Here is a 275,239-nt window from a genome sequence, read left to right as displayed (position 1 = left end):
GAAAGTACCCAGAAGTGACCAGGAGACCAAGGGAGGACACACAGCACACAGGAGTGGTGACTTCAGTCACTGTCAGTGTGTCCAAGGGACTGAGACTGCTGTTTTGGTCCCCACTCATCAGTCCAACATGATGTTTTCTTTCCATGACTAAGATTTTTGCACATTTTCTTTTGAGGACCTTGTTCTCCTGTCACCTGCTTTGAAGGGGTGGGTTTTTTTTAATGCCAGCTAAATTTATTAATACTAATTTTTATTTGAAAGATAAGGAATCTGAGAGGTTGAGCAACAAGGAAAACAGGACTATTTTCTTTCTGACTCATGCCCTCCCTGCACGTTTCAGGGTCAAAGAGCCTTTGACATTGTTTAAATATTTCCTTGGATGGTGGTTCCTTCATGGAGAAAGAATTCAGAGACAGCACTTAGAGCAACACCACCTATGGAAACCTGTATAATTCATACAAGATTCAACCAGTCACTAAATTCCAGCAGATTCATCCAGCCCCTTGCTTTTCCACAGGGTGATTTTTAAGCACTCAGCACTGAGCCCACAGACCAGACTTGCTCCTTGGTTTGCCAGAAGATAGAGTTTTGTTCCACGTGACAATCCCCCTCCTTCTCTGCCAGTTCAGAGCATCTCCCAACTCGCTCAGCACAACATGCTGTAAATCCCCCAAACCCTCTTTGGCATCACTGAACCAGTGGCTGTGTCTGTGCCCCCAGGTTCTCCCAGGAGCTGAAGGGCTGAGCTGTGTCCTCAGCCTGCACGTTTTGGGCAGAAGGGAAAGGAAGGTCTGGCCAAAGCAGGAAAACAACAGAGCTACTCTCCTCTTGTGTTTATGGACACACAAAGGATTAGCAGCACAGCTCTAGGGAGTGATGCAAGAGACACCAGGTTTGTCCAAGCACTTGGCTCAGGGCAGCTCCTGGTGCCCTGCAGGGCCTGGCCTGCCCCAAATTTATCTATTTGCATTTAAGGCCTGACACCACAAATCAAACATCTCAGTGTTCTGACCCACCTGTCTCACCCCACTGAGCAGAACTTTTATCTGAAGTTCCCCACCCCTGGATCTGACTGCAGGAGCTGCCAGGCTGCAGCAGAGCACACAGCACCTGCACACCAGGAAAAGTTCCTCGGGGTCAAAGGCCAGATGTTCCCACCGTCCTTCCACCTGCCCCAGGTGGGGCACAGCCTCGTGGCAGGGCTTGGAGTCTCTGCTTCCACAATTAGCAGTTAAGAGAGGCTTAAAGTTACAAACACAGAGCTGCAGTGCTCCATTTGGAGAAGCATCCCCTGCTGCTGCTGTGTGAGGAACTGGATCAGGAGATGAAGGTTTGCCAAGAGCAGGGACAGGTTTGGCTCCCTGTTATCGTAACAAAAGAGCATTACACCCCTTATCTGTGGGGCAAGCTGGGAACACAGACCAGGAAACCACTCATCACTTCAGGCAGAGACAGGGAATTCTCATCCTTCCAGTCATTACACTCAGGAAATATTTGTTCTTGCCATTGGAAGGGAGCTACAAGCCAAGCCAAACCAAGCCAAAGCAAAGCAAACACCTTACCCACACCTAGGAAACACCTTCTGGGTGTTGACCTGACCTTCACCCTCTGGAAGAGCATCCTCCAGTCTTGAGGTTCTCCAACAACCGCCCACTCCAGGAGCTGGGGCCCTTCCCCGGCCTCTGTTCTGGTGGGCAGCTGAGCTGGAGACAATGTCATCAGCAAACAGAACCAGCTCCAGGTGGGAAACTCAAATATTTCTGCCAATTAGAGCAGCCCCTTGCTGTTATGTAAGGGGACAGGTCGAGGTGTTACCTTAAAACTCCTCCAAAGGAAAAACGCCTTCCGTGCTGACGCAGTTACAGCCAAAACCTCATTATATACAGATAAACACCCACTTTCTTGGCATCACCATGAAACCAGTCTTGCCCCCTGGATCCCAAGGACAGGGCCAGCCCTCTCAGGCTCCTGGCCAAGTCCACCTGCCCCTGTGAGTCAGTTCTAATTGCTCTGCAGGGTCACAGCAAGCCCTGACTGAGCAGAGATCTGCATTCCTGTCGTTGCTGTACAGAAGTTGGTTGATTTAATAAATCTCATTAGGCAGGCATTTGATAGCAGTGAAAGGCAGGGAGGGGAAGCCCTAAGCCAGCTCTCCTAGGAAAAGGGTTTGTGTGTGTTCCACCTCACGTGTGGCAGCCCCTGGGAGATCATGCCCAGCTCCAGCCCCAGCTCAGATACCACAACAGCCATCTCAAAACACATGGGGTTTTTTTTTCAGATATATTTGGGTGTTCACTCCTATTTGGGTTATTAACCCCGTGGTTTTGAGACATGTCACAGCAAATCTGTGGGTCCAGCTCTGCAGCAACAATTGACTGTGGCAACTGGCTTGGTGACCACAGCAAAAGCTGGGATGCCTGTGAGAGGCCGAGGCTGGAGAAGCCTTTGCTTTGGGAAAACACCTTTGTGTGTTTCTCCTGCCATCAGTGCTGCTCCTGACTCAGCAGAGACCAATCCTGCTAAGAGAGGGACGGGGAAAGATGTGAGGGAAGAAGGACTCTGGCACCAGCTCTGTGGGATCAGGGTCTGACCTGCAGCATGGGAAGGAGGAGGTCGAGGGCTGGGAGTGCAGCCAGGGAGTTGCCCACAGCAGCAGAAACCCAAGGCAAAAGCCAGGGCAGCTCCTTTGCCTCTGCCTGGCTCACCCCTTGTTTTTCCAAAAACACACAGGGTGAAAACAATAGTCTTTTAAAAAGCACTAACCTTCTGGTGCCAAGCTGGGGGAGCCTCCCACACGGTGCCCAGGCAAACAAAGCTGCTCTGTCCTCCCAGAGCCCTGGCATGGGCAGCCAGCCCTGGCCACTCCACCTGCTCCCACCCAGCATGTCCGTGGGTGCCCAGGGAGTTCTGTCTGTCCCAGCCCAGTCCTGGGCAATGAGCTGTGTCCTGGGAGCAAAACCTTCTCAGCCTGGGACATGGAAGGCTGGGCCTGAGCCAGGCTCTGTGGGAGCAGGTGTGTGAGTGTGTGTGGGTGTTTCTCCAGCTCAAACCCAGCACTGCTCAAACTGACAGCAGGGAAAACTCTCATTCTTGGTGTCTGTGCTGGGAAAGGCAGCTCCCTGTGCTTTCTGTCTTGTCAGGAGAGCTGGCTTGGGAAGGAACAGTTGCTGAGGATGGTTCACACACATCGTGTAAGCTGTGCTGACAACAGCTCCTGACAACTCCTACCATCAACTGCAAACCTCCCAGTGCTTCGTGTTTGCTTCAAGGCCCAGCTCCAGAACTCATTCAATCCATGAGAATCAGGAGAAAAGGAGGTGGAGGGGTGAGCAAAAGGGGGTTTCTTGCTGCTCTAGGGAAATGAGGCTCCAGCAGAATGCACTGAACAAAAATAATGGGAATTTTGAAAATAAAAAAAACAATCTCAGGAATTTTAAGCTGGTCTCATGAATTCAGAGGCCAACTCAGTATCAGAATTTTTGGACTTGGCAAAGTTGCAACAACCAGGGAGGGAAAAAATGATGCGTGACTCCAAGTGGGTGTTTTCAAACAGCAACTTGTTTGGGGAAAATAATCCCTCTTGGTCTGCTTTGTTTTCTCATGATGCTGGAAATAATTCTTCTCAGAGAAAAGAACTGGGGGTTTATTTTTCTGTTTAATCATGGGAACCACCTCAGCTCATGCCTGACCACGGCTGGTCCCTCCACCCCTGTGAGCACTGGGGGAGTCACCACCTCAAAGTGCTAAAGAAACACATGTGCAAGTCCAAACTCACACATTTCATTTATCACTGAAGGAATCAGGCATGAAGAGCCTTGGCTGGAGGTGTGTGCTTTTGGGGCTGAATCCAAGGGAAGGGATGGAGGCAGCAGGGATGGAGGCAGCAGGGATGGAGGCAGCAGGATGAAGGAGGCAGCAGGGATGAAGGAGGCAGCAGGATGAAGGAGGCAGCAGGGATGAAGGAGGCAGCAGGATGAAGGAGGCAGCAGGGATGAAGGAGGCAGCAGGGATGAAGGAGGCAGCAGGATGAAGGAGGCAGCAGGATGAAGGAGGCAGCAGGATGAAGGAGGCAGCAGGATGAAGGAGGCAGCAGGGATGGAGGCAACAGGATGAAGGAGGCAGCAGGGATGGAGGGAGCAGGGATGGAGGCAACAGGATGAAGGAGGCAGCAGGGATGGAGGCAGCAGGATGAAGGAGGCAGCAGGATGAAGGAGGCAGCAGGATGAAGGAGGCAGCAGGATGAAGGAGGCAGCAGGATGAAGGAGGCAGCAGGGATGGAGGGAGCAGGGATGGAGGGAGCAGGGATGGAGGGAGCAGGGATGGAGGAGGCAGCAGGATGAAGGAGGCAGCAGGGATGGAGGAGGAAACAGGGATGAAGGAGGCAACAGGGATGAAGGAGGCAACAGGGATGAAGGAGGCAACAGGGATGAAGGAGGCAACAGGGATGAAGGAGGCAACAGGGAGGCTCCAGAGCAGCAGCATCACTCCCAGGACCCTTCTCTCTGGGGAGCAGGAGTAGCAATAGCTGAGAGTGCTGCAATAGCTCCATAATGGCTTTATAACTGCTCCAGCCTCTCCACTGCTCCTCCTGACTCATACCGTTTTATTTCTGTCCTGTCCAGGGTGCTGTTTCAATGGGATCTGGGTAACCTGAGCCCACAGCACTGCTTTGTGCCAGCTCCTGCCATCAGCCACATGCACCAACCCCAGCAAGGACCTCTCCTGGTACCAGCAGGGGTGGCAAGGAGGAGGCATTTGGAGGGAAAAGGCATCAAACTTGTGCCAGCTGAAGTTCCCCCACTCTGGCAGAGGTCCCCAGCAACACCAGTGGCTTTGGTGGCAGGCATCAATCCAGAGTGAGAGGGGGCAGGTACAGTGACATTTCCCTGGGCTGTGGGTGCTCTGAAGAATTGCTCTTGCCCATCCAGCACTCCCCATATCTTGGTCACATCTTGGAGGTGTTTGCCCTATGGAGGGCTTCAGAAGGGGAAAACCTGGTGGAAATGAGTGAGCAGAGATTTGTTGTGACCACACAGTAAACATGGTGCTGCCAGATGTGCCCCCCCATGGGGCAGCCCTGTGGGGCAGAGTGTGGCATCAATTCTGTTCTAACACACCTCTGGCCCTGTTTTATTATTGTGCTGCTTTAACTTGCCAAGTGCAATGCACGTGGCCTGGGCTCCAGTTTAATTTTAATTCTCTTTTAATGTGTTTCATGAACACGAAGGGAATTGGAAATGTCAGGACAGCAGCAGGGCTGTATCAGGTGCAGGATCTGCCTCCCTGTTCCTAAGAGATAATTGAGGACCAATTCAAATGGGAGCTGCCTCACTGTGAGCTCTGGCTCCTCATAGTGCTGAGCCTGCCTTCATTCATTTTCTAGCTGTACAAAAGGCCAATAAAGCTTTAACTCACCTGCTTTTATAAACTTCATGTCTGAAGCATTCAGCTCTGCATGGCCAAGGTGGCAATAGAAGAGGTTGCCCTAAAATAGCACTCAGCATCCAGAATGGGCTGAAGGAGATAAATCCCAGAGCTGTGCTCAGATGGAAGGCGTGATATTCCTCTGTAACGCTGAGGTAACTGCATCAGCCAGCAACAACCACCAGGGACTTTGATCAGTGAGCACCAGGACCCTGGGGAGGGTCTTACTTTGTGGGACGGTGCCACACTTGGACCCCTTGGAAAGGAAATCTGTTGAGATTAACCCCCAGGCTCTGCTAATTCCTGCACAAACCAGGCAGGAACAGAAACAGCAATGGGAGCAGGGCTGGTTTCCCCACAGGCACTGAGTGTCTCCAGCCAGGTCTGGCAGAGTCCAGGACCAGGAGCACCCAGTTTACCTGAGGTTCATGATGCCAATGGCACTGGGGAGATGTCAGTGAAGGGAGCCTGCCAGTGAGGTGAACAAACAGGATTTAGGAAACCTGTGCTCCAGGCCCCTCCCCTTGAGCAGGTCTTGTCATAGAATCATAAAGGTTGGTAAAGACCTCTCAGATTGAGTCCAACCCTTAACCCAGCACTGTCATGTTCACCACTAAGCCTTGTCCCCAGGGGTCACTTCCACATGTTTCTGAACGTTCCCAGGGATGTCACTGCCATCTCATTAAGCTTCAGTTTCCCCCATGTGCATCAGAGTGGTGAAACCAACACCCTTAGAGCTCAAGGGACCCCTGGGCACCTCCTCCCTCCCCACAGAGTCCCTGAGCACAGACTCTGCTACATCCCACCAGTTCTGTCAGCACAAGCTCTCCTGTCCCCCAGAGAATGTTTTGCTCATGTCCTGCTCTTTGTAGCCCCAAGCATGGCCAGATGAACCACAGACCCACAAAACAGGAATTTTGAAAAGCCCAGGGCTGGGCCAGCCAACCTGAGCAATGGGCATGGGAAATTCCCCATGTTCTGGCAGTGGCATTGCCGGACAGCTTTTGTCCCAGCTGCCACCTGAGGTGCTCAGCTGGAGGGACTCTGCCAGCCTGTCCCGTCCCTCTGTGTGCACCCACCCAGCCTGGCGCTGGTGCGGGACGGGCTGGGACGGGGGTGCGGTGCGGGGACGTCCCACAGGGGGGAGCCTTGTCACCAGCCTGCGGGGACACTGCCCGGGCCACTTCCCGGGCATCCCCCCGGGCATCCTCCCCGCCCGCCCCGGCCGCTCCCCGCGCTCCGCCTCTGGGTTCGGCCCCGGCACTGCAGGTTCTGCTCCATTGCCACCCTCTCGGAATTAACGGGTGTGAAACCTCCTGTGTTCACCCTCGACAGGGCTGGGCAAAGCTCCCTCCTAAAGCCCCACAGCTCCAGCGTTCAGAGCTGATCCAGGATTTACCAAGGGAATATGAAAATTCACCCCGTGAAGGATCCTAACGGGGCTGGAGGACGGTGAGCCAGACCCCCGAGCCTGATCCCACCTTACACATTCCCACCGGGTCAACTTTACACGAACAGCAAAGGCTTGAAACTGGTTTAGTAAAGCCAGAGAGCTTGCCAAGAATTGCAACCTCACTCTGACCTCAGATAACACTGGAGATGTCCCCTCCCACCTGAAAGATGAATAAATACAAGGCAGTACCAGACTGATTGAATGATACATGAACATGGCATCGATGCCCAGCTGCATTGGGAAATGGAAATATGCAGCTCAGCCCCTGTGGAAAGACAGGCAAGGCAAGAGGAGCTTCCTCAGGGGAAGCAGAGCAAAGTGCTGGAGCCCCAGTGGGCACCGTGGTAGGGACAAGCCCCACAGCAGCACAGGCTCCCACTGCCTTGTGGGCAAAGCTGGTCCAGAAGCAAGTTTTGTCCTCACTTTGTCTCTCCCAGCATGACTTAAAGAACTTTTAAAGCTGCTCTCAGCCCAGATTCCTCCAGAGGAAGCCTCAGCTTTCTGCACTCAGAATCGTGTCTGCCCCAAGAAATAAAGATGAATTTTCAGAAAATATTCGTAGCTTGAATCACCATTTTCTTCTGTGAGTCTCAAAACCTCCCACACTCAGTGTGCCAGACACAGCCAGCAGCAACACACACATCATCCAGCTCAGAAATTAGGATCTTTGGGCTTGAGCTGCTCCCTGGGACATGAAATGGATGGGGACAGGAGGGGTGACAGAGCCACAGCCACAAAGGAACAGTGCAAGGACACATGCTGGGAAAGGACAGGGAGCACCACATGAGCCAGGCTGTAATCTGCTAATTTAACTTGAGTTTAGCAGGGAATAATTAAGAAGGAGGTGATAATTTTCCTCTGTATCAAGTGCCCAATCTCTTCCTGGACAGGCTTTTACCTGGGAGGTGACACATTGCCAGGACAGAGATCTGGTCCCTCCATGCAGAAGCCCAGGCAGTAACTTACCTGCTGCACTAACACCCTTTGCATGACACTTCCTTTAAAGGTGAGAAAAACAAAACACTTGTCCCTGCTTTATAATGGGACTGTGTAAACAGCCCTGTAGGTCTGGAGGGACACACCTAAAGGAGGCAGGTGAGGTGAGGCTGGTCAGGCCATGGAGCTGCTTCTCCAGTGCTGAGTGGGCACCCAAATTCTCTCAAGAGCTTTCCCAAGAGAGCTGGGCACAGGGTGAACATCCCCCCTGGAGCCCCTGCCCCCCAGTCAGTGGGGCTGGAGACACCCTGACCCACCTCCCAGACCGTCCTCCCCACCATGGCAGGGCTGAGCTCACCTGCTTCATTCCTGACATGCCAGGAGCCCACAGCAAGTTAAATCTACCCCTTGGACCACTTGTTCTGCCTCTTGGTGATGGAATAAAAGAGTTTGTTCCCCCCTTGTTTGCCCCATCTTCTTATTTCTAGCCTAAACACAACATCCTGTGCACACATAATGCTCCTGAGAGCTCCACAATGCTCCAGGGCTGTTTCTCCAATCCCCACTGGGACATTCCCAGCTCAGAAGCATCTCTATTCCCAGTCAGCTCATGGCTGGAAAGATCAGAATTTGGTTCCAGACCTTGATTTTTTTCCATCTTGAAACATAAGGATGTAAAGCCCAAACAGTGCAACTTAGAGCCTGCTGTGGTCCTGGTTTCTGGCATCCCAAGGTCCTGCATTCTGTTTTGGGATGTGTTTCCCTCAGCAGCAGAGTCTCTTACCTTGGCCTTACTCCCTTGTGTCCTCTGAGATGAGTTCACTGCTCAGCCCAACAACCTGCACATGAGGCTGTGCTGGGAGTCAGGATTAAAAGTGAGATGGAAAACCTGCCTGCACTGGCACAGCTGAGGGGCACAAAGTGCTGTGGGAGAGACAGGAACTCCATGGGATCATTTTGTCACTGGGAAAGCACACCCCAAGCTGGCTCTGTTGGGTTCTTTTCAGTGAACATCAGGCCACTTCTAACTGTGCCAAAACAGGCATGAAGAGGACCAAGCCCATGGGGAAGGTGTGGCACAACACCTGATTCCAGTTACACCTCCATCCCCAATTACCATTTGTTAATCAAAACATATTCCTTACACAGGCAGAACTCCCACCAGCACTGCCAGGTGCAGGGCTCAGTCCTGGCACTCTTTGCTCCCACTGGGAACTGCCACAGCCCACGAGGGACTGTGCAACAGGCAGATCAATGGGCACGTATTTTCCCTGGTTTGGGAAAATCGAGAAGACTCAAAATAAGAGTTGCTGGAAGAGCTGGGTGTGCAGGAGGGCTGCCCCACGGCTGCTGTGCTCCAGGATGGAATGTTGTGCAGCACAGGGACACACCTCTTGCTGTGCACAGACCACGGGGGCTCAGGGGCTTCCCAGGGTGGGAGAGCACCATAAAACAGCCTCCACCTCGCCAGCCAGGGGGTGGCTTTCTAATTACCCAGGTGGGTTTCTATTGTAAGGAGGGCAGCAATGCAGGATTTGACGCCAGGGCTCTGAATGTGTCACCTGCACAGGGCAATTTAGCAAGTGGCCTGTGCTTTATTCCCCTGGTGTCCACAGCCACTGGGCTTGCTGCCCTGACACCACCCCTGTGGGACCTGCTGCCCTGATAAACTGACTTATCTCATGTCTGCCCTCCCCCAGAACCCACACTGTGGTGTGAAGGGGGTTTTGTGGGTGTGGGGCTACATAGACTGTTGTTTCTTTACTCAGGGCAGATACCAAAATGCTTCAGGATTTTGATAATCCCATGAAAGGGACTGTTTGGTCACATAGCAAGAAAATGAGAAGCAAAGCATTAAGATTCTGTCAGTAAAGCCTAGAGGGTCCAGCTGACATTTGGGACACTGCTTTTCCAAGCAGCCTGTCCCTCAGCAGCACATGGAACCAACACAGGCTCTGGTGGTGCCCCCGTGCTGGGTGGCTGATGGGTCACTGTGAGGTCTGATGGGTCACTGTGATGTCCAGGCTGCCCAGAACAACTGACAGTGCATATTCTACACAGCCAGGTAAATTCAACAGAATATGCCTTTCAGGCTGGTTTTTTTCCCTATCCAAAACCAAACCCAAAGCCATTTTCTAGGCACCACAAAAACACCTCTCAGCAACAACACTCCCTTCAGGATCATTTCTCAGATGGGACCTGTGGCTCAGGAGACCCAGGGTGTGACCAGGGCACTGTTCCCACCGGCAATGGGGGAGCATCCAGCCCTGCACCCCCCAGAGCCTGGCTGGGCTTTGCCCACACTTACAGAGCAAAGCACCAGAACCAACTTCTGAACAACTCTGCCTCTGATTCACCCTGAGAGCAAAAGACCTGAATGGGAAGTTCTAGCCAGGTGGGGGTTGGTCTTTTCTCCCAGGCACTCAGCAATAGGACAAGGGGGCACGATGGGCTCAAGCTCTGCCAGGGGAAATTGAAGTTGGAGAGCAGAAAAAAATTCTTTGCAGAGAGAGTGCTCAGGGATTGGAATGGGCTGCCCAGAGAGGGGGAGGATTCCCCATCCCTGGAGATTTTGAAACTGAGCTTGGCCGTGGCACTGAGTGCCATGATCTGGTAAAGGGACTGGAGTTGGACCAGGGGTTGAACTTGATGATCTTGGAGGTCTTTTCCAACCCAATCCATTCTATGATTCTATGACCACCCATCCCTGTGCCTCAGTTTACCCAACTGCAAAGAGAGACCTGTATGTTTAATCTCTTTTACACACTGCACAGAGCACTCTGTAAGTGCAAAATTTATTAACACAGCAAGACCAAAGTCTGCTTTTGCCTGGAGGTGGGAAAGTCCAGCAATAACGCCTGGATTCCTGCAATCCTTGGATGAGCTGTACCAGTGCTGCCTCCTGCTCGCCCAGGGCAGAGCTGTTCACATGGAAAAGCCCTGCAGTGGCACAGGAAGGCTCGTCCCAGCACGCTGCTTTGTTTGCTGACAGTTAGTGCAAGTGACAACGTTATGGGTGACTTTTAAGATCCCTGTGACTTTAATTGGAAAGGACATTTTTAATGGCCCAAGAGCTGTGCGGTCCTGCCAGCGGCTGCTCACGCCCAGGGACGCTGTTGTTCTTCTGGCATGTGATAGGAATCTCATGTGTGACCTGACAGAGCAGACACACCAATGTTTTTTTAGCTGCACAAGCTCTCTCACACAAGAATAAAACCTCATCAATATGCCCTCAGGGAGAGCCAGGCACAAACCCCAAAATTACCTATGTGCATAAAGAAAATGCACAGAAGATTTCCAAGCTGTGTGCATGAGCTTCCCTGATACATGGGAAACACTTCATTCCCAGTAATTGTCCTTTGACAGCTCTAACAAGTTTGGGATGGTAATGATTAAAATGCTGACTCACAGAGGGTTTTCCACACTGGCTGGCAGGACTGCACCAGCTTTGTGCTCACTTGGAAGGTATTTTGCATCCCTGCCTTTCAACCAATCTGCAATTTTAATCCTCTGGTTGCTAAGGGGTTGTTTGTGGCTTTGCCCAGCAGACTCCAGGTTTCCCTTCTGCAGGGTCTGGAGGGAGAGGCCTCTGCCCTCACTCAAGGATGAGCAGCAGGACAGGGAGAGTCTCTGGAGCAGCGAGAAGCTTCTCTGCCTGCTCAGGGCAGGAGGCAAAGGAGTGACCTGAGCCCACAGATCTGCACTCAGACACCAGCACTGAGGGGTGGCAAAGCCCAGGGTGGGTTGCTGGCTCTGCAATGCTCTGGTGCATTTCATGGCAAGACAGCAAAGTACTTCACAGACATGTTTGAGGTGCAGCCTCTGCCTGGCCACAGAGCCCTCACCTGCCTGTGAGGGTGGGGTGTATCCCCGAGGGGCAGCCCCACAGGTGCCATGTGCAGCGCAGCCCTATTCCCTTGAACCCTCACTTTTGCAGCCCCTTCATCAGTCCCCCTGCAGCAGCAGCCATTGACATGGGCAGATGGGTGTACCCAGGGGGCTGAGAGGAGGAGGAGGAAGGAAGGAGCACCTCTGCCCTGCCACAGGACCATCACTGGGCAGAGGTTGTGCCCATGTGCCACGGGGCAGTGCCAGGGTGCTGTTGGCACTGCTGGCACAGCACTGCTTTGGGACCAAACACCCACACTGCCCCATGGAGCAGTCAGGATCCCTGCCCAGGGTGAGCCAGCCCCCGGTGGGATCATCCACCCACAGGGAAAACAGACCCAGAACTTTCCATGAACACCATCTCCCCATTCTGCAGCATCACAGCACCTCACAGCCCCTAATGACACTGGCCACAACTATTGGAAGGCTTTTTGGGGCTTCCTCTGTTAAGGATTTTCCCTTCTCAAGCACAGCTGATGGCTCAGCAGTGGCAGAGGCCCCTCACTCTGCTCAGGCTCTGGGCAGCTCCTGCCTGTGCAGCAGCTGCAGTGGCCGTGCCTTTGCTGCCACAGCTTTTACCGTAAGGAAATTGCCAACCCCAGAAAACTGTTCCCCTAATTACAGCGTTGGAGCATGGAGAAAACCACAAAAATGATTCACACAGCGTTCCCAAGCTGCAGCCGCGTCAATTAGAGAGATTTCCAAAGGCTCCCGAGCCGAGCTCGCTGTTATCAGGATGGAAATGCAGGAACTTTCATCATAGAGAGGCAAGAAGGGAGAAAAACCTGCCGTTAAACGCATCTCTGCAAGCCAAGGAGAGCTGGGAGGTCCATCCCTATAGATCTTTACAGAAGGGTTGTTAAAACTCCTCGGGAAGTTCCCATAGGAGGGAGCAGGGAGATAGCAGGGAAACTATAGAAATGCATCAGCTTGTTATTTCAGAGGGACGTGGGGATGGAGCCTCTGCTGGCACGCAGAGGATGAAAAGGGGATGGCAAGAGGTATTGGGGTGAGCAGAAAGGGATGGCTGGTGGCGGGGAAGAGAGTTAAAAGTATCCCATTGTTAGGGAAGTTTGCTCTCCCTCAGACCATCCCATTCCCAGGGACACTGCACCGCCTTTTGAAGTGCAACCTTAGGCGGTTCCTTGTCACCCATTGGAGAGGGAGCTTTTTTACCACATTAAGTCATTGGGTAGCAAATGAATGGGGGGTTTTGACTATTCACAACTTCACCTTATAAATATCAGTGTTGGAGGTTCCTGCAGCTTTCCTCCATCCCCATAGCTCACCTTGGGAAGGAGCAGAGGGAGGCGGCCCTGCTTGCCTGGAGACCTGTGGTGCAGAGAGCTACGGATCAGCCAAAGGGATCCAACCCTGCTCCTTGTGACAGCCATGAAGAGAAGCACCTTCCTCATCCTCTCCATCACAGGGGTCTACAGTGCCATCCTCCACACAGCAGCATGGTAGGGTCTAACTCAGTGGAAAGGGAATTTTTTAGGGATGCTCCTCAGCCTGTGGTAAGCTGCGCGATTCATTTTCTTTTCTTTGTTTCAGGTCTGTGAATAACTTCCTGATGACAGGACCCAAGGTAATTAACATATGGACCGTCAGAAATTGGAGTGATTTTTGTTTTGGTTTGGTTTGTTTTCCCAATGGGAAATAGTGCTTTTCCAAGGAACCAGGCTTCCCAGAGCACATCAGTTTCAAATCCTGACAAGCTTAGAGGGAAAGGACTCGCAGCCCATTTCTGTCTGTTTTCACTGATAAATGGTAAAGCAGGTTGGGTTTTCAGCCCGGTGTTTCCCATGCCAGGCTTACCTGACGTTCTCCAGCAGCGTGGCAGCCGGGGCACACAGCGGGATGGAGGAGTGCAAGTTCCAGTTCGGGTGGGAGCGCTGGAACTGCCCCGAGAGCGCCCTGCAGCTCTCCACACACAACCGGCTGCGCAGCGGTGAGTGCCCCTCCACCTGCCCCGGGCATCCCTGCCCTGCCCCGGGACGTGCCCTGCAGGAGCTGCTGCTGCTCCTTACATTGACTGATGGAGACGGGCTTTGCTGTCCCAAAAATAACAGTTGTTTTTTCTCTGTGTGTATTAATTGGTGTCGTAATTAGCACTAATATTGTCCCAGGGATCCCAGGCTCTCTCTGGATCCCTATCCATGCTCGGCTAGAGCTCAGTCCTTCCCGCAGTGCTGCTCCATGGGTTTGTTCTGCCAGTTTGTGTGCAGCATCCCGGGAAGTGCAGTGTTAGAGACACCAGAGCTTCCAATGGGAGAAGCACAGAAGAGACAAGGGCAGAAACCAGAGATGTGCTCTAAGAAACTGCCTTCATAAGAAAGTTGTGGATATATTTCAATATTATCTACTTCAACAGACAGAAATCTCCTCTTCCCTAGAGCTGCATCTGGTTTGGATGTGTTCAGAAAGCCAAAAAGAACCAAATCAGGAGGGTGGGTGCAGACAGCTGTTAGCTCAAGTTCCAAGGATCGATGATGGTTTTCCCCAGCGGGCAAGATCAAAGCACAACATCCCCCCGGACAAGGAAGGACAGAGATGAACCGAGTGCCAGCTGAAGGGAGCAATAACTCACCTTGGCCAGAACAGGACTGGGGCATTGCCTTATGATCCTACCCTTGCCAAGATGTTCCATCCCCTGCATAATATTCTGCCAAATTGCTGTAACCCGCTGTGCTGAAGCCTGGAAAGATCCAGTCCTGAGCATTTAATTTCTGCAGCACTTTACCTTTTGCACTAATTTGGGGAGTCGGGGCAGGGGGAGGGGGAGGATGTATTTTCTTCTTGCACCTTTGCAGCACAGGAAATGTTCATTCCTGATACTCCGGGGCTGATGTCTATGTCTGCCTGTGACAGCCTTTCCCCCCTCTCCCGCAGCCACCCGGGAAACATCCTTTGTCCACGCCATCAGCTCGGCTGGAGTCATGTACACCCTCACCAGGAACTGCAGCCTGGGCGACTTCGAGAGCTGCGGCTGTGACGACTCCAGGAACGGCCGTGCGGGTGAGATGCCACCCCGGGGGGGACCCACATCCTCCCTCCATTCCACGGATTTCAGCGCACGATTTGGCCCCACGGGGCAGTTCCGTGCTCAGCGTGTCTGTCTTGCAGGTGGCCGAGGTTGGGTGTGGGGAGGATGCAGCGACAACGTGGAGTTTGGAGAAAAGGTTTCCAAGCTCTTTGTGGATGCCTTGGAAACGGGACACGATACCCGAGCGCTGATTAACCTGCACAACAATGAAGTCGGGAGACTTGTAAGTCAGGCTCATAATAATACTACTAAATGATAATAATAAGGCCTATATTGAAAATAAAATCTGAGTGACTGGTGGGCTGCTCAGGCTCCTGTTTCCAGACTCCAGTGATGATCTGGGCTCTGTAGTGTTTGCATGAGGGGAAAGACACAGCCTGAATCTGGCCTTAAACTTGAACACAGGGAACCACAGTAAGGGTTGTTCCCAGTTCCAGCTCCTACAGCTGAGCACTGCAGTTAACTGCTGGCACACACCACTTATTCAGAAATGCATGGGGTTTGTACTCACCTGGGCTTGTCTGGTCTGTAAAACAAAAGCCAGAAACATCTTCCTTGCCTTCTTGCAATATGCATTTCCAAGCTCTTTGGCTGGGAAGGCAGGTGTGAGCTGGCCCTGCTCACCAGCCAGCCCTGCTCCCACCTGGGCTGTGGAGTCTCCCAGGGTCTTACCAAACCTTCTTGTCTGTAAAAACAAGGACTGCAACACTTAACATACCTATCTCATAGGGTGTGTCCAGGCTTAATCTCACATAGATACCAGTGATTGGGACCTTATAAATACCACAGGGAGATAGGCAGATAATATCTGTGAAGTGCTTGGCCTGGAGGAGATGCAGGGAGGTTGGGTATGGTTATTCCAAAGCAGTTTTCACACGTTTTGAATGAAACCTCTGAGAGGGTTGATGGGTTTATGCTGTGATGAGCCAGGTGAGTGGCGTGAGAAGGGCATGACCCCACAAAGGCACATTTTCCTGCCCTGGATTCTCCCATAAGGACTGTGGGCAATGGTTTGTGCCCACTTGTTACCTTTGCCACAGATATTTTTGAGGAACTGAAATAAGAGCCTCAGCTCGTGTCTTGGAAGGACATGAAGTCATGCCAAGCCTGAGCCACTTTTGACCTGTTGTCCCCAGATTATGAGCCTGATTTTGAGGTTTAAATGATGATGCTCTGCTGCTTCTAATTTCTCCCCCTCTCCAACCAAGGCTGTAAAAGACACTATGAAACGTGCCTGCAAGTGCCACGGGGTGTCGGGCAGCTGCAGCGTCCAGACCTGCTGGCTCCAGCTCTCCGAGTTCCGCGAGGTCGGCAACTACCTGAAGATAAAATACGACCAAGCCCACAAGCTGGAGATGGACAAGAGGCGGGTGAGGGCCGGCAACAGCGCCGACAGCCGCGGCGCCACGGCCCACACCTTCCACCACGTCCACGCCACGGAGCTCGTCTTCCTGGAGGACTCTCCCGACTACTGCACGAGGAACGCCAGCCTGGGCCACCACGGCACCGAGGGCCGCGAGTGCCTGCAGACCGGCAAGAACCTGTCCCAGTGGGAGAGGAGGAGCTGCCGGCGGCTCTGCACCGAGTGTGGGCTCCGTGTGGAGGAGCGCAGGACAGAGGTGGTGTCCAGCTGCAACTGCAAGTTCCACTGGTGCTGCACCGTGCGCTGCGAGCAGTGCCGGACACTGGTGGCCAAGCACTTCTGCACCCGCCGCGATGGCGCCGCTGCCCCCAACCACGTCAGGCAGAGAAACAGGAGCCACAGGAGATAGAGGGCGGCCACGGTGCCCCAGGGGGATGCTCTGGGGTGCTCACGCTGGGGAAGGAGCATCCTGGGGTCTGCAGGGTGATGGGGGCTCCTGTGGGTGGATGGGGTGAGACCAGGAAGCGCAAGGTGTGGGCGCTGATGGGCCACAGTCTTTCTTGCTTCCATGTTTTTTCCTCAGTATTCCCCAGTCCTTCCTTGTTGGGAGTCACTTCATCTGTGTATCAGACAGAGGGATGAATTTCACGTTTTAGGTGGGCTCAGCCCCTTGTGTCCCTGCCGCGGGTTCTGCCAATGCCAGCGATGGGGCTCCAGCCCCACAGCCAGAGAGCTGGGAACGGGTGCTGAGGCCAAACTTGTGTCCAGATGGGTGATCCCATCCTGGCAGCCTCAGGTCCCACAGCTGGGACAGCTCCAGGTCCCGGCTGTCCATGCACAGAGGCTGCTCAGCAGCATTTCCAGAGGAAAACTTATGCACTTTCTGACGTGAGAGGAGGTTTGGCAGTGTCGTGGTGTGTATTACCAAAACTGCAGCCTTTTGAGGGCTTGATAAGTTTACAGTCAGTGTTTACAGATTTCCCTCCCCCCCCTCTTGGTTTTTTTCCCTTTCCTTCTTTTTGAATTTTGTATTTTGGCACAAGAAGCCCTACCCTCAATAGACAATAGGAAGAAATGAAGCAGTTTACAGATCCTATACGTTTTTGGTTTTTTTTAAATTAGCAGATAAGAATTCAGAATTCTTTATGCCTAATGTTGTTTATTAATAAGTTGTATTATTGCTTAGCACATTCTGTTTTCACTGCATATTTTGAAGGTATCCCTTAAGAGTTAGATTTTGGACTGTATTTTGCAATAAACATCACAGTTAAAAGAATTGGTTTTTTCCTTTCTGGCTTCCTGGCAGTATGACTTTAGGTGCAAAATTGCCTGTTTCTGTGTAAAACCCAGCACTTCCATGAATTCCTCATCATTCAACCCAAAGTCGCCAAAGCCAGGGAGAAGGTTGTTTTCCTAGATCTGGTAAATCGGCTCCAGCCTCCAGTCCCTGGAGGGTTGGCTTTAGTAGCTATCACCACAATCTCACCCTTCCCAAGTGCTGAGTATGCAGGCACAGCCTGACTAAAGCTGATTTTGAAGCTCCCAAAGCCTCTTTAATTTGCCTCAACCCGACATCCCCCAGACAATGCGAGGCTGCCCCCGCTTTGATGTGGAAAGCACCGACATCGGCACTCACTGCAAATTTCTTGGAGGCACGAGAGGAACCCTTTGAACTGCGGCGGGAGAGAAAACTTGGGGACAGTTGTGAATGTGTCTGCTGGTTCCCTGCTGCTCCGGGTGCCAACAGCCCTGGGCAGGGCTGGCAGGGCGGGCAGGAGGGGACACACACTTGCTGCTGCTGTCCCAGGGCAGGTCCCGCTCCTCGGAGTCACCGCCCTGCTCGGGGGGAGCCAGAGCTGTGCCATCACCCACACCCAGCATGCAGGGCTGAGGATGCTCCACCAGGCTCGCTCTCCAGACAGGGGGAGGAGAAGGAGGAGAGACAAGTGAGAAAACCACCCAGCAGCTCTGCCAGCACATTGCTCTGCGCCCACACTGCAAATGCTTCCATGCTATTTTATCCAGGTCTCCGTGTGGCTCCTCATGCAAACACAGCCTGGACACACACGAGAGCCAAATCAGGGAGCTCAAGGTGTAAAACACACATTTGGGAAGCACAGCTGACTTTCATGCATTTATTTTATGCAAAGAGGGTCTTATTAAAGCTGGAAGGGTGATGTCATCAGTTAGGGGGGCTTTTTTGCTGCCTTCAGAGTAGCTGTTTCTAAAATTTCCATAACTGACAGGCCGCCTCACCAAAGCAAAAAAGTCCAAGATTTTTTCACAGTGTTGCCACCAGTTGCAACCCAAATCTTAGGCTGAACTGGAAATTATAAAGACAGACAAACAAACCCCCTTTCCTGCATCTTGAGCATTGGCTGACTTTGCACAAAAAACCCCTCAGACTCTCCTTTTGTAACACCTGTTGTATTTGCTTGGACTGTGCTCCACAGCCCCAGGAGCTGCTGGCACAGGATACCCCAAAATCCCACAAAATGAGGTTACACAGAGCACAGGACAGTCGCTGCTGATGTGCACTCAGATGAGGGAAACTGTTTCACCAGGATAACTCCCAAGCACACACAAAAACCTTCTAACTATGCCAACAGCTGGGTTACCAAACCACAGAGGTAAATCCCTGGAGATGAGGGCTCCCTGTGAGCAGGAATGGTCAGGACATGCTGTGTCATCTTAACAGGTTTTCAGATGCCCAAAGCACCAGACCAGATCTCTGTCCCACATGGGCTTCATCCCAGGGAAACAGGGCTGCAGGGAGGAATAGGGATACCCCTGCCAAGACCAATCCTTTCCCCAAGGAGCCCTCCCATTCCCACAGACCCACAGCCAGGGCCTTGTCAAGTCAGCATTCCTATCCACAGTGTTGCCTTTAAATGCTGGAGATGAACTGTTCTTCCTTGGATTTGTATAATTGCTTTTAAAAATCCATTTAAATTTCTGGCACCCAGGCTCTCCAAGGCAATGAGTGTATTGTACACAAAAGCCAGAGACCAAATGGAGATTGAAGCAAACTCAAGAGAAAGTTACATCCCATCCCATGACACAAATTTCCATTCTCTTTCTATACCTTGCAGAGGCAATACCGAGACTGAGCAAATACAAAAATCAACTCTGTGGTTTAGAGTGGCACTTTGCCAGAGATATTACAGTCTTGGAGAAGCTGAAGCTCCCTCATCCTCCCCCTTGTTGCTTGGATACCACAGTCATCAATTCTCACTACATTCAGTTCAAAACAATGGAAATTCAGGATAGTCTTAATCCATCACGGCACTGTCAGGGAACCCCGACACCCCTGCCCACTGCTGTGGTTTCTGTAATAACCACACCATGGGCACAGGGGGCACAGGGTAACCAGCCCCAAGGGTGCCACAGGACCCCATCCATCAGGCTGAGCTCGTCACTTCAGCTGTGATTTTACCTGGGCAGCAAAGTCCTGCAGAGCAGCTTTCAAAGCCAACAGGAGCACACACTGCAGAGCACAGTCCTGTCACTGCCTGCTTTGTAAAGGCTCATTCTCCAGCTGCAGCCAAAGAGCATTTGCAGGGACTGGTGATGTCTTCAAACCTGCAGGTGTTTGCTCCTGATCACCCAAACTCAACTCCAATATGGGATGCTGATCCCAACCACCCGTAACTCCCTGCACACCTGGAGGAAGGGACAGGCTGGATCTATGAAACCTTGAGGAAGAACCTGACAGCCATCCCACAGTAATATAATAATAATGTAACAATCCTAATTACAATGAAAAGGTGAAAATCTTAATCTGGGCCAGGTACTGTATGAACTCTACCCAAAATCCTGCTGCCCCATGGGCTGTCAGCACTGCTGCTCCCCTTTGAGGCCAGACCCCACACAGCACTGGGTGCTGGGCATGCCCTGGAGAAGGGACACCCAAAGGGGTATTTGGGCAGGGCTGTGGAGCTTCTCAGACAGTCCTGGAGCAGCACCTTCATGTCTGAACAGCCGCTGCCATGGACAGAAGTAGCCCCATGTAAGAAACCTGCAGCACATCAGTTCAACTGGCCCGAAATCAATTTGCCCTTGTGGAGGTTTAACACCAGTGTCCCAGCAGTGTTTGTGCCTTTATTGAGGGACAGGGCTGGTTTATGGACCATTCTTAATGAGAAAGGGAAACACATTCCAGATTATGAAATAATAGTCCAGCTATTGCTTTACCACAGAGCAGGGCAGGTTTATGTCAGAGGTGCCTGTTCAACTGGAGAGTGTCAGAAAATCATTGTTGGGGTGTTTGTACCATGAGGATAGCCCAGCTAAGCCCACAAGCTGTCCCAGTCCGTCCCATCTCACCCAGGGCCATCACTGTCACTGTTTCACCAGTTGCCTCCTGGCCATGCTGTGCTGCTGTCCAGGTGCCCATCCCAGCACCCTCATCAGGAACAGCACCACCAGTTTTCTTCCTGTTTCTCCTTCCCAGTGTGTGGAAATGCCCCCACAGCCTAATTCCCCTCCAGGCAGGAACATGGGCACGAGTCCACACATGGCCTTGGCTGGGTCACCTCCACCCCTGCGTGGAGGAAGGTGGAGTTCAGGTTGCAGAGCCTGCTGTTGACAGGGATGCAGGGCACATCCTTGGGGCAGCCCTGGCACATGAAGCAGGGCTGGCACATAGAGCAGGGTTGGCACGTGGAGCAGGGTTGGCACATGGAGCAGGGCTGGCACTCTGTTTGTGTGGGCAGACTCACCGTGCCACTGCCACAGGCTGAGGATGTCACCCAGCACACAGACTGGGTCTGTGCTCTTCCTTTTGCTCCCTCTCCCAGGAGAGAGTACAGGGATGGCTCTGACAGGGAATTCACACCATCATCACCACCGGGTGCCTCTGCAGCCTCAACCCACAGGCTGGCAGGGACACTCCAGTCCCCCTCCCCTCGACAGACAACAACAACCAGCAAACAGAGAATCAAATGTATTTAATTCACAAAGTGAAGGTTCAGCAGATGCTCTTTGCAAAGCAGTTTGGAGGTGGATGGATTTCAGCCCAGCGCAGCTCTCTCCTGCTCCACTCCCACCCCAGCTGGGGGCTGTTCCCTCCCTTGAAGCCCCACCACAGCCCCCACTGTATCCCACCAGCATCCCTCCTCTCCCCCAGCCTGCTTTCCTTCGGCTGTTAAACTCCTTCCCTGCTGGATTACCTTTAATTTATGCTGCCAGTGCCCTTTCATGGATTATAATTCTGTACGAGATGTTTGTGCTGTACCCTCCCCCCGTATTAAAGTGTCAGGGGAACATCCCCAGGCCATCCATCTTCAACACTTCCGCATGGGCTTGGCAATTCTCTGACATGAATATTATGGCTCTCCATGTAGAGCTTCCATCACTCAAGCTGACAAGTGTTAGAATCTCCTCTCTTGAACAGGGTAAGTGACCTTTTCATATGCAGCGCAGATTCCCGGTCACGCTGCATCTGGTGCAGTGAAACCAGCGAGTGCCAGCAATTCCCTGAAGTCTTAAAAAACAAGTCACAGGTCCTTTTCGACTTGCAAAACCAACCCTTAGCATGACAAAGTTAAAGGGCCTTAGCAGCCCCTGGTTAGCTGCTGCTGGTGCCAGTCCCAGGGAGGAGGATGAAAAAGCATCCATGCAATGCCTTCTGCAGGAGTTATTGACAGGGATTTTCAGGGAAAGATGGGGGGATTTGGGTGTCTGGCTTGCTGCAGTGTATAGGAAAGAACTTCATGACCAGTTAGTGACTTTAGTGACTTGGAATCCTCAACTCTAGTCATAAACAAGATATTTTTAAGTGAGGTGTTTAGAGTCCTAAACCCCACCAGCCTGATATTTTCAAAGCTGCCAAACACCTGGGCTACCCACAGTGAGGGCAGGAGCTTCCTTCTACCTGTGCCTTGAGAGAAACAGAGGGAGAAACAAACTTTAAAGCCCTTCCAGCTCAGACTTTCTGCAGCTGTGCTGCCGTGGGGACACTCCAGTCCACACTGTTCCACAGAAAGTGAATCCTCTGGAACCAACTGTGTGGGAATTCAAGTCAAATTCCTCCTACAAAATTCACGTGGTTACCCCAAGTCTTTGGTTAAAGTGGTGCCTATTTTCTTTTCTTTAGGGAGCAAAGAGACAGCAACTTTGCCACCTTCTCCCTACAGAACGACTGGTGGTGGCCCACTGCCAGCACAGAGCAACAGAAACTTGTTAACACCTTTTCGGCTCCATCTTAATAAAGTCAAGACAATTAACAGCTTCTCTATTTACAAAACAAATCCTCTTTGCAACACCTGAGAAAAAGAGTTGCAAGTGTTTCCCAAACATTTCTCAGTTGGGGAGAACACCTACAGTAACTGCTGGGATGTGTTGCATCTGCTGTCCCTGCTCTCCGTGGAATGCTGCACACACAGGAGGAACTCACACTGCACTTCCACCCAGGAGTTCTGATCAGCCAGCACAGGCCTACTGGGAAAGGTTTTTATCCAAGGGTTTGCACAGATCTACTGGGAAAGGTTTTTATCCAAGGGTTTCTCCAAGGAGAATGAGGTGTACAGAGAGCCAGGGTGTGAATTTATTGCCCACTTGTTGGTCCACACTTCTGGTGAGGCCATATGGGGTACAAGAGGTGGGGATAAGGTAGGTTGGTCCCCTCTGAAAATGCTGCCAGGGACAGCTGGGCAGGAGTGGGTAATGTACAACATATTTACACGTCTGCAGAGGGATTCACAAGCTCCCCCACCTCTTTTTCTGGTTCCCTGCTCTCTCCTAGGATACACTCCATGCCCCCTGCTTTGCAAATCACTGTCCTGCCTTACAGTGTAGTAAATTCCCCCTTTTCAAACAAGCCCCAAGGAGTTGAGCCATATAACAGATTGATGGATTAGACAAAATCAAATAAATGTAACTTGTAATGTACTTTCAAAATTAATTCCTTCCTCCTCCTTTCCTCTCCCAGCCTGCTCTCCCTTTTCCAAAAACACACAGTGAGCCATATTTTACAAACAAAAAAGATGAGGTGCTCCCAAATTAAACTCTTATTTAGGTGTAGAGGTGACTGCTGGGACAGTCTCACACAAGAGCTCTCTCAGTCAAAGGGATATTGGTCCAAATACTTCTGGAGATTATAAAAGACCCTGTTTAAAGCCTATATGAGGTCCTGGGCCCAGACTTATCCCTCCCAGAGGGTCCAAAATGCAGAGAGGAAAGGAGAGGGAGTTGGTGGTAACTCCAAGCACAGTAAGGAGCAGAGATGGATGGTCACAACTAAGAAATGTTCAACAAATGTATTTATGATGGGTCACAATCATGTGAGACAGAGTGAGGCACAGCCAGAGTGAGTCTAAATCTCTCACAGAAGGGGAGTGTGGAGGTTTAAAAGCAGGAGAACATGATGGGAAATACAGAGGGGGATCTCAAGTAGTATTTTAAATTTTTTTCCTTTCTCTATTTTTTCTTCACTATCCCCCACAACATTAACTGAAGTCCCTTGTGGGCACAGGCAGGAGAGAATAGCTCGTCAGGGGACATGGGAGCACAGAGCCTGGACAGTATAGGGCCCTTCATTTCCTCCTCTGATGCTTTCAACAGTGCATGGGATGCCATAAAAGATGATAATGATGAGGTCAGTGGAAAGACTGTAAAACAGTGGGGAGAGGCACAAGCATTACCCCCTCTTGGGCTCAAACTCGGGCCATGCATGGGCTGAGTTTGCTGGTTGTGAGCTCTTCTGCTTGGGACAGAGGCTGCTCTGTGTGTGTCCCACCACTGTCCTGGCTGCCACCACCCAGCCATGTTGTGGGGAGGAATGAGATCTGAAACGTTGGGTTGTGGTGTTGGTGGGACTCCTGTTACTTACATCAAGCTGGACACAACTGTACTCACACTTCTTCTCAATTCCAGACTTTTCTAACTCACAAAACTACGGCCTGACACTTCTAGGGGATCATTCATCAAGACTAGATCTGGCAGTTTTAAATGCAGTAATTTCCATTTCTCTCCCTGTTGCCCAGTGCCTTGAAGCTAAACCTGCTCTGACCCAGCTCTTCATTCCCACTCCTGGCAGGCAGAGACTTCTGCTGGCCCACTGCCACCAGCTGGGATAGGGACAAGGCACCTCCTCCCTATCACTAAGTGGATTTTGTAGGCAATGAGCAAGAGAATAATTAAATTAACTCGGTCCTGAATATCTCCCGAGGTGCCAAGCATTCCCAGCATTACAGCCACCCCACAGGTGTCTGGAGAGCAGGTAATTCCAGTCAGGGGCAGGCTGCAAACGTGGCTCCCAGGGACATCTCTGCTGGCACAGGAGCATGAGCAGCAGCCAGTCCTGACAGGAGTGCTGGGAGGAATTCTCAGGAAGGCTTTGCTCGAGCCAGCTTGGGCTCAGGAGTGAGGCAGCTACCTTTATGCTTTGATGTGCTTAAGTTAATAAGACTTATCCCAGGGCAAACACAGTTGTGCTTCCCAGCTTGGACTACTTTATTCCCCTGGTTCTTCCTTGTTTCATGGGCTTTCCCCTCAGGGTGCTGGTCTGTGATCTCAGGCAGCAGCCTCAGCCTCTGGTTGACCAAACAGCCTGCTATTTAAATTCCTGTATGATTTTGACTGCAGCACATTGGGGTTTTTTTCCCCTGATCTGCTACGGGCCATGAGATTGAATCTGGATTTAAGACAGCCCAAGTTTTGGGAGTGATCAGCTCGCAGTCCCCCCCAGCTCCAGCTCCAAGGTGTGCCCAGGGAGCCTGGCCCAGCTGGACAGGGGGGAGGCAGGGCAGAGGACATGCCCACTGCAGAGCTTTATCTCACCCATCGCCAGAGAGGTCACTAATCACTGCCCACTCCCTTTCAAGCAGTTGGGGAGCACTAAATTGTGCCTCTTGTATCCAGACACTGTCCAATCTCCCAGGGCCAGGCCAGGTATGTTGATAAGGAGATAGTGTAAATGGTCCAACAGGATGGAGCCAAAATTCACAATTTCCTGTGCTTTAACTTAGCAAGTGCCATATTGATGGGAGAGTCCTTTTTAGATTATCTCGCTTCCCAAAGGGGATTGGCCACTGTACTCCTTCAGTGAAGAGGATCTCAGGTTTCATGTGAAACCAAGTACAGGGTGCTCTGTACATTTTCAGCACAAATTTAATTACAACTAGGATCAAAATAAATATTTGGGAAGAACAACAAACAGTACTACAAAGAGAACAGCTCCTTCCAACTCCTCAGAGTTTTAAACCCTGGATGGTCTCAGGGGCGCTTCCAGTCTCTCTGTTCTGTGCAGAAGATGTAATTAATTTCCTCATCACCCTGATTAGTTCAGTGTCATATTAACTACCCTGCCTTGTAACCAAGCAAACCCCTTCAACTCATTCCACTGAAATTTGGCTGTAAGCAGACACTGACCTCACCCCAGGGAACTGTTTTCCTGGAGATGACTTTGGGCACTAAAAACACAGTTACATCTTGGTAGGCTATTAAATCCACATGTGAAAATAAACTCATCTATCATCTTGTGCATGTGGTTTAGCTTCCTTTTAAGAAGACAGAAATGTATTAGAGCATCCCGTTAAAGCAATTTACATGTCTTGCTTTATTTTCCCAGACAGGCCATTTCTTCCCTTGTGATTACTGGAATTTGGGAAAAGGTACCAATAAGGAATCATGGAATAACAGACTTGTCCTTCAAGTGCTACTCCCTGAACCAACACCACCCTGACCAGTGTTCTGAACAACTGGAGACTTTTCACACAGACCTCTCCAACCCCAAGACATTTTTTTCACAGCCACATGGTGACATTAAGGCCCAGAGGCTGGAAAATTGAAAGCAGAAAGCAGCAAAGCACTGCTGAGACCAGCAGAGCAGTGCCCACAGGGTGCAAGGAGACTTGCCAGAGACCTGTGCCCTGTGGCAGCACTGGTTTGTCCCCAGGGTCACCTGGTGGCAGATCCTCTCCCCAGGTTTAGCCTGGCCTTGTCCTCTGCTCTGTCAAGTGCAGGTCCCTCAGTCATGGTGTGGTGGCTCTCCAGGGATCCAGGGGCTTCCCACAAGCACTTGGCTGGCAGAGAGCAATGGGACATCACATCTCTTGCTCACCCATTGCACCAGTGCAGCTGTTTCTGTCATGGACCAAAGACAAAGCCTTATCTTGAGACACCAGGGAAGTCAAATGGTTCTCTGCTTGCTGAAAAACATGGACTCTTGAGACAGCTAAATAAATGAAACCAGAAAAGATCATCAGAGTAAAACCAACCAAAAATCCATAACAAAAACTTTGGATGTGCTAGTCATCCTTAATTCCAGCTGTGTCCCTACCACCATGGACACATTGGTTTTCACCCTATTCCTCAAAGGTTTGACTGCTTACCCACACACCAGTGCTCAAGTAAGAAACCCCCTGAATATCACCTGGGTTAGAACAGTCCTCACTTCTCAATCACAGCCCTTTCTGGCCCTCACTCACCCTGCTATGGCCTGCTTTCCTTTGCAAATCACACTGGGGCAAATTAAAAATTACTCAAAAACACTCCTTCCACATTAATCATGTAAGAGGAGCAAAATATTTCATGCCAACATTCTGACACTTGCTCCTTTTCTCCAAGAGTGGAGCACTCTGTGCCACAGAATTCCTGGCCCGAGCCCATTGGTGTCCCTGAGCCAGATAATCAGAGCCAGATCATCACAGCAGGCTTGGACATCTCAGGGGAGGATGTACAAGAGAAGGTTGTAACAAAAGGAACAGGTTTATGCTTCCTGAAGTGATGAAGACAGATGTATGAACTGGGCTCTAAAGGATGTAAGAAAAGATCATTTATTTTCTGTAGGACAAATCATTAGAACTAAGAGGCCTGAGCCAGCAGCAGACTGTACAGGTAAGTGATGGCTTAAGATAATTCATAAACCAACTTTAACCACTTAGCAGGAAAAAAAGTCCAAACCAAACCAACAACAAAAAAGACAAGCTGGGCTTGGGTTTGGTGTTTGAAGAATTTCAGCCAAGGAGCAATGCTCTACCCACTGCAGTGAGCAGGGAAGTGAACTCACAGTGTGGCTGGCGAGGCAGAGAGCTGGTACAGAAGTCAGAAGAGCCAAGCCTAGAAAAAATATCAGCTGTACACATGGGCAAAGCTCCTTTGTGTGGGGGCACCACACAGCCCCCAGGGTGAGGGTCTAGTGCCTTCTCAGGACACTGCCTCTGTTCCTTCAGTCATTCCACCAAACAACAGCTCTTTGAAACTACAATAATGCCAAAAAGTCTGGATTTCTGCAAAGGGAAGTCAGGTACAACTGCACTGAAGAGGACAGGACTGCCCAGTCAATTTGGAGAGTTAGACTAACCCAAGTAATTTCAAACACTCCTCTTCTGTCATCTTCCAGAGCTTTACTAACTTGGCTGAATGGGTTAATTGTGACTCATCTTATTATTTTTTCCAAAGAAAAGATCCAAAAAGTTACTGCATTGCCCTTAGATATCTCCACCACCTGCTGTGGTCTGAACTTAAGGCACCAGAGGAGCTGCAGTATTAGCTGCACTGGAATGTTTTGGTTTTCCCTGGCAAAACAGGCCCATCTCTCCAAGTGTGAATGTGCTTCAGTTACCTAAACATACTTGAGTGGGGGGGGGGGGGGAAAAAAGGAAATTTCCATTTTTTGTATTTAACTAAAGAATTCTCATTGTTGTTGAAAGCAAACAGAAAAGGACGTGCCCCAACATGTTCCTTAAAAAGAAACATTTTGCAGAGAGAAAGAGCAACTGGTAAAGATATATCATATCTGCTTTGAGCTGTGGTGACATCCTTTGCCACAGGTAATGATGAATTAATAGCAATTATAACACAAAGCCTGGAGAATGCCTCGGCACTGAGTCAGCACTCAGGTAAGGCAATGTTTTATGACAGCTTATTAAAGGCAAAAAAAAAGCAATAAAAGGCTTAAGAACCATGACAGATCCTGCCTACATGAAGTAATAAACAGTATGATACACTATCATTTACATGAATAGGGAAAGGAGTGGACATTTCATTTCCTACCCCTTTGTGGCTCCCATTCAGCTGCGCCGAGGGGGCTGTTTGGGGGAGCCCCGTGGTGCCTGTTTACAGGAGAACTTTGCAAAACAAAGACAGTCACGGTCAAAACTTTGCTGGCCAATTCAGTATATTTACATGGAAGAGCTCTGAGGAAAACAAGGATGCTGCAATAACCTCCTGGGATCGTTCAGCTCAAGGGGTAAGTAGCAGGGAATGGTCTCATGGCTACCTAGATGTGTGGTGGCCACAGAAAAAGCATCTGATTTTCATGGCCTTGATCAAACTTTCTTCATCCACACAAAAATACCATCACAGAACTCCCTGAGCAAAATGGAACATGCCAAAGTGTTGTGCATGCAGGGAACAGTATTGCCCAAGTCTGGCTCCTGAGAAACTGGGCACAAGCTCTTTGTTTGTAGGAGTGGAGAACGTGCCATGCCAACACCTGAGAGTACCTTCCACATGTACATCCACCACACCATCTGAGCAGCTCCCAGAAACGACCCGATTTTCCCTCTTCCTTTTAACTAACAGAATGGAATTGCTGTGGATTTACAACGCAGCAAACCGAAAGCACAGTTGGAGCCACTGTTTTTAAGCAGACCTTGCTATGCCATAACTGTTCATGGTTCAGCTGCTAAATTACACATTATAAAAATAAGTAAGTGCAATTGAGAGACTGTGTTAATCTCAGAAGTTTAAACATCTCTCTGTAATGGCTGCTTTATAGTGGCCCACAGTAAAGTGTTTTATGGGACATCCAGGAGGTTTGTCCGCACGTGTCCGTTAAACACTCCTGGGAAATTTCTCACATGGAGAGACGAGGCCTGACACAAATTGAATGGGTCCAAAACATTGCTGTCCTTGACACAGCAACAGGAATGCCACCCAGCAAGAAAACACTTTACAACACCTGAAGGAGATAAGAACCACTGGCCAGCAATGAGATGTTGCTTTTGGAAATGCAGAATTCCCTAACCTGACAATCAGTGCAGATTCTGGAAACATGACAAAAACATTACTGTCCCCCTGCAAGGAAATGAGAGCTTAAGCATTGATTATAAATAGATGATAAAGAAGCATGGCTGGTTTGCAGATTAGTTTACTAAAGACAAGAGGATGTGGAGCCAAATTAGGTTATTGCAAAAAACGGTTCCCTGGAATTTAGAGTGAATTCACTCATCATTCCTTGCTCAGGCAGTCTGTGCTCATGGACTGCACCCAACTGCCTTTTCTCTATAGCCAAACAGAAGATCCATCCAGGCTGACTCAGATCCCAGGTGAAAAGACTTTTCAATAAATTATGATGGTAATGAAATTGCAGGCATTGTACCAGTGTTGTGTTTTGGGTTTTTTTAAATTAATAATCGTGCTTCACAACAGCACCACAGCCAAGCAGGGGTGAGTCAGTCTGGGGCTCCTGGGGTACAAAGAGATGCTACACAAGACAAATATAATCACACCCAGGAAGGCACTACATGAAGATCTTTGTGCAAAACCATCACCTCCCTCAGCCCTAAACCACTCACAAGCAGTGAAGAGAATTCTTAATCCTTCAGTGTTACCATTATTAGAGTATCATTCACCCACTTGTCTGCAAGCTGCCTCCTTCTCCCACCAACTGCTTCGTCTCACAACAAAGCCTCACTGCCGGCTCAGAGGAGCAACAAAAAGCTCTCCCCTGAGCCATGGCAGTGTCCCCGTGATCGCCTGGCAGGAGGCAGCATGACAATGATTTGACAGGCACCCTCCCAAGGGGACTCCACACATCAGTCACGCTGCTGACACACTGCACACCCAGGGCAGCTCAGCCAGGCTCAGTCAGGCTGGGGAGGATTTCCAGGTACAGGCAGCTGCTCCTGACTGACCATCCCAAAGCAGGTTTTTCTGTTTCACTAAAGGCAGAACCAGAAAGTTCCTGTTTCCTGTGATGGCTCTGGTGACACTGCCACACTGGTTTGAGCCAAGTCTGCCACAGTAAAGCAAAGCAGCAGGTAAAGCCCAGAGGGGGCTGAAGTCCTTTGTCTGGTCCAAAACAAATCTACTGACTGGCATCTAAAAAGAAATAGTACTGCAAAAAAAATTGCAAGTTATCTTTTTATGATGATCTTTTTATGATGTTCTAAGAGCCTTTCCAACAAAATAAAAATAATTCCTCTTCAGAGTTTTTTAAAAATAAACTGAAGAACCACAGTATTTTCAGAGGATGTGCTGTTGTTGGGCAGCACCAAAAATTACCAGCATTTACTATGGAGAACAACACAAATTCCCTTAACCTGACTACAATTTAATGAATTAAAATTAATGATGAGCTTTGTGTCTTAAATTTGCTGAGTCAAAGTCCTAAGCTCTGACCAGTGACTCATTTCTGGAGCTCTGCACACTGGAATGCTCTGACATATGTAGGCAATGGGAAACTGGCTTTGACTGAGGCTTCTGCCATGTTTAAATTATGCACAAGGTTCCTGGCAGTTTAACTGTTCTTAAAGATAATCTTACAAGACAGGAAGGCTGAACACTCACACACCTCAAACCAGCCCAATCTGTGTGGTTCCAAGAACAACTTCCAGTGTAGGTGATAGCAAGGATATGATAAGCAAAGTTCCAAGAGAAAGTCAGTTGAAAAAACAGAATTATGGGGGAAAAGGCTGAACTGCTGGTTTTATGGACACAGCTCTATTCCAGCACTCAGGCAGTAAAACTGAAATGAACTCCCTCAAAGGTAAAAATGCCCAATAAAACTCAATAGGCAAGGTAATTATTTTGCTTTGACAGGTCACTTGTTCCCACAGAAAGCACCTCACCTTGCTGACATCAAATGGCAAGACATCTCTCACTTCAGCTGTTTTTTTCCCCAAGCTACATTTTCTGTGCTATGGATTTATAACACTGGCCAAGCCTGTGCCACTCTGGGCTAAAGAAGAACCTGAAAACCAAAAGAGAAGCAGCAGCACCAACAGCCTGTCCCGTGGTGTCACAGCTCCCCCACGGGACAGGGCTGGTGTCCACATTCCCAGGGCTGACCCTCTGCCCACATCCTGTATTAGTGCAGGTCCTCAGGATCTCAGCTGTGGGATTTGCTGGATTTGTACTGTGTGTATCCATGGAATGAAGGTAACTTCTCTCTTCTACCTGTTCCTTGGAAAATGGAAGTGAACAGCGAGTGTTAGCTCCAATATCAGAGAATAATTCCATTGAATGACTGAAAATTTGTATTACATGGTGATAAAAGTGATATTTGCAACATCAGCTGCCTTTGCCCTTTCTCCCACCCCCTCTCTGGAGTTACAATCCTCTGCAGGCACAACACAACACAGCTCTGGCACAAAAGCAGAACTGGAAACTCCTGCAGTAACATAAAGGAAATTATTTATTGTCAAGCAAACCAAAATAAGTGAGCAAATGTAACTAACAAAATACAGGTGAGTGCCTTATAAATTCACTGGATTTTAGTTTCTGGCATCTTCAAAAAAGGAGTATTTTTTATCAGGCTGACAGGAAACCACAAAGCACAACTATTAACTGGACACATATGAGGACAATAATTATAGGCAAAATAAATTGTTTGTAAGCAGGTCTGGCTGCTGTATTTCTATCCACCTCATTTTTTTTCTTCATTATTCAAGGGTTTGGGCTTTCTCTTTTTTTTTTTTCTTATCCTAGAAGTCCCAAGATTTTTAGGTCCAGCTACTATAAGGACCATTTTTCTAAATGTTTATTCTCTGGCTTGCAAGAGTGGGTCATTCCACTGAGGGGATAAACAATTCACTTAAACAAAGTTTGTTATAGACAAATGACTTATGTTTCTGGTAATTACTCAAATTAGAGAAGCAAGTTTTTTCATGAAACAAATGATGAAATTGCTTGTTTGTTTAGTATTAGTCAAGCACACTAATATTTCAGGGTTATGAAAATGACACTGTTTTCCCCATCCTAGCCAACCAAACTGTAAGATATAAAGTTTGAAGCAAATATCCCAAGTACAGGTCTTTGAAGAAAATTAAAAAGCCCCACATCTCAAAGAAATAGCTCATTTACTTCAGCAAAAGCAATAGTGTGGAATTAACCCACTGCCTATAGAAAAGCCTCTGTCCCATTCTCTTCAAATTCTCAAAGAGAACACATTAAAGTTCAAGAAAAACAACAGAAATCTGCATACCTTTATGAGCAGGGGAACACAGAGAACACCCTTAAGGTGAGCTGTCCCAATTAAGCACTTCTCTTGCAAACAAATATTGAAAGATAACCTTAGTCCTTGACTAAAATGCATCTTCTTGGGACTTTTAATGGAAATCAAAGACTGATTTATCATCACTGTGCCTGTTGCCACCAAGATGGGAAAGGAGCTTTCAATGTACCTTCAAGTAAGTCCTTCAAATTACATGCTGGCAAAATAAATCATCTTCAAGAGTAACCTTAGCTCAGTGATGCAACTAGCAATTAAAATTCTGAAGTTGCTAATATGCCCCTGGTAATTGTTTTCTATCCAAATACCTCCCTTTGCAACTGAATTCATGCCTGCTAAAAATGCTGAAACACAACTCTTGGTTTCACGAAGCACAGGCCAGGTGGGTGTCACAGAATCATGGAATGGATTGGGTTGGAAAAGACCTCTGAGATCATCAAGTCCAACCCTTGGTCCAACTCCAGTCCCTTTACCAGATCATGGCACTCAGTGCCACGATCAATCTCAGCTGAAAAACCTCCAGGGATGGGGAATCCACCACCCCTCTGGGCAGCCCATTCCAATGCCTGAGCACTCTCTCTGCAAAGAATTTTTTGTGATCTCCAAGTTAAATTTCCCCTGGCAGAGCCTGAGCCTGTGCCCCCTTGTCCTATTGCTGAGTGCCTGCCATGTGGGAATCCACACTGGTGTAAATGATTTTGTTCTCCCCACACCAAGAAAAATAGGGAAAATAGCAGCAAGCCACACCTGCTGAGAATGTTGCCTTTTCTAATCACCCAAAGCCATAAATTTATCATGTAATTGTACATTCACTCATCAACAGAGAAGCTACTGGAACTCCTACCTCTTGGTTAAGTGCAAGGTTATTGATGGCAAGAAGACACAGGTAGTTATGATAAATGCATTTATTTCAGATAATATTGGTTACATAGCCAAGGGACATGTTAAAAATTGTAATGTACATCTGTGACTTGGAATGTCTGAGGTGGTTTCCACCAAGCTCTGCCCCTCGATGCTCTTCCTCAGTGACAAAATTCCAGTTTAGGTTTATTGGGATTGTGTTGAATCAGCCAGTCAGCAAGCCAAAGCTGTGAACAAAACAGCAAATGTGATCAGATTTCTGTTGTTTTCTACTGAGTATTAAAAGCACTATTTGAACCCTCTGCTACAGACACTCTCCTTTTGTGCTGCAAAAATAAGACCTTTCAGAAAAAAAAAAGGACATACAGATAACCTGTTTTTTCAAAATGTTCTTTTAAATGTTCGTAGCTTATATTACTTTTGAACAATTCACACTGACCTTTAGAAGACAACTTTTCCTGGCAATGTTTATCCTTTTGTAATTATAACAACATTTGAGCCGTACTCAAATAATTGGGCCAGCCCTGTTTGGGAATGAGGCTGCAGAACCCACATCCAACTGCTTAATGAAATATTACTCCTGACAACACTTGCAGATACTTTACCCAGTAATCATTCATTCCAAGTGCCAGCCTTCTGCACTCAAAGCACTTTATAATACCTAAACTTAAAACCAAAATGTGGCTACTTTTTGAAATTCATCTTTTAGGTCGTCCAGCACGTTGTTCTTGCAGAAGAATGTGGGAGGCAGGAATGTCCCGACTCCATCGCCAGTCTGGGCCTGGCCTGAGGCAAATTAACCTTTTGCCTCGACTTCTCCACTTGTAAAGCAAAGTTTTTAACACATCCTTATTTACTTCACAAGGCTGTTGACGATTAGTTTCTGGAATGCCGAGTACAACAAACCTCATACCACGCTGTGAAGTGACAGAGCTGGTGGAATGGCAGAGCAGGAAGGTCAGCAACTCTCCCTTTATTACCACGTACAAAAAGGTTGGTTTGCAAAGGCAGAGCCGACAAGCAGAGCACCAGGACAGGTCAGTCACCAGCAGCAGAACAGCAAGAACCAAGATAGAAATGGAAAACAAACAAAATATCCCAAAACACAACAGCCCTTAGAAAAACGAATTGGGGAAAAAAAAAGAAATTTTAAAACAATTTGAACCCAATTAAATTATGTGTTACTTAAGGAATTGGCTGAGACAACCCCTGTGCTGCCAGCAAGAATTTCTGAATGCACAGACAGTTTCTGATGCCATCTTCAAAAAGAAAGGGAAGAGGAAAATAAGGAGGATACTGGAAAAAACCAAAATATTCCATCAACAAAACATTCTATTCCCTGTGAGACACCTACCAGATAACAAACTGAAAAGCAATAGGCAACATATATTTCTGAAGCAGTATCAAATCAACGTTATTTTCCTTCTGTTACAAGCTCACAGACATTGTGGACAGTGAAGAAGGTGCAAATATAATCACAGAATCACAGACTATTCTGAGTTAGAAGGACCCACAAGGACCATCGAGTCCAACTCTCAAGTCAGTGGCCCACACAGGGGATTTAACCCATGACCTTGGCATTATTACAGCCAAGTTTAACCAACTGAGCTCATCTCAGGGTCCTAATGTTTCTAGCAAAGCTATTGAAGCTGTAGCTTTCTTACACACAAGGAAGGAAAGCATTGCATAGATTAAGCTACTATCAGATACCTCATAACTGACTAGAAAATTGTGCTCAGAATGCAGATTAATTGGAAGCCAAAACAATGAGTTAAAATAATGGGACTTGTAACAAGAAAAAATCAGTTTTTAACACAGTGAAGAGATGACTGAAGGGAAAGAAGATGGTAATACTCTTCAAATACACGATAGGGAGCTGCAAAAAAGGAGATATTACATTGTCTCCATTGTCTTCTGGGGATAGTAAAAGGGAGAAAAAAAGTAATGGGCTTAAAATTGGAGCCCAGGAGATTTAGGCTATCTTTCAGTGAAAGCTTTTAACTAAGTATAATTAAGCACTGAAGCAGATTGCCCAGGGAGAATGTAGATTCTCCATCATTTGCAGTGCTAAAGAACAGGCCAGACACACATTTGTTAGAAACAGATACAGCTGGTCTGGCCTTTGGGTAAAGGGATGGACTTCATCTCTGCTTTCTAGATTTCTATTATACCAGACATACAAATAAAATAAACAGGTTATAAAGCTGGAACAATTCAAAGTACATTTAATTTGACCTCTTGTATATCACATGTTCATAGAAACACACCAAGTTATTTTTCAGCTTTTTTTTTCCTGAAATGTATCTTTTAGAAAAATGAAATGTTGATTATAAACCTGATAATGATGTGAAATCCACAACTGCCAGCAAGTTGTCACATGGATTAATTATCTCATGCTTGAAGAAGTACTGGTGTGAAATAGTACTAATGAACTTTATAAGGGGAAGGGAAGGGAAGTTCTGGCCAGGTGGGGGTTGGTCTCTTCTCCCAGGCACTCAGCAATAGGACAAGGGGGCACGATGGGCTCAAGCTCTGCCAGGGGAAATTGAAGTTGGAGATCAGAAGAAAATTCTTTGCAGAGAGAGTGCTCAGGCATTGGAATGGGCTGCCCAGAGAGGGGGTGGATTCTCCATCCCTGCAGGTTTTTAACCTGAGCTTGGCTGTGGCACTGAGTGCCATGATCTGGTAAAGGGACTGGAGCTGGACCAAGGGTTGGACTTGATGATCTCAGAGATCTTTTCCAACCCAATCCATTCTATGATTCTGTGAACTTTAAAAGCACAAAACCAAATTTTTCATATTTTTCCAGATGAAAGAAAGCTAATATTGTTTAGAGAGTAAAAACACACCCTTATTTCATCTCTGACAAACAAATCAGCTTCTTGAAAACAGAATTTATTTGATTAGCTTATTAGTTGGTAGCTAAAACAGCACAGCTCTTGAACAAGAGAGAGTTTCCCTGTGTACAGGGACTTTACTAACACAGAGTGAAGGCCCCCCGAGGCTCTGCACCTACCATGGGGTCTGCTGGCTTCTCCTTGCACAGGGCAGTGAGCCCAGCCAGCAGTGTGGGCTTCACATACAGGTTCAGGTAATCCCTTGCTCTCTGTCCAGTGGGAACTGGCTCCAGGATCGCTGGGAAGAGGAACCACAGGTGTCAAAAAGCAGCTTGTGGAGTGATTAAAACTGGCATTCTTTCAAAGGTTGTTTATGTGTGAGCTGCTCTTTTCCTTAGTAAGTTAATGATGCATCATGGGTTTAAAGCTTCTCCCACAACAAACTGCAAAGAAACTCCCTAAACCTCTTTACAATGTCCCTGAGGTAATCTTACTAATTATAGTCTGCTGTGAAAAAGGAGGAAATCGGATCATCCAGGGAAAACCTGTTTCCTGCGAGAAGCACTGGGGACAGAAGAGAAACAATCGATCCCATGTTTAGCACTTTCTTCTTGCCCTGTGAAACTGGTTCCTGAAGACCCCAAAAATGCCCCCCTTAGCCCTGCTTGGCTGTCAGGGTGAGGAGAAGAGACGGGGTTTGGGATGGGTGAGGTTTGCAGGGCAGTGTAATGTCCATTAAACTCACTGATACAGTTGACAAACACACACATGTTTTTCTAGCAGTTTCTGTCAGTTTCTGCCTGTTACAAACCAGAGATCCTCTCCCAGCCTTTCCAGGTTCTAAGGCCCATTTCTCTGGCACTTAACTCTGGAATTGCACTGCCATGTGAGCATCCAGCTGCTTTTGAACAGGAATTACTCAGCCTGAGCCCACGAAGAGTCAGCTGAGAATTCTCAAGTCAACAGGAGTCTCCAGGGCTGGCAGTGCAGGAACACTTACTGGAGTGTAATAGCTTCCCATTTCCTCTCATTTACCAGCTTTGTCTGCTCCAGTTCCCCTGCACAGAGTTTGAAAAGTGGAAGCAATCCCTGTAACTATATTGGTTCATCAGATAGATTGGGTAAGCCTTTTACAGCAGAAAATATCAGCTTATACATGAAGAGACCCACAATCTTATACAGCAAACAAACAACCTCTTCTAAATCAATTGTATCTGCAGATTCAAGTAATACCAGTGAAGGATATGTATCCTCCCAAGACTGGCAATGTATCAATTGTACAGCTTTACCTTCTGGAAACATGAATCGAATCTCTCTCTCTGCTGAGGAAGTGCTGAGGCTGCCATGGAGCCCATTCCTCAGCTCATCAGTCCCATAGCGGGCTCTTAAGCTAAAAAACAAGAGAAATAACTGCTTGGACCTTCCAGATCTCTGCAGTCTGAGCACACAGAAAAGCAATAAATATGGACTAATTAACAAGATAGGCTTGATTTTGTTTTAAACATAAGAAGTAGGTAAAACTTATGTTAGTGCACTCATCAATCCTCACAAAACAGGTGAACTCCACAGACTAAAACACAAAGGTGAAAAGCTGTTACACAAAGCTGAAGAGATAAGAGGCCACTCCAAGACCGTGTCTGTCCTACACAAACAAACAAACAAACAAACAGAGAGAGGGGAATTCTGGTCTCAAGTAAGGGAATGACAAAGTCCTGTCAGTGAGTTACCTGAGAGGGTGAGTTATCCTGGCCCTCCGGCTGTTGGATGGTCCAAGCAATTCCTTCCAGTATGAGATTGCACAATGTCTGGCAAGAACCAAAGCAACTAAAGGGCCAGAACTCATATAGGCTGTTAAATTAGGGAAAAACACTTTTCCAAATTGGTCTGCATAGAAGTTGCTACATTGCTCTGGGCTTAACTGGAGCCTTCGTTTCTATAAAGTGTAAAAGACAAAAGAGTTAAAAAATCTTGGTACATTCAAAGAGCTTAGAGCATTAAAAGACCTCAGACAGGACACAGTCCTCTGCTGCAGTCATATCTTCAAGAACAGAACACAGACCAACTTCCAAGCCTAATCTGATTCTCCCAGATGTGATCCTTTTTGAGATATGGACTAACAAAGAGCACGAGTTTTCCAACTTAATTAAGCAAACAGGTCATTTGAGCAAGATGTGATTTTAGCCCAAAGTACAGCATTTCTAACTGCTGGATGACAGTCAGGGCACGGTACAGGAAAAATGAAGGGCACTACAAGGGCAGGATTTTATTATTCAGCTGCTTGAGCATAATGTTCTACTTTTAAACAAGTTTCTCTCTGGGCCACACTGTTAATTGTGCAACTGTTCTGTGTTTCATTCAGTGTTGATGCTCTGTGACTCTCCCAATAGCTGCCTGGCCTGCAGGTGGTCAAGATCAGGACAGCTCTGGAGGTTTTCAGAAAGCACAAGGCAGTCAAGAAAAAAATTTTTAAGTGCATTCTTCAAACTTATACAACATAAGAGTACCATAAAATTCAGAGTCCTAATAATTTCGGTGTCAAAAGTCACTGGAGTGTCTTCTCCCTGGCACTCAGCAATAGGACAAGGGGGCACGATGGGCTCAAGCTCTGCCAGGGGAAATTGAAGTTGGAAAGCAGAAAAAAATTCTTTACAGAGAAGGTGCTCAGGCATTGGAATGGGCTGCCCAGAGAGGGGGTGGATTCCCCATCCCTGGAGGTTTTTAAACTGAGATTGACCGTGGCACTGAGTGCCATGATCTGGTAAAGGGACTGGAGTTGGACCAAGGCTTGGACTTGATGATCTCAGAGGGCTTTTCCAACCCAATCGATTCTGTGATTCTATGATTCCATATCAGAAGTCTCTATATTAACATATTAAATAAAGTAAACAGATCTAATTTGTCTTATCTTCTGATACATATTAAATAGAATCACAGAATGATTTGGGCTGGAAGGAGACTTAAAAATCATATTCTTCCAAACCCCCTGCCACAGGCAGGGACACCTCCCACTGTCCCAGGCTGCTCCAAACCCTGTCCAACCCGTCCTTGGACACTCCCAGGGATGGGGCAGCCACAGCTTCTTTGGGAAAACTCTGCCAAAGCCTGCCCATCCTCACAGGGAAGAATTTCCTCCCAATATCCCGTCTAACCCTCCCCTCTGGCAGTGGGAGGCCCTTCTCTCTTGTCCTGTGCCTCCATCCCATGTCCAAAGATCCTCTCCAGCTCTCTTGGAGCCCCTTTAGGCACTGGAAGGGGCTCTCAGGTCTCTCCAGGCAGAACCCCCCCAGCTCTCTCAGCCTGCCTGCAAAGCAGAGCTGCTCCAGCCCGCAGAGCATCTTCGTGACCATCTCTGGTGTATCTCCAGGAAGCTCATAAATAAATAAATGCACGTAACAAACACAAATAAAGAAAATAACCAGAAAGGCAAGAAAACAAAACCCAAACAAAGAAAGGGGGTTGGAGCCCCCGCCGGCTGCACACGCGAGGGCACAGCGGCCCCCAGCGGCCACCGGGCTGGTTAATTAAATATTTATAAAGCTCATTTAAATATTCAGAAATATATTTACTGTAGCAATCGCGGAAACAAAAAGTCAGACTGCGACTGCCCAGCTATGGAATTCAGTGAATTCTCTCCTGTTCTCCTGCATGCTGCTCAAACCCCGTGAGACCAGGACGATGTGCCCTCCAAAGAGTTACTCTGGAGAGCACACACATTGCTCCAAGAGTTTGCTAAATCTGTTATTAACAAAGTCTGTGTTTTTCTGTGCTCAGCAAAACGGGTGGTCTGCTCTGTTTCACCCCATGCACCCCCAAAAAAACCTCCTTACAGAATCTGGCAGCGATGCTTGATGACATATCAAAGGTATAAACTGACATATGACAGATATAAACTGACTTTCAGACAAAAAAGCTTTTCATTACTGCCTTGATTGCTGAAAGTTAAAACAAATACTGTCCTGATTTATAAACAGCATTTATTTTCTCTGGAGCACAGCCTGTTGTTACCTGAATGATGGTGAATCCTGACTGGAGAATGATATCCTCTATTTCTTCTTCTTTATCAATGACATCAGGTTTGATGAGAGCCAGAGTTTTCTCCACATAAATCTGAGGGTCAGGCATCAACATCTCCATCTCGGCTTCTGGATCAGAATTCAGGTGCCCCTTTTGTACTGCAATGACACCAGTGCATGACATCTGGAGTTTGTTCACTGCACAGTCACCCATGGTGACGTTCACCACATACCCCAGGGAGGGAGGGTCACCCCACCTCACAAAATCAGGTGAGATTTCTCTGGACTGGTCAGCCCTCTGCAGTTCACATGCCCATTTTCAGTGCAGCAGCATTTTGTGGAAAATAAGGAAAACATTCAGTGTTGTTATTCTGTAACTCAGACAGTGTGTAAGGAAAGGGAATTGTGTGAGGAGAGGCTGAGGGAGCTGGAGGTGTTTAGCCTGGAGGAGGCTCAGAGGTGACCTCAGCACTGCCTAAAACTGCCTGAAGGGATGTTGTAGCCAGGTGGGGTCTCTTCTCCCAGGCAACCAACAGTAGGACAAGAGGGGCTTAAGCTCTGCCAGGGTGGGGTTAGGTTGGGTATCAGGAAGAAATCTTTCCAGAGAGAGTGGTCAGGCATTGGAATGGGCTGCCCAGGCAGGGGGTGGATTCACCACCCCTGAAGGTGTTTAAGGTGAGACTGGACATGGCACTGAGTGCCATGATCTGGTGATCCCAGTGGGGTTGGATCAAGGGTTGGACTTGATGATCTCAGAGGTCTCTTCCAACCCAGCTGATTCTGTGATTCTAAGTGTTATCTCAGTGTGTGCAAGAGCAGGCAGGGGGGCTCACTGTGCCCCCACAACCCCACCCAAACCCCAAATCCGTATCCTCATGGATGATGACTGTGCAGCTGATCCACCTGTGAGCCTCAGGCTGTTTCTCAATTGTTATTTAGTTAAATTGTTATTTAACTGCTGTATTTATGGGCTCAAGACAAAGTGCCAGTTTTCTCCCTGAGCAGATCCATGGGCAACCTCAGAGCATAGAACTATGTTGGGAATGTGGGAACTATTGTGGGGGTTCCTACAGACCTGTGACCACTTCTGACCTTCTTCTCATCACAGAATCACTGAGTGGTTTGGTTTGGAAGGGCCATTAAATACTATCTCTTTCCAACCCTCCCTTCCACCAGCCCAGGTTGCTCTAAGCCCTGTCCAATCCAGCCCTGGACACTCACAGGGATGGGGCAGCCACAGTTTCTGTGGGCAACCTGTGCCAGGGCCTCCCCATCCTCACAGGAAGAATTCCTTCCCAGTAAACCATGTAACCCTGCCCTATGGCAGTGGGAAGCCATTCCCTGTGTCCTGTCTCTCCATCCCTTGTCCAAATCCCTCTCCAGCTCTTTTAGAGCCCCCTTTAGGCACTGGAAGGGGCTCTCAGGTCTCCCTAGCGCCATCTCTTCTCCAGGCAGCACATTCTCAGCTCCATGAGCCTTTTTGAGCGAATTTAAAGAGCAGGATGTTGTGTCGGATCGTGTCCAATCCTCACAGCACCACACACCGCCCTTACCCCCCTTGCCTCGCCCACTGACCGCTCCGCCCTGCAAGGCTGTCTGCCTGCTGCAAAACCCACACGCAGCGGCTCCGTTCCACCTGCCTGAGGGCCGGGATGGGCTTTCCCAGCCCGCTATTCCCGAGGGATCCCGGCGGGTCCCGCCCGCTCAGAGGCTGCTGGTCCTGCCGGGCAATGGCGGCGCCCGCCCCGCACACAAGATGGCGCCCGCGGCCGGGCAAGGCGGACCAAGATGGCGGCGGGAGGAAACGGCCCGCACGGACCGGGACAACAACTGGGGGCTCCGGATAACAATTGTGAGCTCCGGGACAACAACTTCGGGCTCCAGGACAACAATTGTGAGCTCCGGGACTGCAATTGAGTGTTGTGTTCCGTTCTGGACCCGTCAGTTCAGGAGAGATATTGAGGGGCTGGAGCGGGGCCAGAGAAGAGCAACGAGGCTGGAGAAGGGACTGGAGCACAAGTGCTGTGGGGAGAGGCTGAGGGAGCTGGGGGTGTTTAGCCTGGAGAAGAGGAGGCTCAGAGGTGACCTCAGCACTGTCTGGAACTGCCTGAAGGGAAGTTCTGGCCAGGTGGGGGTTGGTCTCTTCTCCCAGGCACTCAGCAATAGGACAAGGGGGCACGATGGGCTCAAGCTCTGCCAGGGGAAATTGAAGTTGGAGATCAGAAAAAAATTCTTTGCAGAGAGAGTGCTCAGGGATTGGAATGGGCTGCCCAGAGAGGGGGTGGATTCCCCATCCCTGGAGGTTTTTAAACTGAGATTGGACTTGCTGGGCACTCCGATGTCCCTCCATCCTGTGCCATGGCTGGGATGCCAAGGCGTTGGGTGCTCTGGTGTCCCTCCATGGCCATGGGATGCCGAGGCACTGGCGACTCAGGTGTCCCTCCATCCTGTGCCATAGCCATGGGATGCCGAGGTGCTGGGCACTCCATTGTCCCTCCATGGCTGGATGCCATGGTGTTAGTTGCTCCAATGTCCCTCTGTGGCTGGATGCCGAGGCGTTGGATGACCTGGTGTCCCTCCATGGCTGGATACTGACTTGTTGGATGCTCCAATGTCTCTCCATGGCCAGGATGCCGAGGCGTTGGATGACCTGGTGTCCCTCCATGGCTGGATACTGAGGTGTTGGGTGCTCCAATGTCTCTCCATGGCCAGGATGCCGAGGTGTTGGGCACTCTGGTGTCCCTCCATGGCCAGGATGCCGAGGCTTTGGTTGCTCCAAAGTCCCTCCATGGCTGGATGCCAAGGCACAGGTTGCTCCGGTGTCCCTCTGCCCCTGTTTACCACGCGCTCCGGCTGGAGCCCGGCCAGCTGGCCCCACACTATCGCTATCGGGGCGTGGGCCAGAGAGCAGCACCGATAACTCCTGAGCCGGCTCTGCCGCCCTGCCCTCGCCCTTGGCACCCTTTTCTCAAAACTTATGGGATCTGAGATGCTGTGGAGACCTTGGGGCCACTGGTGGGTTCGGTCAAAACCGCACTTGAACCCTTGGGGTGATGCTGATAAAGGGAGAGAGAGAAAACACAGGGATAGAAGTGTTAATTTTTAAATGAAATCACACTGAAAGGAGAAAAGACAAAAAAACCCCAATTTGGAGCCATGGATGCCAACACTCTGCACCCTGGTTAGCTAAGGAAATACCTATTTACTGCACAAGCTGGTTTTAGTGTAAGAAAAAGCCATTTTGCCTTAATCTTTCTCCTGAGTAATGTAAATAATGTAAAAATAGAAACAAGAAACAAAATGATGCAATTATTTCCTTTCAGCCAGTTTGAGATATGTTTAAAAACCAAAGGCCAGAGTTGTTATTCACATACCCTAAAAAATAAAGGTTCCAATGCACAAGTCTGAGTAATTCAGACACAGGCTTTCCTTCACCAACACAGGCACAAAGCATTTGTTTCTTTAACAGAAATGCCTTATGCAACATTTAATTGTAAATGAAATTTCAAATTTATTATTTGTATTACGGTGTTTACATTGTAAACACTGCAACTACACAGAGATAAGGGATAGACATGTTTTATTTTTTAAAAAATGCTGATGGAAAAAGTTCACTCATTTTTTGGTTTATTTCAGAGTTAATTCAGCAAGAGTCTTTTCTTTTCAATGAGCACAAGTCTGACAGCTCTAACTTAAATTTAGCAGCTCAAAGGCTTCCTCAGCCTGCATGAACACTTCAGAATTATTATTACATAAGACATGTTGGATTTAATATCGGTATAAAACAGTCAACATTAATCTCTTGCCGTTTCTTTATGGTGTGGATTTTTTTTTTTACGGTTAGCAAGTTAAAACCCCCCAGACATCTCCCTGTGCATCCCTGGAAGCTGCAGCTTGGCAGGAGCAGAGTCCTGTGCACCCCACTCCTCCCCAGGGCCCTGGGGCTGTGGCATTTCTCCTGCTCGCTGTTTCCAGAAGCATTTCTGGAGGGCGGGGATTGTCTAATTTTAGTGCTGGGAGGACGCTCCGCTCTCCAATGAGCGAGCGCTGCCTCTGGAGCCGCAGCCAATCAATCACCCCGGGCTTCCTCCTGCTGCACTGCCCACCACGGTTTAATAATACAGACACAAATTTAAAGAAAATAACATTATGTTCCCCAACAAAGATACACCAGCAGAATCTCAAAGGTTTCTTCTAAAGCCTTGGATGGCATAAACCTGACCTTAAAACTCTGTGTTAATAAATTGTGTTTCCTGTCTTTATAGTGCTTGAGAAAATATTTCTGATAACTAATAGGCTGGTCTGGAGCATCTTTCCTGACTTCTGGAGGCCAGGGATGTGGTTTTAAGAAAAGAAACCAAAAAAAGAGTGAAATTATAATTACAATGCAATGAAGCATTACAGTTCTGAATACTCTGGGCATGGCTTGGCTGCTGTATCTTATCTGTTAAGCAGTTTAACCAGCCTTAGTTGTGTCACTTATTTTTAGCTGGCATGGAATATAACACAGAAAGATTGTGGCTGCAGGTGCATTTAAATCCTAGCAACAATAGATATGTAACTTTTTGAGGAAAAATGTTATTTCAGAGCTTTGTACTGCAAGAAGATGCAGAAACTAATGCCTTGAAGGCTGTTAAGAAAAGAAAAGAAAGACATAATGATGAAAATAACAGAGTGAAGACAAGCTAAAGAAATAATACCAAGTAGCATTGATAAAAATGAAGCTTACACAACTTTTAGCTTTACTTTGATGTTAAGTACAGAAATGTGTTTGCTTCAGTAGCAGTGTCCTAACTATGTATTTACCACACACACAACTTTCATCCACCACTGACTGGTTTTTTTTATCTTTCCTTTCAGGGTGAACTGTCATACCAACCCACAGAACCAGCTTACCTTCCCCACTTGCTTCATCCATGCCTGCTCTTGCAGTGCAAAGTGTCTCTGACGGAAATCCTGTGACCAAGCCGACTTCCCCTCCTGCACGCTGCTCTCTCCTCCATCTCTGCCTTCTCACAACCAAACAATTCCCCTTCTGCAGCTCATCTGCACTCCTGTAATCCCAGGGAACTTTCCATTGCTACTGGTTAACTCTTGTTAGGCCTCCCTTTCTCTTGTCCTCTACTGTTTATCTCACCATTTTCTTTGAAGATAAAAGTAATAAAATATCATCTTTGTGCTTTCTCTGTCTACAAGTCTCTAAGTGGCAATAACCAAAGCTTGTCTACACAACTCCTATAACTCCATCACTTGCCCTGTTAACTTCACTCCATTTCCTGATCTTCCCAACACCCCCTCCTTCATTTGCTCACAGCTTGAGTCATCCTGACCTCCAGCACCCACACAGATGTGCTTGTCTCTTTACCTTAGGGGAAAAAAAGGGCCTTTGGTAGGAGTGCCTCTTGTCATCTCACTTTTACAGGTTTTCCAGCTGTGTCTCTTGTTTGGTTTACCCTAAGTTCCCTTCAAACTTGGTTTTGCTTCCTTTCATCATCTGAAACTTCTCAGTGCATCTTGAACCACTGTCTTGTTTGCCCTTAGTCACATTTAGTGTATCTAAATGTGTCCTAGCTCAGTTTTTGCAGTTATTCTCACTTATTCCTGTCTCACCTTGGCTTGTCAGTCCCTTCTCTTGAGTTTCTTTCCCTTTTTGCAGTGAGTCCTGTTCTTGACTCTCCTCCCTTCTCCCCAGGCTCACAGCTCAGTGTCCCAATGGGCAGGTGTGGGTGGGATTGCCTCTCCTCACTCTCTGCTTTCCAACTTCAGGTCTGGGTAGTGAGCACATGTTAGACAAACCATCTGCCTGAAGCCCAACCCCTGTTCACTGAGTGATTTTACAGCAACTGAGCAAAGGAGGGGGAACCTCACAGCCAGGAACAGGTGGTTGGGGCTGAGATTGGTCCCAAATGCTGGGGAAAAGTCAGCCAAGACATTGGCTTTGTTATTTACTGGCGTGGCTGGGAATCATGCTGAGGTCTCCTCATCCCAGTTATTGGTGACAACCTTTTCTCTGGCCTCAGCAAACAAAGCATTTGCTTCCATTCAGAAAGCTCTGCGAGGCCTTTTCCTTAGTTATTCAGTAACTTTGTCAGTTTTCCACCTTTCCAAAGACTGGCATCTGAACCACACACAAACCTGCTACTCTTCAATTCCAAACTCATTCACACACTGGTCAGGTTCGATGTACTTTTTGTTTCACTCTGCAAAGACACCTCCTGTTTCCTGCCAGCCCTACAACTGAGTTCCACTACAGCCCCTGCCAATAAACACCTTCCTGCTTTATGCCACATTGTTGCTCAGGATGAGCTCCTGTTGAACAAGTGTAGAGGTTCACTCTGACAACTTGCTTTCTGTAAAGCTCCTCCTCATCTGTACACAGACATTCTGGACAGATTCTGCATACAGATATTAGGCTTTTGCATAAACTTTTGGAGCAGAAACACTTGCAGGCGTTTGCTGCTTTATTGTTCTACATAATGTTTAACATAATACTGGCTTGGATTATCCCTGAGGCCACTGAGCTCAGGAATGAGTAGTCACTGTGATCCCATCCACAATGAAGAAATGAGTGGATGAATAAACCAATAAAGATATTTTATCTAACAAATTAAAAGAGGCAATCAGTTGAATGAGGCTTTTTAAAAGATATATCAGCAGTGCCTTCTCAAAGGCATCTTCTCTTCATCTTAATTCCATGTTGCATAAGGAATTCTTTTTGCTGTTCTTATTTTGAGCAGTTACCTTCAGCCCTACCACTGAAACTAATGGGGTTACTTGCATAGTTATTAATAAAATTTATTTATTTATGCTGTGCATAAAAGACTAACTCAGAAGCTTCCTATAGCATGGTGGTTGGTATAGAATAGGCAGCCCATGACCTGAGATGTTTACAATCAATTTAGACAAGACAGGAATAGGGTGTGGAAAAGGGATACATTACACCAAAATTCAAAGCAGCGAATTAAATATGTTTGTTCTCTCTCTCTTTTTTTTTTTTTAAGAAGAGGTGACCTAGAAAAATCAACACAATAGAAATAATAAGGAAATGGAGAGGATGGTCAAGAAAGGGAAGGAGGGAATGAAGACAGGTATGGCACAAAACGGGTATGAACAGTTTTCAAGGCAGGGCTTGGCATAAACTGTGAGAGTTTGATAGAACAGCAAAATTAGGCCCAAGATCAGAAAGTCTAAATGCAAGTAAAATTCAATTGAAATTCAGGGAACACCATGAATAATCATAGTAATTACAGGATTAAAAATGGCAAACAATGATAGTTTTTTTCTCAGTGGTAAATGTGTCATGTAAGTAGCATTACCACCCAAGAAGGTCTGTGTGTACTTCTCTTTGATTAACCACAGGCTTTGAGTGGGGAGTGAAATGCAAGACCCAAACCCAAGTCACAGCCCAGGGGAATTCTTTAAAATTACCTGTGGCATGATGGGACCTGGTGAGATAAATTAAAACCAAACCCCATATTCTCATTTCTCAGTCTTCCATGTGGAGATGTGTAAAGAATGACTTTGTTAGTTGGGCCAGTCACAGTTTTCAAACCAGGCTGCTCAGCCAGTCTCCAGGCAGATTGTTATCCTGCTGTTGGAGGTGGGACACAGAAGGCATCAAACACCCATGAAAATGGGGTGTCTGGGAATCACAGAGAGCCCTGGCAGTTGGGGCCTGCTGTTGGAATTGCCAGGATGAGAGATTCAGATGGGCCTGACCTGGAGAAATGGGCAGCTGGGAAAGAGCACAGCTTCAAACAACACCCTGGTAAGCAGCAACAGGACAAGGGGGCACGATGGGCTCAGGCTCTGCCAGGGGAAATTGAAGTTGGAAATCAGAAAAAAATTCTTTGCAGAGAGAGTGCTCAGGCATTGGAATGGGCTGCCCAGAGAGGGGTGGATTCCCCATCCCTGGAGGTTTTTCAGCTGAGCTTGGCTGTGGCACTGAGTGCCATGATCTGGTAAAGGGACTGGAGTTGGACCAAGGGTTGGACTTGATGATCTTGGAGGTCTTTTCCAACCCAATCCATTCTATGATTCTATTAACAGGAAAACACTTGCCAAAGTGCCAGTGGAAGGGAAAGATGAGACAGATTCAGCAAAGCAAGAAAGACTGGGAAAAAAAAAACAAGAAAAGAAAAGGTAAATGTATGGAAAAGTCCAAATGAGATGACAATCATTCCCATCCTTTGCAAGACTTGATAAAATACAAAGCAGATGTTATGGGCAGTGAATCTTCCAAGAAAATGAAGTCATAAATATATAATCAAAAACATTCACATTACATCCGTCAGCTGAGCCTAAACTTACTTGACAGGCCTGTGTAAACTGCTCCAAATTCCATTTACTCTCAGGTGCTGGTCTATAAACTTGTAACATCAGGGCAGGCATATTCCTGCAGTCTCCTGCCCCAGCTGCATCCACAAACACCTGCAGGAGGAAGGTGGGCAGAGCACAAGGGCTGAGCCATTCACCACTACAGCAGTGCCAGTTACAGCAATATCCGTGTGGCCTCAGCTCCCTGTAATGAGTTAAGCAAATGTGTGGTGTTTCCCAATTAAGCAGGTTATCAGCACTGTGTAAGTGAATGCAATCAGCTGACAACACAGTGGCTGAGTGGGTTTTAATCACAAACCACACCTTTTTGGTGTAAACCTGATGATTACAATCTAAGCCAAATCTGCCTGAGTGGGTCCAGAGAAGGGCAGCGAGGCTGGAGAAGGGACTGGAGCACAAGTGCTGTGGGGAGAGGCTGAGGGAGCTGGGGGTGTTCAGCCTGGAGAAGAGGAGGCTCAGAGGTGACCTCAGCACTGTCTACAACTCCCTGAAGGGAAGTTCTGGCCAGGTTGGGGTTGGTCTCTTCTCCCAGGCACTCAGCAATAGGACAAGGGGGCACGATGGGCTCAAGCTCTGCCAGGGGAAATTTAAGTGGGAGATCAGAAAAAAATTCTTTGCAGAGAGAGTGCTCAGGGATTGGAATGGGCTGCCCAGAGAGGGGGTGGATTCCCCATCCCTGCAGGTTTTTAACCTGAGCTTGCCCGTGGCACTGAGTGCCATGATCTGGTAAAGGGACTGGAGTTGGACCAAGGGTTGGACTTGATGATCTCGGAGGTCTTTTCCAACCCAATCCATTCTATGATTCTATGAAAAGATCACCAGAAGGCCTCTTGCTGGATGTGGGGTGAGCTCCTCTGAGATGGTATAAATTAGGATAAATATCTTACGAAAAAATTCTTTGCTTCTAACTTTAAATAAAGGTTCAATACAAGAAAACAATCTAAAATATATTCTCATAAAGACAAGTATCTTTGTGGCAACATCTTCAACCTGTCCATTACAATTTTCAGGTGTACTGCTTGGGTGCTCTTTGTACTCTCCTTACTGCCCTGACCTCACAGAACATTATTTTACAAAGCTCAGCCTAAAGACCTGGTTGTGGTTTGTCTGTAGGGTCCCCCACCCTGTCCCAGCCTGTGTTGAGACAGACATCTCGGAAGTTCTGACCTACTGTATTTAGAATAAAAAGTGCTCTAAAAGCACTGCAGGGCAGCCCAGGTCTCAGACCAGATTACTTAACAAAATTATCACCGTTTCTTTTTATTCACACGTAGCTCTGCGCACTCTGAGTTGTAAGAGCACATAAAGTAGGCAAGTTGAGCCACAAGAGATACCTGGGAGGGTGGAGCAACACCGCGTGCGCTCATTACTGCGGTAAATGAGGTAATAATTACTACTTTTTGCCCACAAGGGAAGTGCTTAACTTTTATTTTCTGTAAGGATGTGGCCTTAAGGTTTGGCTGCGTGTCCCGAAGCCAAACTCTGCCCCTTTGACAGGGACAAACGGAACTTTAGGAGCTCTTTACGGCCCAGGAATGTGAACTGTGATTGATTCCAAGTTGCCTTCTGCATTCCCAGCACGGCCCTGCCAGCCAGGCTGGCATATCCCTGGGTAAGGAATTACGGCCTGGGCGCTCCGGCTCCCGGGGTTATGTAACATCCGAACCTAAGTGTATGGAAAAAACCAACTCCGGCCTTTCTTGGGCTGCAAAACCAGCGGGGCTGGAAACGTGAAGCGCAACCTCTGGTGCTGGAGCAACAGCGGCCTCAGAGCTCAGCGCGGCGCGGGCCCCGCGCTGGGGGCGAGGGCAGCGCTGCCCGCACGGCCGGGGGTGCGCGGCGGGCCCGAGGGCCGCCCAAGGGCCCCGATCCCGGCCCTGGTCCTTGTCCTGATCCCGGCCCTGGTCCTTGTCCTGATCCCGGCCCTGGTCCCGATCCCTGTCCCGGCCCCGCCGGCAGCTCCGGCCCCGCCGCGCCCGCCCTGCCCGGCCCCGCCCCCCGTCGCGGCTCAGCCAACCGGGAGCTGCAAACCCCTTGAGTGACAGGCAGCGTTGGCCAACCCGAGCGCGCGTTGTTGCGGCGTAGCGGAGGCTCCGGCGCTATAAAGGCGGCCACGCGTCGCGGGCCCGGGCCCGAGTACGTGTCTGAGGGGGAGGCGGCGGTGGCGGCGCGGCCGGTGCGGGGCAGGGATCGGCTCCAGCGCCGAGGAGCTTTTAGTCGCACTCCGGACAGCCCGGGTTTTATCGGGAGCGGGTTTTAAAGTGAGTAACGAGCGGGATGGCGGCAAGGGGGAGGGGTGTGAGCGGACCGGATCAGACCGGCCCGGCCGGGGAGGAGGAGCCGCCGCGCTCAGCGCTCACCCGCGCTCGTCTCTCGCAGAAGCCTCTCGTCCCTCTCCCTCTGCGGACGGGGCACCATGTCCGAGGCGGAGCAGCAGCTGGCGGCCGGCGCCACCCAGAACGGGCACGAAGCGGCGGAGAGCGCCGGGGAGCAGCAGCAGCAGCAGCAGCAGGCCGAGAGCGGCGCGGCCCCGGCGGCGGCGGCGGCAGCGGCGGGAGCGGCAACAGCGGGAGCGGCCGGAGCAGCGGGATCGGGCCCGGCCGCGGGCACGGCCGCCAGCCAGAACGGGGCCGAGGGCGACCAGATCAACGCCAGCAAGAACGAGGAGGACGCGGGGTAAGCGCGGGCAGGGCAGGCCCCGGGGCAGGGCGGGCGGCGGGAGCGGCCCCGGCGGGCCCGGCCTGCAGCACCAGCGCTTCCTTTGTTCTGGCGCTGCCTTTTGTTGGCGCCATGTGGCGGCAGGGGGAGGGGCGCCGAGCGGGGCTGCTGCCTCGCACGCTGTAAAATGGAAGGGGATTTGCCTCTCCCGCGTTTTCCTCATCCTTTCCCTCTCCAGCGAAAGGGGCGGATGGAAGGAGTTGCTTTCTGCTGCGGGGGGGAAGGGCTGGTTGAAACTTTCTGGGGATCGCATGACCCATCGCCAGCGGCGTCGAGTGAATGCGAACGCGGTTTGTGTGAAGTCCATAAAAAATAATCCTGGCTTTGGAAGGCAGTCGGGGTAAGCTAAGTATTTCTTAAAGGACGTAAAGGGAAAATCGGGGCGATTGAGACGGTGCGCGGTGTGTTCAAAGCAGAAAGAGCGATTTTGGTGTGCTACTTTGCAGCATTGTCGGAGAACGGCTTGTCTTGGAAGGGGTTTCTGGAGGAGTCTGTGTAGTTTCGCTGTGTTTTGGAAGTGGCAAAACAGGAATTTGTTTATCATAGTTGGTCTGTTCAAAAATATACGTGAAATTGACTGGAAAATGACCTGCCTGTTTCTCAGGCGGGTCTTTGTTATTCAGGCTGCCCTACGTGTTTCATTGGGACTCCTTTGTTAGCCCTGAACCAGGGGGTCAGGTCCTTCGTATTAAACCGAGAGCTGAAGCCAGCGAAATAGTTTTTGGCCGTAAAGGAACGAATAAGACTTGCACAAGCCTCTGACAAGCTGGGGCCGGATGTACCTTTTGTAGACATTGGAAGAATTGAGAGTTAGGCCTTTCAGCTGTGTGCGAATTTTCCTTTTACTCTTTTTAGTATTTGGAGCTGAGAAGAGGGTGGTACTCTTCCTTTCATGCACAGGAGACAACTTTAAATGCCAAATCCGTATGAAATTAAACTTCTCAGAAAAGTAGTTATTTTAGAGGGATTTACCTATGTAGGAAATGCTGTGCTAAAAGAAGAGCTGTCCAAGCCCCAGATATTATTTTGTTAAGAGCTGAAACAACCTTTGATTTAGCTGCACTAATACACAGGAGGGAAAAAAGACTGGTAAGAGTGCAGTTGTCCAGTTTGTGGCCTCTGAAAGCAAAACCAATACCAAGATTTTAGTCATAGGTTCAAAGGCTCTGTATTGTGTTACTTTAATACATGCAGGTCGTTCCAGTTACAAAACAAAGCAAAGTGTAACGTGTGGTAGTGCATGTGGCAATGCCTGTGTGTGCCCCACAGCCCCAGCCCGATGGCATGAAGAGCTCAGGCTGCCTCCGGACAGATCCTGTCACCCCCAGCCATGAGTTTCTCCTGAGCTCGGTGTAGTCGGGGCGTGCTGGGAGAGCCGGTGTCAGCCCGGAGCGGTCACTGAGATGTTGGGATGGGGAGGAATCCACCGAGTGGATTCTTTAACCTGGTATTGAAAGGCTTAGGAAAGGCCCTGCTGGACCGGCTGTAGGACCCTGTGCATCCTCCTCATCAGCTGAGAGTGCACAGCACGTTCTTCTGGAAAACACAAGGGTTAACCTACAAAAACGTGTTCTCGTCCAGGTTATGACAAAACCTGTAACACTTTTTTTCTCGTGTTACCTTTTGTACATAAATGGATGCTCGTTCTAGCAAATCAAAGCTAAACACATAAACACCAAAACCCGGTTTTATTTAAGCACAGTCTAGTTTTTAAAGTGCTGCTTGCTCCTAATGCCAAATATAGGCTGCCTCCAAACAGAGTAATGACAACTTAAACTGCTTCAGTCTATAGTTAGCTAAAAAGGCTCAAATGCTTTTAAAAGCTTAGGTTGTTACCTTGGAAACTCTGAAAATAGCAAATACAGCCGTGTTATTAATGTTTTCATTTGAAGTGAAGCATTTGAAAAATGCCTTTTTGCCCGATACCACTGTTTTGTTTGTTTGCTTCACTTGTGTATTGTGCCTCACTCGAGTTAGTGCCTTGAGATACATCTCCTCCTTCAGAGGATATTTTGTGTGGGAAAGTGGGCAGGGAAGGAGTGTTTTGGCTTTTTTGGAAGTAAAGGCTTACAATGGAGAGACTCCTGTAGTACTGAGGAAGATAGAACTTGATTCAGTAACTAAGCAGGAAGAAGTGCACAACAGTAGTTAGGGCAGGTCCAAAGTCCCATCTTCTTTGTGACTGCTATTGGAGGTCATAGATATCTGGTTTAAATTCTGCAGATTGTTCTTAGGACTACTAAAATTTTTACAGACATTTGACCAAAATCTCAAAGAGCTCAAGTATTTTGCTTTTGATGCCTTATCCTTTGCTGAAGGCTTTCAGAGCAGTAGGAATGATCCCAGGTTCTTTACAAAAACTGAGCTGGCAGCAGCTGATAATCAATACTGCTTTGTTGTAAATAACAGAATACTGTGGAAAGAGCCTGAGTTACTGGTGAGCAATATTTCATGCAATTTATGCTGTTTTTATAGCCTGTGATCACCTTCAGGGTGCATTGTGACATTACCTCCTAAAGAGGGGGAGAACCCCCACCTTGTGCCCTCCTGTGGTGCCACCAGCCTTAGACAAGGTGCAGGTGTTTAACTTGGGACAGTTGGCCCTGTTCTGACAGGGCTGCTGAGCTTGTGCCACTGAGCATCTCACTGCACCTGCTTTTCTGGGGTCCTTCTCAATATCAACAGCTCTTCTCTCTCTGAAATTTCAGGAAGATGTTTGTTGGTGGCCTCAGCTGGGATACAAGCAAAAAAGACTTGAAAGATTATTTCACCAAATTTGGTGAGGTAACTGACTGCACGATAAAGATGGACCCAAACACAGGAAGATCCAGGGGCTTTGGATTTATTCTCTTCAAAGAACCTGGGAGTGTTGAAAAGGTGAGTTTGAGCTTCATGTTTTGGATCCTTAACTTGGAGGGGAAACTTTTCAGCTTGAGTTAACCACACCTCACTGTCTTCCAGGTTCTGGAACAGAAAGAACACAGACTAGATGGCCGACTAATTGATCCCAAGAAGGCCATGGCAATGAAAAAGGATCCAGTGAAGAAAATATTTGTTGGTGGACTAAACCCAGAAGCCACAGAAGAGAAAATCAGGGAATACTTTGGAGAGTTTGGAGAGGTGTGTAATGTCACCTTAGTAAACCCTGGAACAGTTGCTGTTTAGTTTACTAATAATTTGCAAGTTTTGAAGGAAATTAACTTCAGATATATCAAAGCTTCTGTAACTGACCCAGAGGTTTCCCACCCTGAGAGCAAAGGTGGCACAAACTGCACTAATGCTCCAGTGCTACTCAGATACCCTTGCCTTTAACTCAAAATATTTAGCTGTTAAAATTGAAGAGTTGTAAAATGGAAATCTCTAATGTGAAGTCCAGTGTTGGCATAGAAAGACTTTTGCAGCTTTGGTGTTGCATAACACGCATAGAAAGGAACCTTAAGAGTTCTGCTGTCCCAAATGCCTTGTACTTAACTGTTCTGCTAAAATACAAGTCTGAAAATAGTATGTTGTGTCTTCAGATTGAAGCAATTGAACTTCCAATGGATCCAAAGACCAACAAAAGGAGGGGCTTTGTGTTCATCACTTTCAAGGAAGAGGATCCAGTGAAGAAAGTTTTGGAGAAGAAATTCCACAACGTCAGTGGAAGCAAGGTAGGAGCTTTGACTGGTAACTTTTGTCCAATTTAATAAGCATAACACCCACTGCATTTATAACCTGGGAAGGTTTTTGTGCACTTCATGTGTCAAGGTACCAAATTTATAATTAAGAGTAGCTTGCAGTTACCCTGTTGGTGTTTCACCATAAGTTCAGTCACAGAGGCCACCAAGGTTCTTTGCCAGTACTTGTAGCTTTAATAATTGCTGTGTTGTAGGGCCTTTTGTATGTAAAGTACCTAAACTGCATTCATTACATGTGGAGAAACTGGCTTGTTTATGTATCACTGTGGCAGTACAGGCCATATCTGTTGCCATGGCTTATTTTCAGCATAGAGCCCTGGCATAAATGCAGGCCTTGCAGACACTGACTTTGTAAGCAGCTGGCTGGAATTGGCTCTGCATGGTAGGGGAAGCTTCTGGTTCCTTCTTGCAGCCCCCTTGCTCCCAAAACATTTTCACATCAACCCACTGCAGGGATCCAGAGAGCAAATGTAAACTCAGGGCAGCTTGTCCCTGGTTACCTGGTTGTGGGAACTGTTGTAAGAGTGGTGTGAGATGCTCTGAGCAGCAAATCTGAGGGAATGGAGAGAGGACTGGAGGCAAATGGTGTGTGCTGGCTGCAGGTGTCCCTCTTGCCCTGCTCTGGGGCCAGTGCTGACTGCACATGTAACTTCAGAGCCCTGTTGCATTGGGTCATACTGTCTGACACAGTGACTCAGATTGCACTGAGACTGGTTTTGACACGGCACAAAAATAAACGTTGCCAGGTGTAACACACTGATTCCTGGTTAGCAGTGAAGTCTGTTTTCAGGAGAGATGCCAGGGAAGCTGAGAAATTTCTGTATCTTCTAACTGTGGCTTGTTGGGTCATACTGATAATAAAAAGGTTACCTTAAAGATCCTGTGGTGAAGAACTCCAAGCTAGACCTGCTCAGGTGCTGGTGTTCCTTTTGCAGCAGCAGGAGCTTTCATCTTGGACTGTGCACAGTCAGGAACTGGGCAGCTGGCTGACAGCTTGACCTGCAGCCTGGGAACCTGTACTGGAAGTGTCAGTTCTGGCTGATTTTAGCTGTTGTGTTTGATAAATGATGATTTCAGGTGTTGGTGCACTGTGCAGTCCAACCACATGCACTGGTGAATGTGGTAGGCAAAGGCTGCCAGGAAGACTCGTGTCCCTGAGCCTTGTTCACTCAGTGCAGCTCAGGTGGGGCTGTCTGAGAGCCACAGCTGCCTTGTCTGGGCAGCTGTGCAGGTGAGGAGAGCACAGCCTTGTGGCTGTTGTAGGAGTGGTGGCATCAGTACCTCCTCATAAGGAAGCTGATGGTAGGAGATAGGCAGGATAAAGTGCCCTGAAGGGAGTGGCCTCTCTGAAGGGTGACAGTGACTTTACCTTTGGCACTTCTGTGTCGGTGCTGCCCACCTGGCAGAGCACAGCACATCCACCTCCTTTGCCTCCAGAGGAACCTCTCTCTGCATTTCCCAGGAGCTCAGGTCGGGTGCTGCTGCTCTCAGACAGTTGACATGCTCTTCCTTCTTCATTTGCAGTGTGAGATTAAGGTGGCACAGCCAAAAGAAGTGTACCAGCAGCAACAGTTCAGCAGTGGCGGAGGAAGAGGTAGCTATGGAGGAAGAGGCAGAGGTGGAAGAGGCGGCGGTAAGTGCCACACACACTACTTTAGTATGGACACATTCTAAATAAGCTGTGTGTACTAAAATGGGATTTTGTGGATGGTTTTCCCTTCTATAGCTCAAAGTCAAAATTGGAATCAAGGTTATGGCAGTTACTGGAACCAGGGTTATGGGAATCAAGGATACGGCTATCAGCAAGGTTATGGTGGCTATGGAGGCTATGATTATTCAGGATATGGGTATTATGGATATGGACCAGGCTATGATTACAGTAAGTAAAGAGAACTGTATTGGGTATAAGCAAGCATAACTAATTAGCAGTTTAATGCATTTGTTCTCTTGTTCATAGGTCAAGGCAGTGCAAATTATGGGAAGTCACCAAGACGTGGTGGTCATCAGAATAACTACAAGCCATATTGATCAAACTTATTCAGGTATGCAGTGGCATGGTCTCTTTTGGAAAATGACTGCATAGGTTTTGTATACAATGCTGTAGATGGATACTTCAGTTCTGTACCAAATTTAACTTTACAATAAATTTCTATGGCCTGTTAAATGTGCATCTTACTTGGAAGAGCTCCCTGGAAATGTTTTACATGTTTAATACTTACAGATAACTAGTTGTCTAGACAGTGTGGTGTGTAAATTTCAGCATTGCTGAAGATATTAATTAATGATTTTATTAATAGGTTAAACTGAAACTGATTTTGAGGGTCTGCTTAAAGCTGCAGCTCTGCATCTAGGGACTGCCTCTTGGAGTTAACTGTGGACTCTGCATTACTCCAGTTGTACAGAATGAGATGCATCTTAGGGAACCAGTGTCACTTTCCACCTTTTTATTTGTATTGTTTTTGTGTCATACATTTCCTGTAATGGAAGTGTTAATTTTACTGTACTTTTTGGTACCTTTTTGGAATCTAATGTATTGTAAGGTATTTTACATGTGTTCTGATTCACCATGACATGGATATGGAAGCTATCCTAGCTTTTGAAATAAAAAAGGCGTAATCTAGTGTCTTGTGCCATTCTTCAGCTTATGTGTTAGTAAAATGCCAGTATCCTGTTCCCAGAACTTGGCTCATGGCAGTACCTGGCTAGGTGAAGAGTTGTGTGTAAATGTCTTGAATGGTAAGACTAGAAGGCTCGTGTTGGTAGTTGTGCTCACTTGCAGTTAAGTGGCAGCCAAACCTGCAGTCACTTCTGCCTGGAGGTTGTGGAGTATCTCAGGTGAGCAGCCCCAGCTGTTGTGGAGGCTGAGCTGGTGGTTCATGCTCTGGGGGACAGTGTGACTGTGATGGTGTCTGTGTTGGCTCTGCCAGGAGAAGCCAGAGGTGTGTGGAGGTTTCAGGGAGGGCTTGAGAGTCTGGACAGCATTGCAGGAGGAAACAGAGAGGTGTGGAAGAAGCTGGGCAGCACTTCCTTCATGTTGCACTGTCTCGGGTCTGAGACTTGCCTACAAGTTGCTGAGAGTATTTACACCTGCCTTGAAAGGCAGGTTGGACAGACATTGAATTACCAATACAAAGTTGAATTTTTGCAGCTTTTTTGTATATCAAAAAAGGCTACAAGAACTTCCACTACAGTTGTGGATGGAAAGAACATCTCTCTACAGATGAGTGACCAGCTAGAAATACACTTGCCTTTTTTGACTAAGTATTCTAAGGCAATAACTGTCATGTGATTTGCCTGTGGTTGCAGAATAGTCCCAGCCTCAGATTTGTAAGTAGCAAGCTCTGCTGCACAAAGTAAACTTCCAGTCTTTGTTGCAGTGATCGATTGATTTTTGTTTTCCTTTTAAAGCTAAAACATGACACTTGTTTTCCTTGTAATAACTTCTCTTTGATGCCCAAAGTGGAATCTAACTAAGAAACAAACATGTTACTTAGTGACCTCTTCAGTTTGTTTTTTAGCAAGGGATGGAGCTGTATCTGCAGGGACTATAATGTGCTGCTCCCTGCTGGCTGTCCACGAGAAGAAAAACTTGTAAGATTCTAACAGGGTTAGGTGGAAATCTTGAGTATTAAAACGAATCAGATTTTAAATCTGATAATTGACAACTTTACAGCTGGACCATGTATATTCAAGCCCAATTTACTTGCAAAAAATACAAAAGTGCAGACCACTGAAACTACAGTATTTAAAAGTATTACTGTTTCAAGATTTTAAATGCTTTGTTGCACACTTTCACTGGTTTTCCTGTGAAATAAGGGGTAGCATAGTATTTTTCCAGCAAAACCCTGGCCCTCTAATGGGAAATTTGCCTGGTACCAGGACCATTCTGCTGCTGTCTTTTGTCTCCTGGCAAGAGTTTGTCAGCTGGCTGTTACTTTGATGGTTTTTGGAAGTAGGTCCTCAGGTAATGCTTCTTGACAGGTTGTGTGGCCTCAGGCAGAAACTGGGGGAGGATACTGGTACTTAAATGCAGAGCTGGCTTTTCCTTTTCTTCTTTATATGAAAAGTTTGATGCAGAGAACATGTACCTGCCTGGTGAAAGCCAAGGCGTGTACACAAGGTGGTTGTTTATGGCTGTGATCTAATCCTAATTTAATCTAATCCTGCTTGGGTATTTCTTGAGGACAGGCTGTTTGTAAGAACAGGTTTGGGAGCCATGGCCCTCAGCTGTCTGCTCCTCATACATCTGGTGTCAGGAATTTGGGACTGAAGTGTTTTACTTACTCTGGTTGGTGATTCTGTTTGTTGGGTTAGTGCTGTAGGGATCTTGTTATGACACTGGTGGCTGAAACTGGTCAGGGGAGCCTGGGCAGGACTGGGTGTACTGGCAGCCAGAATGGTGTTTGTATGGGCAGCTGGAGGTTTAAACAGTGTGAGACCCCTTTGGTTCATTTTAATTTGAAAAAGTCATAACCTTGAAAGAGCATGAATTTAGAAAATGTAGTTTGTAGTAGCCACTAAAAAGATACTCCTTTATAATCAGTTTTAGGTACAACTGCTTTAAATAAAAAGCAACTCCACACTGCCAGAGTTTAGACAAGCTCTTGTAAAATTTATTTCTCCTAAAGCTTTTACTAAAATCAAGATAACTGAAAATAACAAAATCAAAGGTGACTTATCTGGTCTAAGACATGCTAGGATGAAAATTAAATGTGCATTATTATAGTAGAATAATGTTTCTTAGTAGTAGATCTTGAACATTGTTTGAAACCTATGGAAAGAAAATAATGTTATGTTTTTTTGTAAAAGTATCATTAAAAGAAATTACTTCATTGCCTCATTTTCGCTTACATTATATGTAAGTGTCTTACAAGGACTGTACTTAGTAAGAGGCTTTTTGCATTCTTAGTTTCTTGTAGAGAATAAAAGCATTTTTCTTGCTCAGTTTAGATTACAGGCAAGCACATTAAGTCATTAGGCCTCTAAGTTACACTGGCACTGTTAAATAATCTTTTTGTTCCTCAAGAAATAGTAAAATCAGCTGTATGTCTTTCCATTAACTTGCTAAATAAAATATTAACACATTTTCTTGTGCCTGCTATACTAATATTACACTGAACTAAAAGCACATTCCTCCCTTGCTCAGGGCTGTAGCACATTGATCACATCAGGTACATTCCTGTCCTGCTGTCTGGAGTTTTACTAAACACGTGGTTGTCTTTAGTCAGAGTAGGTTGAACAAGTCCTGAGTGTCCCAAAGGGTGTGGTTATTGAGGTAGTAACTCTGTGTACACTGTGCTCATGAGTGTGGGGCAGAACTGAGGTGCAGACAGATGTTCCCTCAGCAACCTGTGGAGGGACCTCAACAGCTGAAGACTAAGGAGGCTTTAAGGACTTAACAGGACTCAGTCTTGCCCTGATGCCCACAAACTTCTGAGTGTAGGGGGAAATTGATGCTTAAGCATGAGATACCAGCCATGAACCTGAGATAATCCTACCAAGTAGTCAGAAAGGCTCTATAGAATAGAAGGCAATACTATTTCCAAATCAGATGTTAAATAAAACACAAACCCACTACTTACAGCTCTTCATAAAGCTGTTAGCATAGGTGGAGGATCCCAGATTGAGACCTGCTGAGATGTGGTTATGCAGCTGGACCAGTTTCTCTCTGGAGCCTCAGAGCACCAAGCACAAAAGCTGTGTTGGTGATGTGCATGTCACCTGCATGTCAGGAGTTAAACCCGGTCACTCCTGAGGCTGCTCTGCTGGTAGCCATGTCTGGGACTTGCTGGCCCTTGCTTACAAGCAAATGAGCACACAGAGTGTTGCTGGGAGGGTCAGACTGACAGAAAGGGGCTGTGAATGCCACATGTGCACAAGTCTGGGCCATGCCTTGAGATTGTCTGACATTCCTGCAAACTGACTGCAAGTAAGAGCATCTCTGAGGGGGCTTTACTCTGACAATGCTCATGAAATTAGGCTTGAAGGACCTTGGCTTTTAACTAGTATTGCATGACTGTAGATAAATACCTGTTCAGGCAGAACAAGTAGATGTTTTCTTTTGGTTCAGACGTTCTTTTTCCATATCTGGAGAGAAAAAACAACTTAGCAAAGTCATGACGTTGAGACAAGTTTTTTACACTAACTTTGTTATGCTAATTATGTAGAAGTTTTACAGAAAGCAAAGTGGCAAATGCACAGAGGTGGTTTTGGGGAGTATTGGTCAGCTTTTAGCAGTTGTTCAGATGGGTAAACATTAAACCTCAGCCAGAGCAAAGCTCTTTTAAAAGGCACATGCACCTGTGGAGGAAATAGTTCTGTTAGAAAACTTTAAAACAGGGGAATTTAAAAGGAAAGGCTGTGTGCTGAGCATCTGCCCTCTTGGCTCTATTTTAGCCCTGCTGAAGAGCAGGCTTAGTAGCTGTGCATTGCCTTGGAGGCAGCTGAGCAACCACCCTCTGCTTTTGAGGAGTTTGATCAGTTCTACCTGTCAGTATCTTGTCAATTGTGTCCACAACAAGTTTTGCATCCTCCGTACTGAAGCACATGGGGGGCTTGAATTTCAGCACATTTCTTCCTGGGCCATCTGTACTCAGTAGAATAAATTCTTCCTTGAGTCTGAAAAGAGAATAACAAAGAATCACATTTACCTTTGCATGTAGTTCAGAAGAATTTGCAAGCCCCAACATGAAGGCTGTTACACAGTGCCTTCCTACACAGACTTTTTTTTTTCTGTCCAAATGGCTGTATTTTAACAACTGCTGAGTGACAAGGGTAGTTTGTAGTTGTGTGTTTGCCTCCCACATTGAGGAACTCCATGGTTGTCCTGTATACCTTGTTATCAGACACTCTGCCTCTGCTGTGGCTGGGGTCCTCTCTGCTTGGTCTTTGATTAAGTCCACTCCAATGAATAAGCCACAACCCCTTTAAAAGAAATAAAAACAGTCACTCTGTGTCAGAAGGAACTCCAAGCAAACTAAAAACCAGGTTTTTGTAAGGCTGGACAGACCTTTACTGCATGAAAATCATCTGATGTTTGGCTACTGCTAGAAAAAGTTTTGCTGTTTTGAAGAAATGTTATATTACAGTACAAACTTCTGTCTGCTCAGAATGGCAGCACAGGGCAGGGTGTTAAGTGTTTTCCATCTAGCTCATCACTTCTGTACTTTGTGCATTTGATCACAGAATCACAGAATTGATTGGGTTGGAAAAGACCTCCGAGATCATCAATTCAACCCTTGATCCAACCCCACTGTGATCACCAGCCCAGGGCACAGAGTGCCCTGGGCTGGTGATCACAGTGGGGTTGGATCAAGACATGGTGGATTCTTACTCAGTGCCACATCCATAGAATCAAAGAATCACAGAATTGATTGGGTTGGAAAAGACCTCTAGGATCATCAAGTCCAACCCTTGGTCCAACTCCAGTCCCTTTACCAGATCATGGCACTCAGTGCCACGGCCAATCTCAGTTGAAAAACCTCCAGGGATGGGGAAGGCAGCCCATTCCAATGCCTGAGCACTCTCTCTGCAAAGAATTTTTTTCTGATGTAAGAGTTCAAACAGGAAAGTGAATTCCTTTAGCAGCTACTACATTTGCACTCCCAGAGTGGCAAAGTATAAGAGACTTCTGATAAGCTCAAGTTAATTTCAATCTAATATACAGCAGGCTGATTATTTTTGCTGAGAACACAAATTTAATTAATTTCTCAAAGCATCTGTTGGATTGAGTTGTTTGACTGAACCAAACAAAGCACCTAAAAATGTCAGTAAGACACAGATACCTGACATCACCAATGATGGGATGCTTCATTTGCTGCTCCTTGAGGAGCTTCATCAGGAAGTTGCCAACCTCTGAGGCACGAGCCTGAAGGTGTTCCTTCTCAATCACATCCAACACAGCTAATCCAATGGCACAGGAAACAGGATTTCCACCAAACTGAACTCAGGAAAGGCACACAGAGCCAGGGAAAGGAAAGAGAGATGTAATGGTGTCACTGAAAGTGCAGACTCAGTGATAAAATGAACATACTACCGCTTTTATCAGGTGGACCCACTAAATAAAGAGTCATAGACTAGAAAGATATAAATAGATACAAATAATACAGCAAGACAGTTAACTGTGTGGTAAATACTGATAAAAACACTGCATGATTATCTAATTTTAATAGAGAGTCCTGTACAGAAGCAGAGTTTAGACAACTGTTTACTTACTGTATTAAAATACTCTACACCCGTGGCTGCAAATGCCTCTGCAATTTCTCTTGTAGTTGCCACACAGGCAATGGGGTGCCCATTTCCTATTGGTTTCCCCATAGTGACAATGTCAGGTATAAAGTCTTCTCCCTGAAGCTGAAATGCCCAGAAGTGCTTGCCAACCCTGCCAAAGCCAACTTGAATTTCATCAGCAATAAACACACCTCCTGCACTGTGCACGTGCCTGCAACATAAGAGATTTTATTGTCTCTTAAGAGGAAATGGAATGTAATATTTACTGATTAAGAACAGGCAGAAGGCAGTTTGAAAACTGTCAGAAAACAAACTTGTACAGGCCAATATCGTGTGATTAAAAGCAGGGCTTTGCCATACAAAATTGACATTCTAACATGAAGGCTCAGGTAGTTTCCTGCCCATCAGGCTATTTATTTCAGCAGGCAGAGAAATTCTCTCATCTGTATTCAAGTATGCTAAGTTAAAAAAGTGTAGATAATGAACAACCACTTACTGTGCAACCTTTTGGAAATATCCTGCTGGTGGAATGATTTGCCCACCCACGCTTGGTAGAGATTCAACAAAAAATGCAGCAATCTGAAACACAGCATGGAATGTTTGAACTCACCAGGGAAAGTTGTGGTGCAAGCTCTTTGTCCTTAAGGTGACTTTTGCATTGTTGTGTCTTTTCTTTTTGACAAGCCCATCCCACTTAGCGCAGTAACCCTGAATGGCACTGAGTCAGGCATATTGATTATTAAGGCAAGACAAATGGTGAAGGAAATAACATTTTACCTTTCTGCCTCTCTTATGTGCATGGTCAATAATATTTTTCACTTCATCAGCATAGGCTGTTGCTGCATCTTCATGGTCTTCTCTGTAAAGTCCTCTGTATGTGTCTGGAACAGGAGCCTGTGCAAAGGAACAACACTCTGTATTCCACGTATCATAAACCCAACTTCATTAAATTGACAAGTAATTGATAAATTGATAGAGGCTGGAGTACATACCACATGGACCCATTCCTTTTGTCCTTCTAGATTTCTGAATTTATATGGGCTTATGTCAATCAAAGATGTCAGATGTCCATGGTAAGCACTTAAAAAACAATTGGCAGAACTAAACAGCAATTTCCTTAGTATCAAGAGTTCTCCATGATTAGCATTACAGATAGTAAAGAGAATCTGGTTTCTGTCACTGGGTAGGAAATACAGTCATTTAAGCTGAGAACAGCCCTGCAGTCTCTGTCAAGCTTTGTTTGGAGTTTTGTTGGTGAACCTGAATGTAAGGGATGCTGAGGGACAGGCCTGGTCACCATTTGCCTGCACTGGTGACTGAAATCACAGCAGGGTAACTCAGGAGCAGTTACTGCAAGATGCAGAACAGCTGGAAGGGCCCATTTCTGAATATCCCCCAGCGATGGAGCTGCCCTGTCTGTGGGCATCCTGTTCTAATATCTGACCACCTTCACAGTAAAACAGTTTTTTCCTGTCTCACCAAAATTCCTCAGGTTTCAACTTACATCTGATGTCTTTCCTGTCACCATTCATCTCCTGACCCCATCCTTTTGCTCCTTCTGTGAGACAGTTGTAGTTGCAGTAGGATCTCTTTGCCAGACAAATTCAGCGCCTCTCCCTCTGTTGGTCCCTGCCCACTGCTGGCCTCCTTCCAGCGTGTCAGCAGCTGTTGGACTGCAGAGCTCAGCCACAGCTCTCTGGGCTGGCTCACAAATACTGGACAGAGGGAAAAATTGCTGCCTAGCTCTGGTCTTGCTACTGCAACAGGATTTCAGAAGTGCTCTGACTGTGGGTCAGAACTGAGCCTTGTACCCCAGGTAGATAAAATTGCCCGTGTACTTACTGGTCTAACACGATGACATCCTCATGGTTTGTGAACTGTCGTGCCAACCTCAGGGCAAGGTCGTTGGCCTCAGATCTGCAAGGGAAAAATCCAGGAAATGTTTCATTGAGGATGTGTCCTGAGTTTGAAATCTAAACCTCCCTTGCAATGCTGTTTGTGTCTGCAAAAAAACAGGCAGAACTCAGTGCATGGTATGCACAGATCCCTCAGTAACTGACACTAATTAGGCAGGACTAATTCACCAGAACACAACCATCTGAAGAAGCTGAGTGCAGAAACTACTTTGGAAGCAGTTTGGGTTTTTCCTCCCAGCTGTACCTTGCTGGAGAATATCCCTCCTACCAGCAGAAACAATGCATTGGTACTTTTCTTTTTGGTTATAATTCCCAAATCAGACAACAAGTCAGACCAGAAACTAATACAGTCAATATTTACATTGCAGTTTTATAGTCCAAGGCCTTATAAATAAAGCCCTTAAGTAAATCACTAGTTTAGTTCCCAGATAGACAGCTTGCTGTGTGAACTTGAGAGTCACTGAACTTCTCAAAATGACCAGTTTCTCAAAAAACAAACCCCTAAACAACATTTTTGTCAGTATTGAGTCATCCACCAGACCTTGCAGTTGGCTGTTAATAAGCAAGTTTTGTACTTGTCTTTTCATACCTAGTGAAAACCCCATATCAGTTCTAAAGTACCCAACTTAACTTACCCAGAATTCAGGAAATAGAAGATGCATAATTTCTCAGGTAGCGTTTTTGAAAGTCTCTCTGCATAGTCAACCAAGTTGTCATGAAGGTAACGAGAATTGGTATTTAACAATTGATTCTGTTCATGGGCTGCTTTAACTACATCAGGGTGACAATGCCCAACTGCAAGAGAATGTGGAGAGTGGTTTGAGAGTTCTTCCATAGTGCTCATGCTGTTCATTCAATACCAACTCAATACCTCTGTGATTACTTTATTTCCTCAGTGATATTGTTAGAAAGAGACAGTGTTGCTACACCTTGTTAAAAACATATTTTTGCCCCTCAAGAGGTCTGAAGTTACGAGCTGTAACTTTAAGGTTCATAGTTAGTGCTGAAAACTGACATGTCAAAACAAATAGTCCCTGATTTAATACTTGGATTTAGACATTTCTGTAATTTAGGATTTTGGGAACATCCAGGTAAGCTTTACCATCCAGGAATTACTAGCCCTGGTAGGACTTAGGTTTGAGAGATTTCAAATACTGAAGAAAGGAGAAGTTACTCAGTAATACACGATAGAGGCATCCAGTGAACAGGGTGATTGTACACTTAGCAGTAACTTTTATAAACAGCAAAATTTTAGTTTTACAGGGAGGTGCTTTAGTTGAGCTTCCATGGAAAAAAGTGTATGTTCTGGATACATTTCTAGGGAGACAGAACAGGAAGCAAGTCTGGGAAGCACATTCACACACACACTTAAACAAACTGTAATTCCCCAAACTACAGGCTCAGGAAAGGTTCCTTCCACTTTTCCAGTAAAATCCCCCAGCACAAAGCAACAGTGGTAAAAGTACTGATTGTTCCTTGTTCTGCTTGGAAAAACAGCATCAAATAACATGACTTGAGCTCACCGTGAGCAACGTTGTTTATGCAGTCCAGGTATTGTTTCCCATTCTCATCATACATATATTGGCCTCTTGCCCTCACAATCTTCACTGGATCGTTAGAAAAAAACAGTTTGCAAGAAGAGCTGTAACAAGCATCAGAAAGCAAAAGAAATCTCACTGAGTTTAGTTTATCCTGCTGGTAATGTTTTCAGTCAGTTAGTGAAGAGAAAGACATTCCCCCTGATCTGGGCACATACTGTCATCCTGCTTCTGGTCTCTAAAACAAAGGCCTTTTGCTCTAAAAAAATTCAAATTTTGTTAGATTTACAAGGAGAAAACTCCAGAACTGAAAATTCTTCTCCATGAATCTATAACCACAATCTCTGTAGTTTCATCCCATCCTAACTGTGACTCCTTACCTTGATCTTTGCCTTTCATGTTCTGAAACCTTTCTTGGTGTCTCTTACCTTGTGATTGTTTTCATTACATTCTTGCTGTTCTTGCCAAAGTCCTGATTTTCCAGATGGTTTGGTGCATGTGATTGTTAGAACTGTATAAAGCTTCTTTTACCTTATCTAAAACACTCCTGAGTTTATAAAGCTGGGCCTACTTCAGTTCATTTGTTTTGTTTCACTTTTTAAAATCAATTACCAAACAAGTAAAATTGAAACACATCTGAGTAAGGACTGCAGAGATTTGACTGAAGGGCAATGCCAAACTTCCATCCTCATTTACTAAAAGATTGCTTATACAAAAATTATTTGACTACAATTACAAAGCTATGGACAAAAAAGGGCGATGATAAAGTGAGAAACCACTTCCCTCTCCCTCCGCTACAGGAATCCAAAATTCTCTGTGTGGAGCTGGCAGTAGAATGGCAAAACAGTCAGGGTTTTTTTATTACCCTGAGTGTTCAAAAGATGCACAGAAAGGGCTTGCAGAGTCTGGGTCTTTGCTGCCAGTGGCAGGGCAAAGCAGTTGGAAAAAGATTAAATACTTAAAAATATTTTCAGGTGTGTTTAAGTGGCACATTTCTAATTTCAGCATTTACTGCCAGCCCAACCTCTGGATTTATAAAACACACAAAAGTAGCCTTGTTTTTTTAGTATCTATGATACTACAGTTAAATATAAGCGTTCTGCTGCCATTCCTGGTGGTGGCCCACAGAACCCAGACTTTTCTTTTTAGGCAGGTTGAAACACCCCCAATAATAGGAAGTTTGGCACTGAGTCCTGTACTCCATTTTCTCAGAATGGGCAGAGATAGGTCGTTAATCCCATCACGGTGTTGGAGCGATACGTTCTCTGAAAGACGGCAGAGCCCGACCCGGCATGGCCCGGCAGGGAACGCTTCGTGAGCGGTTCAGAGCCTGAGCAGGCACGCTCGGGATCACACGGGCTTTACACTTCGTTTCGTAATCCCGTGCTGAAGGAGCGCTAATGACTGTTAATTACAGCCGTGCCGCGGCGCTGTGGCAGAGCCGTTCCAGCCCAGCCCGGCCCGGCCCGGCCCCGGCCCCGGTCAGCGGCCACGTCCGGCGGCACCGCCCGGCCCGGCCCGGCCGCAGCACTCACCCCACGAGCCGCCGGCGCAGCGCCAGGGTCTGATCCCGGGAGCGGGGCTGGGCCATGGCCGCGGGGCCGGGAGAGCGGCAGGGCGAGAGAACGGCAGGGCAGGAAGAACGACAGGGCAGGGCTGAGGAGGAGCGGCCGCCTCGGCGGGGCCGGGCCGAGCGGGAGGGCGGGACCGGCGGCAACGCAGGGGCAGGGGCAGGGGCAGTGCCCGCCCTTACCGCGGGGACAGCCTCGGGAGCTTCCAGGCACAGCCCGCCCTTACCGCGGGGACAGCCTCGGGGACAGCCTCGGGCACAGCCTGCCCGTTTACCGCGGGGACAACCCCGGGAACAGCCCGGGCACAGCCCCACCCTTATAGCGGGTACAGCCCCCGTAACACCCCAGGCACTGTCTGCCCTTACCGCAGGCACAGCCCCGTTAACACCTCAGGCACAGACTGCCCTTACGGCGGGTACAGCCCTGGTAACACCCTGGGTACAGCCCCAGTGACACCCCAGGCGCTGCCTGCCCTTACCATGGGTACAGCCCATTGACAGCCTGGGCACAGCCTGCCCTTACCATGAGTACAGCCCAGTAACAATCTGGGTACAGCCCCAGTGACACCCCGGGCACAGCCCCCCAGCCAAGGGCAGCAGGAGCAGGGCAGGAGCTCACCCAGAGCTCCTCCAGCCACACAGGCAGCACTTGGGGCTCGGTGCAAAGAGGGGTGACCCTGCTGGGGGTGCAGCCACCCCAGATCCCTCCAGTCACACCCCAGAGGGAGGAACAGGCTCTTCAGAACCATTGGTACAGCTGTAGAGCCCTTGTTTTGAAATACATACCAGGGAAGCATCGTTCAGAGCTGGGAATAATTGGAGGGTAGCCTGGGTGTTAGAACTGTCTCTGCTTAAGCAAAAGTAAAACCTACCATTTCTGTGCTGTCCTCCCGTGTTTGGTGGCTGGCAGATAAATGTAGAGCTGCCTGACTCTGTGAGAGCCAAGCCTGGGACAGGCAAGAGTTAGGATTTACAGAGGAAATGCTGCCATCAGATTACAGTGGTCATTCCTCTGTTCCCGTTTGACTGGACTCACCTAAAGAAGAATCAGGGAGGTGACCAGAAAGGGTGTTCTGGGATAGGTCGAGTTCTGCTGCTGTAGGTGCTCTATTCCATAACCAAATTCATCAAGTTAGCCACATTCTTTCTAAAAAATACTACAGTTTTTTCCTTCCAAGTGCAGATTCATTTTCTTTTGCTGACAACATCTGTTAAAGATGTTTTTCCAAACAGAGCAGACACTTTTAAAATTACACTTTGTATACTCTGCTGACCAGCTGTAGGCTCCAAAATTATCTCCAGTTGCAACTATTTGAAAAACACAGGAGCAATTTAAATGCAAACCCAAATTGCCATGCAGTTAAAGTGAGGTTGAACTTAAGAAGTCAAAGTCAGTTGTTTCATAAAAGTCAGGTTTTCTGTAACAAAAGACAGCGGAGAAAAAGTTAATAATGGCTGTTAATCTTTATTTGAACTCTTGTCTGGTTAAGATATTTACTGGCTATTTATAATAACAACCCGAACATTTACAATTTGGAAAGTTTACTCTTGGTTACAAATGCAGAGTTCATTATACATATTCACACAAATGTAAAAGTAATCTGTACAGAGAGACCATTTTTTAAAATCTAGTCTTTGCTTTTATTAAAACAAAGCCAAGAAAAATTACTTTTTGAGGTCTCAGGGTAAATTATTGCCCATTACACCTTTAAACTAGAAATACATAATGCAGTACTAATTAATACCATTTTAACATGTTAAAACAATGGATAAGAAATACTGTTATTAATGCCTTCATTTTTAAAGTAGTTGTTCCCCAAAGAAATGAGTAAATAAAATACTTTTCATGGCACATACATGATTAAAAAATCACCAAAAGTTTGTGAATAGAGATGTTAAATACATTTTCTGTATTTTTAATATCTATATATAGATTTAGTCGGCTTTGTATAGAATACCACGTAAATACATTCAAAACAAAACTAATTTTGGCAAGGTGTCCAAACTGCACACACACAAAAAGCCCTTTCTCCTCTGAACAGCCTCCCTGGAGTGATGCAACCACTCACATAAATAAGGGACACTTGCATAACCTGGCAGAGGATTAAGCTCTAATTTGTTTCAAAACAAATACGGACAGAAAAAGCACATATTGCTTGTGTTTTTTTCTAAACTGCATACAAATAAGTAAGATTTTCAGTCAGATTTTCAATACCAGCAGGTACCTGTTCTCAAATGCTGGTGTTCATGCCAGTTTTGTAATAGCTCTATGGCCAAAGTAGTGGACACAGAGCAGGTTTTGATTTTGGTATTTTATGCTGAACATTCTTCATACTAAATATTTTTGACTTCTAGGTTAGCAGATAGTAACATAAAAAGTAGCTGTTAGGAAATTGTCTGTAAAAGTGCACTCTGGGAAACAAACCAGGACTTCCAACACCCCTTCAACTAATGGCAGTTTACCTTTGATATGCACACCTCTAACACTTCATAAATCCGTGCAAAATGCACTTTTCAAATGCAGCAAGTGGTATTAGAGTGACTCACAGATACTTGGGCTATCTCCATTTTAAGTTTCTGCTCATTAATATCTACATTATATAAGAAACCACACAGTCACCACACAAGTGAGTGACTATTCCATGAAACTGTCACTGAGGCAACTTAACAAACAGGAATTAATTGTTGTTCTAAGACATAGGAAAGCCACAAATGTTACTAATGAATTTCTTATTCTGCTCTCTTGTCAATAATTCAACTTCAAACTCATGTTTCCCAGCTTTCCTCTGGTTTCCCCCGGGCTCTCTCCAGTAGTATACAATAATATAATCTATTAAGTCCTTCCTGCATTCATTTCTGCTGTCAGATTTTCAGCTCCAGGTCACACAACAGTCACACATCCCTTGTGTTGTGCCACCCAGTGGGACACAATCACACAGAAAAGCTCCATTAGATCACCTGGGGATGTGAAAGTACTGTAACTTTTAGCTTACAAATGATGGCCAGGGAAAATAAAATTTAGGAAATGGGTTTTTTACTCACTGGTTTGTTTCAGACTGCAATAGACTCCCCGAGGCAGAGCTGTGAAGTATTTCAGACAAATCCAAGCAGTTCAGGCAGATTCTGGTCAGGTTCAGTGCAGTGCCAGGGACACAATTAAAGGGCAGGTCATTCCAGTCAATGACACTGAGACTGGACTAACTAGAGAGACCAGATGTTTCCCTCTGCCCCCTCCTTTGTTAAAAAAACAATTAAACCCACTGTTACAAAAAAGTCCAGTATATATTCTTATATAAACACTGTCCTGTGAGGTTGCCAAGGTCAGTGTGTGCCACTGGTGAGCAGAAGTGTCTTAGGCCTCTTGAAATGATCCAGGTATTTCCTGTTTCATAATCAAAGATCTCCCTGGTTAAACACCTGGAAACACCTGTGCTGCTCAGCAGGGAAAGCTCATTAAACTGAGGTTCTGTCCCACCCTGGACACCTGCTGAGCACTCTGGAACCAGACTCCCTGAGCTGAGTTCAGCCACACACCTGCAGGATTTAATGTCCAGCATAACTGGCTTTCAATTTTTAGAATTTGTTATTACTATTTTTGCATATCTTAAATATAAATCTGTTTTCTGTAAAAATAAAAAAGAAAAGCTAAACAATTCAAAGCTTTCATGCCCAAAATATAAAAAAAGGAAACACGACCTGTAAGCTACTACAGAGAGATTTTATTTGTGTAATGCTTTGATAGTGGGACTGAAAAAACAAGTGAGAATATGGTGGTATTTCCCAAGAAAGAAATAGCAGGCTTGGAAAAAACAGTTGGAGTTTTTATCTATGCACTGCTGTTTCACTGACACCAATTCAAACCATAGAGTTGTGCAGAACTCATGCCCACCTCTGTAAGTGCTGCCAATTAAGGGACAGCATCACAGCCTAAAATTTGCATGGAATTTGTTTGTATTTAAAATATCTCCTCTAGAGGGCAACATTGACTCAGCGTTCACTGAGCAGGAAGTGTCAGACACACCTTTATAATACACATTATATTGACAGGGGGAGTTCTTCAGCATCATGATAAAGCTGGAAATTTCTGGCATCTTAAAATTTAAAAAAAAAAGTTTTACAAAATATATTATTTTAATGAATCGTGTATTACAACGGGTGAGTTCTTTATTCTTGCTGTATTTGGCTGACTGCAAAACCAAATTTTTAAAAATTTACCCTGGGTATTGGGCTACTGTAACAATCCTAAAACCACAGATCAACCTGTGTCATTCCCTGTGGATTGCTCTGTGTCACTGCATGGGATGCCTTGAGATGCTGAAACCCTCCCTTGTGTTTTGCTGCTTTGCTTAAGGATCTCAAGTGCTGAATTGATGAACTTACAGAAGACAAAAGCTTCTCTAAATACTTCACTATTGGTTTCCTAAAAAGAAAACACATCAGGAGGTCGCTTACCATTAGAAGAGACATCCTTATTTTTAAATACACAGAAGGAAAATCCATATGGAAATAAATTCATCACCGTTCTATATTCAGCAAGTGTCAGAAGCAGTGCATGCAGGACAGGCAATAAAATAAAGCATGTGGCAATATCTTGATGATTTTTTTTCATTTTTAAAATAAAATCTTGGTGTGTTGACACTTGGAAACAGTTTGACTTTGGAGTCAGATCAGGATTTCTCTGCCACCTGTTTCATAATCCAGAGAAATATTCCAGAACTCACTGGCCAAGCCACGATTCAGCTGCAAAACTCATAATTAATCTCACTTGTCCCCATCAGCACAGGCCAGACCATGGGTTCAGGCTCTGGTAGGGGAGCTGCCAGCACTCTCAGCACTGCTGGAGTTACATGTACAGGTTTGTTTGGCCACATTCCCTTCTCCCCCAAATCCAGTCCCTCCAGAGGCTTTAGGGAGTGCTCCCCACGCTTAGAGTTGGGTGCAGCATCACCACTCCTGGGGCACCAGGACTGACACAACCACCACAACCACATGAATGCATTTGTGCCCTGCCTGCAGAGCTTTGTGGCTGGAAAACCTTTCAGGCATTTCAAGTGAGTTCTTGTGCCCTTAGGGCTCAGTTTGGGAACGTTGCTTCCTACAGCATGTTGGAGAGAGGATGTTGGTAGCAACTGCAAAGATAATCATTAGCCACAATTTTAACTAGAACAAGCTTCAGAGAAAGCTGCCTGTACTTTTCTCCAGGCAGACCTGGTTAGCTTAACCTAATGGAAACCACCATGCTTTCACAAGCATTAAATTAAGCAAAGGAATTTTGGTTTGTAAACTGGAACACAAAAAGGAATTTGTCTGAGTTTCAGGTTCCCCCAAGATCAGTAACTTCAGTGTGTTACCAGAATGTCTGTTGATGACTCCATGAAGTGCACATACCAAATATTTCAGTGATCAAGAAAAACCAGTCCTTTAGTCTCAGACTGACCCACATTTCATAAGCATTAGCAGCCTCCCTGTCAATCATCTTTATTGCTACTGACATGTAGTGGTAACATTTAGCTGCATTTCAGAATTGCTGTAAAACAGTCTCACATTCTTTCAAACCAGAGAGGAAAACAAGAGAGCTTTCCTGGGGGCAGAAATGGCCTGTGCTTTGTGAGAGGCTGAGATCATGCCTGAGTTTGAGTGAAATGCCAGTACTACCTAAAAGTAGAATTTGTCTTCGTGAGCTATTTGCAAACTCAAAAGTCTTCAGAAAGACCCACATAAACATTTTCATATGGAAGGAGAAAATAATCAACTGATCTGGCATGAATTTGCTGAGCAAAGCACATCTTTTTTTAACTTGTTGCAATAAGATCATGACTGCTCCCTATTCAACAACCTACTCTCCTAAATATGTGTGTGTGGAAGGCACATGGAAATCTAAACACATCTCACTTTAGACTCTGTGCAATTGATCCAAAACCCAACAGTCCCTCTTAATACAGTCTGTTGATCTGAATAATATGATTGCTAATCACAGAGTGGTTTGGGTTTGAAGGAACTTTAAAGGTCATTGGTTCCAATCCCTGCTGTGGGCAGGGAACAGGCACACCCAGTTCACAGTGTAAAGGCCAAAGGTGTGATCCCAGCTGGGGAGCAGGAGGGACTTCAGATGATCACAGACTGTGCCCTGCCCAGGGATCCATTCCCTGCTCTGCTCCCAGGAGCTCTCTCTGCTCTCCACAGGTGTTGGAAGGGGTTGGTAGAGGAGATGTACCACCCACAGGCCTTGGAGACTGGTTAGTTCCTCATAGTGGGAATAGCAAGCAGGAGGATCCATCCCTGCCAGCATTCCTGCTGGGACTGGCAGTGGCAGGAGAGTCCAGAGAAGCGACTGCACACAGATGGCTGATCTGTACAGGGGCAGCAAGTCAGGTATCCTGAACATCCCTGACTGCTGCAGGTGCCAGGATGAACCAACCCAAGGGCATTTTCCTGGGAATTTCCAAAGGTGATCACAAAAAGGTGTGGCACTGGTGGGTGCTGCAGCCCTGGGCTAGGAAGATGATTCCAGCCTTCCTCGAGTGGCACGGGAATGCTGTGAGTGCTCAGGCTGTGCCTCAGGGAGAGGGAGAAACCACTCCAGTTATGAGGTTTAGGTGGTTCCAAACGAGCTCTTCCTCATTAACACCAAATGTGCTGGGAGGGGGATGGTGAGGAGCAATAGGTAAAGCACTACTCTGGTATTCTGTATCAATGTTTTGCAGGCCTGGCAGTGGTCACAGTTGATGCCTACAAGCACTGGATATTCCACAAGTTGAAGACGGAATACTGACTTGTTTACCTGAAGATAATAGGACTTCGGGGTATTTCCTCAGAGAAAATATAAATTTTAATATAATTTCATAAGCTTTGGAGGTTAGCTTGTCTTGTAGCTTCAGTGATATCAAACTTCTTCGAGTAGGAGCTAGATGAAAGCTGTTTAGTTTTTGCCAGCGTATGTAAAACAAGACTTTTCTATCTGCATTGTAGATTGTTTGTGGACACTTCCAGATTCTTGTGCTTTCTGCAGTCATTCTGGGGACTGAACTCTCATTGATACTGAAAGAGGTTCCGTGGTCAGGACACGTTGCAGGAATTTGAGCGTAGCAGCCCACCCTGTGGTTTGGAGTAGTGAATTGCTTTTAGTTTGGAGATGCCTGGGGCAGATGGGAAGAGCAATTGTACATTAAGGGAACAATTACACATCTTCCCGGTGACATCAATGAGAGATTTGCCTTCAACCTTCCACAGAAGATTTTTTTAGCTTTAATTTGGGACAAGAAAGGGGTTTTTGAAAAGCACTAAAAGCCAGTGGGAGCCTGTTAGCTGCTCCCTATGCCTTTAAAAACCCCTACACCAAAAGTGATAGCTGAGAACATGATATGGAAGTAAATAAAATGCATTTTCATTGCTGTTTTGAGTTACATAATTCTTGTTTCTTGATTTGTTAGTTGATATGAATTTACATGGATTTAATCTGTATGGTGACCAAGAAAATGGTGAGTAACTGGTGAAGATGCCAAGTAGAGCCACAAGTGATGTGTAGTTGTAGACTCTAAGCAGCCAACAATGACGGGTAACAAATTCACTGCCTACAGCCCTGTCTTCTGTGTCCACACCCACCAAGCCAGATGGCCATTCCAGCATTTTCCAGCACACAGGACATGCTCCCAGCTAAAGGGAGAAGCTCAAGGACCCCCAGCACCCATCATGGTTGAGAACCCACAGATACCACCCTACCTGCATGGAGCACAAAGCAAGAATTCCTGTGGCACCAGGGCAGGTTGCACCTGGATGCTCACACCCTCTCTCCAGCTTTCTCTGGCTGCACCTGCAGTAAAGAAAGAAACTAACAGGTTTTTTAATCTACTCAGTGCACAAAGAATGACTCCCTTCTGTATTCTCTAAGATCAAGGCCACAAAGAACCCTGATATCATGTCTGATATCGTGGTCAGGCTCTTCATTTCACCTGAGATGCCCACACAGAACTCAGCAACTTGTTTGAGGCTAAAGTGTTTCCTCCCAAATGATCTGTTAAATCAAAAAGGCATTAAGGGGATGGGGATTACATCACTGGCCTGGTTAGGATCAGCCAGTCTCACCAATAAAAATCCACAGCTTGCTGATTTGAGTTTGTGTAGCTTCAGCTTCTACCCATTGGATGGGTATTTGCACATCTTTCTCTGTTCAGTTTAAGAACTTGTTAATAGAAAGTATCTCCTCCCTGTGAAGGAATCTGGCTGCCTCTTGATCTTCATTGTAAGCTGAACAGTCTCTGATGTAAGCCATCCTTTTCCTCTTGGAAATCATTTTTTATGGCTCTCTACTGCACAATCTCTGTTTTTTTCAACATCTTAAAAATGTGAACTGTGGAATAGTTTGCAGTTTTTAATTCATCTTACAGTGGCATATGCAGATATCAAAATAATAATTCTTTTATTCATTGCCCTACTCTGCATGGGATGTGCCTGAGATAACTGAAAGAAAGATACTGAAAAGGGGAAGCAAATGAAGAAGACAAGGGGAGTGTGCAGAGTTAGAGTTTACAGTTAAAACCATGTAAACCAAGAAAAAATAAAAAGTAAATGAAACCCACAAACCAAGACAATTAAATACTCCAAACTCCCAAGTTCTAGGAACCCCAACAGCAAAATTATGTTCTCTGTTGTTTAAGAAGGGACTTCAGCAGATCCCTCCTGTCCTGCAACTGGAAGTATTGCCACGTTTTTGTGTTTCAAAATTCTCCAGTGGAGGCTGCCTGGGGAATTCGGGTTCCACAGTAACAAAGTGCTGGTACATCTTCAGGCACAGACCCCAGAACAGGACCCAGAGGTGCTTCCCCTTGAAGGAAAAAAGCTTCTCTTGGTTGCAGGAATAACCACAGGCAGTCAGGGTTGTTCTGTTCAGCCCCAGAGCTGCTGATTCCATCCCAGCAGCACCCACAAATGCAGCCTGGCTTTGTCTCCTCTGCAGGCTGCAAGTCCTTCTCCTGTCTGACCACACAGTCCACAGCAGCTTCTGTCCTCTTTAGGGCTGCATCCTTTTTTTCTTGGTTTTCAGCCTGGTTCTTTCACCCTTTCAATGTGCATGTGCAGAGCAGACACAGAGTTGAGGGGCAGATTAGGACAGGTTTGCCCTCCATGCAGTGAGGCACACGAGCAGCACGCTGGCTCAGTCCTGTTAGTCCACACAGCAGCACCAGCAGTGAGTACTGTCCATTCCCAGCCACTGTCAGCAGTGCCTTTGTCAATTCCTGTTGTTACCATGCAAATGTGATGGGTTTGGAGCTTTACAGTATTTTCCAAGTCCGTAAATGTCAGAATCCAGTATAAAAAAAGGTCAATATATTACTGTCAAAAGTTTTTTCTCCCTTTTTTTATACAAAATTTAAAAAGATCAAAATATATCACACTATTTACATGTTGTGCTTCATGCTTAGAGATCACTGAAAAAGAACACACAGACAAACAGTTTAATCAGAGAAATGCTCCATTCATTATACTTACTAACCTTACTGTTAGTACTATTATAAGGATTGGCATTCAGATTTCTTGTAATATTACCAGGACATCCAAATTACTTACACAGAATTAAAACTTTTGATATACTGAGGGTGTGCTCACATTCTAACTGAGGCTTTGCAACTGGTTAGTAACATGCTTGCTGTTAACTCCAACTGTGTCCACAAACAACATGTTTGCAGCTGGGTGAGTAATTCCACTGGGATTCAGTGTCATGCCCTGGTGAGAGGATGAGCATCCTCCTAAAGTCTGGATTAAATCCTTATTTTATGGAGGGAACATGTCATTCCTGGGAGAATGCCTTTCCTCATTCTCCCAGGCTGCCCTCAGCACTTACAGCCCCCCTGGCTGTTCTGGGTGCCTGAGATGGTGGGAATTACCTGCACCCAGGGGAGCACTGACACTGTAGTGGCTGTGGGTTATAATTACAGTGGTAGAAGAGTGTGTTTGGAAATAAGTGTTTGTAACTCTGCAACAAAGCAATAACCCACACAGGCACAGGAGCACGTGTTGCAGAGTGCAGCCTTTCCACGGGTGGTTCCTGAGCTGCCTGGGCCATAAGAAAAGCCTGAGCAAGCCTATAAAACGGCATTCTACTGACAGTATTAACAACAGTGATTTTTTTGTGCTTAGCAAGTTCTTGGTGTTCCCAGCACCAGCCTGGAGCTGTGGGGAACAAGCCATGAAGCTGCTGGATCCTGCTCTGCCAAGGCATGACATTGTGTGTGCCAGGCACATACCCAGTTGCTGGCAGGACATGCAGGAGCACAGACAGTCACCATGCAGCCAGCAAAATGACTCAGGGCCTGTGCAAGGGACATACAGGTGTTAATGTCACTGTACCTTATGCCAACATCCTGCTACTGGCAGTCCGTCTGGTCCCTGCAAAATGGAATTTACAGGTTCAGTTTTCCTGACAGTGGTTAAAGAGTCACACCCAAAAACCTGAAGCTCAGTCTGCTGAAAGGTTTCACAGCACTATTAATTACCATGCAAACCCCCTTTACTGTATATGCACAAAACCAAATATGCAGGCAGTGCAATCCATGTGTTACACAAACACAAAATTGAATATAACCCTGTGTAAAAAAAAAATCAGATATCTACACTTACATTTTTCCTTTAAAGAAAAAAGAAAATGTGAACAAGGATTTGAAACCTCAGTTCATTAACTTCATCCTCTGTTTTATAAGGCAGTGGTTTTTGCAATCAGACATATATGTGGAAAGCATGATGTGGAAATGTACTTTTTGTTAAAATGTGCTTTTTCAGTTCGGGGGAGGTGATGTAGGTATTTTTCCTGGCTGGTATCCTAATTGTGTTAACTTTGATCCTGCAGTACTTAGTTTCTTTAAGAAACTTTGAGTTGCTGAACTGATTGAGATAGGATGAGTTGTGGACTATGCAAAGGGAGTGAAAATACTTGTCTTGTTCCAATGGAGATTCAAGAAACATACAAAAATCAGAAAGCCAGAGAAGAGCTCACTGACCAGCAGGAGGACACTGAGAAGGAAGGAGCCCCTTAGAAGAGGAACAGCTTTGTATGACCAGCTCTTCCAAGCCACTTTAGAAGAACCAGCTGACTTTAGCTGCCTTTGCTGATGCTGGATTTTTTTTAAGGCTCTTGGATCTCGGATGACATGAATTTCTGCATGCAGAGCCACAGAGAGCACACATGCACTGACCCTTCCCTCAGAGCCACCTCAGATTCCCTGGGGGTGGGAAGCCACGAGGATGTGTGTGCAGCAGAGGGAACTGCCGGTGCAAACAGAGGTCAAAATGCAATTTTACATTTTTTACTGTAAATGTCAGTCATCACATTTTTTGTATTCTGTATTGATTTTATATGTAAAATAGCCTATGCCCAATAAAACAGATGCAGTGAAGTAAGGTTACCCTCTCCAGCTACTCGTAGTGTAAGAAGTCAAGTTATTTTCACACACTTTCCTGCAATGTTAGGCAGAAAACACATTTTTTTCTGCAGACATGGTCAATATTTTGGTTCATAACTGTTTGTAAGAAAAATGCAACTTGGAGATTTGCCAGAGTTGCCTGGGGGTGAAGGGGACAGGGGGCAGGGTGCAGAGCATTGTTTGACCAAGGCACACCCTGACACGGATGGTCATGGGGTTGATTTCTGCCCTGGGTTTTTCTCCTTCTGTGCACTCAGAACACTTACTTTGGCCATCATAAAACTCCACATCTTTCTACCACGTTTCACTCGAGTGATTCCAAAAGGACTTGTCAACTTCAAAAGAGCTTTGTGGCCTGTGTGTGAGGCTCTGCTGATGCTCCTGGACTAAAAGCCATCGCTGAGAGCCCAGAAAGCCTCCACCACATTGTGGGGAGGAGAACAAAGTCCATGTTCCACCCAACATGCAGCTGACCTTTGCATACACAAACAGGGGGATGTGCACGTGCTCTGCTCACTGGTCATGTTGTAGTTATGCTCTGGAGAAATCACCTACTGCAATGCCTTCAATACAGACAAGTCCTGCATATTAAAATGGGAGATGCTTGGTGGTAAATACAACATCTCTGGGGAGTAAATATGAAGGGTTGGAGCAGGCCTGCTGGTAGGAATTGGTTTCTTTGACACATCTGAAAGCAATTTAACTTTTTGGAAAGAGAAACAGCTTACTGCCCTTTTGTTTCTCTGAGGACAACTGCAAATCATCTGACATGCAGCATTTTCTATGGTTAAAAAAATGAAAATAAAACAATGACCTCTTTTAACTAGTCATGGAAAGCCCTTTCAGGGAGCAGAGCAGAAACCTTCCTGCATAACCACCACACCCAACCTGAGCTCCCTGGTGATTCTGCAAAACCCTTCTGGTGCCCAGAGTGCCCATTCCTTTGGGGAAAGCTTTTCAAATCCCAGCTGGGAATGGGGCTCACAAGGCTACCCCAGCACAAGAGGAACCAAACTGGGCCACAGGTGCTGAGAGAAACCATAACTAACCTGGAGCATCTGTTGCCATAAAGGGACAAGTATCCCCTGTGTGATCTCCCATGGTTTACACTCCTTATCTAAAGACAACTGGGAGGAAGTGGGCACAAGGCACTGGCATCCTTCCCTGAATGCCAAAGTGAAACATCTCATTCCACCCATGCTGTCCTTCCTCTCCCTGTAGGGATTTGCTCCTCGGGACAGGGCTTGGCCACAGCAGGAACACACAACAAACCATGCAAGGAAGAGCAGATACTGTACCAAAGGGCAGGGCACGCTCACCCCATGCAGGCCTGGCAAACCTGGCTCCCTTTGGCTGCCTGCAGTGCTAGGATCTCCCTGTTTGGAAAAACATCTGCTTGTTGAGAATGGTAAAGGACCAGAAGTTACACAGACAGGCACCCACGTTTCAGCAGAGGAAGAGAAGGAGGAGAAGGAGGAGGATGGGTCTAGAGCTTCCCAGCTCTGTTTCTGATGACACAGCAAGTCAGCAGAGAGGTTTTATGGTAGGGAATTCACAGACACACAGTCTGTCATCTGGGAAAGATCTTCAGTACACAAACCAGAGATGCACATTTGTAACTGTGCAGTGAAAGAGGTAAGGGGTGAATCACCCAATATCGTGAGGGAGGAAGGAATTAATTGTAGTTCACATTCAGAGTCCTGGCAAAATAAAGCATTTTGACTAAGAAGGGAGCTTTTTGCTGGTATAGTGGAGCCACACAACAACTGGCTGCCATAGCTGTGCTGTCAGGGTGGGGAAAAGTCACACATTTAGACAAAAAATGGGGTTTTGGGTCATGTTGGAGCAAGTACCTGGCATTATGAGGTGCCTCTGAACCAAGCTCTAAACACCTATATTTAAGTAGTTTCAGCTCAATATTTAAGACTTTTCATCTTACACCCTGAAAACATTTTAGGGAAATTCTTTCCAGAGAGAGTGCTCAGGCATTGGAATGGGCTGCCCAGAGAGGGAGTGGATTCCCCTTCCCTGGAGGTTTTTAAACTGAGCTTGGCCGTGGCACTGAGTGCCATGATCTGGTTAAGGGACTGGAGTTGGACCAAGGGTTGGACTTGATGTTCTCGGAGGTCTTTTCCTACCCAATCAATTCTATGATCTCTCTGATTTTAGTCATATATGAAAAATAGTAATGAAAAGCAGGTAAATTTTACCAGGTCAAATATCTTACAACCAGTTTAGATTTTTTTTTCTCTGGGCTCTATCAAGTGAGTGAGAGGTTCAGGAAGTGGGCTTGGGAGATCCAGGCTCCCCAGGCTCAAACACCCAGGAGGTTTCCTGGAAAATCTCTGTACACACTGCACAGTGGTGGCCCAGGATGTGTCTGACAAGGGACAGCTCTAAGCCACAGGCAGAGAAACCCAGGGAGGTCTCTGCTCCCAGGGCTCTCCTTGGCAGCCTGGACAGCTCCAGCTCATCCATCACTATCTTTGGCAGAACTGATGCCATCAGCTCCAACACACTTCCCCAGGCTCATCCCTCCCTTGGTTTGCTTGGATGAAGGGATAGAGCTGACCTTGTTTTCAGACCACCTCCCATCCATGCACCCAGTTACTCCCTGATTTCAAACACACTCAAAGCCAGGCCTGCAGCTTCACACTATCTCCTGAAGAGCTCGACTGAGGTCCATTGTTCCTGACTACAATAAGAAGGTCTTTACACAACGATCCTTTATTTTTACTGCTGTGGCTTGTTCCCATCTGGCCAGTGAGGAGCCCTTACAGCGAGCAGTGAACTTCCAGCAGTGCAGATAAACCAGTAAGAAAAGTGAGAAAACAAAAACCATCTGCTCTGATTTACTGCAAAATAGAGAACTCCCAAATCCTCCTCCCTCCTTTCCCTGGCTGCAAAGCTGTGGCTCCCTTTCAGCCCCAGCACTGCGTGTTTAGGATGAGTGAAATGAAGGACATACCACAGGACAAGGCTGATCCAGTCCAGGGGGACCTGGTTCCCCCTTCTGCCCTTTGGCTCCTTTTCTCCCTGGTATTCCTCGCTCGCCCTGTCAGCACAACAGGAAAATATCAGCAACAAGAAACACCTTTAAGTCTCACAGCACTTAGAGAGTCCCATTCCTCTCCCAGAGCAGGGGCATTTACACTAGTGTAGCCTCAGCTGAGTAATTCAATCACTTGGAAAATCTTCAGTTAAAGCTGGGTAGAGGTACTGTAATAAATAATTTTATAACAGATTGACTAAATGACCAGTTTCTGCTAAAATCCAGGTTGTTATCTGACAGCAAATGGGAGCAGCAGCTTCCAACCACTGCCCTGGGCTCAGCTGGGCATCCCTTTGTTTAAGGATCTCTGCAGCAAAACCTTTGACTTGGATCCATTTTTAAGGTCTATAAACCAAAATGTGCAGTTCTTTGCAGCCTGGAGCTGTCAAGGCTGCTCCACTTCCCCACAGTGGCTGTGCTGGGGGTGAGGGGCAGGCTTACAAAAAGCATTTACAAATTAATTCCAAGGAATTAAGTGCCTGTCCTGCCCTACACTGGGACTGGGCAGGTATTTGTGCTATGGAAAAGGCCTTTCAGCAGCGACTTGGGAGACAGTCTGGAGAGGGGACCAGCACCAGGGCAGGATTGGTCTCTTCTCTCAGGCAACCATCAGTAGGACAAGAGGGCAGGGGCTTATGCTCTGCCAGGGGAGGTTTAGGTTGGATATCAGGAAGAAGTTCTTTCCAGAGAGAGTGGTCAGGCATTGGAATGGGCTGCCCAGAGAGGGGGTGGATTCTCTGACCCTGAAGGTTTTTAAGGTGAGACTGGACATGGCACTGAGTGCCATGATCTGGTAATCAAAGTGGGGTTGGATTAAGGGCTGGACTTGATGATCTCGAAGGTCTCTTCCAACCCAACTGATTCTATGGTTCTATCAGCAGCCTGTCCTGCCCCATGAGCATCTCTACAGCCACAACCCACTCACCTTCTCCCCTCTTTCACTCCTCTCTCCCTTCTCTCCTCTGAGACCTGGGAAACCCTATCACAATAATTTTTAGGTGGGAGAAAAAGAGAGAGAGAAAAAAAAGATGGTTTTGTAAGTTTAGCGTGTGAACATCCCAACATCTCAGTTCAACATGAGCCACCTCCCACCCTCAGCCCATCCTGCCATGGGGAGGAATGTCCTATTCTTCCTGTTGACTTGGTATGTCAGCAATTTCTTGGGAAAGCTGGAGTGTTTCACCACACCCCAGTAACATTAGAGACAGTTTAATTTCACTGAATCCAATGCAAATATTCTCGATGGGAAAGGCAACTTCATCTGAGCAGTTCCACCCTGCAGTGCAAGTAGCCCAGCAACTGTCCTGAATTCAGCTCTTTCCTACAGACATCATTCCAAGGGCACTGTGTTGAAGGGAGAGTAGCCTAAACAGTGTTAGCTACATATTTTCCCAACAGTCTCAAGTTACATGCGTGTTATTTGTGTTTATACATGAATAATTAATGGTTTCCATACTCACATCCAATCCTGGCTCCCCAGGCCTTCCCTGCAGTTGTAAAAATAAAAATGAAGACATGCTGTATTGAGTTTGGTGCTGCAGACAAACTTATATCAAACTTATATCATGGGCAATGAGAGCACAAGGTCCCTCAGCATTCCCTGGGGCTGGGGCTGCTCCTTGTGATCCAGTAGGATGGCTGGACCCACCACAGCAGCATTTCACAGCCCCTGGTTAAGGATGCCACCCCAATGTCCCCACTGCTCTGCCACCCCTGTGATTACCTTCTCTCCTTTGGTGCCAGGCAAACCGATGAGCCCTGGAACCCCTGGGAGACCCTGAAGTTAGAAAGAAACAAGGATTGGGGTTGTTGCTGCAGGGCAGGTTCCTCCCAACAGCCAGAAAGGAGATTTGGGAAAACAACTCACAGCAGGTCCAGTGTCTCCGTGGTCCCCCTTCTCACCACTGTCACCTTTTTCTCCCTTTGCTCCGTCCAAGCCCTGCACAAAGGGAATGGCATCAGCCAAGCAGATGTGGCAGCTCTGCCCAGGGCAGCCACCCCTCCCCTGCCCCTTCTCTGGGTGCTTTCACCCACACTGCTGGGAGTGTTTGCCTCTTGACAATCACATAAGAAAATAGCTGAAAACACAGGTGGAAGCCTTTTGGTTTGGAAACCCTGACTCATACGTGTCACCAGCCCTCAGGACTCTGTGCTGGAGGAGGGTTTAGATCCTAAATGTGTTTGGAAGGACAAACTGCTTGTTTTCTGAAACACCAACTGTAACCAAGGGATGTGTTATGACAACAATGACAAAAAAAAAAAAGAAATCAGTCTCCAGAGCTGACAGGCCTTTGTGAGCCTGTAAATAATGCACTGGCAGCTGGGAAACTGGGTGACATTTCATTTATTGACTTACTTTAGGCCCCTGGATTCCTGGAGGACCCTGTGGGAAAGACAATGGTGCATTTGAAAAAAACAGAATTTATAAACACACCCTGAAGTTTCCTTCCCAAACCATTTCTTGCTCAAATTATGGTCTGACAATGGTGGGCCAAGTATTTCTTTTTGAGACAGGTGGCACTTTATTTGGTTCTCTGGTATCAAATCAGGGGGAGGGGGAGCTGAAAAGGACCACTTGGCATCAGATGGGTTAATAAAGCTCTGCAGCACGAGCTTTGGGGAGTGAGACCCTCCCAAATATTTTGCTGAAGCAAATGACAGCAAGCTCTGGGGGGTGGCACTGCCATCCTGACCTCCCATGCCAGGATACCTCCCACGTGTGAAGGCCACCTGGAAAGCCACCTGGTTTTGAATCATGGTCTCTCTCAAAGTGGACCTTGGACCCAGCAGTGGCATCCTGGCCTTCCCAATGCTCTGGACATTTCCTTTTGGAGCATTTTAGTCACCAAACCCCCCTCAGATACCTGAATCAAAAGTGCTTCCCATGTTCACCACACACATCCTCTCCCAGTGCAGCTGAGGGCACAAAACTTACTGCCATGGGCAAATTTAGGGAATACAGAAACCATCAGGGTGGGGAACATCTCCCCATCCCACAAGACTTTATCTTTTCTCCATCCCAAGGAACAACTTGGTTATGTGCCAAATAAGCCACAAATGTTGGTTCACTCTCCTAAATTCGGTGCTTTAATCTCTCTGAGGGCAGAGCACAACACTGTAACTCTGCCCTGAATTTTTTCCCTCAGATTCACAACAGCCCTTCATGATTAAACAAAGCAAATCACTCTTGTCCTTAACTAATTACATGAAGTAACAAATCTGCAGCAATCACTTTCTGGAGTCCTACCATAGGGCCAGGTAATCCAGGGGGTCCAGGCTCAGGTATGATCTGCAGAAGGGAATTAAGTGGCATGTTAACGAGGGTGGGCATAGAGACAAAGCAGTTCAGGAATGGAAACCTCACAAAGTCCAAAATGTTTTAATGCCCCCTGATTTAATGGGTTTTCATCTAAGTATCTGCTAATCAAAGTGTTGCTTGTAGTATTTATGAATAAATATGAGCACATGAATCAAAGTAGCCTCCAAAACAAGAGGGTTGACCAACAGCCCTCTGTGTATTTGCCAGTCATAAAAGGTATGTAGTGATGCCATTTTCTGCACAGACTGGAGAAAAACAGACTTATTAATTGAATAAACAAAAAAAAAGCCAACAAAACACCCCTCACCCCCCAAAAAAACCCAACAAAAAACTCCCCAAACCAACACCCTGAACAAAATAAGCATCTTCCTGTCATTAATAAAAACCTATCAAACCCCACCACTTCTTTTTTTATTAAGCAATAAGCATGAATAAGAAAAAAAGGATGCAGAAATCCTATACAACTGCAAGGAGCCCAAAATGTTTTGAGAACAAAACATAACAGCAACATCCAGTATCTCACCCACCAATGCAAAATCTAAAGTAACTTTGTAGTGCTGAGTGTGCAAAGTGCTCATCCTTAATGAACAAAACCCCAATCAGACACTTCTGAAAGTTCCTGTAGACAACAGCTGGGTTTTGCTGATGGATACAGGATGTGCATGGCCAGCCTGCAACCCCCAAAGTTGCCTGATCCCACATCATGGAAGAGCCTTTATGTTGCCAGGATCTTACGTGATTATTCTGCAGACATGGTGAGCCCATATCTCCTTTTTCTCCTCTGTCTCCTTTTGGCCCTTCTGCTCCCTAAAAGATAAAAATGTAACACTGATGTCCATCTTCCAGCAAAGCAAAAGCAAGACAGAAAAATACATTTTTCTCCCTCTAAACTCCAGCCTTGGCTCCAGCAAAGCTCATGTTCATCCCAAGGGGGCTTTGAAGAAAGACTTTTCTCCTCCTTGGTACCCTCTGGATAAATGTTTACCATCATCCTTAGAAATGGAAACTCAAAGCTCCACAGTGATGTGGTGTGGACAGGTCAGTGCTTCCATCTCCAGACTGGCCACATTCTGAGCACCTGCAGGACTCCCCTTAAAGAGCCAAGCAGCAGATGGGTGGGGACAGAGGGACGGACGTACCGGTGGACCTGCTGAGCCCATTTCTCCCGTCTCTCCTTTCTGCCCCACGATCCCTGCGCTGCCCTGGTCACCCTTTGCTCCTTTGGGACCCTGCAAGTTGACAGAACACAACATGCTTAGGAGAAAACTGTTAATAAAACCCCAACAGGCACTTCTGCCATTCCTCATTTCCCTCCCTGTCACAGTGCGAGCTCACGAGAACATGTTTTAACATTCAAACTCACACGTGCCAATATTGTGGGTGCAGCAGAATTTGGCTGGGCTGCAGCAGGGATTGCAGCCATTTAGGGTTGGGAAGGGTTAGGAAAAGAATTGGAGACAGCATCTGATGAAGCACTTGTAAAAGGAGCCCCTTTAGCTCTGCAGATGTGGCCAGGAGCAGCAGCAGCACACTCAGAGCAGAGCACGGGGCTGTGGGCAGGGCCAGCAGTCCAAGGAGACACAGTTGGCATTACAGGCTCCTGCCAGGCTGGCTTTGCTCTTCCCAGGAACACAGTATTGGTGTGTGGTTTTTATTTGGTTCCTGCAAGGTCTCCCTCAACCCAGCCCTGCCCTGCTCACCTTTTCACCATCCAGTCCAGGTGGGCCTGGCAAGCCCAGCTCTCCCTGTAGACACACAAAGAAAGGAGAGCCCAGGGTCAATTAAATCAGGAAATCATCTTGGGAAAGCATTTGGCAAGGAAATGAGATATTCCCACACAACTATTGTGTTATGGGTTTGCCACTGCCCCACTCAGGACCAAGGAAGTGTCAGGGATGCACCATCCAAATATGAGACCCACAGGCACTGAAATCCTGCCCCATCCCATTCTTCCAGGAGATGCTTTTCTGAAAATTACATTCCTCTTTTGAAGAAACTACAGAGTGCAGGTTACAGACTGCTGCTTGTGAAGCAGGAGGGCAGTGTGGCCCTGGGACAGGCTGGGATGGAGGGGTGCTCAGCACTGGGACTGCCAGCCCCTCACAGCTGCTCCTCCCAGTTACTTCTGCCTCCTGCCACAGGCAATGAGGTGCCGTCAGAGGGGCTGGGATTTCACCTCTCAGGTGTGAGACTGGGAGTGGATTAATTTCTGGGACAGCATCCTCTGGAAGGGGCTGGAGACCAGAGACAGGTCAACAAAACTTTGGCTTTAGTGTGAAAACCTTTTCAGCCAGAGCAAGGCCTAAATAGCATTTCCTTTACCACACACAGCTTCAAACTCCTCTGCAGGCAGCATCACCATGGGATACTCCACATGAATTTCTTGGGAACACTGTCTGCATGGCAGAGGTTGGGCTCACCTTGGGACCTGGAGTGCCTTGGGGGCCTGGTGGCCCTGGTGGTCCTGGTGGACCCTGAAACACAGCAAACAAAACAGGCTTGATCATGACTAACATGAACATGGCACACTGTGGGATGAACCAGGAGCAGGTCCCAGCCACCACCTGCAACAGGCACTCAGGGGAGTGGGGTTGGCCAAACACTGAGGTGACACAGAATGACCCAAGGGAGGCACAGGGCTGTTCATGCCAAAGGAAACACAGTGGGAGTGAGTTGGGTGTGCAGGTGCAGCAGCACATGGGTTAAGAGGCAAAATGCCTTTAAGCCAGGGGTGTAGCCCCAAATCTGGTGGTTTCTTTTTGCATTCTGCCTGCCCCTTCCAGCTGGCCTGGGAAGCAACATCCTGCTGGAAACAGGGACAGCCAGCCAGGGAGGTGCAATTAAAGAGGGAAAACTAGGGAGGTTGTGTGAGCACTAACAGCAGGAAAGCCTGGCACACTTAAAGGAGCTGTTTTGCCTGGGCGCTGCTGGGTGCAGAGACCACAAACCACCTGGAGATGAACAAATACTTTCCAGCTTGCAAATTATTTCGAACAGCAAAAGTTGTGGTCTTGCCTAGAAAACCAAACCAGTATCATGTCCTCAAGCACCTTTTTCCATGGCTGCACACTCAAAATGCTGTTACATTTAGTCATACTGGAATCCTTCCCACCCAAAGCCTTGCCCACGAGACAGGTCAGTGCCCAAACACTGCAAACAGCTAACAAGCAGGAAACCAGCAAAGTTAACGAGGTTCAGAGATGTGCCCCTCAGCATACTCTGCATGCAGAACATGGGAGAGGGTCTGGGCCCAGCAGATAAAGCCTCCAGACATATGATGGAACCTCTCCAACCACTGCACTCCACAAACTCCACTCCCCAAAGCTCCATGCCATGCAGACATCTGGCAAGCAGAAATTACCAGCACTTTGTGTATCCCTGCAGCCTGTTATAAAACAATTAGGGTGGTTCTCAAATATATGTCTGTAATTATTTATTCTATTCAGCTTATTTCATCCTAAAAAGATGTCACATGTCAGGGCTTGGGGGCTGTTCCCATTCCTCCTGCATCCCCATCCCTGCTTGCAGAAGGTGTGCAGTGACAACAGCAGCTCCACACCATGGGAATCACCTGCAGCTGGCAGTGTTTAGGGTGTAATGTGGCTGCTCACACTCCTTGCATCAGGTGTTTCTGTGGCTCTGTTGGGTTGCTTCTACCTGCAGAACGCGAACTCACAACCCACAGCTGGATCCCACAAGCCTGAACCCACATCCTGGGGTTCTGCCACCGTTTTTGGTGGTACCTCCTAAATACCCTCAGCCCCCAGGTGCAATAAGCTCGTCCCTCCCAGCCAGCTCTGTGCCAAGACAGAGACCCCCAGAAGAAGACATAAGACAGGATCTGGATGTCACAACATCAGCATGGCAGAGCTTGGCAGCCTTTGGGTGCTCCCCCATGAGCTGCAGGTGTGGCCTCGTGCAGGGCTTACCTTGAGTGCATCCAGGATCCGTCCGTCGTAGTCGATCACGACGGTGTCTCCCTGTTCCCCTTTCAGGCCAGGGGGACCCTGCAATCAGGGATGAATCCTATTCAGTGGCACAGCACTGGGAGGAGGGTGGGATGAAGCAAAGAGCTGACATGCAGCATTTGGGAGTTATCACCTCCCAAACCCCATGGATTTATCCACACCTTAGTCTGACAGCTGGGACTGTCATCCAACCAAACCTCACAAGGGCATCCATTTGTGTAATGGAGAAGTGCACAAAAGTCCTCACTTGACCACCCCTCGTGTTAAAAAAAAAAAGGGTCACAGGATGATCACATTGATAAGAAAATTAAACTTGACTGATTCCCCAGAACTATCTCCTGTAGCAGCTTTTGGTACCTGCATAATCATTTGTTTAAAAATGCACCATCTCTTATTTTCTCACACTGAACTGATCCTGAAGAGAGTCAACCACATGCTAAGCAGAAAGAGGTGGTGGGGAACAGCACAAGCTGAGGCAAATACACAACTCCAAACTGAAATCCTGAACATCCATACCCGGGGGCCGATGGAGCCGATTCCTCCCTTCTCACCAGGTTCACCCTGAAAATGAAAATCACATTTTTGGTTCAAAGAGACCAAGGGAAATATAGAATATTGATCTTGAAAATACCATACCCACCCATAAGGATATGCTTTAGATTAAGTCTGACACCAACAATGACTGCTGCTCCAAGCAAAAAGAAAAGAGATTTGACTTGAGAGCAAATTTATTTTGCCACATACAGCGTTGGTGTGGGCTGGCTGGCAGGGAGAGGTCTCTGCAGAGGAGCAGAGTGGTCCTCTCAGGGCTGAGCCCCTGGTATTGGGGATGTGTCACTCTCCAGCTCCTCTCCCTGCTCCAAGTGTGCCAAGCTTTGTGCTGGTTCCACATGGCTCTCTTTGCTTTAGGCTGAGTTTTGCATGTGGAAAGTTTCAGTCAAGATGTTTAAACCATTTTCAAGGGTGAGTTTAAGGAAAAGGGCTGTGCCAAATTGCTCCTTTTTCCCTCATTTTTTTTCCCCTTTCCCTCTTTTTTTTTTTTTCCTATTTTTTCTTCTTTTTAAACTGGGGAGTTTCAAAAATCCGCATTACTCTCACAGCAGTGACCTGAAATTCAGTTCAGGATTCAAAAAACATCCCATTTGCCACACTCATGCAAATCCCTTTGCTGACCAAATTAAAGCCCTCCAAAAAGTAAAAAGTGGCAAAAATGCATAGAAAAAAAGCTCTGAATCCAAGAGATATCAGGGAGAACAACTGTTACTGTGATACTAGAAAAATTCTAACAACTGTCACAATGAATGATTCTGGTGACCAAGAGTCACCAGAGCCCACTTTCCTCTCCACGTGCAGTTTCTTGCCCAAAAAAGAGCCACAACTCTTTGACATAGAGAATATTACTGGATCCAGATCCTACTAAATCCAAAGCAGGTGAGGGGCAAAGAACAATGCACAGGTGCTGTCTGGGTCTCCTCGACACCAAGTAACACACCCAGACTGTCTGACTGGATTTCTCAGCAGTTATGGAGGTCAGGACAGGACAGCTCATAAGTGCTTTGGGCTCTGAAGCAACACCACAGCCATGGATAAAATCAGATCAAAATGTGATCAGAATTGTCCCTCTCTTGAGGAAAAAGGCTATTCAATGGCAAACATGCCAGGAGATGATTTAAAAACTCTTGTACTGATCTCTGCTTGAGACCAGCTTGTAATCACCAGGAGAAGGTAAAATACTCGTAGCACCCCCTGTTTTGTATCAGTTTGGGCATTTTGTGAGCCTTTCAGAAGGCAAAGCCCAAACCACAGTGCTGTGCCCCTTGTTGCAGCTAAAGGGCTTTGGTTTACCTGGGGTCCTGGGGAGCCTTCTGTGCCGTTCTCTCCCTTGGGACCCACGCTGCCTTTTTCTCCCTGAAAACCAGACAATGTAGACAAATATTATACAGGGAGAATGGAGAGCAGATTTCTCCAGGTTACACTTCTCTTGCTTTATCTTCACTTTACATACACAGGTGAGCAAAGCTCTGCTTTTGGCTGTAAAGCACACAGTGTTCCCTGGGAGCAAATGGGCAGTTTTTGAGGTCGAAGTGAAGCTGAACAGCTCAGCTGCAGGGGGTGTGTTCAGCCCTAAAGCTGGTCTCAAAATGACAGCACAGACTCACACCATCAGAGAATGGGGAGTTGGAAGGGATCTTGAAGATCACCCAGTTCCAACCCCCCTGCCAAGGGCAGGGACACCTTCCTCTATCCCAGGTTGCTCCAATCCCTGTCCAGCGTGGCCTTGGACACTCCCAGGGATGGGGCAGCCACAGTTCTCTGCCCAATCTGTGCCAGGGCCTCCCACCCTCACATTTTCTTGATCTTTTTCCATGTCAGGGCAGAAATGTGCCTCACAACCTGCCCCAGCTGAGATATGGGGCCAAGAAACCAAATAGCAGAAGGTGCTGCCAAACACGTGCATTGGATGGACACAGAGCAGAACCCACCTTAGGGCCCACCAGTCCTGGTTCCCCAGGGATCCCATCGTCACCCTGGGGAGAGAAAATACAGAGAGTGAAACACACAGACCTTGGACACACTTATTGGGATCCAGCACATCATGGGACCCCACTGAGTGTTGCACAGCCTTGAAACCCAGTCAGGTTTGCAGGAGGCAGGGCAGAGGTACAGCAAAGAGCCCAGAAGGCTCCAGGGTGGTCTCCTGGTCTCACTCATAGAATCAGAATTGATTGAGTTGGAAAAGACCTCTGAGATCTTCAAGTCCAACCCTTGGTCCAACTTCATCTCTGTCTCCTCTGCTCCCAGAGAGGTGGATGGGCCTCTCCCAGAATTTATTTGCAGCAGCCCCTGGGAAAGGTGCTCTCCCACCTTCAAAAGAAACTAAATATTAAATCCCTTTAAGGTTTTTTGTATCCCAAGGACCTCCTGCAAGCTGACACCATCCTCCTGGACTTCATCACAAGTCACCAACCCCAGCTGCCAGGAGGGGGTTTTCTTGTTTTGCTTGTCATGCTTTATTGTTCTCCTGGAGTACAATCACTTCACAGGTGCTGAAGAGATCAGTTTTATTAAATTTAGAAAAATTTTAAGCCAAATTCTGGCCTGATAGACACCCATGGCTGTGTCTACTTTGGGTCAGAGCACTAAGAGGGAAGGGCTGGGCCCTGTCAGTGCTTTGGCTCCAATTAAAGGCAGTGATTTTTAACTATTCAATGGCACCACCAGAAGAAAACATGGAGAGCTTGGACATATGACTGACAATCTTCAGTGCAGCTTGTCCTTGGCATTGGGCATTTCCCACAGGACTGCAGTGAAGAGATGCCCATCCCAGGAGCTTCAGACCTCCAGAACATCCTCCAGGCACATCTCTGTTCAGCTTGGATCCTTGGAGCCAAAGGGCTCAAGGCTTTGCTTGGCATCTGCTGTTTTATTCTTTGTCTCTTGGGCAGATGTGATTGCAGCTTCTGGCTTGCTTGTGGTAATCAAAGCCAGGCTGCAGGAACAGCCATGCCTGAAATTTAGGATTGCATGGGGGAGAAGCCCTGGGGAACACAAGGAAAGGGTTGGTGTGGACATCCATGACCACAGCTTCTCCACTGGTCTTTGGAAATGCTTTCCCTAGTCAAGCAGAGAGGAAAGTAAAAAAAAATAGTAATAATAATAAAAAATAATTTCCCCATTTTACCTTTTTCCCTTGGATTCCAGGCTCACCCTTCAACAGAAGAGAAAGAAATTCAGGGACATAACAGAAAATAAGACCAATTGTACAGCTAGTCAAAATTAATTGTAAAATTGAAACACTTGGCTCGTGCTGACCATTTTCATTCCCCCCTAAAGCACATTCCCACAGCACAGCAGATTCCAGCCCCACTGTGGCTCCCTCCACCCCATTGCCAGGTTTGAACATGGGCAGTGGTTGTGATACTGAGGAAGTGACACATTCACACATTTGCCCCCCCAGTCAATGGCTAACACAGTATTTTATATCTGATATTTACAGATGAGTGCAAGTCCAGGGCAAACTGATTATTTTCATCTCCACCACTCTTCTGCAGCATAATTTCAAGAATTCATGTGTAAAATAAGAGAGATTTTTCCCCACCTTTGGTCCTGGAGGTCCTCTGGCACCCTGTTGAATACAGGATTAATTTACTTGTTTGACAACAGAGTATAACAGGGTAGAAACATTTCCAAGAGTATTTTAAGTCCATGAAAAACAAATTACACATGCCAGCTTCTCATCTTCCCTTACAAATTACTCTTAAGTTCTCTGTGCTTCCAGTAAACAATATTCTTTTGGGGCTCATATATTTTATGTATAATTAGCACCTTTTAATCCAACCTAGACCTTAGTGAACTGGAGTTACAGGTGGCTTCAGAGGGGCAGAAGTCAGGACACAGGAGCACCACATCCCTCCAGAAGTGCCAAGGGGATGAAACAACTGAACCCTTTTCTCCCCAGAGCACAGGTATCCATGGACAAACATCAGTTTTAGGGCTTTTATAATTTCACAAGGGGTTCTTTTGGCCTCCATAAGCAGTGACACAAACCCAGTGAGCTGAAGGGTGATGCAGAGCAAGGGGTGAAGGGCAAACACATAGACACAGGTGCTTCTGGGCAATACTGACCATGAGTCCTTCCTCTCCTGGCTCGCCTTTGAAACCCTGCAAAAGTAAGAACAGCAACATTGTAACTGTTACCTCTTATTTTCCAAAATACTCAGCAATAATTAAGAATGTTCCACTGCATTATCAATTCACCTATTTTTCTATTAAATAAAGTGCCAATGATCTGCAGACTTGCAACAGGTCATCAGAAGGGTATCCCAGAATCATGGAATGGATTGGGTTGGAAAAGACCTCGGAGATCATCAAGTCCAACCCTTGGTCCAACTCCAGTCCTTTACCAGATCATGGCACTCAGTGCCACGGCCAATCTCAGTTTCAAAACCTCCAGGGATGAGGAATCCACCCCCTCTCTGGGCAGCCCATTCCAATGCCTGAGCACTCTTTCTGGAAAGAAGATGGATTGGAGAAGAGAACTCCAGGGTCTCTAAGTTAAAACAGCACCTGCAAATACAGCCCCAGGTCCAGCTCTGCTCCAGAACTTAATGTGGAAAGATCCCTCCTGCTCCCTTGGCCCAAAGCTCTGCTCTGTGAGCAGCCAGTGGTGCCCAGCTGTGGCTCAGGCTGGGGACACATGTGGGGTGGCAGCACTGGGAGGGGAACACCCTTCACCCTCCTCTCCCTCAGGGGGGTGGGAACTGCATGGTGGGAGCTCATGCGCATCTCCCGTCCTTACAGGGGAGCCTGGAGGTCCTCTTGGGCCATCCTTTCCCGTGTCACCAGGAGGCCCCCGGGCACCTGGGGGTCCTGGCGGACCAGGGGGGCCCGTGGCTCCATCTCGGCCTTGGTCACCCTGGAAGAAGGTCACACAGACATGGTGAGAGGACACAGCACTGGCAGCGGTGGCTGCAGGGTGCCCACAGCACATGCACTGCACCCCTGGGCCACAGCACCCTGCTCTCTGCTGTCCCAGGGGAATTCACTTCCAGCTTCCAGCTGGGAAGGCTCAAAGTGAGCTCGTGGCCAATTCATGCCCTTTGGGTTCAATTCTTTAACCAGGATTGCACTCAGTGCCTTCCAACGAGGTTTTATCTCATTAAACCCTGCCCCAGTGACTCTGCATGGAAATTCCCAATTCAACAGCACCCAGAAATAACCCAGACCCACAACATGCTGGCATGGAGCATGCACACACTGCCAGGGCTTAGTGCACCACACCAGGCAAACCACACCAAAAAGCAGCAGGGCTTGGTCTTACCCTTCAAACACAGCCAAGGCCATACATTAACATTCAGAGTGGCTCACACCCTGCACTGCTGCAGAGGAAAAGCAGCAGCTGCATCTCTGTGTGACTGGGAAGGTCTGGTGGGAGCACCCAGTGGGGCTCTGAGCCCGGGTACCAGCTCCCAGCCCAGCCTCGGGGCTGTGCCCATCCCTGTGGCTGCACAATGGAAAGCCTCATGGAAAGGGAGTCTTGTAAACCTTTTAGCAACATCTGGGAGAGTCACCACCGAGGCAGTAACAAGGCTGTCTTTAATATGTGGTTCACCCTCAAATCAGGGACAAGTGTGGGATTTTTCAGAAGTCCTTAAGTGACTTAGCAGCACAAATCCCATGGCCTTTCAACAAGATCTGGGCTCCTAAATCACTTGCATAGTTTTTTTAAAAGCCCTATTGCAAATGTTGAACACTGCAACCAATTATGTCAAGTTAAGTCTCCCACTGAACTTTTCCTAATGAAAACGTCACATTTAGAGTTCAAGGATTTAGATTATTCTAGTTTTAATGGATTTTATAATACTAATACTGTTCATATCAACATTTATAGGGCTTTGCTTCTTGATTCCCAAATCTCTTAAAGAACCAAATGCTACATTAGTTTTATGTCTCTCTACTGTGACAAACTCCTGCCCTGAATTCCAATGGGGTTTCACTCAAACACACCCCCAAGGAGCATCTCTAAACACAGCCATGGTAGTGGCAATTTAAAATAGCAACAGTGCTCTCTCAGTCAGAGAGAGGGAACAGAAGCAGCTCCAAGAACCACAGCAAACCAGCAGAGTTGGTGTCTACCTTGAGCACTCGCCGAGTAAAGACAAGCTGATCATTAGCCAGGAATCCATGATTGAGGTGGGGAAAGACCATCTAGCCAGGGAAAGTGGGAGGCAGAAGGAGAAAAAGCAACAGTTTGAGATGAAAGCACAGCAGAAGAGTGAGTTTTAAAGGCTATAGCAATATAGAACCACTTTTAATTTGATAATTGATGCATGAGAAAGGAATAGTCGAGGTAGGCAGCAGTGTGGGCTTTAAGGTTCTGGATACACTGAAGCTTGGTAAGTAGGACACAGACTGGGGGAAACAAATATTTTTTCACTAGTTTACTGCACAATAGGACATTCAAAGCAGCTGGGACAAGGATTCCCCTACTGCAGAATAAAGAGCATTATTCCAGTAAACCCCACAGGGGATATATCTTAACATTTCCCTGAAACCAAATATTATAATATTTTTTCAGAGACTAAAATGAATACTGATGTATTCCCAGCCTGCAAATTGCAGATAAATCTCTCAGATTTATATGATGCACAAACAATGCATTTAGACCATGTCAGTAGTCATTGCTATTGTTTTTCAGCCTTTCCACTCATCTATCTGGGGAGAAGCAGGAAGGCATTTCCTGTTTCAGGACAAAACATGCACATCCCTTCCCTCCATCCACCCGTCCCTGCCCACATCCACAGGACAGTCCATGGGGTGGAGTGAAGTCACAAGAAGCCCTGTGGGAACACACAGCACATCCTCCATGAGGATTTTTGGAGGTTTTCTATGGAACAAACCTCTTTTCCAAATTGCCAAGGAGCTTTTAAACCTTGCACACCAATAACAGATAACCCCAGACCTCAGTTTTAGGGTAAATAGTGCACAGGGAAGGTCTCCTGCCCAGCCTCCCAGGACAGGATTAGCCACAGGTACATTGAGCAGAGATGTTTTCACATCATCTTCTCAAACAGAGAGGGGAAAGTAAAGTCAGACAGAAAAGACTGGTCAACTCTAAAAAATAAACCCCTCCTAAGGATTTTTTTCGAGCTGTAGAGAGAGCCTTTAGCTCAGCAGTCACTTAAATACAGCCATTTTGGGGAAGAACATCACTGAAATCCCGAGAAATTGAAATTAATGGGAACACAGAGCCCTTGCACTCAGCCAGACCCTCCAGATACTATAAAAACCACCAAGAAAACTCTACTGGGAGCAAAGGGGTTTGTGGTAGACACAAAGAACAGAGTTTTATAGCTCATACTGTTCATAAAGATACACAAGAGGAAAAACTGGGATTTTCATAAAAGCCCACAGAGCAAGACAGAAACTGAATTTTTTTCTTACCACTCAGACTGGTGAGCACCATCCAAGTGAACCCAATCCAAGCCCAGCCCCATCTGCTTTAGTGTGAAATACCAATTTCTGTTTGCCCCGAGCCCAAACACCCCATATCCCACCAAATCCAGCCAGTGAACCTTGAATTTTAAATTGCTCCTGTTACTGAGGAGCCAATGGAAGGTGAACAACTCTGAGAGACATTAAATACAGAGACACCATCCCTGGTTTAAGATATGCCTGGGCCAGAGATAAAGGGGCTCTAGGAGAGGAGTTAAGTGTGATGGAGTTACATGTTCCTGCTCCACCCTTCCCAAAGATTCCTGCAGCAAAGCATTGGGCTCACTGGCCATTGGGTCTGACCCTGTGTAGCAGTGGAATGTCAGAGCACAGAAACCTTGACCACTGCTCATTTCCAGCTTTACAGGACTCCATTTAACCATTTCAACATAATGTTCCAAAGTAAGCAAAACTCATAAAACAAAAGTAATCCAGAGGTGTCTGTTGACTGCCACAGTGAGCTCTGCAGGACACTTCCTATGCTGAGCTTTTATCTGCAATTTGAGCTTGGCAAGCCCTTACTTTGCAGAAAGTAAGAGAGAAAAAGCTCCTTTTGTACCTGGAGTGTGGCTGCAGAGCTGGCTCAGCCACCCCAGGGTTCAACCCCTCAGCAGCTCAGGGCACAGGTGGTGCTGGTGCCATCTCCATCAGCCCTGGCCATCAGGCAGGTGCCATGTGGGCCACTGCAGACAGAGCATTTCCCAGCAGCTGAAGCTCATTTTCTCCCTCTGCAGAGCAGTCCCTGAGCTGCTGTGCAGCCGCCAGCCCAGATGTGCAGGGATTCATCAACCCCAGCATTTGTCTGAACATCTGATCTGTCAGTAAGAACAAGATCACCCAGCTAAGTGCATAAATCCAGAGTGGTTGCCCCAATGGTGGCTCAGGGAGAGAGCCTGGCTTATAAAACTACTCCTTTTCAGAGGTGTAGCAAGAAGTACAGGCACAAATGTCAGGGCACAGCCTTGGTACCATCTTGCTTTGATTCCTTCTGTCCTCCCCAGAGCAAAGGGCATCTGTTATTGACTCCTCCTGTAAATACACCTCCCTGCATTCTGTCAGGATATTTGGGCACATTTATTCCCTGTCCTGACCAGGGGAGGCTGCACAGCATCTTCCCTCACACTGTCTACAAGAACAAGTGTTCAGGGGTTAAGACAACCCCATTTGATCTCCTTCCTCAGCTTTCCAAAATCACCCTCCAGCACCTGCCACCAGGCACACTCACATGTGTAATAATCTCTATTTCTGCCCTTGCTGGTGGCAGGTGTTTATGAGGCAGAGAAAGAAGCAGTGCAGAAGTGAACACATTCAGTAGCTAATCCCCAATTGCCATCACCTCCCTCCCACTGCAGACAGTCCCCCCAGAGCTGCCCCAAGCATTGTTCTCTTTTCATCTATCATTCCTAATGGTAGTATTTTAGTCTTCACTGACACACTCTATCCCCACTCCACCACTCATAGACATGAACATTTATGAGGGAGAGGGCACTGGACATAGTGCTGTAACTATAATTTATCCTCCCATTGAGGTGATGACTTGCAGTGGCACATCTTTCAAAATCAGCTAAACAGCCACCACTGAAGCTTGAGAAAGAAGATAGATTAAATTCAAAAATACAAAATAATCTGGGCCACATGGTAGGAAGAAGTTTCACATCCAATTCACATCCCCAAGTGTCTGAAGATGTAAAGGAAGCTGTTTTCAAAGCCAGGCACCTGTTTTTAGATCTCCCTGTGCATGGCTCTGCCAGGCTTGTTTCTCCCTCTTTCCTCCTGTTTCTGAGCCTTTTTCTTACTCTTGTGCAAAAAATCAGAAATAAATCTTCAACTGAAGCAAAATCTGGACAAACGCAGATCAAGACAAAAAAACCCTCACCCAAACACTTTTTTCTTGGTAGACTAAAAGGTAGGACAAGTGTTACCTTGGGAGTTGGCACCTGCCTCACAAGTCCAGATGGAGCATCTCCTACAGCAGCATCTCCTCCAGCATCGCTTGAGTCTCCAGCCCCAAAGTCATCCACAGCCCCAGCCAGGGACTGAAAACATCTTGTGCTGCTGAATCACCTCTTAAAGCCTTTTCTGAGGATGTGGGTGGGCCCTGAAACAAACTGGAGACCTTACACTGAGCCCCTCCTTAGCCACACAGGGCATAAATCTATCACAGAAATTTTAGGGGCTCTCTGACCCCAAGAGGGACATTTCCCAACAGACCCAATGCTGCTGGGAGCTGCTTCAGAAAATTATGCCAACTTCAGAAAGTGACTTTACAACTCTCAGGAGGAAAAAAGAAACATGCCTCTGAGGCATCTCTGCCTGACATTAACCACTGAGGTTCTGGCTGTGTTTCCAACATCTAACCCTACCTGGGCACTCTTGGGTGCCAGCTCTGCACCTGCACACCAGCACCCATGGCCAACCACAGCCCCCTTGCTGTGACAGAGACCCCTTGGAAATACCACACACCTCGAGGTGAAACCTCCCAGCCCAACGTGGGGGCCTTTGTGCTGCTGCTGCTGCCACCACCAGCACCACAGCAGGGCCTGCAGGATGGCCACGTCCCCTTCGTGTCCCGTGGGGACCTGTCCTGATGCACTGCAGAAATCTCAACTTCCTGCAGCTCCATGAGACCACTACATTAATTTCTATATTAAGCCAAAACATCTTTCCCTCATTATACAGTCACTTTAAACCCTTCATTTTCAAAGGCAGCCTGGATATCACCTGTGTGCCACCACAGTACCAGGTGGGTAGCTCAGCAAGAGAGGGGGAATGTCCCATCCTGCCCAACACGGTGCCTTAACTTCTCCCTGGAACACAAAGTCCTTCCACCATGTACTGGTGCTCTAATGGCAACAAATAAGGAGGACAAATTCAAAAGAAACATGGGGTCTGTCTCTGACACTGGAAGAGAAAGTTGGGGACGAGAAAGTTCAGCAGGAGTGAAATCCTTCATGAGGAACCCAAAGATCTTCAACTCTTTTTTCCTCAGAGCCAAAGTTAGGAAAACCACAATCACCACAAAAAGCTCCAAAGGCAAAATTAAACACTTCCAGAACTTTTACCCTACCTCAGTTTGCAGCAAAGCTGCACAAAGCCTTGTTTTGTGCAGTGACTCAACACAACCAGCTCTTGGAATAAATTAACGCGTCGTTTCACTACTCACCCTTGGGCCGACGTCCCCTGCTTCACCCTGTACATCAGGCAAAACAGCAAGGTCAGCTCTCAGAGTTCAGATGCCAACCCCCCAGGACAGAGCACAGGGTCAGCTGCACGTGGGGACAGCACACAAGGGACGTGGCAAGAGTCCTATTGCTTAATGTATTCAAAACCAGGGAGGAGAAGGGCTCGAGACAGCACAATAGGGAAGGAATCGGCCCTGGCAGGCGATGAAACAGATAATAAATCAGAAGAGCAGATTGTTCCCAACTCTAAGGCTCCCCTAGCAACTGCTTATGTCCTACACATGTGAGAATTAACTTCACTTTCAGTACAGCAATGGCCTTCTTTGGCTGCTCCCATTTCAGAGCAGGATGTCATGAGAACACAGAGTGATGGAGCCCAGAGCTCTTGGAGGAACAGAGTTTTATGCCACTCTCAAGGGCTCACCAGGAACCCCACAGCATGGCTGAGCTTTAACACCATGCTTATTCCTTCTTCTTTTTTTGCAAATTCTCCTTGCCCTCCCCCCTTCCTAAGGGTTTTCCAAGAGCAACCTGAGAACCCCCTGTCACAGCTCCACGTCCCAACAAAACTCAGTGTCATGCTGGGGTAACCTGAACTGAAAGAATGGCAGCAGCAGGAGGATATGCAGCAGCTTCCCCCAAAGCCATGTGTTAATGCAGCCTTTACCTTTTCCCCTTTTGGTCCTGGAGGTCCCTGGAAATACATAAGAAGGATCCAAGTTAAGGAACAGCAGAATCATCAGCACACACGACAGCAAACCCAGGGAGATTGCATTCACCAATTCAAAAATCTGAGCCACATCCTCTGTTATTTTAAGGCTACTATTTTAAGTTATGCACTGCTTGAGATGAGCAACAGGATACCTAAAAGCACCCATGAGGTGCTGCTCCCTCCTGCCAGGACAGAGGATGGAGAAGGACCAGGGCAGGGCAAACATGTGACTCCAAAGAGATGCAAAAGATATCCTGAGGTATTAAATCACTTCTAGAAAAAACACATGCTCGGCATATCATTACAACAATTATACATCTGTTTGGAATAAACAGGGAGGATGGGTTGCTTTCTTTGGCCTGTTTGCTGAAGGCATCATTCATCTTCCCTTGGAGCAGCTGTGTGAGACAGGCAGGCAGAGACACTCTGCAGCCCCAGTGAGACCCACAGAGCAACACTCTGATGTGTCTGCTCTGCATCCTCCTCCTTCCAGCACAGCCAAATACCCACTCTTGGGGTTCAGACCAGCTCAAGGTGTTTGCTGAAGCAGGACCCAGTGGGAGGCAGTGGGGGAAGGTCAGCAGAGAGGAGGCAGTGGCAGATCTGCACCCCTCCCACAGCATCCCCAGGCAAGGCTGCTGGCCCAGCACTGTGATGAACAGCTCATGAACAGTCTGCTTTCAGTCTGGCTGTTCTGGAAGTTTGTTTTTCCATTGGGATTTTCTCACTCCTGCCCTGTAGTGGCAGCCCAGGAGCAGGACTGTGCTGCTGAGATCTGACTTTGCTCCCATCATGGATCTACTAATTCAAAGCCAAGCCCTGAGCACCACAGTGTGAGCTGGCCTTCCTTTTTTCTTTTCTAATGCTTTATTTCCAGGTTTTATTTACATTTGTCATCTTCAGGAGCAGAATAAAAACCAACCACAGCAATGCACAGCTGTAACAATACACTCCCTACCTAGCTAGAAATAAGTGTCTGCAGTAACTTTTCAATTGCAAAGGCTGAGTGACTTCTGCCCACCTTGAAATCCTAGTTGGTTTAGGACCAGAACTTTAAATGATTTCAGATTGTTCCCTCTAGGAAAGGTGGTGTGAGAAAATGGGGTTTGGACACAAAATATGGAGCTGTGACCTCCTGTAGGAATCATCCAGAGGAAGGAATTGGAGCTGGCTAGAGTTCAGCCAGCATAAAAATAAAAAAATCTGTGTTTCTGTTAAATAAGTAAGCAAAGAGTGAAGCACCTGAATATCCAAAGGCCTTCCAAGCAAAGATGAAGTCAAGAAAACAGCTCATAAAATGAAGTCCAGCTGTTCCAAGAAGTATTTCATGGACACTGGGAACTCTGAAGCAGTTCCAACCTCAGGTCCTTTGGAGGGAAATGGAACCCACTTTGGGATCAATTATGTTTATGATATCACTTTGTAGTGCCAGGAGTACACAACCAAGATTACTGACTCGACTTCTTCAAATGTGCTACTGGAGTTTATTACCCAAACTTGGCCTGATGCCCATCTGCAGTCTCTGAGCTGGCACAGGAGGGGAAGGAGCAGCTGAGATGAGCTGACAGGTAAAGAAAAGTTCACCTCTAGCTGTGCTGGCCAGCCCTGGCTCAGAATTCAATCTTGCCTGTGTTACACACCATGGAATAGTTTCCCAAGTAGAATTTTCTCCTCTAAAAGTTATATATGGAGTAATAAACAAGTAGTAGTTGACATTCTGCACTTTACTGCAGAGCAGCACAAGCAAAGACATGTTATATTTGGCACTTGGAGCTACTTACTGGTTTGCCATCCAAACCAAGAGGCCCCTGAAAAAGGAAGAAAAAGACAGTATTATTAAAATAAATAACTAAATAAGCAATTTACAAACATGGCAGTATCAGGCATGCTCTGAAAGAGGCTTTACTTACTTACAGGACAACCTTTGGCTATGATTCTATGATATACCTAATCTTTCATCCATGCAATCCATGGATTCCATGCAATCCAGCAGGAAGGGGTCACAGAAGCACAGTAAGAGGCACCAAACAATTTGCAGAGTATGAAGGAGCATGAAAGGAAGCGACAGGATTAGTGACAGGGATAAGGTGACACTGCTCTGGCACAACACTCGGGACTCCCTGAGGCTTTTAGAGTAAAAAAAAGCAGCAGTAACACAGACCTGATCTGGTTAAACTGATCAGGTCCATGAGTGATTCACACCAACCTTGGTTCTGAACCACTTGGCTTTGCCAAAGGACTTGCTGAATCTCCCCCAGTTTCCCCAAGGTGTGGGTGTCAGCCATCACCCTCAGTCCACACTGGGGAGTCTCACTGATGGGAAGGGCTGTCTTGCTGTGGAGAAAGGGAAGGTGCATCTGGCCCCTGGGCTGACAGCTCCGTGCTTTGCTCATCTGCAGTGAGACAAAGCTGGAAGTGCAAGACCAAGCCCTCAGTTACCCCAGTTCTTGCCCAGGTCTCACCTTTCTAGGGTTGCTGCAATGTAAATCGACATGAAAAATCTCCCTGCCACTGCTGGAACTTAAGCCCTTAATTAACATGAAACCACTGAACGTGTTGGGCCATAGGAAACCTTGCTTTTGAGAAGGGATGCATGTGGGGAGGAAGCACAGGTGCTCTAAGGCACCAGAGCTGCCCCTGCCCTCAGCTGGAGCTGGCACACAGGCACTTGGGGATGAGGAGATGCACACAAGTTAGGGTAAATCCCAGAAGAACTGAATTTCCACCAATCCACAAACTTAAAACCTCTCATTTAAGCCCAGAGATGGCTCAGCCCTGCAAACCCTTCCTGAAGAGACACAGCACGATGGTTGCGAGTCAGCAAAGCCCTCGGGCACCTGCTTTGACCCCCAGTTTTCCAACTTGTGCTCCTGTGCTTCACTGGGCAAGGCTTCACTCCAGAGGGATTGGCATCCCTGTGGCAAAGCCTGGCTCTGGTGAGCTCAAACCCACCCCAACCTTGTTCTTGTCACTGCCCATGGCAAATGCAAGGGCTGTGCTTGCAAAGCAGCACCTTGGGGTCAGCACCTGCTCCCTCCGCCCTGCACAGGCACATCCTCCTTCCAACATGCTGGGCTGAAACACCTCCCACAGCACAGCCCGGCCAGCTGGGAGGGTCCCCCAAAGCAAAGGCAGTCTGGACTATGGTACAATGCAAGGTTAAAGCATCAAAGCTCTCTGTGTTTCTTAGGGAAGGGATTATGGTGAATCATTTGCAGTTTAGCTTCTACCTATGATGGGAAAACTGAGCAGAAGAGACAAAGGTGTGTAAGAGGAGGCCAATGGCTGCATTGAAAAGAGCATCCTCCAGCTGACTGCCACTGATAAGGAATAGATGGCCATTGACAAGGAATAGATCAGTCTGTAATGGCTAAAGGAATACAAATCCCTGGGGGGGACAGCTCTTTCAGGAAAGAGGCAAATCCAGACTCAGCCCTGGGCAGAGCATCAGTGCTTCACTGACAGGGGTTGGGGAACCTGCTTAAGAGTTCACTTGAAAATAAACAGGGATTTCTTTACACACATGAGACTTCTGAAGTAATCAAACATAGGTTATATTCCTAACGTGATGTGTATTATTTCTCTTAAGGAGCTACCAGTGCACAACTGTGAAGTTGCAGTAATGAAAAACATAAATAAAGCAGTTGTGTCTGGCAATGCAAAAGCTTGCAGGTGACAACCAGACTGCTACTTCTTCCCCAACACTTCCTCCATGCTTTATCTCACCTCAAATTACTTAGATTATAACATCTGGGAAAGGCATTGCATCCATAGAGCTTCTTTCTTGAAACTATGATTGTTTGGGTGATTCACCTGTGACTCCCTGTCCTCCAGAGCACAAGACATGGGACCTGAGCAGAGAACTGGCAGCACGTTCAACTTCTCACAGAATTAAAAGTCACAGATTTTTTAAATTTATTTTATAATATACAATACCAATTCATCAGCTTTTAGCTCTTCTTGTATCTGTCCACAAAGGGACATCCAGAAGGAAAAACAATGGCCTATTCAGAGGATGTTTGTTTGAGGGAAAGCATTTAATGCCTGAGAGAAACAATATCCATCAGGGTTTCAAAGGGGCTCTTGGCCAGCCATGGCACTGAATGGACAAGACTAACACAGACTTTTAAATGTCCTGTCAGTCTGGGCTGGAGATTTAATTGACTCTCCTCTACCTGCCCAGCCAAATGTCTGTGTGAGCAAGGCAGGGCTCCTGAGAGCAGCCAGGGGATTGCACACAGAGCAGGGGAGAGCATCTGAAACCTGGCCTGGCTCCCTTGACTGCCTGTAACTCCCAGGAGTACCCACGTGTTCAGATCATCCTTGTCTCTTATTTGAATTCTCCTCCATGTCATTTTAATTAAAGATGAAGCAACCTTTAATTTATTTGATAAACAAGGAACAGAAAAACAACAAGTAACCCCCTATTCCCCCATTCAAAACCCAAAAATCACTTTGACTTAAACAACGAGCACTAAATCTGTGAAAAAGGTGAGGGTTTGGGACCCCCCAAATAAGAGAAAGCATCACCATGGCTTTATGCTGTGCTTGTTGCCCAGGGATAAATTTCACTTGTGCCTTCACCCACTCTTGATCACAAGTCCTTAAACCACACACAGGGATCACACCTCACATAATTCAGTGCTCATGACATCGAGAGGGGATGAACTTTCTGCCCAGGACAAACCTGATGCTGGTAAGACAAGGTAGAGGCAAAATTCAATCAACATTTTTGTGGTTCTGACCAAATCCATCACTGCACTGGCCAAATGAGACAAAATATATCCATCCCAAGTGCTTTGAGGAAGATGACATTGATGTGGGTCTGCTCAACACCAAAGCCCACTCCCAGCTGGTAACCAACTCACATCTCATTTTCTGTCCATGCACCAGTAAAGACTGGCTGGTTCAGCACCTGGAAAATGCAGCTCTGTGGAACACCCTCCACATTTGAGGAGAAAATAAGAATTGTTGCTGTCAGTTTGGTAAAGAAAACACATCTGCAACATGTGGCTGGAGCCCTCAGGTTGCTGAGGCAGGAGGAGCTGGGTTGGCAGGGAGAGCTGGAGACACAGAGCAGGGCTGAGTGATAGTTACAACTACACACCTTGGTTTTACCCCTCAGAAAGAGTAATGAGGTGTTCCTGTGGGAATAAGGATCCAATGGGGCATCCCCTCTGCCATCACCTGGATGAGGACATTATTTATATAATGATATATATAGTATACATTAATGACACATTATTTAATGGTGTCTTAATAATATATAGTTATACCATGAGGCTGAGAAGGCAGATGGAGGTCAGATAAGATGCTGGAGCTTGAGCAGAGCTTGTTACTACATCATGTGCTCTTCATGCCTGCCTTGGTTTGGCCACACAATATTTCAACTTCAGAGTAAGGGGTCACATTCAGATATGCTTGAAAGCAAATTCCAGAATTTGTCTTCATTTTGTTTCACAGTAGAAGCTCAGAATTGTTGAGGTGCAGCACTAAGATGCCACCTCTCATTGCAAAAATGAGATTCACCCATCCCTGAGATCAAGGCTTCAGAACAGTTTCCAGCTCACCAAAAAGGGATGATTTGGAGCTTGCAAGCTCTGATTCACATGCCAAAGCTCTCCCAATAAATAATAAGCATTTCCCACGTACATCACTCACTTCTGGCTCAAGGTGCCAGCCTGGCTACCTGGCCCTCTGCCTTCCTCCTGCAGTGCCCTTGCTGCTGCTGGCAGGGATGTTCTTGCCCTAACAGTGTTCCAGGAATTTTAAGGGGGGTGGGGGGGATATCTAATGAAAACAAAGCCAGAGATTATTAAGAGGACAATCCTTCTGAGTTGGGAAATCTTCTCTCATAGTTATTTTTAATGTTTCCTGCTCTGCTAAAAATTAGCACGGGGGTCGGAAGGAACCCTGCAGTCAAATTTTAACAAACTCAAAGGGCTGCCTTTCAATCTCTGTCCTCTGTGGTTTCAAAAAGGGGTAAATTCTTACAGTTTATGGAGGAGGAAAGTGTCAGAACAAAAGAGCAGGGCGATATTTTAGTCTCCCTGGGAAGGGCCCGGGGTCATTGGGCAGCGAGGGCTGTGGCAGAGCCGGGAGCAGGGACCACCCCCCCGGGCACGCCGCGAATCCTCCGGGCGCGACAGCGTCTGCTGGCAACGCTCCTCGGCACGTTGCTGGGGGAGAAGAAAGCTCTGGCAAAGGCTGTGGGCAAGCATGCCCTGCCAGGACCATCACAAGGAAAGCAGGAAGGCAGCCAGGTTGCTGTGGCTGCTCCCAGCTGAAGGGAAAGGGCAGAGAAGGCACCGGGATATGAAAAATGAACTGCGAGTCCTCTAAAGAGCAGCTGAGAATCACTGGCACTAACTGAGTGAGCTGAGGGCAAGAGAGATGCTCTGGGACATCCCCATCCCTCCCTCCCTGAAGTCTTCAAGTACAGAAGGACCATAAACCCCCATAAAATAACAAATTTCTACTCCATGTAATGCCACCTCTGCTACAGGAATCATTTCACCTTCCAAATGCATTTAAATTCTTGCATTTAAATAAATTATCTCATTTATTATATTTTATTGTTTATTATTTATCATTACTATTTCTAATCATTAATAAATTTAGTGCTGCATGTAAAGACCTGTGAAAGAGCATGAAATTGCTCATTTAAGGAATTATCCCACTCACACACTGCTCATCACTTGGACAAGTCCGTGGAGGAGGTTCCTCCTGCATCAGAGCCCTGATCCACAGGTCACTGGTGTGAGACCCCAAAATCAGGTTAATCTGCAGCACAACACAACTTTGGAAACATTACTACCTATTTAAGCATTAAGATCATTTATATCATGATAGTTTCCTGTTTAATTTCATATAGCACAGACAGCCTTGCTGCAGTGGGATGGGATTGCTGAACAGGAGAACAGCTCTGTCCCTAGAAATAGATAATTTTTTCAGCTTGAACACCATTAACAACCCTTTGCTAATAATTTCCTCTGTTTCTTAGTCTGAAAAAAACCATTTCATTATTGTCCAGCACAAATTACCTTTTGCTCTGTGACTACGTGCAAAGTGGAAAACCACTTTTCATTACTAGGTGATAGTTTCTGTACTGTTTAAAAAGAAAACCACAAAAAAACCAAACAGCATCTACAATTTTCTTCCAAGCACTAAACAGCAACGTTGATGAGACATGATTATTTTTCAATGTTTGCAAGACTAATTGTTTTCATTTGGAAATAGTTTACACATGCAGGCTGCATCCTGCCTGGCCTCAGAGCCAGGCTCTCCTTATTCAGCTAGAAAACCCTATTTTTTTTTTCAAGGAAGGGCAATTACGTTCCCAAAATCTGTCTCTCTGCAAACCACAGCTCTGCAACCTCAGTCTCTGGGGAGGTCCCAAGAGGGCTGCTCGAGGCAGTGGCAAGATCTGAGTCCCCTTTGCCCAGAGGGTCCTCCAGCTGCAGCAGCTCTCACCCCTCTCCCAAATTTCTCTCCAAAAAGGCTACCTGAGCACACTCCATGCATTGCCCACAGAATCTGGAGGGGTTCAGCATCACCAAAGCCTCAAAGGCTCCTCTGAAACATTTCTCCAGGAGGAATCATGTCCCAAAGCCCAGGCTGCCAACAATAAATCCCCCAAGAGAGGTGTCAGGTCAACGATGCAGAGCTGCCCGATAAGAGCCAAGTGTGTATTAACAAGGCAACCAAAAAAACTCTCACAAATCTGTGCTGTATTCAAAAAAAAAAATCTGTCCTCAGACTGCTGGGAGGCCTCTGTCCATTCTTTGATGGAAACAGAGCAGAAAGGAGCAATAATTTGCTGAAAACTTCACCCCTAATGCAAACCAGACATGGGGCTCTGCAAGGGAGCGGGGCTGGTCCTGCCGGGCATCCGGGGGCTGGGCAGAGCCAGTCAGAGCCCACCTCCCTTCCACAGGGCAAGGATGCTCCAGGCATTTCTGAAATCCTTGGGAAACAAACAAATAAACACTCAGAAAAGTAAACTCTATCCTCAGGATGTTTTTGGGCCAGCTCTGGGCTCTGCCCACCGTTCAGCCCCTCCTTTGCATCACCAGAGCGCTGCAGTTCCCAGCTGCCTTCCAGACACGGCAACCACGTTCAGCAGGGTTTGAAGTGGAGATAAGGGACCTTTTCCCCCTGCAGGAGCTGCCTCTTCCTTAACCACAAGATGTGCCTTCTTCCATCTGTGCACAGGGATCCTTCCTTGTTTTGCTAGATGTCTTCTCAAGGATGCTCAAGGAAAACGTCTGGGATCAAATGGAACACTGACTGGTGCAAAGGGGTGGAAAACAAACACTGGACTGGAGCTGAATGGGGCACTGCTTGGGTTTCCAAGGAAGGCCACTTGAAGATGCCAAAATGGAGCCAGTTTGGTCACTCCTCCTGACAGGAACTGCAGGATTCCTGGGCAGACGTGCCAGCTCCCCGAATGTGCTGCCGAGCATCACTTCAGAGGCAAGAGCTCACTCATCTGTGCGTCACATTGCACCAGTTTTCTTCCAAAACAACCAAGTGCTTTTATGGAAGAAAGAGTCCCTTGACTTCCCCCAAGTTTCTGAGGCTTAAATGAGTTCCATGTGTTCTGTGCAACTGCCTGCTTCAAAATGTGATGTCCAGTGGGGCTTTGGGTATATCTTTTATTAATGTTCAGCTATGAGAGAGTAGATGGTCTCTGTGGTGGAAATGCAACATTTCAGTCGGTAGGCAATGCTTTTGGAAGAATATTGGCATTTCAAGCAAACATTTCAGCAACTTAATGGCCTCCCTCAGCAATGGCATTCCTGGCTGACAGCTGCTGTTTGGATTACCTCTCTTTGGTGGCTAATGAGCAAACTTGGTTTCCCCTGCCTACATGCCAAGCCTTGGTACCACACAGCTCTGCCCAAATGCACTGGAAAGAGATGCAGATCCAACAGCTGCACTCACAGGCAAAAGCAGCACAAGAAGCCAAAACCCAAATGCCTTCCCTGCCTGAGTAATTTGGGCAGAAAAGTTCTCCTTGCTGTTGCTGTCAGCACCTTCACCAGGCCCTCTCCTCCCAATCCAGAACCACTGGAATTACAGAGGATAACCAAATGAATCTCCAGTTCCTCTGCTGGGTGGGATTTAAGACAGCTTTTTATTATCCCTGTGGAAGAATTACCTCTAAATCAAAAGGAAAATAAAGAGCTGGTCTTCACAAAATCGTTGTTGCTTCCACATCAGAGGGACAGTAAATGGATGTAACAGGAAAACACACTGGATCTGCTTTCCCTGTTTAAAGAGGGTTTTCCCTCCAGGCAAATCATTATGAGAATTGGTCACAAAACTGATATTAAAATTAAATGAAAAGGACTGGAACCATAAAGTTTGCCTTGTAAAATGAATGTTTGTTACTTCTGTCTTTTGGGCTCTTACTGGGAGAGGTATGTGTGCAAATGAGTTCTCACACAGGAGATGCTCCTTGAAGTCTGAGTATTTACAAGATACTCATGAGAACAAACACACGACTGAACCCCAAATTACAGTTATGACCCTGCTAACCCAGCTAAGAAAACTAAATACCTTACCCACAGAAGCCTTCAGCACACAACCCAGGATTTGAAAATATCTAAGCCTAGTGATGCACAAGCAGCCAAAACACCCATGTGATGTACAGGCAATCCATGGCTGTGCATGAGCCACCACCCAAGCCCAGGAAAGCATCTGCCTGCTGCAAAACAAACAGGAAAAGTCTGAGATCCACAGATACCACAAGATCTGACCATGTAGCGTGGTCTCCCCTGGCTCACATGGGATTTCTGGCAGTCTCCCTGAAGAGTTAAAACACTGGTCTCATGCTCTGGTTTGGGCACAGAGCAATCTCAGAGCTGCTCAGGGCTCCTACAGACACTCTCCCAGGTTGCACCCTGAGCACACCCCAGCAGGACTTGGAGATAATTGCACAGATGGAGGCAACTCATCAAGTCATCTGGCAGTTCAAGTCTAAGTTACTTCTACAGTTCTCGTGTAAAAGTAGTTTACTATTAATGTCACATCTGGTTTTCTGTTGATGCCATTTCCAAAACACTTGGCTAAGGGCATGTCTTGGAGCTTTCTGGTGAATTCTGGGGAACCACAATGGCATGGAGGAACTGCCACCAGCATCAGGCTTAGGAACATGTTCCTCATTTCCCACACCTCATCTGTCTGCATTCATAATACACATGAAAATCTTGCACTGTTTCCCTGGCTCAGTTGTCTACATTACCTGAAATTCTTAATTGTTGAGGCAAGAAAACCCCAAACTCCACTGGTTATGGCCAAGGTCTAGAGCTGTGAACCAAATCACTGTTCCAGGGCTCCACTGAGCTGGGTTCTTGCAAGTCAGGGAACCATCTTCCCTTCTACATGTGCTCTTTCAACCCCTCTCCCAGACATCAGCATAGAAAACCACATTTGGCTTCACTTTATGTCTTGAAAAATTAATTTAAACCAGAGTTTTACCATCCTTACCAGTTGACTTCTGGCTTATACATTACAGCTGACTTCAGTGGATAATTCTGGATTTACAACACTGCAGCCAAAGGAAGATGTTAGCTCAGGGTCCAAGGCTTCCAAAACTAGTTTCTGAAGATGCTGATCTGCATAGACCCAACAGCTCCTCAGTGTGAGCTGGACTACAAATGCATGAGAATGGCCTGTATAAGAGAATTTCAAATCCAACTGAGCATTTACTCCCCAGGAGTGCCAGCCTTGAGCAACTCCTGTGCTGTGATTCTCTTCTACCATAAATCCATTAATTGATTATACTAATTTAGTTACCTGACACTAGGAAAGGGTGCTATTACTCATAGAGTGGTTTGGGTGGGAAGGGACCTTAAAGATCATCTTATTCCAACTCCTCTACTGAGGAGAGGGACACCTTCCACTGTCCCAGGCTGCTCCAAGCCACATCCAGCCTGGCCTTGGACACTCCCAGGGATAGGGCAGCCACAGCTTCTCTGAGCACCCTCCACTCTCACAATAAATAATTTCTTCCTAATATCCCATCTAACCCTGCCCTCTGGCAGTGTGAAATCATTCCTCCTTGCCCTGTCCCAACAGGCCCCTGTAAAAAGTTCCTCTCCATCTTTCCTGTAGGCTCCTGTCAGGTACTGCAAGGCTGCAATTAGGACATCCTGAAGCCTTCCCTTTTCCAGGCTGAAGAATCCTAATTCTCTCAGCCTTTCCTCAGAGGAGAGGTGCTCTAACCCTCCAATCATCTTGGTGGTCTCCTCTGGACTCGCTCCAACCAGTCCATGTCCTTCCTGTGCTGGGACCCCAGAGCTGGACACTCAAGGTTACATTACTTTGAGTAACAGCTGCATTACTTCAAGCAGGCAGAACATGAAGCCTTTTTTCCTGCATTCCCAAAGGTTGCCACTGCTGCAAGAGATTGGCTGAATGATGCCTGGGTTCTTCCAGGCAACACACGATTAAGAAAATTCAGAAGACAAACATTATACACCAAAGGAACAAAATGAGGAACATGCTGCTCAACTAAAAATAAATCCTAGTATTTTAAGGCAAACATAAAATAGGAGACAACTCTGCTTCGTATCATGCTCTTTTTCCTGCATAGCCTCTTCCCTGCTCTGCTTTTTATTAATGAAGACATGCACATGAAGTAATTCCCCTCATTAATCAACCTCGTTCTTTTGGTTTCTTCCCACTTCAAGTGACAACCCTCCATTTGGGATGTCACGTAGCAGTGTAGGCTGAGACTGATTTCAGAGTGGGATGAGTAGTAGAGGCAGATGAAACTCTCCAGAAACAGAGACTTAGGCTTCAAAAGGTCTCTCCAGTAGATGGGAAGAGGGAAGAGAAGGAGTTCCAGTGAACCACAGAGGCAGTATCTCACTGGGAAAGAGGAGAAACACCACGTAGCAAGACAGCTGAGCAGTCTGAAGGCAAGTATGGAACCATCCCTGTGTGGGGCAGGGAAAGAGAGCAAGGCTGCCAAAAGCACTGCACAACCATTGCTTGGAATCACACAATCATTCAGGTTGGAAAAGACCTCTAAGATTGTTGTAGCCAACCATCCAGCACTGTCAAAGCCACCACTGAACCATGTCCACAAGCACCACATCCACAAATCTTTTAAATCCCTTCAGGGAGAGTGATTCCATCACTGCCCTGGGCATCCTGATCCAATGCTTCACAACCCTTTTGGTGAACAAATTTTCCCTAATATCCAAACAAAACCTCCCCTGGCACAACTGCAGACTGCCTCCTCTTGTCCTGTTACTTACTACCTGGGAGAAGAGACCCAACCTGGATCCAACCTCCTTTTCAAGCACTTGCAGAGAGCAATAAGGTCTCCCCTGAGCCTCCTTTTCTTCAGACTGAACCCCATCCAGCTCCCTCAGCCACTTCTCATCAGACCTGGGCTCCAGACACCTTCCCAGCTCTGCTGCCCTTCACTGGACACTCTCCAGCCCCTCAGTGCAGCCAGGGCAGTGCTTCTCCCTCCATACATTAAAATCATAGAATCATAGAATGGATTGATTGGAAAAGACCTCCAAGTCCAATCCTTGGTCCAACTCCAGTCCCTTTACCAGATCATGGCACTCAGTGCCACGGCCAAGCTCAGCTGAAAAACCTCCAGGGATGTTGAATCCACCCCCTCTCTGGGCAGCCCATTCCAATGCCTGAGCACTCTCTCTGCAAAGAAGTTTTTTCTGATCTCCAACTTCAATTTCCCCTGGCAGAGCTTGAGCCCATCGTGCCCCCTTGTCCTATTGCTGAGTGCCTGGGAGAAGAGACCAACCCCCACCTGGCCACAACTTCCCTTCAGGCAGTTCCAGACAGTGCTGAGGTCACCTCTGAGCCTCCTCTTCTCCAGGCTAAACACCCCCAGCTCCCTCAGCCTCTCCCCACAGCACTTGTGCTCCAGTCCCTTCTCCAGCCTCGTTGCTCTTCTCTGGCCCCGCTCCAGCCCCTCAATATCCTTTCTGAACTGAGGGGCCCAGAACTGAACACAACACTCAAGGTGTGGCATCTCCATCATTAAACAGCTCCATAACAGCTCTGTAACAGCCAGACCCTCCTGCTCAGAGAGGTCAGCCCAGACCCTGCTCCCAACCTGGTTCTTCCATCTGCTCCTCATTTTCTCCTTTCCCTCCTGCCCAGCCGACCCCTGCAGAGTCACCTCCCGCTGTCCCCTCCCGGCCGTGTGAGGACAGGCGACCCCGACACGCTGAGCGCTGACAGCCCAGTGCCCCGGGGCAGCGCTCGCAGCTACTCAGAGAGCACAGCTCGGGATGTGTCCCCAGGGATCTCGCTCCCAGCCCAACAAGAAACACATTTCCATCATTGCTCAGGCTGCACATCTGCTTTTCCTCTGCTTCCAGAGCACCCTCCTGCAAACCTGGGCTCCAACTCCATTCTGGGGATGGGCCAGGTGGACTTTTTGGCAAAGGCTAAAGGTGCCCTCCAGATTTCCCTCATTCCAAAGGCTGCTCTCATGCCATCAGAAGAGGGAAGCAGCAAAACAGTGCAGTTAAGCCAGCAGGGAGTGTTTGCTCTCCTGCAGCAGTGCCCTCCTCGGCAGCAGGGACTGAGCACTCACCTGGACCTGTGCAGAGACCCCAGCGAGGACAACCAGGGCTACACCACACCAGCCATCCCATCAGGCAGGGCTAACCAAAGGTAGATCTCTCTGCCCAGGACCTTGTCTAGAAAACTGTCACTGTCCCTCCTGATCTGCTCACTTTGCAGCATTGTCATCACTGTCTGTTCCTCAGAGACCGTGCCTGTCTCACCAATCAATGGAGCGCGGTAATCAATCTGTAATTACCAATTATTCTGGGATTTCTGTACAAAAGAATCATTTCTGCTGTGGTTTGCAGCCACTGGCACTGCTGGTTCACCTCAGGACACCATTGACTGCAAACCCACGTGTCACTCCAGCCACCACCACCAGCACAAAGAGCCAGAGGAACATCGTGGGGTGGTGCAAGAAGGACCACTCAGATCTCAGATGAGAAAAGCAACCTGCCAGTTCTCCCCCACCTTTGGGGGAAAGTGCTCTTCTTCCCCCTAGAAGTCATTTAAGTTAGTCTTCTCTAAAAGAGACTTCCAAGATCAGTGTTTTGGGATAAAAAAGAGTAAAAGCCTCGCTGCTCTTTGGTACATTCACTTGCATTCTTGCAAGCTCAGGAGAAAAAGCAAGGCAGGCTCTCAGACTAAGCAGACTTGCACCCCAAACCCCAGGAGCTTATAATGATCACTGCCCACTATGTGTAAATTACACAGCCCAGATGAGAAAAAAAAATTGCAGCTATTTTGGACACTAAGTAGATGATTTGCCTTTCTCTGCCCTCAGCTCTCAGGAGAGAACACACACACATGACCCACATCCAAACCCCAATGTCAGGCAATGTCAGGGCTCTTAAATAGGCTCTCTGTCCACCAAGAGACAGTTTTCTCAGCAGCTAAAGAAAGAAGTGCAGCAAACCATGGGCTCCTGGCTTGTTCACTGGGGTGGGCAGCCCATGGGAACCACTGAATGCCACTCCCACAGTGTGCCACTGGATCACCTGCTGATGGGAGCTTGTTGGGTTGCAATTTGATCATTTGTTAAAGGCAGTTCCACATCAGGTAGCACAAGTTTCACCCTTCCAACATCAGCTTTCCTCATGGGTTAGAAAACCCTGAAATGGATCAAGTCAAAAGTGTTTTAAAAGCATCCCCAGAAAATCTCAGAGAGGACAATCTTCAGGCCACCTCTGAAGCAACTGATATGGCAAAGCTTATATGGCTTCTGCCTCACCTTGGAGATCAGAAATGCTCTTCTTTCATTAACCTACCCCTGATATAAGAAGTTAAACTATTTATCAACAAAGTCTTTGTCCTTTGGTCAAATTCATCTGAAATGGGCAGAGTTCAAAAGTTACTGGGGAAAGAGAAGACAGACCCACACAGCCCTCAGCTCACAGGACCCTCCCCTGGAATTCAGGCTGAAGTAAGTGCTGTGATCCATGATCAGTGGGATGTCAAAACCAAATCAAACACAACCAGAAGAGCAACAAATCCCAGCATCCTTCACAGCTGTTACAGCAATGGTAGGAGGATATGCCATAGGATTAAAAATAGAAAATAAATACTCTCTGGAGTTTCAAAAATAACAATAAGCTACAGAACTTCATAAAGAAGAAAACTGTTTCTGCTGTAAAGTTTTATTGTAGGGCACAAACCCCTCCTCTTTGGATGCTGAGTATAAAAATACTGAAATCATCTTATAAAATCTGTTTTCTCTTTTGGCCTCATTTCCAGAGCTCTGGATCACTTCATCCCTTTAAAGCTCCCTTCATTTGCAGCTCAGTTATACAGCAGCAGCTCACAAACAAAGCACTGCTAGCCAAGGGGTGCACGAGTCACTGCACCTATCCCTGACAGCAAACACCATTTAATATCCACCTCCTACTTCAGCATTGGCACCACATCCTGCTCCTGAAACAGCTCAGAGTTTATTTGATCACCCTGAAGGGAACTAAATAATTAAATCTGCTTGACTACACAACTGGATGTAATAAAGCCTGTCCATATCCTTCTGCTGAATAATACTCTCAAGCCTGCCTTGTTTAGTTTCCTCCTTTTTTCTGGTGTACACCTTGCTTTGGAAAGGCAATTATCCTCACCTCCTTACTAGATAAAGCTAATTAATGCAGCCACAGGCGTATGGATGCAGCAATTCAATGTTTGCTGGGTTTCAAAGCCTGGAATAAGACCAGCCCTACAGCTCACCTGGACTGCAGGTCCTGGGGGTAATAGAGGAGGAAAGAGGCTTTGGTAATGTCAGACGTTACTGCCATTTTCCCAGTGCAGACATGGCAGCAGAGTTGGAGGTCACTGCCAGTCTCCAGCAGCATCCAGGAAAGCTGGAGCAGCACCAAAGTCCCACACCAGGAGCTGAGATGGGCAAGGTGCCAGGCTGCCACTGGAGGCACTGATGGTGCTCTGTCCTTGGGAACAGTCATTACTTTCTCCCAGCACTTCTGGCTTTCAGAACTCTACAACTACACCACACACACAGCTTTGCCAGAACATGACTGAGACAGAGGAGAAGGGATAAACCTGCCACGGGCCCTGCTACTCCAGCAGTGGTTCACCACATCCCACAGGGGCAAGAAGCCATCCTAGAACGGACATTAACAGCCCATTAGAGCAAAGTGTCACATCTTGATTTCTAATCAATTAAACTCTCAGTTTCCAACAGACCGCTGGTGCCTCTGTACAACCTCCTTGCTTCAGCATGGTCGGGGTCGGGGCTGCTGCGGGCAGGGACCGCCTGAGGGAGACAAACCCCTTCCCTGGACACCACCAGCCCTGCTCTTCCCTCACACTGAGCTTCACTTGCCCAAATCATTTGGTGGAGCCCCAAGTTCGGGATGCATCCTGTTAGGGATGACACGGCAGCACAGGCTGGTTCTGCAAAATTAGCTCCAGGGGAAGTGAGAACTGCAAACAGCTCTGGAATTCCCTTTCAATCCTTCTGCCTTGAGCTCCATGACACAAAACTCCACAGATGTTTGGTTATGGACATTCAGGGGGAACTGAGTCAGGGCACAGGGTGGCAGAGACAACAAAGGAGTTTACCTCACACACTCCTTCAAGAAAAAAAAATGGAAAGAAAAATAAAAAAAAGGCATCAAGCACAGGAAGGAGAAGGCTAAGAATAGCCAAGAAGCCCTTCCAGAGCATCAGGCAGCACAGGAGACACTGCACCCATTCAAAAAGCAGGTGCAGAGATGGAAACGTGCTGTGAACATGGAGAATCTGCATGGAGGTTTTCACCAGCCCATCACACCAGGCACTGAGTCCATCAGAGCTGGAGCACCATGGCCATGCCAGTGCATTAATGGGGATGAGGGGATGTGATTTGGGATCCAGCCAGAACAAGGACTCCCTCCTCCTGCACACCACAGCAGGACATCTCTGCTCCCAGGGAAAAAATTTTTGGAGATGGGCAAATGAGGATCCATCTCCACACCTGTGGCTCTTTCAACAGTATTCCCAAATTTGGCCACTTTCAGCTCTAAGTAGGACAAATCCCAAAGTCTTCACTAAGACTTTGGGATCCAGTGAACTCTTTAGACAAGAGCATGAATATCACCATGAAAGGGTTCAAGTATTTCACCCCTATAAACAGTAATGGAGAATATTGCACAGGCTTCTGAGCTTTAAGGCTAAATCTCTCAAAAGCTATTGCTGATAAAGAAGGAGGGAAGAAGATTAAAAAAAAAAAGAGAATTCAAGAAAGGCAAAGAAATTCAAGTCATGGGAAAAGACTGAGAGGAGCACAGAGTGCAGATTAGAAGAGAATCAAATAAAAGGAAGAGGGGAGTTACCGGGTAACCATCGCGTCCTGACTGCCCCTGTGGGGGGGGAACAAGGGAGACAAGTCAGTCAGTGCATCTGCAGCAGCAGCATGACAACACAGAGCAGCAGGCAGGAGATGGGGCCACCAGCCCCCAGCCAGCCCTGAGACTAAACTCCTGAGGGGAGGGCAATTTTCCTGTCAGAAAGGTCACACTTCCAGTGTGTTATCCCCCGATTTTGATCTCGTGGGTTCCCTCTGGCTACTTACCGAGGGGTTTGCCAACTCGCACCCATCCCTGCTGCCTGTGCTCAGCCCCTGCCAGCCCTGGAGCCAGGGATATGCATGGCACACACTGGATGCTGGCCATGAACTGGATCCTGCCCTGAGACGTGGGTACCAGGAGGAATGGAAGCACCCAGAGGCTGGGGAGGGGTCGGGGAGGCTGTGGCTGCTGAGCCAGCAAGCACAGCTCCCAACCTGCTCCAGCACTCGGCTCAGTGAGGGTTTCCCCCTCTTGGATCCATCAATCTCCTCACAGGATGCAGCTCTCCCAGCTCACATCTAAGCTTTGCCTTGCTTTGCAATGAAGCAGAAAGCACAGCTGATGCTACGGGGAAAGACCCTGCTTAAGCAGCCAGCAACACCTGCAAGGCCAGCAGAGTAAAACCCAACCCACTCAGGATATTCCACCTTTTCTGCTCTCCTTGGGACGTTCCCAAAGGCGTTTACAGCTCGAGCTGCCGTTCAACACCGTGAGCTCCAGCACAAAGCCAGACCTAAGGCAGCCTCCTGGGAAGGAGCTGTTAAGTATTAGCTGATACACAAGTAGGCAGTAAAGTGTATTTCTGGTACAGCAATGTCATCTGCTACCACAAACACAGGTTATGTCAGCACTGTGGGTAGAGAGGGGACTCAGGCATTTCCCATGGCATGGAACAGCCCCCTCCACACCCCCTACAGGGGCTCTCCCTCTCCCCAAGTGTCCCCACAGCTCCCAGTGCCTCCTGCAGCACCCCCGTGCTCCATCCAGCAACAGTGTCGACTTCAACAACTGCCTATTTAACAAATTACAGTCTTGGGATAAAGTGTACAGTGAGGTTTTTATGGAGATGTATGGCACTGGAGCACACAGGGATAAATGGGAAACACTTGGAAGGCCCAGCCCTCGCTTGCTGGGGAGTTCCCCAGCCAGCACAATAATACATGTCTGCTAATATCTGGGGCTGTAAATGTTTAATTACAGTCTGTGGTAATTCTATCTTTCAATTGCAGAAATTTCCTCCCCACCATGTGATTTTAATACCCTCCAAAACAGAAGGTTTAAAGCATATCTAAGCAGAAAACCCCTTACTCACAGACAGGACAATCAATCACCCAGCAGCCACAAATCCTGCACCGCAAATTCCAGTAATTTCATATACATAACTAGATTATGACAGCCAAAAAAATAAAATACCAGCACAACTGCTACTAGGGAACAACAGAATTGAGGATACAGTCTGAGCAGTGTGATGCTGTACATGGAAGAAGTAATTGATTCCTTATGGCCAAAATCAAGAAACAAAAGAAACCAATAAATACAGGACTGCTGAAATAAAATAATATTGTGGTTCTGTGGGTTCTAGGACTTATATTATGCTTAAAGAAGTCTCTGGCAAATACTGCTTATGCTAAAAAGTAGGATTGAATAAAAACCAAAACCAAACCAAACCAAAACCAAAAACCAACCCCAAAACAAAACTGAACTAAACCAGGAGCTCTTTTAAAGAAGGGCAAGGGAAAAGGGGGAAAAAAAAAAAAGAAAAAAGAAAAAAAGGTCTTGTTTGTGTTAAATCTCCCCTGTGCTCTGTTTGCAATTCAATAGTGCCGTGGGAACCAGGAAATGAAAGCAACCAGAGACAAAGAAAAATTAATAGTGCACCATATGTTGCTATGTCAAATCCCATCCAATAAACGTGAGCAGGCAGCACACGTGAGGCAGGGCGGCTGCGGGTGGGCTGCAACACCCTCTGGGCAGCAGCACAGCCAAACCAGCCAGAGAAAGCCACTCTGAATCAGCCAAAGCACTGCAGTCAAGAGGAAGATGCCCTGTAAAAGGTGTATTTATGGAGCTTTAAACAGCCAGCATCCCAGTGTCCTCTTCACTTATAACCTGTCGAGAAGTTATTGGTTTTCTTAAATAATTCAGCCAAATTGCAGCAATTGCATAAAGGCAAAAAATTAAGTGCCAGGCAGACGCCCTGTGGGGATCAGCTTCAGCATCCAAAGGGCCTCCCTGGCTCCACATGCCAATGCTCAGCCTCAGAGGATGCTCTCCACAACCTCCCAGTTTGCTCCTTCAAATCACCCAAATAATCACTTTGCTCAACTCCCTCTTTAGTCTTCACATTAAAAGCTGAACTTGAAATAGAAGCAGAAATTCAAAGGGCTCAAAGCCCTTCACTAAACCCCACAGGCAGTGCTGCCAATCCCAATCCCAGGAGAACCAAAGCCACGGGGCTGTGACAATCCCAACACTTCTCGTGCATTCCTAGTCACCTTTTGGCTTGTGAACACATTCACAGAACTGGAAATTACTTAGCCCAGATATAGCTACCAAATTTATTTTTCCTAAAATGATCCTTTTTCATCCCAGTGAGACTCCATAGGAAGAGAACAACGTGAAGAAACGTCTCTGTTATTGTAACAACAGAGAAGGAAATGTGGCTGCAAACAGCCTGCACCTCTCCTCCTCCTGGGGAAGGAAGGCAGCAAACCAGGAGCACCCAATACCCATAACTATTTTATTTTTTTCAAACAATTCCTCAGCAACTTGAAGGGCACAAACAAAACATAAATTCACACTCCCAAACCAGCAGGAGAACAACAGATTTGGATGTGGTGGCACAGCCAAAAGCACGTCTGAATATTTGGAAGGAGGAGTTGACACATTTTCAACTATTACCCCTTCAAACAACTATTTTTCCCCATAAATTTTCTTGTTGCATTGGTAGAAATTCTCATTATTCTCCCCAAGACTTCAAAGGGAGAAGCAAGCAAGTTATAGCTTTCCCTCTAGCCCCCCTTGTGAGGTGACCAAACCCGTATTAAATGATGGAAACAAAACAGATAAGAAAAGCAAGACCAAGCTTAGAACCAACAACCCACTAAAACATGTTAAAATATTAGTACAGCACTATTTCTGTTAAATGGAGACAGATTAAAGAACTCTGAAGGGAGAAATCTCTTTTTACTGAATATTTTCTGAGCTTAAAATTACGGGAAGACCCTCAGGGCAGCAAGTTCAACATTTTAAAATTCCCCTTCCCCCTTCTATTTGTCTACAATCATAAAAAAAAAATCCCAAACCAGCAGCATCTGGTACCAATTCTGCTTCCAGACACACCTCCACCAAAAAATGCTGTGCTTTTCAAGGTCACTGAAAAGTAGGGAAAGGGGAAGCCTTAACTTTGGTGATCCAACAGTAAAATCCACGATACTTACTGCAGGTCCTGGAAAACAAAAGAAAAAGAAAAAAGAGTCACTTAAATACAAAATAAAAGTATAATCTGATAGAACAGCACACAGGAGGAACCAACACCAGGTCTCTTCAGGACTTCTCAGTTCAATTCCCACTTTCCAGATATATTTAACACCATCTGTACCCTCCTGCTGCAGGACCATCTCACCTGTGCTGCTGACAGAGGTGCCAACCCAGTCTTTTCCCACCTTTTTCCCAGTGTGACTCTGTTCCCTCTCCCCTCACCAGCACATCACAAGGCTTTGCCCACGTGCATGAGGGCCTGGGGCATCACCTGCAACTTGCCAGCAAAAAGCAGACAGCAGTGGTTGGAAAAATGTGCAGATTTTTATGAATAAAAACTGTATTTTCACCATGGACCTTATTTTTAATTCAGGTTGTGCAAGAGGAGAGGGATTGATGCTTGCAGGAGCCAGAGGAGCAGTGTGGTGGGCACCTCCTGAGGACACTGCTGCAGGTCCCACACATCCCAGTGCTGCCGCTGTTTGGTCCCCATCGCTCCCTGACCTCAAAGCATGGCACACAACCCCCCAGGCCTGGGTCACCCCCATGTGGCCCCTGCTCAAGGGCTCTGCCATGCTCAGAGGCAGCCAATGGAGTGGTGCACAGTGCCTTTGATCCAGGGAAATACCCACCACACCAACATGAGACCTCAGGTGCCAGAGCCACAGCCCAAAGCTGGGATTAATGGTAGTAGAAAAATAAATATCCCCATGATATTCCCCAAAAATGCAGGGCTTTTCACCACCTGTCCCACCAATTCCTCAGTTTTCCCACCACTTGCCTAGGCTGGTGCTGCACAGATGTGAACACTGAGCTCTGATCCAAAGCAATCATAGAATTGATTGGGTTGGAAAAGACCTCCGAGATCATCAAGTCCAACCCTTGGTCCAACTCCAGTCCCTTTACCAGATCATGGCACTCAGTGCCACGGCCAAGCTCAGTTTAAAAACCTCCAGGGATGGGGAATCCACCCCCTCTCTGGGCAGCCCATTCCAATGCCTGAGCACTCTCTCTGCAAAGAATTTTTTTCTGATCTCCAAGTTAAATTTCCCCTGGCAGCACTTGAGGCTGTGCCCCCTTGTCCTATTGCTGAGTGCCTGGGAGAAGAGACCAACCCCCACCTGGCTGGAACTTCCACACTGCACTCCCTGTTCACACAGAGTAGCCTATAGCTTTGTTCTACTTCATTCTCTGTCCAACACCAGAAACCAATCACAATTAGAAAAGAAAAACATTGGGAAAATCAAAATAGAAAGAGAAAAAAAATCAGCTTTGTCTGTCTTATGTTATTCAACAATATTAATCAAGAAGCAAATTTTAAGTGAATGACTTTTCAAGGGTTTTAAAATTTGTTTTAAAAATAAAACATTACTAAGTTGAATAAAAAACCCCAAAACAAAACAAAAACCAAGAAAAGCCTAAGAATGGGGATAAGCAGCAAGTAAAGACTAGCAAAGCACCAAGAACCATCCTATGAACCTGTGGCTGTCACCTGAACATGGTCAGTGGCACACACAGAGGCACAGCTGAGAGCACACAGAGGGCAGGAGGGACCTCCCCACCTCCCTCCATGCCTGGAGCCTGTTTTCTTTGGTGCCAAAATTCACACAGGTTCTCCACTCCCTTCCCTTGGTTTAATTTCTTCTGAATGCAGAAGTCAGTGGCTCTGTGCCAATTTATTAACTGAGAATCATAAACCTGATTTATTAACTCGCTGCCCACAAAAGCCCTTTTGTGGAAAAGGCAAAGACCAAGTCTCAAGTGAGAGGCAGGCAGGAAATTATTTTAATATGGGATTCAATCATGTACCAATTATAAGCTCTTTGGAATTTGTTGCCTTTTTTTGCTTTTCTCAGCTACTGTTTTTAACCCCAACACGTGCAGGAAAGGGCTCTTTTCAAGTGCTTTCCTCAAACCCAGGAAGGAATCCCTGTGGATTGGGGACTGTCTGTGCACCTTGGGATGTTTTCCACCTCATCAGTGGAGTCACACTGATCTTTCATAGAATGGAATCATAGAATCGATTGGGTTGGAAAAGACCTCCCAGATCATCGAGTCCAACCCTTGGTCCAACTCCAGTCCCTTTACCAGATCATGGCACTCAGTGCCACGGCCAAGCTCAGCTGAAAAATCTCCAGGGATGGGGAATCCACCCCCTCTCTGGGCAGCCCATTCCAATGCCTGAGCACTCTCTCTGCAAAGAATTTCTTCCTGATCTCCAACCTAAAACTCCCTTGGCAGAGCTCAAGCTGTGCTCTCTTGTTCTCCTGTTGTTTGCCTGGGAGAAGAGACCAACCCCTACCTGGCCAGAACTTCCCTTCAGGTAGTTCCAGGCAGTGATGAGGTCACCTTTGAGCCTCCTCTTCTCCAGGCTGAACACCCCCAGCTCCCTCAGCCTCTCCCCACAGCGCTTGTGCTCCAGTCCCTTCACATAAATATCTATATAAACACATAGCTGTGTGTATTTATGCACACACACAATATGTATACACAGCATTAATTCAGGATACTGTAAGGGGAGTAACTGAGCTATGGGCAACAAGAAGGAGAACAAATACACTCATAAGGAGTCACAAAGGGTCTGGGAAATGGTATTTGTTGGCCTCTAACTCCTGTCTGTGCCTCATTTCTGGGGCACATGGGGAATATGCTCTGCTGGCAGAGAGGCTCCTCACTGAGAGACGTGGGGGACAAGTCAGATTTTCCCTGAAGTTCAGCAGAAAAAGCCCTTGGGTATCAGGTTCTGCATAGGCAGTTCATAAGAAATAAAAGGAACAATGAAAATCCCCAGATAAATACAAATTTCTGTGTGATTTACCCACATACACCCACCCATGTGCTTACTGAATAACAACTATATATTTACACTTGTCAGCTCAATCACAGGGCCAATGGGGTTGAAAGGGTAGATCTTAATGTGTAAAATACTAGATTTAAGTACATGTAGAGCTGGGAGAGAAATAACACTTCCCTGCATAGAAATCAGTTGGCTTTTATTCTTAAAAAGAGCTTTAGATTCTTCCCTGTTCCAGGATATTTGTATAAACAGGACAGCTATAAGGAAAAAACCCACCCAAACAAACAACCCTCCTCCCTTTGAATTAAAACTTTCTTAGCAGTTCAAATTAAAGCAACACTTGCAGCACAATGTAAACTTGGAAACCAAAAGCCATGGGTGCTGGGCAGAGGAGTTTTATCCCAATTCAACAATTTCAACATATTTTGCCAACAAGTGTTACTGAAATGGAAAAATTTTGCAAACAAAACTTTTACTGCCAGGAACAGTAATAATGCCAAGTCAATATTTTCCAATGGAATAAGATTTAATTTAAAAATTCCCTATCAGACCTACCTGTTGGGGCAGTTTTGTGCCTCCAACAGCCAGGGTTTGTCCCCAAGGGCTGGAGCTGTTCACAGTTGATGCAAACAGGTGCTCCCAACACCACAGCCCATCAGCTCTGGGTGTTCATGGGCAGAACCAGCTCTTGTTTCATGCTGGAGAGCAGAGATGTGCTCAGAGGCTTCTCAGAGTGAACATTTCATATGTATTTGCTCCTATTTATCTTGAGGGATTTTGAGATCCACAGTAATTTTTGGATCAGTCTAAGCCAGGGAGAGAGAGCAGCAGAGCCTTATGAGAGACTTGAGCATCGTCTCCCACCATCTAGTTATGCAAAGATTTTGAACCAATACTTTAACTAAATTCCCAAATCCTGGATCCTTCAGGAGCACCCTGGTATGGATCAATCTTCCCCCAAACCCCAGAGAGGGCTGCACATCCACCCCCACCCCACTCACACAGCACCAGGTGGCAGCAAGAGGGGAAGCAGAACCTCCCAGGGCCCTGGAGAAAATCCGTGTTATTTCACAAACACTCACTCCAACAGTTGAACTGTGTCCTCACTGGGACATATCACACTGAAAGAATAAGCTAACATGACATTAAACCTGCTTTTGCCTTTGGTACAGAAGAAGAACTGACTCTGAGATGTGCAGGCTGGTTGTCAGGACCCACCACGACAGCGAGCGCTGCAAAACCTTCCACCTCACACTCAGGGAGGGCTCAAAATCCCATGTGAAGTTGTATTAAAATGTGTTTTTCTTGTCATACACCAACTATTTCCATGGGTGGGTGCAGTTGGGTCTTCAAGGCTGTGCTTAATTTCCAGCTGCAAGAGAAATGTGCTGATGCTCATCTACAGGAACAAGAATGTTGGGACCTGAGGTTGGTTCTGGCAGGATGGGATGGAGCTTGGAGCACACTGGGCCAAACCAAACAGCCAAAAGGGGCTCAAATATGACATTTCCCCAGGAAAACTGCTGGGTTTTGGGTGACTTTCCTGCCCTCAGGGTAGAATAAATTGGTTTTCCAAAGTAACTCTTTCCCAGTGGTAGTGCCAGGGGAATGTCACTGCAGCAGCTCCAGGACATTTCTGCTGTTCACTGGGGTTCCCACAGGGCCAGGTGATGGAGAGAGTAAATAAGGTGTGTCAGATGGAGCCATGTCACTCAGTTCCTCCCTGGTTTGTTCAGCTGGGCTGACAGCAGCACAAACACTCCCCCAGGGACCTGATCTGTGTGTCTGAGCTCAGGGAGGGATGACAGCAGGGAAGTTCCAGCTGCCACCAGAGATGTGAAGCCCAAGGGAAGGCTGGGGTTTGGCACAGCCCCTCCAGGGCTCCCCAGTGGGAAAACTTGTAGCCTTTATGCTCCTCTACAACAAAATAAACTAAGCCAAGCCCAGAGAAGGGCCTCAGCAGGACCCACCACCTGCCCTTGGCAGGTTCCAGGGGTTCACCCCCATGGTTTGACAAGTGCTTTTTGAAGCACGTGGAGCCAGGCTTGCCCCACTTCCAGACATTCTAACTTGTTAATTTTTTCCCCCTAGAAACCTTTTAAAAATTAGCTTTTTATGGTATGGTTCTTTCTGTGGTAGAGAGTGGTTGTCCCAATGTTTTCAGGATGATGGATTCTTAGTTTAGAGAAACAGAGCTGTTGGATTAATATTTTTTTTAATCTAAGTCCATCTCAGAAAAAGAAAAAAGCAAATTTCAGTCTTGGTTTAAATCAACAGGAGGGTGTGATTTAAAAAGGACAGAAGTATCTCTTAAAAGTTTCTCTGCTTGTTTCTTAGAGATATCCATTGAAAGCTTTAACATGAATCAGAAGTTTTTCAACATGGTCATTTCAACAGTTGCCAGGAGAAAAGCCTCCCTTGGCAGGGCTGAGCCCAGCACTGAACCTTCTGGCTCTCCACCAGCCCTTGGCTGGAGGTTGTGGAGCTCTCACCAGGCAGTGTCCCCGGGGATGGACACCAGGGTGCTACACAAACCAAGTTTTATTCACATTTATCAGCTGTAGCAAAGGAACAACGACCTGGTTTATGTGTGGTCAGGTTCTCAAACAAATATAGAAATAGATATTCAAGCTATCTGGACAAACACACATCTGGAGCTCAGCCAAGAGCAACATCCAGCGGGTGTCTGCTCTCTGCAGTGCAGGGGGACAACCCACAGGGACTGCACTGAATTCCTGGGATTTGGCTGCTGTGCCCCACTGAGTGTGTGTCTGTGTGCACATGGGTGGCTGCTGCACTCTCCTTGATTTTACAAAACAGTTCAGAAAAACTTGATATTAACCTTTGAGGTTTTTTGTTATCCATGATTTTTTCTTTTTTTTTCCTTTGGTCTTCTTGCTGGTTCTGCACTGATTCCCTGGCAGCTTTCTGTTTCTGAGGGATGCTCAAGTGGCATTTGCAGACATGTCAGAGCACAAGAGCAAATATTGCTTCTCCAAAGCTTTTGCATGCAACAGGGAGAAGGGACTGAAGGGCATGTGCAAGCTCAGCACTCCCTCCCAGGTCTCTGTGTGGACTGGAAGCAGATTTTGGACAGCCTTTACACAAATGCCTGCATATAAAACCAGATTCATTGGCTGACCTCTCTAGTTGCCCTTGGTTGAATGCTCTACTCCACTGTGCTGCTTAAAACCTTTCGTGATAGTTAAAAACTAAGCAAACAAAAGAATCTCTATCTGGTGGTTGTTCCTACTGCAAGGAAAATGGGGTTTCATGAAGCTGGCTGGGATGTACCACCACCCCCATGAGTGCAGTGCCCATCCCTTGGCCAGGAGTAAACCCCTGATGTTTCAGGAACAAAAGTGTCTCAGAAAATACCTGACACACTGAAACACCATCATTGGAAGAGAAGGGAAATGCCTCCTACCTTCCATGGAGATCAGTCCACCAGTTCATGTGCTGCTGTGCAGCACAAACCTCCTCAACTTCCTTTCCCCAGAGTTAAAAAAAAAATTGTTTAAAATATTGGTGATCAGAAAGTTATGCTTCCCCTTCTTGAAAACCCACTCATGTGTCTTCTATAGCAAGAGCCAGCAGAGCACAGAATCAGCCTCTTTGCAAAATTAAAATCTACCTGGTTCCTGTTCAAGGTCTCAATGTTCAGGAAGCCAAGAGCAGAGAAGTGCAAAATTTAATCTGCTGTTTGCTGCCATGCAGAGGCAGCTACAAACTGTGGCTTTCCAGGTATATCCCTGCCTGTCTCCTTAGAAAAAGCAATGCCAACTGCATCTTCCCCCTTTCCAACAACTCTCAGACTCAACAGCAGAAGGTGAACAACATGAAATCCTTTCCCATTTCACAAGACAGGGAGAAAAAATGCAAAGCCCCACCAGACTCACCGAAGTGACAGAGACATAATATTAAACAACTCAAATAAAAATCCCCAGCCAGGCTGCTCTGTGGTTTCACCCCATTGAGGGCACACTGATGGTCAGGTGGCTGAGGTTTGGTTATCCCTGGCTCTGAAATGCAGGCACCATCCAGCACGTGGGAATGTATGGACATGTCCACAGGCAGAGAAGGAGCCAGGGCCCCCCTCCCATCTGACATGTCTGGGGATTCTGGGTCTGTGCTGACTCACAGCCCTGTTTCAGTGCTGGGTGGGACAGTAAGGGGGCTGAATGCTGCAAGGGAGACACAGAAGGATGGATAAAATATACAGCAGCAGTGGCTGAGTTGAGTTGGGTTTGTTTGTTTCCATTGTTTGGTTTTTCCTTTATGTTTTTTTAAAGTGTTTTGCTATATTTTTGAGGGTTTTTTTATAGAAACCTTCGTGTCCAGCCCACAGAGTTGTGGGAAGCTCCCGCTCTACAGCCTGGCAGGTGACAGTGACCAGTGTCATCACCAAAAGGCTCCAGGCCCACCCCATGACACCCAGAGGTGACACTCACCAGGTTCCCCACGCCGGCCTGGCTTCCCTCTCCTCCCTGGAGGGCCTGTGGGAAGCAGAGCACAGAGTTAGTGATGGCCCATGGACAGAGTTCAGCAGAGCACCCACCACATGTCCTCCCCTTTGGATCCAGCCCACCTCCAGTCTCCCCCTCCTTCCCAGCTACCAAAAACATCAGTAGGCTGAACACCTTAAATACCAGCCTTTCACAACATTTATAATTTTGGTGGAAAAGCCAGGGTCAGGCTGCTGGGCAAGCTGGGCAGCAGGTTTTGAAGTTACTCAAAGGTATTGCTCACACAGTAAAAAGAACCAAGTCTTACATGCTTCAAAATTCTGGAAAAAACAACTTTGCAGAGCAGGTGGCAGTCCCTGCGTGCTGAAAATGGCTGTTAAAGGCTGGGAAATCACAACAGTTAAAGTATTAAAGCAAGGAATGCAAACCTTTTGGTGCTAACCATTATCTGAGTCAGAAGGTTTTTACTGCAGGCAGCTGACACAGCCTAGATCTGGTCACATAGTTATAATTTCAGATATAAAGCTTGGTTGTAGTCTTACCCTTCTGGAAAGCAAGGGCTGAGGGATTGATAAAGCATCATAAATACCAGAAAACCCTTAATTAAGGATAAAAGGACTCAAACTCAGATGCAGAACCCTCCTCCAGCACATCCAGACCCCTGACAAAGCCACAGCACCTTGTCCTTCATGCCAGTGTGTTGCAGCCTCTCCCTCTCTGGGCCTGGCAGCATCCCCTCTCCCACAACACCTGCACTGCCAGGTGGGAAGAAAAAGCCACTTTTTCTACCCTTCTGCAGCAGGTCAGCCTGCTCTGGTGGAGCATTTGCTGAGTGACAGCAATGTCAACAAAAAGCAAGGGTTCGCTTCTTATCTGTGAAACTACACTGCTCCCTCTCCTCTCTGCTGGGAAAGGACCATAAACAAAGACTATTAAATATTTCTGCCCTCCTATCAGAATTTCCCCTGTTGCATAAACATTTCTGTGCTCAAGTGTGCAACTGCATCTCCAGCAATCGGAATGTCAGAGTTCTCCTCTTTGAAGTTTGGATAAACTGTCCAGCACTGCCCCTCCCCAGCCCAGACACAGTTCCAGCAGACCCCCTGCCCTCAGAGGGGCTACAGTGGGACCTCCAGACCCAAATTGCTTCCTTGCTATGGGAATGGCAACTTGCAGCCAGAATTCCCAGGTACCTCTCAAGGGATTGGTAGAACTATCTACTGGAAATCATTAATTGACTTGCTCAAAAGTTTGTAAGGGGAAGGGAAATAAGAGGCAAAAAAGCAGCATATTTTCAGTCTCATTAGCTCTTGAAACCTCATCACACCAGGGAGAAAGGTTTAGACCCCTCCATCCTCCAGTCAGGCTGCCACAGAGAGGAATCCCAGTTCTGATGAAGCACCTTTTCCAGCCTTGGAGACCAGCTGTGACTGATCAATCAAAGTCCATCTTACCCACAGCACCCTCTTGGCTAATTGTGGAGGTCTGACCCCCAGGCAGAGCCCAAGCCCCAGCAGCTTCAGCCTCCCTTGGGTGTGGGGGCTGCTTTAAGCACCAGCTTTGCTTAATCCTTCCCTGCCTTTCCACTGGACTCCCCCAGATGTGTTTAATCTCCAGTGGCTCTCTTGTAACCACTTGGGTTTACAGGGCATTTCTTAGGGAGGGGAAAATGTTCTAATGAAGGTGTAGAAGAGGGAGGCCAAGTTTTTAAACAAGTGAGTAATGAGTTGGTAGCGAAGCTTTCAGGAATTTCAAGGAGGGTTGATATTCAAGGGTGAACCCACAGAGCTCCACTTAAGGCTTAGGTTGGAGCCATTCAACTGAGAATGTGAGAATCCTGCAAGGAACCAAGGATTCTGTCCAAAAAAAACCTCCAAACAGTATTAAATTCCCTTTAAGTTTAAGGGATTTCTTAATACTTCACACCAAAAAATTGACTCTTGCCCCAAACTGACACAGGGTGTCCACAGATCGATAATCCATTCCTGGAAATATTCAAGTTCATGTTGGATAGGGGTTAGAGCAACCTGGTCTAGGTGAAGATGTCCCTGCTCACTGCAGGGGGACTGGACTAGATGATCTGTAAAGGTCCCTTCCAACCCAACACATTCTATGATCTTGTAATTCTTTCCCTACAGTCTTCAAGGAAATCTGCAGCATATGGAATTACAAATACATTTTATAGATATTGCTTGTGGCAAGTGTGAGATAACCAAAGCTGAGAGAGGAAAAAAATAGAAACAACAAATAAAAGAGGTGAGAATGGATTTTTAATCTGAAAGCAATTTGAGGGGGGAAAAAAACAGACAGAGAAAAAAGAGAGAAGTATTTTGGAAACCACATCTAGAACCCTGCTGCCATTCAGTAGCTGGGTAAGAAAACGTGTCTGAGGAGAAAAATCTTAGTGGGGATTAAAAGGAAGAGCATCACACCCGGTATCTACTTTAGGCAAGAGTTGCAAGTCTGAATCCTGTGGTGCAGATGTGGGTGAGGAGCACACAGAGCTCCCAGAGAGGACACCACACAGGAGCAGCCCAGGAGTCATTAACACCATCTGCTACCTCGTAAGTCGATTGTGTGCAGGATTGGAAATTATTATTTTAGCAATTTCCAGCCTATTTTGTGGCCTCAGCTTTGGAAGCTGCTAAATGAGTTGAGCACAAAGTGAATCCATATTAAACCTCTTGTTTCCAGCTCCTTTAGGAGACTACAAAGGAAATTAAGGAGGCCTGGGAGTTTGTTTGAAGATAAATGCTCACTGTAAACTGTTACCTAATGACTCCATCTCCCAAGACCTTGCAGCCTGATGCTTGTTCAATATAATTAAGATTTATGTTGCATTAAAGTCAATTGGGCAATAGCAGAGTCTTTTCTTCTAACCGTGCCAGCTCCTCTGTATCAGTTCTGGGAGTCCTTTATTTACATTGTTATGAAAGGCAGTTTTGGAGAGCAGAATGAATACAAAGCATAACACAGTCTATTTTTAAACAACTTGTCACATTCAAGCTAAACAACCTTAATCCAGAGCATAATATGCAATTTCTGACAACACTTTAAGCTTTCCAGTTAGACGACTGATTTAGTAACCCAAAAACAAAGGAGGGGAATGAAATCTATTGCTATTTGAAAATATTATGAGGAAGAGATGATGGATGCAGCTGAAGAACAGCTTCTCAGAAACAAGGTGAAAAGTTCACAAACAGACTCACAATTGCTGGGCAGCAGCCACTTATGTCACCTACCGTGGGCAAGTAAATGAAATATTAAAAATCAACATCACTTTATAGTTCACATAAAAACACTGTCAAAAGCCAAACTCATGTACTTGTCCACAGGGCAGTAAATAATCTTTGTCTGAATTAATTTACCCATTGCAAACTGGGGAACTCCAAACTGGGCTGCTCGATGAACACCATAATCCATCAGCACCAGAACAGGTCTGTGGTACTGTGTGTGATTATTGCCTTTCTACCCCTCCTAATTAAATGAAGTTGCTCCTTACCCCACGTTCCCGTGGTTAAGGGGCTGCCCTGCTGCCTCCCAGCCCTTTCAGCTGCATGGCTAATTGTTGCCTGGGCTAATTACTGTTGGGCTTAAGATAAAAAAACGCTCATCAAGGACAAAGAGTTTACAATGTTAGCAGGAAAGAGAGCCCGGCCCAAACACCTCACTGAATGCAGACAGCACTTGTGAAATGTTAGAATCATAGAATCGATTGGGTTGGAAAAGACCTCCAAGATCATCGAGTCCAACCCTTGGTCCAACTCCAGTCCCTTTAACAGATCATGGCACTCAATGCCACGGCCAATCTCAGGTTAAAAACCTCCAGGGATGGGGAATCCACCCCCTCTCTGGGCAGCCCATTCCAATGCCTGAGCACTCTCTCTGCAAAGAAGTTTTTTCTGATCTCCAACTTCAATTTCCCCTGGCAGAGCTTGAGCCCATCGTGCCCCCTTGTCCTATTGCTGAGTGCCTGGGAGAAGAGACCAACCCCCACCTGGCCAGAACTTCCCTTCAGGCAGTTCCAGACAGTGCTGAGGTCACCTCTGAGCCTCCTCTTCTCCAGGCTAAACACCCCCAGCTCCCTCAGCCTCTCCCCACAGCACTTGTGCTCCAGTCCCTTCTCCAGCCTCGTTGCTCTTTTCTGGACTTGCTCCAGCCCCTCAATCTCTTTCCTGAACTGAGGGGCCCAGAACTGAACACAACACTCAAGGTGTGGCCTCCCCAAGGCAGAGTCCAGGGGAAGGGTCACTGCCCTGGGCCTGCTGGCCACGCTATTTTTGATACAGGACAGGATCCCATTGGCCTTCTTGGCCACCTGGGCACACTGTTGGCTCCTGTTGAGCTTCCTGTCAATTAGTGCTTCAAGGTCCCTCTGCCTGGCTGCTCTCCAGCCACTCTGTGCCCAGCCTGTAGCGTCAACAAAGCACATTTTACCCAAGAACTTGTGGCATCAGCCTGTGCTTTCCCCTTACCTTTCTCCTCCGTATCACCCTTTTCCATGGAGAATATACACACAGACAGGTACCACACACCTGGGCACATCCCTCCCTTCAGGCCTCGTGTTGCTGAACCTCTTGGGGACTTTTTGGGGGTATGTGGATCCAAAGCAGTTTGAAGAGCATTCAAGTAAAAACTTTGGCCAAATGAAATGAAGACCTGTCTCACTCGATCTTTAAATCAGGGGATCTTTTTACCCTTGCAAGTGTGATACAGAGAGCTGATCTTGTTGTGACCACTCAAGGATAAATGTTAAGGTTACTTTTAGGGTCTTATTTTCTAGAGGAACTCATATCTAACATGGGATTAAGCTTGACACCATCTTTAGATGATTTGTGGTTGCATTTAAGTTTTTGTGTGTGTTTGAAATGGTTTAACTTGTTTCCCCCTTCTTCCCTTTTGGCATTTTTCAAGTTGCTTTCAATATAATCAGTGTTTTTTCAGTTAAGAATGAATCAACCAGAAGAATAGCTTGAACAAATTGCTTGGTTCAGCCACCCTTAGAAAAGTGAATTTTTTAAATTTTTTTTTTTTCATATGGCTTCACTTAGAAGGAAGGAGAACTTTGCAGCAGAGCACTGAGGGGTCTGGTGTTGAGCACGAGGAAAGCACAGCCCTGGTCTAGCTGGCTGTTCCTGCACAAAGGCCAATTTACTTTCTTGTTCCCTGGGGAGAGGGTTTATGGTTCATGGGCAGGAGTCAGATTGTGAGATGCTTGCTCAGCTGATACTCATCAGGTATTCAAGTCAGGCTGCGGCTCCGAGACCACAGATCTGAGATTAAACAGTTTTGGGTCACAACACTTTGCGTGAACCTTCCTGGCTTTGGATTCCAACAGACCCAAAGATTCAAAGCAAATACCAGATGCAGATTGGAAACATGCAGCACCTACAGTGTACAGGAGTTTTCCAAATAAAACAAAACAATAATATCTAGATTAATTTCAAATTTGGCCCAAGTGCACCAAAAGGTCTCAGAAATCCTGGGCTACGTTTTGTGTTAGCAAAAAAGCCATCCAGGAAGCAACTTCCAGTTGTTAGCTGGGGAAAGCTCCTTGAAGTTCAAACATGATGCTGTTGCTTTCAAGACACACAAGAAGCAAGAAATGTTTTCCTCCTTATCCCTTCACAAAGTCTTTCTGAGCAGGGATACCCACAAGCATCCTCCTCTCAATGCATCAAGGAGCTGTGCTCGACCCCAGGGAACAAAACATGTGCTCCAGGACCCAAACACATAATAAAGGGGCAATATTTAAAATATGTTTTCACTAAAACACCTCAGGACCTCAGCATGAAGGGTATAAAGCCTCAGACTCTTCTCTACCCAGAACAAAGCTAAAATGGGGATATCCAGGAGGAGATGGGGGGGCACAGACAGGGGGTGTCAAACTGTCCCAGTGAGATTCAGCACAGCAAATCCAAATCCCAAATGTAACATTCACCAGCACCAAATAAAACCTGCACATAAGGTGTATTAGCCCAAGACGACACAGCATTTCATGACCAGGGTGTTTAAGTTTTCTTTGTGGCCAGAGCAGTCTGCTCTTACCCTGGGTGGGTGGTTGTTGCAAAAGAAGTAAAAATAAAATTGCACACTCAAAAGTTCATAGTGTGAAATGAGACATTCACACCCACCAAACCCCAAAGCACTGGTTATGCTCCATTTAAATGGAGATGGTGCTGCTCACTCCATACTTTGGATTCCCCCCCCACCATCCCTAAATAATTTTTTTTTCTTTTTTTCCCACACCCAGAGACAGTTTCTTCAAACAGTCAAGTGCATGCAGCTCTTTTGTTTAGTCACCAGGGCACGAAGATAAACTGAATTTGAGATATAAATTAAGAAGTGACTGGAATAAAGCCACAACTGCACTTACATCAAACATGGGATTTTTCCCCTCTTGTTATGGCTGGTCTTACTCACTCAGGCCATTCCCAGATAATACACTGGCACAGCTGCAGGGCAGGAGCAGATGTTCTCAGCATACCCCCCTCTATTTTTAAAACAAGAGGGTGCATATTTTGGCAGCTGTGGGAGCTGCTCTATGCAAGGTAAAGAAGTTTTCATGGCAGCTTTCAATTTCCCACATCTGCTCCAGTGTGAGCCCTGGCCAGGGATGGGAACCTTGAGCATCTTTCTCAAAGTGTTTATGCACAAACACACACAGATTTGGTTTCGTGTTTCCTTCTGAGCACAGTGACCAGCTCTGCTCATCATCCCCATGTGCTCCTGCACACTTCAAACATTTAGGAAGATAAAAAAAAGACATTCAGGATGAAATCCCTTCTTTTCAGAGATTTACTGCTTAGGCTTGGTCATACCAATGTGAATCTGGAAAATGAACTCTGGAAAACGAACACAGACTCCTTCTCCTTCCATGGCTACAAACTAGAAATCCTCACAGAGGATACACAGAGCTGGAGAGCAGAAGTGGTGCCAAACTCACAGTGGAGCCCTCCAGGAGCATTGGACTGAAATTCAGCATCCTTTTATCTTCCACAAAAGGTAACTCAAAGCATCACTGCCTGGAACAGATGAGCAAGTGGATCCCCTCAAGCTCTGCTTTCTCAGAAAGCATTTGTAAATTAGTGTTTTTTCTGCTCAAGTAACACAAAGTGACTTCTGGGAAGAATCAAGAAATCACCACCAATGGATTTAATGAGCAGAGATGATCACTGACTCACCAAATGTGCCTCTATGGAACCCCAGCCTGTTTATCAACACAAGGAGCACATGCACATCTCAGAAGCACCTCTACAGCACGAGAGACATTGTGTGTTTCTTGCAGAAATACAGTGATTTTCTTTCTTTCCAAGAACTGCAAGACACTTCTGGAAGGTAAGCAAGATAACGAAGCACTTATTGCTTCCTTCAGTTTTCAGTCACAGCCTCACATTTAAACAAGTTTGACATGTTGGATTACAAAATCTCTTGTGAAACATTCAGATCTGACACAAAGTACTTGGGTTTTGATGAATTGCATCTCTGGAGCAAGGAAGGACTCAAAGCTAATGCGCCTTATCTGCAATCAGAATTAGCCATTCCAGAGCCAAGATCCCACAGAGAAAAAAAATAAAATACTCTTTGTCATTTTCAATATATAAAAATTGAGAAAGCAGCAAGTCAGGACTTGGAGAGCAGCTGAATAATGTGGGTTCTCAGATATCTAGAGAAGATCCCATAACTTTAAATTAGCAAAGTGTATAGAAGTTATATTAGAGATTTTAAGAAAAAAAAATCACAACCTTTGTATTTATGTTATGCTCACACTTGCAGACATATTCTGGGGATAATGCCCCTTCTGGCAGGATTTCCACCCTCACTGTTTCTCAGTTTCCTCTGAAGGAGAGCACAAGCTGCATGTGCAAACCATAAAGCATCCAAGGGATGGGGCCAAGCCCCTGCTAAGAGCAAGCCCACAACCACCCCACAACAGTATCACCAACAGATCTCACTTCCATGTTACAAATCAAATTCAACATAAAAATCAAAGTTTTCCTGTTCCCAAACTCATCCAACACTGCACTTACGTGTCACAATTTCAGCATCCCTAAAAAAACCTGTTAAATTCTTCCTCCTGTGGTCTTCAAAAGAAACATTTTTCTCCTGTATAACCCTGCCTCCACCCCAAACTTCCTGCATGCAGAAGGCATTTCCTCCACCTTTGTAAGGATTAGTTTGTTTTCTACATGTTGGTCCACAAGCATCATCATCTTTGTAAAGAGAGATCAGGGATAACCTGTCAAAGAAATATGAAATCAGCTTTTGGAGCTGTTTCTTTTTCCATTATCTGCATTAACCCCTGGCAAGGTCTGTATGATGCTTCAAAAGACAGGCAAAGAGCACATCTTAGGGAAAATAAAACCCAAACAACAAAATCCCTTCCATGTGGATGAAGCCTCGTAAAACACAAGAAAAAGCTGCACAAAACAAAACAAAAAGAACATGTCATTTGATCACAGTGCAATAATATCACACAAATAAACTATGAAGATTAACAAGCTTGTCTCCTTCAAAAATCATCTTACCCAACATAAAACACCCAGTGAAACTCCCCCAGTCTTCAGCAAAGTGATGGAAGATGGACACAGATAATCCTCCTCCCAAACAATTCAGGATGAGATGGATGTGGGAATTCACACTGCCTGGATTGTCCATCTAAAAACCCAACTCATTTAGGTTGGAAAAGACATCTGAGATCAGAAACCAACCATTAACCCTCCACTGCCAAGTCCCTAATCCATGTCACAGAAATAAAGCAGCCCATTTGCATGCAGGGAGTTGCTGACCCAAGGAAAAAAGAGAAAATAAAAGTCCTCTCTCTTTTAGGTGGAATGAAATCTCAATAAAAATGTAAACTTTTCAATGCCACACTTCCATGCCTCAAGTTTCTCATTTTTAGTTTCTATTTGAATAAGCAATTTTTAGAATAATCATATAAATCTTGATTTTTCCCTGTAATGAGCAAGGCTGGGGTCACCCCCAGTTTCTCTGGGCACCAATAAGGCCATTCACCATCATGGGAAAGGACACGACATTCCTTGGCCTGTGGGTTTTCCTTCTTCCTTCTGCAAATATGTTTGCAAAAAATCTTACAGAACTTCAGCTCCGACTGTGCACTCCCAGCACAACTCAAATTCTATGGAAATCATAACCTTTTGTGAAAGGGCAAGTGCATAATTGTGTATGTGAGAGACACAGTCTGTGCCTAACAGGGTGTAGAAAATATTCTTTTTCATAGCTGGAAAAGTTCTCTTCTTGGTTGTATTTTTGCTAAAGGATGAAAGTCAATGGTTTAAATTGAAACCCCACTGGGCTACAGCGTTTTTTAGTTATTTGAAACATTCCCTCTGTCCTTCCAACACCGTCCCAGTGTGGTTGTGTGGAGGAGGAACTGCAAAATCAAGTTGCCCCAAGAACACAGGACGTACTGAGGAGCATCCAGAGCCCTTTGAAACCTCTACCTAAAGTCATTTGGGGATATCTGGCCTTACCAGAAATTAAGCTTTAACCTGAGAACTGGGAAAGTTTTGATGCCAAAAGGCTTAATCTTGGCTAATGCTTGGAGAAGGGTCTCCAGTTCAGGCCCTGGTGGTCTCACAATCATCCTTTGGGAAGAGGTTTCACAGTCCTGGGGAAAGCCTGGAGAGCAGCTGATGGAGAGCAGAGCAGAAGCAGAACAAGAATGACAATAGAAGATCTGAGGAAAAAAAGAGCAAAATTCATCAAAAGCCAATTACACCAATAGCCAGAAAGAGACTTCAAATAAAAAAAAAATCCCTGTAATGAAATATCCCTGTACATCACATCAGCCCAGCCTTGCAAGGAGGTACCTTCCTACCTGAGGTACCTCCTGGAGGAGAGAAATCAAGTCTCAGCCTTGTGGAAGTTTCCCAGATCAGGGTTGAAATTGTAATGGGAAAAAAAAAGGGGCAAATGAAGTGATTTCAGTCCCAGAGCAGCAGAAACAATATACTTTGTTCTCACAAATTGGGACCAGGTAGGTTGGCACAAGGTTTTTGGCAAAGAAACAGTTTAGCCTCAAATTTGAGAGCAGAGCAATAGCATTAGATCACTTACTCAGACTTAAGTTGTGAGCAGCTGTTTGGCTTTTATTTCACACAAAAGCTTATACTGTAAAAGGAATTCCTGGCCCACATTCAGCTGCTATATTTGCTCCTAAGCAGTTTCTCATTTGAGTCCTGATAACGCAATGAAATCAGTGATGAAAAACATTTACAGAAGAAGTACAGGGAGGGGGGGAAAGTATTTATTTAAAAGAAATACATGTCCTTTGTTTTTTGTTAAAATGCCATATTTAGACCTTGACTTTTCACTGTGCTAAAGATTTAATTACCGACTTTCTCCTCATTTTAACTGAGCATATAATTATAAATACAAGTGTCTTCTCTTGGGCAAACACCAGGTTGACTGTGTTTGCTTTCCCACCCACCTGAGCTCCTTCCAGCAAAGCAATACATAAACTCTTATGAAAAATACAATTTCCATTATACAGACAGAACCAGCACGTGCTACAGTCGTGTTCACCCCTAGAAAGAACACAACACTTCCTATAGAAGTGTGAATGATCAAACCAATATAAACCCCTTTACTGCCATGTACCTGCCCCACATTGCACAGCTCTCAGCAGAGATGAGCTCAGGCAGCTGCACTCAAACTGCCAGAGGAGCTCTATAGGGTCACACTTGTGAGCTCTGATAAATAAAAGCAATTAATGGCTGACTTAAGAGCAGCATTTGTGTCTCCATTTAAAGAATTAGGCTTCCAGCCATAATGTTCATCCATGTCAAGACTGAACTCCATTAACAAGCAGGAACATGATGACTAACACAGAGGAACTGATTCAGAAAAAAAAAAGAAAAAGCAGAATAAAATAAAAGAGCATCATCACTTCCAGGCTGGGCACAGGCAATAATTGCACAAGGCTATGGGCAACCCCATGAAATATAAAAGGATACTTCAGAGTTTAAGTACAACTTCCATCAGAAGACAACTCAAACCCAAGATTCCTGGCCACAGAGACACGAGACCTCCCCCGGCCATGCCCACCACAAGGTGACCAGGCTGCAGAGACCAGAGCTGGGGTCAAGGGGCTCTCACTCCAGGTTGGGAATGTGGCTGCTGAAGCTGGTTGGCAATGAGACTGAGTATCAAAAGGCTGTAGTAAGATCAGGACAAAAAAAAAGAGGTATCTCGGCATGTATAAAACTGTGGCTGAGACAGCAAAAGCTGCTGACACTTCCCTGGCACGTGCCATGCCTGGAGGTGCAGAACAGGAGCAATCAGTGAAACAGCACGAGCCAACACTCACAGATTGGCAAAGGCAAACCCTGTTACAGCCCCTTTTCTACTGTGTTTGGGTCCTGCTCTGGCCCAGGAGTCAGTGGCAATGGTTGTTTCTATTGAAGTGCGACGAGGAGATGATCTATTGCTCACACACCTGGGAAATGGTTCAGTAACAGCTTCATTTTAGCCCCAAATCCCCTCCTGGCCAGAGCGTTGCACGAAGCTGCTTCCAAGCACATGGCCTGGCCTTTTGAGATGTGAGGTACATCACAGAGCTCCGCAAGGGCTTGTTAAACTCACAAATTCCCCACATGAACATGGCAATTTGTGTAATCATGGCTCATTTGCTTACTCAGTGCATCTTACTTGATGATCAGGCTGGTTTATTTGGCTGCCTCAGGCTCTCCAGTCTTGCAAACAGCTCAAAAAGCCATAATGAAGTGCCCGAATTTGCTCAGCTGCTTCTTCCAGATGCTTCATCCTTTACCATTTACCCAAATGCATCTTTTAGACCATTTTCAGCTCCAGGGTCTCAGTTGTCTATAAAGCAATAGGTCTGTCAATCTTTTGATATGACACCTAAACCTATTTTTTCCCATTTTAAAGAAAGCAGGATCAATAGGATAGAAAGGCAGCAGTGTGGGAGATGTTCACCTTTTTAATAGTGAAAAGCATCTTGAGCATCAAACAGAAAACTTAAATTATTTCTGACAATCCCAAGGTGCAAATTTTTACCTGCAGATATCTGAATTTTCTCATCTGTGCTTTTTAAAGATCAGCTAAACAAATGCTGGATTGTCAATTTAAGTTACCAAATGATATCCAGGAAAGGTTCAAAGGTTTAGCAGAGATGAGGTATTGTTGTTCTTTAAACACCGAGATGAGATGAAAAGGAGGAGGCAATTACTCTGTGCAAAGCTATCCAATATGTTACTAAGTTTGGATACTGCCATCGGTTTCCACTCGTGTTTTAAAGAGCCCAAGTCTGAGAAAACCAGTGCAAAACATGGGGAAAGAAACAAACCAGGCCAGAGGAATATGAAAGGGAAAGACAAGAAGGAGCTGACTTTGTTTTGTTTGGTGTTAAGGACAAGTGCAGTGGTGAGATGGATCGAAGCTGGAGGTGCCTGGCATGGGAGAGATGGAACTTCCTCTTGGCACAGCAAGGGACAAAAGATTTGCCAAACAGAATTGATGAGTAAGATCTCACTTCAAATATATACCAATATTTGACTTGGTTCAAGCATTTTATCCTTTGATGAGCCACTTTGTCCACAGACCACTATTTCCTTAGCCTTGTGCTCCAGGTACTGCACAAAGACTTCTACAAACTCTCCAAAGTCTATCTTGTTCCCGAAAAACAGCCAAAAATGGCAAATTTCTCCCCAAAGTGAAGCAGCAGGGTTGGCCTTCATCTTCCACTGATTAATATACAATGCCTAGTGCTGCATCTTGCCAAGAGTTTAACTAAAATCAGACCTGGGTTTAAAATGCAACACAATAAGTCAAATCTCCTGCTTTCAATTTTGTTTTCTGGATTCCAGGATACACTTTTACACTATTGATATACTGGATGTAATTTCACCTGAGGATCTAAAAGTATTCCAAGTAGAAACCTTGAGAGTCTTGCATGAATGTAGATATATTGCCACTGAATGCAGAAATGGAGACAAATGAAGCCTTTGGAAGGGCAGTTATCCACATATTGAAGTGTAACAGATGGAAATTAAGACTGAAAGCAGGAAAAAAATGAAAAAGCACTCTGGTAGAGGTCACAGCATTATAATGTTTTCAAACCACTGCTTGAGATGAAGTTTTTCTGCCCACTGATGCAAATTTTTAGCACATCTGGCTCGTTGCTCCAAGAATTGGGTTGGTGTCACTTGATTATTAATTAATAATCACAATCAGCCCTCCAGCATTTACTGCATCCACAGCTGAATGATGCACAGGGACAGGCCCTTGAGGGATTTGGGGATTATGGAGCAACAAAGCCCAGTCTGAAGGTGAAACCAAATCCCAACATTTCTACTCATTGTAGGGTTTAGAAAACATTCCAAGAATTCCCACTCTAAGTGCAGAAATACCTATAGATCCACCAGAGTTCTATAGAAACAAATACAGGTCTGTAGAACTAATATAAGAACTTAAACTAACAGTATTTTCCCCCCTTCTCCCCAAACTGTTCAACCACCTCAGAATCCATTCTGGGTTTGGATTTTCCAGGCAATTAGAAAGACCACAAAGCCAGAGCAAACCTCCAAGGTCCATTTTGCTTTGCAGCCACATCTCTCTGTTATCTCAGTGCCACATCCAGCCAGCTCCACCTGCACCCCCTGCAGACCCCACCACCACTGGCAGCCTGTGGGGGCTGGAGCAGACAGCACACAGCAGGCATTTCACACCACACAGTCCTCTGCCACTGGGGAAAAAATGACCCTAAATGAGTCTGACACAGAGAAAGGACATCTCCTGAACTGGTGAGCAAGAAATCCCATCCCCAGGGGGTATGATGGGGAGCCCTGAGTCCCTGGGGAGCATCTCCTCCCACAGGAGCCTCATGGGAGTCCTGGGTCATGCCCCACACACGAATGGTTGCACGGCCCCAGAACCAGGAAGCCCACTGAAACCAAGGCTAAAATTTCCCCTAAAGCAGCAATTTTTGGGGAGGAAGAAGCTCCCTAACCCCAGGGCAGAGGTGCAATAACCCATGTTTCCTGGGTGAAAGCAAGCCATGAAGGAGGACATCTGGTTTCTGCAAAACTTGGCTGTCAAACCTCTCTCTTGCTGAAGTTTCTGGTTCTTATCTTTTTTGCTTGTGTTTGGAGCTCAAACAAGCTCCAGCTGAGGGAAGGAGGTGAGTAGTGCAGGGGTCAGTCCTGATGGCCCCCCTGAACCCCAAATCCCAGGTAGGAAACTCACTGTGGCACTTTCCCCATGGCCAGTCTGGTGCTGGGCACCATCCAATGTGCCACAAGCCTCCCCTAAGCCCTGGCATCCCTTCATCTCTATTTTTCTCAGAAGTGACCCATAGTCTTCCTCTCAGAGATGAAAAAACCCCTCACTCAGTCACAACTCTGTCTTTTCTCTCCTTTCCACAGCTCTCTCTAACCACTCCTGCTGCTGACAAAGGCGATTTCCCACCTTCATTTTCTCCTGGCACTGTTGAATTATATGAGTTTACATTTGCTGCAATACCATAAACAGAGTAAATTTTGCAAACGCTCTGCCTGAATCCATATAATAATAAATCAGATCCTCCAAGAAACTGTGTGTCACTTGTATAAAATTGGAATGTCTAAAAAAACCCCCTCCAAATTATCACAGCTGCTTCCCCCCCTCCTCCAGCAACTCCTCAGCCACCCCTGAAAGCTGTTATTGCTCTGACTGACAGGGGGACATCAGCAGCCCAACACAAGCTGATTGATTGGCAGCAGCCCTTCCTTTTGAATCTGATTTCACTTGCTAAACCATTTAAAACATGTCAAACAAATACCACAGTTCAGCAGTTCCCTGTGAAACTTCTGCCAACTCTGTTCCCCCTGGAGAAGGCAATTACCTAATTTACAGGGGTTGGGGAACAAATGCTGAGTTTCTTTGCCGTAATCATTTATTAATTGTTCTCATATTGAACGTTTTACTTTGGTAAAATAAATAAGATCCAGCCCTTGCTCATATTGGAGCAAGAAAAATTAATTTTGGAGAAGTGGAGCAGCCCAGGGCATGAGCCAGCTCTCACTTGCCCAAAAAACTGAATGGGAAACCGTAGAAAGCAGTTAAGAATATGTTTACAATGGGAAAAATCCCAGAAAAATAGAGTCCAAGATTACAGAAATTCAGCACAGTTCCCTCAGAATTTATTGAGTTATTACTGTTATGGCAACCAGAAGAATTTTATATGTTTTGATGTATTTTGCAGAGTGCACACGCACGAGACTCCTGTTCCAAAGGCACTGCTATTGGATATAGAGACACAGCAACAAAAATGAGTTCCAACAGGGAACAGAGGGTATAAAGAAGAGAATAAACAACAGCTCGAGTATGATCATAAATCTCCCATGGTCATTTACTGCAGCAGCAGGGACTCACTCAGGTTTATTGTACCATTTTACAACCATGAAGGAGAATTCACTCAATGGTGTAGATGCCACCTCTTTTTTCTCAGCTCTCAAATCATGAAAAAGCACCTCTGAAATTTCAGAGGTATGAGTTTTGCCTGAATAAGCAGAGTTTGATGCTTATGGAAAGAGTAATTTTGTGCCTTTTCAAAAAAAAAATTGCTTTAAGCTACAGCAGGAAATTGCAAGAAACTAAAGTAAACTGGACACTTGACAATCACTAGAAAATATTTACACTAATATAACTATAACTGCCCAAAGGAAACAAACAGATGCCAGAAACACAACTTAAGTTGATGGAATGAGAAATAAACACAAGAATAATGGATGTGTTCAGCCCAAACCCCTTGTGCACACATGTTGGGCAATTCCTTCTCCTCCAGTGCTGCTCCTGCAATGTCACCTCCCTGGTCCCACCCAAGGGGCTCCACTGTGGACGTGACCTGGGACCTGGGAATGCCTCAATTTAAGCCACTGAAAACCTCCAAGTTTGGGCCCAAGTTGGACCATGAGAAGTTAAGATTAAATATTATAAAAATTTGGTTCACTGAAAGGGTGGTCAGGCATTGGAACTTCATTTTTAGGCAACAGAATTGCTGCCCAAGGAAGGGGTGGAATTGCCATCCTTGGAACTGTTCAAAAAGTGTGTGGATGTGGCACTTAGGGATATGGTTTACTGGTGGCCTTGGCAGTGCTGGGTTAATGGCTGGACTCAATCTCAGAGGTCTTTCTCAACCATAATGATTCCACAATTCCATGATTCTGAAGCATTTGCTCATTTAAGGAGGTGATGATGGAGCCCAGGAGAGACAGAAGCAGCTCATGGGGGCCCTGAACAGCACTATGGAAGTCATAAGCATTGTTAAGTCCATAAAATACTCAATTTTGAGCAACTGCAAATGCTGCTTTCTCATTTCCAGGTGGCTGCACTGATGGTGCTGGGGAATCACAGGGTGGGTTGGGTTGGAAGGGACCACAGTGGGTCACCTGGTCCAGCCTCCCTGCTCAGGAAGGATCATCCCAGAGCACATGGCACAGGACTGAGCTCAGCCAGTTCTGGAGTATCTCCACTGAGGGAGACTCCACAGCCTCTCTGGGAAATGTGCAGTGCTCAGTCACTTCACAGGAAGGAAGTTCTTTCTCCTGTTCAGGGGGAACCCTCTTGTGCATCACTTTTTGCCTGGTGCCTCTTGCTCTATTACTTGGTACCACCAAGACAACTCTGGCTCCACACTCTTGACACTCTCCCTTCAGATATTTATATACATTTAGCCTTAATTACATTGAAATCAAGCATTTTATAGGGCCATAAAGCTCATACTACTCCTGAAACAACCTGCACAAACCCTTCATTTACACTAAAACCCAAACCTGGCCCTGTTTTAATGAATATTTAAGCAGAACCACTGTGACAACCTGAAAAATGGCTGAGACACTTCATTCTTGGAGTGCTGCTGCCCCTGCCCACACTTTGAGGCAGTGAACACACACACTGAGTGCAGCACAGACCAGCATTGTCTCTGCTTTTAGCTCTTGTTGACAGTGGATAAAATCCAGATCTGTAGCTGTGCATCCAGAAACTGCAGTTTGCCCCAGGGGTCTGGGTGATTGTCCCCTGCACTGAGGGTAAACCCCTGGCACTGGACTCTGTGGCAGCACAGCAAAGAGGCCATGAGCACTGAGCCACCCCCTGGATCCATCCCATGTGCCAGCACTGAGCATCCTGGCACAGCCTGCCTGGCCATCCAGAGGTACCCACCCAACCACGAGGACAAGGACAGCCTTGTTTGTTTGTGGTAGCTTCGTATCACAACCTGTTTAATTTTCCTCTTTGGTTTTGCTTTGCTGTCACACCTCAGATACTCACTTGGCAAAGCTGAGGCATTTCCACCTTGTCCAGTGAGAAGGCAGAGCCCTCTCAGCAGGTCCCTCAGTCACCAGGGTCATGTGCACAGAGCAAGAGCCAACAGAAGAAATTAATTCAGCACATAAGGAACAAAGGATATCAGGACTGCCAAGAGAAATATTAACTTTTCTCAAATGTAAGCCAGTTTGACATCAGTTTAACCATATTCATTTGCATACAATGCTCATATTGCACAAAACCAGCAAACTAATGACAAAGCAAATAATTTCAGAAAGCAAACCATGTCAGGGCACAGAAGTAATTTTTTCACTGTGTGACTTCAGGTATTCGAGTCCCCACAAAGCAAACAAAGTGAGATCAAAAAACCCTGGAGGACTCTCAGGTCCCAATAACCCCAGACAGAAACCTGTGCTGAGCACAGGTAGCAACTCTGTCATCCATCTCTCCTCACCCCACAGGCTCCAAATTCCTGACAAAACCACAGCTCATTTGGAAATGCCTCCTATGAAAGAGGCCTGATGTGCTTTGCTCTGCACCCTCCCTTGCAGCAGCCCCAGACTGGCTGTTGTGCCACACTAATCCCAGCACAGCCGTGCCCCGACCCTCGCCCGTCACCCCAATCCTGACCCTCAGAGCAGGCAGATTTAATCCTCCCCTGAAACACTTCCAAGCCAAAGCCCAGCTGCCAAGAAAAAGTCCACATTCCTCAATTTCCATCACCCTTGGCTGTATGTTTTGCTGGCTGAATCATCCTAACAGAAATACATCAGTATTCGAATGTGGGTGTGTGTTCATCCCTGGAGAGGAACCTGCCTTGCCCTGCAACCATTGGAGATCTGCAAATGAATCCCACCAAACCAGCTCTTTTCAACCAGACAGCACAGTTTTTCTGTAGAAAACCAAAGACCTGTTTCTAGACATGCTCCACCACTTCTACACAGGTCACTTGAAGTTTGCTCTACATTTTTCTAGAGGAGAGGGAAGACTTTTTTTTCAGTCCAGTTGGACTTTGGACACATGGAGTATCCCAGTACATGCCCAGAAAAAAACCTTTTTGGTAGCTCAAGCCCAAATGGGTCCCCAGTTTAACCACACATTGGCAACACTTCTCTGTCCCTCCTCCTTCAAACTTCTTGGACAAAGATGCTGAAGGAAAAGAGCTCAACTCGTGCCTCTTAACACAGATGGTTTCCTGGAAAAAGTCACGTACAAGCAACATCTGCAAAACTACTATAAGATTTAAACTTCCACAGCATCCTAAACAGCTGTCTGCACAGAATAAACAAATATTTGTCTTGTTTTATGTCTAGCAGCACATTTTATCCAAGAGATCTACAGTGACTACTCATGGGAAGGAGTAGCAGCGCTGGGGGAGATGGGGAGAGAACTGGGACCATGTCCTGTGAAAAAGGTCAGGAGCTACTCTGTGTCCCAAGTTGTACATCTGGGTCTATATCAAAGTTACCTTTTCAAAGGTGGAGAAGGCTAGTTATTGACTAAAAAACAAAAAACCCCAAATCTTTAAAGTACCTGGGGAGTATTGGGGCTGCCTGGTGAAGAAAAATGCCCTTTTCCAAATACCAGCTTTAAAATTTCACTCCATCCAAAAGCAAATAACTACTTTTTAACTCAAACATTCCAACCTTTCATATAAAGATCCCACCTTCACTAACTGCAGGAGCACAGGTCACTGCAGCCAGGGAGTGCTCAGCACATCAGGAATTCCTCCATGCCCTGGACAAAGGGTTCACACCACATGGACTGGCAGCATCTCCATTAAAATGAAATGTGCTCCTTCCTTTTTTGTGCCACACACAACCTCCCCCACCAAGTTTCAAACTGTTTTTTAATCCTGTTATTAAATTAAGCATCTTTTTTAGCTTAGAAAAGAAGTTTTGTTTGTTTATTTGTTTATGATTTCTTTTAGACCCAATGTAAGAGGTCAAATAAATTCCAGATGATATTCAGACTCTTTGGGATTTGAATTTTTGCAGTCTTTTCTTTTGAAATTAACTGAAAGGAACACATAAAGATCACAGGAGAATGTAGTGATCTTCAAATCCCTGGAAGAGAAGGTATTAATTTCAGGTTCCACTTACAACAGCAGCATTGTCATGGCAGGATCCATAGTACAAGATTTAATATTGGCTTTATGTTTCAACATGTCCCACAACACTCACTTGTTCTTACTGTGCCACAGACTGAAAATCATGTGGTAATAAGAATTGTATCAGTCACAGCCAAAGGTTTTTCCCATTTAGCTGTTGTGGATATGAGGTTGAGGAGTGGGAACCTGCAGAAACTACAACACACCCACAGGACTCCCAAGGAGCACATATTGTATATTGCTCAGAGTCTTAATGCTCACAATTTCTAATTTAACAGCTCTAAGTAAGTTGATGGAAGTGCTGCATCAGTTTTAACCAAAGCTTCATTTTCTGACATTACCCACAGCTCTAAATAACCAACACCACTCCCAGAAGAAGGAAAATGCTGCATCTCAAAGCCAGTCAAGTTTTAGTCTGTGACTTATCCTTAACCTAAACCATTTGGTGATATAGGAGCATGGAGCAAACTCTCTTCATCAGGTCTCCTTGACCAGGAAGGTCTTTGCTTGGTGGCCAACTGACCTCCAAAGATTGCACCACAAATTTTAATGCAATCAGGCTGAAGCTGAGGACCAAATGCTGGAGGCTTGGAAATATAATATTAATAAAAAAGAAAATTGCCTACCCTGTTGCTCTGCCTGTGAAGAGACTACAAAGGTTTTTTTCCTTGCTGAGAACTGCTGGTTTCCCAGCACTCACAAATTCTGGCCTCAGTTGTAGCTACTTCAAAGGCAACAGATACGGCTCAGAGAGAAAACAAAACTGGGAAGAAAAATGATGCTGGTATTTCAGTAAAATACTGGTCACTTAGTCAAGAATCCTTGGGATCTCTGAAGTAATTTCAGATTACTTGAAATTTATCTCCCTGCATCTTTTTGATGCATCCCATTTTCCATTGTGAATCTCTCCACATGATAGTTGTGTCTCCACAATCCCTGAGAACTGAAAAACGAAATCAAACTGCCTTTTCCCACTCATGCAAATTACAAGCCAAATAACTTGAATGCACAAGGTTTCATTTTAAGCAAAGAGGTATCATAAAATTAACACTGGCTCAGTTCCAGACCTCCCAGGGCAAGGACACAGGTAGATATTGGGAACACTGGAATGGGAGTCCCAGGGAGGCTTTGCCAGAGCAGCACCTCCTGATCCTGTGGGGCTGCACACAAGGCTCAGATCCACTTTCCCTGTGCAGACTGGGGGTTGGGTACACCTGGGTTTGTGCCAGTCTCGCTTCACTCCATTAAAAAAATTAACAGAATTTCTTTTCTAATTCCTGTTTGCTTTTTCATCACTTAAGACCAACAACTGCAACAGCACAATCCACACGGGAGCTTCAGATTCATCTTTCTGTAAAGCATCTGGATGAACAGTTCACATTTTGGTTATGTCTCCTTTGTGAGTTTTCTCTTCACCTTGCTGAAGTTCCAGACTAATTGCACCCATATCATAAACCAGGGACATGACCAAGGATCTCTGCTGGGACCCTCCAAGTCTTTCATATCTTTATTAGCTCTAAGCTATTAAAGTGAAGAGGAGAAGATTTAAGATGAGTCTTCAGATGACCCCAGTCATGTGTTTGCTGTCTACTCAAGAGATGAGGCTCAGCAGCCTCAGAAACTTCCTACTGGGCTCTCCAAATGACAGCCCAACCCTCTCCCACGGGCACTGGGTGTTCTGGTTCCACCCAGCTGGGTGGGAGAACAGATGATGCCTGGGGGGGCTTGGTTCAGGAAAGGGAATGGAAGAATATGGGACCTATCATGAACACCATTTGTGGATGTGGCTCGAAGTTTGCCAAATTCCTCCCCAATTGCAAGCAGCAGGTAAAGCTGATGGAGTCAAATAACTGCACAGCTTAATTTCCTGCTCCGTGGCAGAGATGGTGCTGACTGGCCAGGTTTAGGGAAACAATGAGCACATCAGCTGGGTCATAAATTGCTTTAAATACTAGAAAAATTATCTGTTGGCTGGCAGGGCTTAATGCACAACAAGCTGTGTGGTGTGGACACCAATTAATCATGCTCAAAAACACAGGGAGAGCTCAAAGCTTTACAGCACGTCCATGAACAAACAGCCATGAGGAAAACCTGGGATTTCATCAACCTGGATGAATAGCCTGGAGCACAAGGAATCATTCCTGAGCATTTCCCTGCAGAGCATTTCAAACAGGTAAATGGTATTTTCATTGCTGTTAACATGAAAGCCATTAATTTCAGCTTGCAGTTCCCAAGGAGAAGGCTGATGGCAGGGAATGGAGGAGCACGTGAGTTCAAATGAGACAAGACGAGGTGCCAAAGCCTGACCTGCAGAACCTTCCTGGACTTACATTTTATGACAGTTACACCAGCAGTAACTAATCAATTCCCTGGCTGACTTGGAGAATTATCATTTCAGCTCCTTTTCATGGGTTGGGACAGCTCTCTCTCCGTCACAAATCCTGTCTCAGAGTTCCCCCAGAACCCTCACAAAGGCTCTATTACTGCAGCACTCCTTGCACTGGGGCATTTTTAATCTGTCTCTGAACACACTGTGGAATGCAGACATTAAGTTGTTGTTTAATCACTGCTACTTATAGAACTTCATGGTTAGCCACTTCCATTTGACTACAGCAGAAAGCATTAACCATGCCAAAGGAATATTTTACTATAAAAAATAAAAATACATCAAGAACTTAACAGTCTTACTTTTCAACAAAGGTTAAAGCTAGCATTTAATATCAAATTTAATATTGGGCCCAGAGAGTGCTGGTGAATGGAGCTGCATCCAGCTGGTCACCAGTGGTGTTCCCCAGGGGTCAGTGTTGGGTCCAGTCCTGTTTAACATCTTTATTGATGATTTAGATGAGGGGATTGAGTCCATCATCAGCAAATGTGCTGATGACACCAAGTTGGGAGGGAGTGTCAATCTGCTGGAAGGCAGGAGGGCTCTGCAGAGGGATCTGGATACACTGGAGAGATGGGCTGATTCCAATGGGATGGAGTTCAACAAGGCCAAGTGCAGGTCCTGCACTTTGGCCACAACAACCGCCTGCAGTGCTCCAGGCTGGGCACAGAGTGGCTGGAGAGCAGCCAGGCAGAGGGACCTGGGGGGACTGAGGGACAGGAAGCTCAACAGGAGCCAAGAGTGTGCCCAGGTGGCCAAGAAGGCCAAGGGGATCCTGGCCTGGATCCAAACTAGTATGGCCAGCAGGCCCAGGGCAGTGACCCTTCCCCTGGACTCTGCCTTGGGGAGGCCACACCTTGAGTGTTGTGTTCAGTTCTGGGCCCCTCAGGTCAGAAAGGATATTGAGGGGCTGGAGCAGGGCCAGAGAAGAGCAACGAGGCTGGAGAAGGGACTGGAGCACAAGTGCTGTGGGGAGAGGCTGAGGGAGCTGGGGGTGTTCAGCCTGGAGAAGAGGAGGCTCAGAGGTGACCTCAGCACTGTCTGGAACTCCCTGAAGGGAAGTTCTGGCCAGCTGGGGGTTGGTCTCTTCTCCCAGGCACTCAGCAATAGGACAAGGGGGCACGATGGGCTCAAGCTCTGCCAGGGGAAATTGAAGTTGGAGAGCAGAAAAAAATTCTTTGCAGAGAGAGTGCTCAGGTATTGGAATGGGCTGCCCAGAGAGGGGGTGGATTCAACATCCCTGGAGGTTTTTCAGCTGAGCTTGGCCATGACACTGAGTGCCATGATCTGGTAAAGGGACTGGAGTTGGCCCAAGGGTTGGACTCGATGATCTTGTAGCTCTTTTCCAACCCAATCGATTCTGTGATTCTATGAAATTCTTGGAATTTCCAGAGAGCTTTTCATAGGAAGAAAGAACATTTAGACAATATTGTTATTCATATTTTACACATAGGGAATACAACTCCCCAACATTTGAGAAGTTTAGCCAACAATAGCAGTTATGACCAGGCATAGTGTCAAGTTTGGGGGTTTTCAGTTCAAAAGGCTGGGTACCAGCTGGAGTGCTTGTACTGTCTACCCTCTAAATGCTCTACTGCTGGGTAACTTTAAGAATCACTTACCTCTTCCCTAGACAAAAAAAAACTTGAAAGCAAGAAAATGACTCCCTTGTGTTCAGTATTCTCTAGCTACCTTTGTTTTTTATACTTTAATCTGATTGATGAAAACTAAGGGCAATAGTTCAGGAAAAAAACATGTTTTTATATTCCACACCTGTATGGGAAATAACTCTGCATCATTCTGCTAATTTGACAGTGCCATGAAGCTGCTTCTGTAATTCTAAACATCTATAAAAGGCCAACATTGATTTAGGCTGCACTTCTGTCATCGGAAACTGAGACCAGACAATCATCACCATATCCACAAAATGGACAGAAAGTGAGAGCATTTTTCAGTGAATGTTTTGACTTAAAACGTAGAGTCAAGAATTCAGCACAATCAATTACATTTTCCCACCAGAAGCAGTATTAAAGCTGAAACTCTTCTCCATTTTGTCAAAACTGTTTTTTCTCCTTTCAAAAGAGAGAGTGTCTGATGCAGAGAATACTGAACACATTCTGCTCTCGTGACTTCACTGTGTGAATGTGGAAGATCTCACCAAATACCAACAATGTCCCAGGTGTCACAAACAACAACGGTTCAATGTCCTACCAGCAGAGATCAAGCCAAGTCCTCGTGCTTGGCCACGGTTTAGATTTGATTTACATTTTCCAGAGGAGGGAAGGTGTGATGCATGTCATTGGGGACAGGTCACCCATCCCCATGGGTCTTCCCTCCTCCAGTAAATCTCAGTTGCTTTATTGAGCCATTTCCCAGAAAAGTCATCCTTAAGAGAGGAAGCTGAATTTTCTCTATCCCATCTTACAATACTGATTCTGAAGGAAATTCATCCTTTCCAGCTAAGAACAACGTGAGCAGCACATGGGCTGTTCAGAGCTTTCTCATTGAATTGATGACCACATTGAATTGATTTCTGGCTCCAAGGCCCCCAAAGCCTGAGCAGCAACATGCTCCCACATTTTTTCCTCCCTAGTAACAAAGATGGACAGTGACAAACATCCATTCTGCATGAGGTACACATTAGAGAGAAAAAAAGAAAAAAAAAGAATTTATCTGGACTTAATCGAAACTTGTCTTCATACCAACATGAAGCAATGCCTTGAGAACAGGACTCTTTACTATGAGCATTTTTCTTTCTACCTTCAACTGATTATGGTTGCTTTGCTTTTCAAGCACTCGCTTCGAGCCATATGTGTCTCCACATCAGCTTATCTGCTGCTTTCAACTTCTATCAGCCCCTGCTATTACTCAAACAGGAAAGAATACAGAATGTTCCAGTTAAAGTCTATTTTTGAATATAATAAAGCTATGCAAGACCATTTCCATTTTCTGGTGTCTCCAACAAACAGACTACCCAAGTTCATTAGGATGACAGTTTCTTGGCAATCAAATCATTTTTCATTGTGTCTATAAGAACTTATTTCATTAATCCTTTGGCTCACTCACAAACCCCCATTCTCAGCACCAAACAAAAGGATCCACATTCTGTCATCAGGTCCACACCTTGGGCATCTTTTTTTTTCCTCATGTCTTGCTGAGGGTGGTGGGGTGAGGGAAGAAGTCAAACTAGGGAAGACCTACAGGTCAGCCTAAGCAGGTAAAGCTTCACCTTCCCTGTGCTCTGCGCCTCTTCAATACCTAATGAGGGTCAGGGTTTTGTTTAGTGTGTTGGGTTGGGGTTTTTTGCTTGTTTTGTGTGCTGGATTGGGTTTTTTTTTTTTGCAGAGCAAGAGCAGGGGAGTAACACATATCCTTTTAAATCCCCTCTTTAACCATCCACCCTGGAATCTATTTCACAAAACAAAGCTGCAATATGCCACTACTAAATGATAAGGAAAATGTTCTGGAGATATCTCAAACACTTTAGCCCATGATCTGCACTTTGCAATCACAGAATTGCACATTTTGATGCTCTCTGTGCAGCCCTGCCCATATATCACAGGTTTATGTCAGTGCAGAGCCAGTCACAGCTGAGAGTGAGTGGGACCCTTGGCAGCAAGGGCAGCTCCTTCTGTCGAGCCAAGCACAAAACAGGGCACAGCCCAAAGCTTGGAGGCACAAGAGCAATGCAAATGACAACAGCTTAATATTAAATAGTATTAAACATGCTCATATTAACCCATACATGTGCTCACCAAACAATCAGGCCTTACAAAAGGAGCCATCCTGGCCAGTAGCACAGTTGTTCTCTTTCCCTGGCAAAACTCACCAGCCCAGTCCACTCTGCTCACTTTGCTGGAGACCAGCACAGTGGAGTCACCTCTTTATTATTCCTTTGAGCTCATTAATTCATTTCCAGCCACACAAAGAGTGCAAAATGCAATAAATGCATTTAATGTCTGGTTTCTTTTGTGGTCCTCAAAAGCCACCCAGGTGGCATTGCCAGCCCTGAGGACAGCCCTGAAGAGCTGAGTGACTCCAGAGCTCTTCTGCTGTGGCTGCTGGTTCAGCCCTGTTACTCTTCACCCCCATGTGAGTGTTAAACCAGAGGGATGTGTGGCCTTTGAAAACATATTTAAGCAGAACATCCAGCCTAAGCACAGCATCAAAGCAAGTTCTCAACCTACCCTCCAGGGCACAAACTCTCATATATGTGGGAACTCCTCCTTTCAGAGGAAAGGACAAAAATAGTGGATAAACCACAAAAAACTGATCTTGCTTCAGTGCCCATTCCCATCAAACACGGAATGCTGCACACAGGAAAACCTGGTCTTAATGTCAACCATCACTCTCTGACACACAAAGGCAGGAATAAATTAATCCAACACAGAAGGACAGCAACAAAACAATGTCCTGCTACATGTTTCCCCAGCAGAACATAAGCCAGGAGGCACTTCAAAGCAGAACCCTCCTTGCACAACACTGGCAGAGCCCAACCAACATTGTGGTGACTCAGAAAACCCCGAATGCCACCATCTGAGTTCTCTGAGGCTGCCCTGGCTGGAAAGCCCTGCCTGGGACCTGATGCCAGGCAGGGATCACACAGGATGAGCACACAGGGCTGGCAGCACCAGAGGGTGACAAGGAAAACCAAAAAGAGGATTTTGTGCATACTCTGATCATCAATAGCAAACAGAGAAGGCTCAGTTCCATTTTTAATCAGCTCATACAAATTCATCTCTAATTTATAATTTCATAAGCCAAAGGATCTCTGGGCAAACCTACCCTTAAATAGATTTTGTATTACAGATATTTTACCTGCTGCTGCTCCCTCCTAGAACACACATCAGCACAGAACCAGGCAGCACAAATCTAAGATTTCTTGGAAGAAAGCCTTTATGTTCACAAGTAGGATCTCATGTTGAGCAAAACACACTCATAAAACTGCCCTTTGCAAAGGGTATCTGCTGAGAGACACGTCCTGTCCTCTCCCAGACCACCAGGCACAGGCAATGAAGCCTTTTCTGATGAGGTTTGAGCACATCAGTTTTAGTCCTGTGGCCATGAGACCAGAGAAAAGAGATTAAATTTTCTTCCCTCAAGCTGGGAGGGAAACATCCCTTTCAAAATGTTATTGAAATAATAAAACATTTCAATAACCATACAGCTGTGGAGCAGCAGTGCTACGAGTACACACCACGTTAAAGACCCTGCTAGAATTTTACGAGTCTGCTAAAAAACAGAACCCCAAATCCTGTGCAATTCCAAACCCCTCAGACACGCACCCAGAGCCCCCCCCAGCCACAGCTGGCTTTGAAACAGGAAAATCACACTGGTGCAAAACCTCCTCAATACCACCAGCACAGCCACACAGCCCTTCTCACTGACATGCAACTCATGTGCCAACAGGCACCAGCAACAGGGACATGCCAGAGAGAGGCACAAAATCTCACAGCTCCAGGCTCAGAGGGATGGGCTTTTTTCTTTTATTTTTTTGCTGGGTGCATCCTAAGGGCAAGAGCCACACCTAGTGCTAAAGGAACACAGAACCAAGACTCAGTTGTCCCCAAAGCCTTCCAGATCCTTGTTTCAGAGGTGATCCATGCAAAGGAGAGGAGAGCAGCCCTTATAGAATCATAGAATCAGTTGGGTTGAAAGACACCTTCGAGATCATCAAGCCCAACTCTTAATCCAACCCCAATTTGATTACCAGATCATGGCACTCAGTGCCACGTCCATCTCACCTTAAAAACCTCCAGGGATGGACAATCCACCACCTCCCTGGGTATTTTAAAGGACATGCAAAACCCAAATTCTCATTAGGACCAAGTGAGAGTGGATTATTTATGCAGGAAACATAAATAATGTCCCTGCCCTGGGACTCCTGTCCTGGGCCAGAGCTTTTCCAGCAGCTTTGCCATGATTTCTGCTGCAGTTGTTGCCCCTGGTGGGGACATCTGCTGAGACTCCCTGGGGGAGTCCTGGTGAGGGAGTGAGAGGAGCTGCAGATGCCTCTGCCTTCATCTCCCAAGTCAGAGATTTTGAACAAAAGAGAAAGGGTGGTCTCCTCCTCGGGATTAACTGCAGCAGGGAGGTCCCTCTTCCAGCCAGGGCAGATAACACGAACTCAACTGCCGAGATTTCTCAAATCATTACAGCCAAGAACTTGCAAAATAAAGAGCTGCATCTCTCGGGGTGGAACAGAAAGGCAGCCGGGGCCAAGCACTGCGATTTTGCACAGAATCCACACAGAGAAATCCCTGCCCTCATCCAGGGCCAACGAGCAGCCAAACTGCCTGAACTTCATTGCACCAGAGAGACACCAAGCAGGCTGGAGAAGAGGGTCAAGACCAGGAGCTGAGCAAGTTGCGTTTTTTTCTTCCAGCCCACAGTCAAGAGCTGTGCTCTTTGCAAAGGCAGGGAGATGCCCCAGTGAAGAAGGACGAGGTCTGGAAGCAGCCTGGGGAGCTGCTGAACCTCCTGAGTGAGGACACCCACCCTCTATTTGATCTGGAAACCCTCTGGCTTTGCAGTTGCCACAAGTATTTCAGAAAAGCAAGGGCTGCCTGTGTCTCCAGTTGCATTACAAGTGTGTTCATCGGTGCTGGCTTCACAGAAAAGAGTCTGATACCTCCCCATCCCCCTGTCTTGTATTGATGCAGCACAGATGAGGTGCAGGCAGGAGTTGCTGCAGAGACCTGGCCTGCTGGGAAGGAAATGAAAGAAAACCAGAAAAACCAGGTTGTGCTTTTAGTTAAGTGGGGAAAAAAAAGGAAAAAAAAAGGAAAACAGAAAAGAGAAAAAATTACATATACAAACAAACCACACACAGGCATGTATTTTGTTGCAAAAAGTTATATACTTGGCTCCAGTCAGAGTTTGTGGCTAGAGTAGTTTAGCCCACAGGACAGAGATATCCATATCACTGTTTGAAATAGGGTTTTCAACCCATTGGACTCACAGCAGTTTGCTGGGTCACAGCACTGCCTCAATGAGGAGCAGACACCCACCCCACACTAAAACTCTCACGGGTTTGGGTAGTGCAGAGCTCTTACACAGGTGTTTGAATGAAGAAGTGGTGCCTGCTCACAGAGCTGCACACCTGGAAAAAGAAGAGGTACAGCCTAAGTAGATGTGCCAGTCCCTGCCCTTCCTGTGCCTATCCATGCCATGACACCCCCTGGGCAAGAAGGGAGCCCCAGCATCGCCTTCAGGCAGAGCAGGAAAGCACAGACTGGGGGGAGACCTGGGGGGCCACGGGGGGAGAGACCTGGGGGGCCACGGGGGGAGAGACCTGGGGGGCCACGGGGGGAGAGACCTGGGGGGCCACGGGGGGAGAGACCTGGGGGGCCACGGGGGGAGAGACCTGGGGGGCCACGGGGGGAGAGACCTGGGGGGCCACGGGGGGAGAGACCTGGGGGGCCACGGGGGGAGAGACCTGGGGGGCCACGGGGGGAGAGACCTGGGGGGCCACGGGGGGAGAGACCTGGGGGGCCACGGGGGGAGAGACCTGGGGGGCCACGGGGGGAGAGACCTGGGGGGCCACGGGGGGAGAGACCTGGGGGGCCACGGGGGGAGAGACCTGGGGGGCCACGGGGGGAGAGACCTGGGGGGCCACGGGGGGAGAGACCTGGGGGGCCACGGGGGGAGAGACCTGGGGGGCCACGGGGGGAGAGACCTGGGGGGCCACGGGGGGAGAGACCTGGGGGGCCACGGGGGGAGAGACCTGGGGGGCCACGGGGGGAGAGACCTGGGGGGCCACGGGGAGGACAACAGCACATTTTAGGGTTTGGAGCCTCCAAGCTCCAGGAGGTCTCAGGGGACTGGGATTCCCCATCTGGAGCCACATGGAGGAAGCCCATGGCTGCAGCAGTTCAGAACTTTCCAGAAGATCTCCAGCCACTGCTTTGAAGATAAAACCAAATCGCAGCAAATTCATTTCCTGGCACAATTTTGTGGGAAAATAATATTGAAAAGTAAGATCAAATTCAAGAATAACGAATAAAGTAAAAACATTCACGGCTGTGGAACAACCTGCATTTATCATACTCAAAGCTGTTTGTCTGTGATATGTATTTATAAAAATAAAACACGATGAAACACAATGAAACTCAGTGATTTATGGTTCCATAAAGGTTCCAGTTAAAAATCTGTAAAACCTTTGAGAAACATTATAAAAAAAAAAGACAAAAAAAAGGAAGACAATTCAAGGGGGAAAAGTTTTCTAATATTCCCTTTTCCTCTTAGCTCAGCAAACATTTATACTGAAAGAATTTACTGAAACATTAGATGTTGCCTTGGAAAAAAAAAATTACCCCAAAGTCCATATTTTTCAAAGGAAATTACCAAAAGCTCATATTTTTCAGGAGTTTGTGTGTCTCCTCCATTCAGAATTCAGGTGCAGGAAACCTGAACAAATCTCTTTGTGAATTGAAAAGCCTGGGACAGCAGTGGCTTTCACTTCTTGTATCTCACGGGAAGCAGAGACCAGAAAGGCAGAACAGAGACTTGCCACTGAATTTTGTCACAGATTTCCTCAAGCTGACAAATAAATAGTTAATATCTCCACAATCCAGACCCCTTTGGTACAGATTGTGTTCAATATCATACAAAAATCAACTTAAAGGGTCTCTCTGAGGCTGCAGAAAGACTCCTTATTTCGTTTCAGCTTATCAGAACAGCAACACACTCCCCACCTCTACAGCACTTAAAGCATTTGAAAAATTTGGAGATGAATCTCGTTACGAAATGAGGGACCTTATTTTATATCCCATTTACAAGCCAATTTATCTTTCCTGAAATTATTTCAGGTTCCTGTTCTGCCTACATTATTAAAAACCCACTAACGATCCACAGTTTATGTGAAATTATTGTTTCAGGTGCTTTTCTTAGCAATCAAATGCAATTTTAGAGTTAGTTCTTTCAAAGGTCAACATAATTTTCCTTTTCATCCCAATCTTCCCCTATTCTGCATGTCCATCATCTATGTATGATTCTTTTCAGATGGAATATAAAATTTAATCTATTTTAGTATAATGAGTGTAAGCAAACAGAGAAAAGTTCTGTTTTCTATTAGCCCAAATAAGATGTAATAGAGGGACAGAATTCACCCCCTGCACACACAGAAATGAGTGTGTGGGTTAAAGAGGTGCCACTTCCACACTGTACAGGACATGAACAATGCAGAGCAACAGGTTCTTTTGTCACCCTCAGGTGCCTTTGCTTTTAAGGCTTTGATAAACAGTTCTGAGCCTGGACCAACAACAAGAATCTTTAGCCCTATTATCCACAAAACTGGCAAAAAATCCCCCCAAAATCCCAAATAAATAAACACAAAAATCCCAAATAAATAAACACAAAAATCCCAAATAAATAAACACAAAAATCCCAAATAAATAAACACAAAACAAATAAATAAACACAAAACAAGGTCTGCTCCCTAAAAAACCCAACAACCATCAACCAACACATACAAGCTGACATTTAAGTCTCAATCTGGTTCTTGAGATGCCCCAGGAGTATTTTACTGCATGTGAACTTGGCCAACCTTGCACCTCTCATGAGCTTTTCCATCAGTGGAAGACAAGTTCAAAGTACCAAAATAACTTGCTCATTTTACTAGTGGCATGGAATAACTTAATAAAGTTTGTTTTTTTCTTTTAAACTCCTTTGCCCATCACTGAGTACCTTCAGGTGAAGGTATTTCATGTTTTTTTTTCCACTTTAAAAGATGTTATTCTGATTTCCTATAATTAGCCTTCATACCAGCAGCTTTGAAAATAAGGAAAAAAGAGACTCTGTGTATATAAAAACATCCAGGGAGAAACATCTTGGACAAAGTAAATTGAAATAACAGTAACAAGTCTCCATTTTTGAAAATCTTGAGGTATTAATAGCAATTAAGGTGCCAATAAATAATTCTAATCTGGAAGAGATGATGCTTTGCCCAGGAAAGCACTCTCCTGGCATCTGATCCACTTTGCAGAACCTCCCAGTACTGCAGAGAAAAAGGGGAAAACATGAAAAAAAACTTGGAAAAATTTAAAGGAGAAATAAAACACTTCAATAAGAGCTTATCACAAGAAAAATCCATGTTCTGGGAATGCTGCAGGTCTTTTATTCCCACACCAACCTCTGCAGGAGGTGACAACACAACAGCCCGTTGGGTGGGACACACGTGAGTAGGAGATGGAGCCACTAAAGCAGAGACAGCACCTTGAGGGAGCAAAGGTGAGGAGCAGATGAAATCCCTCCCTGCTGCCTTGACCAGTGGCTTCCAGAGCAAATCCTGGGATTCTTTTTACTGGAACATTCCACAGGGAAGGAGGCTGGCCCAGTGCCAGCCACATCAGCTGTAATCAGATTACACAGTAGTGGCTTCAGAAAGCAGAAGTATGGTTATTATCAAGCCACTAACCAGACTGACATAATTTGGTCAAAGCTAAGCTGAAACAGTCTTTAGGAGTAATTTTCTGATTCAGATCACATTTATTTGGTTGATGTAAGTATTTTTTGTAAATTATGCTGGGGGAATGATGGTGGTTACAGACAATTTTTCATTTGTGATTATACAAGTCAGTGCCTTTCTGAAAAATATACCCCCTTAATTTTACTCAAATTGCTACTTAAAAAAATAAAATCAGAGGGAATATTGTTCTTTAATGGGGGACACAGCACTCTGAGTGACAATTTAAATACAGGATTGACATCTCCCTCCAAACCAGGGGAGTTCTGGCTTGTTTTGCCAAGTTAATATGTCCAGTCCTTACTTGTATGTACAACCTGAATAACAGGTGAATATTTTTGTCCACCATCCCCTCAGGCTCCATCTATCAAGGAAAAAACATCTAGGATATCTAATGATCAGTAAAACAAATAAAAAGATCCAAGTGTAGTGATGCAAAATTGGTGTGCCAAATCAGTACTGATGAAAGAATATCAGACTAATCCCAAATAACATCTTTTTGTTGGTTGACAGACACACCACCCACAGCAATCTGTGCCAGGCAGGGAGACACACACGTGGTAACTCAGACCCTGCAAACCTCCAGATGTGAGGAGCTCAGCATGGACCAGGTCACCCCTGTAAGGAGGAGAAACACATCCAGAGCCTCTTCCACAGCATATGGCACACAAATCCTGTCCTTGGACACGAGCCTGGAGGTTCACTTCCCTCCTGACTTCATGATGGATATTAAAAATTAGTGGAAGGGAAGGAAGAAGCTGAAGTTAAACTATGGGGAGTCCAAACCCCTGACTAGCACAGCTCCCAGAGATCTCACAGGAGACAATTCATCCCATTCCAGCTCTGCTCCTCTCCAGCCTGCAGCAAGACATGGGGCTCAGTTCCATTTTCCTCCCATGGCAACTTCTTTGCTTTTATAAAAGGTTTTCTAGTGCTTACCTTGACTAGAAAAATGAATGAGCCAGCGATACATGGGATGATGCATCTCCTGCAAGAGGCAGATGGGAAAACCCACATGTGTGGGTGGGAATAGCTGTGCTAAAATCTGGCCAGAGGAATTCCCTTCAGCCCATTTAAAGAGTCCCCTGCAACCTCAGCTGGACACCATTTATGCATTTATATTCTCTTCTAAATCAACACAGATTTAAATAGTCCCAAGTTGCATTTCAGTAGCAACACAAAGTCTTTCACACTGCTCTGTGCAGAGTGTTAGGGTGGAGAGCAGTGAGCACATCAGTGGCTACAACCTTTCCAGGCTTTCTTGACTCCCTCTCCTGACTTCAGGCTTTCCTGATTCCCTTTCTCAAGTTCCTACATAGCCTGAGGTTTAAAAAAGGCATATGTGGAACTAGAACACCTACAACTCACATGAGACTCCTGCTTTCCCTTGATGCCTCTGTGTTTTCTGAGCAGTACCTGCCCTGTTTGCACCAAAAAAAGCCCTCCAAGCCCCTGAGCCAGATGCACACAGCTGGCATTTCCCCAGCCTGGAATTGGTGTTTTCCTATTAAAGATTCTGATTTTAAGATCTGGTTGAGTGGCTGGTGCTTCCAGGGAGATGTGAACATAAGGCTTGGTCCATCTTATACCAGAATTTGTGTTTAGCTTCAGAGCATTAACTTACATATCAGAGATTACACATTCCTTAGGGCTCTGCAGAGGAAGATGCTGGTTGGGTATGGATTGATCCATTTAGGATAGAGTTATATGCAACCATTCTGTTGTGAGGCTATCAGTGGGCAGCCCCTGGAGGCTTTGCAGTTCCCAATTTAATAGGAGTTGAGATCAAACCCCAGAGTCCACAGGGCTGATAATTAACACAGCTCAGATGAGATCCTTGGACAGAAACTGGAAGAGAAAATTGCAGTGGGAAACTACAAGCCACAGAACCAAAACTTCGGAGCTTGTATCAAGTGTCAATTAAAAAAAAGCTGAGCTGGAGTTTATAACAACAGGAATGGATATCCCAGATTCTACCTCTGGGAGGGGGGTGGGCTGCTCACAGCACTTCTTCCAATCCTGAAGATTACACAGGAATTTAAGTCCAGACAGGCCCATGGGAGAAAAAAAAAAAAACAAACCAAAAAACCAAACAAGAAACAAAACCCCAAACAAACCAAAACAACCAAACCCAAAATCCAATACACAAAAAAACCCCACCAACCCAACCCCATCCTTCATCCTTTTGAAGGGCATCAATAAATCACTTTCTAGGGACCAGACTCATCTCCTGACAATTCCTCAGGAGCATCAGTCACAGGCTATGGCTGGAACAGCAAAGCAAGTCTGCCTGGATCATCTAATCCATTCTGGAAGAGCAGCTCCATTTCTGGAGAACACTTTCAGATGGACACTCCTCTCTGAGCCCATGAAGATGGCAACTGAAGTGGAACAAATCTTTACTGAGAAACACCCACTGGACTCTTCAACCTGCAGAACTAAAGCCCTCAGAAAGCAAAGTCTCCCCACTTATCTTGGTTTAGAGAAAATCATGCTGATTTCCTGCAAATTATTCAGGCAGATTAAAAAATAGGTAATACAGCTAATAACAGAACAGAGACCAAAACAAACCCCCACGTTCAGACAACTCCATCTGCAAGATCTACAGCGAAATTCCCATGTTCATTGTGGAAAAGGGGAATGATCCACCAGGGATTTGGGCTCTCAGGTGCTGGACTTGCCTGCCGTGTCCTTGTTGCTGTGTGTGACATCTGGTAAGGAAATACCAGGGGCCATTTAGTTTTAATTCTGACTAAGGGCTCGATGTGCTGCTGCAAAAGAGAGTGAAGGTCCCCCGTGGAGTTTGATGCCGGGAAACTTCAAACTGCAAAGATCCTTTGCCTTCAGAGAAGTGAATAATCTGGTATCACAAAGGGGGCTGTGGAGGGGGAAGAATAACAGATCAGGAGGGAAAAATGTACTCAACTATTTACACAGCTGGTTTTTCAAGACACTGCTTTTAAGATGGGTTGTTTTTCAGCCATATGGTTTAAAAAAATAGTCTTAATCCATAAGCAGCATTTCCACTGCTGTGACAGAAATCAGCTCAGTAAAACCTCAGTGTGGGCCATACGTGACTTTGCTGGTCCTGTTTCAAATCCAGGTCTGTCTTGAGGACAGGACAATGTTGCCAATCTAATGTTTGCAGATATTTTCTGGGAAGAACATGTCTACAGGTTGCTTCAAATTATTTTTGCACATTTTCCTTGAGAAACCAACCAAAATTCCAAAAAAATTTGTATCTTTAAAAAAAAAACCAAACCCAAAAAACAACAGGATTTGCTAAGTGTGAAGGTAGTAAAAAAAAAAGTATATTTGAAAGTATTGAGTCATTCAAATGCAGGATAATACTGAAAATGCAAAGTGCTGAAGTAATAAACTCACATCTGATTTTACTTTTGTTCTCTGCAAATTAACATGAGCACAATCACTGCCTGAGGGGCACAGAAACACCACGGCATCTTCACCAGTGCAAACTACACCCAATTCATTTCAAGGACACCCCTCTGCACCCACAGCTGCCTTCTCACAATCATCTTTTAAATTGCCCTCAGGAAATAGAGAAAGACGAAGCCAGGTAAGGTCCAGAGAGAAGTCTGGCTCAGTGTTGCCTCCTGAAGGAGGCTGTTGGCTGGAACTTGTGCTCCTACTTTTATTCTTTACCCCGTGGAAGCCAGAGAGGAGCAGGACACTGGAGGTCCAGCCTTGGCCAAGGGACCAGAGGAGCCTGTCATGCTCAGCCTCAACAAACACAGACAGATGGGACAGATTGCCATCTACAAACACAGCACAAGGGAGATACGCCCAGTTTGGGTTCCAAAAAGCTGTTTAAACTATAGAACAGAGTTGGCACGAGAACGTTAAACTGACCGTGAATAAGCTGATGTTAAAAATTAGGAGTTTTGCAACCAACACAAGACCTGGAACAGTCTTTGGACTGATGAATACAGACAAAAAAAGAAGTGGGTTTAAGACAGAGCTTCACTGATTTTAACCAAGGATTAAACAAATGTTTAATTGCTTGCTGGGAAGTGCTCCCAAGAGTTTGATCACCCCTGTGCAGTTTCCCCCCTTTCCTAGAGCATCTCTGAATGATCCAGAGGGAGCTGAATCACCAAGTTCTCTGCAGGGAATCTCCTGAGACAAACTTGACAGTCACCAGCACTGAGCTGCATCAGCAGCTATAAAACCTCTGACTCTTCTGGTAATTGAACTTCACATCTGTTACTGTTCCAGCACAGGAACTGCCTGTCTGATCAGCCACTGCTTTCTCTGGATATCTTATTGAAGTGTGGGTTGACATCAGCTATTCCAGCAGACTCCAAACCTACTCCCATGAGAGCACTGAAGGCAACCAGAACTCATCAACACGGAGCTACTGCACCAGGAGGATGCTGATGGCACGTCTCCACAGCAGGAGGACAGAGAGGCAGGAGCTGTGTGGGACAGACACTACCCCAAGTACCTTTTCCCCACTAGAGAGATCTCTCTGTAGTGGCTTTTTGTTCTCTCTCCTACAGATCAAGCCAAAAAGGGCTTTTTGTACCTACAGCCCTTTCCATTTAGTGTGTGTGCCCATGAAGAGTTTCTTAAAGGTCAGTGCTCTTCTCTGCCTCGTAATTTAATATCAGGGATGCACGTCAGGACCTGTCTCCATTTGAAAGATGTGCTTACAATAACACAGGGCTGGTTTTTCCAAGAGATTACAACTGCACATCCCAAAAACAAACCACAAGGGGAAGCAAATGAGGTGTAATACAGAAGGATTACTCAGGCATTCCATATTCTAGGTCTCGTCACTAAATTAATTTGTCATTTTATGAAGTATCACCTTATATATGTAAACTTGCTAAAGATAAAACCAGCAATCTGTTCCAATTCCTTTGTCATATTTCATTGCTTTGGGGTAACAGCATGCAAAATACTCTGCTTTTAAAACAACTTTTCTCCTCCCCAGGCCTCTTAAGATACTTTCAAGGCTTGAATCAGAAACACAATATAAATCACTGGAAAAAAGTCACAGACATTTTAAAACAACATGAAACATGAATGTATTTGTTTTTTTAAGCACGTGTTATCATTTGGAGCTGAAGTACATGACAGTAGCAATTTAAACAAAGTAAAAGGAGCAGATATTTTTATTTCTTGCATGTCCACCAACTCATTAGTATAAGATGAATAGATTTTTAACGTATGCTGTAATGGGATCGTTTGTTAGTTTTCTGAACCCTGTTGAAAAGTTTATCGAAGCAGCTATGGAGAGTTCAAGTTCTTGTAAATGGAAGGAACAGTACTCAAAAGTTTAAGATAATGTATCAGTGCTTTAACAAGCCTTCCCCTGAAAATGCTGATTAGAGCAGGAGATTATTTCTCTCACAGTTTAAAACGTTTTACGTCGCTACATAAATGTTGATACAGCGCCAAAGGCAAATAGAAAATGATTTTTGCTTTATTCATTCCCAAAGAGCAAATTGAGCTTCCACAGACAAAACACAAAGTTTTCAACAGTTGTCCTAAATTCAGCTTAAAATCAACACCACCTAAGAGATGAAGAAAGCTCTGCTTCTAACCTTGGCTTACAATTGCCTGTGTTTCCTTGTCATACAGAAAGGAGAACTCACGATTTTCAGACTCTCAGAGCCACAGGTTTCACTCCAGCAAACACTTGATTAAGCCAGCAAGGGCAGACATACACTGAGAGAACTGGGACTGCATTAAAAATGTGCAGAACTGGATCTATCTCAAGTTGGACACTTTGTGTGTGGAAAGACAGTATTTGTGAGCAAGGATTATTGATTAATACAATTTTAAACACACTAAATATACAGCTGAAAGTACAGAACTGTCCACAGAGAGTTCAGTGGTCAACTCCCACAGAGGGAATGGCTACACAGATTTCAGTCTTGCCCCAAGTTGTGGACAGAGTATGAGATCTATAGGATATTTTGTTGTTCCCATGATAGCAAATAAACACTAGGGATTTTGTTGCTATTTAAACTGATATAACCCCATTTTCAGTGAAACTGTGACATCTCCCTGAGCTGCACATCTGAGGGCTAGAGGGAAGAGGAGCTGCTGGCCCAGGAATCACCACAGCCACTGGCAAGGGGGGATGGAGACAATCCACCTCTACAACACACATGGCCAAAACCAGGGAGAAGATCAGCTTTAGTCATCTTGTGGAAGTCAGCAGAGCAATGCTGATTTACACCAGCACAGGACCTGGCCTTGTTCTGGGGAGAAGTGCTAATCACCACAACCTGCCCATGCTTATTTTTACATTGTGCAAAATTAAGAGGAAAGGATGGAAACCAAAAATCTCCTCAGGACAAACTGCAGCTGGAGGAACATGCACGACACCGATGCTAACGCAGGGAAACATCTGGCCAAGATGGGAATGAGACCCACATTAACAGGAACACATTGAAACTCAACAAGGCTCTGTCCTATGGAAATACCACGGCTCTCGTCATCCAGGCAGTCAGGCTTGAAATCCTGACATCAACATCAGAGTGGGGGGGGGGGGGGGGGGAATGACTCCTCTACTTCTGCTTTCCATTGAAATAAAACAGTTTGCAACAAAAGGCAAGCGCATGCCTGTGTTTTCCTCAGTGTGTTTCCAATCACAGCAGTGTGTTTAAGTAGTCAGGCTTCATCCAAGCCTTGAAACTCAACAGTGCAGAGAGGGCAGATGACATCCTGATGGCAAACACGGCTGTGTAAATCATCTCCAAATGACAGTGTCATACACGGAGAGCTGCTTCATTTGGAATGTGCCAAACGGTGCTTTTCCTCATCTGGCATCATCTATACATCAGCCAACAATTCCTTCGGGGATTGTAATTCTTGCCATAGACAAATGCACAGCAGATGTTAAAAAAAAGAACAATAATAACAAAAAAATCTCCATCGAGGTAGCACAGCAGTTTGCTGAAGTCAATGGCAAACTTGCAAACAGCCACGAGTCCCTTGCAGGCTCCCAACCTTCAGCACTGCCCAGCAGCCCCTGGGCAAGGGGTGAGGGAGGATGAGGAAACCATCAAGAATTCAGACCCTGCACAGCTCAGAGTTCCTGTTTCTGATTAGGGGTTTCCAGAATGACACATTTTCAAAGTATACAAACGCTGGTCAATTCTTTTTTTTTTCTTTTTTTCCCCAAAATGACACAGGACCATTTCCTTCCCATGCTCTCTTATGAGGTGCTTTGCCCAACTTAAATTTATAAGCAGCAACATCAAAAGAGTTGAATAAAAAACTATAACCTTTATGCTGCTGTATTATTAATGTGCTTTAACAGAGTGGCAAACCAGACCCCCTTCTTTGAGTGAGCAGCATCTATCCCAATGCATCTCTATGAGTTCAGCATGAACAGACTCAGTAATTCATCATCTTAGGCCAGTTCATGCACTTTATCAGAGCTCTAGAAGTGACTCTGTGCTTTGCAGCCTCTGCACCTTGTAATAAGGAGATCAGCATTGAGAAACTAGTCTGCTTATTGCCCTGTTTACACATATCCATGTGCTCAATCCTTTGAGGACGTACATACCTTCATTCAATATCCCATAACTGCAGGAAGCCTTCTCCATGTGCTAAAAAACAAAACCAAAACCCACCAAAACCAGAGGGAGCATTAATTTTGAAGGACTGTAATTCAAAACTGATAAAATTTCTGGTTCTCTTCAGAAAAATGATGCACTTATTTTGTCAGCCAGGAAGAAAACTTTCCTGTCTCTTACATATACAATTTAATTTATTGGAAAGAGACATAAGAAGCTGAGTAAGGTGTGAGGTACACACAGTGACAAGGGAAAACAGTGTCCAAACCCACCAGCCCCACACAGCAGTCACTTGGACAGTCAGACCAGGGTTCATCATGTGCCTTATCCAGGCACAGCTGTGATGATAGAGGAAGAGTGACAGCAGAAGGTCACAGACTACACAGGGAGAAGGAACACAGGTACTGTCCCTCAATCTTGCTCAGTACATTCACCCTGGAGGAACTTTGGGTGCCAGACAGATCCCAAAGGAGCCAGAAGAGCTCAGGGATAGCCAGTTGCCTCAGGGACCACCTCAAGGGCAAGATGCATTTGGAGAAGGTATTTCTTGTAAATGGTATTTGAGGTAGAAATTAATGTCAACAGATTTGCAAATTAAAAGAAGAATTGGTCTGTGTCAACAGTCATGAGAAGCTGTGAAAGCCTTACAGGGAGAAGACACAGACTTGTATGGCATGTTCAGGAGTCAGTCACCTGTTGAGTTTCCCAGGGAACTGCTCCAAAGCTCTTTCAAGATTTTTGGGAGTGCCCTACAGAACATCTTGCTCCCCAGCCACAACCTACCACGTGGTTTAGGTCTTCCAAAAGGCCAGAACTCGATGTTATGGTTGATATTGTTCAGCACTTCAAAGCTTTGCTACCCTCTCAGAAGCCTGCTATCTTTGGCATCCCCAAAGTTGAGGAAACATCTGAGTGGGGCTATTTTTGCCACTGGCTTTCCAACCTGCCATTAACAGCCAGTGTCCACAAACTACATCCTGAAGCTCTTACTCAATCCCATGGAAAGTTTGCTGGAAGAAAGGATGAGTAAAGGTTACAACATAGTTGTCTTATTAGGGACACACAACAGCTGTACATCCAAGCTTGATATTTTTACAAGCCAAAGAGCAATCACGCTTTTCTAAACCTTGGCATGTCTTTAGCTCTCTGTGCTAAAGTTCCAGGGAGCATGAGTCATCTTACAAACCCATAAAAATCTAATTATGGCTAATGATTGGCCTTTTGTTTACACTGTATGTAAGACACTGACTGCTTCTGATGCTCACTGCAGGGGCAAGACTTACCATCAATCTTGAAATTATTTCTATCACACCAACAGACTTAAAACGGCCCATTTAGGACAGAACAGAATCCACACCACACACAAAAGCTTTTGCCTTATTTGCCAAAAATTTCATTTCTCTCTTATGCGGCCACTGAAACATTGCACACTCTAGAGCTGTTCCTGAATGCAGAAAGAAGTTCCAACCACCACATAGTTCAACTAAATTCCTGTTTAAAGAAAGCAATGGGAGCAGATCCTCTCCAACACTGCCTGGCAACCCACCAGCTCCAGGCCAGGCAGGGAACTGGCTTTCTGCTCTTACACAGACCTGAGCAGTGCTGAAAGAGTGCCTGGATAGGCCCAGGTGGAGGACAGGGCTGGAGAACTGATCTTGCAGGACCACTGTTGGTGATGGTCACACTGACCCACTGCAAGAGGGAAAGGAGAAGGCAGACAGTTCCCTCTCACACAAACTCATTGCAGCTCTTTGTTGTGTTTCAGTGGCTGCACCCCAGTGAGCTGCAACATATTCCACCAAAATCACATCAGGATCTGTTTTGCCCCATAAAGAAGGTATTTGCTGGTCCAAATGGGACTGCAGGGAAGCACAAAACACCAAATAAGAAGGTTAACTGGCAAAGGGGTTTATATCCCTCCCCTTTCCAGAAACAGGTGGATTTTTTTTCATATTTCAACTAACTTCAAACCTGTTTGCACAGCTTTTGTAGGAAAACCCAACCTCCTGCAAGCTTGGTTAACTTGAATACAAACAACTCTCAGAGTCTGCCAACATGACAGTTCTTGGAAAGCTGCATAACTGCAGATGAAAGTGGGATTTCTAAAAACAATTCCATCAGATCTATGTACTGCTCATAAAACAAGCCCAGTAGCTGGCAAAAGCAGCAACCTCTCAAGGTTAGCCCAGTTCCTCCCATCCCATCCTTTCTCCTCAGTGACAGTTTATGCCAAGCTGCTTTCTCCCACTCCACAGGTACCGGGGAACAGCAAGTGTGGGTTCTTTGCACAGACCTGCCCCAACCAGGGCAAGAGAAGCTCTTGCACTTACACAGGAGCTCCCAAGCCATGCCATGGCATCCCAGCTATTGAAGCCACACTATCAGCAAGCATCTGAGCGGGGGCACAAGGGACAAAGCCAATCTATGCCCACAAAAATGTTGGTCTAAAATAAGCATCCCCAACAAGCAATCCTGCTGTCTGCAGTCAGGAATACGAGCTGGGCTGAGACAAGCCCTTAAACAACAGGCCTGGTTTTACTGCTCCCAACTCCCACTTATTTCTCAATAAGAACTTCTTCTGTTCTCTTCACTGGTGGGCTGGGAATTTAAATGGCTGCTCCTGTTCAAATTATAATAAAATATCCAGAATATAACAGAATATATATATAGTAAAATATCCAGTGGCTGGACCATCCCCAGCCCAGAAAGCACACGGTGAAGTTGGTGAAGAACCTGGTCTTTGATGCAAAAGAAGGGTCTGTGATATTGGTATATTCAAGGGAAGATTCCCCCCAAATTCCTTCCCAGCTGCCCTCCAGGACCACCACAGAGAAAAATACCCACTCTCTACCCTTCCTTCCCTCTCCCAGGTCTGCTGTTCCCAACCACACATGCCTATGCACAGACATCAGGGCAAGCAATGAGCTGAGAAACAAATGCAAAAGATTAAATTACAAGTCGGGAATAAAACATTCCAATGAGATGTGAAAATAAAATAAACAAACCTAACACTATCTCTGCATGAAAGAATAAAGACTTGCAAGGTATTACCAGGGGTTGCAAAAACTCTCAAGTAAAAATAAGATCCTGAAAAGCACTATTTCTCTTCCCAAAATATTTGTGTAAGGAGGATAAAAACCAAACCAAACAACACAGATGACCCAATGAGTATTAAACCTCTGGCACTGTACCATGAATTTCTCTGAAGGGTTTCTTAGTGCATCTTAGCAATTCATAGAGGAAGTGACCCTGTGGCACGAACACCCAGTTGTCTGGGCTTTGAAGTTGTGGAAGCTTCTCAAGAATGTCTGTATGACACTTACTCTGATGGCCTTCCTCTGAACACCAGCTTTTGACCTTTCATCCCTAGAAAGACTTTCCAACTCCCAACGCTGTCTTACAAGAGACTATTTTCTGTCATTCACTGCAATATTCCAGTTTCTAAGGCTTCAAAAGGGGAAGGAAAGCATTAATCCATCAGCCTTTTACCACTCTTCCAGCTTTACATGTTGATTGTGGTTCATACCCACTTGTTTGGGAAATAAAAATAGACTTGTAGGTCAGACACAAAATATCCGAGTGCCCTGATGGGAATAAAGCACTGCAGAATTATGTTTTTAACTGTCAAATCTTCTGATCTCTTGCAAGGCTCAAATGACACCATAAAGCAAAGCTGCCCCTACAAGACTTTGTACTTAACCTGGATACTGAACCTGACCTTCAGGACCAATCAAGTTTAACAGTTTCAATGGTTTCTACACAAAAGCAAACGAGGAATTTAGTCTTGTCACTACACTAACATCCAGTTACAACCAAAAGAACCCAAAATATTCATTGTTATTCAAGGTAACAACCCCAATAAGAGCAGGTTCATGAGCAAACTGGTGCTGCTTACACAATACCAGGAGACACAGAGGAAAAAGAAATCTCCATAATATCAGTAGTATTTGGTAGTATTTGAACCTCTGCTAAGCGTCCAGTAGAAGAAAAAGAACAGCCTCCCTTCCAAGAAGTGACTAAAGCAGTAGATGATTCAATAACTACATGGTAGGTTGTATAATGCAAGATTTAACATGCTCTCCCCTCTTTTGCCAAACTGTCATGATTACTTGAAGACTCATTTCCAGCAGAGGTTCTCTTGCCCTAGGTTAGCATTAAGAACAGATTGGGAGTGATGTCTGCTTTAGTGTATTCTGGTTTAGACTTTATGGAATCAGTTGCTCAAAAGCAGGGAGAGCTCATTTACAACTTAGTAGGTAATTGCAACTCCAGGTGAGTGGTGAATTTAAGCACTAATTACCACTTTTCACACCAGTAACACAAGTCAGGATCTTCACATGCCTTTGTGGAAGTGGCACTCCCACGATGAAGCATTTATGTGACTTTCTTTTACCCTCAGACAGCAATGGATTCACAGACAGATATTACAATCTCCACCATGTGCTCGATCACACATTGAGACTCCAACCCAGCTCTTCCAACTCCACATCCCAAGCACAGGCCAGCCATTGCCCTCAGCCCCCTGCAGTGCCACACGCTCCCCAAATGCCCTGCAAAGCAATGGGAGGTGGTTATTTGCTGCTGACAGGAAACACAGAACATTCCCCATTTGTCATAGTCAGTGAGATCCATCAGCCCCAAAAGCCTCAGTGCACACACGTGTGGGAATGACCTGCCTGGTTTCCCAGCCAGACCAGAAAAGAACTTTTGCCCCAAAGGAACTCAGAAGCAGCAAGTTACTGGCAGCAAACCCTTATATTATAAGGGGATTCACCACAGTTGTCTTCTCAAGAATTCCCATTGCCTCCTACTACTGAGTTTAAAGAGGGAAAACTTTCCAAGCCCAAGGAAATGGCACATTAGAGTGAAAAATCCTATAAAAGAACAATAATTTGGAGTTTGTAACTGCTCAGTTTAAAAGAAGCACTGAAGTGATTGAAAGAGTCAGCCAGAAAGTCATCTGAAGAGATAATTTTATCTGCTGTCAGCACAGAACTTCCTGCTTGCATGGCCAAAGTTTATCACAATGTGGAAGTTGCTCCCTTTCTCACAGTGACTAATGCTCTCAAAATCAGTATGAGCATCCTGTAGGTATTTTCCCTTTAGAGGCTGTTCTGCTGTTTAGTGCTGAGCCAAGAAGTTGCACAGGCAGTGCTGCTCAGATCTCCACAGCCTCAGTGCCTCACTATCAGGGGTCCAGTTTCACCCAGCTGATTTTTTCAAGTCTCCAGATGGTTCTCAGGGCTCGGGTCTCATTTCACATGCTGTGCCTTTACATAGCAGCCATTGCACTTTTAATAACTTGGGGTTAGGGAATGTGTGTGTGTAATCCAGTAGCCCTGATGATTTGCACCATCAGGAACCGTTTGGAAAGATCAAAGTTTCGCCCTTTTAACCAGTAACACCTTCCCTTTTTCCCTCTAGCACAATCTTCGGTTGTTCTTTAAGTTGCATTATCCTCTTCAGTATTTAATACTAAATAATCTGTGTGCATGGGTTTAAGCCTCATTACAAAGCAAAAACCATTCCACATTTCTCCCAGAGACACGATTAAAGCTTTTAAGTGGGACTAGACACACCATGGTGGAGAACATAGATATTTGAAACACGGGAAAGAAGAAAACACAACAGCCCAGGGGTTTATGCTGAGACTTAAATATGGGATTTATTAATGTGTTTGTGCAGCAGATGCAATCCCCCAGTGTCATTTTCAAAGAAGGCAGATTTTTGTTCTTGGAAAGGGTATGTTAAAAGCAGTACTAAAACACAAATTTAAATAAGCTATTTCTTCATTTGAGAGTTCAAACCACAGCTGAAGAGAGCTGCTAAACTTTATTTCTCTCGCTAGTAAAACCAGGGGCTCAAAGCAGAGCAAAAATCCTCCCTGCAGAACTTGAGAGTAGTAGGGCTGTGGATTTACTGCTTTGGAGAGATAATTCCTACAGCTGCTTCCCAACACTCCAGCTCCTCATTTCTGCAACACCAGAAAGCAGTTGGATGAGAAAGGACAACCCTGGGAGAACTGTTTGTGGGTGTCAGTCTGGATTTGCTCTGCTCAGCCCCAGAGGAAGGAGCTCAGCACAGGAGATGTGTCAGAGATGCACAGTTCGAGCTCTGATTTTGCTCCAACCAAAGAAATTCTTATTTTCTCCTCTTGGGATAAGCGTAGAAATCCTTCTATCTGCCCAGAATTGATGTTAAGACCCACATATAAGGTCTGAGCAGGCCAATATGAACAGTCACTGACATCCTTGGGTGCATCCAACACAACACGCTGCAGCAGGAGCATCTTGGTCAAAACACAAGCCCTTTTCTCCCTCCTCCTTTCCAAAGCAGCACTTACAGATCTAGCACGTGGCTTCAACACTTCAAACCACAAAAGTTTTACACCACCATCCCCAACAGTGATAAAAATACCCCAAATTCATGAAAACCAAGGAACGTTCCCAGCCTGGAGTCCCCATGCCATCATCCCCATCTCTCCCTCAGTATCACCTTCTCCCATGGGATAAACAATTCTGTGTTTGTATTAGGCAAGATTAATTTAATGTAGATTTAGCTGAGGTAAAACAAAATGAAAGAAAACTATCTGAAGCATAATCTGTTGATCCAGAAGTTTCTGCCCATATCTCTAATTTCTTCTTTGCTCCACTCCGGAGCTATCGAAGGATTTCCCTTCAGCTGTGGCTGCAGACACAGTCCCACCCACAGAGGGAGTAGCACAGTCCACGAGTGACTTTATTGCAGGGGCCTGAGTGAGCACACTTGTCATCAGCCTCCTGGGACATCTGAACAGTCACTGTGGCCTCTTTCATGGCACATTCACACATCAGCAACCCAACCCCGGCGCACCAGAGGGTACCACACAATGGTTCTTGTATGCACCCAGCACGTTTTATCAAACAACCAAACCTAATCCCTGGGAAAACACTGGCTGGTGAAGTGCACTGGCATCTCTGAGATTGCTGGGGGCTGTTCAGCTGTTCTGTTCTGCAGAGCTGTGCCCCCCATAGCCCATGGGCAGTGCCAGTGCCAGCTCTCAGGGGCAGACAGAGCCATTATTGTGCACCTCAAGGTGAGCCCTGGAGCTCACAGCATGTTGTGGGGGGCCCTCCCAGCATGGAAACAGGATGGAGAGGTGCTCCTCTGTCTTTTGCAAGTATCCCATAACCAGGTGCTCCTCTCCTCTGTCTTTTGCAAGTATACCACAGTGATCTTAATTTGCCTGTAAAAACCACTCAACATGGGCTTAATGTTTTATCTGACTATTGCAAATCTCCTGGTGAGACTCTCCCAACATTTCAGTGCCAAACAAACCCAGAACCAGCAATAAACCCCTTGCTAAAGTGCACTGTAAAAGATCCCTATAAACCTCACAAATATGTGCTGTGATTCCTGTTCTCACAAATGAAACAGCAAATGCATGGATACAAATTGGTTACCTGCACCTTCAAGACAATTTTAACATTCCCTGGAGTAGTTTATGGACAACAAATTTACTGAAAGTATATGACACTGTTACAATATTTAGCATGGACATGATTATATTTCTACATCAGCTGCTCTAAGTCAAAGTTTCTTACTCTGAAGAAAAGCTCAAGTCTTGCTGGTTTCCTCATCCCAGTTATTAACAGCACACTTGGACTATTTAGTATCACAACATCTTGGATTCAAAGGTAGATAAAAGCTCTCCCACACTGTCTAGTCCATCACAGACCTGTTCTACATCTGAAGTCATAAACCCGTCATGCAGAAGTGAGCAAGAGAAAAAAATTACTCTTTTTTTAAACACAGAATTTACTTTAGGTGATTCCTGGTGAATTATGCCAAGCAATCCCACAGCTGGGACGTTTTCCACACACATCCATCTCCCCTGCCTTTGAGGAGGCCATGAGCTGTCACAGCTTGGCAGGGCTTTCAGGCTGAACCCAAGCCAACCTGGAGCTGTTATTGTTGGGCTTCTGAGGCTGGAGGAAACACTAACAAATGACACCATTTCCAACTTGTTAGGGGTAAAAACGTCTGACTTCTCTGCCTTGGCTTTGCCACTTACGTAGAATCAGCAGGGCTGAGGATGGAGCACTTTCTCTATGAAGACACTTCATCCAAAGGTCCTTCCCCTGCTTTTGGGAACACCATGTAGTGGAGTCAAACCAAGGCCATGAACAAACACCACACACTTCAGTAATTATCTTAAGGCTGTGAAACAATCACTGCACTTTATGGAAAGGAGACAAAGTGACAACAACTTGTCAAGCTTCATTCACACTGGCCTTGAGGTAGAAACCAAACCCAACTGGCTCCTTTAGTCCAGAACTCCTTTCCTTTCTCCATCAGGTAGCACAGCTCTGCCAGGATTTGTGCATCTGCTTATTACTGACTGTCAGTGGGACACGAGCAGCAGAAGACAAACCCACAGGTAACTCCTGTGCATGAAACAGGAAAGGTGAGGGAGATGTGGAGAGCCACAAAAGCAAATATCAGATCTGGACTGCTCACTGAAGGAGAAAACAGTTCACCAGCCCATTTTCCATCCCAAGCCGCAAGAATCTGACTTGAGGAAAATGACATCCAACCTGCAGGCTCCTCGCCCGGGGCAATAGGTGAATAATTGCCAATTAACTATGCTTTGAAACCTTTGTTTTTCAGCAAAGGAGTCTGGTTTTCCACACTGTGTGTGCAAGTACACACAATAAGAACCAGACCCATCCTGGGTGGTATGGAGACAGTAAACTCATCAGGAACAGTGTACTCTACCATATGAGACATCGTTTTATTTGATGCCAAAGAGGAAAAGGGGGTGGGAGGATGGAGGATGTGTCGTGCATTTTCTCCCTCCTCTTTCTGCCCAGGCACGATCAATTTTTGTAAACTCAAAGGGCACTCAAGGCAGCTCTTGGACACATGTTCTGTGTCTCAACAAAACATCAGCAGAAACAGCTTATGGCAAATGCAACAGCCTGTTCTCCTGAAATTTCTGTTAGGAACATTATTGAAAGGGTTAAAAGCGATCAGGAAGGATTTTATACAATACTCTTGAAAAGAAAGAACTATAAAAATATGTACAAACTCAATATTATAAAGTTATGTTCTCATTGAGGAACTAAATCACCAGAGCCAAAAAGGAGTGAGCAATTTTGTTCTCTGTAATTCCACTGTAACGTGTTTTACAACCGTTTGACTGACATCAAATTCAATAACACGTCATTAATTGGATTTTTGTTCAGTTTTTACTCAGATGTTTTTCCTGATTTAAATCCCTCCTTATAAATCTCAAATTAGATTTTATACAAGGAGATTTATCATTGCTTAAAATAAAATATGAACACAGTCGATACTTGAATTAATACACCATAAAAGTGAAGCAGGATGAGCTTTTATCACCAACAGGATGCAAGTTAAGACATCACAGCCCTGTGCTAAGATTATTGCCAGGTAAGGCCAGCACTACCATTTTGAGCAACTTCTTCAGAGAAAGAAACCAGAGAAGCAGCAACTCCACAAGGAAAACGTGAATAAAAAAACATCTATGTATCAGACAAAGGCTGCAACGTTACAAGACTGAAAACAAGGAAAGTTTTCTCATTTTGGTGTGTTCCCACCAGAAACCAGGATGGCAACAGGTTACAGGCAACTCCAGTTCTTCTGCAACCACAGGATCATTTTCATACAGAAGGGAAAAAAAAGACTAAAAAGTGGCTAAAGGAAACCTATAAAGGACCTTGTAAGCAAGTTGATCAAGCAGAGTCACAAAGAGGACAGCTGTGATCCAGTGCATGCTGCCACCTGACCCCTTGGAAAAGGGAAAAGGAAAAGTTGAGGTTGACAGCAAGGAGAAATATCCCATCAGGAAGTTTTATGAGCTCACAGCATAAATTCCCATGCAGAGAAACAGTAAAGCAGCTTCTTGCTACTTTTAAAATCACCTAAATGGCTTTGTGGGAGGGCAGGATCCTGCACAGAAGAAGCCAGAAGCGAGGCAGGACTGGGGGAATCCAGGAGAGTTACTACTAAACCCCACCATCAGGTTTGCCAACGCCATGACAGGACCATAACCCAGCTTTGGGAAACCTCTCAGGCTGAGACATTCCCAGCAGGAAAAGTGAGCAGGTTGCCCTGCTGGCTCCCTGAAGCCCCCAGTCCAGCACAAGAATGCTGGATGGGTCTGTCCTCACACAGACTGGGAGAGGAGCAGCAGGGGAGGCACAGAACTAAGAGACAGCAATGGGTACTATGCATTCTACCTCCAGGTGACTGGTAGGGGGCCAGACACGTTGGAAACAACTATAATTTTTTACTATTCAATAGAGGTTGAAGTACATGTTAATGAGGGCCTGGCCCCGAGCCCACTACCAGCAAGGAGCTGTCCATCAGTAGGGCCAACATGCCAAGTGGTAGAGGATGTAGAGGAAGCCAGGCCCTGGGGAAAAGGCAGTTTTATAATTGCAGCAAAACCACTTATTACAGGGTTAAAAGGATAATAATTAACAAAAAAAGTGTTGGTTTTGAGTCAGGATGAGGGTTTGTGTCAGGGTGACAGGAAAGGGTGCCTGGGAGCAGGAGCCCCCCCAAAATCAAGGCTGCAGCGCGAGCTGGAACAGGCAGCAGTTACCCTGGCACACACCAAACCACCACTGTCTCACCCCAGCCCAGCACCATTTCCAAGTCAGTCCCATGAGCATGGAGAGCACATGATTTCTGGGTGCCAGCGGGACAGCGATGACATAGACAGGCCAATGACTAAACAGCAGAAATATCCACCCAAAGACGGCAGCACAGGAAGGCAGTGGGGGATAACAGCTGGACCACATGTGACTTGGGCTCAATTTCTCACTTGGACTCTGTCCCATCAGTCACTCCAGCACAAAGCAGCGATGGAGCCCCAGGAGAGGATCAGCCACCCCAGCACCAAGCATGGAGGTGCTCGTGAGTGCTGATGAGGGTGGCTTGGCCACAACTCTTCACCATGTAAACACCACAGGTGAGAAGAGCCAGGGGAGGAAAACGCTAATAAAACATCAAGACCTTGGTGTTACATTAGTGTAGGTGTGCCTGCAAAAGGACTATGTGGACACTGTGGGAGAAGAGGCAGCAATGCCTGCCACACAATTCAACTTGGCATTTCCTCACCTCAGCAAACTCCCCCCAACTCAAACCCATCCTATCTGCAAACAAATGAAAACCAAACTTGAACTCTCAAATGACTGATTTTAGTTTTGGATTTCTCTTTTAATTCCTGCCCCTCAAAAAAAAAAAAAAAAAGAAGAGGGATAAGGCTGTAAGGTATAATGAAAGCAGCCTGTGAAAGCAATAAACCAACTGCAGATCAACCTAAACACCCACATGTAGCTGATGTGAGTTCTGTGAGCTGTGGGAGATGCACAGCACGGCTCAGCTCTGGCTTTGCCATGCAGCAGCAGCACCAGGGACAGGCACGGAGCTGCTGCACCCAAAAGAGCCCACACTGCCACATACTAGAGAAAAGTACAACACACTGTTGCTTGTGGTGTTCTTCCCTCTGCTCCTGCTCACTCCCTTTCCGGATGTTTCTTTAGAATGTGCTTCCCATTCCTGATAGCAGCCTTTGGTAAGTCATGAGTGCCAGTCCAGCTGGGGGACAGATACACAGCTTTCCTTGGCAAAGCTCCTTTTCCCTGTAAGATCTGGCAGAGGCCAGACACCTCTGCTTGATGTGTCACACTAAATCAAAAGTGTGGAGTACTGTGTCCAGAGCTGGGGCCGCCACCATTAAAAGTATGTTGGAGAGAGTCCAGAGGAGGTCACCAAGATGCTCAGAGAGCTGGAGCACCTCTGCTATGCAGACAGGCTGAGTGTTCAGTCTGGAGAAGAAGAGGCTCCAGGGAGACCTCAGAGCCCCTTCCAGCACCTGAAGGGGCTTCAGGAGAGCTGGAGGGGGACTTTGGACGAGGGCCTGGAGTAACAGGACAAAAGGAAATAGCTTCACACTGGCAGAGGACAGGGTTAGGTGGGATATTGGAAAGAAATTCTTCCCTGTGAGTGTGATGAGACTTTGGCTCAAGTTGCCCAGAGAAGCTGTGGCTGCTCCGTTCCCTGGAAGTGTCCAAGGCCAGATTGAATGGGGCTTGGAGCAACCCGGGACAGGGCAAGGTGTCCCTGCCCACATGATCTTTAAGGTCCCTTCCAACCTAAAACACCCATTGATTCTATTTGTGTGCCTTGGGTCTGCGGGTGTTGCTTTCAGAGCTGCCCCAAGGAAGCTGTGACAGCATCATGGCACTGCCTCCTGCTCCATGAGCTGGAGAGGCTCCCCTAGACAGCAGCGTGGCTGTGCTTTAGGCAACATGGGAGCATTTGAAAAAGGCAAAGCACAAAAAGCATGCCTCTTAACACAGAATACCCCAGGGCTAACAATAAGCTTTCAGTAATTCAAAAAAAGGCAAAAAAAAAGCAAGCAGCTCTCAAATCCCCCATGCAAGAGTCAGCTCTGCATTCAGATGGTGTTTCTGAGATAAACTTGCTAATTTAGGTACTGCAGGTAAGGAAAAGTTCATCCCTTGGGTCATTGGCTTTCACAGTCCAGGCAGTATCTCCCACCCCATGTGAAACATGAACACATTGTGCTTTAAGGAAATCAGATTTAGTAATTGTAAATTCAATACTCCAGTGATGCTGAGATTCAGCTGCATTCCCCTCTCCGTGTTTCCAAACAATATGGGAATTTTTGGCTTACTAAGGTGAAGGACATCTGTGCATTTGAACAAAGTTAACACAGTTCTAGCAATGACTACCAGGACAACCTAGAAGGGCCTGTGATCATCTGATAACCAAAATAAGCCATCAGTTCCCCACATGGCCCAGGGCAGACTGTGGTGAGCTCCCCTGTGCCTTTGTCAGCTCAGCTGAGAATCCAAGTGAAAACAAGCTGAAAACCAGATGTAACTTCTCAAGTGGCCTCTCCTGGGTAAATCAAGTATAAGACCCTCATTCACAGTGGCACAGATGAGCATCAGCCCAGCTCTGAGCACTCACATCCACGAGCAGAACTGGCCCAACAAGTCTTCTCTACCTTTCAAAATGCATCCCCTTAGCCTTTTTTCACAGCAGCCAGTTTGAGGTTTTCAGATGGTTTTTGTCTAGAAAACAAGCACTTGGCCACATGCAGCCTTGGTTACTCCATGTGGTGAGAGGGCTGCTGTGACTCCCCCAGCGTGCAAGACGAGAAGCACTTCCTTGGGTGGCAGCACCGATGGCACCCGATCAGGGTCTGGCCCAGGCTCAGAAGGGCCTTTTCCACATGCTATTTTGGGTTGCCAAGTCAGTTCCCAGCCCATTTTACCATGCAGAGAGCAGACACTGCTGGTTCTGCTGCTGTGACACGCACTGGTTGGATAACAGCTCAAAATAACTCCCTTCTTCAGCAGGGTAACCAAGAGCAGACCTTGGCTCCTGCTTCTTCCCGCTCCTTTGTAGCAGCCTAAAATAGAGCAAGGGATGTGTTTCGAAGTTCTGAGGTTTTCCCTTGTTGTTGTCTTTTAAACTCCAGTCCCAGAGACTATTTGCAAAACCACAGACCAAACACAAGCCATTCCACAGTTGTGATACTTCGGGACAAGATTAAAACAAGTTTGGAAGGACCTCTTGGTAAACTACGCACAGAGCATTTCAAAGCCACGTATAACTTCATTATGTAGTAAATCCAAGTGACTTCAGCATTTAAGCAGCACAGTATTCCATAGAAAAGGCTGAGGGTTTGTTTTTTTTTTTTTTAAACATTTGTCACATCACAGAATTTACAGTTGTCCCAAACATGAAACATGGACTGGGCTCACGCAAGTGGCTCTGCAGCCCCAGGATGTTCACAGAGCACCCCCAGTGCAGGGAGGCTCCTGAGGACAGGGGGGATTCCTCACGTGATGGAGCACATGGAGCTGGGGCTGTGGCCAGCACTCCCCTACCTGCACCTGCACTCCACCTTTCTCAGACCTCTGGCACTAAATAAGCAGCAAAAAGGCAGGAAAATAATGTTTTTAGTTTCTGGAAAGTGTTCATTACAACATCTGTATTTTTAATATCTGTATATGGATGCAACTTATCTGCACATGCATACACATTATATCCTCTATATATACACACACATATACATATATTTATAAAGTCACATGTATCTGCAAGATAAACACTGCAACATAATGAAGACCTTCTCATGGTGGGGGATGATACAGAACTGAAAATACTTTCAACTGATTTTTGGCTGGTAGAAATGGTAACTCAATTCTTCAGCCAGTTCACAGCTAAGACTATTATTCTTTCCTTCTTATGAAAGGTGAGAAGAAAATCACCTCCACTAAGCCCCAGTGATGGAGAACTTGAAGACTGGGTGATTTCCAACCAGAAGCTCTTCCTGGTGAGCCCCAAAATTGGGTGATTTCCAACTAGAAGTTCTTCTTGGTGAGCCCCAAAAATCCCACTACAGGGCTCCTTCCCTTCCACAGCTTCCTGCTCTGTACTCCCCATAGCATTTACAGGAATAGACTCTGAGCACCCAAAGGGATAAAATGAAGGTGCTAAACCTGCAGACACCCATTCCTGTCCCTCAGGATGCCCTTCTGCTGCTGAGAAGCCAGGGCTGCTGGTCCAGCTCCCCTCCTTGTGCTGGACAGTCAAGAGCAGTGTGTTCCTGGACTGGCTTTGTGCCCATAATAAAAAACAAACACTGTTTACAACAACCAACCCTCCCTGTTCATTAGTTCTTCAACCAGACCATTTCTTCCTTTAAATCAAAATATTTTATCCAAGACATTCAAATCACAAAAGTTTAGTGTCTCCTAACAATGTTGCAACAATACCACAGGCACAACCAGTTTCTTCCTTAAAAGTGGTTATGCCAAGGACTTTACATCCTTTTCCACCAGCCCACACAAGCACTACCCTTGCTCATGCAGGTGCCAGCAAAGCTCCACACAAACAGTAAGATTACCATGCTAAACCAGGCACCTTTTCAGATACAAAATGTCCTTTGTATCCAGCCTTGCTGGGTCGTTTAAACCCTGACCTTGGCCTGCAGGACTTCTCAGAAACAGAGCCTTCAAAATTAATTCAGGATTATGCCCTGGGGAGCTGCCAAAGACAACACCACCACCGAGGTCCATTTATTGGCACAGTTTCCAGCAAGCCCCTTGCAATTCCCCAAATTGTACATTCTCTGTGGATGAAAAGGATAACAAGTAGTACACCCAGGCTTTTTTTTTCCTGAAAATGTCCTCATTGGAAAACTATTGTGCTTGGAGCTGTGCCACTTGAATTCATCAGAGGGGAGAATCTGTTTATTTGCACATCAAGTACATCTTATTGTTTCTGGACATCAGTATGTAAATTGTCAAGTATAAATTTATTTTTCCACTAGGTTAAGTTTTCCTCTGCTCTGTAATTACCATAATCCAAGGAATGGTCTGAGTTTCAAAGAGCTCCATTTTAGCATGCTACATTCACATATGATCAGAAAATCTTATTAGAAAGATCTCCTACTGGTATTGAGGATCTTATTTTTCAGCTGACTCAGAACAAACCTCTCCTTGGCTCCAAGAGATATCTGACATCTCTTAAAATAAAATCTTTATTGGAAGAAAACCAATGATTAATGACTAATAGTCTTTCTATACTGATGAAAACAAACACATGTACACATATTCTTCTGGCAATGGCACCATTCCAGTGCTCAGATTAATCAATTCCTGCACAGTTCAGAAATGCTTCAACACAGCACAGTTATCACTTTAAAACAATGTGCATGAAGAGAAAGTCAGTGAAATCCAAACTCCCAAGAGACACGAGAAAATAAAGCCATCAGGAGGGATCTGAAACAAAGAACAACCACTTGACAGGGTCCAAGAAGCTTTTGGACAACACTGTCAGACACATGGTGTGATTTTTGGGGTTGTCCTGTGGTGAGCCAGGAACTGGACTTCATCATCCTTGTGGGTCACTTCCAACTCAGGCTATTCTAAGATTCTATGAAAGAAGCAGCTCCTCCAGCTGATAGAGCCACTGGGTTTGGCACCAGCCCTGACTCCCCAAAATTCAGCTGCTGCACAGGGAATCCTCAGGAGAGAGGTGGACAGCACAGATGGGAGAGATGTGATGTCTCTGCACCAGCTCTGTGGCAGTCAAGATGAGCTCACATTGGCAGCACGTGCCAAGAAGTCAGAAAGGTGCAGCAAATGCAAACCCTCACACTGACTCCCAGCAGGACAGCCAAGGTGACTTGGGAGAACAAGGCTGTTCAGAAGAGCCTAATCCATGGGGCAGAGAACCTGACCATGTCCAGAGAGGTTTGCATTTACTCACTGCTGCCCTTCAGGAGCAACTTGTTCAAGGTTCTAACGCTGTAGCCTTCAGCAAGACATTTCTTTCTGTGCCTCCTCTCCTCAGAAGTGTTTTTCATGTGGTAAATATGAATTTGTTCAGGACAAGGCATACCTTCCTACAGTCTGGGTTAGTATCTCAGGCTCTGCAGTTCTTAATTAACTGCTGCTGCTAGTAATGAAAGGATACAGTCATGAGGAATGGACTTAATTTACTCCTCCGTTGTCCTGTTTTTTTTCAGTAATTGCACAAAAGCCCGAGGCTGTACATGCAACTGAGGAAGACCCAGTTATCCCCCAGACAGGCCACAATTTCTTTCAAACTGTCATGTTTTACTATAAAAACAGCAAATAATTCATTTTGAAAATAATCACAACAAACAATTCCATGTCCTAATACTCCAAAGATGTTGGTCTTGTCTTCTCATAGAAGAAAAATCAGAGAACTCTGACACAACACCAGATTTAGATTCAGAAAATAGATAAGACTCGTAGAAGCACAAGGCTGGAATTGAGAACTGTTTATCTTTTAAAGTCCACACAATATTCTGCTTTCCTGCCCATGAAGCCAGACATCACAGTAGTGAGGAAACCCAAGAGGTCTTGGATGCAGTTTAGTGCAAATGGGATTTCTACAGGCCTGTATGGGGCAGGACAGTGGGGTATCTATTTTGGAATCAAACTCTGCTTTTCAACAACAAAAGCTCCACATTAAGAGCAGCTTCTAAGCCAGAATACAATACTAAGGCTGGTGGGGAACGTGCTGTTGCATTTCACTGAAGGCTTTAGGCTCATCTGTAGCACTGATCCATCAGATAAAAACCCACACTGCTTTTTTTGTGATTTTCAATTTCATATCCATAATGCTTTGTGGAGGATTGTCCTCACACCTACATTCAAAATTAAAGGTTTCTGCATACAAAAGTATTTTCAGAGCATCTCTTCTGGTAACAGGAAGCAACACTTCCATTTCACAGAAGAGACATGAGAATATATTTAGGAAAGGTTTTCTTTCTGCATGGAAGTTTAAAACCGAGTGACAGAAATCATTCCATGCTCTGGAACAACTGATATCCCTGAGGCTCAGAAACACCAGCACTTGCAGGCTGAAATATTCTTTTTATAAGCAAATTACCTATGCCAAGTCAATTCTGGATATTATAAAGTTGTTACGAAGTGTAACAACTACACAGTACAACTAAGACCTGAAGGTATAAGAGAGAAAACCAGGGTGAGTTTTTATAATCAAAACCAAAGAGCAAATAATTTATTTTCCAGAGTTTTTCCCTATATAGTCTCAGTGACTGCAGGCAAGGCTTAATAGGCCAAACATGTACATTAAGGGTAACTATATCCAACTGCAGATCCAAGGTTAAGAGATTCTCACTTTAGGAGCAATTTTGTCACCACCTGAAGCAAAAGGGAAGGGAATTTCTTGACTATTTCAGACTGCTGTCTGACATCACATGCTAAAAATGCTGATGCAGAGGTAGAATTTCCCATAAAACCCTAAGCCTGAGTGCAAGGACTCAGACTACAGTATGAGTGTGTGATGTTTTCTGGAACTTATGTCATACATTAGGGTTTGGCAGTAGAATTACTTCCCTCTCATTAAAACATGTTGGGAACAGGGCTAAGGTTGTTCATGTCTCTACTACGTAACTCTTTGCCTTAAATACTTCTCAGAAGGTGGAAAGTCAAAGGGAATTAAAGGAAAGAAAAATTCCAGTGATGAGAACCAAAAGGATGCTTGGGGAAAACCATCCCCAAAGAGAAACACCAGCAGATGTGTCAGGTGTGCTGAAGACAGAAGGGCCAACTGCTCCTCTGGGGCCTGGGTATGTCTGTCTGAAGAGGAAAAGAGGCACAATAAAGAGGCAAAGCTGCAGATCTGGTGCCAATTCTTCGGGAGTTTCTGTCGACAACATCTGTGCTCATGTCAAGCACTCAGATGATATCAAGATAAACTGGGCTCTCCCACAAACAGCACTTTGTAAAATCCAGAAAGGAAATCTGGAACAGGGCTGAGAATTAGCATTAGAGTTCCTTTAATCATCCCAGCTACAGAGCAAATCCTGCTTTATATCTACCCATTCCTATGCCACCAAGGTACAACTGACAGCTGTGGGATGGAGCTGTGCTGGTTTTCTGTCCTCAGCTTCCCACTGCTGACAGCTGGACACTGTGTGTGATATGGTACTTGTCCCTTCCTCAAAGCCATGATGCCACAGTGAGTGATTTATCTCCTTCTAACCCCTCCAGGCTGTATCTCTCCAGCCCCCAGTGCCTGTAACGTTCATCTCCAAGGCTCTTCCACCCAGCCCAAGTGTCAAGGCAGTTCTCAGGCACAGTGTAACAGTTCAGATGGATCAGATCCCTCTCAGCCAGACCAACACACATCGTTCCCACGTAAAACAGTGAGGCAAAACCCCAGCTCTGTTTATTTACAGACTTTGTACCAATGTGGTACCAATCAGCAAGGGGAAGGGGCACACAGCCCTAATTGCTCTGGGAATAGACTGGTCTGCTTAGTCCAAAGGAAAGCAGAGAATTTATTTAATGCAATAGGTCAGTTGTGCAGTACGATGTCCCTGGGGAAAAATTCTTCTCCATCAACCAGCAACAAAAATAAATAGATCATTCTGTCCAACAGTCACTTAAAAGTGCTGCAGCCCATCTGTACATGAAAGTAGATTTTAGGAGAGTTACCCGTAATAAATTAAACTCCAACTTCTCATTTAGTAAGTTATAGCCCCTCTACCACAACAAGATAATGGGAAATGAGACTACAAGAATGCACTATAAACCCAGAAAGACTTCTATCAAATCCTAAATTATAAGGAGTATCTTCAAACTGCATCTCACTACATCATTAAAGTAAGCATTTGATACTTTAATGTCTCAAAACATCCCCATCCATCACAACTGTGTCTCTGTTTAGGAAATGCAGGCAGTATCAGTTTGATTCTTTAAATTAGAGGTACTAAAAAAACTCATCCACATTGAACTAAAAAATAGCCTCAAACTACTTACTGAAAATGCTTGTTACATTTTACAGCACTGGACAGGGATTGAAATATTTGAGCCAACCCTCACTAACAAAGAGTCTACTTAAAATTTATGGATAAATTTCAACTTGTTCATAAGAGAACTCATTATTTAATGCCACTAGGAAAACATTATTAGAATATGTTTCTTTTATTGATGAAATACGAGCAGAAACACACTAAGGGAATTAATACACAGACACACAAAGACCTACATTGTTCCTTCTGGAAGTGACTTCTGAAACTACAGCTGAAAACTCTTCATTGCTCTGAGCTTCAGAAGCAACCCAAATACAAAAAACGTCCTGATGTTTGTATCTTTCCCATCAAAACCCAAACACAGCTCTCCCATGCTTTGTCATCGATGCCTCCCAGCTTTCAAAAGCCTGGTGGACTTCAGGGAAAGCAGCTGAAGCCCAAGGGACAGGGCTTGGGAGAACACAAACAAGTTCCTGATAATCCACAGGAAAGGAGATAAGTGGGTTCAATCTGGACCCCCTTGAGAAGAAAACAAGAGGAAAGCCTCCTTCAACACCACTCCCTGAATCACACACTGCTCCCTTTGCCATCACGGTGGCCTGGCAGCAGGAGGTGTCAGCAAAACCAAACACTGGAAATGCAGCAGTTTTTAGGGCAGTTTCTCCCTGGAGCTGGAGAGGGAGGAAGGGGAGAAGCAGACAGGCCATGCTGAAAGGAGCATCTCCTGGAGCCCACTACATGTTTCTGGGTAGGACCCTGGAGAGTTTACACCATGGAAGGCTTTGCCTGAACCAGGTGAAAAGAGCAGAAAACTCACCACTGACTTTCCATCCCCACCAGAGGAACCACAGGCACAGTGTGAAGTGTGGTGGGCTCAGGTGCAGACAAACTTCTCAAGTGGGAGGCAGGGAGAAGGGTTCCTATCTCCACTCAACTTCACCTTCACTTACAGAAAACCAGCCCCAGAGCTCCCATCAAGCATTTTTCTCATCTCCCTGCAAGTCTCACCTAATGAAGTGCTCCAAGACAGCTCTTACTTCCCCAAGGCTGGCACATCCCTGTATCTCAAACCATCACTGCTTGGGAAACTACAAACAACCTCTTCAGCTATACTTGGTCTCATATTTGGCATCATGAAGAAAGAACATTTCCCCTCTGAAAGCACCCCCAAAAAGAGGCTTGTATTTGCTCCTAAAGGGTTGGGGGTTTTTCATTCCTGCAGGGAACCCTCAGTGGGGGGAGATGCTCCTGGGAGGTCAGCAGGGTCAGTGCTGCATCTGCTCTCCCCAGGGCAGACCTCAAACAGTAATATTAAAAATCAGTGGGTTTCACAAACAAAGCGCCAGAACCAGCATTTAAAACCAGTGCAATCCACAAAGCTGAAGAATAGGCTTTGATATTTCTGATGAGATTCAAAAACATACCCCCTCTGTTCTCAGAACAACCACAATGATTTCAGCTCAGGGAAACACTCCCAGGCAGAAGGCAAAATAGTTACTACATGGGGAACATCACCAAGATGCTGAATTCTGCAGGGATCTCCCTAAACCTCCACCCCAGTGGTAACAGCCACTTAGCAATCAACACCACTTCCAACAGGAGTCAGACAAGCCCATGGAGAGACATATAATGGAAGGCTGACAGGAACAATCTACACATCTTTTTTGGTTATGACAATTTTTTAATTTCATGGTAAGTGCAGGGAAAGAAAGCTGGACACTACACTCCAACCTAAAGGGAAAACTAAGGCACAGAGATTTATCCAGCTAAAGCATAAACTCATAAATCCATGGGCAGGATCCCAGGAATTCTCAGTGATGTTTATTACTCTCTGAATACTTTCTAATAAATTCCCTCTTTAGTACAAAGCCTGCCTGATCCAACTGTACATATTTACTTAGCATTCTCTCAAGTGGCTTACAGACTGGCTCAGAAAAAGAATCCCTTGGTACTTGTTCAAGAAAAGCTGGATTCTCTGGTTGGATGCAATGGCAGATTTTTCATTTCACTCCAGATGGTTCTGGATGGTGAAATCAACATCCACCAGACTCACAGGTTTGAGGAGGGTCCATCCCCCCAGCCAAACCACGACACAGTTGAGCATTTAAAATCCTGATACCTTGAGGAAGAGATTGCCAAACATAAGGGAAAAAAACCCAAACCTTTGCATAGTCTCAAAAGAAAAAAAACAGCAGTAAAACACGTTCAGACCCATCAGTTGTAGAGCATCTTGTCCTCTAAGCCAGCAGCGCTTCTTCCTCTCTAGTGTGTATTTTGTTGGTAGCTACACAGCAGGACTTACTCTTTTGTCCCCTCAACTGCATCATCTGAACAGCAAATTAAAGAAGAAACTCAAACCTGAATGCATCAATAAGTGTGACAGAAGCACCTGGCTCACAGGTACGTCATTTTAACCTGTAAAATCGTAACTAACCCAGTTCCTCATGTGAGAAACTTTTGCTCTTACATGGCTGCAGTTTGGGGAGGTGTTTTGAGCTCCCTGGGCTAAATGAAAGCCTGTTGTTGCTGCAGAAAACTCTCCCCAGGTGGTCCCAGCCCCTGTAAAGCTGATCAGCCCTGAGGGAGATGGAGCCAAGGAGGAGCAGGGCAAGGGAAATGTGTGGTGGAAGACACCTAACAGTGGGAGATGCACATAAGAGGACACTGTCAGGAGCCAAGAATTAGAACCATTAAACCCAAACAAGAATAGAAACATGAAAACGAGCAGTTATAAGATGCCTTTTTTCCCCCCTCTTCATAATAACTTTTTGATCCCCCCTCCGTGCCCCCCCCCCCCCCCCCCAATAACACACCCCAGCAATTATGCTGGGAATGATTAAAATCAATAATCTCCTCCTCGAGCACTTCAGAAAGGGTCAGTCACCCACCCCAGGGCACTGCTGACAGATGCCTGGAATAAAACCCCAACCAAACCAAAACCCCCAAACCAAATCCCTTCAGTTCAACAACACTCCTGGAAAAGCCAAACCATCTGCTGTGCACCTCAGGCTGAAGAAGAGAGGAAGCCTCAACTATTTAACAGACTCAAAAATTTGGATGACAGTCCTAAGTGCCACATGTGGCAGGAAGGGTTACACCACTCAGGCTAAAACAACGTGGTAGGAGCTTTTCCTCCCCCAAACACATGACTTAATGGATGAATCAAGGAGAGCAACCCTGAAGGGCAAACTCCTCTTAACCCTGCAAAAGGCATGTTAAATAAGTAGTACAACACTTCTGGGATGCATTCAGCATGTCCTGGCCTCAGGCCCAGGAACATAAATCTGTTCCTTACACTGGATTGAGTTTGCTTCAGTCTTTCCATTGGATGCAGTCCAAAGCCCTGTCCATCCCAACAGCAGCATCTCCACTCCATCCTTCCTCATGGTTTTGAATGGTCAGCTACATCTTCTTGAGTGCCCCAGAGTAAAGTTCAGGCCTCAGCTCGTCATGCTCAGTCAGCAACACCTGAGGCGTTGCCACCATCAGTTCAGGGAACCTGGACTGTTCTCACATATGGGGACTGTTCAGAACAATCTTAGCAAGAAGGAAACCTCTCCAGCCCATGACACCATCAATTACACTCAACAGCAGTGGCAGTGAGAGGAAAAAAAAAAGATTTCTCAGGGGAAGAGGCGTCTGAACTCATGTTCGTGCAGACAGGCTCATCATCCCTTTTCCTTGAGTTGCTTATTATAGGAGAAAAATATAAGCAAGATCCCAGAGGTTCAAAAGACAAAGTGCCAGTGTCAGATGATTCATGGCCGCCCAGTTCCTCTGCATTTCAAGAGTGACAAAGTGAAATAAATGAAACCCAGCTGAGTAAAACAAGCCGCCCTAATTCACGGGTGAACCAGGAGAATCAAAAGCGTATGACAGTGTTAGCAGGAAGGCCTTCTCTTACATGCAAACAGCCCTCACTGTGTAAATGGCCAATTAATTTATGGGAGCCAGATGGCCCTGTTTAGGGCTGTTGTTTACCTTCCTGCTCTGCCCTTTGATGGATTGATAGATGTCACCCTTTTTCAGCAGCAGGGCCACTGCCTCCCAGGCAGAAAGCCTTGCTATCCCAACCCTGATAATTTTCCTTCTCCACAAACTACATTCTCCTGTTTCCAGACTCGGTTTGTAGTGAGACATGTTTCTCTCAGTAAATGAAATGAAAGATGAGCCTCCTGCATTTAACAAATTCTTGTACAAAAACCAAAGCCAGACTCTCCCCACATCAGCGGGTTCCTGACATGCACCACAGCACTGCTGAGGCAAAATTTCACAGGGAAAAAAGCTCCCCCCAATTTATTAATTTTTAATATTACTTATTAATATTTAATAGCAACAAAAATAAGAAAAAAGAACCTAACAGAGAGACATTAAGAATAGCTGCATCAAAGCATCAAGATAATAAGCACATTTTTCTTTAAAGAAAAAAGGCAAAAGTTTTTGCCAAATCAGAATCCAGTTTTATATTTGCTGTACCCTATAAAGTAAAATCTAAGACTAAAGAAAACTGGAGAAATACAGGAGGTTGACAGAGAGATCAAACTGTTCTCAACTCCTTAGTTTGCTACTTAAATCCATAGATAAGTATAATCCATATGATAAACAAAAAGAAGACTAAGAGTAGTTAAAGGTAGAAACTAAAGAGATACATCATGCAATGACAACGTTCACATCCTGTGCTAACCATTTATAGCAGCTTAATATGCAAAATGAACTCTTGAGAGAAGTTGAGTTGCCCCAAACAGCAATATCCTTGTGCTCTGTCATGGTCCAAGACCAATGCACATGGCCAGCTGCTCCCTGCATGCTCTCACAGCAGTGCAGAAAACAGGAGCTCAGCATGGGGAAAATACACCTCACAGCCACCAAAACAGATGGGAGGCAACCCATGAATGGTGGGGGACCCAAAAAACACACCTGAGATTTCCAAATCCATGTGCAGCTCCAGCCTACCCTGCAGGGCCGGTGCTCTCAGCAGTCCCCTCTGTGCCTTGATGGTGTTTTGTAGGGTTTTTCCCCCCTTTTTTTCACACTGTTCTTCTGTTTGTGTACTGATGTTATCTATAACTATGCTAGGACAGATTCTGATCTCGGATTCCCTTGCAATTGTCAAAACACCCACTTTGAAGCAGGCAGGCAGCAAGGGAGGCTGTTTGGCACCTTCACATCATGCTTGGAATCTTAAATACTTCAGGACACTGAAGCCCTCCCCAGCTCCCCACGCCCAAACCACTACAAAGTAATTTACCACAACACGTGCCACTGAACAGCCAAGGTAATCTCTCTTCAAAAGTCCAAGCTTGTAATTTATTTCCTTGATTAGTTCATTTTTTCCCCAGCGGTCTGTGCAACAAAACAGTATTAGTCGTGGCCAAATCGTGAGGCTTTCAGGTCAGATAAAGCTTCTATTGATTCTAATCTGCTCATAGTAAGAGCTGATAAATGGAACAGAAACAAGAAGGGAGCCTAACGCCAATTAAGGGGTGTTTGATAACTGAGCTCCATCAATCTGAGCAACGTTTCCACTTAAGATGATGCAGCTGAGATAGGACAGAGACCCAAGCCTTTATATACCTGCTCACTTAAGTGGCAATCATTGGGAATAACAGTTTAATTTCTTTGTATGATCAGAATATTATTTAATACTCTGACCAGTTTTCCCACTTCACTTTTTCTGCTGTACATGGATTTCTGCAACTGCCCAGTCAGTGCAAAGCACCAACTGCTAAGAGAAGGAAAGCTGTGCTTAGTTCCCACAGTCTTCCAGGTTTAAAGATCAATATTATATTATATTTTCCTCATCTGTTCTGTCTTCAGTTTGAAGTGTTCTCAGCAGTGAACATCTGTTAGAAAATCTCTTACAAAACCCCACTTAGTCTATGGCCCTTTAATCAAAGAAGGGTGAGGGTATTAAGAATTTAAAATAATATATCCAAGTTTAAAAACAAATACATGTGTTTTCTATTTGAGAATGTGTGTTATTACTTTCACATTCTGACCTGTTAAGTACACATGCTCTACCACAAGTCTCTCTGGAATTTTGGCAAGAACCAGCATTTATTTAATAAAAGGCCTTATTAATCATAGGACTGTATCATTGATACTTTGCATTTACACAGCACGTTACAATTTCAAAGCACTCCAGCATTAAATAATTCAAACAGCCTGTATATTTGCATAGATGGATGCACACAGTTGTAAAGGAAATTAAGAAACGTGTTCACATGTTTCTATATGAAAGAAGTTATAAAAACTAAATTCTTGAATAAATTGAAGATGGTTCACTATTTTTGGCACCACATTATGAGAGAAAGCCCCAAAGCAAAGCAAAATTATTCCAGCATGTTTGATAAGGATTTGAGAGTGGGATTTCTCTCACCTGCCTTGACTTGGCTTCCAGTAAGGGTTTTCCATTGGAGTTGCTCATCCCAAACCCTTCACAGCCCAAAGAAAGGATTGGTCAGAATTTACTTTCTCTTGAGGACCAAAGACTTTTAACCACCTCTATCTTGTGGACTCAGACCCAGACAAAAAGTACTTTTTGGCACTGAAGAGTGTGTACATTTAGGCAGATGAATTCAGCTCAGTGTCTGCCCATCTCCGGCCTGTTTAATTGGACAACATTAACTAGAAAGATGAATGTAGCACATAGAAGGACCAAAGGCATTTCTTTCCCTGTTAATGAACACCACACATGGCAAATTATTCTGAGCCCACCACTGGCACGGGGCTACTTATGAACAAGGGGCTTTTCTTCCAATATACAAGCAAGTTTTTAGGAGTCCAAAAACCTTACATGTCTTAAATGTCTCCATCTATCTTAAATGAGGGGTTCGAATATTTGGAAGATCTTCTTTTATTTTGATGAAAAGACTTCTCTTCACAAATAGACTAACAATAACAAGTCTTGGGCCAACATAAGAGACAGCCATTTGTCCTGCTATATGATTTTTTTTTTATTAAGACCAGGAAATCTCACCTGAAGCTGCCTTAATTTGAGATGTCTATTTTGAAAAGAAAAAAAGAGACTTAAAGCAAAAAATCAACCAACCTAAAAGGCCTCGTAACTTCAGACCCCATCAGAGTTCTAGTAAAATCAGTTAGAGAACTTTAATATTTACTGGGTTGAGGTTGCACAGCCACACAAAAACTACCTTCAACAATACTCAGCTCACAGACCTATTTCAGAAAATAAAAAAAAGAAGAAAGCTTAATTCTAATGAGAAAATCACTACTGAATTATTGTAATGAAAAGAGAGAGTCCAGAGAATACCCAAATTTGCTGCTAAAAGGTTTTTACTAAAGGACAGCTACTGCTTCAGTGCTGCCTACCTGTGCAGGCTGACAGAGTGAGGAGCTCGCTCGGAGCTGTCCCACAGCTGTGCAGTGGTTTGCCTGGGCAAAGCCTCACATGCCACCACAGCAGCTGGGCTGCCAAAGCCACAAATCCTGCTTTCTCTACGGTGGTTATGTTGCATGCCAGGAGCATGAGCAGGATGCTGGGCTGCACGAGGGAGCACAACTGAGCTGGGGGAAGAGCGTGTTGCGCGGCTCCGCTGACGCACACGACAGCATTAGCAAGAAGTTGAAACACGAGCATGTGTGGGATGACTCTCCTCTTTATTATTAACCCATGGCCAACAGCAGGGACAGGGAGGATGGTGTTCCCAGGTTGAGATGATCATTTCATTCCTGTGTGGAGGAAACAACTGTAGGAACTGTGAGGAGGAACTGTGCTTGCACTCTGTCCTGGCCAGATCATGCCAGTCAGAACATCCAGGGGGCTCTTCCTCTGCTTGGGCAGGTACTTGAAAAACTTGCAAGAACTGTCTATTCAAGGGTTCCTTACTGTCCCTATAAACTTCCACTTCCACCCTCTGCACACTCTCAAGGCCCTCTGTCTCCTTCTGGAAACAGGAGAAAACACACAATTTCAAGATGTAGGTGAGGCCTCAGTGTCTCTTGTCTTTCCCAACCATTACTCACTCATCTCCCACACACACAACCATTTATCTGCACCACATTTTGTCAGTCATTTTATCGCCTGGCACTCAAGCAGCTGTTGGGTAATTACAACACAGACACACCACATGTATCTTATCATTAGAAAACAACCCTCAAAAACCCCACAATGTGGAGCAAAACCCCAGCCCAACCACACCCAAGTTCTTCACAACACATCTTCAGCCTTGACCTCAAGGAAAGCTCTGGACAGATGTGTCCTGCAAGCTTGTCCTGCTTTTATAGAAACTTCATAGTCAAACATCCCACCACACCTTTCAAGTTACCATGACAACTATCAAAGACATCTGAGGGGGTCTGGACAGGAAGAGACAAAGGAGGGACCAGCACTGACCAGACCCAGGCATTTCAGAGAGATACTCTACAAAAAGCACAAATAAAATAGATAGTAATTAGGGAGCAATGTTTAAAGTTTTCTACACAAAAATTAACTCCTAGATACATAAACACAATGGAGAATTTGTGTCTGATTCTGGACACCACTTCTGCATCTACCAAAAAACGTGTGTTTGTAAGTGTTTAAAAAAATTGAGAAAATTCCGACTGAGAAACACAACAAATAATTAGTTAATTACAATATGATAAGCCAAGTTCATGGAACACCTCATTTTCTTCGAAGTCCACAACTGGATTATGTCCAACCAAAACATTCTTCAAGATGTTTGAGTCTGTTCTCCCTTCTTACTTCCAAGAAAAGCACACTCGTCTTTCAGCCATACCACACAGTTTGTCCACTTCACACTGCAGGATTACAGTGGTTTACACCACCAAGGGATCTCTAACCTCCATTTTTCACAGTTTATCATCACAAGAACTCAAAGCAGCTCCCTTTCTGTGCAAGTCCACAGACCTCATTTCTCAATGGGGACATGAAAGTGCACTTCAGAGCAACAACATTCCTGCTCCAAACCTAACACATGAATATTTGCAGAAGACTTTAAACCATGCAGCTGAATCATGTTCTCAATTGGAAACAGAATCCTGGGTATAAAAACATACATCTCAGTGTGTTTCTATTTTTTATCCTTAAAATAAAATAAAAACCCCAACTAAACCCCCCACAAAACAATTTCCCAGACTCCCTAAGCTTTGGGTTACTAAAGGTACCCGATATCCTGGTGGTATTCATCATGGAGACACAAGTCTGAGAGTTCCCCACACAACCTCCCAGTGTCAGCTCTGCCATGAGGAGCACAGCTCCAAGGGAGGGGCTGTCAGACAGGGGTTTGCAGCACTAATTGACCCCAAGTCATATAATCATAATTTTCTTTTTTATGAAGGCATGCTAGGATGTTAGTATATACCGACCCCTCCCTAATTACTGTGGTTTCCTTTTGGATAATAATCAGGAAAATATACGAGACCATGAAATCTAAATCATAAACAACATGCAAAGGGTGGGGAGGAAAATGGGAAAAGCACTCATATTCTTGCTGTTATTTGTATATGTAAGAGCCTTCTTCTGGGACTAGAGCCTGGTACAATCCCATGTTTATACTGCTTATGAAATTCAAGTACAGAGAGAACATACGATGGGACAGATTCCTTTAAAGATTTTATTGCTTTGAGTTCAGGTCTGGTAGAATTATGAAGATCTTCCCAAGCAAAATCAATAAAGGCTTTACAGCATCCTGGATAGTTGGAATGTTTGTTTTTATCTTCTTTCTAGCCTTGTTCTGCTGCTCCCCCTTTGAAGTTTGCTGCAGAATTGAAATGTTTGGATGTTTGATGGCACTAGTCAAATAAGGTTTCTGCTGCACATTGGTAATAAAATTTACTAACCCTTTTAGAAAAGGGGACTTACATAAACATAAGGATAACTATTAGAGTGGAGTCACTGATCCCTCTGCCTTGTTTGCAGGGGGAAAATAGCTACTCCTGACGAGCTGCACTAAGATAAAATTGGTTTGGACCACAGAGAGCAAAGCTGCAGGAGCAGAGCCCTTGTGCCTTCGCAGCACCAGCCGCTTCCCCTGTGCAAACCAGCACAGCCATCAAAGGGAGGCAGCAGCTGAACACTGAGCTTCGCCCTCTGCAAAACACACAGGGGATTTTGCAGCCCTCGGAGAGTCCGTGAGCACCTGTTTGCCAGGCAGGCACACCCCGCACGGCGCTCGCTCGCGTTCCACTGCCACATGTACCAGCCATAAATCACAGCGAGAGCCTCTTGGTTAGTGCTGTTCGCACTGAGCGTTGCATTTGCAGCTGCAAACCGCAGGCACAGTTGTGGTGCTCCAGCACACAGTTCCCTCACACGCCTCCACAGTAAACAAATAGACTAAAAACAAAGCCTTAAACAAGTAACATAACCTAATGGGCAAGAGTCAAGCCCAGAGCTTGAATTCCTCCTCTTGCTTTTGATCTGCTACTTGCATTTAAAGACCTCCCAGGTTATGAGGCTGTCACATCAAGAGCGTGGAGAGTGACAGCTGCAAACCTCATGCTGCCCATCAAACCCAGCCCAGGGTCCAAGAGCCCATGAGATCTTTGCTTATTTTTATTGCAACACACACTCTTTCTCCTGTGTTTATTCTCCCAACTCCTCCTCTCTGTGCATGTGTAACTGACCCCTCCACTGACTCTTTGCTCCTCTGAAAAACTACTGCTAAGACCATGAACCACAGATTATATTACAAACACTTAAAATATCTTCTAGAGTAAAGAACAGTCCTGACCGCTCGTTTCATTCTTAAAAATGTCATTCTGATGTTCAGCACTGGGAGATCAATTAATGACAAGGAAGTATCACTGCACTCAGAGGAGACAAACTGTTTCCTCTGTGATCCTTCAGGAATGACTGCTCAGTCCTCAGCTGTGAGTGTCCTCAGGACAGAGTGGCTTCAGCAACAGGGATGTCTAAAGATCTGTCCTGGCATCACAGAGCAGCAATTGGAGCCATCCCACAGCTGTGCCAATGGCTTTCTCTCCAGCTCAGCCCCTGGCTCCATGCCAGCCATCCTCAAAACCCACCAACACAGAGAAAGGAGGAAAGTGCAGATCTCCTTAGGTGGTTTTCCCAGTAGAAAACAATGTTTCCAAAGGAAAGCAATGCAGCAGCTTTGGGAAGTGAGCACACCAGTCCCATCCATAAGGGAAATCCATTGCCCTTTTCGAAGACTAAGGAGTTGCCAGCCCAGTTTTACCCTCTTCAAAATGCTTGTATATTTTGATAGTTCAGTGTTATCCTGCCCCAGTCATTCACAAGAACCATGGCAAGTACAGCACAAACCCTCTCAATGATCAATGTAGTAAAGATGTCCCACCAGCCAAGCCTTTTATTTTTTAAAATCTGGAGAGATTTATGACTGGGACCCAGGATGGGAATGATGAGATGGTTTTGCTGATGCCTACGTGCAGCTCCTCCCAAGCATGAAGGTGCTTGTTGGGAAAAAAATGTGAGAATTGAGCAATAGAAGAACTGGCACCAGCTCTGTGTTATTTCTGATGAAGATCATTTGTTTTCCTGTGGAGTTGCAACACAAACTGAGGTAATGAAGAATGTGTTTGCTCTGTGAAATGATTTTAAAACTCTGCATCTGAAAACTGAGCATAAATTTCTTTCTAAACACAAGCAGAAATAAACTTTTGCAAAAGCTGACATTCAGTTGTGGCCTAATGTGTGAGCCTGTGTTTAAGAGACCTATAGGACAAAAAAAAAAGCTCCTTTTAAGCCCAAGGAGTAGTTTACACACATAATGTACTTTAAAAAGCATTCAGTACAAGGCCACAGGAGAGCTTATCTTCTGGGATATTGGAGGAATACCAGCAACTTTTAACTACTCCTCTGGAACATCATAATTAAATAATAAAAATCCCATACAATTAGAGTTGGATCTACATAAACAGAGGAGGTCAAAAAGCTGCACCCCATTAAGAGAATGCCATGCAAGGCAGAAATGCATCTTACTCTTCAAAAAAGTCAATGGAAAGTTGATCCGACTAGGAAAGATTTCCTTGAACACAAAGGAATGTCTAATTTGACAGAATCACCAAAACTGTTCTTATCTGGTTTTATTAATTCTTAAGCTAATGGTTTACAAATGTCTCCTAATTAGCAAAGCCCAAAAAGGCACATTACATGTGGGGGTTTTTTAGCATATTTTTGTTTGTTTGTTTGGGGGGTTTTGTTTTGGTTTTTGTTTTGATGTTTTTTTCTTAAGCCATACAAAAGCAAAATCATAACAGAAGGAAAAAAGAAGGAACAAACTTCTTGTAAAATAAAGAAGGCTGAGATGTTTCAGGCAAAAAATATGTGAAACTAAGTTAAGTAATTCAAGCCAGGAGAGAAACCTGCAGAGCAGATATTCAATCTATTACTCATAAAAGGGAACTAACCAAAATTCTAATTGAAATGCCCACTTCCCTATTATTTCAACCCACAAGGAGAAAATGTCAAACAAAAAAAAAAAAGGAAATTAATCTTAATTTCCAAACTATCTATCTTGTAGTTCACTGGAGTTCTCACAAGTTCTTTAAGCATATGGTCACAAAGTTTCATTAGCACTTGGGGAAAAACATCCTTGTAAGGTAAAACTCTCCGAGCTTCAATCTGTCAGCACCCACAGGGCAGGCGCAGCCACCACACCAAGGCTGGGGAGCAGGGGTGCAAAATAAACAAACAACTGCTGTTTGCAGTTGCTTATACTAAAAAAGCAACAGCCCTGAGGCCCATTTTTCAGAGCACTTCTTCAAACTTGCACCCCTGCGAGGTGAGGCTGGGCAGTCCCAGCCACCTCCTGGGGGCAGAACAGCTGTGGCACATCAGGAATGTCACCTCTGGCCATGCCAGGGGCTCATCACTGCTCAGTCCACACTTAAACTGAACATTCACAGAAGTCAAATAGCCAAAGAACAGCCAGAGTTCTAAAAAGACAGCGGTGTTTAACCTGAGAAGGTTCCTCCTCCAGCCCCAAAGGGGTTGGGCATGCATGGAAAGGACAAACTGCTGAAAGTCACGGCTGATGCAGATGGGCTGTTGGGTGGGGCCAGCCAGGACCAGGGGGCTGCTTAAAACAAGCCATTCCTGGTCTTCAATTCCCTGTTCTCAACCATGCACTGCACATCTTTGCCCTTTCCCTTGTCCATAACCTCATTGAATTGGTTTTATCACAGCGAGATCATCACACTGGCACATCACACTGTCTGAACAAGTCTTGGCTTAAATAAAGGCTCAGACTGAGGAAGGCCTCTTCCATTTCCAGTCATGCCTTGATGAACTGGAAATCCTTTGAGAAGCTGCTCAGAAGTCCTCTCTAGTGATGATCTGAACTCTGTTGCCCAACTGCAGAAAATTTACATGGAAAGTATTTAAAAATATCCTCTCATGCACTGAATATCACTAGGAAAATACAAGAGGACACTTGTACTTTGAACTCAAGTTCTCAACAGCATCTTGCAGTTTTTGGTGACAGCTGATGGGCAAACTAAAGACAGCAACAAGGGCACAGCTCCAAAGGTAATCACTGCACACCTTGAAGGAGCATCAATCACATGGTATTTCCTGCAGCAGCTCCACTGCTCCCACCCAAAACACAAGTCAGCACCTCGTTCGACATAAAGTTAAATTTATTCCCCTTTTAGAAGGGCTGGGCTATGAACAAAATTGCTCTAGAAATGCCTCTAAATACAAGCAAACTCTTCTGGTTTTGTGCCCAAGCCTGGAGAGTCGCTGCAGGCTCTCGGAAGGCAGGTCCTTAGCACTCCCCAGGCACCCTTGACCTCCTACCCCTTCATTTCCTGCCAGGACTTCAGAGATAGCTGGCTTGAGAAAGCAGCAGGACAGGGCAAAAATAAATAAAAATAGGGCTCCCAAAGCTGGGCCTCCCTTCTCCATGCTCCCTGGGAACTCCCAGAGCGTGGCTCAGGCTCCCTGGGAAGCAGCTTCATAGAGGGAACTAAAATAAAAGTGCTGAAGGTCTTAGAGCTGGTGTCTGGTAGTTCTTGTGCAAAACAGGGAAACAAAATCCCCAGAGGCAACACCAGCCACACACTAATGAAGGATGTGTAGCAATTTGTAAAACCCTTCTCCCACTCCCTCTCCCCATCAAAAAAAAGGCTACGGGATGGCTCTGCACATTTTTTCTCCTCTCCTGCTCATTAAGAGACCACTCAGAGACCTTCCTTTCCAGCTACCAAGTACCACTGGGAGTGAAAATCCCATAAACACGGGCCAGTTTCCCAGGGAGGGATTCCTGCTGTCAGGGGAAGGCACAGGCACTCCATGGGGAAGAAACAAACACACAGCCCTATTATCTCTGGCATTTGTGGTGCTACGAGGCAGCCAGCCCCAGTTTTTCAAACACTGTGCAAGCACACTGGAGAGGGGGTTTGTGCTTTTTTCCATGAGCACAAAGCATGGGGAAATTTATCTCCTATGCTGGCCCCATGTGGTGCCACCACCACCACAACCACCACCACCAGTGCCTTGCTGGCTCAGCAGCAGCACCAGGGGAACAACTCTAAGCCCTGACCACTAATAAGAAGCTGTGCAGTCCCAGTCAAACACTGTGCTGTAGTTTTATCAACATTAACAATCACCATTGTTTTTCAAGATTTTATCCTAGAACAGGCATTTCCCCCCCAGACAGCAGTTTCTGAAAGGCAGGAGTTGCATAAAAATCCCACTTTCCACCAGAGAAGGCTCCCATTCCCATGGCCAAAGCTGGGAAAAAACAGACTTGAATTCAACAGGGGCTGAACAGCTTGAAACCATTTCAGAGATACATTTGAGCTGTGGTGAAAGGCTGTGATTTTAAGATTTTGTGATTATCAGTTGTGTTGTTAAAAATCAAAGTGCTTCCTTGACAAGCTAAAATTCAATTACAGCTACACAAATAATTGAATACATAAGAAAAATGAATTCTGCCCTGCTACCCTTGTGCATCATGTCTCTGTGTGGTGGGTTGACCCTGGCTGGACATTGGGTGCCCATCAAAACTGCTCTGTTACTCCCCTCCTCAACTAGACAAAGTAAAACAAGAGGCTCTGAGTTGAGATAACGACAGGGAGAGTTCACTGACCAATTACTGTCATGGGAAACACAGACTTAGCTTGGGAAATTCTTCATGGCCATGCCTGGCATTCCCTGGATGCTGGTGGAAAGGGGTATGGTTTGGGAGCACAGGGAAATACCAGGGGAAAGGAGGGAAAGTGTCACAGGAGAGCAGAAAGGAAAACCCTGATCAAATTTCTACAGTTAAATAGGAGGCACGAGGAACATACCACCCATCCCATAATTTCTGTGCCTTCTGTTCAGTGCAAAAATTGGATTTTATTTTTCTTTAAGCCTTTTTTTCAGGAAAAGGCATATGGAGCACATTCCCTTGGCACTGCAACACCGTGAAATGCAGGACACCATCAGAACATCACTGCATCCAGCACTGTCACTGAACTATGGAGCAAAATCGCTGGGGCAACGAGGTTAAGCTTAATGACCCCCTTGGGGAGATGGAGCCTGACTTCATCTACGTGCCCTAAAGCACCAGCCTCCTCCAGATGAAGGCAGCCAGCCACCGCTGAGGGCTATAAAGAGCTTCCTTTTCAGCTGAGCATTCACACACCCTGCACAGATCAGACCATTCTTCATGTAGGTCACACCGAAACCATAACAGAGTTTTCCATCCTTTAACCCAAACACAGGCAAGGACAGGAACTGCCATACAACCTCCAAACTCACCTGAACTGAAGAAGAGACAAATTTGACTCAAATGCAGAAGGAAAAAAGATGTTGCCAACCTTGGCATAGAGTTAAAACCTGGACATGAACTGCTTGAGCTGTTTCTCTGCCTTGCACCACCTGACCTGGCCCAAATTCCCCACGTGGAATGCTGGCTTGTCCCACCCTGGAGAGCCTTCAAAAGAGGGCTGAGGTCGAGAGAGAAAGAGCTGGTGACCACAGGGCTTCACCCTTAACACAGAGAGGGCTGAGGAGCAGAGAGGTGACTTTCCCCAGCACCATGGGGAGAAGAGAGAGCCCTGACACAGAAAAGGACCATGAGGAGAAGGACAGCAAAGCATCCTGGAGAACAACTGCATAGTGCCACATGATGGGCAGTGCCACCCTTAGGAACACAACCTCTTCCAACAGCAGAGAAAGATCCCTGACACAACTCCCAGTCCACTGCAGACAAACAGGTGCATTAAGCCCCATAAGTTTCCTGGTCATTGTTTTATCCTAAACAAGACATTTCTTTCATTTAAAGCTTATAACTCATCCTTGCCACAGCCTGGAATTGCAGAGGTAAAGCTCCAACCCGGTTAAGTTTCTAGCATGCAAGCTTTACAAAAAAATGAAAAACAGAAAAAAAAAACACTAAAAAAAGAAGAAAGAGTCCTTACAGCTCCTGGCATTATGGTTTAGGGTTTTGTTTGTTTATTCTGTAAGCAAATGTTAATTATTTGAATTGCTAGAAACAATTCTGGGGTGTCATGCAAGCCCCAGGCTGCTAACCAGCCACTGCGTAGGTTGTAGTCAGCTTAATAACCCACAATGGGCCAAGAAATGTTGTCTGGCTGATGCTGATGACATGAAAGGAGGCACTTCCAGCTCTGACACTCTGTGGGACTTCATCTTGTCTCCTCCTTTCCAAATTAACTGCTTGTTTTCACTCTGCAAATGATTTTGTGATTAGTCCTTTAAGACGTGTGGGTCAACAAGGACAAGTCTGTGAATCCACCAGAGCTGATAACGCTGAGTGAGAGATCTTTGTGTGTGGTGTGTCCAAATTTTGCTGAGTTTGCTACCACTTGCCTGTCTGCAACATTGACATATCCAGAGAAATCCAAGCCATCCACAATGACATTTTAAGAACCCTAATGTTGTGCAGAATCCTTATGTTGTGCAGAACCTGCTGTGGTTTGAGAACATCACCTTGGGAATGACCTCCCTCTGGGTAACTCCAAGCCTGGGCTATGCATGAGCTCACATCACCAGCACTGAACCAAGCTACTCAGTTCTTACCAAGTCCAAAACACGGTTCCTTCTCAGTGTAGAGCTGAGCAGTTATGGAGAGAAAACAAGGCTGGGGCACTCCTGCTCCAGGAATGTCTGTGGGCAGCAAACACAACCCTCCCAAACTGCACTGCAGTTGAAAGCAAACACAACAAAGAGTCCATCCCCAGCCAGGCAGTGCCATCTGTGCCTGGAGGATCAGACACAGCCCCACCAGCCACCAGTGAGAGGCTCCTTCTCAATGAGCTGCCCAGCTCATGTCACCAATGCTGACCTCTCCAAGGCCCAACACTTGCATCTCAGGACATCCTTTCTGCAGCCAACACCCTTTTTTTTTTTTTGCCAGGGTGGCAAGGGCATGAAGCTGCCACTCATGACTTTAAATTAGTTTCTCTCACCACATAACTAGACAGTCAAGATTTTAGCCTTGTTGAAAGTTTAACCACTTTCCATGCCAACATGCCAATGCCTGGAACAAAGTAAGCAGAAACTTAAACAAGAGAGTGAGACATGGGGCTGCTGTCAGCCAGAGAGACCAAGAAAAGCCTCTAAAGACCACTGCAGTGAAGATTTATTTGAAACAAAAGCAAAGCCAAAAAAAGAAAAAAAAAAGAAATCATTAGTAGTCACTTACAAAAGGTTCAGAGAGCTTCATACAAAAGGGAAACTCAACCCAAAGTCAGCTCCTAATGACAGAAATTCCTATGAAGAAAAGTTCTTTGTGCAAAGAGCAGAGAAGAAAGATTCTTGTGTCACTAAACCTCTTTCTCCAGCTTTTCATCAGTCAGAAAACACCTCATTAACAGTTAGTGTCTACATAATGCTTGTATTTTACCAGCACCTGATTTTTTTAAGCTTACCCAGCCTTGTCAGTAGACATTGCAACTCCAACCACTGCACTGTCTCTATAACCTGTCCCACCTTTCAAACACAGCTCGACACCATCTAAGCCCTCCTCGGCCTCACATGACAGCCACTCATGCCCCACTTAAGGCTGAAGTTTACAATTTGTGATCAGATGTCCTCCAAATCCCTGTAAAATAGCTAATATTTTAAAAATAGCAGAAATGCAGTTTATCTGTCAATGAACAGGTAATTCAGCCTTTCCCCTTTGAACCGCTCTATTTCTCCAAGGGTAGATCGAACTTCCACTGAAAAAAAAATAAAGTCAAGCTTGTTGAATTCATGCTCTCTCTTCTATTTTAGATCTCTTTCCCATACCAAACTCCTCTCCCATTGGCATCATGACATTCTCTGGTTATGTCACTGCAGCTTCTCACTTTTCCAGCAGGAAATTCAAAAGCAGCTGCTGACACAAGCTGGGACATTTGTACACTGGCTTGGTTCAGCATGAGCTGCTTCTCCATCCCATCTCCTTAAGGGAATGTTTAGGATACAGTAACAAGTAGATTAATGAAGAAAGTGAGAGGTTTTAAACCCACATGCCTCTGGCAGAGATTAAACCCAAGGAAGGGACAGAGATGCTTCCAAGCATGGTTTGGCCACACTTTTGCTGTTATTTGGGACAGGGATGGATCAAGCAGAGCTTTGACACCTGTGCACAGCACCTGCACTCAATCCTTCCCAGAATCCCAGGTATATTGGTCTCCTCTGTATCCAGGGAAAATAAAAAAGCAGCTTCTGTGCAGCCATGCAAGGGGAAAGGCCGTTCCCATCAGCTCCCACACTGAATCCAACCAGGCTCCAGCGGTCTGGCTTTGCTAGATAAGCTCTGAGCAAGAATGTGAAGCCTGGATGCTGCTCCAAACCCAAACCTGAAGGCTCTGCTGCTGGGCCATCACTCTTTGACTTGTTCAGTCTGTGATTGATGACTTGCCACTGCTTGGAGTCCACAGAGATTAGATACCTCTCCAAAATGAGAGGTTTTAATCTGTTTTCTGGAAGAAATCCTGCAGTGGGAGGTATCAAACACAGATTTAACAACCCTAATAATTCTTTCTGGCCTCAAAAAAAATCTAATCTGTAATCTGGGGGTGTCAGGCATCTGTTATCCAGAGCCAAAATTACAACTGTGCTGCTCCTTTGCAATCACATAAACCTACATAAAAATCTCTCAGGACTTATCTCAAAGGAAAAGAGAGGATAAAGATGAAATGTTTAATAACTACTGACTTGCTGGTCAACAGATGGTCACTGCAAACTACGGTGCATCTGGAGCTCTTTTCTTCCAGAAATCCAGACAAATCTTGACTAAGCAGCCACCAGACATCTGAATCCTGTGTCCAGGTGTCTCAGGCAGTTCCACAGCTGAACATCCAACTGGTGGGGTCAGGGAATCCTTACAGACACCTCTTCCTCTGCACAACCCAGGGCAATGCACACCCCTACCCAACATCCCAAGGACATGCTGACCTTCATTTCAAGACACCACCTTTTCAGAGGCCAGGTATTGTTTCCTATTACCCTCTCTCAAAACAGGAGCTGTGCAAGACTCCAGTTCACGTGAGCTTTATCTCATGAAGAATGACTAGTGCCAGATAAAAACAAATTAAAAGGCAAGTGGACACACTAATGCTTGGACTGGTATTTCCTTAAAGACCCCATCACACCAAGAAAAATGGTGCAGCTGGAGGGGGACTTTGAGCAAGGGGGTGAAGATGTGGTAGGGCAAGGGGGAGTGGCTTCACACTGAGAGGGCAGGGTTAGATTGGATATGAGAAATAAATTCTTGGCTGGGAGGGTGGGCAGGCCCTGGCACAGGTGCCCAGAGAAGTTGTGGCTGCCCCATCCCTGGAAGTGTCCAAGGCCAGGTTGGACAGGGCTTGGAGCAACCTGGGACAGTGTAAGGTGTCCCTGCCCCTTGCAGTGGATTTGGAATGAGATGGTCTGTAATGTCCCTCCCAATCCAAAATATTCTGTTACTCTACAAACTGGATCACAGAGTTCCTCCCAGAGCCACACTCAGCAAAGCCCTGGATGATGATGCAGAAGCTCCTCCCTTAACTGCTCAAAGATCTTCCAACTTGTGGGCTGAATCTACTCATCCAAAGGCTCATTTCAAGTGACACATTTAACTGCAGATGGGTGCAAACTGCTGTCATAACAGCATTGTAAACTTGATGTCATCACTAAATAAAAGCTTCACTTTGAGTTAATGTTTCATCAAAATTTCTCAGAATACTCAGCCTTAATTAAAAGGAGCCAATGTTTTTCATTATGTGTGTTTTCAAATCACAGCCCCTCATAATTTAATATTTCTTCTAGGTCTTATAAACAATTTCTCCTTATAAAAAATGCAAAACCACCATCTATATTCTGGTAACTGTTTCCTAGAGGGGCATAATGTGAAACACGAGGTGTCTCAACCCCTACAATAGTACAAACCCCCATTTGCTTCATGGAAGGAATCCCACCCATTGCCTGCCCAGGTCCAACAACCTTAACTCATCACCAGAAAATGTGCCCTTCATACATTCCCCTCCTCATCCAAGGGAGGCACTGGGCAACACATGAGCCCTGCCACGCCTTCCTCAGCCCCCACTGAACAAGGAGAGGGGCTCAGAGATGCTGAAATTCCCTTGCCCTGTTATTTCACAGCTCTGACTCTGAGCTAACAAAGTGTAACCCTATTACTGAAGGTTTAATTCTGTTAGTGCTTTTACAGCCACAGATAGTGTATTTATCTGTCTAGATTTGAAAGGCTTAACACTACACGGAGGAGGAAGAAAGGCAGAACACCACATCAAAGGGGCTGTAAGGGCTTCATTTCACATCAATTACCAGGGGGAGTAATGCCAAACGTGCAAACAGCACCCAAGAAATTCCCTGTGGAGATATGGGGCTGCACAAGGTGTTGTGGCACAAACGCTGCTGCCACTGCCCCCTTTCATGGGGAAAACCCTCTGTCACAACAGGCCATGGGAGCTTTGGGGCTCAGCCGAGCAACCAGAGCAGCCAAATCTGCTGGGAGCACCTGCAGGGCAGGATCCAGGCACCAGCAACCACATTCCTCTATTCACCAAGGGCTGAAGCAGCTTCAAAACACTCCTCAACGTTTCCTACTCAGCTCCATCAGCATGGATAATAAGTGTGGCTTCCAAATGTGCTCCGAGCCTAAACCCTCCATCAGGTTCAGCTGAGCTCAGAGGGTCAGCACCTCTGGGATAGGAAAAAAAGCCACCAAAACATTATGTATTTTAAAGCAGACCTTACATGTATCATGCACATTTTGTTCAGGCCAACCCCTGTCCTCCAATGCTCTTCTAGAGAACACGAGCACTTATGAACATTCAGTCTTTTAAAGATGGGCCTTTGATCTTGTTCCCAGTTATTTATTGAGATTCACCCCAGAGAGCAGTAAAATGTATGAACTAGTGGGAGAAGGCAGATTTTACATTTGACCAAGTTTAACAGAGCAGGGAAAGCCATATGTACTTTAAATATTATAATTTACACCAGTTCTGTTAAAAGACAATCATACATTTTTGAGCAGAAAAGATCCAAAGCATTTCTAGCCAGTTGGACTATTCCTGCATATTTCAGAGCCCCTCTGCTCTGCTCTAGTCACCTCCAACCCCAGCAATACCAAAAGCCAAGGGAAAGCATGAAGGTGTATTACACTTAAGTCCAAGCTGCTTATCCAAATCTGCTCCACTAACACAATTACACACACACGGTTTTGCAAGACCAGAGACCCAAGCAGGGTATTAGCTCTTCATTTACATTCAGCCCTAATCTAACATGTCATGCAAATAACACAGGAGGGAAAATGAAACCAAAAAACCTCCCAGCCCCTCTCTTACCCCTGAACTACCAGACCATCTGCAGTTTCAAAGAAATTCTAGCAAGCACAGCTCAACATCTGCACCTCATTAAGACCTAATTTGAAACAATTGCTATTCCCTATCTCTCCTGTTTTTCCTCGGTAGAACAGCTTTGATGTCTCCCAGTTGACAAAAAATATATAAGAAATAGGCATTAAAAATATCAACTGGAAGGTAGGAATTCATTCACAGGAACAACAGGTATCAGTGTTGAGCCAAGAGAAACCAGAGCCCCGAGCTCTCACGTCTCCCCTGGCCACAACTACTGTACAGAGCAGGCAGATGCTGCCTCACTTCATCAGCCCTCTCCTCCTCAAGTAATCACAGCTCACTCAAAGGGTTTGGGCTCGTCCAGTTTGGGATTGTAAATCAAGGATTCCCTGTTATCCCTGGGACAACATTATCAGAACTTGTTTTGCAAATCTTTGTGACAACTGTAAGTTTGATTTGATAAAAGCAAGAAATGGCAAACTAAAATGTGAACCCAGGTGAGTCTTCCCTTGGAGATATAAACTTCATGTTTTCTTCTTAGTCCTCATACCTCAAATATGACTTGGGAAGTCTGAAGAAAACCCATGTTTTGCATAAGCTGTTCACTGACATTTTAAAGGCAATTAAATCAAAATGAATTAGTTTCAAGTTCAATACAGTAACTGCCTAGTATTTTAATCAACAGGGCAATGGCTTTCCACATTTTTTTTCCTACAAGAGAACATGAATGTGTTATGAAAAATCATCCATCAGGTTCCAAATAACCCATGTAGTTGAAAAGCTGACATTCTCCCCATGTGTTTAATCCTATGTGACTCAAACGCTTATTCCTATAATGAAATTATTATTACTGGAAAACTTCTCTTGCTAAATCAATCTCTGTAGGTGCCACACATGAGTTGAAAGCTTATGAAGTCAAAGAAGGCCTCTGGTTTTCAAGCTAAGTCAGCTGGTGACCAAATGGCACACGTAGCCTTTAAATGCAGACTCCATAAAACAAAGCATCGCTTGCCTCTGCAAAACTGCCCCAGCACAGCCTTCCTCAGCTGAGCCAGAGGAGGCTCAGAGTGTACTTAGCACATGGGAATCTTCATCAGAATACAAATAATTCTGATCCTTATACAACTGCTGAATTAAAAAACAGAACTAAACAGAAAAGCCTCCAGATTTGTCAGAACTTGGGGGAAGACCCTCCTCATCCCTGTTGCTCTCTCCTCAAAAGCTGCTGTTACAACATGACTCCCTCAGCATCAAAAAAGGAAACAACCCTCTTGCTTTGCAGGCAAATCAATAAGGGCAAGAGAAGGCACTTCCATCACAAAACAGAAAGGGGGACAAGAGGACAAGCCCAGCACAGGGTCCCCCAGAAGGGGATGAGGTCTTTGACCCTGCACAGCAGTTTCTGCAGCCTCAACCCACACCCGACATCCTGGAGGGGGGATGGAGATGGGGAAGCGGGATGTGTCCTGTGCTTGCCCTAGCTGGGTTTGGCAGAGACCCAAAAATTTAAAGGCCAGAGGAAAAGCAACTTAAGGAGATAAGATTTACAAGTAATTGGAAGATCTTCCACCAATTCGACAAACAGGGGACCAGGTCAAAACCACATGTGACTTGCCAGTAGTTTTCTTGCATTCCCTCATCCTCATTGTGCAGGAAGGCAGTTTTCCCAGAAATTTACAGTAATGTACACAAACTCGAGGAGAAAAACCCCCAGTAACACTGCTTTTGGATTAAACCCATCCCAATTAGTATAATCCAGTCTTAAGTTGCACATTGTGCTGGCAAACATGTTTTCCCAAGTTGTAGGTTGTAAATATTTACAATTTCTACAGTAACAAAATGTGAACACACACTCTGTACAGCTCATCAGGAATGACATTTAATGCCAGGCACAACGGCTTGGACATGCAGGAGTTTCATTTTTTTCCCCCATGGATGTTTCAACACATTATTTAACCTACTGCCACCATGGTGAGAAGGGTTTAATCCAGCACTGCCCCTGGAAGAGGCTCTGCTGCTCCTTCCCAACTCCAGCCCCATCCCACGCTGTGCTGGCCCAATGCCGGCGTGACTGCAGGGTGAGCCAGAAGAGAGATTACTCTGGACAAACAGAGAGAACAAAGCTGAGCTGAACCCCTAAAAGTTTATGCCAACAAAGGGGACAAGGTGGTAGAGAGCCAAGAGCCAGCACAAGGTCAACTAAGCTCTTTTGGTGGTAACACAAGTGGATCTGGCTCATGCCTTGGAAAACGTGTTACAGAGAGGCTTCATGATGTGTTTCAGTAGATCTAAGAGCAGCATTTCTCCAAGAGTAGCCCCTTTTCCCTGCCATGGGACCTTGGGAGGGATCAATGCAAAGACCCTCAAGTCCAAGCACACCCCCATGGATGGAGGGACATTGCACCTTTTGGTGGCAGCTCTTTGTCCATCGATTTCCTGCAGTGAGAACCCAGACTCGAGGCTCTCCCTTGCTCTCACTACTGAGGTGCCTTCATGCACGACCCCATAAATCTGTACACATGCATTTGCATGTGTAAACACATCTGCAGAAAAATAAACAGATAAAACCTGAATCTGGCAGAAGCTTCATAGTGAGTCTCCTTGGAAGGCTTCTTACACACCACATTGGAGCAGGATGCTCCACCTTGTCTTTCCTCCCCATAAAGACCTGGAACACACAGAGCTCTAAGAGACCAGGTGTGCTTTAAAATAGGACATTTTTGAACTGTAGTCAAGATGAGAACAGCTACCCCAAAATACAACCACCAGAAACAGGCAGCTCAGCCCCTGCCAGGGCTGTGCCCACCCAAAGCTGGGCAGCAGCATTTGCTGAGGCATCTGGTACATCCCCAGCCTGAACAAGCACTAAGGAAAGACTATGAGGAGACACTCTTCCTACCTCAATGTCCCATGCAAAACTTATCAATGACAACTGCAAACTTCCAGGAAAGCCAGAGTGTTTCATGAGAGCAAGGACATTTTCAGTTTACATAACCAAGGCTGACAAATGACTGGACAGACTCCTGAAATCCCCCTGTAAACTCACTGAGGCAACTCAGCATAGAAGCATCTCTTAATTAAAAGCACCAGCAAACCCAGTCTCACGCATGGCTATAAACAGCCTGAAGAACCAGCAGCTGCAGGAGAAAAGAAACTCTGAACACCCACACACACCTTAGTCCTCCTTGCTCACTGCTCATCTTTTTTCCACTTTTTGGAAAAATATTCAAGGGCAAGAATGGATCATTTTAGGACTCCTGTTACTTGGAGGTATTTTTCCAATCACTAAATGCAGAAGGGGAACATTTTACAACCACACTTTGCCTTCTCATGACATGGGAGCAGCAAACATCTCCCCTATGTCTTACTGATGCTCAGGGCATGAAGCTGAACCAGAGCCCAAGAGCATCTGCAAGAGGAGCTGAAAATGCCTTGGGCTGACCCAGCTACCCAGCACAGCCAGGCATAAAGAAATGGGAGTCCATGCCCTCCTTTCTGAGCTCCACCTCACATTACAAGGAGTGATATTTACTCTTTTTATTAAAATACTTAGAAGTTCTTCAGTTATTAAATAATACTTCTCATTCTTGTGCAAAAAGTGGGAGTGGGACACTGCAATTATCATATTTTAAACAAAACCACTGTGCATGACACTATCATTGGGAAATTATCAAATGCAAGAGGAGCTTCCACATAGATTCCACAGCACAAAGCCAGGGTTTTATCTTGAAAATGTTTCCAAGCTCTTGGAAATCCAGGGGTTTTCCTGACATTTATGAGCCCTCTGTACTTCATGAGAGCTCTTCTAGTCCAAGTTTTAGAGTGAGAGCTACTCTTTCCAGAAACATCTTAATTGCACCACTGGGGAACACTGTGTGCCACTGGATCTATCCAATTTTTGGATGACTTACTCTGAATCACAAAGTCTGGTGTAGCTGTCCTGAACCCAGCAGCTGGTGTCCTGGGAATCAGAGTGCCACATAAGGGGCAGCAACACCAGGGCCACCAACTGCCTCCTGTCACCCACCTACACTGAGTCAAAAATAATGGTAAAACAAGTCCAAACATCTCTTCAGCCCTCAGACTTGTCCTCAGGCCTGAAATGGGATGCCAGCTACAAGTACCATCATCCTCCAAGGAAAGCTGATCTTTGAGCTTGTGGCCAGCTCAGATGTAAACAACTACCATTAATTCTCCCCTAGAGCCATTTGTTCTCCTCTCTCCATCTCCCACCACTCTGCAGAGCTCAGCCACCCTCCTGGTCAACATGCACCAAAGTTCACCTTGTTGTGTGTGGCAGAGGAGTCCCTTTATTGAAACTATTTACCATTGCAGCACAAAGCTTTACCATTGCTCAAAACATTGTTCTACTCAGAGATAGCAAGTAACACCTTTGAAACTTGCAGGCTTCTTTTGTTTTGCTTTATCTTCTTAAAAAAAGAAAAGGAAAAAAGGAACAAAATATTTTATGGAATCACCCCTCTCCTCTTCAAGGATTTCCTTTCCTACATCCCCACATCCCCTGGGAAATCTGTTCATCCCCAATACTTTCTTATGGCAATTTGATGATGTACCAGGGGTATTTCCAGCACTGAAAATGGCTTGACAGCTATTTGCTAACCTGGATCCAAAACCACGTCAGACTTCCCTTCAGCTGGCAGAGCTGCATTTCCAGTAAGCCTCACACCTTCTCTGTGTTTTATAGGATGTTATTGCACTGCTCTGACAGAACAGAAACGGCACTTTACGACCACCCAGAGCACCAACCGTTCAACATCTCATTGACTGTCCAACACTGAAAACATGAAGGTTGCAAAGAAAAATCAGTTTGGACTCAGGATATTCAGCCACTTGAGCAAAGAGCTGGTGGTACAAGCAGCAGCAGGGTTGCAGCAGTGACTGTCTGAGTGTGGTTGTGTGGGGAGGTCTCTGCAACATGGAACATGCATGTTCTAAAGCAGGTCTGTCTTTTATCAGCATATCCACTGCAGCAATGACAAGATACTGTCTCTCCTCTGCAGGAGGCCTTACTGGTGTGTGATGGACATGCCTGCACCTCAGGAGCCACACAGAGGCCACAATTCTCCCCATGAGCACAGCAAAAGGAATTCCCCACTCAACAAAACCTGTGCAAGCATAGTACTAATTATCTCTGTGGAAATAGTTTATAATCAAAAAGCCCTAATCTGTATAGTCAAGGCACTAGTTGGACACAATCACAGGATGGTTTGGGTTGGAAGGGACCATTAAAGGTCATCTAGTCCAACCTCCCTGCCATGGGCAGGGACACTTCCCACTAGATCAGGTTGCTCAGAGCCCCATCCAACCTGGTCTTGGATAATTCCAGGGATAGGACATCAGTTATCTCTTTAAAGGTCGTTTCTAAACACAGACCTGCAGGGGTTTAGCCACATGTTTTGTTCAGGCCAAGCCACTGTGGTGAGGGAGCCACACTCAGCCCAGCAGCTCAGGGTGGGTTTGGCATCTCCTGTTTCCTTCAGCAGATTTCAAGCTGTCACCAAAGCAGTAATTGGGCTGTCCTGGTAACGACAAGCACAAAGTGCAATGTATTTAAGCTGACTGATTTGGCCAGGTAGAACCCCCTCAGGGATCCTCTTGGGAACTTGAGCTCTTCTGGTCACCCAAAATGATTTTACAACTTCCAGCCTGAGTAAAAGGGATGTTAATGCAGCCAAACACCTCTGCTTGTGGCTCCCAAACAACCCAGAGCCTCCGACTGATGGCACCAATGCCATTGCCCACATGTCAGAACTCAGCACATATTGCACCAAAATGTTTTTAATGGCAAACATCCAGCTAAGTAAGAGAAGAGTTTAATGGTCCTGAATAAAGTGCAAGTCTCCACCACCAGCAACGAGCTGGACATTTGCCCCCCTTTCAAGCTCTGCCAAATGACAGGGTTTCAGCCTGTCACAAACCTGATTCAGCACCAACTGCCACCAGGCACAGGAACTGGGGTACAATTCCACTTTTTGGTTGGTTTGGAAAGTGCTTCCAGACAAATAGAAAACCTCTATTTTAACATTAAAAGAACTACTGCAGAGACAACCAGCAACAACAGCCTGTACCCACGTCAAACCATCACCACAGCTGTGACCAACAAATTGAATGGTACAAACATCAGCCTTTCTCTGATTTTCTTTTTTACAAATTAAGTTGATTGAAAACAGAAGGATGCAATGACTAATCCCCAAAGCAGAAGAAAAGGTTGGGTCAAAGTGACATTGGCAGAAAAAAAAGCTGTTGAGGGACACAGCGATTTCAGCTCTGCAACATTTGTGCTTATCAAATTATAAACTGCCATTTCAGATTTGGACAAAGCCACAATCATCCACCTCATTTTTATTTGTTTAAACTGTTCAGTTTTAAGTTCCTCAACACGAGAAATTTCTTTATGAAATCACAGCAGCAACAGCACCATCTGAGCCCACATACTTTAAAATTGCCTTATAAATCAACAGGGCAAGACACATGGATCCAAACAGATGTTAAGGTACTAAACTCAATCCCATACTAATTTATGAATGATACCACAGGAAGCTTTTCTATGTTTCTTGTCTTTCAAGCTGTGGATGAGACTCCTCTCTGTCTCAGTATGGAGTATGAGAGCTCAGCCCCAGGTTTTTATTGCAATCCTCCATCTGCCTCAGAAGGCACCATGGAAACTTCACTGATGGTGCCAGTTCAGAGCAGAGGATTCACTCTGGGCTGTCAATAGTGGAGACAATGAGAGAACAAGCTTTTCACGTGGCTCTGTCCTCATAAACTGCAACTACTCTTGTGGAAGAAAAGAACATTTTCCATTTTTAGTTGTCTGCATGTTTATGGGCAGCTCTCACAGGATTAAAAACCATCATTTACAGAAGTCCAGTATGGGCAGTTCTTTCAGAGTGCAAGTCCCTTAAAGGCCATAATTTTATACCCTTATTGATCATGGTTATTTTGCAAGACTTTTAACTGTTTCCATGCAAATAGTTCACTTGTACAGATCCTTAAATTTAATTACATGTGTCACTCCCATCTTCAGTTTAAAAAATGAACACTCATCAGCCAAATGCACATCTCAAATCCAGACATGAGGGACTTTACACTTAATCAACTATTAATAAATTTTCTGTGTTAATGACAAAGTACTGGTGCAACCAGTTCCTCTTTTCTGACACCTCCATATCCAACAGAGCACAGAAATAGTAACATTTGAAAGGATGTGAGTCCAGGCAATGCATGTGAATGTAATTGCTGGGGCATTTTATGTGCTGCAAGGCTATATTGCACAATGATTGATTTCTTATGGCTGAAACTGTCATGTTCAGGCAACATTAAGCTTTGAGTGATGGTATTTAATCTGCAATGTGTCTCAAGTTCCAGATTAAAGAGGACAATTGCATATTCATTTCCAACCCTCCAAAAACTCAACCAAAAACATACCCAAGGCAACAAATTAAGGAACCTGTGTGTTTCCTTCCCTTTCCTGGCTACAAAATACAGCTAAACATGTAACTCGTTCTGTTTGAGGAGTCAGAGGAGATGAAATACATAAGTCTCTGTGGGAATTTATCACTCAGAAGCAACAAGGGGAGGGATAACATTTTCCTCTCAGACCCCCACAGAAGTTTAGGGCTGTGATACACAGTTCTGGCTCCATGTGCTAAACTCCCAGGGAGAGTGAAATATCACAGCCCAAATCAGCTGCACAGGTTTGAAATACCAAATTATCTCCTTAGCCATCAAATAAGCTCCCCAGTGAAAGCACTGCCCAGCACAGCACAGGAAACCAGTTTCCACCCCATCCTAGAGCAGGGATTAGAGTCATCAGAGCTGTGTTTTATGGTCTGTTCCCAGGACCAGCTTTGGTCCACAGCGCTTGGTAACGTAACACCAGGGTTTTCTTTAGGGAACAGCTCCTTCCCTCAGATTTCTAGGCTGTTTATAAACCTGAAAGACCAGATTAACACATCAATTGGCTTGTACAAACCAAGAGCACTGCAAAACTTACTGAAACTAAGACCAACAAGTCAGAATTGGGGGACACACTGCCAGCATCGACACCAGGCTGAGGCAGTGCCACGAGAGACTGGCAAAGGAAAGAACTGCATGATTGGCTTTACCCAGCCCAGAGGAAACCCTTTCCTGCAGGACATCAGTGGCCCTTGATGCCAATCAAGATGCCTGCTGTTTCTCAGCTCTCTCCAGAAATGCAAACCCCAAGGCCAACTCGGCAACCAAGGGCTCAGCAACATCTCAGAGATGCCTCTTCACAGAATCCCAGACTATTCTGAGTTGGGAGGGATCCACCAGGATCATTGAATCCAACTCTCAAGTCAATGGCCCACACAGGGGATTGAACCCATGACCTTGGCATTATTACAGCCAAGTTTTAACCAACTGAGCTGGATCTCAGGCAAATCCACATTGCTGGATGCAGCATCTGTGCTCCACTGGGTTCTGCATCTCTTGTCAGGCCCCACCAGAGCCAGAGAACTGGCTTAATTAAAATGCTCTTATTTCACTTAAATAAAAGTGCACACCAGCTTTCCTCTCAGGTTACCCATTTAAAACACGAGGCTAAAACTCCTCCTAAAAACCCTGCAAAATCTAGAAGTGCCAAAAGCTGTAAGGAACAAAGGAAAGCAATTATCCATCAGTTTATTTAAACTTGTTCACTGGAAATATTTAAGCAGGAATTTCACACACAGATAAGCCACTCAGTAAGGCAGGAGCTTATGGTAAAGATACAAGGTGTTATGTATTTGCAGGCATAGGTTAGGACAGAGAGCATTAGGGCTGGATGGCATTTCCAATTTAATCCCATTTTTCAGTTGGAAGCAGATTTATTAAACAAATTTTGCAAAGGACTGAAGTTTTCCACGCACCATCTGAGCCTAAAGGCAGTTTGCCTTGTAAAACTTTAAGCAACATTAAGTTGGAGTTATGAGCACGAGAAAATAAGAAAACACAAACCAGGTTTTGGAGGACCCATTGGTTGAAGGAAGGGAAAAATAAACTCATGGGAAAATTTACTCACCATTATTTTTTACTTAAAAAGCAGAATACTTCTGAACATATGGGCATCAGCAATTCCAAGTGGGAGAGGGGAAACCTCTGGGCTAGATAGTCCACACATAATGAAATATGATCCCTTCCTCAAGGGCCTGACAATCAGGGGTAACCCCAGAGACCCAGACAGGCCAGAAAACCTCAATCATTCACCCCCTGCCCAGATTGTGAAATATGGAGAAAAAGAAAATATTAAGATAATTAACACATACTGTATCAAGTAAGGACAAAGTTAAAGATGCTTATTAAAGAAATACAATATCACAGCCACGTCAACAGAGCATTTAGGAAAGAAACTAACACCTCAAGATAACAACTCTTAATTCCCCCTCAAATTTCATCTTTCTAATTAATATTTTGCAATTTCCTTCCAAAACAGCAAGCAGGAACCTGCCATTCCCCCACAGCTCCCCTTCCCTCTCCAGCCCCTTTCAGGAACTGGGAGAAAAATGTGATGAGGAAAAACCATTTGCAAGGCAAGCAGAGCAATGCTTTCACATGCATCTCTCTCAGTTATTCCTCCTCTCCCTGCATTACAATGTAATTTCCTCTCTGAGGTTTTCTTTATCACACGAGATTAAAGGCACGTTTTGGGGCTGTTTCATTTGGCCTCTGCTCAGATAAACAAGTAAACTCCAGGAACGCAGAAGTTGACAATCAAGATCTGTTGAGTTGACAGCAACCAGATAAAAAGCAGCAGGTCAGGGTCTGGTTTGCTTCAATTCCTTACACATTCTCTGCTCCTGCTACAAATGGGCTCTGGGAGGAACTATTGCTCATTTACACAAAACTACTTTTCTTTAGAATAAAACAATTAACTGCGGGAATAAAACTCACAGCTGAAGTCACCATCTTTTATAGTTAACTTTTTGCTGGAAATAAAAAAAAAAAGAAAAAAGGAAGCTCTTCCACCAAGAACTTCACATCACGGGTAGTGATGCTTTTCCTGCCCTCTTCTGCCTTCCTCATGTGCTCTAAAGAAAAGATACAGTAGGGCATGTGCTGTCTTCACTGCTCTGAATGACAGAAGATGAAGTGGGAAGGATTTTTGGAGAGCCAGCACTGGGAGAAGGTGATCTGCCCCTGTGCCTCCTCCTCTCCCTCACACCCACAGTCACCCAGCTCGACCTCCACTCCCCGCCCTGTTACACTCAACCAGCCACCCTCATATATCACAAGTCAAATTTCAAGAAATAGGTGGAAAACCACCCCAAAGCAACCCCCACAACCCAGAGCTGGGGCAGCCAAGAACAGCAGTGCTCACCCTGCATTGGGTAAATTGTCTTTTTATGTCAAAAAGGGACAAGGTGACATCCAGCTTTTTTTCAACTCTGTTATTTAGCACAAAAAAAAAAAATCAAGCCACTAAAAGCTCAAAGTTTTGCAAATTTGATTAGCTCTAGAGGATTAAACTTCCTGCATCTCCAAAGATAAGTATGGCAAGCTGCCTGTTCCTGGAAAAGTTTGCCAAAAGATATTTTAGGGCCACTTCCTAAATTTACTCATTCATAGCTTTATTATTTCTTTTGGGTTCAGGGGTTTGGAGTTGTTTTGTTTTGGATTTGTTTAGGGTTTTGAGGTCGTTTTGTTTTTTAAATAACCATTCAAGACAGGGAGCTTAACAAAAAACTTAATTTTGAGCTAAAAACCAATAAACAATAACTGAAGTTTGTGCAGCAAGAAGTCAAAAAGAGGCATTCATGGTGTACTGCACTGGGAGCTTTATTGATGGTTAAAGATGATGTTCATCTCAGCAGAGCTGAGAAAACACATATAGTTCATAAAAGAAAACAAATTCAGGCTGAGAAATCAAAGCCTCTGAGTTTTTATCCTCATAAATAGCTTAACTGAGGTAGGTATGAGCATAGAAAAGGCAGAAGTGTTTTTTAAAAGGCTAAGAAACAAGAAAACTTCTTGATTCCTGGTGGATTTAGGCTGAGTCTGTTGGCTGGTTGGACCACATTGCAAACGGAAGATGAGAACTTCAGGAAAGTGGAAAGAAACTGAGCCCTAAGAAATAAAGATCTTGCTTTTATTATTGGATTATTTGTGTGGAAGAGTCAGCCAAGAGCAATAGAAGAGCAGTTTGGAAGCAAGTCTATCTGAGACTAGAAGGAGCTTATGGGTTTCCCTGCTGGATCGTGAAAGGTTTATGCAGAACACAGGGCTGAGCTCTCGGCTCGTGGCGGATCTGAACATGCTCCAAAAGGAAGGTTTAGCAGCAAAACTGCCCACCAGCCCTTCAGGGACGCCCCCCCCCCCCCCCTATATCCCCGACCAGCCCCTTTCAGAGACCTCCCCCCCCCCCCCCATATCCCCGACCAGCCCCTTTCAGAGACCCCCCCCCCCCCCCATATCCCCGACCAGCCCCTTTCAGAGACCCCCCCCCCCCCATATCCCCGACCAGCCCCTTTCAGAGACCCCCCCCCCCCCCCATATCCCCGACCAGCCCCTTTCAGAGACCCCCCCCCCCCATATCCCCGACCAGCCCCTTTCAGAGACCCCCCCCCCCCATATCCCCGACCAGCCCCTTTCAGAGACCCCCCCCCCCCATATCCCCGACCAGCCCCTTTCAGAGACCCCCCCCCCCATATCCCCGACCAGCCCCTTTCAGAGACCCCCCCCCCCCCCCATATCCCCGACCAGCCCCTTTCAGAGACCCCCCCCCCCCCCCATATCCCCGACCAGCCCCTTTCAGAGACCCCCCCCCCCCCCATATCCCCGACCAGCCCCTTTCAGAGACACCCCCCCCCCCCATATCCCCGACCAGCCCCTTTCAGAGACCCCCCCCCCCCCCATATCCCCGACCAGCCCCTTTCAGAGACCCCCCCCCCCCCCATATCCCCGACCAGCCCCTTTCAGAGACCCCCCCCCCCATATCCCCGACCAGCCCCTTTCAGAGACCCCCCCCCCCCCCATATCCCCGACCAGCCCCTTTCAGAGACCCCCCCCCCATATCCCCGACCAGCCCCTTTCAGAGACCCCCCCCCCCATATCCCCGACCAGCCCCTTTCAGAGACCCCCCCCCCCCCATATCCCCGACCAGCCCCTTTCAGAGACCCCCCCCCCCCCATATCCCCGACCAGCCCCTTTCAGAGACCCCCCCCCCCCCATATCCCCGACCAGCCCCTTTCAGAGACCCCCCCCCCCCATATCCCCGACCAGCCCCTTTCAGAGACCCCCCCCCCCCCATATCCCCGACCAGCCCCTTTCAGAGACCCCCCCCCCCCATATCCCCGACCAGCCCCTTTCAGAGACCCCCCCCCCCCCATATCCCCGACCAGCCCCTTTCAGAGACCCCCCCCCCCCCATATCCCCGACCAGCCCCTTTCAGAGACCCCCCCCCCCCCATATCCCCGACCAGCCCCTTTCTGAGACCCCCCCCCCCCATATCCCCAACCAGCCCCTTTCTGAGACCCCCCATATCCCCAACCAGCCCCTTTCTGAGACCCCCCTCCCCAACCAGCCCCTTTCTGAGACACCCCCCTCCCCAACCAGCCCCTTTCTGAGACCCCCCCTCCCCAACCAGCCCCTTTCTGAGACCCCCCCTCCCCAACCAGCCCCTTTCTGAGACGCCCACCATGCAGGGCAGCTCCTGCTCTCTGCATACTACAGATACAACAGACTGGGGGATATAACACACTGGGGGATTGGGTGTTAACTCACACTCAGAACAAGGTGACTCCTTCAGCCTGATCACAAAAATCAACATGTCTTGGAAATGCACCTTTGGGCCACTTTGAAGAGGTTTGGTGGTGTCAGTATTGGTGTGGGATGCAATGATGAACTTAAATCCCCGTGGTCCGAGTCCTGAGGGCACCTGCCCTGCTGTGTTTCACCTTGGGGACCAGGAGAAAGGTGGGTGGGACACAACAGGCCACAGGAGAGCCAAAAAGCTTCCCAGGAACCACCAAATGGTGCAGCTGTTGCCAGGGAGCAGATGAGCAGGGGCTGGGGACACAGGCTGAGGGACAAGCACTGTCTTTGGAAGGAACAGAATGCAGCCAGAATTAATTTAGGATAAAAAAGATAATTGTAGGAGCATTTGGATGGGTCTCAATTCACTCCCTAAAATAATTTCCATGGATGGTACCTTGAACTGAAGTCAGGCAATGACAAGTCATTGGGGTTCAATACCTCCATTAGCCTGTACAAATGGATGTACAGCAAACCCAGACCTGACTTTTGCTCTCCACTAAACCTGAATGTGCATTATTTTGGCAAAAGAGCACTTTTCATTTCAGAAGTTAAAAAAACCCCACACAACAAGAAACAAACAAAAAAAATCACTTCTTTTGAAGCCAGAACATAATAAAGTGAACAAGAAATACACAAGCAGCATGATGCTCATTTATTTCTTATAGAGCCCAGAAGGAATGCAATTTCAAATGTGAACTCTGGCAATTCATCACAAGGTCTTTTCAGACTACAGAGTTTTCCAGGAAGAAACTAAAACGAGCAAGATGTTTAACATTGAGGAGTGCCTACCACAAACACCAGAACTATCAGACAGAAGGATATTTGCCTTAAATGCACCAAGTTTAACTCATCACTGGCACAACTCTCCTGACTGTGGGACAGGCAAGCCTGGGATGATGTTCTGAACACATGCATGGAATGTTATTTATATCATCCTATCTGAAATTTCAACACAATTATACAGAAGAGGCTTTTTAAGGAAAATACACGTAGGCTGTGTGTGACAGAGCAATTTAAGCTTGAGGGGTAGATCACAGCTATGCAAAACTTGTACAAGAGTTAACATGAGTGCCTGTGTTTGTCACCACCCTGTTGGGCAACACTGAAGATTTGAGATAAACATCCACACACAGGACCTATTTCTGAGCCCACTTGGCTTCCACAGTAATTTGATGTATAGAAACAGAGTTTTCACATCAGTCTTCCTCACCTGGGTTCATCCTGGACAAGGTGTCCCCTGGCCCTGGAGGGTATCAGGAACATCCCAAACCAGAGCCCCTCAGAGCAGGATAAGACATGACAAACCATTGCACAGATTTGTTTTATGTCACCACTGATGGAGGAACAGAGGCTTTTCCATAGGATATGCTGAAAGAACCCATTCCCTGCTTCCAGTTAAAATTAATAGGCAACCTTGCCCTGCCTTATCTAGGCAGCAATTACTTCCTAATACAAGCAGGGAAGTCATGCCAGCTCTGCCCTCTGGGCCTCACAAAGCACAGCCTAATTCACATTATCCAGGAGCAGCCAAGCCAAAAATTTTTTAGAGGCAGAGATATTCTTATATCTGCTCTCATTAAGCAATTTCCTGTGGTATTTACTAAGTGGCTACAGTCTGCCAGGGTGCCTGACAGCCAGACCCCTCCCAGCCTCCCAAGCTCCTCAAGGTGTCTTTTATTATTATTATTATTATTTTTAAATGGGTTTTTAGGGACTAACAGTGATGCCCAAACAGCTGAGAAGTCTGGCCAAGAAAGCACAACCCGACTGTTGCCAGAGTTGTTCCTGCTGTTGGCTCTGCAGGAGTCTAAGGACATGCTACAATCCTCTGTCCCACTTGGAAAAAACCCCCAAATATTAAGAGTAATAAAGAAATCTCTGTTAAAAGTAATGAGAAGTAGAGTCAGACTCATGTCAAGCAAACCAACCAACTCCCATTTCTCCCTGGAAAAATCCCAAATATTAAGAGTAAAAAAGAAATCTCTATTAAAAGTAACGAGAAGTAGAGTCAGACTCATGTCAAACAAACCAACAAACTCCTGTTTCTCCCATGATTTGCCAAGTGTACCAATCCCAACTAAGTTTCCAGGGCTCCTACAAGTCACCAGCCCAATTCATTTCACATCTTATCCATCACTTCTCTGCAACTTTTTGCACACAGTCATGCCCCTGTTCATTGGCTGGAGACATTAGTATTTGAATCCCATGTCATCTTCTGGAAAAATCATGACAAAAAGGCAGAAATCACTTGAAACCTTCTTGTTTTGCAAGTCTTCTGACATTTCAGGCTCTTATTTTTGTTTGAAATCGGCCTCCTTTTCTTTGCTATTGTGAGGTGTAAACATGCACATCTAGTGAGAATTAAATTTCCACTGCAGCTCAATAGAGCAGCTGAGAGGGTTAATTGAACAACACTTAAACTCCCAAGCATGCACTGATTTATTTTTATTTTACAAGCTACCATAAAAAAAAAAGATGGTAAGGAAACAAACAGAAATCCCAAGCTAAGCATGAGCTGGATTGAACTAATTGAAGTCAGCCTGGGCTCACTTGGTGACAGCCTCTGCAAAGGGACTGAATCTATAAATGCCTCATGGAAATGGTAAAATTTGAGCTGAGCTCACAAGATAGTTCCTGTGGTCTGCTTTCCACCACTACAAATTATCATCATTTTCTTTTCTTTTTCTACCAAACATGTATTTTCTTTCTCTTTTAGAGACCAATATCATCACTGTAACTGCGTGGTTATAAACTCCAGCTCTGTTCACTGCCAGAAGTGGCACAGAGAACACCCTTCAGACAAAGGCTTATTTTTTACATCTTAACAGAAAAAAAAGCAAAAGCATTTTCTCCACATTAAGTGGTCTTAAAGATGGGATTTGAACTGCTCTGGAAGCATTTATGTAATTGAATTATAATTTGCTCCATTTAGGCTTGTGGTCTCTTCTGCACTGTCCAGTGCACAAATCAGGCATTTTGTACAACTCAATTACAAATATACTCAAACCTTCTAATCTCATATTAGGTTTCATAATTGATTCCTGCTGTCAGCATTAGGTCTCTGTATTTGGTGAGTTCTCTCAAATCATATGCAAAAGTCTAATGGTGAGCTATTTCAGATGTTTATAGGTTTTAAAAAAAGGATATAATTAAGTGTAATGCATAGGCTAAGGCAGATTTTAGGGATCAGAACATAATTATCAAAGTGGCCATAAATCCATCCATGTGTGCAGAGTGGGAATATTCAAGAGAGCAGCAGCAATTTGTGCCTGAGAGAGTTAAGCTCTGGGTTTCCCTTGGAAAAATACATACACACTGTTGAACTATAAGGCAAAACAGAGGGTAATGAGTCCTCTCCTACTAGAAAACAATATTTGTATTTTTAGAAACAGGAAAAAACTCACAGTAGTACATCTGTTAAACAAACATGTTTAAACTCTTGCCTAAAGTAATGGAAAATGTCATGCTCTGCTGGTAGAGCAGTGCAGAGCAAGCTCCTTAAAAAACTAAAACCAGGTGTTACCACTCTGGATTTTAGCAAGACTGAGCCCTTTCCACATCAATTTACAGAATCTGAGTGAATGATAAGAGTCTTTTTCCAGAGGATCCCCATTCCCCTGTTCTTTGGTCCATCCAGGCAGCACAGGAGAGCTCAGTTCCCACAGAAGTCCATTCCCTTTCAAAACCGTCTGAAAATCAGAGATTGTGTTAATCAAAATGTTTTTATACAATTAGAATAGCTCCAGAAACCAAAAGCAATGCCATGGTTTTGAGTTACCTCCCAACTTTTCCATGGAACTTGCTGATGTGTAGGCTTTTGAGGAAATCTTACCTTCTTATAGAAAAATCAGATTATATTTAAGTGATAAAATATCCTGAGTGCACACCAAAACATGGAATTAGCTTGGCAGTACCAAAACTTCACAGGACTATTATCCTGGTCTTCAGGTTACAGATTCAGCAGAGCAGATCCAGCTTTGCTTGTAATTACCCCCAGAATCATGGAATTATTCTCATTAAGGTTGGGAGAGCTCTCCGAGTCCAACCATTCCCCCAGTACTGCCAGGAGACATGTCCCATGTCCCCAGGTGTCACATCTGCACATCTTCTCAACAACTCCAGAGATGGGGACTCCCTGGGCAGTCTGTTCTAGTGCATGACAATCCTTTCAGTGAAGAAGTTTCCCAAAATCCAACTTAAACCTTCCCCACAGCAACTTTGTGGCTGTTTCCTCTCATCTCACTCCAGCACCTCAATATCTTTCTTGCAGTGAGGGCTCAAAACTGAACACAGGTTTCAAGGTCTAGCCTAATCTGCAAATATCCTGGAGTCCTGGTGGATTTACTCTTCTGTAAATCACAGCAATATTGCACTAAACCCAAACTCCAGCAGCCCCCAGGGCCAGTGCCCTGTCCCACTCCTGCCAAAGTGCTCCAGCCCATCCCTGTCAGCTGCCACCTTTCCACAAGCTGAGCACCTTGGGATGTATCTCCCCCTCTGCTTATTCCTCAGCTCTTGTAAAAATGCAAACTTCTGAATAACAAATCTCATAGTACGTAGGAAGTGGTGATCAACACACACTGTCCTACCCAGGGGGCACAAGGCACTGCTTGCTCTGTGCAAACAGACCAGCAAACCAAGAACAGGGAAAATGGGCAGAGAAACAGGACATTGGGTTTGACAAAAGCAGAGACTTGCACACACCAAGTATCCACTTCAAAGCCCAGATTTAATAGAACAACTGGTACTCTTTTTCCCCCATTTGTTTTGTTTTAATGTGTGCAGTGTCATGAAGCAGTATCCAGTTTTTCCCTGAAGGCTCTTTTAAAAACAAGTCAGTGAGAAGGAAACCTCTGGAGCTACCTAAAGTGAACCTCCAGAGTCATTACAAGCACCAGACTCTGTTTTCCCCCTTTATACTGGGATGGGACCATAGAAGACAAAAACTTTCCACCTTCTCCACCATGTGTTGCATGTTTAAAAAAAAAGTAGTCAATGTTTTCAACATGTGAAATTCATAATCAGACCACATAAAAAAATTATAAATGCTCCTTTAGCCTAAACACACTTAAACAGTGATTTTCACAAGAGAATTAAACTGCTGTGGCTTATCACAATATAAAACTCTGGAGAGTCCACAGACCTACAACAGTTTGTGATATGTAAAAAGGGGAGGGTTAAATAAAAAAAAAAAGCCTCTTCAGCCTGGGGGGGCTGCACAGCTGGACATGTGCAAGCACAACTGTGAACTCAACGGGTGACCTCGTGGTCTCTCACTGGCATTTGAGGATGTCCAAACACAAATGATGGATTTTACAACACAGTCTGTTGAGTGTCACATCGTTGGACAGCGAGGCTTAGCCTTACGAACGAGCATCGTGACCTGGGGGGGCAGTGGGTGGGGTTGGAGGGAGGACACCACATCCCCATGGCATTTATGGGCTGGCATTGCCCAACAACACCACATGGGGAGCGACTGAGGGCAGCACTGCCCCCTGTGCAGAGGCTGGAACAGCTGCAGGAAGGGCTGGACACAGCTTTGGAGCCCCCCAAACTAAGGGGGATGTTGAGCAAACCCTTCTGTGCCTGAGCCTGGACAGAAGCCCTTCAGCAACCCCTTCCATGATTCAACGTCCTCTCAGAAAAGAACAGCAGTTCCAAAAACTTTAGACCAAGATTTTTCCTGGGGTGACAAACTATTTTGCAGTCTTCTTAACAGCCTCATTCAAGGCACTTCAAAGGCTCCTGCCCTCAGCAGAGTGCAGGCTGTGCCCTGGCACAAGGACAGGGCTGCACACAGATTTTATTGCCATAAAGTGATTGTTCACTTCGCAAGTGTTTTTGCCACTCTATTATAGCTACAAGGGCTTTAACCAAAGCAATCAAATAACATTTAACGGCGCTTTTGGGATGCTCATCCTCTGCCCAAGTGAGACAATCTGGATGGTGCAGCTGTTACCACAAAACATCAGTTCACACTGCTCTAATCTCATTCAGGATGGCCTCGTGGTGCTCATTTTCAAGACCTTGTCCTGTATGTTGACTTTACCAAGCCAGAAGGTGATGATTTCTATGCCTGTCTCTCCATTAGAACTGGGCCAACTGGGTGGCTCATGCCACCAAGGCTTTAGAATGTTCTCTGTTATCCCCCAGTTTTAGTAAAGTGTATGGAAAGCAGATACTTAAAGGCTTATCTGGGGAGGGTTGACTCAATTTCAGAGTTAGAGATACTAAAAAATAAAGTGATTCAGCTCCCAGTCCCCCAAGATCACACCACCAAGTCAGGACCAACACCATGGGATAAGCCTGCTAATGACATGAGCCCAAGAAAAAAAAATTCATCTACCACTTAAGTAATTTCATCCATTCTTAACAAAATGCTTCTTTAAAAAAACCCCTCAGATTACTCAAACACACCTGTGTCCACTTTAAATCAAGTGAAGTAGGTCCTGCATCACCAGGCAGGGGTTCAGCAAGTCAACCACAAGGAGAGGTGAAGGTCACATTGCTCTGCTTGTCCGAAGAAAAATGGGACGCAGGGAACACTTTTCCAAAATAAATATAAACTAGAACATAAAATTCTGCAAGAGGCAGAGCCAAAAGCACGTAGTTTGTGCATCTCTCTGACTTTTAAGTCTTGCATTCACAACAGCACAACTTCATGTCTGAAACAAGACGAGAATTCATTGTTTTAAAAATTCATTTTTCACTTAGTCCCACTTGTCTTTCTAGACACTGGGCTAAAACTAAGTTTTTAGAAATGGATTTTAATGTTACAAATTCGATGTACATGGTGAGGGACAAAGGAAAAGTCAGCCAGGAGGTGGCCCAGAGCAGCAGGAGGTGCCCAGCAGCCTGTGCTGGGGAGAGGCAGCCAAGCACTGCAGCACAAACCTTCCAAATGAAACCCAGATGGGTTTCCTCTCCTGCCCTTCACCCAGGCCAAGAGGATGGGCCAGACTGTCAGAGAACAAGTGCACTTAAACACATTGCTCTTACCCATAATTACACTGAAGGAAAACGTACATGCTGAGGACAGACAGGAGTGAGACATCCACACGTGTTGCTGGCAGATCCCATTTTCCTCTTCTGCAGTTTATGGCAGAAACTAATTCGTCAAGTGCTTTCCATATTGCTGTGTCACACAACCAAAAGTGTCAGAAACTATTACACATTTTTTTGACGTGCCTCAGTAACAGTCAGGTGAGTTACAAGCCCTCAGGAACTTCATTTCCAGGGTATCTTTAATAATGGTCCTTAATTGAGGTTTCTGGGTGCTTCATATAAAGCACTGTATGTGCAAGAACTGCTATGAAAGAAGAAATAACAATGCATACCTGGTCTCTCCCCAAACACCCCCACACACTAACAGACAAATTCCAGAGCTACAACAGGATTCACTTCAATTACTGATCCCACTGAAAGCTTCTGTAACAATTAAAATTCCTCTGTTGTCTTTTTCTTTAGGTTCAGAAATACCCAGGTGAGCTCTGAGTGTAGCTGCATTTCCACATTCAGACACAGCAGCCCAGTCCATCAAACCAAGACCAAAAGGTTTACAAGGAAATCATTCCATGAAACTTATTTAGATTTCCCATTTACTCCTTTCCCTCCACTCCAGCTGATATTTAAGTCCCTCAGGGGTGATCCTGGGATATCACTTATGCTCTTCTAACCTTAAATACCACAGGCAGGTTTTCCTGAGCATTCCCATGTTAACATATCACACAGCCAAGGAAAAAAACATATTTGGAAAATTTCTCACAGAGTGAGCCATGCACAGGTATGGATGTTCTCTGCAAACAGGAGCTGGTTGGTATCACACTGTAAATGTGTTCAGTGCTCACCATAAAAGGGGGTCACTGCAGAGGAGATGGACCTGAGATTTCATCCATGTTTACAGTTAATCTGGATATTTTCCTACCAGGAAAAATGTACTAATTAAGAAACATCTTCCTCTGCTAAGGACTCTGAATGCTTTTTGTTCAATGACATTGTAGAGACAGGAGGAAAAAAATAAGCCATGAACAAAGATTTCACTTAAATTATTATATTTTCTTTTGAATAATATAAAAATTATGTGAAACTGCAAGTCAATTCTGCAATCAAGACAAAACAAAGCCTAACAACTGTTCAATCACGATGAAATTGGAAATGTAATTTCTTCCCTGGTTTGAGACAGAGCTCCACAGGGGGGAGACAGATGAAAGTCACTGAAGCCTTCCAGAACCTCAGGTATCTGCTGTTTCAGTGCAGCATATTGAGAGATCTCACTTGTAAATGAAGACCTCAAGTGTGGTATCTGCTGCTTGCAAGAAAAACAAAGACTCCCAGAGTGCTTTGTCTTATCCAAGTCCCTGAAAGGTGTTCACACACTGAGTGAGAGAATTTGGAGATGCCTATTCACCACTTATCCCCATTCAAACATGGTTTTGCAAGGCAGCTTAACCCACCTCAAGAATCACACTTCTGCTACAGATGATGATAATGAGTCTCAGAGCAGCCAAACTGGCATCAAAAACTCCCTAAAGAACAACCACATAGATCAGAGTTAAATACATTTGACAAAGGACAGATTTTTAGGTTTTCATCTAAATAAAGATCTGATCTGCCCACCCACATGGACACCTGCTAATTGCACTGCCAAAAAAGCCATAAACCTGTTAATGAGCAGACAGCCAACTACATGAACAAATGTGTTAGAAATAAAGTCTTCCCATTTTCTAAATTAAGAGTTCCTAAAACAAGTGACAGAGACAACCTCTGGTCAGGATTTTTTTTTCTGCAGCTGATCTATGAAAAGGAAGGTGATTGTGCATCATGTTGGTTTTTCCATGTATAACTCAATTAGCGTGGAAACCTGTATGGAAACCACATCCTGATGTCTGTTGGCTGCAAGAGCATCAAACCACTTACGTGGACCCCCAGCTGCTCTGGCCAGCAGAGCTGCCTGTCATTTATTTCCCAAGTGCATGGCATTCTGGCATAGCACAGGTTAGGCCTTTTTAAGATATCTGATTTACTGAAGAGTCAGCCTAGAATGAAAACAATCCACATTTCATAAAGGTCATTCCAAAGTAACATCTGCTAATGATTCAGTCTGAAAACTCACAGCTAATCACTATAAACAGTTACTTAAAAAAAAAGAAAGAAAATCTTCTCTTCAGTAAAAATTACTCAAAAGTAGCCCCCTTCCATGCATAAAATCACTTTGTTACTCATCTCTTAATTACAGAAATATAGGGAGAAGGACTCTGGTTGGAGAATTAAACCAGTCCCATCAAAACAATCATGGCAACATCCCTGGAGTGGAGCCATCGCTTAACACCTGGAAAATTTCAGTTTGGGTGGGCAAAGCCAAGGATGGTGGAAGGGTGAGCCTTCCCCACCTCCTTTTGCCCTTCACCCAAAGAGGAGGAGAGATTTTAAGGCTACATGAGTCACTTGCTTTTCAAACTTGCAGCAGTGATCGCTGAGGAAAGAAGCAACATTTACCACAGTGAAACCTTCGTGGTGATCAAAGGCACTTTCGTGCATCTGAAACAATTCCACCTGCTCTGCAGCTGAGCGTGTGAAACCTCCTAAAGAGATTAGGGGAGGAAGGTGTGAACCTCCTGACAGTAGTTGTGCCATGCGAGTTTTCAGCCCTCCCAAGTCCCAGCAGGTCACACGTGTGTGGGGCAGGTTCACACCTCACCTTTTGGTGCAGCCACACATCATCATCCCTCCCATCAAGAAACTCATGGTTTGCCCCAATGAGTGAAGGACCTGCACTGTCACTCATTTCACTTCCAAGTTCCCTCTCTAGTTCTGCACTTCCTAAGGAAAAGGAACAGGATACTGGGGAAATAAGAGTTCATGGAAACAGGGATGTTTTCAGGCTGAAACTATTTAGGCCATTTAGAGTTTTCCAAACAACCCCAAACCTTTTTCCAAGTGATTTTCCTCATGGTTAAGCAACAGACACACACATTAATTAAGCCATTCATTTAACTCAGGTCAGAATTAGTTGAAAGCTTTTTGGTGCTCAGAGGAAAGAGAAAACTGGAAACCATCCTAAGCAGAGAAATTACTCAGTCACTGGACTTCTCACTACCTGATGCTTCCCGGGGATAACTGTTCCTAAACAGCCTTGAGGCTTACACGTCTCAGCACATTTGTGCAGTCCTCACAACAAGCCAGGTGCCTGCTTTTTGCCTTCAGCCTTGGTGGTTCAGGAGAGTAGTATCTTATGCACAGAGATCCCGACCCAAACTCCTCCTGTTTGCAGACCCTGCTGTGCCCTCCCAAAGCCCAGCACGGGCACAGCTCACCCAGTACCAGGACTTGATCACACAGATATTTTAAGAACATTTGATCTCTTCTCCCCAGTTACAAATACCAATACACAGCAGTTCCTAAGACACAGTCCAGCCTGAAACATTTGGAACTATTCCATACTATTTTACAGTAGATCTGGATGCCTCTCCATTGCATTTGCAGGGTATTCCATAAAAAAAGAGGGCAGTATAGAAGCAAGACCTTCTTGCTGAGTTCATCTCACTGTTGAAAAACACTTTTTATGCACCTACCCAGCAGTGGATCCCCTCACATTTTTGAAACAGCCTGGCTCAAGCAGAGGGAAAAACACGTTTTCCTTATTTTTTAATAAGATATTGTACAGACATCTGGATTATACACACCCCATTCAAAGGCAACCCTATGCAGGGAGTCATGAGAGGAATTCACTGCATTTGAAAGGCAGAGAAATCAGTTCAGGCTAAGGAATGCTCTAATGGAGAAAGTATTTATGGCAGAAATGGTCATGGTGTCTACAAGCATCAGTGTGAAAACTCAGTCTGGCACAATTGTTTATGGTTAAGTGCACAATAAACAACTGGGTTTGCAAATTTTAGGTATGTGAAAAGACATTAATGTGTCTGCCTGAAAGATTCCAGGGACAGCCATAAACACTGTGAACATGATAACCTCAATTAGTTCAGTAAACAAACAAGTCACTGAAACCTTCACTTAGGAAGTGTTCAGAGGCACGTTATCAGGTTTTGGGTCATACATCCTACATTAACAAACAAAGATGTTTTTGCATGTAAAGATTCACACTCTCCTCTTTAATCCCTCAGCTACCTGGAATTCCTCTGCTCTCGGGACAACTTCTTAGTTATGCCTGTGGAGCAGAGACAGCCCAGAGCCAGCTCTGACCGCACACTCAGGCACCACTAAACTGAACTTCACAGGAACATTGTTTTAAATCGTTACTTCCAATGCCTGCTCCCAGCAGGAATCTTGCCTTTGGCCAGGCTGCTGGGGCTGTAGGTGAGCAGCCACAGCTCCCCCTGAGCCAGGACATCATTAAACCCCACAAACCCACTGTTTTGGGGGGACAGATCATAACCAACTGCACCACCTGGGCTGGCTCTTTCCGAGGGTCACACCCCACCCCAGGTGCTGCTGCCACATGGAAGCTGCACCACAATTTGCTGTTGTGTCCTTCAATAATCACAATAAACCTGTGTGAGCATGAAACTTTGGTAAATATACACCCCAATTCTGTCAGGTTTGCAGTCACCTCAGTGATTTGGGGGCTTAACCTTAAAAAAACAACACAGCTGAGGAATTTTACAGCAGAGCATCCTCTCTGGAGACCAGAGCAGGAGCTGCATGAGAGGTTTGAGAGGCTTCTTGTGCTGGTGGTACAGGAGGTTGGGCATCCCTGCTCCAGTGAAACAAAATCCACGTGATTGAAGCCACACACTCTCCGAGCCACAAGTCAGTGCCAACATAAAAATCTCTCCTTTTTTGTAAGCACCAGAATGGAATTTTATTAGGTCTAAACTACCTGTGTGAATCCAATCACCATCCCATCAGGAAGCAGAATTTAATCCTCTCTTCCCTGCAAGTGTAAGGGTTGATGTTTTCCTTGGCAGTCAGGCTTGTTTTAGAAACACATAACAGGAAAACCACAGCTGGACAGAGGTGAAAAGGTGCATTTTGAGTACAGATTCTCTTTGGTATAAGTGGCAAGGATGGAGTTAATTTCATCAACATGGAAAATCTAGGCCATCTTCCAGCATTCAAGAAATTAAACCCTTGATACAATAACAGTTTTAGCCATCCAGGAAACATCATGTTGATACACAAATGGCCTTGGAAATTCAGACCTGGGGAGACAAATGTTCTCTTGGTCCCAAAACACGAGTGCCCTGACAAAGTCACCACCACACACTGACATTTAGCACATCTCAGATTCCCAAATCCCAATTTACCAGCAGATGACTCACCAAGTTAATTAATTCTAACTAAAGCAAGTATGCATCTTCCCAGCTGAAGTTGACATTAAGTTCAGTTCAAACCATTCCAGCACCTTCCCCACTCCAGGCAGTGCTTCCCAAGGACCTTTGTGCCCCTTCCCACTGCCACACACTTCAGCCCAGGGAAAAGGAAGGGCAGAAAATCGTGCCTGCTGGGGACAATATATCAAAACTAGGTAAAAAAACCCCCATCATCCCTTCCTTGAAAAAAAATAAACCACAGAATCCCACGCAGGCAGATAAGAAGCTGTATGTGTTTCACAGCAAGGGAGAGGGCTTTGTGCACACACAGCCAGAGCCAATGCCACCCAGGGCAGTCTCAGAGCTGCCTTTTTCTTTTTGTCCTTGCTCAGGGCATACAATAAACATAACAACAATTTAAAAAAGAGAACAGAAATATTTTTACTCCCTGGGTTCAACACTGGCTACTAAAATGCATGTTTGTGTCAGTTGAGGGCATGGAAAGTTTCTGATTTTAACAGGAATTAATCTGTTTACCACAGACTGTATTAATTAGGGTTTATTTCAGAACCGTATTCTGTGCTAGAAAAACACCACCACACATTTATCAAATTTTAACCATGATTATTGTGTTTTATTGTTTTATAAACTTTCAAAATGTCATGTCATGATCTATTTCATCTCAGACTTTCCTTTCCATCTAGAAACCATGACATATGCTCCAAGGAGAAGCCAGCCCAGCTGCAAATGTATGTACTGCAGGATCCTGTTTGCAAGGAAAATTTTCTGCAATTGATTCTCATGGAGACCAGTCTTCACAGGCATTCTGTGAAGCCAGAGCTAAATAACAAACAGTGTTTGCAAAAACCATACATTTTCCTGCAGGCAAAAAGGAGGAGAAAAAAAAAGGGCAGGGGGAAATACAATTAGTGCAGTAACAGCAATTTCAAGCTAATGAAATTCTGGGACATCAGCAAAGTGCCAGAGATGCTTTGCTGCACTTTCAGATGGTGGATCTTTGTGGAAGAGCCCAGCAGCCACAAAGCCACCAAAATTTAGAAAAATATTTAACTGGCACCAAAGGCAAAGCACGTGGTACAGAGCAGAGACAGACAAGCCAAAGGGCACTGCTGGTGCTGCTGCCTCCATAAGTAGTGCTGCTGGTCGGGGTGCCCTTGGGGGGATATGATGAGGTCCAGAATGGCAGTGGAGAACTACCACAAGTGGGCTTTCTGTGACACTGGAGAACTGAAAAGTCAAATTTATCCCTGTTCTCGCCCCTGCTACAGCAGCACTAAACTCAGAGATGTTTCTTTGCTTTGGTACTTGAGCCCTGATGAGGTCCTGACCCCCTCACTTACAACAGTGGCCCTGTGTGCACCAATCCTCCCTCCCCATTTATTCCAGCATTCATGTTACCACATGGGAATTTAATTTACAGCCACTCTATGGTCCCTCTTTGCTCACCCATCCCTCTCCTGTGCATTTAATTAATTCACCAGTTCAACTTTCTGTGATAAGGGGAAGACGCCTTGGTGGAGTTTGCAACCTCTCGGAGCCCAGTTACAAGGGTTCCATGTTCTCTGTCTTTCCTTGATGGTTTTCCAGCCTACTCTGAGACAGAGAAGATACTTGGACAACAAAGGCTCTGTCTGTGGATGCCTATAATCCCCCCAGGAGCTCTGAACTCATTTGACACAGCACTCAAAAGGCATCATGCTTCAGGCAAAGTCTTGCTTTGCTCAGCTCCACACAAGCATCCCCTCAAGAGATGGGGAGGGACATCCCCACACTTCTGTGATCATAACTGAGCACTTTGGGAATGAAGACAGGCTCTGAAGCACAGGATGCTTTCATCCCACCACCCAGGAGCTGGGTGCAGGAGGTACAACTGGCACAGCTGTGCCTGACCCTGCAGGAGCAGATGAAGGTGGGAGATGCAGGTTCTGGATGCTGGGCTGACACAGCTGCCTCCCTCCTTCCCACAGCCCTTGCCTCCTCTGCACACCAAGTGATGACCACTGGCCTCAAACTGTTACAAATCAGCAGATACTTGGCTGTCAGGGATCCTCTGCCCTCCATCCCACCAGGGTCAGGAGCCGCTGTCTCAATGTCTTCAATGCCAAAAGGATCCAGCAAAACTGGCAAAACCAACCCATGAATTGCATTAAAACCCCATTTTCATCTCCCAAAGCAGAGGCCTCTGCCAAGGGAAAGCCCCACCATGAACACACAGGGTCAGGACATTACTTTTGGAGAGGTCCCCGCAGGAGGTCCCTCTGTGTCCCCAGACACACTCCAGACACAGGGAGGACAGCTCCAGGGCTGGGCTGGCTGCTCTCAAGGAGCTTGTTCATTACAGCAGACAGACTCAAAAGAATTCCCAAACCCTGCATAATTGATTTTATGCATATTTTGTAGACTTTTATGCATATTTCCTATCTTTCCTGGCAGCAGAGCGAATACAAAAGGAATCAGGTCCAGTATTACTTGCTGAACAGATGGAAAAAGTCTGTCCCCTGCAAGAAAGTACCACAGAATAAAATTCAAAGCAGCAGTGCTGAAACCGTAAAATCTAAGCCAGTCCTGAGCACCAATGACTGGATCTCTGCCTCCCTCTGACCTTACAGAAACCAAACTAATCTCAAAAGCTTCCTATTTCTTCAGTGCCAAACACTCTACTTCATGTTCAAGAAGTGCCTCCATCACATCTCCTCCACATCATGGATGCAACACTTTATCCTGCTTTTTATAAAGCCTGGAGAGATCCATATTAGCTGATAAATTCTGAAACAATAGGGTTTACAAGTGCAAGAAACACTTTTCCCCCTCCTTGTTTAAACTTCTCCAGTTGAAACGGTTTGCTGGGATCTCTGCCAGGACCTGGTGGAAAGTTTTCACATCTGGGCTCTACAATTAAAATGTCAAAGCCAGAGATTATTTAGTGTATCAAGAGTAAATCTAAAGAAAAGCCACACATTTTTAAGAGTCGTTCTTTGCTGAATTCCGCCAAGACTATCTCCTCATTCAGGGGGAGCCAATATTTCATGTACTATTTCAACTGTTAGCAGGATCTAGCCAGGTTTTAAACTCTTTGTTACTTCATCCCCTTCCCACCCTGGATTTCTCCCTCTTCCCCACCAGCAGCAATGCCTTGAGCATCCCTCAGCACAGGCACCAGACCTGCTGCCAGCACACACTTGGATCTGCTGGGTGAGAAATTAGGATTCAGGAGGTGAATACCTGCAAAAAGTCTGCTTTGTGAGGGTCTGGCATCACATGGTGCTGTTCACCTTTGTTATTCACTATTTGATCACACAGACCTGTGATTCTGGAACTCTCAGTAACAGTTTTAAATCAGAGCTGTTGCCATGCAAAATAAACAAGCTCAGCAGTCCAGGGCATATTCCCACACACCTTTTCAATCATAGAATCATTGAATCGATTGGGTTGGAAAAGACCTCCGAGATCATCAAGTCCAACCCTTGATCCAACTCCAGTCCCTTTACCAGATCATGGCACTCAGTGCCACGGCCAAGCTCAGTTGAAAAACCTCCAGGGATGGTGAATCCACCCCCTCTCTGGGCAGCCCATTCCAATGCCTGAGCACTCTCTCTGCAAAGAATTTTTTTCTGATCTCCAACTTCAGTTTCCCCTGGCAGGGCTTGAGCCCATCATGTCCCCTTGTCCTATTGCTGAGTGCCTGGGAGAAGAGACCAACCCCCACCTGACCAGAACTTCCCTCGCAGCTCTGCTCTGGAGTCTGCAGACTTGCAGCAGGATGCTGACAGCAGACCAACAGCACTGCAATAACACACTCAAAGGAAGTGAACACAAGTGTGAGACTGGAGGGGACAGGTTGTTTTGTGGGTGGTGCATTTGGTTTTGTGAAGGCTTTGAGCCCCCTGGGAAGGTGACCAATGACAACCAGAAGCACTGCAGGTTCTTACAGAGGACTCACAAGCTGCCTTGTCCTTGTGACTGCCACGTAGGCACCACACCCCAAGCTCTCCAGCACACACTGCCATGATTCAAATAAAACTATTTTAAAAAACATGCTCATCTCTCATTGATGGGACTGTTCAACTCAACTCTGTATCTTGTTTTCCTGGCCTCAGGCTAAGCAAATAATCACAAGTTTCACTCAGCCTGAGCTAAGGCCAGATTTGGACAGCAGCATCCTTACCAAGAACTGGAACTAATGGCTTTGCAATTTGATAATGTGAACCAGAGTGAGGAGGAAATTATTTTGGCAGAATAGAGCAGAACCGAAACCAAAAGGTCAATCTATTTAAGGAGTGGTACCACAACATTACAGAATCTACAGTTACACCACCTGCAGGAAATATTATCATCTTCTGGATGATCTGTTCAGAACACTGGACAAATCAATGCATGCACAAGTCTCATAAAAATCTCTATGTCCTAATAAAAACCTTTCAATCCTAATAATCTGTTAACAATAACCAGAATAGTACTGACCAATCAAAAACTAAAACCAGCCCTGAGTGCACCCAAGGATTTAAAGTTCCATTCCCATTAAGAGCTACCTTAGAATTACAACGGTCTTGTTGTATAAAGCAGAGAGCAGGGATTCACTCAGCAGTGCAGGGTAAGGCAAGGGCTCAGTGGGGGCTGCACTGAAGGATGTGGGAGCAGGATGGGCTTGAGGACTAAATCAATGTCCTTAACTAACCTGCTGCAAAAATACGTATTCCTGTCTAGTTTAATCCTTATGCTTCCCTTCTGCTCTTTTGAGAGGGGATTCAAGAAATGGCAGGGGGCAAAGCAGGGCATTTAACAAGAGAGGATGAGATGGGAGAGAGGCAGGAGCTGAGAGGGGCAGGTTCCCTTTCAGGCCCAGGTAGGTTGTCTGTGATGTTGGAATGACAGGCTACATTAGTCATCTTCCCCCTAAAATCGTGTCTCACACAATGTGAAAGACATTTATGATGGAGATTTGCCTCCCTTTGTTTTTAATTATTCTTATGCAAATCCATTTTGGGAGGGAGCAAGACCACAAAGGAAATGACATGTCAAGATACATAAGCTGCTAAGGAAGACAAGCAAACCAAAGAGGGCTTCTCCAACTGAAAATATCTGCAAACAAATAACTTCAGTTATTGCTATTCCCAATTTCAGATGAATTATTCATAGATGAGAGTCGAGGAGTTGCATGTGAACAGACATTAGAGACTTAAATGATAACATATTAGTAATGTTCATACTCTAGGCTGATCCCTAAGAAAAATGCAATGGGACGTGTTAATCTCTGATGTATTTTTACCTGGCCGAGATGAAAGAAGCAAATTTGGGCTGCAGCTGTCCAGCTGCTCAGAGCTGTGTGTGATGCTCAGCACTGGAAAGCTTCAGCTTAGGCCCATTTTGTACCACTTAAGGCTCTAACCAGCAAATCAGTTTGTATTGTTAAAATAAATTTAAGAAGTAAAAAACCCCACAAACAAAACAAAAAACCCCAAAACAACAACAAAAACCCACAACAACAAAAAAACCCCCAACCACCAAAGTAAAAATCCCAACCATCAAGTAAAGTTTAGCTCTTTTAAAAGAGGCAGGATTGACTCTTTCCCTGTAACAGTCCCACAGAGGTGTTCAAAACATGGACCTCCCATCTTCCCTCTCTGGAAATGACAGCCCTGATTAGGACTTGGCTGCACAAACCCGATGAAGCAAAACAAAAACATTTCACAGCCCACAGCATTCCTGGCTCCCTCTCAAAACTCTGGCAGTCGGGAGGGGGAAATCAAACCCTCCAGTCCTGGACTGAGCCTCTGTGCCTTCAGCTTCCACTTCCAGCTCTTGCACTTCAGGCTATCAGATAAGTACCAACTGCCTGAACATTATTTAGCATCCCAGGTGCTGTCAGGGATGTCCTAATTTCAGTGGGAACAGCTTCAGTGAGTGGCCTTGATGAGAGGGGTCCCCCTGCAGCTCCCAGCTGTGCCCCAGCTGGCCCCACTCCTGAGGCTGTTGGTGACTCCTTGGCAAGGGCACAGCCCCAAACAGGAGACATTAATGGCTCAAACCCCAGGCCACATTTCACATTAAGCCAGGCTTTTGCTAAACTCTACCAAGCACTGAGGTTTAAGAGCAGAATTTGGCACCAAGCCCACAAAAGCTGGCACCCATCAGCAGCAAGCTTGGGGTCCCCCAGCCCCACCAACAGCTCGTGCTCCATCAGTGAGGATGAGCAGCACAACAGCAACCAACACTCACTGCCCAGCACAGGGCAAGGTGCCACTCCAAAGCCAGGCTCCATTTGAGGGGTTTGGGGGTTCCTCCCTCTCCTTTGCATTCTGTGACATCCACCCAATACACTGTTTCCTTCATCCATAAAAGTTTGTCTGCTTCCACCCTGCACCAATGCAGGCATTCCACAAGAAAGAAAAAAAAGTAAACATAAAAGGCCAAATAAAACAAATAAAAATGAACCACAGGGGAAAAATACTACAGACAATAATGCAGTCACAAAACTGAGCTGAGCTGGAAAGACTGCCAAAGACAGGAGCCAATTAGTATTATTACTAACCTTTCCCCATTGCCTTTTGGACATTTTCATCTCTACAAGTCACCTTTTTGGGATGACATCCCAGTATGTCATTGGCCATTCTCACACAACCCCATGTTGGTTGTGTGAGAATGGCACTGGCCACAGGGCCAGTGACCAGACTCAGCCATGACTTCCAATGAACAAAATGGAAACCTGGGATGGAGAATTCAGGGGAGCAGCCACCTCAACAGTTTTCAGACTTCTCAGCCACCTCTCCTCTTACAGGCAGACCAGACAGCTGGGTTACAAACAGGGACTCACAGAGTGAAGCCACTTGCAGCCACACTGGAATAGCTGCACAACCTGTGTGCAAAAGCAGTGCTTTATACAAGAAAAGCACTAGAAATAACAGCCAGGAAGGTGAAGACCCTTCAGGGCCACCCTGTGGTTTAAAAACTTGAAGTTGAGCCACTTCATCCTTCTACTCAGGATTTCTCCTTAAGGTGCACAATTGTTAGACATTTGTCACATTCACCGGCTACAGCACAATCAAACAGACATCCAGTCCCAGGGAAAGGAGTTAAACTTCAAAATATCACACTTGCCCCCCGATCAGACCAAAAGCCCCCCTGGAACAGAGTACCACCTCCTGCAAAAAAGAGGGCACAGAAAGTTCTGCTACAGCCTCACACCTCCAACAACAAAAATATAAAGGACTTCTGAAGAGGCACCCAAGCTGCCCCAACAGCCACCCAAACACAGACCTTTCATAAGCTCTCCCACACACATGTGCTTAAATACCAAGACATACCTCTGCTTGACTGCTTCACTCCAGTACATATTAATTCCTGCCCCATATTACAAAAGGCAACAGGATTCAGACATTTTAAGGTCATTGGTACAACTCTTTTCCCCAGACTGACCTGCAATCCCAGCTCACACCAGAATAAACACAAACCTCCAGTTTGACCCTTTGCTGCAGCTTTCCAAGAACTAAGAAAGAGCAAATGCCACAAGACTCACCTCAGCCACAGAACTGCATCCCACCAGTCTGGAGCCCCATCCACGTTGCCACGACACTCCACAAAGGCTCAGTGGATTAACATGAGCCCACTCCTTGAGCTCAGGCTTTGTAGAAGGGCAGGAGCCCCCCCACAGACACACCTGTGGGGAGTTGGTTCATCAGGAGCAGAAGCTGTGCCCAGTTACCAGCAAAGGCAGGTGGCAGGACTGATTACCCACAGCTGTGTCTGCATCTTGCACCAAGCAAAGCCCCTCTTGGCAAGAATAGGGGGAGCAATCCTATTGGTTTTTGTTTTTCCCTTCCTGAGATAGTCAGAGAAGGGAGAGAACCTCCAAAATTAGGTATTAAATCAATTTTAAAGCAAAAATTGATGAATTCAAAAATTAAAAGAAAAAAGAAAATGCAGCAGAAAAGTACATGCAACTTCTGCCTGGGGTTAGGGCATCTCTGCCTTCCCACTGCTCTCCAATGACCTGTACCCAGGATGAGGCCAGGAGCCAAAAATCCAAGATTTCTCTTAAGAAATGGAATATACATCCCCAGTTCCCCATCGTGGCCCATTTCTGCCACCAGTCATGCCCTCAAGTTCCTCTGGGATGGTGCATTAGTCCCTTGACAGGGTTTCTGTGCAACACGGTTGAACATATTTAAATGTTTGCACAATAGGGCTCCAGAAGCATCATTATTTGGTAGTATTTACTGCCAAAGCTTCCTAAAATATGAAGCAGATCATATCAATACCAACTGTTCTCATCCTCCAGACAGATCTGCTGGGGGAAGGAAAAAAAGAAGAAGAAAAATCTGTTCAACATCTCCTCCAATTCCTGCATCTCTCCGAGCAGCGAAGCAACACAAACCTGCTCGATCCTCCTGCACCGAGTGCGCTGCAATAGCACAAACGGGGACTGCTCAGAGACAGCACAAAATGGGGAGAAAACCCAGACAAACTCGAGCCAGAAAAAACATTTCCAGATGTACTGCACTGACAGATCTCATCTCTACCAGTATTTATTTTTTTTAGAAGTCTGACCACAAGTACACAGATGGTTGGGAACATCATCAAACCTAGTTAAATTTTCTTGGTAAATACTTCCATCTCCATCATGTCACACTTGCTGGGAAGCCACCAAAGAGCCTGGGGCATGAGGGGCAAAATTTTTCTGTGGTGCAGAGTTTAACAGGTCCAGCCAAGGCCACTGGCCTCTATGTGCTGATTGTACAGCCAGCATCCATCGTTGTGCTACAAAGAGTCAGAAGTAAAGGGAGGAACATGGGATTTCTTGCAATGTGTAGGAAATATCACATATGGGTGGAGCCAAGTTCATCACTGGAATTGTCTTGTCATAAATGGTCCCAGTCAACTTGTGCTGAAGGGGACCTTCTGATGAGCAAAGTCCCATGGCATCAGGGGTCAGTGGTTCTTGCCATGGGGTTGCTCAGCTGAGTTAAAAAGTAATTTGTTCCCAGGTACAGACTGGCTTTTCTTCACCTTCAAGCCTTGCCATGAGTGAAATCTTTGTGAAAAAATACATTATTCAGGGCAGCCGCCATTCAGCAGAAGCCAAGTTCTCTTAATGCCTTCAAAGCAAATTTATATAAACAGACCCAATTTAAAAGTGTGCCAGAAACATGAACAACAGCTTTAAATGCAACCAACATGGCCCCAAACCCCTACTCCACCCAAGACTCTGCCTGACATGTAAGATGAATTTGAGATCATTCCAAATATTATCCCCAATCAAATTTGTAAGAAAAAAGTGGATTCCTGCCACTCAATCAGGGAGCCTGCTCTGCCAGTCCCCTGGCTACACTCAGTTACTCCTGCACGTGCAAATCCCGCAGGCTGGGTGGGCAGGGGGACAGTTGGGACCTCTCATTCCCTGCATTGCCAGCAGCTCCTGCCTCTCTCCCACAAAAGGCCACGAGCTCGATCCATCTGCCGCAGGGATGAAACCCAAGAAGCACATTGTATTGCACAGGCTGCCAAATGTGGGTGTTCGGGGGCATCTTGGCACCAGCACCTCTTCTGCCACATGATAAAGCAGAGACTGATGGTGACAAACAAAGAACAGGTGGAGGTTTAATTAGATCATTAACCATGTGAGTGCAACCTGTAAGGCTGCAAATGCTTGCACTAACCCACCAGACTCTGCTCAGGGTGGAGGGCACAGCCTGCAGAGACCATCACCTCCCCCCAGGCTGGATGCTGGATGCGATACCACAGGGTCATAGCTGGGAAATGATGAGAATTGTTGTTTCCTGGGTCCAATTTAGAAAAGCAGAAAGAAATTTAGTCTTTTTACATCTAATTTATTGCGGCAGGACAGGTGCAATTAAAAAAAGATCAGCAGTTGAATCTGTCCCTTCATGCTGCTTTGTCCTTGCAGGAGAACCTGTCACTCAGGGTGCACATGCATGGTGGGTTCATTCCATGGTTCCCCCACACCCAGCATTGACCCCAGTCAGGCACAGCCACCATGTGCATCCCTCCCAGCCCACCCAGCACTCCAGGACACCGCTGCAGCAATGCTGTTTCCAGGCTCCTCACAACGACGGGTGGACAACCCTGTGGCCAAGCTCTTCACGCTAGCTGTGACATGTATTTTGAGAAAGTAGACACAAGTTTCCTGATTTTACTCTGCTTTAATGTCTGAACTGACATCTGGAGTTTTAAGTGCAATCCCAGCTGGCACGATCAGTGCTTGGCTTGTGTTTTGGGTGGGTAGTGGAAGGGTAAGTGATCCACACTCATGGCTGGTATTTGGATTCACACCCTGATCTTTGTAATCCGGGCAAGCCACAATTCTCAATGGGCAACTGTTGCAACACAATTAATTAAATTCCTGTCAGGACTCTCAGCTACAGCCAGCTATGGGTTTCACTCTCCAGTTCACCTTCCTCCCTCCTGTGGAAACATGATGGCCAAAACATGAACAATTTGCAATGTGAAGGCACGTTGTTCAGGGGCTGGAGCTCCAAGGAATACTGTCCTTTAAAGAAACTCTATTTAACAAGTGCTGAAAGGGGTTGTCTTGCCCAGGAATCCGTAAAACAACTGAAAAAGCTACTGATAGATTTGCTCATGTTTTAACACCAGCTGAGATTAAAGTTACCACACAGTCACTTGCTGCTCCAGCCTTTACTGGAGTGTCACAAGCGATGGAGTTATATTTGGATTCTTTAAAGGGCACTACACCTACTGCTCCTGTGACCATACAAAGTAAAACAAATGTCCATGTCTTAGAGCAACAAAACAGGAGCAAACGAACAGCACCAGGGGAAGAGCAGTGTTTGTGGTCATGGAATGCACAACAGGAGATAACACCAGGTTTGTAGATAGTCCAGGACTTCTCAAGTGGAAAGCCAAGGGCAGAGGCTGGTGGGGCAGATGGGGCTGTTTGTCCAGCCTTTGTCTGGGTTGGCACTCCCTGAAAGAGGCCAGAGGGAAGGTTAGTTAACCTGTTGGTGACTGACACAGCACCCACCCAGTGCAGGGAGAGCAGAGAGATAACAGTCATACAGCCCCTCTGCTCCAGTCTGACTTTGGCTGCTGCTCCCCACGTGCTCCCAGCTGCATGCACAGGAGATGTGTTACTGTGCAGTGTATATTTGTGCAATGCAAGGCAGGGAATGCCAGCCTGGAGCTTCCTGTGGCAGAGAAATAAGACAGCTCTTGCTTCAGGAGTACATCAGTGGTAGCTGACTGCCCCAAAATCATTTCTATGATAAAACCTGCTTCTATCAACACTGCATGAATGATAAGATCAACCTAAAGCCTGCTGGGTTTGAGACACATTCCCATCCTGTTACACCCAGGGTGGACAGGAGATGACAGCACTACTGGCTCAGTGAGGAGGCCTGGAGAAACAGCAGGTACCGTGCCAGCACCAGCTATTTTCAAAAATGGGCTTTGCAAAGCCAAGTCACTGCTCACATGGGTGACATTAATCCATCATTTGAACAAGAAAGAGGAGGAAACCAACTGGAAGCTAATGGGAAACTCCCAGGTGAGTCAGTCCACAAGCACTGAACCAACCTGCTCCAGAGCCTCCTCTTTGAAAAGGCAGCACTGAAGGGGTTGGCAGCAGAAAATATCTGTGCCTGGATAAATGACTTCATATGTCGAGACAAAGATAAAGTTACACAGAGCCTCTCGCAGAGGATATGGTCATCGAGTTTATTTTTGTAGTTTTCATTACACTCAAAATAACTTTGGCAGACTCAAAAAAAATAAATTTTCAAAGCCGCCTCATATTGATGTCACCAGTTTTAATTAATTTTCACTGAAGTGATCTAAAGGCAAATGCTGCTGGGCTGGGCTGGTTCCTGGTGTGCTGCTCTGGGTCTCCATGTCCAGACACTGGGGCTGCATCAAACACCACCAGGATAAGTCGTGCCCCAGTCCCGCTGGAAAATGCTTCCAGCCCATTTCCCTGTGACAGTGGTTTTGAGGCCAGACTGCCTCTGAGCTCGTGCTCTGACTGTGTCAGAGGCGCCGTCAGCTCTGGGAATAACGCTGGTTCCACACTATTTCCTGCCTCTGAAAGTCGTGGCCACATCCACCAGTTAAAGCTACCTCAGTAGGACGTTAAATGTCACTGCTGGCTTGCTGGTAGAGTATTGTCTGAGGGGGTGTAGAGCAGAGGACGTGCCTTTCCCCAGATGCCTGCACAATGGGGAGCTCCATCTGAGAGTAGTCCCCCAGTTCCCAGACTCAAACCTCCCCTTTGATGCACTGGCTGTCACTTCCTGCTCCCACTACCACCACGAGCTCCTCAGCAAAGGTGTGGAACAGTGCCAAAAGTGTGAGCAGAACCCTCCTGACACTGCCATGACACACCTGGCTGCTGCCACCACACCAGCAACCCGCTCTGCACACACAGCAACTCCCAGGGCCAACAGAAAATCATTCCTCTACTTCCCACAGGGACTTTGGGCTCCTTTCCCCATTGCTGGCTGGCACCCTGCAGCACACAACACATGGCTGGGAGGAGATGCCAAACCAAGTAAGACACCCTCTCCTCTATTTATTTCCATCTATTGCAACCACTCAAGAAAACAACCCCTGTCCTAAAGGTTTCCATCAACAGAGTCCTGAATCCTGAGTTCCCAAGGATGAGATGGGGGCCCACCACACTGTGGTGCTTTCCAGCACCTTCCAGTAAGATGATGGAGGTTATCTGTGCCCAGCCTGGGAGAAGGAGCTGGTGGGTCCTGCACATGTGGCATGCAGACAGAACTCCAGATGTCCTTGGGGCCTTCCACAAATATCCAAAAGGGAGTGGGGAATGGCCATCAAGAAGGAGCTGATGGAAGGTAGCCAGCAGTCATTTCAATGCTCAAAGAGCATTTTTCCAAAAGCTGCTAAGGTCTGCAGATTGGATTTTTGAAGGGGTAAGATTTAAAAACATGTGAAACAGAAAGTAAGAGCCTGCATTTAAATGGCACCATTTGTCAAAAGTCCTTCCCAACCAGTTGTTCTTTGTTATTTAGATGCTTTAACACTTGGCTTCTGGCTCATTTTTTAAAATCCTGGCACAGCTTTTTCTGTGCAGGAGAGAGTTCTGATTGCATTTGTAAGTTCAGTACAAAAAAAGTCCTGTTTATGCTCATCTGTAATTCTGATGTTCCAGCCTCCTGCAGGCAAAGGCAGAGTGAGAAAGCCAACCCTGCTGAAGCAAAGTGAGTGGCAGGGAATGGGAAACTGAGGCGAGGGGGATTTGGGAGACATTTTAAACCTCAAAGATGTAAAGCTCCTCATCTTACTCTGAATCATAGGAATAACAAAAAAAATACTGAGTTTTAATGGCATCACTGGGCAGAAAAGGGTGTCTTGAGGTGACTGTAAGGAATACTTCAGAGGGTTGAGTTCAGCAGCTACAAAGCAACTCAGAAAAGCAGAGATCGCTACTAATTTTTAAAAAAAAGACTTGCTGGTCTTTTTTATTATCTATTGAACTATCCTGAAGGACTCATGACTCAGAAATGCAGCACTACAGGCCCAGATCCTGGCGATGCAGTAACAGAGAGCTGCTATCACGAGAGAGTGTGAAACAAAGAGCATTAGCAGAGCTCGGCGCATCCCATTTGGCCTCCTGCAAAACATCTGCTGTTTGTCAGGACTACAAAGTCAGCAGAGCCCTCTCCCCCTTGATCTCCAGCAATTAGGGAAATTCTGTTGTGCTAATTACCTGGGGAGACAACGTGGAGAAGGCAGACAGTGAGTGATGCTTGAAGGGCAACATCTTCACCAGTAAAAATTAGGCAGATATTTCAAATGGTTGGAAACCACAAAAAGTACTGCACCAAACTTCCAGAGCAAGCTGGAGAACAGTGATCTCTGGGTATAAAGTTAGGGCAAATATTAAAAAAATAACAACAACAACAACAATAAATTATATAAGCAAGAGAGTCTCTGGTGTTGCTGAGTCTGCAGAGGTAGGGAGGGTTTTAAATGCTCATCTTCCCCAAAGTGCACATGGTTTGAGTTGCCGAGGAATGGAGCAGTCCTGGAGCACCACCACGCTCATCCTGCTGCCAAGCCATTATTGGGAAGTATTTGTCACATATTAACTGGAACATCAGATTACTACACTCGACATTTAACACTGGTTTAGGATATAGACACACGTTCAGAAGCACAGGACGCCTCTCAGTGTGAATTCGAGGTGAAGGCACCATCCAGCAGCCAGGAAATTCAGGGCTAAGGCTCCAGAGGTGCTATTAAATAAAAAGGCATATGGAAACAGAACACAGACATTGAAATGCAGCAGCCAACAGAGCTGGAGCTTTTCACACCCTCAGTCCAGCAAGGACAAGCTGCTCGACAAGGCACTCTGTGGACTGGGGCTGGTTTTCCCTCAGTTTTACTGGATTTAAGAGGAAACATTTGCTGTCAGGCTCTAGCATGGTGCATCCAGCACCTTGAGCTCTTCTGGCACCTTCTCACAGAGCTTAGAGACTTAGCATGGCAAATACTGCATTTAACAAGAGTCTTTGGCACCTCAGGTTTCAAAGGAATATGTGGAAAAATTAAAATAAACCTTAAAAAATTGCATATGAAAAGGCAGCCAGAGCCCACACAACTGATAAACAAAGTGTTTATAAGCATGAGGTTTTAGTCTCGCCTCCAACCTTTACCAGCTGAAGGCTGTCTTAAATGCCATATACACAAGTGTTCCTGCACCTGCTGGGTTTCATCCTGCAGCAAAGGCTGTGTGAGGATCCCACCAGAGAAAGAGGCTGAGCACGAGAGGATGAGGGGCCTCTGCCAAGTGTTACAGGTCTGGTGTAGGGAACTACCATAACACAAATATTGACCTGCTGTTTCCCAGTGAGACAAACCATGGGGACAGCCTGTCCTGGCCCTGCCCAGTGCCCACAGCACGAAACTGCTGCCACCCCATCCCAAATAGCTGAGGGGACTGAAAGGTCATATTCACCCCCAGAGTGGGGTCACCAGCCTGTCACACCATTCCAGAGCCTGACCCACACTTGGTCCAGCTGCCCCAGCCCCTCAAGGATGCTCTTCTCTCCCTCTGCCACAAAAATGCCCAAACCACAGAGGGCCCAAAGTTGTTGTCATCATCCCCCATCACTTTGGTTGAGTGAATAAAGCAACTCAAAGCAGCACACAGATGTTCAGGGCAACTACAGAGGGAACCTTTTGCAGCATGCCCAGCACTGGAGACAGATAGTAATATATTAAGTTCCTAAAATTTTATTGTTTTTTTTAATTTTTACTACTTTAAAGGTACAGGTTGGGTGGGGCTTTGAGCAACCTGATCTAGTTGGAGGTGCCCCTGGTAACTGCAGGGCAGCTGGGCTAAATGACTTTAAAAGGTCCCTTCCAACCCAAACCATTCTGTGATTCTGTGATTTTTGTGGATGACTGGGATGTCTCCATGGCCTTGGTGAAACAGCCTGGCCCCCTCTGCCGGCCACCAGCTTTTACTGGCCACTGGCCCCTCTCCACAGCCCAGAAAAACCCCATTTTAAAAGCCAATGAGCCCAACAGGCACATAGATAACTTACTGCAGAGCACAAAGCACAAAATGGGTCAGTTTTGGTCGTTGGGTTGTTTTTGGGTTTTTTTGGGGGGTGGTGTTGGTGTTGGTGTATTTGTTTTATTTGTGTGTTTTACAAGCAGTGATTGAGGATTTCACTGCAGTCAAAATAACTTGACCCTCATTTAAGTGGATCATAATCATCTTGTCCCAAACTGCTTTCAATGTGTAGCAAATCAATTTTACCAAAGCAGTGCCCTAAAAGCAACACGTACCCCCTCAAATCCAAACAAACCCCCAAACTGAATGAATTCTGGGGAAAAATAGGTGTTGTTTAAAACAGGGCCAGCTCTGAGCATGCAGTTTGCTCCTGCCTCTGCCCATGGGGGGGCCTGTGGGGCAGTGATTCCCCCTTTTCCCAAAGAGTCACTGAGGGAGGGACCTCTCACCACCAGCTCTCCAGTGGCTCTCCACCTTGCTTTAAATCCAGTAAGAAGGAATTCTTAAGCTTAGCAAGGCTTCTGGCAGAGGAAGCCCACCCTCAGCCCATGTGTTCAGGACCCCCACCAGCTTCCAGCTGCCCCTGGGAAGCAGAAGCAGAGCTGGCAACTTCTCCCCATCCCCTCCTCAGGGGAATTTTCCCCAGGGGCTGCTTTTCCAGTGCACAAAGTGAAGCTCTGGTGTTTGTTTGCCTCCTGGTGTAGCTCAGCAGTGAATGCCAGTAAGACCAAGCTCTTTAGCTACAGTCCAGAAGGCAATTCAGGCTTCTTGAGAAAAAAAAAAAAAAGAGGGAAAAAACTGAAACACAATGTAAAGATTACTTTGATTTGTTCCAAAATAGCTGAAAGGCTTCGGGACAGTCCAGCAGCACATCGCAGGCTCCCTGCAGGATGGGACACTTCCTACCCACCAGGAAATCACTTCTCCTTCCCTTGGCTCACAAATTACTTTGACATTCGTTACTAATGACTGTAACGAGTATTTCAGCAGCACGTGGGAAAACCTTCCCCCTTCCTCTCTTCCCCCCATCTCCCAAACACAGCAACCAGCAAACCCAGTGACCCAGAACAGAATCGGGACTTTCCTGGACAAAAGGAGCCTCTTCAATCCCAATTGCTTTCTGCGGAGCAAAGGAAAAAGCCTCTTGACCACTTAGGCACACCAGCAGTGTTCTGATTGCCCAGAGCAGGGAAAGACACAGCCCCAGAGCCCCGTGAGGTGGATGGGTTTGTTGGGTCTGCCTATCAGAAGGGAGAAAACTGTTTTGACCACTTTCCAAAGAGCTGGAAATAAGCAGGATTTGTGTCTCAGCTGATGGGGTTTGTTACCAGGCAGTGAGGCACACAGGGAACCGACAGGAGCCCTCCAATGGAAAAGCAGTGAGGGCATTTAAGAGCATCATTAGTGAAATGTTTCTGAGGTTATTAAACTTAATAATAAGGGGAGGGAAGGTCATTTCTGAGTTTATTAAACATAAACTTTTGGTTAATAAAAAAGAGTCCATTTTTTTTGTCATTTTAGTATGCACTAACGCTGCATGTTCAGGTAGAATTCATTTCCAGGATGGTAGGAAAAACTGAGCCTGCCCCTTTTCCTATCCTGCACCTTCATGTAGCATTTACAGTTTGTTTGCTTTCTTTAAAACTACAGTGGAACTATCTGCTACTTGCAAGTCTTTGTAACACCACTGTGCATCCTCCCCCATCAAAACACTGCACATCTTTGACCCATCTTTTGCCATTTCTGCGAGAAGAAAAAAGGCTTGACGTTCCCCAGCTCAAAGCCATTTATGCCGTTGAGTGTGACAGCAGAGCACTCCACAGAGCATTTCTGTAAATGAGGTTCCTTTACAAACTAATCTCAGCTGTTTATTGTTTCCAAGGAGCATGCACTTCCACAGCAGAACAGGAAGTTTTGACAGTTTTAGAAGTTCATTAAACTCTGTGAGGAAATTTAAACAACCGGTGACAGCTTTCCTACAGCAAAAGAAGCTGCTGCCCTCCGAAAAGGCAGAGGCTGCAGCTTTCAATTATAACACTTCCATTAAGCCCCAGCGATTGTGTTACTACTTCTGAATTGTTTTGGCCCAACACCCGGGGCCCACAACCCAGTCAAGCTCTTCTCTCTTTTATTCTTGTAGCCAAACATCGCTTTTGTCCAAACCTCAAGCTCCTTTATCTGTAAACGGGCCAAAGCAAGGCACTGGGAGAAGTTAACAGCCTCAAGAACAACAGAGTGCTTCAGCTTGAGAAAAAATACTTCTTAACACACTTTTCTTGATGAAAGGGAATATATAAAAAAGGAGAGGAGGAGCTCAGAGGTGTCGGTGTGGAGAGCAGGAGGCTCCTGGGCAGGTTGTCTGGGCTGTGCTGGAATGTTTGCACCTACCTGGGGGGCACATGCAGTCTGAGGGAGCCTCTCTCGCCGTCCTCAGCTTTGCTAGTCCTTCACCCAGTTTCTGTTTGGAGGAGGAATAAAAACAGCCATTTAGAGAATGAAGCCTATCTAAATACAGGCTGTGCACACGTGCCAACAGCCAAAGCACCAGCACAGCTTCCTTCCAGAGAGAGGTAATGGTTTCATCCTGTTGCATTCAGCCTCCTTGGAAAATATCCCATGTTATAGTAGCACATAAATATTGGAACATTTCTCAGCAAGTGGCCAGTCTACAGCCCTCACATGGAGCAGGCAGACACACTCCTCCTGCACATCCCAAAGTCCCTTGAGACAAGCTCCATTGGCAGGATTCATCCTGAGCTGCTGTTACAAGTCCCACATCCAATCGTGGCCTGATGTGGCTGATTTTGTACTTAAAGTTCATGCTCTGTGGAGTATTAGAGGTTTCTTTAGGAGAGGGATGAGGAGGGGAAGGACAGTCAATATTGGAGTGCTCCCCCATGCTCAGCTCTACCCAAAGCCCAGTGTTTCCATCTCCAAGTGAAAAACTCATCAGTGGGACAACTAGAACTCATAAAAATTCACAAAACTGAAGAGTGTCTACGTGGCATGTTGCAGGCAGATGTGAGCACACTCTGCCTGCTCCCCAAGCCAACCAGGCTGTTCGTGCCTGCTTTCAGGACTCTGCCAAGCCCAAGTTAATGAGCCCTGATGACAGGTATGTTACATTAGCTCAAGCACAGAACTTCATGGCTGGGGCAGCCCAGCAAGGGTGGGAACAGCTCATTTTCACTCACAATCCTCACTCTCAGTCCTCCAGGAATGCCTTGTCTTACCTACAGTGTGTGCCAATAGACAAACCAATAATCTGATAGCTGGAGTCTCTACATTTCAAAGAATGTTCAAAGTACTTATTGAATTTGGGGTGTTAAGACTTCAATTTCATGCAGCAAATGACCCAGTCTCTGTTCAAATATTTGAACACTCTGGACTATTCAGGAATTAGACTACCTGTTAATTAGGTTTTCCTTTTATTCTGAGAATTAAGTAGTTTTATCTGTTATTGAAGTCCTATGCACTCTTCTCTAGCTGCTTGGATGTAATGCTAAGAGGTCCTGAAATTATCAACATGGATTCATACCACCTGACAGAGAAGCTGACCTAAGGGAAGTAAAAATATTAGAATGATCCAGGTGCCTTCTGCAAAATACACACTTTCCTTGAGAAAATGTGGCAAAAAATTATCTAAAGAGACTTTTCTGGCAGCCACCTGCAGTCTAAATGTTACAGAGTTGCTCAAATGTTATCTGTTTACTTCTAAAGTACTTTGGTTGATGATGCTCAAGGAAATGAAAACAAGCTCTTCCCTCCTTTCAGTTCAGCAGGCACCTCTGGGAATGGCAGAGCTCTGAATCCTGGAGCAAGTCCTCTGTTCTCCCATTCAATTGTTCTTGTCATGAAACTGATTAATCTGGACACTGAGGACAATAAATCCCTTGTGAACAAAACAGTCCAGCTTTGTTTACAACAACTGGATGCTTCTATAATCCTCCCGTTAATATTTTCCCTCCAGTGTGAAAACTACACACTTCGAGCTGGGGCTTTTGACACAGAGCAAGTGGAGATGCTGCCACGACTGGGCCACGCTCCTGGCAGTGTTTCAGAGGGCATCAAAGCAGGAGCTTGCAGCACATCCCCCTAAATGGGACAGCCAAGGGGAGGGCAAGGTCCTGCCACAGTCAAACCAGAAATTTCTCCAAAGTTAGATGGATGCCTGTCACAGGGCCAGAAACTAAATCCTGCTTGTCCAAATTGGCTTTCATTACCTTAACTACACACTCAACCTTCTTTTATTATTTCCTATCCTCTTTTACTTGCCAAACATTTAAACAACACTAACAGGAACTGAGCCAGCGTGTTGATGTTGTATTTGCTGCTCTTTATACACAGCTCTGCCATAAATTATGCCAGCAAACCCCTCGACTGGTATACAGAGAAATGCTTTTTGGGTTGTGGCAGAACAAAGGATGCCTGGTCAAGCACAGAGAGCGTATGGAGCTTTGGTTTCACTTCTGCAATACTGTGGTAAACTTCAAAGCAGGATCAGCACAGAATTTAACAAAAAAACTGACCCCAGGCATCAGTTGATGTTCATGACGATGGAAATATTCTCTCGCTCTCCAGAAATTCTCAAGCACAGAAAGGGCAGGAGTTGCCTGACAAGCGAGTGGTCTTATGTAACAGTTTGGTCAAGAAACAGACACTTTCTGAAACTGCACCATAAATTAATAGGTTCACTTAAAATGACCATTAATAGATAACCACAATCACTACCATGCATTCCCTGAATTTGTTACTTGATTCAAAATTTGCTCTTCTATTGACAAAAGTTCGGTCATACTCAATATTTCAACAAGCTCACTCTTGCATTAGAAACACAATTATGTGGTTTTGCTTTATTTTCCCCTGTACAAACTCCATCTGAGCATTCCCAGTACAAAACAAGCTTTCCACACTTAACTAAATCTCAGCAAGAGGTTGCACATGATCTTACGCAGTGCCACAGAAACCATTCCCATTGCTAAGCACATTTATTGGAATAATTGGAACAGAACCACTGCCATGACCAGCAGGCTAATTCCTGCCTGGAGAAAAGACGTTAACTAGAGTCTGTGATTACGCCTCACAGGCACCCCTCTGGTCTGGTATTCAGGGTTTTCACAAAAATATTTTTAACATTTCACTTTTATCAAGGCACATCAAGGCAACTCTGACAGCAGCAAACAGCATGAGGAATTGTCTCCCCATGCTCCCGGCTCTGCCTCCATCCCTGCTCACAGCCCCAGAGCTGTTCACAGGGCACCACACACAAGCACATTTTTGCACGACTGAGGCTTCATGGCTGTCAGGATTTTAATGCAGCACCGTGTTTTGCACCCCAGTCAGGCCATTAATAAAATCCCAGTGTAAAACCTTGCCCAGATGTCAGAATCGATCACTGGGGGTGTCCTCCGGCAGTCCCACAAGCCGTGTTGAATCTTGCTGAACTTTATGAACTACTGTTTAAACAAATCCAGCAAACCAACTGTGGGATCTTCACGCACTTCCTATGAGTGATGGAGCCCTCCCTGTCCCCCATGCCCGCAAAAAGCCCCAAACCTAAACACTGGGGTCGGGGAAAAAGATAACCCTAGGATCAAGTGTAACTTCTCCTAGAGATTTGGTTTAGTTACAGAGAAGACATCGGTGTGGATAATTGTTCTCCAGGTAGGGGAGATCTTTCAGCGCAGAAATATCTATTGAATAATTTCAGAAAACTCTGAGACTGAAAGTTAAGTAACTAGTGGCGAGTCTCCTCTGCCCGCCATAAATCAGTTCTGCACTGCCAGACCACAATACGCTCTGATAGACAGTCCAGATAACAGGGATCATGTTCATAAATTTCTAACAAGGAAATTATGGTCCATTACATCCCAAGATAAATAGCATTTAAGTACTCGAGTTGCCTGTGCCAGTGAATAGAATGAGGGAGAAGTCGCATCCCCCTCAAACACTGAACTGCCAGCCTGGGGCATTTTGTCTGCTAAACCAGACGGGCACTGCCACGCCTCGCCCCTACGCCCGAGCCACGGAAACGGCAGCAAAACCGGCAAAGTTTGGTAAAAGCGAGGAAGTTTTTCCAAACGGGAGGAGAAGCCGGTGGCACACGGGGCGAGCCCCAGCGCCTTCCCAGGGTGTCTGGCCGCGATGCCGCCGGTCCCGCGGGCGCTGCCCCGCCACTCACCTCGCGGAAAAGCTGCTCCACGCGGGGCTGCAGCGCGTCCAGCAGCGGCCCGTGGCCGGCGGCGCCCCGCTCCTCCAGCGCGGCCAGCCGGCCCTGCAGCTCGGCCGTCTTGGCGCCCAGCAGCAGGCACACGGCCACGGCGGTGAGCGAGAGCAGCAGGCACAGCGCCGAGGTGGCGGTGCCCGCCGCGGCCCCGCTGCCCGCGCTCATCGCGCCGCGCTCCGCGGTCCCGCTCGGCTGCCGCCCGCCGCCCGCCGCCCGCGCATCCAGCGCCGCCCCTGCGCTGCCGAGCGGCCGCTCTCCTGCGCTCGCACCGCCAGCCCGGGTCTTAAACGGAGGAAGCGGGGGCTGGCGGCTCCCCCCGCGCCGGGGAAGGGGGGATGCTCCGAGCGCGCCCGCCGCCCCCCGTGGGGGATTACGCGGCGCAGATCCCACCCCCGCCGCCCGGCCCCCCGCGGGCACCGCTCCCCGCACACACCCCCCATCCCATCCCATCCCATCCCATCCCATCCCCGCCCGGGTCCCGGCGGAGCCCCGCGGGCAGGGCACGGCCACAGCGGCTCCGGGGCGCGGGGTGGTCGCGGCGGGACAGCCCCGGTGCGGTCCCCGGTGAGCAGCGGGCGCGGGCCGGGCGCCCTCCAGCGGGATCCTCCCGTGGGAGCGAGGGAGGGAAGGAGGGACACGGAGCCGGGGAACGGCCACAGAACAGCGGGACATGCGAGACGCGTCCCCCGGCCAAGGAGGTTTGTGCCTTCGGCGCTACTGCCCGTCTGGACCGCGATCTGTTTTGGGGAGGAGACCTTACCTGGAACTGTATCTCGCATTGTTACGATATTATCACAGTGAAGTGCCCCATCCGCTTTAGGGGGCCTTTGAATGAGAGAAACTGTACTCATGCGTAAACACTGAGTATGCCCACACTGTGCCGTGCCTTTTCCTCGCAGTTACAAAGCGCATCACAACTCAACGTACCTGCAAAACACCCTCCCGTAACTTCACGCCTTAATGCCTGTCTGCACTCTAAGCACACAGCATGCAAATCCAAATACACGCCTTGGCTACACACACTGCCTTAGTAGGAGTAATTCTTACTTCTAAAATAGGTGTGTGAAGCAAAGGACAGTTAGGAAATGCTAATATGTCGGTAATACCAATGTCAGATTCTAATTAAGTTTGAAAACAAAACACACACGTGCACAGCTAGACGGCAGTGGTGCACATACACACGATTTCCAAAGCAGTTAGCCAGGCAAATCCATATCCTTTGCTAACAACTATTTCCTGCTCGCTCTCCTTCATAGCCTGAAGATACAAAGAGAGCCTCTCATCTCCTTCTCCCCGTCCTTTCTCTGAACCTGCCAAGACTCCTTACAAGATCCCATAAGATCGATTGCACACTCAGCCCCATCACGCTCGGGGACCTGCCCCGGTGCAAAGCATCTTGCCCTAACATGTGCCCATGTGCCCCAAGCCCTCCTGACAGCTCTAACACCCAAAACCAAGGAAGAAGCAGGACTGAGCATTCCTGCAGCAGGTGAGCCCTGCCCCAGAACGCCAAACCCCCTTCTTGTGCAGTTTAGCCCTCAGCTTAACATTTCCTTCACTCACATCAGCTTCTGACGCTCTGGATCTCACACTCTTTGCACGACAGTGATGACACCTGGGCTGTTCACTTCAAAGACAGCTTTATCCTGTCCTATCATCCATGTCTAGTAAAAGGTGTGACTGATCCATTATGGAAACACACACTGTTGGTCTGCTGGGCTGACCTAGTCACGGACCAGATTTTAAAGGCACAATAGCTGAAAATCTGAAGTGCAGAAACAGATGTGGATGCTCATAATTAGTTAGTCAATAGCTATAGCTTAATCCAAATATGTTAAGATTATGAACTGCCCGTTACATTCACGTATGAGGATGACAATGGGGTAGTGTGTGTGTGTGTGTGTGTGTGTGTGTGTGTGTGTACTCAACAGTCTATCCCCCTACTACAGACAGAAAGACCAAGGGCAGGTCAGCAGACAGCAGAGCCCCAGCCCTGGGTGCTGCTCAGAGCCCCACAGAGCTTCACTGGGGAGTCCAGGGGCCCTGGACACTCATCCCTGCAAATGAACACTTGTGCACACGCTGCAAGGCCTGCAGAGCTACTTGGCACCTCACTGTAGATGCCACATGAATTGTGATTGTGCTTTTTTTGAGGTTTACTGGAAAAAAGTCAATTTAGGGCTTTGTATTAGTTGCAAACCTCCATCTCCTTGATGCAAGGCATTTCAGTACGTACATCGACAAGCAGTACTGAGTCTTTCCCTAATTTTGATAGAACTGTTTTATAGTTACAATTTTATTGTTATAGCAGCACATAAACTTTTCTTTCCCCCATCTGCCTTTGATTTGCATTGCTTAGCTGATACACTCAGCCAAATCCTTGCTTTGCCTCTGGAGCTGTAGGATGGAAAGTACTGTGGGAAGAAGGGAAGGAATTTACCCTCCTCCTGCTCAACCCTATGGAGCTGACCTGGATGGCACTGACTGTTACATTTTCTGTCATGCAGAGCAGAAACAATGTCGTCAACACCAACATCCAAGGAAAGGAGTGGCTAGGATGAGCTGTAATCAAGCCCAGGAGGTGGCACTGGTTACAGAAGATAAGCTTTCAAAGCCTGTCCCAGTGTATTTTATCCCCAATTCAGAGATATGCACGTCTGGAGCCTCTTGCAAATGAAGCCTCCTCTACATCAGTGGAACAAGAACAGGAGTTTAAAATCTTACCGTGCATTAGGGCTAACTCAGCACACACAACACCTGAAGTCAGGCTCCTGCAGAGCTGGAACAATTTACTGTTTCCTTCCTTTGAAGAAAGGTTTGTGTGGTAAAGTCAGGACTGAAATAAAGAGCCCAGATTTGCTCATCGCAGCTACCCTGACAGACAAGCCTGAACAAACCATTCCATGGAAGGTTCCCCTCCAACTGCTCAGCAAGCCAACCACACTGTGTCTAACGGATTAGGAGAGCTGGAGTAAGACCAAGAAAACATCAACTTAGACATGGAAGAACAAAAGCTACCAAAGTACATTAATGGGTCTTGGAAACTTGTACCACTTCCTTCTCAACTCAGCACCTGAGTTCAGAAGTCAGAACTGAGATCCCAGACTTCTTGTACAGTCTTGATGCCAGCGTTTCACTATTGCCAAGGTTACCTCATTTATCAGCAATTAGAAAGCTCCACAGAAATATGCATTTGAAGACTTCAGAATGACCTCCTTACTATTCCAAGGGATTAAATACTCCACTATTCTGTGGCACACTGTACTTCTCTGCAGCAGTACAATCCTTCTAAAAACCTCATCACAAAAGTGTTCATCTGTAATGACTCAAAACAGGATTTAAAATAGGAAATGCTACTTTTCAAACCTTAACCAAAAAAATTAGCTATGAATACTTAACACTGAAAGGAAAAGACAAGTTTCCAATGACTAACCAGCCAGCTGAAAAAAAGCATGCTGATTAACAGTAAATCTGGGAAAAGGTGACCCACAAAAAATACCTACTTAGGACATGCACCATTTCCAACCATGTTTCAGAATGCCACCAAACCATTATACAGCATAACTAGGTGGCCCTAGTCCTTCAAATATTTTCTTTATGATTAATAAAATAAGGCATGTTTTAAAAATGTTTCTATAACTCCTTCAGCCAGCCCATACTCCTCACCTACAGCCTCATCTGCAAAAGGAGAGTGGCACAGGTTCAGACAGAAAAAAATTTCAAAAATGAAAATTACTTTTATTTCTCACTTTGATACCCATAAGACTACAACTGCTCAACAAGGTAAACATACAGTTATACAAAACATAGGTAATTATTTACAGTCTTAACTGTACAAAATAATTTAAAGCTTACAAAAGTTTCATGCAACCTCTGCTGACTGACTGACACAGTCTAGGAAATCTCCTTGAAGAAGCATAAAGTATCTCTGAATTTATTTATTTAATGGTTCAAAGAAAGGATGCTGCAAGGCTTCATCAAGAGTAATTCTTTTGGCTGGGTCATATTCCAACATCCTGCGAACAAGGTCAAACAGACTCTGATGATCAGTGTCTTGGCAATGCATGAATTCCTGAAAGAAAAGAACAGGATGTATTTTAGAGAGATCTTTCACAACTGGGAGTCAAGTAGGGCAGTAAGAATGTTGTCTCCTACCTTTAAGGGCTTACAGCGTCTCCTGACGTAGCGGCCTGCAGAGCTGTGCTCGTCCCAGTCCAGCTGGTCATGGTGGAAATAATGCTTCCTGCATGGAGGAAAAGAACATTTACACAGTCAGTGCACAAAGCAGGCAGGTGCTTTTCCAAGAGGTTTTAAAACACCCTAAAGTGTTCCTGCATTATCTTGGCACTTGGGATTGACATTTTAGTGCAAATGTATTCATAGAGACCTGTTGCTTTTGTGTCACCATTGTTAGACTAATTAGAAAACAGATACTTCAGTATTCCAATCAACAAAGCAGCCACTGAAAATACATTTTTTCCTTACTGACATCTAAAGATGGATGATTTCAGGTATTTCAAGAAAACTACTTGTTCTCATCTGCTAGTTACAAAACCCAGTTTTTGTCTATCAGCATTTTTAAAACACATTTCTTATAAAATCTGCAGAGTAAGTCATTAGCAACTATTTACCAAAATCAGATATTCCCAATGCCTGTAAGAAGCACACTGTAAACACATGAGACTACCAGTGCAAATAAAGTTCTGACAAATCCACACCTCAGCATCGTGTTAACACTGCTCTGTAAGCAGCATTTCATTTTTTAGTACTGCCTGAATCTACTGCAATTGTGATTTTCTAAGTTTTTTCCCTGTGTTTCCAAGTGCACTATAATCAGCTGGGCAACTGCAGCAAACTCAATACATTACCCAGAATGACAGGAATTCCACTAAAAGTTGCAGAATTATCTAAATTAGCTGGCAAGAGGAGAGCTTATTTCAGACAGAAAACAGACCATCAAATCCCACTCTAAATATTTTACATAAGGGGGTTAGGAGAGAGCCCTGTGCCAGCTGCCTCTCCTTGCAATGGAAGTGGGAAACTCCTGTGGCATGGAGCTGTCTTTGAGGAAGAAAAAGATCACTGAACCACATGCCTGAGGGATATGAAGGGCCAGTGGAAGAGGATGGCAGCTGTATTAGCAAGACAGGACCCTCTCAATATACACATTCTGATGACAGCAGGTTCAAAATTCTCAGAATTTATACAAAAATTGATGTCTAATACTGTTCTGGTGACCACACCAATCTTTAAAGAGTAAGAACATTCATACTCAGTTAACAGTTTGAGAGGCTGACAATTCCTACTGAGACCAGAAAAGAGGGCTACTGTCAACTATTTAAATCACCTCAGACACTATTTCTTGCAGCAGATAAATAAATAGCAAAAAGTCTGGGTCTCTGCTGATCTTCAGCAGCTCACAGCTAACAACAGCAACTTTACAGTTTCTCTTGTAATAAAAAATATTAGGCAACTTACCACTTCTATAGTGAACATACCTGGATTTCTTGATCATGTGAGTGGGCAGAGGCCCCAGGATTCTTTCCATCATTGCCAGGTGTTCTTTACTATCGTGTGTCTGTGTGGAAAAAGCAATGAATGCACTTAGCATGTTTTTCACCTCTCAGCCACTTGGTAACAATGCTCAACTACAAGCAAGATGTTTGCCAGAGCAGTCACAGTACCTTTAAAGGTTACCATCTCAAATCATTAACAACAGATTATGCAATGCAGATTATGCCACACTTTCCACTGTTAAGGTGGCCCTTGAACAACAGAGTTCATAGACCAAGCTTTGTGCATTTTCTCTACACTTAATTCCAGCAGTATCTTGGGCCTCTGGACAGGCTTCTTCAACCATCTTAGACACTCTGAAGAAGATATCCAAACATCCTATTTTCATATATCCATACTGGCTTTACAGTCTCATCTATAAAATCCTTGAAAAGCCTGTGAGATTATTTCTTTTACACTAACAGTTAAGTACATGTCATTAAAAGATCAAAATCAGTAGTCTGTAACAAATACATTATATTTATGTACATACCTGAAACACGGTAAATCCCAGGTAATACTCAATTAAAATACAACCAATACTCCACACATCACATGGCTGTGACCATCCCAGTGCTGCAAAACAGGCAAAGTTCATGTTTTACATTTTATATTCTCAAAACCCATAACCCACAAAGAACATGCCCAGTTTCCACACATTTACTGATACTGATCTTACCCCTCCACAACTCCCCAGACCTTGGTGGAAGAGAGTGAGAAAGGAACATGTTTGACCTTCTGTTTTTAGAGTATTTCTTGTACTGTTTGCTCTCAAGAATTTTACCACCACCATCTGAGAGAGATGGCTGGTTATCAGAACCAGGAACAACTCCACTTTATGAAGTAAACACACCTGAATGAACTGCAATGAACTGTCAGAAAGTTTAGTAGTCTTTACTGACCTAAAATAACCTCAGGAGCTCTGTAATGTCTTGTAGACACCAATGTGCTGTGATGCTCATCATCAAAAGTTGCACTTCCAAAATCAACAACTTTGATGTCAGTGTTTTTTAAAGTGCGCTCATCTCGCTTCTGCAAGAAAACCAAAATGCTGGCTGTCAGTATTTTTAAAAGAATGCTCAGGCAAAAGGTATTTATCACATTATCTGTATCTTCCAAGTACCACTTAGCACGAAATGCTAAAAAATTAAACCTGTGCAAAAAAACGCTTCTTCCAAATACATCAATTTCTATTCAGCTCAACGATCCAAGACAAGAATGGCAACAGTGATTTAATCAAATACCCAAAGCAGTTGAGTAAAGACCTTTCCCACAGTAATGAGGGTTCCTTTCCTCCTTTGTTAACTTTCAAGTTACCTTTGGTTTCTTGTTATCTCTGTTTAATGTTTTTTAAAGAGAAGTTCCAATGAAGACAGAAGTAGCCCAATTCAAGCTGGAAGAAACAAACTTACCATTTTGGCATTGTACTTCACTATGTAATCAGACTCCACAAACAAGATATTCTCAGGCTTTAAGTCTGTGTGAGTTAGTTTATTATGGTGCAGAACTAGAGTGAAAAAAAAAAGAACAGTATTCCATAAATTATATAATAACTTCCAAAAGGAAAATCAAACAAACCCCCCCCCATTTATTTGATAAGAGTATTGAAATTTACTTACAGTTTATGGACTGGCAAATTTGATAAGCCATGTTTCTAATGTCATTAATATGAAATGGCAGAAAGCTGTTTTCCTTGATAAAGTCATAAGTACTGAGTCCCAGGAGCTCCAAAACAATGCAAACGTGGCCATGGTGGTCAAACCACTCCAGCATCTGGACACAGCGGCTAGAAAACAAAAAGAAAAAAACCTCAGTTTACTGAATTACCTTCCACAAGTCCTGGGTACACTGACTACTTTAATTTCACACTTACAAATTGTTACTTGGATCCATGTTGTTCAAGTGTTCCAACACCTGTATTTCTGAACGGGCGGCCTCCCGGTATCGACCAACATTTTTCACAATTTTAATTGCCACATGTATTCCTCTCCTTTAAAAGAAAGTAAAGCATCACTAACTGAATCCATGTTAAACACCCACAACCCCAAAGCAGTTTGATTTTAATAAAAGAAACACACAAAGATGAAAGGTCATGGAGAATTATGAATTGGATTAAGGGAATTTGACTTAAGCACACTGCACTCAAGCAGAACAGGTTTTATAAAAAAATAAATGTAATACTGAGCTTTCCTTTCTGAAATACTCATAGGATATGCTACAGTAACTACTTCTCAGTGTTATTATCTCATCTAGAGGAGAATAAACACCAGGAATCTGCAAAATTATGAAAAAAGTTAACAAAGTTCTCATTTGAGCACAAGTTTGCCCTTTTTTCCTGCCACTTGCACAACTTGTTCTGGCTCTTTTCCAGGGCTCCTATGGAATCAGGGGAATTGTGTAACTTCTCAAGTTTAGGTTGTGAGTACTTTGTACCAGTGACACCTGCCTTGCCTGGACTGTAACATTCCAACTGTAAGGCTGTTACTCAAATGGAACAGACACACACAGTCATTCTGTCCTGTTCACTCTCAGACCATTTTTAATTGTCTGTAGAGCTCTTTGGATTGTAACGACTTCAGAATCCTGTCTGCCCTCACACCATACCCTCAAGCTCCAGAACAGACTTAACTTGTGAAATGGCTGAACAAGCAAACCAAAAGCAGAGGAAAATAGATTAAAATCACCTCACAGAACTGTAGATCTGTAACGTGGTTAAAATAGCCTGAGTTACAATAACTACTAGAACATACACATGTGGAAATACAGTAATTTTCTTCTCCTTCACCAGACATGTCACCACATGGAAGTAATCATTCCATAAAAAAGAACTGGATACTAGAATATTGTTTATTTAAAAAACCTTTAAAGAGCAATTCTGATTACGGAGACTGAGGAAAACAATTTACAGCTCGATGCACTCCAAGCAACTGCTTTCACTATGAACTAAAACTACTTTCTCAGTATCTCACTGCAACATCTTCTCAAGGTCTCCCAAACTAATTCTGCACTCTTTACCTACTCTCACATTCTGCAGGAATGGCAGCAGCACTGACAGAACCAACAGAAAAATGTAGTGAAGCAAAACATCGTTCTTGGTCAGGAAAAAGGGCACGTGACTTCTACTTAGTAGTTTGTACCGTGTGGTGAGACAGTTTGTAGAGAAAAAGAAGTTATAAAAGGCTCATTTTTAAAACAAACCCTCTTTAAGGGTTAAAGAAGTTTGTCAGAGACAGGTTCTCAAAAAACTAAGAGGAAAATCAAAGTTTCTCTAGATAGCATCTTGTATAAAGTCAGTACTATCCCAAGGATTTCAGAGAGCAATAAAGGAAACAAAATACATTTCTACTATTGGAAGACATGACTTGAAGCACCTTAAAGACAACCAGGGATATGTGGTATGTCCTGAAAGTCCTCAACAACTTTAAACTAGGAACACGCTTCTTAAATATACTGCATCACTTCATTGGGATTGCTACTTTGTTTAAAGAAAATGTCCCTGAGCTCTAATTTCTGATCTAAGAAGTGTCTTCTGTCACAAGATGCACTTATAAAGATGACCAACACTTACATATCATGATCTATGCACTCCACTACTTTTCCAAAAGCTCCTTCTCCTAAAGTCGCAACAATTTCATCTAAAAAGAACAAAGGTAAGTTAGAATTATGCAACTACCTAAACAAGAATGAACATTATTAATGTAGATTTAAAAATGTGGCATTATAAAAGCATAATTACTTTAAATTTCAGCATCTGAATGCATTACTTTATTGGACAGGTGTCATGAAAACAGTTAGCCAAAAAACTATCTCTTGTTCTAATCTCAAGATTCAAGTTCATTTACTAATTGGAACTTCTTGAACACAGTATTTAAATTCTACAGAAAAGAAGATATGCAAAAAAAACAAAAAAGCACAAAAAAAACAGAACAAAAAGAGCAATGAAGATTTGTTTAGCCCCCCTCCTCTGACATACTATTCTAAACAGAATTTTTTCTGAAAAGTTTTTTAAAAGTGTTGAAAAATGTTCTATACATCTTGCTCTTAGAACGTCTCCACTTTCACAGATCAGGTGACCCTCCTCATCATCCTCTACACTCCTGGATCTTTTCCTTCGGTGGCTCTTCTGGAAACGGCACCAAGATCGTCCACAGCCAATCAATATATCAGAGTGAATTCAGGGCAGAATACGCAATTCATTCAGCGGGGAGATATTCAGGCATTCAGTTACACACCAGGCCACGAACAGTTGGCAGGAGCAATTTCAAATTCAGTCCCCAGAAATTCACAGGGCACAGTTTATGTTACAGAAGAAAAACATGGCAAGGAACAGATTTTCAGATAAATACTTAAAGTGATACAAGCAACAGAAAAAAAACAACACAATTTTGTCTCTCAAACAGTGGCTTAATTGAAGACAGATTAAGACTGTAACATTGCTATTTCTAACACTCTGCTAACAAACAGTGAAAAACTGTATTTATTCGCATATCTCAGTTCTCAGCCAGGTGAAATGTTTCTAGTCTTAAAACATACACTTAATGTAACCGATTTTACTTCCCTCATGTTTAGAGAGAAGAAAATTACTCTGAAGTCCTTAATTTGCATTGTATAATCTAATACAACTTGCTGTTTCTACTGCAGAGAAGTGATACAAAACACTGGAGCTGCAGATGCGTTATGCCAATCATAAGAAATTCAGAGGCAAGCAGCAAACTTCGCCCATCTAAGACATTAAGTGCCATTAGCTGGGCTCGTGGCTTCCCAAAGGTTTCTGGAATTAGGTGTGGAATTGTTCTTATCAATTTACCAGACATGCACATTCATACTTGGAATTAAGCCTTTGTTAGAAAGGCATGTCATTTCAATTAGTTTGAGTAATAGGCTGGATGGCATCTCATGGTCTCCCTGAAAAAACAGCTCACTGTACTGTAAAACTAAGAGACAACAGTACAACAGGATAGCTACACCTGTCTTCAATCTCAAGGTAACATTTTTCAGATCAATCCCAGTGATTCTGATTACCAACCTCCTACATTCCCAGAGCACAACCAGTACTGATAATAATCCCACCCCCCCACCCAACACTGACACAAAATCTCAACTAAGAACACATTCACATGCTCCACAAATGGACTCAAATACAAATCCTTCTTTACTAATATATTTCTTAAAGTACTGTGCATCAGGAACTGAAGCTCTAGCACTCACTTAAGAAGTCTATTACCACTAATTCATTAATAATAAAGTTAAAAATTACTCATACCGACTGCGATTGGTGACTGGAGCAATGATGTCTCTTATGCTTCCTTTTATGACTACTTTTCCTGCTCCGACCAGAGGATTTGCTATAGTGGTGGTGGTGACTCTTTTCATAGTCTCTGTGATAATGCCTGTGGTCATACACTTCACAGAAGTCATTCCTGTACTCCTCAACATATCTCCGGTCATGATGGTCTCTCTCATTTAGGGCTCTATCGTCCAAATAATGACTGAAAATATATTTTAAGTGAATGTTCTCCACTTCAATAACTTGAGCTTCCAACAAGATAAGTGACGAGCTGAGTTACACAGTCTTTACAGCAAAACTGTTTTTAATTGACTCCCTCCCCAAAACCAGTGGAGCTTTTGATGTTATTTTATTAGGAATTTAACAACATTGTCAGTCTCAAATACACAGCAGCCATCCACATGAACAATATATGATCTGTCCACAGTTTGCATCTAAGTGAGAAACTCAGACTTAAAAAGGAGAAACACTTTCTAAAATATACTGAGGAACTCCATTACAATCTTGGAAGTCTCACAATAAGACACTTTCAATTACAGAAATCATCCCTTTTATACTCTGAAAGCTCAAAGTGTTAAATGAAACCCAGAGACTGAGAGAAGGAGCATTGTTCTTAGTGCTCTGCAATGAACATTAAACACTCAGAGATTATCTGGAATAAGGATCTTCTGCACAGAAAGTGAACCTTTAAGGCAGCTGCTGAGTCGCAGAGTCCCCTCACTGCTGCACATCTCCCCCTTCCACCATTTTATAAAAATGAGCTCTTAAAAGAACTGAATCTTCTTCTCAAGGGAAAAAACCAGAAAAGTACATCTTTCCAGTGAAAGCAGTGTGGGAGAAAACACAAACCACTTCCAAATTAGTAAGAGAAATTCATACTTACCATTGAATTTAATGATTAAACAAACCTTCTCTTCCTTTCGTTCATATTAAATAAATTACTATGCATCCTTTTTACTTGAAATTTAATATTGATTGTATTCAATACCAATATTCAATTGACACCACTGAAACTGGCAGCATTTCCTTGTTTTTATCAAAGAATTTCTATGTAAGGGGTCAGGTATTGTGTTAACAACTACCCCTTAACATTAAGCTTGTCTTAAGTGAGTCAAACCACAAGGAACTGACAATTCTGGCCACTCAAAAACTCATACCCTGAAAACATATTTATTTCAGACACAGTCAGAGACATGTGCACTGCTCAGTTCAGAGGGTTATACCTTTCTGAAACACGGCTGGGTTTGTAGTGCTTGCTCTCCTGGCCGCTGCTGTGGGACCTCTTCCTGCGCTTGCGGCTGCTGCTGTGCTTCCTCTGGTCCCAGCTCGCCCGGTCCTCCCACTCGGGACAGTGGGATTGCTTGGAATGCCTCATCTCCCACTGGGAAAACAGAACACAGCAACAAACACACATGGAGATGCAGGTCAGCCACTGCAGTCTGATCAAGCAGGACAGAACTAGAATCATAGAACAGAAACACAGAATGGATTGGGGTGGAAAAGACCTCCGAGATCATTAAGTCCAACCCTTGATCCAACCCTACTGTGATCACCAGCCCAGGGCACAGAGTGCCCTGGGCTGGTGATCACAGTGGGGTTGGATCAAGACATGGTGGATTCTCACTCAGTGCCACATCCATAGAATCACAGAATTGACTGGGTTGGATCAAGACATGGTGGATTCTCACTCAGTGCCACATTCATAGAATCACAGAATTGACTGGGTTGGATCAAGACATGGTGGATTCTCACTCAGTGCCACATTCATAGAATCACAGAATTGATTGGGTTGGAAAAGACCTCTGAGATCATCAAGTCCAACCCTTGGTCCAACTCCAGTCCCTTTACCAGATCATGGCACTCAGTGCCACAGCCAAGCTCAGGTTAAAAACCTTCAGGGATGGGGAATCCACCCCCTCTCTGGGCAGCCCATTCCAATGCCTGAGCACTCTCTCTGCAAAGAATTTCTTTCTGATCTCCAACTTCAATTTCCCCTGGCAGAGCTTGAGCCCGTCGTGCCCCCTTGTCCTATTGCTGAGTGCCTGGGAGAAGAGACCAACCCCCACCTGGCCAGAACTTCCCTTCTGGCAGTTCTAGACAGTGCTGAGGCCACCTCTGAGCCTCCTCTTCTCCAGGCTGAACACCCCCTCAGGTAACTCCTGTGCCTCAGTTCCCCCCCTCCATTATTTCGGTTTGGTGACACGGCCCTGCCACCCAACACCAGCGCTGTTACGAAACACAAATCAAGACTAAATAGGCCAACTCATCTTCACTCAATAGCTTCAAACATGTCATTAAAGCCTGTTCTAAATAAACTCTCAAGTGACTAAACAGAGGCATTTCCTTAAAGAGCCTGGAAAAAACCCTTCATCTCCAAGTATCTTCTCTGACAAAACCTGGATTTAGCTCTTCATACTACACAGTGCATAAAGTGCTACATGAAAATAAATTATGTAAAATCAGTCTGAAAACTTCTCTCATAAAACTCTTTACAGATCACCAGCAAACAGACACTTTTAACAACCATCACTGTAAACTCTGATGGTTTAACACAAATCTCCAGCACTAAAACCCACAGGGTTTGAGCCCTATTTTAGCGTTCAGGCCTGTGGGTGTTCTACAGTTCAGTTGAATTGCCAAAGACAAAACCCACCAGCTGCTCTTGCTGGATGTTTGGTGCAGGAATTCTTTGTTCAAACAGGTACATGCACAACTGAAAAAAAAAACACAAAAGGAAAGTAAAACATTGCTGTAGAATTAAAGAATATAACAAAGCCAACTATTGTTTGTTTACTCATCTTTGGCAGGAGTTTTTTGAAAGCAGGAATAACCTTCCATATCTATTCCAGTACATTCCAAAGAATGAATTTACACAAGAAAAAGTTTCCATAGTAAATAACGACAGTAAGAACAGCAGTTTAGACACAAAGACAGCAGTACAATAGAAAAAATGATGATTGTAAATCATGTGTAAATTGTGCAAATCTGTGTAAATTCACACAGAACAATGTTGGTCGCCTTTATACAAAGAGGAGGCATTAAGAAGGAAATTGCCAGAACATGTCAAAGAAAATGCCTCTTCTGAAAAAGGTTTTTAATACTTTCATAAGATTTGGGAAAGGCTGGTAGTTTAAAAAGCACGACACCTGCACCGAGGCTATTTACAGAAACTGGTTTTTAAAATATAAATAATGCAAATGGAGTTACAAACTATGCAAAAATCGGCGATTGTTACACCCTTTGGGTGTCGTGATCTAAGTCTTAAAAAATCTCACTTACGTTGAAAAAAATTAAAAACAGAACAGCAAAGGACGAATCAAAATACTTGAAAAATCAGAACTGACTCGGTGTTTCATTTACACGCCTGGATTTCTTCTCTCCTTAGAGAGCTCCAAAGCCGTTTCCCTCCCTCTCACCTTACGTAACTCGGGTTCTGAGCACACTCAGGGTTCGGTTACTCCACTTTTTTTGAGGGGCAGAGTTCCCCACACACTCAACTGAAAATTTTACTTATTCCTCCCCCATTTGGCAGAAGGCAGGCGGCACTGGGGCTCTTTAGCGCAATAAAATCACCATTAAAGTGCCTTGCAGAGCAGGGCTTGGGCGTGGAAGGATGGCCATTTTACACGAAGACCGGAGAAACTGTTTTGTTGAAGGCTCGCTGCTGTTTAACTACCCTCAAACGCACACAGGACTGGAGGAATTAAGCCAGAAGTTGCAAATTCTGACCCACGAGGAGCCAAGTAAATGCAAATGAGGAGGAAATGGTCAGAATCGGTCTGAATCCATTTTACAGCAGGAGCCACCTTAAGATTTTTGACTATTGTCCTCTCCCTGTGAATTTATGCGCCGGGGAACTTCACTTATGTAATCCCGACAGCTGCCACGAACATATGCATCCTGTAGCATATGGAACTAATCCACATCGCAGGCAGTTTTCACTCCCACATTTCGCCATCAGGTTTCTCAAACAGGAGCCACGGCCCGTTTGCGAACGTCCCATGCGGGTAAAGGCCGCAAAGCCCCGCCATAACCTGCCTACGCAGCAATTTTTAAATGCCTCTCCTCCAACACCTGGCAGGCGGAGGAGGTCAAAGGCTTGTTATTCCTTCTGGGATGGCCAAAGTCTGAGTCCAGCGGCGCTGGAAGAGCCACTCTCGGCCCCCCAGCCCAGTCCAGCCCGGCCCGGCCCGGCCCAGCCCAAGCCAGGCTGCCCCGGAGGGCCCCGGGGAGAAGGGCTGGGGCTGGACAGGCGCCAGGCCCGGGTGACCTCCGCGGAGGCCCCGCCGGCGCTGCGGATCCTCCCCCACCGCAACATCCCCTCACGCAGCGCCGCCAACACAACGCCAGCACCCCCACGCTCCTTCCCCCCAACGCTGCGCTTCCCCGCTGCTTCTCCCCGCTCCCTGGAAACACAAGCGAGTGACGTGAAAAGCGAAAGTGCAAAGAGAACGAGGAAGAAGCGCGGCCCTCACCACTCACGGCGCAAAGCGAAGGCGAGCGAGCTCCGTGTACGCCCTGAGCGCTCCGACAAAATGGCGGCGGCGGGCGCGGGGCAGCGGCTTCCTCCTTCTCCCTCGCGCGCGCGGCGCCTGCGCGCAGTGACGTCACACGCACGGCGTGGGGCGGGGCCAACGGGGAGCGGCCCATGAGGGGCGGGGCCGCCATTGCGGTCTGTGAGGGGAGGGGGGTCTGTGAGGGGAGGGGGGTCTGTGAGGGGAGGGGGGTCTGTGAGGGATGTGGGGTCTGTGAGGGGAGGGAGGTCTGTGAGGGGGAGCGGGGTCTGTGAGGGGAGGGGGGTTTGTGGGGGAAGGGGGGTCTGTGAGGGATGTGGGGTCAGTGAGGGGAGGGGAGTCCGTGAGGGGTGGGGGGTCCGTGAGGGATGTGGGGTCTGTGAGGGGAGGGGGGGGTCTGTGAGGGGAGAGGGGGGTCTGCGAGGGGAGCGGGGTCTGCGAGGGGAGGGGGGTCTGTGAGGGGAGAGGGGTCTGCGAGGGGAGGGGGGTCTGTGAGGGGAGAGGGGTCTGTGAGGGGAGGGGGGTCTGTGAGGGGAGCGGGGTCTGTGAGGGATGTGGGGTCTGTGAGGGGAGGGGGGTCTGTGAGGGGAGCGGGGCCGTGCCCGCCCCGCGGGCCTTCCTCACATCCTCCATGGAACCCCCTCCCACCTTAGTCAAGGGAGGGTGAAGCCCAAAAAGGTTGGGAAATAAACTGCTAAGAGAGGCTTTTGTCAATTATTTCTGGGCAGGGAAGTGAATTCGCAATGCACAAACCCACTTCGCACCACTAATGCAAAAACAAGTACATTTATGCAATTACAGTACATTATTGCAACATCATGCATATTAATTTATTATAATGTCTGATAACATATTCATGACTGGGTGGTACGTGGGCGTGGCTTGAGGGGCAGCTTTCTAGAACCTTCTGTTGGCATCAATTCTTGGGGTGTCTCGGAATGTTCTTCCTGGTTTTCGGCCTCATTTCATGTTCGTCCTCATGTTTGACCTTCTCAACTTTCATAAGTGGCCTTGCCAAGACTCTTGCTTAAAATCTTGGCTTGCTACCATCTTACCTTATTGAGATGCTCAGTTTTATCTAATTTGTGCCCCTCACTCCATGGTGCACCGGTTCTCTAGTAATTGCTGGAGCTCAGGTACAGTGAGCAGAACAGAACAATTCAGCAGTTCTTGCTGTGTTCCCTCAGTAACGTGGGTTGGGCAATTCGCAGAATAAGGCAGAGAAAGGTGTTTCCCAAACTCAGGGTCTCACACTTGGGATTTTTCAGGCCTTGCTTCTCAAGGGTTTTGTCTCGGTTTGAGATAAGCAACTGCCAACCCCCCCAAGCACAGAGAGAAAAGCCTCCCTCCTAACACCAGGGAAAGGGAGGAAAAGAGAAGGGAAAGAAAAAAACCACTTCAAATGGCATTTATACTAAATCTACATATATTTTTCACAGAAAGAAAGAGACAATTAGAAGAGAGTACAAATATACACTCACACAAGTCTGCAACAACAAGTTCCCCACCTCAACTTCTTAACGAACACACAAATTCTACTGTCCTAACTATACATTACTTAAGAAAATACTTATTCCCCAGGGAGACAAACTCAAGCAGAAAGGAGAGACCCAGAAGAGCACATTTTACTTTCCTGAGATACCCTGTGAGCCAGTGGTGGGCCTGGTCCTCTCCATCCCCCCTGGGACAGCATCGTGAGTCCTCCCAAGAGGAGGGCTGAGAAGCGACTGCCTTAACCACTCCCACACTGGTTCCTACTTCCCTGGAGATGATGCCATAATGTGGTATGGAATACAAAATTACTGGCTAGAAGAGGTCAGCTGTTAGCTCAGCCCAGCTCAAGTCAGCTGACAGCTTTGGCCTAGTCCAGACTCCAGAGCCCAAACCTAGGCCCACCTCGGTGAACCCGTAACAGGTTCAAGCAGCAAGGCCGAGTTCAGAGACTCCCCCTCGAGCTGTGGGGCTGTGCTCCAGTGGTGCCTCCTCAATGCAACTATCACCAATTAGTCCTGATTGCTGCTTAATTCCTTCTAATGGACCCTCCAAACAGCTTGAGCAGTTTGGTGCCCAGGTTGATTCCACGGCTAGGCCTGGCTTTGTAAGGAGGCTCTTGTGTGGGGGTTACTCTTTGTCGAGTTAAGGTAGATCAGCGGCAGTCGAGGAGGCAGAGACGACTCAGGTTAGATCAGAAAGCTTACACTGAGGATAAAGGACTTTATTCTTAGTCACAACTTTACTGTTATCTACTTTCTCCCACACTGTGCCATCCCATAATTGGTCACTCAGCTCAGCCAAGCACACATGGAAGAACTGTACTGGCCAAAAGGTCTCCTGATTCTGCAGGTGGTTTGTCCCCCTTCAGGGGCACACTGCGAACTGCTTTCATTCAAGA

The 275,239-nt window shown here is 45.8% G+C and overlaps 6 protein-coding genes and 1 long non-coding RNA gene across 14 annotated transcripts; 3 read left to right on the top strand and 4 right to left on the bottom strand.

The window, feature by feature from the left end:
- The first annotated feature begins 13,093 nt into the window (after nucleotides 1–13,093).
- On the top strand, nucleotides 13,094–16,519 carry WNT8A (Wnt family member 8A). The gene is made up of 6 exons (XM_071570279.1): nucleotides 13,094–13,164; nucleotides 13,256–13,289; nucleotides 13,514–13,652; nucleotides 14,594–14,719; nucleotides 14,828–14,970; nucleotides 15,956–16,519. The coding sequence occupies exons 1-6, from the start codon at nucleotides 13,094–13,096 to the stop codon at nucleotides 16,517–16,519; spliced, it is 1,077 nt and encodes a 358-aa protein (XP_071426380.1).
- Nucleotides 16,520–33,185: 16,666 nt separating this feature from the next.
- Nucleotides 33,186–41,768, bottom strand: NME5 (NME/NM23 family member 5). The gene is made up of 7 exons (XM_071570434.1): nucleotides 41,642–41,768; nucleotides 40,259–40,299; nucleotides 39,994–40,160; nucleotides 37,716–37,921; nucleotides 37,278–37,378; nucleotides 36,168–36,286; nucleotides 33,186–33,378 (listed from the first exon to the last, which is right to left on the bottom strand). Exons 3-7 carry the CDS (start codon nucleotides 40,120–40,122, stop codon nucleotides 33,313–33,315), a joined length of 621 nt encoding a protein of 206 aa, XP_071426535.1. The 5' UTR covers nucleotides 40,123–40,160; nucleotides 40,259–40,299; nucleotides 41,642–41,768; the 3' UTR covers nucleotides 33,186–33,312.
- Nucleotides 41,564–45,183, top strand: LOC139679061 (uncharacterized). The gene is made up of 2 exons (XR_011699128.1): nucleotides 41,564–41,895; nucleotides 44,862–45,183. It is a non-coding gene; the product is annotated as an uncharacterized lncRNA (long non-coding RNA).
- Nucleotides 45,184–50,454: 5,271 nt separating this feature from the next.
- HNRNPAB (heterogeneous nuclear ribonucleoprotein A/B) lies at nucleotides 50,455–75,377 on the top strand. 3 transcript variants are annotated; one of them, XM_071570681.1, is made up of 9 exons: nucleotides 50,455–50,599; nucleotides 50,718–51,014; nucleotides 53,765–53,933; nucleotides 54,018–54,176; nucleotides 54,575–54,706; nucleotides 56,258–56,366; nucleotides 56,460–56,612; nucleotides 56,691–56,775; nucleotides 57,031–57,354. In XM_071570681.1, exons 2-8 carry the CDS (start codon nucleotides 50,755–50,757, stop codon nucleotides 56,759–56,761), a joined length of 1,053 nt encoding a protein of 350 aa, XP_071426782.1. In that variant the 5' UTR covers nucleotides 50,455–50,599; nucleotides 50,718–50,754; the 3' UTR covers nucleotides 56,762–56,775; nucleotides 57,031–57,354. The 3 variants fall into 3 exon arrangements, with proteins under 3 accessions (XP_071426782.1, XP_071426781.1, XP_071426783.1); XM_071570680.1 differs by lacking the exon at nucleotides 57,031–57,354 and adding an exon at nucleotides 74,691–75,377 and having other exon boundaries at nucleotides 50,456–50,599; XM_071570682.1 differs by lacking the exons at nucleotides 56,460–56,612; nucleotides 57,031–57,354 and adding an exon at nucleotides 74,691–75,377 and having other exon boundaries at nucleotides 50,459–50,599.
- On the bottom strand, nucleotides 59,324–77,427 carry PHYKPL (5-phosphohydroxy-L-lysine phospho-lyase). Of its 3 annotated transcripts, XM_071570679.1 has the most exons (14): nucleotides 71,029–77,427; nucleotides 69,023–69,404; nucleotides 66,402–66,520; nucleotides 65,514–65,673; nucleotides 64,805–64,879; nucleotides 63,955–64,042; nucleotides 63,740–63,856; nucleotides 63,459–63,541; nucleotides 62,948–63,173; nucleotides 62,518–62,672; nucleotides 61,568–61,657; nucleotides 61,221–61,351; nucleotides 60,764–60,820; nucleotides 59,324–59,504 (listed from the first exon to the last, which is right to left on the bottom strand). In XM_071570679.1, the coding sequence occupies exons 3-13, from the start codon at nucleotides 66,454–66,456 to the stop codon at nucleotides 60,768–60,770; spliced, it is 1,233 nt and encodes a 410-aa protein (XP_071426780.1). In that variant the 5' UTR covers nucleotides 66,457–66,520; nucleotides 69,023–69,404; nucleotides 71,029–77,427; the 3' UTR covers nucleotides 59,324–59,504; nucleotides 60,764–60,767. The 3 variants fall into 3 exon arrangements, with proteins under 3 accessions (XP_071426780.1, XP_071426778.1, XP_071426779.1); XM_071570677.1 differs by lacking the exons at nucleotides 69,023–69,404; nucleotides 71,029–77,427 and adding an exon at nucleotides 67,952–68,088; XM_071570678.1 differs by lacking the exons at nucleotides 69,023–69,404; nucleotides 71,029–77,427 and adding an exon at nucleotides 66,845–67,335.
- Nucleotides 77,428–78,278: 851 nt separating this feature from the next.
- On the bottom strand, nucleotides 78,279–257,740 carry COL23A1 (collagen type XXIII alpha 1 chain). Its single transcript, XM_071570684.1, has 28 exons — nucleotides 257,449–257,740; nucleotides 253,656–253,725; nucleotides 129,744–129,788; nucleotides 122,456–122,463; nucleotides 119,001–119,027; nucleotides 103,410–103,436; nucleotides 101,584–101,610; nucleotides 100,898–100,924; nucleotides 95,039–95,155; nucleotides 94,366–94,401; nucleotides 93,839–93,865; nucleotides 93,422–93,448; nucleotides 92,223–92,267; nucleotides 91,585–91,647; nucleotides 90,256–90,300; nucleotides 89,701–89,778; nucleotides 88,192–88,245; nucleotides 87,472–87,516; nucleotides 86,911–87,000; nucleotides 86,507–86,578; nucleotides 85,700–85,741; nucleotides 84,809–84,835; nucleotides 84,320–84,391; nucleotides 84,176–84,229; nucleotides 83,913–83,939; nucleotides 83,378–83,431; nucleotides 82,369–82,455; nucleotides 78,279–78,369 (listed from the first exon to the last, which is right to left on the bottom strand). The coding sequence occupies exons 1-28, from the start codon at nucleotides 257,656–257,658 to the stop codon at nucleotides 78,322–78,324; spliced, it is 1,551 nt and encodes a 516-aa protein (XP_071426785.1). The 5' UTR covers nucleotides 257,659–257,740; the 3' UTR covers nucleotides 78,279–78,321.
- A 3,466-nt stretch (nucleotides 257,741–261,206) lies between these two features.
- Nucleotides 261,207–272,921, bottom strand: CLK4 (CDC like kinase 4). 4 transcript variants are annotated; one of them, XM_071569954.1, is made up of 14 exons: nucleotides 272,816–272,921; nucleotides 270,987–271,046; nucleotides 269,557–269,714; nucleotides 268,310–268,535; nucleotides 267,079–267,169; nucleotides 266,615–266,681; nucleotides 264,920–265,036; nucleotides 264,666–264,832; nucleotides 264,459–264,553; nucleotides 263,949–264,078; nucleotides 263,540–263,622; nucleotides 262,992–263,071; nucleotides 261,649–261,736; nucleotides 261,207–261,565 (listed from the first exon to the last, which is right to left on the bottom strand). In XM_071569954.1, the coding sequence occupies exons 2-14, from the start codon at nucleotides 271,038–271,040 to the stop codon at nucleotides 261,428–261,430; spliced, it is 1,494 nt and encodes a 497-aa protein (XP_071426055.1). In that variant the 5' UTR covers nucleotides 271,041–271,046; nucleotides 272,816–272,921; the 3' UTR covers nucleotides 261,207–261,427. The 4 variants fall into 4 exon arrangements, with proteins under 4 accessions (XP_071426055.1, XP_071426054.1, XP_071426056.1 ...); XM_071569953.1 differs by having other exon boundaries at nucleotides 272,809–272,919; XM_071569955.1 differs by lacking the exon at nucleotides 270,987–271,046 and having other exon boundaries at nucleotides 272,809–272,919.
- Nucleotides 272,922–275,239: the final 2,318 nt, after the last annotated feature.

This window comes from Pithys albifrons, chromosome 15, assembly GCF_047495875.1.
Source record: "Pithys albifrons albifrons isolate INPA30051 chromosome 15, PitAlb_v1, whole genome shotgun sequence".
Classification (NCBI taxonomy): domain Eukaryota; kingdom Metazoa; phylum Chordata; class Aves; order Passeriformes; family Thamnophilidae; genus Pithys; species Pithys albifrons.
The sequence above is the reverse complement of the archived record's forward strand: the minus strand, read 5'-3'. Positions and strand labels throughout refer to the sequence as shown.

Excerpts from the sequence above, each read along its gene's own strand:
- WNT8A (XM_071570279.1), top strand. The coding sequence starts at position 13,094 with ATGAAGAGAAGCACCTTCCTCATCCTCTCCATCACAGGGGTCTACAGT. Across the intron at positions 13,165-13,255 it reads ATCCTCCACACAGCAGCATG|GTCTGTGAATAACTTCCTGA; the intron begins GTAGGGTCTAAC and ends TCTTTGTTTCAG. Across the intron at positions 14,720-14,827 it reads CTCCAGGAACGGCCGTGCGG|GTGGCCGAGGTTGGGTGTGG; the intron begins GTGAGATGCCAC and ends TCTGTCTTGCAG.
- NME5 (XM_071570434.1), bottom strand. The coding sequence starts at position 40,122 with ATGGAGATGTTGATGCCTGACCCTCAGATTTATGTGGAGAAAACTCTG. Across the intron at positions 37,922-39,993 it reads CAGGATTCACCATCATTCAG|AAACGAAGGCTCCAGTTAAG; the intron begins GTAACAACAGGC and ends TACACTTTATAG. Across the intron at positions 37,379-37,715 it reads AGGATAACTCACCCTCTCAG|CTTAAGAGCCCGCTATGGGA; the intron begins GTAACTCACTGA and ends CTTGTTTTTTAG.
- HNRNPAB (XM_071570680.1), top strand. The coding sequence starts at position 50,755 with ATGTCCGAGGCGGAGCAGCAGCTGGCGGCCGGCGCCACCCAGAACGGG. Across the intron at positions 53,934-54,017 it reads AACCTGGGAGTGTTGAAAAG|GTTCTGGAACAGAAAGAACA; the intron begins GTGAGTTTGAGC and ends ACTGTCTTCCAG. Across the intron at positions 54,707-56,257 it reads ACAACGTCAGTGGAAGCAAG|TGTGAGATTAAGGTGGCACA; the intron begins GTAGGAGCTTTG and ends CTTCATTTGCAG.
- PHYKPL (XM_071570677.1), bottom strand. The coding sequence starts at position 68,007 with ATGGCCCAGCCCCGCTCCCGGGATCAGACCCTGGCGCTGCGCCGGCGG. Across the intron at positions 62,673-62,947 it reads GTGTAGAGTATTTTAATACA|TTTGGTGGAAATCCTGTTTC; the intron begins GTAAGTAAACAG and ends TCCTGAGTTCAG. Across the intron at positions 61,352-61,567 it reads GCAGAGTGTCTGATAACAAG|ACTCAAGGAAGAATTTATTC; the intron begins GTATACAGGACA and ends TTCTCTTTTCAG.
- COL23A1 (XM_071570684.1), bottom strand. The coding sequence starts at position 257,658 with ATGAGCGCGGGCAGCGGGGCCGCGGCGGGCACCGCCACCTCGGCGCTG. Across the intron at positions 93,866-94,365 it reads CAGGAGAGGAAGGACTCATG|GGTGCCAGAGGACCTCCAGG; the intron begins GTCAGTATTGCC and ends TGTATTCAACAG. Across the intron at positions 86,579-86,910 it reads TGGGCTCAGCAGGTCCACCG|GGAGCAGAAGGGCCAAAAGG; the intron begins GTACGTCCGTCC and ends TTTATCTTTTAG.
- CLK4 (XM_071569954.1), bottom strand. The coding sequence starts at position 271,040 with ATGTACCTGTTTGAACAAAGAATTCCTGCACCAAACATCCAGCAAGAG. Across the intron at positions 265,037-266,614 it reads GAGTGCATAGATCATGATAT|GAGAGGAATACATGTGGCAA; the intron begins GTAAGTGTTGGT and ends TTTCTTTTAAAG. Across the intron at positions 264,079-264,458 it reads TGAAGTACAATGCCAAAATG|AAGCGAGATGAGCGCACTTT; the intron begins GTAAGTTTGTTT and ends GTTTTCTTGCAG.